This window comes from Haemaphysalis longicornis, unplaced genomic scaffold (assembly GCF_048455015.1).
Source record: "Haemaphysalis longicornis isolate Haplotype H1 unplaced genomic scaffold, Haemaphysalis longicornis Haplotype H1 scaffold_1, whole genome shotgun sequence".
Classification (NCBI taxonomy): Eukaryota; Metazoa; Arthropoda; class Arachnida; order Ixodida; family Ixodidae; genus Haemaphysalis; species Haemaphysalis longicornis.
Genome location: NW_027526203.1, coordinates 160,570,834 through 160,859,191, shown reverse-complemented (window position 1 = coordinate 160,859,191; position 288,358 = coordinate 160,570,834). Strand labels below are relative to the sequence as shown.

At 49.2% G+C, this 288,358-nt stretch overlaps 3 protein-coding genes across 5 annotated transcripts; all 3 read right to left on the bottom strand.

Moving 5' to 3' along the window:
- Positions 1 to 790: 790 nt before the first annotated feature.
- LOC144166976 (endothelin-converting enzyme 1-like) lies at positions 791 to 3,566 on the bottom strand. Its single transcript, XM_077696404.1, has 2 exons — positions 3,214 to 3,566; positions 791 to 2,345 (listed from the first exon to the last, which is right to left on the bottom strand). The coding sequence occupies exon 2, from the start codon at positions 2,298 to 2,300 to the stop codon at positions 1,263 to 1,265; it is 1,038 nt and encodes a 345-aa protein (XP_077552530.1). The 5' UTR covers positions 2,301 to 2,345; positions 3,214 to 3,566; the 3' UTR covers positions 791 to 1,262.
- A 63,565-nt stretch (positions 3,567 to 67,131) lies between these two features.
- Positions 67,132 to 189,760, bottom strand: LOC144138640 (peroxisomal ATPase PEX6-like). The gene is made up of 23 exons (XM_077671032.1): positions 188,880 to 189,760; positions 187,481 to 187,623; positions 184,039 to 184,245; positions 181,174 to 181,348; positions 171,767 to 171,903; positions 165,157 to 165,197; positions 162,379 to 162,424; positions 152,204 to 152,297; positions 144,340 to 144,491; positions 118,963 to 119,074; positions 116,426 to 116,498; positions 114,780 to 114,848; positions 108,273 to 108,427; positions 101,019 to 101,123; positions 99,472 to 99,542; positions 97,698 to 97,969; positions 94,526 to 94,610; positions 90,859 to 90,920; positions 89,371 to 89,479; positions 87,483 to 87,599; positions 81,682 to 81,759; positions 76,330 to 76,472; positions 67,132 to 68,748 (listed from the first exon to the last, which is right to left on the bottom strand). Exons 1-23 carry the CDS (start codon positions 189,423 to 189,425, stop codon positions 68,588 to 68,590), a joined length of 3,153 nt encoding a protein of 1,050 aa, XP_077527158.1. The 5' UTR covers positions 189,426 to 189,760; the 3' UTR covers positions 67,132 to 68,587.
- A 14,181-nt stretch (positions 189,761 to 203,941) lies between these two features.
- LOC144166954 (uncharacterized) lies at positions 203,942 to 262,230 on the bottom strand. Of its 3 annotated transcripts, none has more exons than XM_077696391.1 (4): positions 262,057 to 262,230; positions 250,572 to 250,647; positions 233,051 to 233,284; positions 203,942 to 204,236 (listed from the first exon to the last, which is right to left on the bottom strand). In XM_077696391.1, the coding sequence occupies exons 2-4, from the start codon at positions 250,632 to 250,634 to the stop codon at positions 204,189 to 204,191; spliced, it is 345 nt and encodes a 114-aa protein (XP_077552517.1). In that variant the 5' UTR covers positions 250,635 to 250,647; positions 262,057 to 262,230; the 3' UTR covers positions 203,942 to 204,188. The 3 variants fall into 3 exon arrangements, with proteins under 3 accessions (XP_077552517.1, XP_077552523.1, XP_077552526.1); XM_077696397.1 differs by having other exon boundaries at positions 233,051 to 233,263; XM_077696400.1 differs by having other exon boundaries at positions 233,051 to 233,245.
- Between the last annotated feature and the right edge of the window lie 26,128 nt (positions 262,231 to 288,358).

The window sequence follows — 288,358 nt, the reverse complement described above, 5'->3', positions numbered from 1 at the left end:
ATGATGGTAGAGATGATGGGAACATTCGCGCAAGGGCTAGGACGGGAGAGCTCTCTCAACTAGGACGGGAGGGAGATCTCGCAACTAGGACGGGAGAGATATCTCGCTACTAGGACGGGAGAGATCTCTCCTGTCCTAGTTTCGAAGTGGCGCTACTGTAACATGCGAATGTGTGGATACATGACCAGGCGGTGCAACACCACTGGAGAAACGTGAGCAATGGAAGACAGCTCTTGCCAGCTAAGACCTGGAGCTTCAGAGAAAAGAGTTTAACCAGGATTGGATCTTGAGAGGTGGCAAGATCCAATGGAGCCTTGAAATGAGGAACATGACAACTGCTCTTCAGTGAAAAACTTTTTTCAGTAAAGTTTTTGTTAATGATGATGATAGTGATGATGGTAGTGATGAGGGGAACATTTCCTCAAGGGTCTCTCTCCTGTCCTAGTTTCAGAGTGATGCTACTTCGGCATCAACGATCTTGGGTACCTGCCGTGGCATCGCCAGCACTCCAGAGAGCACGACGAAGGAAAAAGCAAATTTATTGAATGCAGGTAGGCCTAATACACGGGATGATCGCTTGAGAACCAAGCCACCTACGAAAGCAGATCCAGAAAAGAGCAATGTTATTGAACACACAAGTAGGCCTTTAAGGCATCAAGATCGCTTCAGAACACCGCGAACCACGGAAGCACAGAAAGAAAGATTATGAAATAGAAAACAGGATTACGGAACCAGTACAGCACTCCAGGTATAGCACCGCAGAATATTTTTCTAGGTACAGCGTAGTGTGTTCATGTTACACTTCTCCACGCTTTTCCACCCTTCTTTGAAGTTGGCTACACAGCAGCAACCACGTTCGAAGTTCACGTTCACATATGCACGTGCCCATGTACGCAGGACGTAAGCCAAAGAGGAGCTGGCGACTTCGAAGCTGTTGTGATTCCATGCGCAGCACCAGTAACTGAACAGTTTATTTTTGTGGCAGCGTGGAAAACGCTTTGAAGTCCCAAAACAAGCGCTAGTAATATACACAGGCAAGCTACGAATAAGGTGCAGTCCCATTACTTGCGAGAAGAAATTTGACCCCGCGGTTTACGGTGGCTGAACGCACGTCACATAGCGCCACACCGGCTGGTCTCGTTCATGGCCGATCCAAGGCCGCAGTTAAATGTTTGGGCGAACTCGCACATGTTCACCAGCGGCCTGTTGCAGCGTGCGCGGGGCAGGGAGTACCAAGCAGCGCTCTGGTCATCGTTGGAAAACTACTTGAAGCAGCTGCTGGCGAAGAGCTGCTCGCCAGTGGAGGTCGTCCCTTGCTGCACAGGACCGCTGTGCTGCAGTGCCACGCTCCCCCTGTACGCCCGATCAGCCTTGAGCAAGCCGCCGCTGATCGCGAGGTTCTCGCACAGCGCGTGCGCTCCGTAGCGCGCGGCCCCCGTCCACGGCGTTTCGTTGTACAGGCAGCGCAGGCAGCACACCTGGCGCGAGAACCTTTTCCTCGACGCGGGCGTCCACCAGTTGCGACGCAGCCCGTGCCGGCCAAACAGGGCCTCGTCCCGGTCAAACGCGTGCGTATTCTCGTGTCCCATGACGTGGCCCAGGCTGGCCAAGTTGTACGAGGATGGGAAGCCGGCCAGGTGGCATGGCGGGTACAGGATGGCAGCTGGAGTGACTATCACGTGGTGCATGGGAATATAGAAGTCGTTGACCACAGCGAGCAGGACGCCCACTTCCTTCGACGTCGGGCCGTGGACGCGGACGAACCCCTTGGAAACGTTCAGCTCGGTCGCGTGTAAAGCCAGCGACATGTCCAGGCACGTGTCGCTCAGCTCGGGCCCGTATGGGCAGAGCCGTCGCAGGCCCTCCTCGTTCCCGGACCCGTGGTCGAGCCAGGCCACGACGGCGCGTAGGGTGGCCAGATTCTCCGGCGCGCCGCGCCTTCTCCCGGCGTCCGCCCAGGGCAGCGACGCTATGGTTGCACTGCCCACGCTCCGGATGCTGCCCAGAAGGGCAGTTGCGTTCCGCACGGAGGTCGCAGCTAGCCAGCGACGGTTGAAGACGTGGACGAAGGCGAGAGGCAACACCACGCCCGTGTAACATCGGCCTGCCATGTAGCCCAGGGCACTTTTGTCGGCGCCCCTGCCATCCGTGAACTGCGCCCGTGGAAGGGGATACAACGTCTTGGGTGCCAGTTGGTGCACCACGTGCCAAGTGACGTAGGTGGGCAGACCCGTGGTGCCCTTGACGTTGTCGACGACGATCGCCACGAGCCATGGCAAGCGCTTGTTCAACACGAACATTTTGCCTCCTCGGCCGAACGCCACCGGCGAATGCCTGATGACGACCTGCGAAGTGGTTGCGGGTGTCCATGTTTCACTTCACTCCACAATTCAGCTGACATCTGGTGGCTACGATCTGTATCTTTTAGAAATGTGGGACAAATATTTCGGAACCGCTTATGAAGCACAAATGGCAGGATGCAAAGCTGGTTGAACGGCGAATTTCAGTGGACGTTGTAACGTTGGCCCGAGTCTGCGTCGCCTTCCGTCGGCGAGTTTTTCTTTTCTTTTTTGGAGCGTTTAGGTTAAGATAGAGGAAAAATTTTCTACGGGGCATTTAGAATTTCCCTTTTCCACCTCACAGATTTGCCACTTCCCAATCCCTTCTCGTTCTGACGACGCACACACGCCGCACACTCTTAAACTTACGAAGATTCAAACCTTAAGTGCACGGAGCTATGGATTTAAACACGCCACGCGCCACGCTTAGAAATAAGAGGAGCACACAAGGAGCGGTACGTTAACTGCTCGAGACTGCAATATGGACCAGTTTAAAGATTCTGAAATGAAGACCTGATTGGGGAATAAAGATTTATATCTAGACCTGGATTTCGATCGGTTTAAGGTTCAATGTTACCCTTCCACTTAAAGAATTCATTAGTCGTGGAGGCATAACTCTTACAATTTACACGCTACAGTTTTTTTCCAAAAATGAGGACATTCACAGAAGTGCGAATTGATGTGTTTTACGCCAGCGTAGTTTATTACGTTATAGCTAATTCATTTCAACCTCACGTCGGAGCGGACGAACAGAGTAAACTCTTATACTTATTCCATAACATTTTCGTTAACTACCGCGTTTGTGATTTACTCCGTTTCACTTCTCTGTTTCGGAATAGCGCGCACCATCAGTTCCGCTGCCGCCCATACTTACGGTCCCGTGATGTAGTCAATTTGCTTGATCAAAACGTACGCCAGCTCATTGTCAGGCCGCGGATCCATTAGCGATGGCAGGACAGCTGTTCATACGTAGTTATCCATGTTGAGGACCTGCACACGTACAGCCGCCCAGTTCCTTGATAATATCGCGGCAGCGTCGACTGGCGGTTGGGTCAGCGCCTTGTCACTGCAGAATGCGACGAAACGAGCTAGAAAAGATCCCACAGTTCACATGCACAGAACGGTCCCGCCAGTGCAACCGCCGTCTGCATGGGTGTTCCCACAAGTGCGGCCCAACCCCTTCCCACTTGTAATCAGCCGCCTATCTTCATTGCCGTTAACAAGGCGCATGATAAATCGTTTCCACCGCATGCAATGAAGATAGGTGACTGGTTACTAGCGGAAACGGGTTGTGTCGCAATTGTAGGAACAGCCTGGCAGACGACGGTTGTACTGGCAGGACCATTTTCCGCATGCGAACTGTGGGTTCTACCCTCGCTCGTTTAGTCGCTTTCTGCCGTGACAAGGCGCTGATAAAACAGCTGGTCGACACTCCCTCGAAATTAACAAAAAATTCGACGGCTGTACATATACGGTTGTGTCTCCAAAGTCTGCTCGAATCACGTGTGGACGCAAGCCGCTGTAGAAGCGATCGAAAACTTTCGACAGCCTCCACGTTACGGTTGTTGGTCAAAGCAGCCACAGTCGGTGTGAAGGACACCTTGAGTCAGTTTTACTCGTTCAGCACACTAAGAAGTTGAATTAAGAGGCTCGTTGGGTCGAGTTTCTTGCAATAAAAAACTTTCCCCCAAATGCTCCCATGTATACCGCTGCAAAGACAAACCCCAGTCCTGGTACGATGCTACCAGGCGGTTAGCTGAAATGACTATGAAATTACTAGCTCGTAACGGCAACTTAATTTAAGTATCGAATTATAACTACGTGCCTCACAACTGTGTTATTGTTTCGAAAAATCCCCAGACCGTAGCAATATTTTATCAGAAACATGTACACATGTCACTCGACATGAAGGTCTATACATTGCGATGCGAGTTGTGCTGAAGTGGTAGTACAAAAACCAGTTTCTTTGTTTCGTTGAGAAAGCCATCGAATGCATAAAATGCGGAAATAACGCGCCAGAATGGGCGAACAAGTAAGCGAGCAGAGAAGACAAGCGAAGAAGCCGACCTTTTGAAGCATGGTACGCGGAACGAATGCTTTGCCACTCCCACACGCGAACCCTGACAATGTTGTAGGCGTTACCGACAAAAAGTAACTGAATACATCACTTTCAAACAAAAGGAACGCATCTCGGCCGAATACATCCTAATAAAATTAACGAATTACCGTTACAAAAAGAAACTTCTAGTACATGTTTATTTGCCATTACTACTTTATTTTTCCCGAAGTTAACGAAACAGAGCTGCAACAATTACGGTATACTTGAATTGTAGTGTTGAGACAAGAAGAAAAGCGGACGTGCACGTGCGCACAAAATTTGAACACTAGGTTTAGTTACGAACAAAACGCAGATGCGTACATTAAGGTGCTCCATGACAGCTTCGCTTGCTCGGTCATCAATAGAAATATGCAAGGTCGCACATTCAGAGGAACATAAACAATGTTCGGTTTCATGCCTGGCGTAAGCAGCAAGCGCCATCTATATTTCAGTTTTGAAATTAAAACATCTATTTGTAAGCCCTCACTTTACAATCAAAAGTCTGCGGAGTGACGGCTACATCGCGTCACTCCGCAGTGCATAGCTACTGCACCCCAGTAGCCCCCTTGTATACAGCGGGGCGTGATATTAAGTTGCAATAATAAATTATCTTTATGACACACACAGACAGACAGACTGACAGGCCAACATTGTCACGCTCAAGTGGCCAAAGAAAGGCTATCGTCTTTAAAACCAGCTGGAAAGAGACGCTGCCGCCACTGTTCCGCATTCTGCGAGCATTGCGCAACCGTACCCCTCGCAACCACCGCCAGCCCGCAAAGTAACAGATAAACAGAAAGACGAAAACCGGCTACCGCGCGAAAAGCCAAAGAGGGAGGTCCCGCAGCGAGAAAGGGGCAGGACAGGGGCGCTACGCGTGGTTGTGTTTATTTCCGTTAACAGCACGGTCAAAACCCCCACGGGTCTGACCTTAATCACTAATTTTTATGTGCGTGTGTGTGCGGTTAACCAGAGCGCCCGACACAAATTTGCTGCACCTTGCGACGCGCCGACGGTGGGCCCGATTCGCGCATTGGTCAAACAGCCCGCGGCAGACGTGCCGCGACTTGGCGGCACACAGCGCCTCCGAGTCTACTCTCCGTTTCCCATCGAGACGGCCGCACCAAATCATGCCTGGGACGACCGGCCCGAAAAAGACATGCAGCGAGTAGACCCGGGAGACGGCGCCGCTGAGTCGCCTTCCCTTTCTTGTCGTGGCTCGGCTGACGCAATCACTTCGCTTTCAAACTGCGGCCAGTGATAGTCCTGATCAGAAAGATTCTAACTGCACGCGGCTGCGGCGGAACTCCGGGGGTATAAAACCAGCCGTGAAGCAGCGGCTGTGCGGCGGCATTTCATTGGAGGCACTGAGTTGAGAAGTGCTATCGCCTTTGTGCGAGCCATGTAACGCTCTTGCAACCTTTGTATATATTGTATATAAATGCAGCTTAAAATCACCGTTGGCTCGACAACTTCCTCGCTCTGCTCTGCGCCGCGTCGATGGCGGACTGAGCTGCAGGGCAACGTCGCAACATCTATTGTATTGTTAACCTGTGGCTTTTGTATCTATGTTGTACAACGCGCCCCTTATGTAACACCCCCCTGTGGGGTCTTTAAGGAAATAAAGTGAAGTGAATCGAACAGTGGTGACTGAGCTAGAATGGCCCAGTCCCGACAGTGTGTGTGTGTGTGTGTTCGGGGGGGGGGGGGGGGCGTGGAGAGGGTATCGCTCGCAGTCGAGGGCCGCAGGGCACCCAGCTGCGCCGGTGCTTGGTAGCCGTTACAGCAGTGTCGAACTGCGCTGCCGTGCTTTGTGTACTCGAGAACAAAGTTTGCAAGCGCGTTTTTCGCAGGCGTGATAGCTTGCACTGACGTCACTGTATTGCCGTGTTGGTGGGTTGGTTGCACAGTGGAAATTTGCATCTCTTATCTCGAGCAGTGCGTATGAAGCTGACAGCGATCGATCAAAAAGTGCGGTGGTGTCGTTATGTGCAATCCACATGTTTTACGAGACGTTCCAAGACGCGAGCTTAAGCGACAATCCCGGCGTCTGGCGTTGGCGTTCATCATTTCAAAACGATTCCTTCACGAGGCCTCCCACAGTGCGAGCTTAAACTCGGCAGTAGCTGCTAGCGAGGGGTGGTCCCCCGCCTGTAAACAGTAGTGAAGGTAGGGGAATAACAACCACCGAAATTAACCGTCATCGTCAGCGCCGTCATTACACGGTGGAATAAACGAGAAGCGGCGAACGTGATTGCCACTCGAAAGTAAAGCCATTCGAAAGCAAAACGCTCCTCCAGCGACAAGATGCCAGAGCTCTTCGACAAAATATGGGAGGCTAAACAAGGCGTCGCACGCGTTCAACTGGATATTATGATGTCCGATTCACAACTCACAAACGTGCTTAGGTGTACTCGGATATTTTATTTCCATTGATGGGCCAAATTCCACCGCCGCGCCTGTACGGTGGGGCTATATGCTCAATTGTAAATGGCACTACACGAGACCATATTACTAGCGAACCTGAGCAAAATGTTTCAAAACGGGAACCGAATAAAACCATATGGGCGCACGTACATCAGCCAAATTTTCGCTTGAATACTCACAGCGGAATGGTGCGAACAATTTCGGTGAGACAAAACGGTGAGACAAAACCGGCCGCGGCGGCCGCTTTTCTGATGGAGGCGAAAAGCAAACACGCCCGTGTGTACGAGATTTCGGCGCACGATAAAGATCCCCAGGTGGTCAAAATTAATCCGGAGCCCTCCACTACGGCGCGCCTCATCGCCTGCGTTGCGTCGGCGCGTTAAACCCACAATCAATCAATCAATCAACGTTACAAACCACGCAGTCGGTTTGACGCGGGTTACGTAAATTAACTACGACTGTTGAAATGAGCGGTTCGGCTCACGAAACGACTACACAGCGTGACATGCGTCTACGGAAACTTTTGAAGACCGAAAAAGAGGGACTTCAGTACGCCTAGTGCGTGCATTGTTAGCAGCCTCCGTTGCCTCTCCCCTAAAACAACTGAAAGGGAGCAAGCGCAATGATGCCGCCACGCGTTCACAGGCCGCGTCAACATAACTGCGGCGGTCAACAAGTGCCATAGGAGAAGAGCAACTGCGGCCGCGTTTCCCGCCGGGCCCTCAACCCCTCGTTTTTCCCTCTTCCCCGTGAGTTCTTTGCAAGCGACCGCCGAGAAACGCTTACAGCGCCCAACAGGGACCGGGAAGTGGGGGGGGGGGGGGGGGGGTGCAGTTTTCGTTGTCTAATTTTGCCATCCTTGACAGTTAAGCTGCAGAGCGGCACCGCTAAATGTTTGCGACTCGTACACGCGCGTCCAAACTCGAGCTCGTGATAAAACTAGTTTGCACTACTGTACTCACGAGTGCACATACTCAAGACTGCAAGCACTCGCAAAACCAGTATTCATGAGTATTGTACTCATGAGTACTGTGTACTCACGAGTACTGTGTACTCACGAGTACTGTGTACTCATGAGTACTCATACTCGTTAGTACTCAAACTCATGAGTACTTAGTATACTCATGAATGCTGTACTCATGAGTACTCATACTCATGAGTAGTGTACTCATGAGTACTGTACTGACGAGTAGTGGACTTACCCCTGTACTCACTCGTCATCGTACTCACTTTTTTTTATGGGTGTGTACTCACTCATCATCGTACTCACTCGTGAGTTTGAGTACACATGAGTACAAATGAGTGTACTCACGAGTGAGTACGCCGACCTATGCCCTGGCCCGCCACGGTTTTACCCATGTGGGCCGGGAACCACTTGATCACCACACCACCACTGCTGCCATTGGCTTCAGCCTTGCGCAACATGCGCGCGGCCTCACTGCACACACTGTTCTTGGCAAAGCTCCGCACCGCCGTCCTGGAGTCGCACAGCACCGTCGTGCAGCCGGGATCGGCGATGGCAAGGGCCATGGCCACCTCCTCCGCCTGGTGCGGCTTCCGGACACGAATGCTCGGCGTCGTCTTCGTGTTGCCCGTCGTTGCCTCTATCACCACGGCCGTGTAGGCTTCTTTCTGGTCTTGGTGCTTCGCCGCGTCCACGTACGTGGCACCGCTGTCGTTGGCGTGCAGGTCCACCAGGGCCTTGGCTCCAAGGAAGTTAAAAAAAATTGCAATTTTTTTAACCTCCTTGCTTGGCTCTTGCCAGTCGCCGTTCTCTGTTGTGTTCGGGGTTCATGTTCCGAGGTATCGGGAACACGGTGATCCGTCGTACCGCCCCTTCGGGTAATGGTTCCCCGCTCGTCGTCTTGCTCTCCTTGGGCACCAGGCCCAGCAGCCGTAGTATGTTTCGTCCCGTTCTGGTTCTTGATAGTCTCTCGAGCTGTGCCACTCGCTGGGCTTCTGCTATTTGGTCCTGGGTGTTGTGCACGCGCAGGGCCGCGAACTTGTCCGTACTCGTGCTCTTCAGGAGCCCGAGTGCCGTCTTGTACGCCTTGCGTATGACTGCGTCGATCTTTGCGCGTTCGCTAGGCCGCCAGTTGTGAAAGGCGGCCACGTACGCTATGTGGCTAATGACGAAGGACTGGACGAGCCTCGTGAGGTTCTCTTCCTTCATCCCTCCTTTTCTTCTATGTTTACGTGTATTTTCGTAACTTTCAGTGTTTATCCCACAATTATTACTGCTGTAAAATTAATATGCATTACATTTAAGCTCAAGCAGCTGGTCGGCAAGCTCATAAGTCCCGCCTGATTTACGTTTGCTTTTGTTACCCTCAGCCAACCGCGCAGGTGGGCATGACATCATAGGTTCTGCTGAGGGAAATGAGCTGTTTCGCATGGTCGTTGCCTGTTTTCCTAATTATATATCTTACTTGAGCACAGTGCGCGTTAGATGTGAGGTTAGTATGATTCTAACATAGCAATCTTTCGAATGAACCAAAATTGTGTTTTGTCTGCATGGCCCCTTTAAGCACGAATGTTTAGCTTAAATAGGACTTCAGAGAAATAGTTAAATGCCCTGTTCTTTGACAGGGAGCTCATAATTTTCTCGTTTCTGCTCATTCATACGTATAGTATTGCCTTTCTCGTCTATAACGCCCCACTTGATGTCTACCGCTCGTCCCGTGTAACGGTCTCTTCTTGTGTCCCCGTCTTGTCGCACCTTTTACCATGTCGAATTCTGATCGCTCATTGCGTCACACTTTCAGCCTTCACAATACCTGCCAAAAGCCTCCGGCACTGCCAACCGCAGTCGCCCGGTCGAGTTCAAGGGCACCCTGCCCGCTTTCGTGCGGGCGTGTTCCCCCTGCCGCTACGTGTCCTCGCGCCACTACACGCTGATCTACAAACTCGTCCACTGCAGCGACCACTTCACTGACATAGCCCAGACGCGCCCTCCCTCTCTGCAACGGCGGGTTGACGGCAAGAACCTCCAGCTGCGCAAGCACGCGCCCCAACGACATGCGCACTCCGAAGTTCTCAGCGGCCACCAAGGAGCGTACCAACGCCGAACCTTTTGACGCCATGCCGTGCCATTTCGGCGGTGAATGCTCCTTCTACGAGGTACTCTGCTCTCTGTGCTCCAAGTCTTTGCGTCGGAATGGCCTCGCGGCCCACGACGAAGCTTACCAGTGCACCGTAGCCAAAAATGGCCACGGATCTGCTCTTTTCGTTGCAAATGTCGAGGAGAGACGATAGTCGACTGCCGCCCCTGCCAAGTAAATGCCTCCCTTCTCTTTCCCACTTACCTCTCATGCCGTTCCTCTCCCGTCTCGTTAATCCCAAGATAACGCGCTAGAGGTTTCCTCAAGTCAATTTAAATTTACCGCGTTCCACTGCTCCAAGTCGGGTGCCTCGATGGCGGAGACGCGCGTGACTCAAGGCACCCTACTACAACGTTTATAGAGCCACGTTGCCCTTCTCCACGAGCGTTCCACACAGAACGTGAAACCTGTCTTGTGGAACCTTTCATTGCTGTTGCCGTATGATTCCTTAAATGCCACCAGGAGCGCGCTCAACAGCAGGCGACGGTTTTCTGCAGTTGATGTAGTATTTCATTTGCTATCGTAAAAACCGCAAGTATTAACGAATTTTTGAATAAAGGAACACTGAAAATATCACTTATGTATTCATTTTCTGCCTTATGTTTACGTAATGTCTTGTTCTTGTTCAACAATGCTGGCAAGTGTGAACATTGACACCAGACTTAGACGTTTAGATTTGGCTGTGAGTATAAAAACTATTAAGCAGATTTTGTGTCACTTTGGACGGGTCGCTGAATCGAATCACAGACAGACAGACAGAGCTACAGACAGACCAAAATTTCTGGGTTTAAGTATCCCAAGAAACACTATCGTCTTTAATACTTGCCGGCCGTGATCCGATAGCCGGTGATTCCATGGTGAGCGTGGCGCACGAGCCGCCGCACCTCCTCGAGTCCGACGACCGGCTACTGAGCCAAGGAGCACAGCCTCTGCGTGAGTTGTGCCAAGGAGGTCGTATAAAACCTCTGGAGATGAGGCCACCCATAGCGGGCATCGCGGGGAGGTGAAGCCGGGCGAACCGGGCGGCGGCCATATTGCCGTGGGCAGAAAAGGCGCTGAGCCGGCAGGGACACTGAAGTGCGGTTGTGTTTTTTTTTTTTTTTTTTTGGCTTTACAAGGGAGAAAACGATGGGTAAGCTGGTTTATCGATTACAATATTTGAGGGCAGCATGAATTTTAACTTACGCGGAAGGTATTGACGAAAGATATGGTTAGCAGCGAGTTCGCGTGTGTAAATCTTACGGTGGTGAACAGAGCTGTCGCCGCGGGAAAACGCGTAGCGCTTGGCTAAAGACACCACCACGCTTTTATTTCAATAAACGTTTATTCTGTATATCTAAAGCTATATTCCACCCCCCTTAACATTGAAATTACCTCATGTTGCACGCCATTGCAAGAGATGCGGTGCTCTAAGGTTACTATTGGCCGTGATTTCACGCTGAATGTGCAGGACACCCAACAGCGCGATTATTTGATGCTTGTTTCTTTTAGCGGCATTGCTGGGATTAATGAATGCTTATTGATTAATTATTAATCAATAATAACGCAGATCTCACACCCAAATAATCTCTGTAGACACAGTTTAGCAGTTCGAATGGTTTTAAGGCAGTACAGCAAGGAATCATATGCATCAGGATATTGCAATCTTTATATGTACTGCACATGCACCTTTTCTGGTTTAAACAACATGCCCAGTTTTGCCCTTGCCGAAGAAGACCAAATTAAGCACGAGCTTTTTATTGATTGATTGATTGATTGATTGATTGATTGATTGATTGATTGATTGATTGATTGATTGATTGATTTATTGATTGTGGGGTTGAACGCGCGGCGCAACGCAGGCGATGAGGCACGCCGTAGTAGAGGCCTCCGGATTAATTTTGACCACTTGGGGATCTTTTTTACACGGGCGTTTTCGCTTTTTGCCTTCATCAGAAAAGCGGCCGCTGCGGCCGGGAATCAAACTCGCGTTCTAGGGATGATCAGTAGCACAATGCCTTAGCCACTGAGCCAACGCGGCGGGTCTATTTCCAGCTTTCAATCGCATTTTGCAAAATGGATTAGGCACACACTGAAGCTCATTAAAGCAGGTTTTTTTTCGCGTGCGCTTTGCAGAAAGCATGATCATCCCGCGTACATGTCTCACTCGCATTGACTTTCTTTATTTTTCAAATCCAGAAGGTTACTTAATTGGATGCACGACTACATTAACCGCGCACATTCGCATGACAGTAGCATGGTATTGATAATAAAACTACGCGCGGGAGGGTACTCAATCCCATTCACAACCTCGTTGATCGCGCACATTCGTACGCGAGCAGCGTGCTATTGATAAGAAAATCACGCGGACGAAGAACGCGGGAGAGCATTGCGGTGCATCAAAGACTTCTACGAAACAGCGCTAACAAGAAACGTCAGAGTATTCACGTGGGGCCGGACGCAAATGAAATATATTAAACAAGAGTGCCTTGATTTTTGACGGTCACCTGTCTGAGCAAAACTCTGCATTTAAATTAGCGCGGAAAAACCATTTGCGCCCCACATATTTACAAACATGTGATTTCGCGCAGTCAAGCGAGCACAGGACCACCACAACTACGAGAGAAAACATTCACACATCTGTGTAAAAAAAGCACGTACGGTATGCTCAGTAAGCGGACGGCAGGTGCTACAGCGAATTTTCGCTTTACATCACGCACAAACGCGGGCAAGTGTGCACTTAGAACGTTATAATACTAGTAATGCCCTCGAGACCCAAAACAAACAGAGACCCTCAGTACTTACAGATGAAAGGTGATCCCCGACGTCTTCGACACGCGATTAGCGCAGCCGAACGCGACGCACGAGCAGACCATTTCTGCTTTCTACACCTTTGGAGCATCCATCCGCGAACGACGAAAGAACGAACACGAGTTCTGCTCTTTGGCAAGAGAGAACTCGGAAGAACGACACATGGGGCAGAAAAAACATGTCATTGTGTCTTCGGTTTATTTTAGTTGTTTGCGCCCAAGAGTGGAAATAATTAGCACGTGTGCGCCCACCGGCGCACGCACAAGAGACGTGCGTAGCGCTTAACTAGAAACACAAAGATAGAGCATAACCGCAACCACATGCGTCGAAATGAAATCGCTCAAGAAAAGCTCGGTGCGCTTGAAGCTAGCCGCATGAGAGAATCAACTTGCAAAACAAAACAAAAAAGAACGGAAGCAAGAATATAACGTAACCCGCCGCAAAAACAAGTACATGATGCGACGGCTGCAATGCGTCTGCTACGAACTGGGTCAACCTCAGGAAGGAACAGGAGGAGGGGATAGAAGAGACAACGACGGAGAGCAAGCCCTACGAGCACTGGGAAGAGGAGCAAATCGCCTTGGTGGAAAAACACACCGAGAGAATTGCAACCACAAACCAAACCCCACGTGTCGACGCAAAACTGGCACATCTCTGGCAAGCTCAGCGCAGTCTCACCAAACGCTGGAAGCGGCAGTGACACAATAGAAAGCTCCGCAAGAAAATCCAAGAAGTCAACAAACAGGCTGCGGAATACGCTGCGAAGCTATCCAGGGAGAGCTGGCTCAGCATGTGCGACGAACTTCCGGGAACTCTATCGGCTCGCAAGACGTGGCAGCTCCTTAGGCACCTTATTGATCCAGTGACAAGCAAGGGTGAGATAAACAGAAATATGACGAGAACGTTGAACAATTATAATGCGACGTGAAGAAGCTCTTTGGGGATCTTAGAGACAAATACCTCAAGACGGACAGGAGTGTAGAGCGGGCATGATCTTATCGGGGAGCACCCAACGAGACGCTGGACAAACCGTTCACCGGCTTTGAGCTTAAGGTGTCAATTGCCGAGAGCCGTCAGAATAGTGCCCCGGGTCCAGATACCATCACGTATAGGCTGCTTAAAAACTTGAGCGACAGAGACAGGAAGGATCTCTTGCGGCACATGAACGTGACCTAGGTGAGCGGCAACCTACCGAGGCGATGGAAGGAGGCGGAGATCAGATTCATACCGAAGCCCGGAAAGTCCCCGCACATTGACAATCTAAGGCCCATTTCCCTCACATCTTGTGTGGGTAAAGTGATGGAGCGGACGGTGCTAAATAGGCTGCAAAAGCATCTAGAAAACACCAATCAGATGCCGGATACCATGTTTGGATTCCGAAAGCGCCTCGGAACGCAGGACGTGTTGCTACAAATAAAAGAGGAGGTCATGAAGGAGGCCATGAGACCTTCGCCCAGAGCCATTTTGGCGCTTGACCTCAAGGGCGCATTTGATAACGTCTCTCGCGCCAGCGTCCTATCGAACCTCCAGGGCACCGAATGCGGAAAACGGGTATACAATTATGTACGGGACTTCTTGACTGACCTCCAGGCGAGAATCAAAGTGGGAGAAGAGGTATCCCCTCCCGTGAAACTGGGAAGCCAGGGGACCCCCCAGGGACCCGTCTTGTTACCCCTTTTGTTCAACATGGCGCTCCTGGGCCTGCCAAAGGCGCTCGGAGCGATCGAAGGCTTGGGGCATGCGCTATATGCCGACGATATCTCGCTCTGGACGACGAAAGCAGGCTCTTTAGGATCGATCCAAGACACGCTGCAGGCAGCCGCAAATGTTGTGGACAATTTCGCCAAAGGGTGTGGCCTTAGATGCTCCCCAGCTAAATCAGCACTGGTGATCATCCGGCCAAGGGCGCCTAAGAAACAAAAAGAGGAGATAAAAGTCAGCCTAGAGGGCGAAGACATCCTCCCATGCCCCAGCACAAAAATTCTCGGATTAGTCATCCTGGCCGACAACAGGGCATCTATACCCGTTGCAAAACTAAAGCGCACGTTGGAACAAATCCTTCATATGCTCCGACAGGTGGCGTCAAGAACACGAGGCCTCAAGGAGGGGGACACACTTAGGCTCGTCCAAGCCTTTGTGGTAACCAGAATAGCATATGTAGCACCTTACCTCCTCCTGAACAAAGCGGACACACAGGTGCTGGACGTCATCATCCGCAAAGCCGTCAAGCAAGCTATTGGAGTTCCTATGAGCGAGTCTACATGCAAACTCTTGGAAATGGGCTTGCATAACTCGGTCGACGAGCTCATTGAGGCCAATCTCGCCAATCAGAAACAAAGGCTGAGCCAAACAAAAGCGGGCAGACGCATCTTGCAGAAAATCGGCTGGAAGGCGACGCTATCTGGAGACAGATACCAGCTGCCAGATGAATGGCTGGAAGCCATCAAAGCCAAGCCCATCACCAAGAACATGAACCCGGCGTACCATGGCGGCAGGCGGGAGGCAAGAGCTCGTACTCTCAACAGGCTTCTGGCAAAAGAAGAAGGGGCTATCTTCAAGGACGCCTCCATGAATGACGGTACGAACCGGTCAACAGCAACGGTGACAACCACCAAAGAGCTGCTGACGTGTGCATCCGCTGTAGTTAAGAGCATTGAAGAGGCAGAGGCGATTTCTCTGGCCCTTACTCTACCGGACAAGACCAAGGTGGTCACGGATTCCCAGCAAGCCTACAGAAGCTTCCAGTGCGGCTGGGTGTCCCGGTTGGCCCTCCGAGTGCTCAAGGAGAAAAAACCTCCGAAGGAAACCGTAGAATTCGTATGGGTACCGGCCCATTCTGCGGTGGAGGGTAACGAGTTTGCCCACCAGCAGGCCCGAGCACTGACTTATCGGGCCACGTCCGCAGTAGAGGCAAAAAACCAACCATTGCTTGCCTACAGGGAAATAACCACTTATTACAGGCACGACAGGAGGACGCTACCAGCACCACACACAGCACTCACGAAGGAACAGCAAACTATATACCGGCAAATCCAGACGGAGTCCTTTCCTCACCCCCGTCTACTCAACCGCATGTTCCCAAACCAATTCGAAGAAGCTTGCCCAATCTGTAAAAAAACTAGGCACTCTCCAGCAGATGATAGGAGAGTTTAGGTTTAGCCCGAAGCAGCCGCCCCCCTTACCCGAGTCTCGTCCCACCAACCCCACTCTACCGTTTAACGAGAGATGGAGGATCTTGCTGACCACCCCCGCCCGGGAGGATCAGCTACTACTGGTCACCAGGGGCTAGGGGGCGAGAGCAGCATATGGATTCCCGTGAACAGGGAACCACCTCCGTCCAGTGTGGAGTTCGCAACGAACGACTCATAAATAAAGTTTCTTCTCTCTCTTCTCTCTGCTACGACGGAACGAGTTTTCTGCCCCCGCCAAGATGGCGGCCGTCGGCGTCAATTTTTGAGTGCCATCTCCACTCCAGAAGTTTATACAACCTCATTGAGTTGTGCAGGCTCACTTAATACTGACACCAAAATTTTATGTTCCATTTTATTGCTTTTATCCATGCTTAATGGCCTGGCCAACCCGAAACAGCACTTTAAATACTCGAGCGCGCGATAATTAAATACACTTCACAACCTGAAAATCATCCGTTTAAATTTCTCGCGGTTTCAGGCCGGATGGAGCATATGACAGAACCACGGTATGACGTCACCGATTTGTGCGGATGTCAAAACACTGCGGAGACCGATGAGGCGTTGTTTCGACTGCGTCGTCGCCTAGTCTGAACGGAGCTGCCTGAATGCGTCAGGCCTACAATTGCAGCGGAAATTCGATGACCGCTTTCAATAAAAGTCCTCATGGTGACTTCCATTGCAATTCTGGGCTATATTATTTGGCTCCTTTTCCGCGTGTGAAACTCTATTTTTGCAAGAGTGCCTTTCTGGGCAGCGGTTATGCCTGTAGCTCTGGCTTCGTGCATCAATTTTTGAACGAACGCGCCAGCACACAGACGCCGGGCCGCGCGTCTGAGGTGACGTCACGAGTTTCTGACGAGTGCTGAGGGCACATGGCCTCGTCACTTCTTTTCGCTACATCGGTGTGATGTCACTCCGATGTCCATTTGCTGGCGCCACTCCGCGTGCTAGCTATAAATGGGATCAAATTAAGGCATGTTCCACGCGTCGCCGCCGTTCATATTTCAGCCAGGTATTCTGTTGAGTAAAGGAAGCGAACTGTGTAATATTATTAACACGGAAAATTGGTTTCAGCACCCGCTTAAGGAGAAAATTCAGCCATTCCACTATGTGCCGGTGCTATACTAGCGGACCTGTATGCCTTACAGAGGACTCTGAGAGAAACTAGAAAATAAAAATACGAACAATTTAGGGTACTTAATCATATCACACAAATCGTGATAGTAACTACAATGATTTATTTATGATTGCTGTAATATTGTTGTGATGCGCATTGTCACGAAGCAGAGCAACGAAATTTTTAAGAGGAATAGTTGACAACTAGATTAAACGGTGTTTCTAAGCCTTTACGTGAAGCGAGCACAGGAAGGAGCCAGAAAAAATAAGGTTTTTCAGTTACTCGCGGCGATCAAAGGTACGATGATTCCGTGAAGGGCGCAATCCGCGTGGTTCCCGTACACCTCACAGAGAACGAGATTATCCACAACCTGGACAAGACTGAGGACGAAATATAGGCGGTACATTGCCTTAGCCTAACCAGGACCGCGATCCCGATCTTTGCAGGGCCGAAGGTCCCATACTCCGCAGGCCTCTTCGGGGCCGAATAGCCCTGCTCGTTATATAAGAAGAAAATTCCATTCTACGCCACCCGCCACAATTTAGGCCATCGGTGCACGGCCTGGCCTCAGCTGAACATTCAAGCGTAATCAATGTAGCCCCCGAGACCCGGCTCCTGGTCATCGCTGCTCCCCCACCTGCGGCGTCTGTGGTTTACCTCATCTCTCGGGCTTCCACGGGTTCACGAAACGCTATGCCGAACCCTACGTCCTCGGGCAACAGCGGTTCCGACAAGCTGACGCGGCCAGCCGGGATCAGCTCGAGAGTCAACCCCTCCACCTCGCCGGATATGGGAGCGGTTTAGCACTCCACGTTCCCGGCACCGGAACAGATTCAAAAGAATTGGAACTGGCGGCGCAACCAATGAGTCGGATGTGCTTGGGGTCGACTGAAAGCCCTTCCAGTAGCGGTTCTCAACCCCGACCCTGAGTTGCAACACGCCTAGCGGCCGTTTGAGCTCTCGAGCAATGCCGATGTTCCAGTCAGGACCCTCCTATAGGACACAGGTAAGAAGGTGAGCTCGGCACGCAAGATGTCTCCCATTGCTCTTGGTTCCGAGAATCAATTTCCCCCCGTTACATTGACGAAGGCGTACACGAATCGATTTTCGTCATGTCGTAGTATTGTGTTGGACGAGCAGCTTGTAGGGGAACTGCCTCCATTCTGAACGACGAAGGGCCAAAAGCCAAACTTGTTTAATGCATGGCGAGTACGGAACAGCAATGATAGAGGTAGCAGCACACGTGCTTACAACGTGGCAGCGCGAACGGTCAGAGAAACGTTCTCAGCAGAGCCTGGATGCGCACTACTCAGCGCTCGCGGAAGACGTCTATTTATAACCAGAATTCCCAACGGTAAACAGGTGCAGCGTGTTGCGCACGGCACCAAAAGTACAAACACACAGAACACCCTCCACAGATCCCGTGATAGAAGCCGGTGTACGCTGTGAAGGAGAGAGGGGGGAAGGAGGAATCCAACGCACGACCGCTGTTTTCAGGCTTCTCGGAACACGCCGCGCGGCTGTGCGTAACTTACCGGCGGCTCGATGGGCGCGCAGCCAGTCTCCGGCTTGTAGAGTCATGTCAAGTTGATGAGCTGGTTTCGACGCACACGCTCAACTTCCACGCAATGTACGCAACTTAGCCCGCGTATGACACCGGCACAGGGTAACGCCGAAGCACTTCGAGCTAAGTCGTAACAGCTTTTCCTTCGAGGGATGCAGAGATAGCGAAAATAAACTTCTTTATTAGCAAAAAACCTTGCGTAGTGTCCTCATTTCAGCGCAATCCCGATGAATAACGTATATCAACCGTTGTGCGGAGAGACGCTCTTGAAGAGATGAGCTCGGCAGATGCTCAACCCCAGGCCTTGGTTCATCGACGTTGCGCTGATCTCCTACGCGATTCGACTGAAAACCCCGTGCTGTAACTTTATCGGGTCGGTCACTGGACGAAGAGTCCCACTGGAACGTCTCTGGGTCGGTCAGGCAAGTGACGGTCAGAACAATCCAGAAAACACAACCGCATCGCTGGAAAGCGCGAAGAGAAATCCGCACTAAAATTTTACCAGGCGTTTAGTGGCGACGAGAATACGCGGTTAAATTACTATACTAACATTCTGGCCCAGCAGTACTTTAGCCTAGAGCACAAATTTGAACGGCTGACGGCTGACATTTTGCGTCAACGGAAGTGCCCCACCCAAAAAGAGTAAAGGGCGAAACCTGAGCCACGAAAAGCAAAGCAGTCGGGAAAGTCAGGCGCCCAAAGGACACTCGCAGAGCTGCGACTTGAGCTCTCGGCGTTGCCCTGAGCTTTCCCCCTGTGCATTAGCACCTTGTTCTCCGAAAGCGGCTGCGATCGCGTGAGAGGACAGTGGTCAAAATGCTGAAATTTCAACCGCTCGAGCAGGCATTCGTTATCGGAAGCGCTGAACATCTGCGGGCGCAACGCCAGCCTCTACCCCCTCGCAATGCCCGCACTGAAACATTCGCCACGAGTTGGCCCGAAGGTTTCTCCTCTTCCGTTATCCCTCGTCTCTTCAGCCCTCGTTAAGTAAACACTGATTTCTTTTATCGCCTGCCCGGGCTGTACTAAGCGCGTGCTGCCTGGCTGATAAGGTCGACTCTGCCACACGCGACGCCGGAAAGTCTGCGAGCTCAGCCGACTGTTGCCCGTCGTCGGGTCCCTGAGCTTTTAGGGAGGACTCAACACGCTCTGTTTCCCCGTCGGCGTTACTCTCAACTACCCCCACCCATTGTCTTGCGAATTGTAACGGGTTTCGAAGGCAGCCCTAGTATCCCGCGAAACCCAACTTTTCCGGAAACGGCCGAAACCAAGGCCGAAACGCTTTCGGGCACAGTGCACTCGCGCTGCCCTCTCACGGCAGCCTGCACAGGTGTGATGTCGTTCTCTTTTATAGCATCCTCTATTAACCACACCGGTGCGCACCGGTGTGCACCGGTGCGCCTTTTCATCTTCGATAAACCGCACCGGTGCGTACAATCTGTCCTCGATAAACTGAGGCGCACCGTCGCGGGGCAGTTTTTCGTTGCCCCCTCGCGCACCGTGAGAGTTTACGGTGCGACGGAGTGCAATCCCGAGATGCATCGCGGACGATGCCGACGAAGCGGCTTCCTCCGCCGTCTGCTGCAGCGACGGCGCATCGGTACAGCGAATTGTAGCATCGGTGCACTCGAGTATAGGCGGAACGGGCTGTACATTGTGGCTGACAAGCATGAATTTCTTGCGAATTAATCAGACAGCGATGAGACGGTCTCATCACGGGCGTTAATAAGGGCTGGAGATTGAAAATGAGGACGCGAACTTTGTGTACTGCAAAGAAGGCTGAATGCATGGCCAGCCAGTCGGAGCTTTGCATTCGTTTCGTTCGATTGAATTACACGAACAGTTACTGGAGTGCCTAGACCACGAAGACCTACATGCTTTGCTGTGGTGGAAGGGCGGAACATAACAGGCACTCGCGTTATGGCTCCAGGCGCTAGGTATCCCGCGCCACTCGTCCACCGAGAAGCTGTTAGGCATGGCCAAGCACAACACGGTGGAAGAGTTGGTAGAAGCTCATCTGTCTACCCAGAGAGTGCGGCTCAGCCAAACCTCGGCGGGCCGAATGGTACTGGCCAAGCTGGGCTGGCAAGAGGCCGACCACAAGGAAATGGGACCTTTACTCAAACTTTGGTCTCAGAAAATCGAGAGCAAACCCCTGCCCAAAAACATGACACCGGGTCACAACGACGGGCGCAGAAAGGCCAGGGTCAAGGCCCTCATCGAAACGCTGAGACAAGCGGAAGAACCAGAAGATGGAACGGGGATCACCCTCTACACGGACGCCTCTCTACCCAAGTTTTCGACACGAGCCACTATATCGGTCGCGACGAAAGACGCGCTGGTGACGTGCGCATCTGCCAAAACGGCGTTCCCGGAAGAAGCGGAAGAGGCGGCAATAGCCTTGGCGCTCACGTTGCCTAACGCGAGCAAAATTATCACGGACTCTCAAAAAGCGTATGCCAGCTATAGAAAAGGGCAGGCGTCTCTGACGGCACTCAGAATACTAGAGGGAGGAATACGCCGCATACCCGAGCAGAAAGTCGAACTTATATGGACACCGGCTCACTCAGGGCTGGAGGGCAACGAACTCGCCCACCAGCTTGCCCGAGCACTTGAACACCGGGCAGACGAGCACGAGCCGCAGGCCATAACGACTTACAAGGACATCACCAGCCACTACAGGGAAGGCAGACGGCGGTACGCTGACCCGCACAAGTCAAGTCGCTCAGCAGAGCACAGCAAACGATCTATCGCCAAATACAAGCAGGATCCTTCCCGCACCCCTATCTCCAAAGCAGAATGTACCCCGAGATATACGAGAAAGAGTTTAGATCCTGCGGGCAATTGGGCACGCTCCGGCACGTCATCGGAGAGTGCGATTTCACCGAGGCAATCCCCCCACCCCTTACCCAACCCTCCATCACCCTTCCCACACCCCTTAACGAGCGATGGGAGACCTTGCTAACCAGTCCCGCCTTAGAAGACCAGCTCGTCCTGATCTCCAGGGGCCAGGCAGCCGCGGAAGAATATGGGTCCCGTGAAGAGGGAACCACCCCATCCGGCACGTAGTCGCCGCAATTTTGTGTGGCTAAATAAAGTTGTTCTCTCTCTCTCTCTCTCAGAACGAAGATGAGAAGCAGCTTGTAGGAAGCTGTTTAGTGGAAGCGGTGAAGTGCGTTGTCGCGCATGTGTGACGGGTATTGCTTGCGTGTATATATAATCATTAGATTTCAATAAATATCACTTTGTAGTGGCGCTGTGTCATAATACGCTGCTTTTTAGCCACTTGTGAACGTTTTGATGAGTTGCTTTCACAGCCTAAGAGATGGCGCTAGGGTAGAACCGCTCAGTTTGTACTCGATCTATGCACCGTGCCGGTGCGCACCGTCGTTGGGCACCGTGCACCGCGCCGGTTTTGGGGGCAACCCCGGTGCGTGTTTATCGAGGATGCTATTAGTCACTCCCACCCCCCACCCCCCGTGCTCCAAAAAACGGCTACGCTCTCTAGAGCACTGTACGGACCTGATTTTAAAGCCCGAGCCCGGCCCGAGCCCGCTTTGTGAAGCCCGAGCCCGGCCCGGACCCGTAACACCTAGCCCGGGCCCGGCCCGAGCCCGGGCGTTCATAAGTGAGCCTGGCCCGAGCCCGTCCCGGGCCGGTCTTCTCAAGCCCAGGGCCGGCCCGGGCCCGGTCATCTATTTTTGAGCATAGCTGGGAGGGCCCGCGTGTGTGTGACCACACCCGGTATTGGTGGCTGAAGAAAATTTGTTTATTATATTTGGTTGAGTATCCTCGTAGCGGGCAATCAAACGCAGCAGCTAGTCTGTTCAAGCACGTCATGAACTGAAACGCAAAAAAATCAGGGTTTAAAAGCGCTCGTAGCTTAGCTTACACCGCCTGCAGTTCACGCCACATCGGCGTAATAGCTCGTATTCTTACACGAGACACCACCACCTTTGATGACCACACTCTTGGCAACTGAAATTTTTGCTCCGAATTTGAATCCACGAGTATGTACGTGCGTTGAAATGTTTTACCTGCAGTGGTTATTAGCGCTGGTGCTTCTCTAGCACGCGAGTTTGATTTCCGGCCACGGCAGCCGCATTTCTATTGGTGCGACAACTAAAACACACGTGTGCATAGACATAGGTGCACAGCTGCAGGTTGTCTGAATTAATTCCTTCCCCGCTAGGGCATTCCTTGTAATCGCATCTTTGGTATGTTATACTTTAAATATAAAATCTTGATGTAGTACATTAAAATGTCGTTGAATTACGGTATAGTGACTATCAAGACTATCAGAACACGTTTTGAAAACAATGCGTACAACTAACATCAAGAAGCGCGTAAGAGTAAACCCAGAATATTCATTTTAATGTTCTTTTCTACACTTCACGTCGGGACTATGAACGGCCGGGACTATGAACGCTCTCTGCGGTAGCGTCTTTCGCAACGAGCTCAGTGGCCTGTGGTCTCGGCAGCGCTGGAATAATCCGTGCTTCGAAACAAAGGCTCCTTCCGCGCAGCAGCTGATCACACCTGTTCGAAAAAAGATATGGACATTGTGGAAGACGTCGTAGTGAAATAGTCGCCTGGGTGAGCTGTTCTCCAAGCGGACCTTCGACGACAATGCTAGCATCGGAAGACGCACGCTTCTCGCATCTATATACGGCCTGTTTTACCCAAACACAGTCTCAGACGGCTAGACGTAGGAATGGTGGACCATGACGTATACCGTCGCCGCTGAATCGCGCATAACTTGGAAGTTTTCCCGTTGACTACGAGATCGCTTACGTAGGCCTCCAGAAGCTTCATGTTGTCACTCTTGTCTACCACGTGAAAAACTAGCTTGCCCTTTTTGCAAATTGCAGAAAACTGTCCCGTCTCCACGCAGTTAAAACACGCAGACTGCCGCGCTTCAAAAGATTTTTTAGGGCTCTGTGCCTTTCTATCTGCGCCTTTCTTATTTTCTCAGTCAGTTTCACTTTCCGGGATTTCGCTTCCGCTGACGTCGCCCTCTTGAAGGATGAGAAAGACAGTTCTTTTCCTGTTTGCCGCAGCGCCAAGGCGCCAGCGAGGATCAGCGGCGTGCCTGTAAAACGGGAGTTGGGCGGTTCGTAGGCTGCGGGACTTATCGAATCCCCTTCGATCATGTACCGTCCACCTGGCCGGAGCCACTTATTTCCCACCGGATTCTGCTAGAAGGAGAACAGACACCCAGACACCCTAGGTCACCGTCGCCCAAAAAGTGGCTCGGCAGATCTTGTCTTTGACAGAAAGAGTTTATATGTTTCCAGGGAAGAAAATAGGGACATAATAAAAAGTAGGGTTGTTACAACAGTCTACTTCGGTAAAACACCTCAATTACCCAAAAATTGTGGTTTTCTTAGCTATTCGAGCGACCTGTGGGAGGAAGATAAGCTTGAACAAAATTTCCAACTTTCCTTTTGCGTAGCCCAGACTTGCTGTCCCAATATAGTGAATGAGACGAGGCATATAAGGAGTCAGTCGCATGCGCCCAATCGGCTCCTCCAAAAGCACTCGTCTAGCTACCCAGAAGCGGCGGCAAAGGAGAAAAATGGCAGCATCTCCACTCCGTGGATGATGGCGAGGGTGCGGAGCACGGGAACTCGAGATGACATCCAAGTTGCGCCCGAGTGACATCCGATTTGCGCCCCGACCGTCATTCGATTTGAGCCGTGAGTTGCACCTTGATTATTCCCTAAATTAAACTGCAACTCACGGTTCAAATCGAATTTCGCTTGATTTTCGCTTGATGGTGGTGTGCGCACGGATGGACGCGGACGGACATAGGGTAGTCCTAAGCTACTCCGCACCGTTACAGGCGAGGGATTAAGCCATTTGACTCTCGGATACTAATTCATGGTCGTCGCCCAATGGGTAAGACGACTGACACTAACTCTGTCCGGTCTACCAGACACAGGCTCGAATCCTGCCGGTGCCTGTGTGATTTTTTGCGATTGTGAATGCTATGCGCGCGGACGCGGACGTACATTGTGCGGTCCTAAGGTGCTCCACATCTAAAAAATATTTTACTATTACCCATACGTGTCACCATACACAGTCCTAAATTGAGCCTCGCAATCCGGCAGTGAAGTTCAGTGGAGGTTACTTGGCATCGCCTCAAAGCCGAGAGGCGAGTTCCAATCCAACGTAACATCTCTTCCAACGTAACGTAATCCAATCCAACGTAACGTAATCTCTTTGTTAGAGAAGAGAGCATCTATCTATATGCCAAAATCTTATCTTTGAAGGTGCAATAAGATACACATTTTGGATGCCAAATTGAAAGGGTGCTCTGATAGCGAAATCAGCTAGACTAGCTGCCATCTCTTTGCCCATGCGGCCCGTAAACCCTGAAAAATATTCTACTTGCTTCGCATGTCCAGGAACGGAAAAAAAGAAGTGGGCAGTACAGTGGAGGCTCTGAAGAGCTTGGGCTGTCGGCGTCTCCTGTCGTCGCGGTAAATCAAGTACTGAAACGATGTTTAAAAAACAAGTGTATAATAAATAAAACCGGTTCGAAATAAACTGACTTAATTTAAACTAATTTTTAAATACAGGTTTAATCAATATTTAATTGTATTAATATAAGAAATCTGCATATTTCGTCTCGAAATTGGTTTCAAACGCCAGGTTTTCTCCTGTAAAGCATATTTCTTAGCATGCTGCGGCGTGTGACGCGAAAGCAACTTACAGCCGGTCTGTCTCACATTTCATTGCCTAAAATCTGGTTCAACGCAAGAGCAAGCACGTGATTGCTCTTCCAACCGGCCCTTCTTCGGCGCCCAATCAGCGCGCGCCGTGTGACAAGAGAGAGACTTAAAATCTTTGAATGCACTTTTACAGCGCATGATTCGCCCCTCTCCGGGTTTCACGTCAGCGGAAATGGCCCGGGATTTTTTTAATGCGAAAATAACCAAAATGGAATCAGACGGTGCTGTGATTCATTACATAATTTTGTACTCAACACAAAGCGACAGCAGTTGCTAAACATTATCATCAAAATGGGTGTATAGTTTAGAGTTCACAACGAAGCATTTGAGTCTAGAGATCCCGAAGAAATTCTAATTCCAGCTTTCTCAGCACCGTGATATGCATTCGTGTAAATAGCGAAAGATGTAGAATTCAAATAAGACCTGAATAAGAATTCAAAAGGCCTGATGGTAGTCGGCGGGAAGTTTCACTGCAGTATTGAAAATAAAAAATGAACTGCTTCTCTCTTCTCAACTGTAGGCACTGAAATTACGCCAAGTAAGCTAAGCAAAATATGAGCGAGGCATGCTTGCACAAACTGCACTTCGGGTGAAGCCCGCTTCGGCCGAGGAGAAGCAAAGAATAAATCGGGATCACAGAGGTATATGCTTGGCAGAGCCACGAGGTACCAGACACATGCGAAGCAAGGTCTGAGCAGTGATCAGTAGTAGAAATCTTACCCGTAGCTCTGGGATGCGTGCCTCTAAATACTAGGGTGCCTCGATGCGCGCCCAGCGGGCGCGCATCGAGGCACCTTACTAGCTACAATCCCCGAATCGAGATGGACCGAGGCAGGCGAAGGCAAAAACGAAAGATGCGTCTTTGTTTTCTTGTATATATTCTACATATATGTCCTTATTAGTCCTGTATATATGTATCCTGCCCTTCTCTCTCTCTCCTCTCTTTCCTGTCGGCCTGTGTTCCCCATTGCCCACAACCCCACACCAGCAGGTGTTCCGGTGTCCACCCTTAGGTGAAACAAACTACGCCTGCTGGTGGTCTTTACTTTCCATTTTGACACTAAATTCATTCATTAATTCTCCTTAGCCGGTGTAACGGTAATAGTCAGTAGAAAAGGCAAGTAGAGAACCAGAGGCAGCCCAGCTGCATGAACGGCCGATCGTAAGACCGGTACAACATCAAAAGAGTATCAAGCACATTGCTGCCATTCCCGACAAAGCCTCTTCATGCGACCGCATGCCCTCTCCGCTGTAGTAACTGCTGTGTAACATGCGTACTCCAGTTAAGAACAGAAGTTTATACAACACGATTGCATTCCAGGGAGTCACCTGCTGAGTGATTCCATGGTGATAAATTGAGACTGGCCCTGCAATCGTTAAGACGTGGAGGACACTGTTTAACACATTAAGCGATAGCGCTAATTGATGCATTCACAGCATTTATATAATGAATGAACGCTATCAGCTTGTCATCACCCCCTTCACGGTTTTTTTCTAATCTTCTTCTCCTCCTAGGACAAATATCAGTTTTCCTGTCAACTATCCGCCTTCTCTATGGAAACATTCCGAAATCACGCTCATTCCGAAGCCCGGGAAGCCATTCACCCTAGGAAATCTTCGTCCCATATCCTTAATATCGTGTGTAGGCAAGTTATATGAACACCTAGTTAATAATCGGCTCACAGCGTACCTCGAAGAACACAACTTACTACCTCATACTATGTTTGGCTTCCGCGCACACCTATCCTCGCAAAACGTCCTGTTACAGCTAAAAGATGAAGTCCTTACACCCCTGAGCTCACAAACCAAACGCGCTATCCTATAGCCCTGGACATTAAAGGAGCCTTCGACAATGTATCCCATCAGGCTATACTAGAAGTCTACAATTAACTAACTGCGGCACGCGTATATACAATTACGTACAAAACTTTCTTTCAGATCTCACAGCCAACCTTACCCTCGGCCCCATTCGATCCATCTCCTTTCGTGCCCGGCCTCGTGGTACGCCCCAGGGGTCAGTCATTTCCCCACTCCTCTTTAATCTTGCCATGCTACAACTTCCGCCACTTCTACAACAAATTCCACACATACAACACGCGCTTTATGCAGACGATCTCACTATTTGGACCACAGTGGGTTCGATTGGTGAACAACAAGACGCCCTCCAAGAAGCTGTTGACACCACCTACAACTATACAGTCCGTGGCCTCATTTATGCACCAGAGAAATCTGCCCTTCTTGACCTTCAAAAAACGCACGCAAAGCCGTAAAAGAAACCCCTCCCAGACCCACAATTAAGTCTACACGGCACTCCCATCCTAACCACCGCTAAAATTAGTGTTATTGGACTAACTATCCAATCAGACGGCGCAGGCATTTTTACTATTCATAACTTACAAGGCACGCTATTACAAATCCCCCATCTCATCGAAAGCATTGCTAGTCGTCGACAAAGACTGAAAGAAAATGACCTCGTGCGCCTCATTCAAGCCCTACTAATTAGCCGCATCACACACGGAGCTCCATATTTGGCTCCCAAAAATAGTGAAATCCAAAACATCGACGTAATCATCCGGCAAGCCTATAAATTAGCACTAGGGCTACTCCCGACAACTTCCACTGCCAAATTACTACACATGGGAGTTTAAACATCTGGGACGAACTTCGAGAGGCCCATCATGTCAATCAGATCGAACAGTTCAAGTTCTCACACACTGGCCGTCACCTCCTCCGTCGTCTCGGCTACCAACTTCCTGCCGCCCACCACCCCCGCCAACGCATCCCCCTGGAACTACGCAATTGCATCTCCGTCGCGCCGATACCCAAGAATGTGCACCCCGTTCATAACCAGGGTCGCCGGCAAGCGCGCATTCGAATGCTTCTCAAGCGCGCATTCGAATGCTTCTCAAGCGCGCATTCGAATGCTTCTCAACAGCCTTCGCAATTACAACAGTAGGCCAACGAGGAATTGAACTGACTTCCGCAACAGTAATTGACAACGATTCCACAACTGCATAAGAAATCGCAATAGCCCTATAGCAGCCACTACATCTCCAGACATTATCACCATAGTCACAGATTCGCAATCTGCCTGTTGCCATTACGCTGCCAGTGACATTGCTCCATTAGCCCTCCACATCCTACAGCCCATCCCGAACCCCATTACCTCTACATTCTCTGTACCCCGGCACATGGGTCTCTGGAGGGGAATGGGACGGTTCATGCTGCCGCCCGCGCGCATATCTACCGGGCATTCCCCACCAACACTCCAGCGTCGCCGTCGGAAGCGTACCATTCTCTGCCCCCAAAATACAAAGATATATCCTCGAACATTACCGCCTCGAACGCCGCATCTTACCCCTGCCCTACGACAAGTTCACTAAGGAAGACGCCACTGTCCACCGCCGCCTTCAAACGAACACATACCCTCACGGCGACCTCCTCCACGCCATCCACCCCACCTCCTACTCCGCCACCTGCAAGTACTGTCCCCAACCCTGCACACTCTACCATATGATCTGCGCGTGCTCCCACACACCATCTTTCCCCCCACCCCCTCCCCAAACCATGAACAGTGGGAAGGCATGGTAGCCGGTCAGGACCACGGCGATCAGCGTCGGCTGGTTGAAAGGGCCCGTCTGGCAGCGACCGCCCAGTGACTACTGGGCTGAGAAGACCCCCCATTGCCATGACTCCAGAACTAATATAAAAATAAAATTTATTCCTCCTCCTCCTCCTGTCGGACGACATTTCTTATTCGGAAAATATTGGAAGTACTGTTGCACACGAGAGGAGGCGGAAAAAACGCCACCAAGCCGCTACAGCCCCACTACTCTTATCGAGCTCGGCATAGTATCCAGTGTTGCAGCCTCGACGTCAGAAATGCTCTTTCCCCAAAAGCGCAGAACTGTAACATCGTATATGGTTGAATAAAAAAAAAAGCCTTAATAAAATTCTGCGTTAGTCTGCGCATTCAAACTAAGACAGCCCTAAATGTACCCAACCACCGTTATTTATGAAAAAGAAAACTTGCATAATTCATTTCGAACATTATGTATCACATAAAAAAAATCATTGTGTTTAAAAACCATCTAGAAGATCGTGGGTAGAAGCAGAAACTACGTCAGAGCTACGGGGATGCAATGAAGAATCCTTTTTAGCAGTCGTTCTGAGGAGAGGATAATCGCTAGTGTTGAAAGCGAACTCGTAGATGGGTGCTGGCAGGACGAAGCAGTTCTGTAGTGTGTTGAAAATGTAATGTACCGACATCATTTAGTGAAAACAAGTGCGAACCCTTCACAGGAACTAAGATGTGCAAAGCTCCTTCCATAGCGCTGTCTCGACGACGAAGTAACGCTTCCGCGTCGTAAGTCATTTGACCTAAACGCAGAAGCCCTCTACAACAGTTTTCTCCCGCCCTTTCATATTTCTACAACATAAGTCTAAATTCCTCTATCCCGCTCCCCTGTTTTCGTTTTTCGCAATTCGATTCATTGATGATACCAAATTCTCGTTGGAGAAGGCCTTTGAGAGGATATGTTCCTTTTTCTGCGGGAAATCATAAGCATCATCATCGCCATCATCTGGGCTTCGTGGGACGTAGTTAGGCCCGGCGCTGCTTCCAGCTGTTCTGACCGCCCATCGCGGCATCCTTTCAGCCGGCAGGTAGGACATCTGCTCGTGGTCTCCGGCACTGCCCACCGCAGTCGCCCCGGCGAGTTCCACGGCAGCCTGCGCGCTTTCGTACAGGCGTGTTCTCCGTGCCGCTGCGTGTCCTCGCACCATTACACGCTGAGCTGCGAACACGTCCACTGCAGCGCCGGCTTCGCGGACGTCGCCCAGACGCACCCTTCCTGTCCGAAGCGTCGGGTGGACGGCAAGAACCTCTGGCTGCGCGAGTACGTGCCCAAACGACACGCACGCTCCGCAGTTCTCAGCGGTCCGGTCGCCTGCTGTTGGCGCAGGGAAAAGGAGCGCTGCTACGCCGGACCTCTGGACGGCATGTCGCGCCATTTCGACGGTGAATGCGTCTTCGACGAGGTACCCTGCTCCGTGGGCTCCAAGAACATGCTTCGGTGTGACCTCGCCGCCCACGTCGCATCTTCGCACCTCCGGAGTGAAAGACCTGCCAGCCGTGATCCGCCAGCCTGTGATTCCACGGTGAGCCTGCTAGCGCGTCTCGGAGCCCCCGCACCTCACCTACGACGACCGGCGACTGAGCCGAGCAGCGCGGCTTCTGCGGTCGGCAGTGTTAGCTCACTCGACGAAAAGAATTCAGCCATTCGACTCTGCGGAGGTGGTACACCAGCGGAGCTACATGCCTTCACAAAGAATACTCTAAGAAGAACGATAAAATAAACAAAACAAATAGAAAACACGCAGTGTATTTCTTTGTTGATCACACCACTCACACCGGGAATTGTGTGCCTTGTGACACCTTGGACACTGTCCCGACGTAACTTAGTATGATCTTCGGTTGCGTGAGGTCACTTCAGCAGCGCAACATTACCTCGTGCAACACAAACACGCTTTCCGGCCGGTCCACCGATGGCGACGTTAAAGCCCCCGACAACTGCGACAGGCGCAGTATCATCCCGCGCGACGCACTCCAGGTGCGAACTGAGAAAGCACTCGATATCTTCAGGCGTGTCCCTGCTCAGATTGGCCCAGGGCGCTGGCAGCTTTTATGGAACTTCTATGGGAGTTTTGCGCTTGACTTAGCTTCACCATTGTTTCGCTCTTTTTATTTGTACTTAATGCTCGTCGTGACAGCGTACATCGAAGCCGTTTATGAACTTTGCGCTCGCGACACAGAAATAATTATCGGTACTCATTATGGGATGATACAAGGAGTTAGTGGCCTTGTCCGTGCCTTCCACTGCCCCACTCCCCTGGCGGCGTGCAACATTCTTTTTGAGGGGGAGAAGGGGCTTCGCCGCCGCTCCCTTCCCCTCGGCATTCGCAAGCGGGACGCAGCGCCATTCGTGACCATGGTCCAGTGGCCTTCGCGATTAATTGAAAAACCTTTATTTGTGGCCGCAGTGAGCGCTCGCGCGCCCCGACGGCTCCTACGTCGTCTTCGGGGCGCCCGCCGCGCTGCCTGGGTCCGGGTTAGCCGAGGTTGCCCAGCCATTTTGCTTATATTTGTACAAGTCGTTGATGCGATGCTTTCCCGCGTTGTGTGGTTGTCTTATCAATAGCAGGCTACTCGCGTGCGAACGTGCGTGGTGAGCGATGTTGTGAATGCAATTGAATAACCTCATCAAAAAGTGCAAAAGAAGGAACAGCGCGAGTGAGACACGGACATGAAATGTACAGGTCCGCGCAGAAGTAAACGGAGCACGGGAGCGGTGGCCGAACTGCATCACTGCGCCGCGTATGGGCGCCGACGGGAACCATGGAGCGCCGGTCAAAGAGTGTGTTCGCACTGCCCCCGCCGCCCTATCTGATATGTTTAATCGCCGCTGTGCTGGCGTGTCATGCTGGGCGAGACGGTCTTCAAAAGGCAGCGCTGGGCTATAGAGGGGCGCTGGGTGCATTGCCGCTCGCAGGCATCAGCGGCGACCCAATCCGCTGCTCATGAGCTGGACGAAGCTGCGCGCGCACGGAATCGTGCCTTGTTGCGCACTGTAAAGGGCGGCATAAAAATGTAGGCCGCGGCGGTTTGGCATAGCATGTCATTGCGATATAATTTATTGTAAGCCGGCAACAAAATTGCCCTGGACAATATAGAACGCACATTCACAAATATTTTCGTTGTTCGGAAAAAAAAAATCTCGCTTCCGAGATTTCTTTTTTTAATTTTGGGTTTTCCCAAGTTATTACTGCCGGTCAGTCTAGGTCTGTTCTGAAGAAAGGGAAATAAAAAATGTCCATGCGGTGGAAATTCTGTATTAGAGAACACCGTAAAGAATAGGTACAATCGTTGCCTGCTATTACAGCGGGCCTCATAGAGCGCATATTTTGTTGTCGCATAACCCTTTCGCTCCCGTTGACGATGATAGCTGCCATAAAAGCTTGTACAAAATTAACCGATGACGAGTATGGTCGTCATCGGTCATGACGACTATACACGTCATCGGCCATTTTGGTGCCCTGACGGTGCTTTTTTGCAAGACGTTGAGGTCATGCGGTGAAGCCATCTTTCAATCCAATGCGGAGAGTTCAATTAAAATCTGCAACACTTTCTTAATTAATATAAGGTGCTCGTTAAAAATAACAACGCCGGTTCTAATGCGATAACAAAATATGCGCCCTATGAGGCCCGCTATAATAGCAGGCAATAATTGTAGCTATTCTTTACGGTGTTCTCTAATACAGAATTTCCACCGCATGGACATTTTTTATTTCCCTTTCTTCAGAACAGACCTAGACTGACCGCCTGCAATAACTTGGGGCAAACCCAAAATTAAGAAAGAAATCTCGGAAGCGAGATTTTTTTTTTTTCGAACAACGAAAATGTTTGTGAATGTGCTTTCTATATTGTCCAGGGCAATTTTGTTGCCGGCTTACAATAAATCATATCGCAATGACATGCTATGCCAAACCGCCGCGGGCTACATTTTTATGCCGCCCTTTACAGTGCGCAACAAGGCACGATTCCGTGCGCGCGCAGCTTCGTCCAGCTCATGAGCAGCGGATTGGGTCGCCGCTGATGCCTGCGAGCGGCAATGCACCCAGCGCCCCTCTATAGCCCAGCGCTGCCTTTTGAAGACCGTCTCGCCCAGCATGACACGCCAGCAGAGCGGCGATTAAACATATCAGATAGGGCGGCGGGGGCAGTGCGAACACACTCTTTGACCGGCCACGGCCGTACTGGAGGAGCGGCGAACGCAAGTGCGCGCCCGCCGCTCCTCCAGCCCGGCCGTGGACCGGCGCTCCATGGTTCCCGTCGGCGCCCATACGCGGTGCAGCGATGCAGTTCAGCCACCGCTCCCGTGCTCCGTTTACTTCTGCGCGGACCTGTACACCCGCCCAATTTTTTACCAATATCACGGGAGCGTCGACCGTTCGGCCGATCAGCGCCGTGTGATGGAGTGATTGGGCAAACTCGGCGAGAGTAGCCGCATGCGCACATAGCAAAGGCCGCTGCTGCCGTCGTCTGCTAGGAGCAGACGGCCACCCCCGATTTTTGTTATTTTCGTATCACACTGCCTGCCATACTCGAATTTTTTTCTTCAAGACCAGGCACGTGGCGCCAACTGAAAACAGAGTAATCAGCGTTGCGGAACGAACCTTGCGCTGAACGAACCTTGCACTCGGCAATGCTAATTACTCTGTTTTCAATTGGCGCCACGTGCCTGGTCTTGAAGAAAAATTTCGAGCAGTATGGGGGGGGGGGGGGATCAAAAGGAATGCGAACAACGGAGTGCACAGCCTCCGACGCATACTGTGCACCGTCTGGCTGCAAAGTCAGTAAACTGCGCGCATGCGCACTCCTTCGAGAGCGTTTGAGAGTGTGGCCTACATTACTGGGAAATGCTTGATCGAGAGGCGACGCCGGTCGTTTATTTTGAGGAGGCTTTTCACGCTGCGTCGCCACTGAGCAGGGTGATCTTTGAACGGCATCGTGCTAGCTGCAACGTGGCCTCCGCGATTTGCTGCCGGCGGCTCGCCGTAGAGCCGATCGCGGAGGCCACGGCTGCAATCAGCCTGCTGCGCGCTTGGCTCCCGAATTTAGTAGATAACAGGATTCTCAGTGGCGACAGAGCATAACAAGACGCTTTAAAATAAATGACCGGCGTAACGTCTTTATCAACAATTCCCCCAACAGTAGGCCACACTCTCAAACGCTCTGATGAAACAACTACGCATGCGCGCAGTTTACTGACAGTGCAGCCAGACGGTGCGGCATGCGGCGGAGGCTGTGTGCTCCGTTGTTCGTATTTCTTTTAATCCCCCTGCCCTGTGATAAGACAATAACAAAAAAAAATCGCGCCAATCCACCCTGTGAATGTGGTTGGAAAGCAAAGCTGTAAACGGCACCCATAACGATTACTCATGCGGCGTCACTTAAAATCACTCACATCGCTCTACAAATAGTAAAACCAGAGAGAAGTGAAATGCACTTAACCACACCATTTATTACTTCAAAGAGATATTCTTGGTAAGGTTAAATCAATGCATGATGCATGAACGGTGTTTGGTTGAGTTGTATTGGTGTAGCACAAGAGTGGAAACTTTTTTTTTATAAAATCAAAGTAAGCTCCAACCCGGTGTTAGACGATCTGACTTCTCCGTCTCTGCGCCGCGGACGGAGGCGACGAGACGGAAAGGTCAGGGTAAGGTGAAGGTACGGTCTGTCTCAGAAGGCGATAATGCTGGATTATCTCCCTGGACGTGACAAGCGGGTGACTGTCCTCGTGCAGCTCCATAGCACGGGAGGTAAAAGCGCAGGCTTGTTGGGTGGGCGTATTAGTTGCCCTCCATTGAAGCGTGAGGCGGTGTCCAGATGAGCTGAATGGAACCGTTTGGGGAGTGGACTTCTTAAGCGAGCCTGAATCGTCCGCCGCCGTAGTCCGCATAGCAACAGCTGCGGGTGCGCGCGCTCCTCGTCTTCCTTAGCAACGGGGGGAGATGGGCGCGCGCTGCCTGGCCGCTGACATGGCACATACCCACGTGGGGGATTGGCCAGGAATCGGGCGTGAGAAGGGCTAATGCACCCGCTTAAAGGAGTACTGACACGAAATTTCAAAGCTGAGCGCGCGCTGCCTGGCCGCTGACATGGCACATACCCACGTGGGGGATTGGCCAGGAATCGGGCGTGAGAAGGGCTAATGCACCCGCTTAAAGGAGTACTGACACGAAATTTCAAAGCTGAGATCCGCTCTAGCAATCAAGTACAACGACAACACAAAAAGGTGTCTGTGAATAAATGCATCTTTCTTTCTTTGTAGTTGTGTGTGTGCGTGCGTGCGTGCGTGCGTGCGTGCGTGCGTGCGTGCGTGCGTGCGTGCGTGCGTGCGTGTGCGTGTGCGTGTGCGTGTGCGTGTGTGTGTGTGTGTGTGTGTGTGTGTGTGTGTGTGTGTGTGTGTGTGTGTGTGTGTGTGTGTGTGTGTGTGTGTGTGTGTGTGTGTGTGTGTGTGTGTGTGTGTGTGTGTGTGTGTGTGTGTGTGTGTGTGTGTGTGTGTGTGTGTGTGTGTGTGTGTGTGTGTGTGTGTGTGTGTGTGTGTGTGTGTGTGTGTGTGTGTGTGTGTGTGTGTGTGTGTGTGTGTGTGTGTGTGTGTGTGTGTGTGTGTGTGTGTGTGTGTGTGTGTGTGTGTGTGTGTGTGTGTGTGTGTGTGTGTGTGTGTGTGTGTGTGTGTGTGTGTGTGTGTGTGTGTGTGTGTGTGTGTGTGTGTGTGTGTGTGTGTGTGTGTGTGTGTGTGTGTGTGTGTGTGTGTGTGTGTGTGTGTGTGTGTGTGTGTGTGTGTGTGTGTGTGTGTGTGTGTGTGTGTGTGTGTGTGTGTGTGTGTGTGTGTGTGTGTGTGTGTGTGTGTGTGTGTGTGTGTGTGTGTGTGTGTGTGTGTGTGTGTGTGTGTGTGTGTGTGTGTGTGTGTGTGTGTGTGTGTGTGTGTGTGTGTGTGTGTGTGTGTGTGTGTGTGTGTGTGTGTGTGTGTGTGTGTGTGTGTGTGTGTGTGTGTGTGTGTGTGTGTGTGTGTGTGTGTGTGTGTGTGTGTGTGTGTGTGTGTGTGTGTGTGTGTGTGTGTGTGTGTGTGTGTGTGTGTGTGTGTGTGTGTGTGTGTGTGTGTGTGTGTGTGTGTGTGTGTGTGTGTGTGTGTGTGTGTGTGTGTGTGTGTGTGTGTGTGTGTGTGTGTGTGTGTGTGTGTGTGTGTGTGTGTGTGTGTGTGTGTGTGTGTGTGTGTGTGTGTGTGTGTGTGTGTGTGTGTGTGTGTGTGTGTGTGTGTGTGTGTGTGTGTGTGTGTGTGTGTGTGTGTGTGTGTGTGTGTGTGTGTGTGTGTGTGTGTGTGTGTGTGTGTGTGTGTGTGTGTGTGTGTGTGTGTGTGTGTGTGTGTGTGTGTGTGTGTGTGTGTGTGTGTGTGTGTGTGTGTGTGTGTGTGTGTGTGTGTGTGTGTGTGTGTGTGTGTGTGTGTGTGTGTGTGTGTGTGTGTGTGTGTGTGTGTGTGTGTGTGTGTGTGTGTGTGTGTGTGTGTGTGTGTGTGTGTGTGTGTGTGTGTGTGTGTGTGTGTGTGTGTGTGAGAGAGAGAGAGAGAGAGAGATCTTTCTTTCGCGAACATTACCGAACCGCGCAAATTCAACTCGTGCATTCGCACTTTCACATTCTTCCCCTCGGAGAAATGCGGGGAATTTTTTTAGCACGCACAGTGCAGGTCAGGACACCCAACCCGATTGGTAATTCCAGTAGGCTTGCTGGGAATCGGTGACTACCCTCCGAACCCCTGGTTGAGGGAGAGCCAAGGTGATGGCTGCCTCTTCTGCTGCCGTCATTTGTTGGGTCCTAAGCGAGGTACACGCAAGGAGGTTGGTTCTGGAGGTAGCCACGATGATGGCGTGTTGCTGCCCTCCATGTTTGGAGAAGTCTGTGTAGATAACTGCATGAGATCCGATGGTGGTGTTTAGCGCTTGAGCCCGTGCTTTTCGTTGACCCTCGTCATGTGAGGGGTTCATATTTCTAAGCAAAGGGAGCATCTTTAGTTTTAGTCGCCAATAGTCTGGGAGTACGTCAAGCGGAGTGACATTCTGGGCTGCCCAGCCAATCTGGTGAAGCATGCGGTTACCCACCGCAGTTCTGAGTCGGACCTTCTGGTTAGAAAGATGGCCTTCTATCAGCTCTTCCACCGTGTTGTGGAGCCCGTGCTAAGCAGCCTCAGTGTGGACGCACTCATGAGAAGACCAATGGCCTGCTCGACTGCCTTTATAATCATTATATAAAGCATCTCTATGTCTTCCTTGTCGAGAAGAAGATAGGGGTTTGTCGTAAGTAACTCTCGAGAGGACAAAAGCTTCAATTAATCGAAAGGTACCGGATTCTCTTAGGCCTGGCTTCTTGGTGGCAACTCGCCTGATCATGTCTACGATTAGATTAATGCTGTTTTTGAGGCGCTGCAAGGAGACGTCACCCTTGGTGTTGGCCTGGAAATGTAGGCCCAGGATCTTGATGCTGGGGTTTGGAGTGAAGGCCTGGCCATGAAGGAGTATTTGAATGTATTGCTTGGTTTGGCGAGAGGGCGGACGACAAGGAGCTGTGATTTTTTACGTGAATACTGGAGGCCACAGGCTTTAGCACATTGGCGTACTAAAAGTGAGATTCCATGGATTGGTGTGAGCTTCCTTTAATTTTTGTAACTCTTAGCACATGAGCAAGGTGCGCACAGGACCGCTAGACGGGCGTGAGTGGTCGTGTGACGCTTTCACGGGGCATTCAGCGTAAACCCGTAGATGTGCTTGGTCAGTACACCACCTGTCTTCCCGTGTTCGCGTGGGCTCGTAGCTAAATCGGTAAGACAACGGGCTCTCGCTTTGTTAGTCTATTAGTTCCAGGTTCGATTCCCGGCGGTGCCAGTAAATTCTTTTATTTTTTGGCTGAGTTTTCTGGTGACACCAACGGTCGCGAAAGAACCCTTGGGGGGTAGAGGTAGAAAGCTTTGCTTTAAAATCGGGGGTGGCTGTCTGCTCTTGGAACAGCCTAGCAGATGACGGAAGCTGCGGCCTTTGCTTAGTGCGCATGCGGCTACTCTCTCCCAGCTTGCCGTATCACTCCATCACGCGGCGCTGATCGACCGAAAGGTCGACGCTCCCGTGATAATGGTAAAAAATTGGGCGGGTGTACATGTCAAACACGGGAAGTATCTATCAACACGTAACATATGTACATGTGCCCTTGTCGCACGTTTCCTAAAAATGAAGTGCGTTGTTTTGCGTGGGACCGTGCTGTTAAGCGAGGTACCTGGGAGCCAACACAGTTGGCCAACTGTGTTCAATTCACTTCTGAGTTGTCTCACGCTTTCTGTGAAGTGCATCAAGGATGTTACTGTGTACCCTGAGTAAACAAACTTTTAGATGCGGAGCATCTCTTGCTCGGGGGGGTGTCACTTGTCCGTGCCCCGTCCGCAGCGCCTCTGATGATGATTGTGGCAGGATGCCCCTAGGGATTGGCAACCAAAGAATCCATTACGAGATAGCTTCGCGTTCAACCACCGTTGTCATCTTCCCGTAGGGGAACCGCTGAAGAAGAAGAAGACAAAGCTGCGAAGAGGAGGGCGTGTACGTTGCTAATCCATCACGAGATAGCTTCGCGTTCAACCACCGTCGTCATCTTCCCGTATGGGAACCGCTGAAGAAGAAGAAGGAGAAAAAGACAAAGCTGCGAAGAGGAGGGCGTGTACGTTGCTCTCAGCCGGTCCACCAACGTCAACAACCTTTACCTCACCAACGCTTAGATGCGAAGCATCTCTTGCTCGGGGGCATGTCACTTGTCCGTGCCCCATCCGCAGCGCCTCTGATGATGATTGTGGCAGGATGTCCCTAGGGATTGGCCAACCAAAGAATCCATTACGAGATAGCTTCACGTTCAACCACCGTCGTCATCTTCCTGTAGGGGAACCGCTGAAGAAGAAGAAGACAAAGCTGCGAAGAGGAGGGCGTGTACGTTGCTAATCCATCACGAGATAGCTTCGCGTTCAACCACCGTCGTCATCTTCCCGTAGGGGAACCGCTGAAGAAGAAGAAGGAGAAGAAGACAAAGCTGCGAAGAGGATGGCGTTACATTGCTCTCAGCCGGTGCACCAACGTCAACAACCTTTACCTCACCAACGCTGACGGAGACTACAGATTCTACCACAGGCGAAAAGCAAAAACGCCCGTGTGTACGAGATTTCGGGGCACGTTAAAGATCCCCAGGTGGTCAAAATTAATCCGGAGCCCCTCACTACGGCGCGCCTCATCGCCTGCGTTGCGTCGGTGCGTTAAACCCTACAACCAACCAACCGATTCTACCACAGAGACGACAACATCGACAAGAACATGATTGACGAGTTTCGGCACCTCGAGAACCACCGCCTACTCACTGTCACACAACAGTACTTGCGTGCCTTTGCCAGCGGTGTGGACCCGGACGCGGAATTCCCTCTGGCGCTACTAAACACCAGATCACTCCACATAACGGCAACACAATGGAACCACATGGAACCCCCATGATGCTTCGCATCCTCATCAGGGTTCCCCACGGGAAGTCGGTGTAATTTTTTTTGCAAGCTTGAGTGTGCGCCATATCTTTCTTGTAATAGAAGAACCTAGAAATGGCAGAGATGAACTGAAAGACGAAATTGTAAATTGTGGGCCGCATATAGTTACTCAGCATGCTACTTAATTTGGTCTAGTGCATGTGCAATCAGTGGCGATATGGTATAAACCATAAAGTCCTCTTTACCTGCAGCGCTGCCTAAAAACAAGTCGACTCGACACCGACGGGGGTGTGGGAGTTGCGTAACTAACATTAATTAATACCGGCACTGCTCCTAAAAGAAGCAAGCGTCAACTAATGACGCTGGAACAGAGCTGTCCCTCACATTGCTCGAAACTGCTTGCATTCGTAGCCGTGTTTATGCGGCATCTGTTGCCATGGCGTGCAACATGACGTAATTTTAATGCTTAAGGGGCGGCCTATAACATTAGAGACACCGAAAAAACGTTTATTGAAATGAAAGCAGCAGTGGTGCCTCTTTAGCCCAGCGCTCGGTTACTTCCCGCGCTGACGGCTCTCTTCACCACCCAAAGGGATGCAAACGCTAACTCCCTGCTCAAGTACATGTCAATAGCTTACGCGCAAGGCAAACTTAAGGCTGTCGTCGAATATCCTCATCGACAAAGCCAACTTAGCTATAGTTTTCTCCCATGTAAACCTCAAAAAACACGAAAGCACTTGAGCATCCCTGCCAGCTCAGTGTCCTTTCTGCCCACGGCAATATGGCCGCCGACGCCGGCTGCGTGTTTCCCAACGCTTCGCTACCCGGCTTCACTTCTCTGCGTTGCCGTTTATGGGAGACGACCACTCCAGAAGTTTTATGCAACGCAATTAACGTACGCGACGTGGCTTATAACGAACGAGTGGATGAGCCTGATTAGTATTTCCTCCCTTATGTCTCCTCTTCTGGACGTGACTCGTTTGAGTAGCCGCGTTGCGTTCGCTTCTTTCGCCATGAACCGGGCGGTGGTGCCGCCGTTTCTTCCATGCGTTTCGATAACCATGCCTAGTAGTCTTATCTTGCTGACCTTTGGGATTACGTTGCCTGACCTAGTCGTGATTTTTAACTCCATGCATTCTCGTGGGTTGGTCTTGGGTTTGCGTTGCCTGGCGGGAGGATATGCCAGGGGTTCCGATTTGCGATTTGCTCGGCGAGCACCTAAGTCGGGTGCCTTCCAGTTGATCCTCAACTGCGTCGACCGCCGCTTATAGTGTGGACTCGGTGTGGCCGTCGCTGCCACCTGCCTCCCACAGCGTTATGTCGTCCGCGTATGTCTGGCGTCTTCGATGCTTGTGAGCCTCTCGGCCAACCCAATCATTACCCGGTTGAAAAGCATCAGTGAGATGACCGACCCTTGTGGCGCACCGGTGCTGCCGAGCTTCTTCTTTTGCGTTTGAAGGTCGCCTGCTCGCAATTCAATGGTCTTGCCCGTGAGGAAATCTTTGATGTAATCATAGAATCTTACGCCAATGTTGAGCTTGGAGTCCTACGCCAATGTTGAGCTTGGAGTCCTGGGAGAGGATCGCCGAGTGCTTCACCTTATCAAAGGCGCTCTGCAGGTTGAGACCCAGTATCGCTTTGCCGTCGATGATTTGGTGCTTGAGTTGTTTCATCGCATCTTGCGTGCCTAGGTGCTGTCTGAAGCCGATGAATGTGGCCATGTAGAGGTCCTCTCGTTCCGGGTAGTCTTGCCACCTGTTGAGCAGGACGTGCTCCAGTACCTTGCCCACGCAAGACGTGAGTGAGATGGGCCGCAAGTTGTCCTCGGATGGCTTTCCCGGATTGGGGATCAGGATTGTTCTGGCTTTCTTCAACTTCTTCAGCAGCGTACCTGCTCTCCAGCATTTGCTGAAGTAATTCGCGAGGTTTTCGATCGACTTGTCGCCGAGGTTTTTTTCGTCGAGGTTCTTGTCGAGTCCCTTGTTCGTTACAAGGTCCGGACCGGCCGCCGACCTGCTGTTGATGTCTTGTACAGCCGTGCGCACCTCTTCCACGTCGATGTCCCGGTGGAGTCTTTCGTTGGGTAGTTCGCCGTACGGTCCCTGTTGTTCCGTGGGTGTGGTTGACAGGTATTTGTCACCGATGGGCTTGATTACATTGTCGGTTCCGTGCCTCGAGTCTTCCTGGTGGATAAACTTGGCCAGTCTGTTTCTCTGGTGTAACTTTGTCTTGGTTTCGTCGAGCAGATATTATGACCGTCGGCTACGTTGCAGATCTCGTCCCACTGCTCGTCCCACCGTGCGGCATTGTTCCTCGGTCGCGCGGTTGAGCTTCGCTACTTTCTTTCTTCGCGAAAGATAACGCGCGGTGCAGCGCATAATTTGTTGCGAGAGAGGGCTATGTGGGCCACTAGCGAAAAGAAATCGCAGGGTCGCAGAGAGAGAGAGAGAGAGAGAGAGAGAGAGAGAGAGAGAGAGAGAGAGAGAGAGAGAGCAGCTTTAATGAAAACTGAAGAGGTCAGCCCCACTAACGGCCCTTAATTGGAGCCGCAATCCTGAGTGACGACCACAATCAAAATATATTTCTTCCCCTTCAGATCGACTATTTTATCGGCAACCCTTATATTGATGTCCACACAAATGCGCTTTGTTGTCCACATATATCATCTTTAATTAGCTAAATTAGCTTCGCTGCTTTTATGTTCGCTTGTTCGGCGGCGTTCTTCCCCTCCATTCACAGCGTGGACGGCCACCTCTTGCTGCTCCGAGTTTAACCACGCGGTATACGACGTCTTGTGCTATGGAACGGAGCGTGCCTCGAAATGTTTCATAGAAGGGGGAGGAATAAACATTTTCTTCTAAATGTAGAGAGCAGATGGGCGGCCTCCTTAGTCAGGGTAGTAGCGTGCTTTCGTTGCTCGGGCGCCCGCTGGATCAGGTTTTGCTAGTCCTGCAGGTCGGAGCTGGTCAGCGCGTATTCCCACTGCTCTGAAGTAGGTGCGCGGAGTGGGGAGGGGTGGTGTAGGAAGAGGGCGATCGAAGTTCTTTCCTCTGCAGCTGGAGATAGGTGGCGGTATGTGGCTGCGGTGTAGATGGTGCTGTCCTCTAGGAAGAATATTTTTTGATAAGGTGCTTACGCGTCCCAAGCAGAATCGGCTTTCGAGGCTTCCTCCGCTACGCCACAGCATACAGGAGTGGTACAAAGGGCAGGCAGCGAGACGGGCAACCACCAATGCCGGGCAAGTATCCAGCGTCTCACCAACGGCACGGCGAGAGTCGAGTCGCGGATTTAGCCACCACCGAATCCAATGCCCCCTTGGGAGGACCACCATCAACCACGTCTAGGGTCTTACGCAAGGACCACCACGGCACGAGCGGACCTTCAAGAATGTGCAATCTTCCTGGACGCCGCCGTCTATGCGACCACCAACCGCGTTACCGTTGCGTGTGCAAATGGGCCAGGAGGGTGAGGCGGGCGGTTCAGTTCGACACCACGCCGAGCACAGTGCAATATGAGCTGGAGGTGTTACTGCTCGAAGCGAACCGCATAGAAAAGTGCTACCAGGCGGAGGAGCACTGGGGCCGAACGTTAATCATATACAGCGGCAGTAGAGGGGCGTTGGCAAGACTAGGCGGCACCCCGTCGCCGGCTCCACAAGCAACCTCATCAAGACGATTGCGAAGAGGCTTCGCTCAACGGAAAAAAATACCGTTCGGGTGGACTGGGTGCGGGGACACATGGGCGGAGTCGAAAACGAGGCCGCCCACGCGTGGGCTAGCGAAGAAGCAAGTATGAGCTCTGACCCATCGCACCCGGTTCCCCTAGCACGGCATGACCTTGACACTGCAGACGGTAGAGCCGCTGCCAAGCAAGAGCGCATGGCGAAGCTCCGTGCCGCTATACCCCATGGCCTACAGCCGCTGCCAGGAGGACTTCCCAGAAAAGCGGGGGGGGGGGGGGGGGAGGGGGGGGGGCAAGTCCTGTTACACAAAATAAGAGCCGGTTCTCACAAAGTGGCGGGCATGCGTTCCACACCACTCAAGACTCTTAAGGGAACCCCAGAAGAACCCCACGGAGACCACCATAGTGACCCACTCCTAGTGTCAAGCGCCAACGAGGCCCAAAATGCACTACATGCAGTGGGAGTGCCCGGGGCTTGCTTGCGACGGAGAGAAGAGCCCATCTTCGGCCGTACATCAAGACCTTCGAGGAGTGGACATCGCCAACCCTGGGTCAGGCGCACCAAAAAGAGACTGTCATGCCCCTGTGGACTTTCGCAAGTACCACGGGGATACACAAGAGGATGTAGGCCCTCTCACCTCCTCTACCACCTTCCCCAGCCCTGACTAGAACTTGAGTCGGTTGGTTGGTTGCCTGACCATGGCACATACCCACGCGGGGGATTGGCCAAGAAGCTTTGCACCTAATCAGAATGTGACCTAATTTATTTTAGGTCTCAAAATTTAGAAAAGGAAATACAGAACAATTTTTTTAATATGTATAATATGAAAGTAGAGTCAGGAAGAAAAATTAAAAAAATAATGTGAACGCTTAGCTGGCTAGCAGGAAAACCGGCCTGTCGCCCCAACGTCCCTGTGGCAGACTCCTAGGGCGAAAGCGCCTAGTGACAGAACCTCGGAAGTAGATAGCGAAAGGTGGAGGCGCCTAAAGGTTCACTCCAGATGCTTGCGTCACAATGGGGAAAAGCTGCGGCAATTAAACAGGAAATTATCTATATTTTCCAGTTCGTCGCAGAAAGGGCACTGCGGAGATAGAGCCAGACCAGATTTATAAAGATAAAAATTTAATAGGGGAATTTTGCACCGAAGTTTAGTGATTGCTACCTCGCATATTTTTGATTCACAAAACATCGGCTTCCATGCATGACGAAGTTGGCTATGATCCCTAGAAGAGAGAAGGGCGTCTTGCCGATAAGTCTGAAGTAGTTGTAAACGTCTAAATCTCGCCCCCATAGAAAGCTATCATTGGGACATTGCACGACCACAGAGCCAACAAGAGACATACTGGCTAATTGATCAGCTACTTCATTGTATGAGATTCCTGCATGTCCTGGAATCCACACTAGCCTAACCTCACAAAGCTAATGAGGAACAAATTACCGGAATTCGCGGATAATTGAAGAATCTTTTTCGGATGTTAATGCGGAACACACAGAGAGGGAGTCAGATAAAATAACAATGTGTGAAAATCTATGCTGAAGTTTTTGAAGAACCAAAATCAGTGCCAATAATTCCGCCTGGAAAATAGGTGTGTGATCAGGTAACCTAATTGAAAAGGACAAATCGAGGGACTGGGAGAATATCCCGACTCCAGCCTTCTCATCACTTTGAGAGGCATCGGTAGCAAATGATCCTCCAGCAATCCATTGAGGATTCGGGCCGGCAACATCTTTGCATTCGTGGGGAAGATATTATTAAAGTTTATTTCCACAGATGACACACTAATACAAGGAGGGGGTAGCCGAAAAAGGCCTGCGTGATGTGGCTGAAGCCATGACTGTACTAGATCCATCTTGGGTCTCTGGAACCGCGGCCACTGAGTGCCTTGAAAAAGATCAGGCCTCAGGCGGAAAATGAACTGTGCGTCATGCAGTGGGGAGTCAAACAATTCTATAAAGGTTAATACGGTCAATAATTGAAATATATACTTCAGTGGAGGAAATCGTGCATCAAGGTGTAAAATAGGGTTAGCAACATATTTTGGTAATCCCAAGAATAGTCTCAAAGCCATTCTCTCAACGATAAATAGCGGATGTAATTTGTACGCCGCACAACCAGAAAATAGGACGCAGCCAAACTCTAATACCGGGCCAACGTAACTCCTATATATCATTAGGCAGTTTTAGCATATCGTTACCGTGTTTGCGTTACCGTTTACCGTGTTACCGGAAGCCGCTGGCGACGGTGAAGCCTGTGCCGGTAAGTTACCGTTCGCGGTAACTCTGCACAGTCGAATCCCGCAAACACGGTAAACGGTAACGTAAACACGGTAACGATATGCTAAAACTGATACGCAACCCGAATTTGTGGTTACATAGCCTGCGGAGCACGCCTGCAGCTCTCTCCTTTAGCAGCAACATATTTAATATGAGGACGCCATGTAAGCTTGTTATCATAGATTATACCGAGATACAGTAATCCCTCGTTATAACGGACTCGCTTTACTCGAAATATCGCTTTATTCAAAATCTCTTCTGGTCCCAACTCAAACACGTGCATTTTAGGCCGCATTATTCGAAGAGCACGAAGAGCTTGACCCGCTTAGAGCGAAGTGGCGAGCGGAGGCGCCGCCGAGCGTCGGCGACTAAGCGCGAGTCAGGCTATCAACATGGCGGGTCAGCACAAGCTGCCGCGGCGATTTTCTCGAGCCGGTCATGATCGATTCGCCTCATCTGACTTTAGACAAACGGTCCAAATGCGTGGTGGGGCCATTGAATTTTGTTCCTTGACATTGGTCAATGGCGTGGACGAGATTGTGTGCGAACTCGTTCCATAGAATCAGCAGTGTCGGCAGGGCGCCAAAAAACTATTGTGTCGCAAACTTAACGGCTGCACAGCTCGGGGAACGAATGCCCAGTCATCATGAATGACCAGTAATCGTGTAAAACCGGTCGGTTTTCATGATTGCGCTGTGCGCCCACAATGAGCGGTTAGGCTCAACAGTGACAACTTCAAACTCGAGCCACTGCGTTTGCGGCGCTTTCCAGCGCGGAACTCTCATAGGGTTCCGTGACGCCCGTACGCCCCCTATAAAAGTGGCCACTGCCGCTGCCACTTTTATGTGCGGCGACCGCAGCGTCATGCAATGCTTGGCCAAATTAAAGCAGTGGTTGCTCGCCCCCAGCAACAGCCCAGCACAGCCAAAGCTCGCTGCCTTTTTTTAACCTTAATAAAGTTTTGCTTCACGGAATACATTGTGCTTTGATTCCTCACAGCTGTGTCGCAATTAAAGCTCAAATGCTTTAGCTTTTTTCGAGTTGTCGTTTATATCGAAACCCTGCTTATAACGAATTTTTTGGCCGTCCCGCTGACTTCGTTTTAACGAGGGATTATTGTATTTAATTTCTGTAACTTGAGGGATGGATTGCTGTCGGTACAATAGGCCTAATGATATGGGGATGGTAACCGGTGTGGCGTGGGAATAACTCAGACGATCCTCCGCACGCGGCTGCCGTGTGGACAGCGCCGGCGTGGGGAGGCAGGCAAGAGGCAAGGACAACGGGCGGTAATCCTCTGGGGTGGTTTAAGCGCTGGACACATGTACGACTAGTGCACGCGATTCGCATGCGACTGATAGTTACGATTGATCGTTAGGACCCGTTTTGGCTTCGATCGCTGGTCGGAGGAGGCTCACGACGTGCGACTGGCAAGCCAGATGCAGTCGTGCCATCGTTGCCATCGTCGTTGAGGCCACAGCCAATGAGAGCCCGCTGAGCCCGCAACCGGCTTGCGTTCTCTGGTCGGCTCGGGTGTTGAGAACTTTAGGCTTAGCGTCCTGGCGAATATTTGATCGCCGCTACTTGTGCAACTGCGAATGACAATCCGTAACACAACTTTGCACCACACTATCATCCCCTTTCTCGCATGCGAAACTTTATTTGAGCTACAACTGCCGTTGGAGCGATCGGTGACCGAGACATCTGCGTAGCCTGTTTCGATGCTTCCGCGCAGGTATAGCCATCTCTCGGCCGCTCGGCGCACCGCGCGCCGCGACATCCACGGCCGGTCAGCATAGGCTTGCATCGCGGCAGATATCTGATCGCCGCTTTTAAAATAAGCCCTGAGAACAATCCCTAGCGCAATTTTTCACCACACTAACACCTACTTTCTCGCATGTGGAACTTCGATTTAGCAATCCGATTGATTTGGAAGAGCAGCGAGAAGCGGTTGCTACCATGGTCTTGCTACCGAGGTCTGCGTCGGTTCGAGCCGCTGAGTGTGCCGAGCTGGCAGGCGCGGCCGGCGTGTGCGCGGACTGTTTCCGATGCAGAAAACGCTTCACGATTGCCCGCTTTATCCATTTCTTGCGTACAAACGCGCGGAATCTACAAATTCAGTTCAGCGATCGTCTTAGTTGACCATGGAGCAAAAACAGTGGGCGGGGCGGCGCCGACGACGCATCGCACACGCGCATCGGGCCATGTGTCTCAAATTCACGCGTACGACTAGTCGTGGTGACAGTCGTAACGATCAGTCGCATGCGAATCGCGTGTACCAATCGTACATGTGTCTAGTGCTTTATTCTTCAAACCACCCTCGCGCTCCCGTCTTCGGCGTCGTCGACGGGTCCCGCGTTGCTTGAGCGGCCGAGTCGGTTGACTCAGGCGCTACCGGTGACGTTGCCGGTTTCTCCCGGCTCCTGTTCCGGTGGTCGTCGCCTCCCGAATGACGTCATGTTCACCGCCCTGCCGTCCCATTGGACGGCCGGGTTTCCCCGTGACCCATGACGTGCCATGGCTGCTGAGCGAGGGGAACGGCGCCTCCTTTCCGGCGATTCGCGGGCTTTCGCCTGCTTTCGCGATGCCCCCCTCTCCACACCGGAAATAGTAAAACAGCACATTTTCCTACATTAAGCGATAAATGTAGCCTGCTAGGCCAATTATCTAGGGCGACCAGATAGCTTTGCAATCGTTGACATAAGTCATAAATATCTCTGCCCGATGAGAAAAAAGCAATATCATCGGCATAAACGTAAGTTGATATACCATCCATAATCGGAATTGATCTGAGAAGAATATTAAAAAGAACCGGAGAAAGGACTAACCCCTGGGGAGCCCCACGAAACTGCTGATATTGCGAAGATGATATGCCATCTTCCGAACAAAAGAACGTCCTTCCAGTTAAAAACGCACCAATCCAGGGCTGAATGTATAGTGGAATTTCGCTACTCTCTAGATGAGACATTAAGGTAGCATACTCTACGCTGTCATAGGCCTTTGTTATATCCAGAGCAACAAGTGCGCCTACGTGTTTTAGGCTACGGGCTAGTTTAACGCGGTTCTCAATGTCAACATGGGCCTTCCAAATAGAATTCCCGGGTCTGAAGCCAATTTGGGTGGGGCTTAACATCCTATTGCTTTCGAGAAACCGCATAAGGCGACCATGCAGTATCCTCTCGACGAGCTTTACCAAGTTGCTAGTTAAGGAAATCGGCCTGATGTTATCTGGGACTTAACCTAAACATTCGTTTTTCAGCAATGGCACTATCTTGGAGAGTGCATTCTGGAGGTATCCAGCTATTTTTCAGCAACGTGTTTAGTATGTTGAGTAAATCTTTAGGGGTTTCCTCAAATAAAAACTGTAACATTGGCACAGTAATGCCATCTGGACCCGGAGCAGCCACAGACAGCTGTAAAACAGCTTCAGCCAATTCCGACATTGTCACTGGTTGAAACCAACATTAGAAAGTTGACTGATAAAAGGAGCGGAAAAAACAGAAGAAAATCGGGATTTAAGTTCTTGTGCAATTTGTTCGAGAGCTTCAATAGACTCCTGTCTATTGACTCCTGTCAGTGTTGACTGAACCACTGAATTTTCATTGTAGTGCTCTTGTAGCACCTTTCTCGAACGAAGAAACTTATATAGCAATCTCCTATTCTTTGGCTTTGAGAGAGCGGCAAACTTCTGGGTGTTATCGACTTCTTTCACTTTAGACACTGTCCGTTTGAATATGGCGGCCGCAAACTTGTAATTGGTCCAGTTATACAGGCATTGGTTTCTAAGAACTACCTTCCAAGCCGCCTGCCTTTGATTATACGCCAGCGCGCAATCTTCATTCCACCACGGGCTATTGTCATTTTTTGGGAAGAGAGATAAAGAATTGAAAAGACTTAACAGCATCCGAAATGATGGATGTAACTTGAACTGCCCTGCGTTCCTCGTTACCGGGTGGAATAGATTGAAGTGCTACCTTTACTTTGTTTTGCATACTGTGTAAATTGGTATGCCGAATCATACGAGCACTTGGGGACCTAGAAGGGCACACTATCTCAAATATAATAGGAACGTGGTCACTTCTTGTAGCGTGATCCAAAGTAGACCACGAAGAGATATTGGTGGAGTTTGAGAAAGGCAAGTCTAAGACTGAAGTAGTATTCCAACGAAAAAAATGTTGCTGAACCAGAGTATAACGGTGCATATTGTTATCATTCATCCAACCACTTAGCCGCCTACCACAGGTATCTGTGCGGAGCCTCCAAGTTACATGGCGTGAATTCAAATCACTGCAAATAATAACGCGTTTCTGACACGATGACAAAACAGCATCGAGAGGAGAGGCGGAAATGACGCCTTCCGGATATTAGGAGTTAACCAGAGAAAATGCAAAACACCCAGGCAGGCTAAATGTGACTGCTAGAATTTCACAATCCACAGACATGAATTCAAGTGACTTATGGGCTTTATGACAAAACTGCGATGATACGAAAATTAACAATTCACCGCCTCTAGTTAGTCGATCTAGGCGGAATATCCGATAATTCTGGAAACAAAATGGCCGACGCGGAGTCAGCCAGGTTTCTTGCAGTACAATAATGTCTGGTTGTTCTTTAAAGATTATGAAGTCAAGGTCTGTGAGAGCTGACATGACAGAGCGGCAATTCCATTGTAATACCCGAAGCGAGATTATGATGGCCGCCACTGCAGCCTCCAAGATGTCGTTCGTTTTGGGAACGCCTTGACCTTTCTTTGCTTTTTGTTTTGGAGAGGATTCCAGTGAACCCGCAGTCGGAGATCCCGTTCTTTTAAACGGAACTGTTGGACAATCCATGTCCACTGGAGAGTTCACAGAACTGTCACTAGGTTTGTTAGCAGGACGAATATTGGAGGATTGAATAAAAGTGGGATGTCGAGAAACGATTTTGGAGGAAGGTGGATCACGTCCAGGGCAGAACTGAGGCGAAGGGTACACACTGGGGGGAGAGGATGGTGAGTGCTGGCTGTGCTCCGGAAGTTGAGGAGACTACAGGGCTGTAGAGATGACATGGCTGGACGATTTCGAAAGATCAGACTCACTAAAACTGTGCTGGTTCAGTGACCCTACAGCTTTAGAACTGAACCCGCCTGTTGAATCGCTTTGTACCGCTACGCCACACAATGCAGTCTGAGATACGTGGGCTGTATGAGCTGCCAAAAGTTCTGTCATGGCATGCAAATACCTGTCCATTACTTTAGCCTTGCTTTTTTCTATTGCAGAGGCAATTATTTCAGCGAGAGGCGAATCAACAAGAGTAGAGCCACGGGCAGCTGCTGAGGCATAGCCGGACGATCTTTCTCTAACCACTGTCATCGCGTTCACCGGCGTTTCTCAATCACTTCAAGGATCTTCATTTCCTGCTCGCGAACCGGACACCTTGAGTAGTCCGCCGGGTGAGAGTTACCACACGGACAGCAAGTTAATTCTTCCGTATGCATGGCGCAGGAGGGTGATCACCCCCACGCGAACAGCAGCGAGCCGAAGATTTGCATCCCCCGACACTATGGTTTAATCGCCAGCATTTCCGGCACTGTAAAGGACGCGGAGAAAGAGGCTCCACACGAAAGATAAGAGGCCACACTTTGAGCTCTGATGGGACAGACACACCGGCGAAGGTAGCAATCACTGACTGGGTGAGATAGCGGGAGTCATTCTCAATTCTGCTGCATCGGTGTACAGTTATGACACCCGCGGAAGCAAACTCTTCTAGCATATCGCTGACTGACATCTCAGTGTAAACTCCGCGAATGATTCCTTTTGCACACGCAAGGTGAGAAGTAACAAATGGGCTCACCGGGAACGCAGCAAATGACTCGCACTTAAGAAGGTCCTGCACACACTCCAGGTCAGATGATCTAATCACCACTCTAACTTTCCCGAATGGACGCACGCTAGAAATTTTGTTAAGGTGGTGGTGGTGCCAGAAGATATGGCTCATACCCACTCAGGGGGATTGGCCAGGAAAGAAGCGCTCACCGAGAGAAATTAGATAGTAATTAAAGAAACACATAAGGAATGAAATTAAAATAGGCGTTTAGGGGGAAGTATAAACAAAACAAAACTGCCCAAACACGAGACGTAGCACCAGGAAGTGTTGAAACCGAAAAAAAAAATCAGAACTTTAAAAAAAATTAAAGGAAAGAAAACATGAAAAGTATGTAAAGAAATAAAACAAGAAGGGAAGTTGGTGAAGGAGCGGCAGTGGGCGGGAAGGCAGTGATAGCAGTGATCGTACACGCTGAGATCTTTTTAAGGGAAGCCCGGCATGGCCTGGAGCTCGCACGGGAGACGGTCAGATTCTGAGATGAATAAGTGTACGGCGGAACAAAGATCTGCACGGCTAAAACCGAGCGCCTTCGCCCCGAACGATAAGATTATAGGAACAGGCAGTGGGAGGGCCCATTGGTTAAAGCTGGTTTCCAAGTATCTTTTTCGTAGGTAGGAGTACCGTCGGCAGGAGAGGAAAAAATGTTCAGCTGTCTCTAATTCGTTACAAAATGCAGTGGTGAAGGGGCCAGATTGCAGCGGTTCAAGTAATAATTTAAATTTGGGACACCACTCCGAAAGCTGGTGAGGGTAACTTCACAAGCTCTTGACTGACTAATCCGGCACTTCCATGAGTGCCGGAGGTGCTCGAGGTCAGAACTTGCGTACGCAGATTCAGCCATTCATTTTAGCAGGCCTACTCTTCGAAATCGTGCCGAGGTGACGAAATTTATGGGCGGTAGAACCTCCATCACCGGGCCATCCAATGCAATGCCCGCCAAAGTGTCTGCCGCTTCGTTGAGCCAGATGCCTGCGTGTCCAGGCACCCACACCAAACGAAGTTTTTGTAAAGACGGAGGCAGTAAATACCTAAGCGCTCGACGTAGGTGAGATGACTTTGGGCACGATAGGGTAGTGCAAACAGAAAGAGAATCTGTAAGCACAATTGCGCGTTGTGTAGCAGAATCTAGCTTTCTAAGGGCCAGAACAATCTCTAAATATTAAGCATAAAAAGATGTAGTAAAGTCAGGCAATCGGAGGGAAAAAGCCCAATCTAAACCGGGAGAAAAAATGCCCACTTCTTCCTTCTCATTCCGGACAGAGGCGTTGGTTGCAATAATTACATGGGAGGGCAAACCGGTAAGGTGATCCCGCAAAAGGCCTGATAAGAGACTCAATGGGAGTAATTTAGCATTCGTGGGAAAAATTTCATCAAAGGCTACCTCTAAAAATGATACTGAATGATTAGGAACAGGGACAGACAAACGGGCCACATGTAAGGGGTCTACAGGTTTTCCCGCTCAATTTAATCCAATCGCTATACAATTTAATCCAAGTGCCAGCCAATTTAATCCAAGTGTCAACCAATTTATTCCAGCTGTCGGAAGGTTGTTCATTTGTGCTTTGTGCGGCATTAGGCACAGCTTTGCGAGCTTTAATGCGCGTGGTGTGTTGAAAATGTGGTGTTCCTTGATGCCTTACGTGCAAAACATATTCGCGCAGCTTAATGGAGATTTACTAACATCCGCAGACCAGGAGAGCGGTCTCGTATGATCCGTTGGTGGCGTGTGCTGATCGTATGCGAGATCGTCAGAAGTATCGCTTGCTCGCGTATTGTTGCCCCTGCATATTTGCCAGCGTATTTTTACGCGAGCAGACGACACTTGTGTCGCCAGCAGGCGACATTTCTGACGATATCGCAGACGACATTATAATTCGGAAATAATGCTTAACGCTGCAGAAAAGCATTCAATTACTGAAAATCAGAATGCAAAGGGCATTTAAGGAATGTGTGTTTATCGAAGGAGCTTCTGAAGGCATTCAATTATCAGAGGATAATTCTGACGTGTGTTATCGATGGCGCTCTCGCAGACGAGCAGCTCACAGCAACGGTCTGCGCGTGTTAGCAAATGTTTATTAAGCTGTTCGCATAAGATATTTTGCACATAATGGATCAAGAAACACCACGTTTTCACCACACCACGCACAACAAAGTCCGCAATGCTGTGCCTAATTCCGCACAAAACACCCCTGAACAACCTTTCGACAGCTGGATTAGATTGGTTGGCACTAGGATTAAATTGGTTTGCGCTTAGATTAAATTCGCTGGCACCCGGATTAATTTAGATGGCACTTGGATTAAATTGTGTGGCGATTCGATTAAATTGAGCGGGAAAACCTGTAGTAAGGACTGTACAAATACACCCTGCGGGCGTTTGAACCGGGGCCATGGACTGCTGAAAAAAAAAAAAAAAAAACGAAGGCCATGTTACGAAGGCAGTTTGCGGTCTGGATATGGGTGACGCCATTACTCTTATGAATGCGTCAACAGTGAGGACATGCAGGCGGGAAACTAATGGGGTAATTCGGGCTTCCATATACAAAATCTTGATCGGTACATATCGGGGAAAGTGTTCCGTAGCGGCACGAAGTCTTCTTCTTGTTCTTCTTCTCCATTTGTAATGGCACGTACCCACTGAGGGAGATTGGCCAAGGCTTGAGGTTTGTCTAATAATTTAAAAAGTGTTCTTCAGAATTGAAATATAATGATAAAAAAAAACTACACTCCTTAGGGGCGGGGCCAGATAAATAATTGGACGTAAACTCTAGCATATGAGTTTCCGGTAGCAGTGATGAATTCGTGAAGGAGGAAGTAAATTTCTTTGCTTGCTTTGCCAAGGCAGCTAGCGCCGAATGAAAGAAGAACTGAAGTTTTTAGTTCCACTCCGACCCATACTGTCCCAACTGCCCCGCTACGTACGCAAATGTTGAGCACATCCTTTTCTCCTGCCCCGCTGCCCAGCAGTCTCCTCATTACCCTAACCCCCCTCCTCCGAACTGGCGAGTGTGGTTGGCGTCGGCGGCCCTCGTCGACCAGCGAGCCATGATTCTTCTTGCGGAAGAGTACGACGCATATGTCTTAATCTGACCAGAAATAAAGTTTTTTTTTCTCTCTCTCTCTTTTAGTTCCAAGTCTAAGGCGCTCGAATGGGAGAGTAAGGTTACGTTTTCTTTGCTGTGTGAAACGGCGGCATTCAAACAAATAATGTTCTAGGGATTCGGGTTGATTTTTCCAATACTATGCTTCTTCTTCTTCTTCTTCTTCTTATTATTATTATTATTATTATTATTATTATTATTATTGTGTGTGTGTGTGTGTGTGTGTGCGTGCGTGCGTGCGTGCGTGCGTGTGCGTGTGCGTGCGTGTGCGTGTGCGTGCGCGTGCGTGTGTGTGTGGGGGGGCGCCAGCATCAAAACCTCTCGGTTGTTCCTGGGCCCGTTAAATAAATAATTGATTAATTAATAACATAAGTCCGGCCGCAGGGTATGTCGTGCAGTTTATGTTGCACGAGTTAGTATTGCGCTGCTAAAGTGACGAAGAAAGCCACGAGCTCCTTGTATGAGTACCAATCATTATTTCTGTGCCGCAAGCTCACCGTTCATACGCGGCTTCGATGTACTTTCTTACGACGATCATTAAGTACAAAAAGAACGAAACAATGATAAAGCTATGTCAAGCGCGGAACTCCCTTAGAACTTTCATGTCCGCGCCTTAAAACTACTAGTTCCCTGGGCCAACTCTGAGGACGGCCACGTCTGAAGATATCGAGTGCTTTCTCAGTTCGCACCTGGCGTGTGCCGCGCGGGATGATACTGCGCCTGTCGCGGTTGTCGGGGGCTTCAACGTCGCCATCGGTGGACGGGCTGGAGAGCGTGTAGAGCAGTTTATGTTGCACGAGGCAGTGTTGCGCTGCTGAAGTGACCTCACACAACCAAAGACCATACGAAATTACGCCGGGACAGTGTCCAAGGTCTTACAAGGCACACAATTCCCGGTGTGAGTGGTGTGATCAACAAAGAAATACACTGCGTATTTTCTATTTGTTTTGTTTATTTTATCGTTCTTCTTAGAGTATTCTCTGTGAAGGGATGCAGCTCCGCTGGTGTACCACCTCCGCAGAGTCGAATGGCTGAATTCTTTTCGTCGAGTGAGCTAACACTGCCGACCGCAGAAGCCGCGCTGCTCGGCTCAGTCGCCGGTCTTCGTACTAGGTGAGGTGCGGGGGCTCCGAGACGCGCTAGCAGGCTCACCGTGACATCACAGGCTGGCGGATCACGGCTGGCGGGTCTTTCACTCCGGAGGTGCGAAGATGCGCCGTGGGCGGCGAGGTCTAGGTCACACCGAAGCATGTTCTTGGAGCCCACGGAGCAGGGTACCTCGTCGAAGACGCATTCACCATCGAAATGGCGCGACATGCCGTCCAGAGGTCCGGCGTAGCAGCGCTCCTTTTCCCTGCGCCAACAGCAGGCGACCGGACCGCTGAGAACTGCGGAGCGCGCGTGTCGTTTGGGCACGTACTTGCGCAGCCAGAGGTTCTTGCCGTCCACCCGACGCTTCGGACAGGAAGGGTGCGTCTGGGCGACGTCCGCGAAGCCAGCGCTGCAGTGGACGTGTTCGCAGCTCAGCGTGTAATGGTGCGAGGACACGCAGCGGCAGGGAGAACACGCCTGTACGAAAGCGCGCAGGCTGCCGTGGAACTCGCCGGGGCGACTGCGGTGGGCAGTGCCGGAGACCACGAGCAGATATCCTACCTGCCGGCTGAAAGGATGCCGCGATGGGCGGTCAGAACAGCTGGAAGCAGCACCGGGCCTAACTACGTCCCACGAAGCCCAGATGATGACGATGATGATGCTAATGATTTCCCACAGAAAAAGGAACATATCCTCTCAAAGGCCTTCGCCAACGAGAATTTGGTATCATCAATAAATCGAATTGCGAAAAACGAAAACAGGGGAGCGGGAAAGAGGAATTTAGACTTATGTTGCAGAAAAACGAAAGAGCGGGAGAAAACTGTTGCACAGGGCATCTGCGTTTAGGTGAAATGACTTACGACGCGGAAGATTTACTTCGTCGTCGAGACAGGGCTATGGAAGGAGCTTTGCACATCTTAGTTCCTGTGAAGGGTTCGCACTTATTTTCACTAAATGATGTCGGCAACATTACATTTTCAACACACTACAGAACTGCTTCTTCCTGCCAGCACCCATCTACGAGTTCGCTTTCAACACTAGCGATTATCCTCAGAACTGCTAAAAAGGACTCTTCATTCCATCTCCGTAGCTCTGAGGTACAGTCTCTGCTTGCAGTTTTGACGGACTGGGTTTCATTCAGCCCATGCTCTTCTAGATACTTTTTAAACACCTAGATGGCTTTTAAACATGGCTTTTTAAATTGCAAAATGTTCGAAAGGAATCATGCAGTTTTTTTTTGCTAAATAACGGTGGTTTGGAACGACTCGGGTTGTCTTAGGTTGAATGTGCACTTTATTGCAGTATTTAATTACTGCTTTTTTTCATTCAACCTTGCAGGAAGTTCTGGTTCTGCGCTGTTGGGGAAAAAGAATGTCGTCTGATGTCGAGGCTGCAACACTGGATACTATGCCCAGCTCGATAGAGTAGTGGGACTGTAGCTGCTTTGTGGAGTTATTTCCGCCTGCTCTCGTGCGCCGTATTCCCTTACTAAAATTTTCCCAATAATAAATGTCGTCCGACAGGAAAACAGATTTTTCTTCTTAAGAAAAGAAGAAGACTGCGAAGATGAGCGTGGAGGTGATGATGACAAGCGGATGACATTCGTTCATCAACAATTTGTGAGGTGAGGCGCTCGTTTTGACGGCGACGACGACGACGGGACGGAAACATGCCCACGAAGTGCTCGGGGCGCGAAGGCTGGTTACGGGGTTTGCCCTCAGTCTAATTTCGATAAGCAGGAATTTGTACACAATCCCAACACCCCCCCCCCCCCAAAAAAAAAAAAATATATATATTGACACCCCCCCCCCCCCAAAAAAAAAAAAATCCACAACCACGAGCACCCTGCCCCGGCATTTATACACCCCCTGGAAACTCCGATGTCCAGTCGGAAGGCCACATTTCCAGCCTCCTAGGCTGGAAATGTTGCCTCCTGGAAATCTTCTGCAGCTGGAAATGACAGTTACCAGCTGGAATGCAACATTTCCAGCTAGACTAGAAATTGTTTTAGCTGGAAACTACCATTTCCAGCTGGGATCGGGTATTCCAGCTGGATATAGCACTGGAAAGAACCGTTTCCAGCAGGAAGTAGTGTGCCCATTTTCACGTGGGGCCTCAGAGCGTCGTAGCTTCGCCCGACGATGCGATGTGAGGTGCGACGTGGCGACGATGACGGCGCTGCGCGTGCCGGGGAAGCAAAGGCTCTGCGGGGAAGTCGACGCAGAAGACGCACCGTGGTCGTCGTAGACAACGGTCTGCTTGGCACCAGCTCACGACCGGGCGCCAGGTTGTAGCAGGCAACGGGCAGGAGGCAGCCGGCAACTGCCGGTACACGACGGGAGCAGGCAGCTGGTCGACCAAGGGCGGGCACGAAAGCTGCGTGCCTCTACGAGTCAGGAGTCGTGCCTCGGCCACAGATGCCTAGGCGCCAGGTAGACCCCTCTCGAGCTCGGAACGTTGGAAACAGAGCGCCGAAACTGGACACACACACACATAAAGGTAGACAAACAACTGCGCTTCTGTTTACCATGCGCATCAACTGGCCCAACAGCACATTTGCCTGTTTTCAAGTTGCTCTAACGCAAGTAAAATCAGTCTAATAAAATCTTTTGCTGTACGTACTTTCTAACCGTGTTGGTTTTGTTGGATATAGAATAACGCTGCTAGCATGGCGGTTGTTGTGTAGAAATCCTTTGGCAGTTAATTTAGGTAAGAATGTTTGTTCTGCCAAATTTTTTAAGTGCAGAAGTACTTCGTGTTTATTATCTTCAGACGGAAGCACTTTTCCCTAGTGCAATGCTCTTTTTTTTTTCACAGAAACGCGTGAAAATAAGTTGTCAGGGGCATAACTGACGGGAGGTTTTTTTTGTAGTCCGTAGCTGTTAGCTTCCATGATTTGAAGCGCCACAAAAAACACGGACGAAGAAACAGTGTAGACGGGACAGGCGCTACCACTCGCTCACCAACTAACCCAAAAAGAAGTACTTCTCAGCTGTTAGCTTCCCCCGAGTTCAGCTGGGAATGCAACAAGATTCTAAAAATAGCAGCTGTAGTGTGCGTCCCATCTGGGTATGTAACCGGAGACCAGAAAAATACTAGAGGGAAATGCAGGTGGAAATTTGACATCTCCAGCTGGATTATATGGAACCGCAAATCTCTTCCAGCTAGGAAATATTCCAGCTGGAAAGGCGAATTTCAGCTGGAATATTTCCCAGCTGGAAGAGATTTGCGGTTTCATAAATGAAAACTTTTTTCATCCGGGGGAGACCCCCGCATCGCACTGAACAATTGGTGGGGAGTTCTCTTTGTATTTTCCTCAGAACTGGTATTTCTAAGTGTTACGTACGTTTGGCAGAACTTTAAGTTGTGGCTCCCGGGCGTAATTCAAAATACAAAAGACTACAGATTGATCATTTTGTAGTCCACGATGTGCACTATTTGTTCAAGAATATGTTTGTTTGTCCCGTTTCCAAGCGCCGTCGTCTAGTTAATGGCACTGCGGCAAGTCCCAGTCGCCACTGAATAACAAAGAACTTTGCTTTGCTTTTTCTTTACATAATTACATGAATGCTTGCAAGGCATATGACTTAGCGGTATCGCTAAATGTGTCAAACAATGTCCTCCACGTCTTAACGATTGCAGGGCCAGTCTCAATTTATAATCATGGAATCACTCTCCAGGTGACTCGCTGGAGTGCATTGGTGTTAACTTCTATTCTTAACTGGAGTACGCATATTACACAGCCAGGGCCGGCCTTACATCATTCGGCGCCCTGGGCGAACTGCTTCCAAGGCGCCCCTCCCTCCCTCCCCCCCCTCCCCCCCCCCCCCCCCGCCGTCAAACTCATTTTTACAGCGAAGCTGGCTATGGACAGAATCCAGCAGAGTCTCCAACCACATAGCGATGTAGACAAAAACTATAGTGCCTAGAATTCTAGGCACTATACAAGAATACCACGCGAGCGTGGCGCCATTTTGCGGCGCCCACTCAAATCCCTGGAATCGTAAAACTGCGCCACACCTTCCGCGTAAGGAAAAAAAATAAAAGAAATAATAAAGGCGTCCCAGGGCCTCCATATTTTGATATAACACGGCTTATATTACCTTTGAAGAGATGTCTTCTCAGCAATGAATTTGTGCTTAGAGGTGAAGACGACTTTATTTGCGTTTAATTGTAAGCTCGCTTTTCCACATTGTGTGTTGTGCAGTGAAGCACGTCCGTCTACAGAGAGATATTATAACAGAAAACGGCTATAACTCCTGTTTTATTGAAACTATCCCGAAAATCGATTATACGACAACTAGCCGCTAAGACGGCTCTACCATTACGCGAAATTTTACTTGCGTTTCAAAATTACATACTTCCCAGTGAAGTTGAATTCCCGTCCGCTGCCAGTACATAGGCTAGCTTCTACGGGAGGGAAACGGGCAGCCCATGTTTGTCCGCTGGAATAAAACTAGCTCTAGTCCTTCCAACTTTTATTCGATCAGGTAGCGCAAATGGCAAACAAACGTATTTTGTTTTGTGCCCACACCTTGGACTGCGCCCCGGTAAAAGAATATTGTTGCTCACGTTGAGACTCCTTCTTCACAGAGCGGAAGGACAATGAATTACTTTTAAAGCGAAAACTTTCTTAGCCAGACCGATGGTACTGTAAAAAAAAAAAAAAAAAAATCGGCAGTGGCTTAGCTCGGCTATGCCGGATATATATGTAGCGTTAGTCAAGGTTCAGCTGATTATTCTTAGCTTCCCTGGTTGTCTAGGATTAGCTTGATTATCATGCTTACTGCTGCTTCAATGACACACACGGTGTATACGATTATATGGCACATGTATATTTATCAAGCTGCTCCGGCGCAGCGTCACCAATCACCTCAGAGCTAAGCTGGTTCCACAGGCGCATGCCGGTGTTGCTGCGACGCACGAGCCATCGGTTCCACACCCGGCCACCCCTCGCATGACCATCAAGTGGACCGGGCCGCCACGTGCGAAACGGAGGACGGCGAAGACGCTGGGCGCGTGGGGTGTGTGAGAGACGCCGGGCAGCGAGCAACGTTCTGTGCGCCGTGTGACGTCATTGCTTCTCGTGCATGCGCATTACGGCTCTCCAGGAGCCACGCGAAACTGCTCAACCTCGGCCAGTGTAGCTCACGCTACAAAACTAATGCATTTCCCCATAGACTGGTTGGCCGACAGAAAAGCTCCCATAAGAAAATAAAAGAAAGGTCCTAGGGCCTTCTTATCTTGATAAAATACATATAAATTGCTCCTTGAGAAAGGTCTTCCTAGCAATGCATTTGCGTTTACAGGTGAAGCCCACTTTCAGTGTATCATGTAAGCGTGGTCTTTGTAAGCTGGCTTCCCCACATTGCCTGTCCTGCAGTGAAGCATGGCCATCTATACGGAGGGAGGATGATTACAGAAAATGGCATTAACTATCGATATCAAAAGTATCCCGAAACTAATTACAGGACAATTATTCACTCTACATGCGTGAAACCGGGCTCCTATTAAGTCAGAACGGTCAGTTCAAAATCGCGAAAAAAGGAACGGTTCTGGATATGACAATCATGCATCGATCATGCAGGAGTACAATAGTTTACATCTCATAAATAACGCATTGGTATACAATCAGCTCGTTCGCAGATGAGCAAAAAATCGTCGCTTTGGCGCTTCTCCCAACTTTCCTTAGGAAGGGATGGTAGATTTTTAATAATTACCTTTTTGCGATTGATTCTTTCCCTTTCGGGGATGTCTACTTGTGAAACAAAATAGTGTTTGACAGTTCATTTATGCGAGCTACGTATTTCGTTTGCTGAAGCCTGCAACGGTGACCGCGAATCAATGCGCAAGCCAGAAGTGCGGTCTGTAAATGTGTACTTGCATGACTCCTCCTAAGGTCCGATCACGTCACCGATCATACACATTTCAAGCGATAATGCTGCTTAAAATGCACAAACGAAAAGATGCTTGCCAGTAAAAAAAAGTTAGTTGTATTAAAAGTTGTTAGTTAGTTAGTTGTATATGCGCCCGTAAAATTACGGATGTCCTACAGTACTACGTACACGCGCCTCCATTTTTGTTAAGTGGCCTGCACACAGGACCAGAAAGACAAGGAAATATCGGCTAGAGCTGTGCACAGGCCAGAAATATGGGCCCGAGCCCAGCCAGGGCCCGGTGCTTATCACGCAGTAGGCCCGGGCGGCCGGAGAAAGAAGACCAACGGGCCAGCCTGGGACGGCCCGAGACCTTAGCCCTATGGCCCGCAGGCCGGCCCGGCTGCGTATTTACAACCTTAGAGGGGCACTGATACACCGCCAAGCCCATTTTGCGCTGAAACTGACATCACTGCAAGTTGTTACTTTGTAGATGTGTACTTACTTTGCTGTTTCATCCATATACATTTCCTTTCCTCGAGAGAATAGGGCTGTTGGACTCAGTCCCTCCGACTCAGTCCCTCCTTTTTGCCGGTAATGACGTGCACGCATGCACTCGTGTAGCTTTACTCGTTACCGTTTCACTACGTCCAATCCTCACTCATATCGCTTATCTATAATGCTTTAATCATATTAAGCGTTACTCTTAAGGCGGCTATTGGCACATTTAAACAACGTACACCCCTTGCCTTGTGCACTCTGCCTTTCTTCTGCCTGCCGGCCATGACGCCCGAGGGCACCAGCCAACTGCTCGCCACAACGTTTTCCCACCTGAACAAGGACCAAACTAAAGTTGAATTGTCACCTAAGTCTTTTGTTGGCTGAGGGCAGAGAATGCAAGTCTGAATAGGGCATAGAATACAGATGGAGAGGCCTCTCTATCTGTTTTCTGAAGTGCTGTCTGCAGTTCAAAGTGTTCCGCCCTGAAAAATTTTTTTGCGCTATCTTAGAGCCAGAAATTAGTCATGCTGAGTTGGCGTTCATTGCACTTCCCTAGGCACTGTGTCGCTCAGCCCCATGTATTGCTAAGTTCATCCCAAGACATCAGACCTCTCAGACTTACCGGCCTGCAATATGCTCAGACCTCTCAGACTTCTCAGACTTACCGGCCTGCAATATATGCAACTCAGGGTCTAGCAATAAGTCCTGTGGAATGTAAAGAGAACCCTGATCCATGGTTTTACCGTGTCAGCAACATGTCGGTTCTCTGCTGTCATAAAAAACCTAAGTATTGCTTCACTGTACCGGAACAACCCGGGCCATTCACTGTACCGGACCAACCCGGGCCGTCAGGATGGCCCGGGTTAACACACCACTTTTCCTCACACACATGGGCAAAAGTAGGGGCAAATGATTGCTATCAATATGAGGACAACCTCCTCAAGTAATGTTGTATGCAGTGCGAGGTTTGTCAACTATAGGATAGATCAGGTTGGTTAGTCTAATACCAAAATTAGGTTTTCTCGTACTTAAAGTCTCTTCTGCTTTTCTTTAAAACTTTCAGCACAAGCGAGTAATTTTAGCATTTCTGTCTTTGTTCTCTTTAGCAAACAGCTCTGCTTAGAAATGTGCGCAAGAAAAGACAGCCGCAGCCATGGGTTGCAGTAATAAAGCTTTTTCTTCAGTTTGCAACACGGGAGGGCGGAGATTTCAATTGAATTCAAAGAATCGCAGGGATTCCTTCCACAGGGCGAAGCCCGTAACATCGATCGTCAGCCTCTGCTCGGTAAATAAATATTTGTTCTCTTTCTCTATCGTAAAATAAAACCAACCCGGGCTTTAAAATAATGTCAGGACCCGGAAATGCCACCTCTCTTTCCGAAGTAGCCAAACCATTGCACAATTTTTTTTCCTGTTCCTCCTCCATATCCATGCACACAGTAACAATAGGAGAAAACGATCGTTCTCTACTTAAAAATAAGGTCAATTAAATTTTGTGCCTCACTTTTTTCTAGCTTAAGTATAGGTTACTTTTCAATCCGATAACTTTGCAACAAGGCACCCTTTCAACGTAAGTTTTGTTCTTGTTTCAACATTTTGATTCAGTATGCGGCAAGTGTTGGAAGGCAAAAGTAACATTTGATTTAGTTTTGTGAATACGGTCACCCGAAGCCTCCTCAGGCGGTTCCTCGGAAGACCAATTCCACCTTCGCACCCTCGTTTTGGCTGCAGGTGAAATTGTGGGTCTATGTTTCTCGGTATAGGCCTGATAATTTGGGATGCACTGCCGAAGTCTCTTCTTCTTTTGATGGACGTCCGGAAGACAGAGCCGGGTGGAGAGAACAGAGGGAGAAAGGGGGGGGGGGGGGGGCGTCCAGTGCAGGTCGGCACCCCCTTTTCGCCGGCGCCCTGGGCGATCGCCCTGGTCGCCCACCCATAAGACTGGCCCTGTACACACCAGTTACTCCGGTGGACCAGGTGTGCGGTCGCATGAAGAGGACATAGTATGTCGGAAATGGCAGCAATGTGCTTTGATTCCCTTTGGATGTTGTACCGGTCTTAACGTCTGGCCATTATTAAAGTTTGGCTGCATCTCGTTCTCAACCTGCCTTCTGCATTGACTATCGTTACACCCATTAGAGAGACACGTCTTTCGCAGCTGCCTTCGCCTGCCTAGGTTCATTTCGATTCGGGTATTGTACCTAGATGCATGCATTCCAAAGCTCTGGGCAAGATTTCTACTGCTCACTGTTCAAACCTTACTTCGCATGTATTTGGCCCCTCTGTGCTCCCGGTTTATTCTTTGCTTCACCTCAGCCGAAGCGGGTTTCACTCGAAGTGCAGTTTGTGTAAGCATGCATCGCTCATATTTTGCTTACCTTACATGACGTAATTACAGTGCCTACAATTGAGAAAAGAGAAGCAGAGTTTTTTTTTTTTTTGAAAACGTGTTTAATATTGCAGCGAAACTCCTCCCCCACCCACCTTCCGCTGTCTATACTCGGTGACAACTTAAGAACGGCACCGGAAGTTGCCGCTGTGCTTTATCACCGTAGCCGGATGTTTCTCTGCGCGGCGCAAGTAGGGCGTTACTGGGAATATTTTGAACATGGCGTGAGCCGTTCCCGTGATTTTTTGTACTTAATATGCTTATAAACGACTCCAGTGACGACAAACACACTGCGTGAGACAAGGCAGACGATATCACGCATTCATAGTACAACCCCTTTCAAAACGCGCGCGCACTGACGTCACGGGGCCGGCGCTTTGGCGGAGTGATACACTACATGAGGTGGTGCCGTTCTTGAGTTGTAACCGAGTATACTAACCGCCCTTTTAAGTACCCTACATCGCAGTCGAATGCATCGCAAAGTTTCGTTACGAACTCTAAACTACACGCCCATTTTTATGGCATAATTTTTAGCAATTGCTGTCACTTTACAGAATAACATTATACTATATTATGTAACTGAACCATTGTATCGTCTGATTCCATTTCGGTTATTTCTGCACTAAATACTTGTTCAGAACCACCACTGTACTGCCCGCATCTTTTTTTGGTTCCTGGACACGCGATAGGTTTCGGGGCTTATGGGCTTCATGGGCAACGAGATGGTGGATAGACTAGCTGATCTCGCCATCAGGGCCTACTTTCAATTCGGTATCCAAGATGCACCTCAAAACATGCGCGAAAAGAAGTTGGGAAGTTTGTGCAACCATTACTGCTTCACTGTGAGCTGCAGAGAGGCGCCCAAAGTCGTCCGGTAAAATGTAAACACAGGCACCGCGAGACGTCGTGGCAAAGCTGGGAGCTAAGAAATAGGTTCCCAAACTGCAGTGTTGAGCGCTAAATGAACGCCGACACAGCCAATATGCCCTGTGCCAACTGAACTATCCTGTGTTTGTGAGAGAAACAAAAAAAAAAAAAAAAAAAAGCTACCGTGGGAGGAAAGCGTCAGAACATGCCGGCTAGCGTGTAAGAATTTGGTTTCAGCGCATGTTATCAAAGTTCAAATCCAGACTTTATTACCTATTTTTGTTTACATAAGCAGTTTTGTTTCTGTTAGCAGGGTGCCCGCGCCAAATGTTTAGATAATGATGCCATGCATCGATGAAAGCACTGCAGTGTGTTCGCTGGCGTCGTGAAACAATGACCTTACCCGAGGCTCAATGCTGCCAAATGTGCCCCCCCCCCCCTTTTTTTTTTTTTTTCTAACTGGTGAGAGAAATGTTGCTAACAGCGGCTAGTATTTATTTGTTTTTTGACGAGTTGTTTGAACTGTATCAATCCCATGCAGTTCGCGCCCCGACCGGCACGCGATGACAGTGACAACAGCGTACGCTTCGCGTCGGCCGTACTCGCGCCACTCGCGTTCTCGAACAGTCGACCGGCCGCGATCGTGCAGTGGGCCGCTGAGCACGGCCGCCTTGTATCCATCGAGCGGCCATGGCTCAGCCATCTGCTGTACTCGTTCATGCCCCAACCGCCGTGACAACAGCAAACAGTCTCACGTCGGTCGTTCTGCGTATTGCGCACACAGTATATTGAGCTTGTCAGCCGTTCTGCGTATTGAGCTTGCAGTGCGCCGCACAGCTGCCGTAGTCGTTCACGCGCCGACGTACCGACCAGCTGCACCAACAGCGTATCGCCTCGCGTAGGCCGTTCATGCGTCTCGCGTGCTCGTCGAGTCAGCCGAGAGCCTGCTGCCGCTGTCGCGACCACGAACTCGGCCGTTGTGCAACTGCCGTACTCGCTCGCCGACGGTGTATTGCCTCGCGTAGGCCGGCCCCGGCACTCTTCGAATTTGCTGTTCATTTCTCAGCAACCCAGAGCTTCTTCAGCTTCTCGAATTACGGAAACGCGTGAAAGTAATTATTCATGCAAGAGGCAGGAATTTCACTGCCCACTCGCGTGAGGCCGCGCGTAAAAGGGCTACTGAGGAAAGGCGACGGCAGCACGGGAGTCCTTACTAGCACGTCACATCCTGAAGTTCGCCGCAGTGGCGACAAGTTGTGGCGACACTCCGCTAGGTGCTGCGCCGGCTGAAGTGGCATGTTTTTGAACGGTTTCAATAAAAAAAACTGCGCATTTATGGAGTTTAAAATTAGGTTGGCCTTCAAATTTAGGGCACATTCTCTTTATAGCAATAATAATGGTGGGATAAACAGTGGAAGTTATGAAAGTACACAAGTACCGATGTGTACTGCTGTTGGTACTGCGCGCAATATGCTTGTTTTAGCTGCACAGCACCGCGGCGCTTTGGGGTTGTCTCAGACAACACTGGCCGATTGGCGTAAGCGACGGTGTCTTATGGGACCATATTTGTCGAGCGAACGCCATGTTTCACGAAGTGATTATTTTCTACCTGAACAAAAACAAGCCAGGTACAAATACGGTCAAAAACAAATTAAAGGCAGAAAATGGTTCGCCGCAGGATGGTGGTGCCATCTAGGTTGACGAACGGTAAACGAGGCTCCGCAGCACATCAAGTTAAGCTTGAAGACCTGTTCTTATGATGTCATTGCAGATGTCATGAAAACACACGATTTGGCGGAATAATCAAAATTTTAACTGAAATTGATTATTCTCTCAGTGAATAAAGCAACGTTTGCTTCCGGAGAAGCGCTGGGGGCACTATAAATGCGAAATGCTTCGATAATACAAACTTGTATTTTGTCTGCATGGCCCCTTTCATGAGTGAACCTTCGTTCAGGTGCGATTAACACCTTAAAGGCAGAACAGAACAAGCTCAAAAACCAGAGGTGTTACTTAAAAAGGCACTTTATTGCCACAAATTTATAAACATACCATACAGTACAGTATTTGCTCGATTATGACGCACCCCCAATTGTAACGCGCAGGCAAGTTTACTAGGGCACATTCAAAAAAATATTTTGAAAAATAATTAGTATATCGGATTTAATGACTGAATCCGGTTCCAGTGTGCGCCGAAAATGCGAGCTGCTGCCGGCTCTCCGTGCCAACTGCACCTGCACAACGAGCCGTGGTGCGCCTCGCTTCCCTTCTACCCCTCAGGAAACGAGTTGACTGTGCTGCTTACAAGCAAGCTAGGGGAGGAGGAAGCGTCGATAATATATAATTGATTAGCATAGGTGCGGGCAGGAAAGCTTTAAAGCTCCTGCTGGCATTACTAGAACTGGAGCGGGGAACAATGGAAGTGTTTGCTACATCAAGCGCCTTCATAATTTCATATGTGCGGGCTGATGGTTCATTCGCTGTTAATTTATCCATTCCACCTGGGAATGTTCAAGTTCTCAAAAATGTCCATGCTCAGGGCCAGTGGCATTGTATGAAACTGTGGCTCTGGTTTGTTAACACCAACCGCGAAACCACGTCTCCGGGATGCCGTGCGTGACGTCGCTTGGTTCCCTCGCTATCGAAAGGTAACATTGCCTTGCGCTAGATGGACGCTTCATAGTGGCAGTACCTCTTTGGAGACTTAATGACTGAAGCGAAGCGCTATTGCAGAGCAACAATTGACTAAGGCATGCTCATCGAGAAATGGGTACAGTGCACCCATGGCTATGCTGTTGGCCGCTGCGATGCCACTTTCGATCTTGAGCCCTACTGTAAGGCACACCCAAATTTGAACATTACTTCGAGCGAAGAAAAGGTGCATGTTACTCTCGTGCAAATTCAGTAGTCCTGCAATGAGCTCCAGAGGATGCAGGCACTTTGAACATTGCAACCTCGCCCCCACACTCCGTTTAGCTAGTTTTGTGCATTGCCGGTGGATAAGCTGGCATGAGCCAAAAGGTAGAGAGCGTGGCCTGAAGCAACAGGGTGCCTTGTACTGTCACCCGAGTCTCCGTCGTCTACTCGTGTGGCGAACTGTGGAGTTGCCAACAACCATTTAGGTGGATGTCAAACTTTCCTTCGCAGAAACCTACTCCCCCTAAATCTGTTGAACCATGGGGAAGAATACAAAAAAACACTTTTGGAAACACAGGCCCTATAAGAGTTCCGCTCCATTCCATCGCCAAAAAAGCACTGCACAAAATCAACTAAAGGGTGTGTCTCCCTCTTCCTTTTGTGTTCGTTTTATTCAAGCTGATTCCCATCGAATATGTACCAACTAGCACAGACCAGAGCCATTCTGAACTAAAGAGAGTGCAGGCCCAACACAGGCTGCATCGCCGCAGCAGGCAGCCTGTTGATGCAAGCTGAGCCAGCCTTGCCCCCTCTGCCAGTTTATGCGGTGACAGCAGAAGTGGTGGGGGCAGACATCTTGCTGCGAATGTCCTCATAGCGACGCAACTCCGCTTCTGACACCGAGGGCACGAGGTCGCCAAGGGCCACCTGGAAGTCCTCCAGGGTCACTGGGATGTCGGGGCCGCCGGCAGGAACAAGGCCTGCACAGAGAGGGAGAGAGAGAGCATTGGTCTCTTTTACTCGCCAGTTCAGGACAGCTCTGAGCAGTTCATGGGCTGTCCAGGACGGCTCTCGCAATAGAAATCTACGGGCAAGAAAGAAGAAGAAGAAAAAAAAAATTCCGAGCTACACTGGAGCAGTTTTCGGCAGTCCAAAATGAGAAATCAAGGAGACCTAAGACGACAGGCCTGGTGAACTTCCATGTCAAGGGTGTTGTTGCTACTGGCACAGAGAAGAGGAACTTTGTTATACAGTAAAACCTCATTACAAGAGACACTGTTGCAAGAGACACTTGGTTATAAGCGACATTTGAATGAAAACGACTGGGTTGGTGTTCCTATGTTCGCTGTGTTAGCAACATCGCATGCAAGGGACCTTAGTTACAAGAGACATGTCTTTCGGGTCCCTTGAGTGTATCTTGTAATGATGAGTTTTATTGTATTATCTTGAATGGCGGCAGACCCCAACAAGCTGAAGTCCAATACTGATCGGTTTACTGATCTCTGCCCCTCAGGTGATTAAAACCTCGTTGAAACGCCAACAGCTTTCGCCTCGTTAAGATCATCGATGTTGCAGGTACTTAATGATGATAGCTATAACACCCAGCGGGTCGACTTCCACACAAGCCTTTCGCTTGTTCTCTGTGCAGTAGTGCTATATACAGCAGTATTTGCGGCACGGAAAGTATATGCAGGCACATCCCCCAATGAATACTGCACTACACTGATGTCCACTGAGCTTCCAGAAGTTGTTTCTGCGAAACCAAATGGCGGTCTCGTGGCACCATCGAAATACTTCTTGAAATTGCGCCACGTCGTGGAAAAAGGGTTTAGTGTTTAGAGGTTTAATGCAAGGGTTATGTTCTACACGTTTAATGCAGCTGTTATATGCAAATAGTGAGCGCCAATAGTGGAGGTGTTGACAGTATTGTTTGAACAAATATTACTTGCTGAGTTGGAGCCTTATCTGTTGAACTGCGATGCATTCGACAATGACATTTAAGTTTTCGAAGAAGATTGCCAACGTGTATTCAAGAATCAGGTTCAGCCCATTCCGGCCGAAATCAACCGGAAAAACTTGCACGCACAACGGTGTATGAACACAGCAGACAGTCTATTATTTCGTAAAATCTGCAAACGACAGGTAAGAACCAGAATTGAAGGAAGCTGGCTAGCTAGTATGCCTTCGTATTTTTTGCGGTTTTTAAGTGCGTGCGCTTTGTATAAGTCGCCTCATAGCCTACGTTGTGATAAATGAGGCAGTTGTTATTATTTGGTTACTCTTTTATGGTGTGTGACTTTTTTCTTTTGAAATTGTGTAAACCCTGGGGTGAATAAAATTTGTGTACCGTTTGTTGCTTCCTCCGTGTGCCTCTCTTCTGGAACGTTTCGAGCAAATATGCCTTACACCGTGAACGGATGAATGCGTATTCGCTCATATGTAATCGCGTACGGCACATATGTAATTCTGTAAACAGCTGCTTTGGGAGGCAGTAATCTGTTGTTTTAGCCACCCTTTTCTTTTTACGCAACCAAATAATTTTCGATGTGGCATTGAGTCGTCTTGAGCGTGAGCGATTTCGGCAGCTTCCCGTCGCCACAAACACATCAAAAGGTGCTGACACCGTGCATACATATGAGGAGTCCTGCAAATACAGTGTTCTTTAGGCCCTCAAACACTGGTTTTTCTTGTGCATCCTTGTGTCATATTATGTACAAGTCAGCCTTTTTTTTTTTAAAAAAAAAGTCCTCATTGAAGACTGATTCGCCTTTCGAAGAGGTGTCTTGTATGACCAGCTGAACAGATTTCTTGAGTTCAAGACATCAAAATGGCGGTCAAAGATCCTTGTGAATTCAGGCATACCATGAGCACCTTTAAATTGCGGATTCAAGCTTTAATGTGAACTCACAAAATTCGAGTGTGTTTGTCACAGATGAACTGAGCGTCAGAACTGTAAAGCGAACTTTCATCTTTGGTGATCTAATGTTCGTATGCACCATGGCGAGATGAGGTGGGACCAGCCCAGCGGATATAAAAGTTGAGCATAGGAACTCTACATCGGAAGCTGGTTAACGGGACCTTGCACCGACGAGATTAAAGAAAACTGTCCTATTGCCGCGTGGAGATAAAAGCCCTTATAAAGGCACTGTTTTCACAAACTCGTTGGGTCGTTTTTGGTCGAGGTAAGACGGCGCAGTAGTTATAAAAACTACGCTGAAAAGGGTAATTGAATTAGAAACTATCGTACATGAAGCTAAACGCAGGCCGCGGCGGCCGCTTTTCTGATGGAGGCGAAAAGCAAAAACGCCCGTGTGTACGAGATTTCGGCGCACGTTAAAGATCCCCAAGTGGTCAAAATTAATCCGGAGCCCTACACTACGGCGCGCCTCATCACCTGCGTTGCGTCGGCGCGTTAAACCCCACAATCAACAAGTTAAACGCAATGTAGACAGTTAAAATATAGGCCGGCCGTCGATTCTTAGCTAGCCAATGAGCCGCGCTTTCAAGTCAGTGCATACAGGCAACCCAACGCATTTCCACTTAAACAGTGCACAAATGTGATGCGGTAACGTTGACTAGAAGGACGAAGGCGTTTAAGTTAGTCGATTGGAAAGATGATAAATGTTTAAGTTTAGCAATAGCAGCACTAGAAAGCTGCCGCGGTACGTCTGCACTGTGGCCGCCCGCCGCCGAAGCAGACGACGCGTCGGGAGTAGCGCAAGACTTGACTGCAGCGCCGCTAGTTCTCGCGACCGCCGTTTGGCCCACCCTCCTCCGCTGGCGGGGATGCGGAGCTCCGAAACTGAGCTTATTCTAGTAACGTTGCCGCGGATTCCCCGATGCCATAGGGATACGTGGGAAAATCGAACGTCGAACTGCTTCTCGGGGAGCCCGCGGTGAGTCCAACACTGTTAATCGAAGGGCCCCATTGTCTGCATGCCGTGCGCAGCGAGAGGAGGGTGGGGGCTTCGCGGGCGCAGCGTCCGCATGGCGCGCCAGCCAGCTTCGCGCGCGTGGCGGGAGTTTTGAACTGCTAATACAGTTGCCGCGTCACGCACTGTCTCAAATCCGCGTTGCGCACTGTTGTAAAATTAGCTCAAAATTTGATTTTTCAACGAAATTTGTTCGTTATATCCCATAACGGGGAAATTTTACCTCGTTAAAACGAGGTTTTAAATACAGTGGTTTCTATGGGGACTTTCAAGGGGAATTACGATTTGCTCGTTATATCAATTATTTCGTTATAGCCCGTCTCGTTATAACGAGGTTTAACTGTATTTGCGCTTAAATATAGAGCGCATTCTTTTCAAAGCCCCAAGAATGGTGGGACAAACAGTGGAAGTTATGAAAGCGCACGTAAACATAGAAGTACCGATGCGTACTGCTGTTGGTACTGCACGCACTATGCTTGGTTTAGCTACACAGGACTGCGAGGCTTTGCGGTTGTTTCAGACGACACTGGCCGATTGACGCAAGCGATGATGTCTTACGTGACCGTATTTGTCGAGCCAATACGGTCGAGCCATGAACGTATTTGACCGTGTTTGTTCACCATTTTTCTTTTCACAATCGTTCCGGCTGCGTGAATTCAGCGTGTCAAGATGGAAAAGAAACAACGGTTTCATTACGATGCTTTGTTTAAACGCAAAGCAATCGTCTTGGCGGAAACGGAAGGAAACCGGGCAGAATCCCGTGCATTGGGCGTCCCAGAGTCGTGCGTTCACGATTGGCGAAAACAAAGGGATGACTTTCTGTGGTCAGTGGACACTGAGAAAGAGCTCTCCGACTCGGGCAACGAGTAGCGTACAATGCCGAAATCGCGTGATTGTGTTTGTGTGTGCCAATTTATGTTCAATTGAATGTTTTGCGCAATTTTGAGGCGTCTGTTCATGGCACGACTCAGTGTGCGCGGTAGAATCGGCGGCAAGTTACTTTTCTGATTTCCGGGTGTTGAATTCTACTGCGCGTTACAATCGTGCAAATACGGTAGGTAATGCTGACCAAATGCCGGCCTACTTTGATACGCCAAGCTGCACCACAGTAATGGCCAAAAAAGCGAAGGATGTCTGCCTGCTGATGACAGGACATGCACACCCACACAGTTCACTGTTATACTGTGCTGTACAATTCACGGATGGAGGCTGCCTCCGTACATCGCATTTTTCCAGATGGTCATCCCAAAGATGAAGTCTTGCCCGAAAGGGTGATAATTTGAGCCAATGAGGAAAATTGTACGAATGAGGAGATGGTGACGGAAAGACCTGAGGTTGTCCGGATGAAGCGACCAGGAGCAGACTTGGTGCTTCCCAACATGCTGGTGCTGGACTCATTCAGGGGCCACATTTGCAGGAATGAGACAACTGAATCTGATTTGGGAGCAGTTTTTGGAGCAGCGAAATCTCGATTTTGGAGCAGAAGAACCTTGATTTGGAGCAGAAAAACGACATTTATTATGTCCCCTTAGGAGCCTAAAAAAATCAAATTTTTGGCAACTCACGGACGAAAAGTGCACTTTTTAGTTGGTTTTGAATTTACATAACACTGAAACAGCCTTTCAATAAAGTTTTTTTCTACCAGAGTATCACAAGGTGCGAACTGCACTACCTTTTTACTATACTATTATATCCATTTCTTTAAATTCTTAGGCTCTATGCATAGATAGCATGGAGTTCCATTGAAAATATCGAATTGACAAACTAAACAATCGTAAGGCATTTTTATTATCATGTGAATGCCGAAATTGTTATTTTTGTAATCCCAGGCTCATCTTTATGCACAAGTGTAGAGCCACGGCAAAAGTTGCGCAAAGCGAGGTCACAGTCATTGCACCCCACCAGCCCTCCCATTTCAATCCCCAAGGTGCACGTGCACTACGATCATAATCTGAGTAAACGTTGGTATGTTTACCCACCCCCCTTTCGGCATTAAATTTCACTTCACATAGATGAACCATTATTACTAGCGTGCAATAATAGCCCGTCCCGCTATCGGGCCGCCCCTTCTGCAGCATCGATCATCCCATTCTTGTCGCTCGCAAGTTCGCTGTGAAAGGCAGAAATAACTCAGTGTTTTATAAGACCGCAATGAGTCAGAAATTTCACTTCAAGCACGCACAGCGCCTCACACTCAAGGCCGAAACACGGCGAATTCGTGGGCGCTATGTTGTTTTCGATTATCTCCCGTCTTTTGAGCCGCGCAACTTCCCGCAACAGATCAAACGACTAAATGTAAACCCAGCCGCCCCCATAACTAAAACCAAGGTAGAAATCAACGAAGAGCGCTCTGCCTGAACCACAAAGAACTGCTTCACCCAGTGGCCATGTTTTCACATCTTCACACCAAGATGGCGGCGCCCAGTAATGTCGTTCTGGAGATACAGCGCACCAAAAATTCCTGTTTTTTGTCATCAACTTGCACAAGCGGTTTGACGCCTCAGTACACAAAAGTATTTTTTCTACAGGACTTTGCAGTGGCTTTCGATGGGAAAATTTTAAAACCGCACGGAATATAACATGTGAAAAAACTATCTTGGGGACAATTTTATGCGTTTTTTTTTTTTATGGAATAATCAATCAATTAAACCTTTACAAACAGCATCACCTTGGCGGTGTTGGAAAATTATGCTGTCAGTAAGCATTTTTCCCCACTGAAACTGACGGGAGCATTAAATTCCTTGGCTCTCAGACTGTTTGGGAGCAGTTTGGCGCAATTTTTGCAATTTTCAAGCTTTTGGAGCAGCCTGGTGCAGAAAAACAAATTTATATCAAATCTGCGCAATATGCGCAGCTTCTCACCCCTGCATTTGCCCTTGGGTGAAGAAGACCATTCAAGAAGCAGGCACAGACCTAGCCATAATTCCTGGCATCGAGGTCCTCTGGGACCTCAAAGACACTGATGAAGCAGTGGACAATGATGAGCAATCATGAAGTTTGGGTGAGGAGACTGCTCGTAGCAAGGAGTAGCGACAGTACAGTGGCTAAGCAAGAGTTCGCTGAGCTTGTGGACTATAACAATGTGTTTTATTTGAAGTTTACCTCTTCTCTATACCATATTTTCGTGCATATAACCCGCCCCTGAATATAATCTGCACCCCCCCCCCTTCCAGCCTGCCGGAAAAAGAAAAAATAATCCTCGCGTATTGTCCGCACATTCGATACAAAAAAGGCTGCACCAGAGCTGCTGCTCAAGCAACACATCACATACTATGTAGACAGAAAAAGGGTATATTTAGCAAGTACAATACACTGACTGCAAGGCGAAAGTCCCTATTCACGCACTGTCACTGCTCTATCTAAAGCTATAAAAAGCTTAGTTAGTGTTACTTGTCGGCAAAAAGCGCATTGCTGTAAAGCTGCACTAAAGAAAAAACCCCGCGTATTATCCGCATCCCAACTTTGCCACTGCAGTTTTTGCATTCTTGGTGAGGTTTATATGCGCGAAAATACGGTAAATATGGGTCAACATTAGGCTTGTGCGAATAGTAACATTTTAGTTCGAAGCGAATTTGATGTGAATAGACCTTGGGGTCGAATAGTTTCGAAGTGAATTCGAATAGTTGTCAGGTGTCCGAAGAACAAAACCAAACAGCTGAAAGTTATTCTATGCAAAGTTCTATGTAAGAATGCATCCCGCACACTATGAATCTGGCGATACTTTTTTATTTGCTGTGCTTTTGACGCCATATGTTTTAGCTTCGGCTTGAAACGGTTAGTTACTGAAGGCTGTTGCACGTCAGGCTTAGCGGCAGCAGTCGACTTCACGCTTTTCTGTGCACAACGTTACTTTTCGTATGCCACGAAGACATCCAGGTGCCTCCTCAAATGCTTTGCCAGGGTCGTCGTAGTCCTCGTTGGCACCTTCAGAATAGCGTGGCATTTGGGACACTGAGCTTCCTGGTCTGGCGGGACCTTCACAATAAAGTTTCATATCGGGTTGGCACCCGTGGACGCGTTGGCCATGTCACTTGACTAACTGAAGCAACTGATGCACACTAAAGTTCAAGCGCAGAGTGCGATCAACACTTGCTCACTGCTCGTGTGCCACACGGTAACCAAACAAAATGGTTACCGTTTCTTTGTTTGAAACAATATAACAGGAGCCTTGACTACCTTGACCAACATGCGCGCGTAACGTGATAGGGCAACGCTCTGAATGTGGCTTAGTTTGTCTTGGCTGCACATTTAGTCAACATGGCGGCCTGACGTCAATGGCACTGCTGCTTGCCTAACAAAACCGAAACTCGTGATAGTACTTGAATGCAGTTTTGATATTCATTCACCCCAAATACTTCAAAATATTGGGAATTTTAAATTCGGGTTGAAGCGAATTCGAGTACTGTAATACTCGATTGAATATTCGAAGCGCTCGAATATTCGCAAAAGCCTAGTCAACGTACAACTGAATTTTTTTTCTTTTTTTCACGGGAGTTCAAGTCTTACGGTGTCAGCCTACATTCGTGCTAGACGTATTTTCAATAGGGTACTACCAATCCGGGCCAGCTTTCCTCTCCTACCACGGAGTGTCTCTTTTGACCCTATTCAATGTTCGCAATAAGAGCGCACCTCTCTCGAGCTGTTCGATGTGCCTCCTCATGGCGCGCACCACGGCGGCCGAGCAGAGGGACTGGAAGTCAGCCCCCGTCAGGTTGGGCGGGCACTCTTCCACCACCCGGCACAGCAGGTCCCGGCCCTCCGCCAGGGTGAACCTGCAAAAAAGGAGGAGGAGGGTCCCCCACGCTTGTTAGCCCCGAAGCATCCAATCCAATGCAGTCCGAAGCCCCTTCCCCAAAAAAAGATGCGACGACCTGGCCAAAGGCTGCAATGACAGCTGTGCTTGACGTGAGGACCCTGATACGAAATGGGAAAGCCGATCTTCAGCATTTATTTGCGCCCACTAGGCCTGTGCGAATATTCGGGCGCTTCGAATATTCGAACGAATATTACAGTATTCGAATTCGCTTCGACTCGAATTTAAAATTTCCGATATTTCGAAGTATTCGGGGTGAACGAATATCAAAACTTGAACGTTCAAGTTTTGGTTTTGTTAGGCAAGCCGCAGAGCCATTGACATCAGTCCATCATCTTGACTACATGTGGAGCCAAGACAAGCTAATCCACATTCAAAGTTGTAGCCTTCTTACGCGCGAGGCTCCTGTTTCATTGTTTCAAACAATAATTGTTTGAAACAAACCTATTTTTCCCATTGCAGACAAACATTGTTTGCGATGGGAAAAATTTCGGCTCTCACGAACGGGCCTGCGCAGCCCGGCGGATGATATGAACGAACCTGCGAGGCGCCCGACTGCCTAACGAGCCAGAGACATCGACGTATGGGCTCTTTCTCCACGAACGGCTGAGCTGTTGTTTTCTGCTCGCGAAAACGTGCCGCGGACTCCACAGGCGCGCTGACGCCGCCGCGAAACCACCCGCACGCTGCGTTGGCGCGGCCAGCTTCGGAAGTGGTGCGGGGAGCCCGAGCCACCGCTTCTAACCGCTACTTAAAATGCCGCTCAAACCACACACGAAGTTTCTTGTGCGGTGAGTGAGCTAATAATGTGGGCGAAAACAGTGCTATACAAAAAAATCATCCGCGTCGCTAATGAAAGCGCCCATGAAATATCTGCCGTGGTGCTAAGCCTAAACATCTCCGGTGGAGCCAGCCAGCTGTCTCGAGCACTTCGAAACTGCCGCCCTGAGGCGCACGCCTTCCCATTGGCGCAAATAGTCAGGCTCCTCCCACTGCCACGCACGTCAGTTTCTGACCGAGGCACAGGCGACCGCGGGGGCGCGCGGAACGCCGACGCGCACGAATCAAGTGCAAAAACGCTCCTGTAGTGAGCTTGGGCACTGCGAGTGAGGAGATGGAAGTCCAGAAATTACAGTTCAGCGAGATGGAGGTTAAAAAAAAAAAGCAGAAAAGCGTCACGGATTTCTCCACGCGAAAGTAAGAAAAGAAATAAACGAAAACTTTTTTCAGTGCTCAATTTCTTGGTCTGTGTTGGGTCATACGAATTTCGGATGATGCGAATATTTTTCACGGTCTCGCGAGATTCGTATCATCGAGATTTTACTGTAGAACTTTTTTACCGGAATGTCTCAGTGACAGGAAGCTCAGTGACACCTGACAGCTATTCGAATTCGCTTCGAAATTATTCGACCCCTAGGACATCAAGGCAGTACAGTACACATCAAGGCAGTACAGTACAACTTCTCTGCACCGCTTCGAACTAAAATATCACTATTCGCACAAGCCTAGCGCCCACAAAGAGCGAAGCTACGCCGTGCACGATAACGCAAGAGAGCCAACGTTTCGATCTCGAGTGTGTGCTGCCTCGATCGCCGTGAATGCGAACGTGGTCCTGCTTTGTCATCAGCACCTCTGTGATCATCATTATTGTTCATGTTGGCAGTAAATTAGAAATCTGCTGCCGACCCCACAAGCATTGGTAGTTTTTACAGACATTTGGGCCAACTAGACAAAGTCAAACTGATGGGGTGTTTCTTACTCACCAACCTCCTCCATTTCATCTGCAGTGATGCCACTCATGCTCAACAATTTGGAGCAATTTGTGGAGCACGAAAAAAGTTATTTTTGAGCAGTTTGCAGCAGCCAAAAGCCAATTTTGGAGCAAATAATATCAGTTTTCGAGGTTAGTACCGCAAAAAATGCACACCAGAACAGCTCCGCATAATAAATTCTGAGAATTGTTGCTTGGATATTATTTCGGTATTTTCATCATGTGTAATTCAGGAAAAGTGTCGCCTCCCCTCTCATTTTTATGCTCGACAATAGGTAATTGTCGCCACTGCTCCGTGCACTCGGGCACGTGAGAAGGTACATTCCAACTGTGAAATAGGAACCACAATATTAATGAATACAAAAAATAGGGCCCATAGGCCTGCCCCTCAAGAATTATGTGCACAAAGAAGTCTCGGATGCCTGAGGCTACGACATGCTGCTTCCTGTTCTGAAAAAATTGAGATCCAATTTTGTAAGCAGGGCTAATACGAGTATATTATCTCGGAAGTCACCCGGGATGCTGAATAATTTGAGAAAAGCGTCGCCTGCCCTCTCATTTTTTTGCCCGACAATAATTGTCGCCACTGCTCCGCACACTGCGGCGCGCACAATGGTATCTGCTACAGATAACTTGCGCACAGCCGGCTGATATTCCACAGTAGTCCTAAAAGGGGGTTCACACGGAGAAAATCCCTCCACTCCCTCCCCACACCACGTATCATGTGACCGCACATCCCGCCTCTGTGTGTAAACATGAGGGGGCAGCCAGCAGATTCGCAAGCGGTGCAGGTGGCAGGCCCTCGAGAGCAGTGCTGCTGGGATCAGGGGCGATCTCGGCAGGGATTTCTTCGCTGATGGCGAAATGCTTTAGGTTCATGCACAAAGCTCGCTCTTTGGGTGCATTGTTGACACATTCTATCGTTTCCCACCGCCAGCGATGCCTGGTGCAATGGCTCGGTGCTTTGGCAGCAGCCACCACATGCCAGCCAGATACTTGGGCCTGTTGGACTCGCCTCATTCGCCATCAGCAGGAACTCAGAAAAGAGCGAGGCAACAAAAGTAATGCAAGAAGAGTTGCCAGACGGATGAAAAGCATTCGGCCAACAGTGAAGGATTATCCGACGAGGCGGGGATCGTCTGTACAGCTTGGACAAACCGTCCCCAATCTCAGTGGCGCCGCTCCCAAGGACGTGCCGCATGCGCTTATGCCGTCTCTCCCTCGTTTTTATGGACGGCTGCATGACGTGCGGTCACGTGATAGGCAGCGCAGTGATGGATTTTGTCTTCCTGTGAACAAAGCGTTCCCTACCCTTCCGGCGTTGCTCAAGGGCTAGCCACCCACGCTTTTGCCGGCTATGCATGTATAGCCGGCTATGCTTGTGCCGGCTATACGCACAGAGGCGTGACATGCCGTGACATAATACGCGGCGTGGGGAGGGTGCGATGGATTTTCTCCTTCGTGTGAACTACCCTAAAGCGCGTAGCAACCTGCATGTAAGCGCTTCATCACAGTACGGAGCCGGTGAAGTGGCAAAACTAGTGTCGCTAGCTTATTTGCAAAGCTGACGGCACCCTGTCACTTGGTGATTGTGATTTCCCCGCCTGCACCACGATAAGGCATGACTACAAGGAAAGTAACGAAAGTGTGCCAAAACAAAACATTCAGTGACTTTCAATACGCAGAGCAGCTCCATATGCAAGCCTCAAAGGCAGCGGTGCGTCTGACTGAACATACCGTTTAGCCAGCGAAATCAGCGCCAGTCTGAAACTGTGCATGGGAGTACTTCACATGCACCTGGAGCACACTTCAGTAAGGACGGCAACACAAATGTTAGTGACAGTACTTAAACCATCAAGGCAGTACAGTACAACTTCTCTGCACCGTAATTATTTGTCCTTTGCATGGATAAGAACTGAGCCTGAAGGAGTCCTTGCCAGTTTCAGTGCAAAAATCAACAGTGTTTTCACTGCGCTGCGGCGTTGGCCAAACACGCACACTGAAGCGGAACTCAAGAGCAAATGGGAATGAACGAACCTTTTCTGCATTGCATCATAGTCCACTGCAGTCACCATACACACACAAAATAGTACTAGTAAAGGGTCGTCTTATGGCCGTCAGTGACGGCAGCCCAGAGAGCAGCATGCCACTAGAGCCACTAAAAATAAGCTGATCTAGTGACCCTACATGCCAGTACGCGCTATCTCTGCTATCTCTCCAGCTGACCACGGTGCCACTAGATGTGTGCGGTAGCTTCCCCCCCTTCCTCATTGCCTGCAGATCCCGTTCAATGTTGCGGCGGCGGTGTGAAATAGCACCCTGTAAAGCCACGACAGTAAATTTGGAGCACTTTGGTGCAAGTTCGTAGATTTGTATCAGAATGGTGTAGGAGTCCTCGTTTGGTGCAATTTGGTGCAGGCGTGCATTACTGCATCTGTCATCACCTGTCTATTGCATCCGTTAAATGTAAGTTTTGGCAATTATTCAACAGCTGCTATTATGTGTCATTAAGGAATGCCTTAATTGCATCCAACCTCATCCCTTCACCAATTCTCAGCTCCTATTTTCATATCTCAGTATTCTGGGGTGCTTACACGTGTTGGTTGTATCTTTTACAAATACAGCTACCACAACTGGGGAACTGAGCATGTTACTTTTTACGCAGCTGTGTGGATCATAGGACATCAATGTGTTCATTTGTTCCTGTACCACAATGACCAAGGCAGGTTACAAGTGGACATAGAGGATGTGGGGAGCAAGAGACCATACAGACAAAGGGAGGAAAAAGGATACGCCAATAAAATGGCAACGTGTTTAACAACTGAGATCATACGGGGCCGAATTCTGCAGAGCGATGGGCGTCGCTTTGAAGGGTGGGAAAGTGTAGAAAACACACAGGGAGCCCCCCCTTGTGCCAACGGATGCTCATGGTCCAAAGCGACGCTCACCCTTTCCCATCCCTCAAAGCGACGTCCCAACCCAAGAATATATGCAAAATGCATGCCACTCCCGTGTCGCTTCACCGTGACGCCTGCCGCTCTGTAGAATTCAGCCCATGGCATGCACAGATCCGCAAGCGACAAAATAATCCCGACGTACTCTCCATTTGCCCCATTATGCTGTTTACTTCACAGCATCAATACTCCCTTGCCCCCATGTTCTTGACAACTTCTAGTACACTGCCTTTGCATGTAAGCATGGGTGTTTAAGTACAGAGACAAGTTGCAAGCGAACTAGAAAGTTCGTCCCTCCCCTCGTCCCTTTTTGTGTTCATGCAGTTCTCACCCGAGGCACATTTAGGGGCTACATGTGCCCCTTAGTAAACCAGTATGGGATGCATTTGCTACAAATGAAGTGAGAGAGAGAGAGAGAGAGAGAGAAAGAGACGGCCACTCGCTTTCTGGTCAGGGCCCTGAGGATCTTCAGCTGCGAGTCCTTGTCCGAGGGAATGCCCACGTAGATGAGCTGGTCGAACCTGCACCACAATGTGCAAGAGGCATGCAAGGAAAGCAATGCTGAGCTGAAAATGGCCACCCCTGGTTAGCACTTGCCTAGCCTGCCTTGGATAGTAATGAGGAAGCAGGGCAAAGCCTGCCTCGGAACATCAGTCAAATAGCTGCTCACGATGCTGTACTAACTGCCACACCACTAACAATGTCAAGCTATGCTGTGGAATTTAGGGTACAAAAAGACACAGAAGCCACTGTTTCTAGTGCACCGAGCACACTTTGGATGCAGGCACAATAACCCCATGCATGGAGAGACTGAAGCTAGAAACCAGAGCCACTGGCCTGTCCTTCATGTGGGGTAAATGAACCTCTGCTCTAGACTTAGTAGGGTGTTTTCACAAGAGATGGAACAGGCGTGTAAAATTTTGACGAAAATTTTATATATACAGTTTACACTCGTTACAGCGGATCCGGCAACAACGGACTTCTGGTTACAACAGACCATTTCTGTTGGTTTGTTTGGTCCCCATGCATTTTAAATGGAGTCCACTCCGCTCATTACGGACCCGGCTAAAGCAGACTATCGGCTACAACAGACTAAATTTTAGGCGAAAATTATTTCGACTGAATGTTTACAAAGAACTTCTACAGGGCCGGCACCCGATATGCTTTTTCTTTGTTTAGTTTGGAAAGAAAACTGTTATGTCTGGCAACATTGTTAGCAGCCGGGTCGCTGGCACAGCCAAGTAAGTGCCAGTAGCCTTATTTTTTTTTTTGTGCAACTAGCAAGATAAGCGGCAGGGTAGCTGATTTCACTGTCGGATACTAAGCATAATTAACGCTGTCGAACGTGACGTAAAACAGGCCAACATTGCCAGAAGTATAGGCCTATCAAAGCAGACGGTCCGCTCGGCCGTCAAGAACAAGGCCACTGCCGATAAACGCGACTCCGGTGAGACTGCACAACAGCGTTATTGAATAGGCGAAGTGGTGCACCCGGAGTCGAGTCTGCCCTTGTCAGTTTTTTTATGTAACAAAGAACTCGGGTTCAGTAAATTTCGGTCTTTTTCCCGTTCCGTTCGGTGCAAAAGGTAAGAAATGCCTCAAGTAGTGGGGTTGGTTCTCATCTATTGTATGCAATCTGCCAATGGCCGTGCGCAGTCTGGTCTAACTTTCGACTTCACAGCTGCCCATCAGATGATTTCGTATCAGCTGTTTCAATGACCAGACTAAAATCCTAAAAAATGTGGAAGCTGCCTTGCGGGAACGTCAGGCAGTGATCCGATTTGCTTAACGAATGGTTTTGGGTAAACCTGCCTCATCACGAAGGGATTTAAAAAAGCCTAGCTACCGTATTTACTCGCGTAATCCTCGCACTCGCGTAATCCTCGCACCCCTAATGTGAGCCACCAAAACTTGAATTTTTTGGTTCCTCGCATAATCCTCGCACCCCCAACTTTGCAGCGGCGAAAGTTGCCTGCTCGCAAAACCCGCATGGCGCACGCGCTCTCCAACGCGCGCCCTCCCCCGCCGCCTCTCCGTTCGGCGGAGAGCGCTGTGTATCCAAGGCCATCCAGGCGCCCTAACAACCTGCATAGCTACTCCCTAACACGCTACTGGTTTCGCGTGCGCGCAACTAGACGGTGTTCGTGCCGCCCGCTGTCGTGTCGTCGTGTCGCCGTCGTGGTCCCGCCGTTGAGCGGCAGCAGTCAGTGAGTCACTCGCGTCAGTGGTGGATAGCTCGCTGCCGTTTTGAGAACTTTTTTATCGAATTGTTTTGTGCTTGGTGCCGCTTCGCCATGGGGAGGAACGCCAGCTACACTGCCGCTTTCAAATTGAAAGCGAAAGAGTACGCGATCGAAAACGGCAACCGTGCCGCAGGCAGGCACTTCGGCGTCACCGACTTCAGCGTGTGTTACTGGAGTAGGGCCGTAGGGCACGCACATACGACGACGAGATAGGGCGCGCGCCAGAAAGCAAAGGCGGCAATTTCATGATCGCTGATCGACAGGAGACTGTTTACGTTGTAAATAATAAAATAAAAAGAAATAGCTGCTGTTGGCAACACTGAGCTTACCTATACAAAAAAAACAACCGCTACATTTAGCGGGATTGGCATAAGGCAAATTGGCAACACTGTGCGCCGGATTTTTTTTTTTCCCCGCATAATTCTCGCACCCATAACTTTGCATTGACTTTTCCGAAAAAAAAGTGCGAGTATTATGCGAGTAAATACGGTAATTCTGATGGCCACAACTGATTTTTAGAGCTGCTTAATAATTGCTCCTAGGTATATTCTTGCTTTATTTTATGAGCTTATCATGCGTGTTTACACAATCGACCGCACGTGCTAGGCCTTTTCCAAGTGCCGGTCAAACTACCAACTTTTGCGCTCATATCCCCCCCCCCCCTTTCCCCCCGGTTGGATACTGCATACTTGAGCTACAGCGGACGTTGTTTTCCGGATTAAGAGGGTCCATTGTAACGGGCATAGACTGTAGCTACTTGCACACAGGGGGAAACACATCTGAAGTATTTTTGTGGAAAAAGTTTTTTCCCTTTCTAAAAAAAAAAAAAAAAAAAAAAAAAAAAAAACATCCCACAGCTGGCTTGGGCCACAGACGCGTTGGATATGTTGCACAAAATTCGAAATTTTACCGCTGTAAAGCACAAACTGTTGCAGCTATTGCCGCAGGTATTTTTTTGTGGAAGCTTTGCATACTTTCAAATGAGTTGACGTGTCTATTTTTTATTTTCAGATGAAATTTACAAACTTGACACATTTTCGAAAATTGCCAAAATGTCGGGTTCTGTTCCTGTGCATATAGACAAGCTAGGGAGCTAAATTTTTTAAGTATTTTTGCTCAGTCTTTTTCATTTTCTGTGCCAATTTTAGTTTATCTTGTGGGGACCAGTATGTCCCCATGCCTTGTTAAGGCCTAGTAGGCTGGCAACGTCGACGGGACTGCCCCCTCGAGCGGCAAAGAGCGCACCGCGTCTTGCGGGCTCTCGCACGAAACGTGATGCGCCTTCTCCTGCCGGCCGACAAGTCAGCCTGCCCTATCAGCCTGCAAGCACCCTCCTCCCTGCCGGGGAGACCATTCTCTCCTACAGAGGTGTAGAGCTGCACGCGGTGGCTTCCCTTGAGGCATTCCTCCGCACACAGTCGAACCACACAGTTGCACGAGAACATTACATTTTTCAACCACAAGTCTTGGCGTGCCACCCCTCAGGAGATGGACCAAGCCAGCGGCCCACGACGGCTTAGCGAGCTCGCGGGGATTCGTTCCCCTGCTAAGGCTAGGGACAGCTGCTCCCTTGGAAATAGTGTACATTTGACCTACTGCGGAATAAAGCGCACTCCATTAACTTTGCCTGTCTCCGAGCTCGTCATAGGCACCTTCCGGAGAGTTGAACGAACCCTTAGTGGTGCCTTCACGACACCGTGGTGGGGATTGCAACTTCGGTTGCAAGAGATGGGCCGGGCCACCGCCGAACCCATGTTGGACCTGTTACGTCGCCACTACAGATGTCTTTGTTCTTTCCCCTACACTTTGTAATGAACACATGTCAACAAAGAGACTCCATTCAAATCGTGTATTGCGGAAAGGTGAAGGCTGTTTAAAGTAACATCACAGCGGGAATGATGTCCAATCAGTCATTTATGTGCACGATGTGTTTACAGGTTGCCTACAAGCGTAGGGTCTCAGCACCCACCGTGTTGGTTAGTGCATGCTTTGATTGCATTAGTTTGTTATCTACGATGCCCGGTGAGTCTCCGGGCATACTCCATCTATTGGCGGGGTGGACCCGCGCCCGTGCTATGATGGCTTGCGCCATCTAAGGTCAGCGGACAAGCGTCATGATGCCGCCCGGTTGAGCCCTGAGGCTTGCAATGTATAGCGGCCAGCTCGAGCCCCTTTCTTTGACCTCAGCGAGCGTCACGTCGGCATACGCGGGCTGATGTTAACTGCCGCCTGATGCCGGGCTGGGCAGACGCTGACGGGAGTTTGGCCCAGTGGCTAGGTGTGTAGTGCAGTGTTGTTTTTGTATCGCGGTTGTCCACGTAATAAACCCCTGTACTATGAAAGTTATCGCTTCCCTTTGGAGTGACTGGCATACGCGTCGCGAGAGACTCCTTGCCTTACGGCTTGGCTCACTCGAACCCATTTTGAGGAGTCTCTCCAATGTTCGGTGCTGTGCAAAAGTACTGAGAATAACAAAGGTGCATTATTTTATTCCTAAGGCTGCTGCTGTCCTAAATGTAGTGTACTGTATCAGCAGTAAGGAAGGATAAGCCCACAACACTTATAGACTTATCATACTAATACAGACTAATAGATCTATCAGACCAATGCAGACTAGCAGCATATCAGACTACAGTGGAATCTCGATAATACGATTCTGGGTGATACGAATTTTGGGATGATATGAATTTCTGATAAGTCCCAGCGAAATTGCATTGTTTGCAATGGGAAAAATTTCGGCTCTTACGAACGGACCTGCGCAGCCCAGCAGACGATACGAATGAGCTGGCGAGGCGCCCGACTGCCGAGAGAGCAAGCGACGGTGACGTACGGGCTCTCTCTCCCCTCTTTGTTGCTCGTTCTACAGGAACGCCCGAAGTTTTGTTTTTGGCTCGTGAAAACGTACCGTGCACTCCACAGGTGTGCTGACGCCGCCGCGAAACCACCCGCATGCCTCGTGGGGCGCGGCCGGCCGCGGCAAAATGGTGGCGGCTTCGGTCACTAAGTGGTGCAGGGCACTCAAGCGACCGCTTCAAACTTAAAATGCCGCTCAAAGCACACATGACGTTTCTTGCGCAATAAATGAGCTAATAATGTGGGCGAAAACGGCGCTATAAAACATCATCCGAGCCGCTAGTGAAAGCACCCATGAAATATCTGCCGGGGTGCTAAGCCTAAACATCTCCAGCGGAGCCAGCCGGCTGTCTCAAGCGCTTCGAAACTGCCGCCATGAGGCGCATGCCTGCCATTGGCGCTAGAGCGCTAAATAATTTTTATTCAGTGACGCTACTTGGCGCAAGTCGTCAGGCTCCTCCCACTGCCGCACGTGTCATTTTCTGACCGAGAGACAGGCAGCTGCAGGCGCGGAATCACAGACGCGGGCATGAAAATAACGCACGTGCAGCGCCGCCGCGCATGAATCGCGTGCTAAAAAAACACGCCATGCGGTTCAGTGTGGCGTGTAGTGAGCTTGGGCACCACGAGTGAGGAGAAGAAAGTCCAGAAAGGACCGCTCGGCGACATTGAGGTTTTTAAAAAAAGCAAAAAAACGTCACAAATTTCTTCACTCGAAAGACATGAAAAGAAATAAACAAAAACTTTTTTTAGTGCTCAATTTTTTGGTCTGTGTTGGCTCATACGAATGTCGAATGATACGAATATTTTTCACGGTCCCGCGAGATTTGTATCATCGAGATTTTACTGTAATACACACTAATAGGTCTATTAGTGGCAATAAGCTTATACGGCTACCAGTTTTTGTATAAGAATTCTTGCTCGGGGAGAGAGAGAGAGGGGGGGGAGTTAATGAGAACTTATCAGTAAGAAACATTCAGCATGGTCAGTGAATGCACTCCCAAATATACATCACTTTTTTTCACTGCGTGAGCTCATATGGTATAACCCTGCGAAGAGAACCCCGTAATGGTGAACCCACAAATGGTGAGGACAGTGAAAGCATTTTCTGGTGCCATACATGGCAACACGAACATGCGAGCACAGACCTGCCAGGCCGCAAGATGGCCGGGTCAAGCAGGTCGGGTCGGTTGGTGGCCCCAATGACAAACACGTCGGCCGACTTGTTCAGGCCGTCCATTTCCGCCAACAGCTGAGACACCACCCTGTGAAAAGAGGGGAAACAAGAGGGCTGTTTCGTGCCTGATTGAAGAAGATCCCGTGGTGTCCATTCCAAACAAAAGCCACCCAAATCAGTGATCATTTTTCACGATATTGATGCCAGCAGCATTGGATCTTTTTAACAGATACAGTCGAATCCCGCTACAACAAAATAGACTAGACGTGCAAAAAATTTCGTTGAAGCGAAAATTCGTTGAGGTGAAATCTGCCCGAACACAGCACGAAAGGGCGAGAAAAATAGCCCCGGATATTTCCGCATCATTGGCAGCATAATACGATGTTTAGAAAAAGGAGTGACGTGCAGTAACGTTGTTTTTATTCAGATAACAAACATACCAATGGTTATCTGTTTTTTTACCAGCACGCAATGAGCGCGACTCAGGAGAAGGGGAGAGGTGAAGAAATGAAGAAATGCAGGCGCAAAGCGTATTGCTATACAACAAGGTGTTTCCACCGAGCTGATTACTTGCAGGTAACTGCTAGGCGGTTGGAAGCACCCTCTCGCTTGTGGCAGGAATGGCGCCGTTATCTTATCCTCTGACTAGGCACGGCAGCAACTGCCCTTGGCAGGCAAGCCGCACGCGCTTGCATTTATCGCGACCGCGTGCTCGTGACTAAGATAGGATGACACGGGTTCAAGAATAAACACAAAAACATTATTTATGCTTTTGACTTTGAAGAATTGTAGAAGGAAAACTGTAAGGACAGCTGCTCACAACAAATACATGACGGCACTGCGCCAGCAGCAAAGCACATTCGCGCAATTTCAACTGGATACGGATTGGCTATAGCTCCGGCTTGGCGAACCTGGCCTGCGCCTCGTGTAAAGACGGCCCGCCACATCGTTATCACCATAAAACAATGGCGTCCACCTACAAGTTTGTTTTTGTTTTGGGTAGCAGTGTGGGTGCACCGCGCATGTTTTTGGTGAAACTAAGCGTCCTGAATGTATAAGAAGTTCCAGATAGCTGGCGCTATGCTTATTTTATAGTAAAGTAATTGTTCAAACCCAGCCCAAATCATTGAAAATTTCGTTGAAGCGAAAGCAAGCCAGACAAATGGTTCGTTGTGCCGAGGACTTTGTTGCATTGACTTCTATGGCTAGCTGACGGGGAATCGGAAATATTTCGCTGAAGCAGAAATTTCGTTGAAGCGGACTTCGTTGTAGCGGGATTAGACTGTATGTTCATTGCAACGAGAAAATAACTTGGTTCCACACCAGCAGTCTTGTAAGGCAATAAGGGGAACTAAGGCAAGCCTTGACATCACAGACTTGCCTCGCTTTGTGTGTTCTGAACCCTCCAACATATGCCTACCAATCCCTCACCCAGACTACGTTACTAGATTACTTCACACAAAAAGCCTCGCTTTGTGTGTTCTGAACCCTCCAACATATGCCTACCAATCCCTCACCCAGACTACGTTACTAAATTACTTCACACAAAAAGCCTCGCTTTGTGTGTTCTGAACCCTCCAACATATGCCTACCAATCCCTCACCCAGACTACGTTACTAGATTACTTCACACAAAAAGCCTCGCTTTGTGTGTTCTGAACCCTCCAGCATATGCCTACCAATCCCTCACCCAGACTACGTTACTAGATTACTTCACACAAAAAGGCACGTTTTCTGGTGCAGAGTAAATGTCTGTCAATCTGTTCTGCCTAACCAAATAGCAACTACCCCCCCAGACAGATGAGTAATACGTAACCCTTGCTGTAACATGACCCGCATAAGCGAGCGATGACGCCCCACCTGTCCATGACGCCTCCCGAGTCTCCACTGCGTCCGCGGTTGGGTGCCAGGGAGTCCAGCTCATCAAAGAAGATGACGCATGGCGCTGCACTGCGAGCTCGGGCAAACACTGCACACACACACAGGAGGCAATGTACTCAGGTGTCCAATCTTTTTAAAAATGGCCCACTCAGCACAGAAGCTGGCACCAGCACCTGTAGCAGCGCAGTGCCACGTAAACTCTCGTTGCCACACAGCCCCAGAAATCAAACGCAAAAAGAAAAAGAGCACGTGGGAATTTGCGGAGCCACATGGAAAAGTGTTCTTTTTGATAACACCTCTGGTTTAAATGGGTTTGACCTCGGGACACACTGCATTAAGATTCACAATTTGGCCACTTTTGCTCTTCCCCCCCAGTGATACATCACTCACCAGCGAATCACGCACTCTTTGCAGGCATTCAGTTGGACACTCAGCAGCACTTAAGTGGGCATTACTGCTTTCCCATTCGCGGCTCATAAGAAGTGCTGAGGTGTCGTCAGAGTTTTTTTTCAAGAAGCTTGAACAACAGACGTACTAGTGAACTCTTAAACAAGAGCAATCCCTTGCGTAAGGCAAGTAAGCTAGAGAAAGGCTGTCTATTCTAGTGATCAAACAGCTACAGGCTGCAAATTAAATTAAAAATTGTCAACTTCTATCTTGCAAAGGCAGAGAGAGAGAAAACGGACAAGGCATGCACAATGAGTCTGTGGAACGGCTTCACACAATGGACGCAGCAGAAGGGGCACGAACTTGCACTGGCAAGAAAATTCATGCAAATGCTTTCCCCGTTGAAAGCAACACCCACCCAGGTTTCGGAGAAGTTCTTGATCACCCTTTTCCCGTCAAGTACAGTTTACCCCTAATAAGCTTAACTTTCTTGCTTTTTTTCATTGGTCAGTTGCTGCGTTAGAGACACTGAACTTCAATTGGCTCTAAAGGCTACATTCATAATGGGATTTAGTATCTGTTTGCAACGCTGTATTTCTTATACTTTGCAGTGCCTACCCATTCCTTAGTATTATTTTATGAGCAGCATTTATTTTTTGTTATTGTTAGCAAACAATAGAAACATATTTTTAATTATCGTGACATGTAATAGACAAACTGGAAAAGTAATGGTGTATTTGATGTGAGACCATGAAGCTGAGCAAAGATGAGAAGTTTCTGCAAATTCTATAAAAAAAAAAAAAAAAAAAAAAAAAAAGTCTTGAAGACCCACGTAAGTTTGAAGACCCATGTAACACGAGAGCGCGCTATGCCGGTATGATACGGTGCTGTTTGGACTGCTGGACACCGCCATAATCCACTGTTTCCGCACTGCCCTGAGCGAGTTGTAGCATTGGGGTTCCACTAAAAGCAAATGCCAACCTGTTCATGTTTCGCGTGTACCCCAGCCGTGAGACTTCACCTCCCCAGCACTTGCCGTCGTCGCATCTCAGAGCGGAGGAGGCCGAACATCCAACTCACCGGCTCGGACATTCTCTTCGCTCTGTCCCACGTACATGTTTATCAGCTCAGGCCCCTTGACACTGCACAATAAATTAAAAAAAAAAAAGGCAAAGGGAGAGAGAGCGGAGACACACTATTTAAAAAGTGACACGGCAAATGCACTTCGCAAGACACAGAAAATGCTGCCTCTGGCTGGTGGAGCTTCTCACAACTCAAGCTGATTAAAAGCGAGCGCAACCAAACGAATGAACTCCCCAAAATAAAATCACCTGGTTTTTACTGCCTTTCCCAGCCTTTTATGCCAACTCTACTTCTAGGGAAGGAGTGAAAGAACTAAAAAAACTTTGTTCCCAGCCATTGCATTGCCCCGACTAAAGCAATTACAGCCGAACCCCACCACAACGAACTCCACTTCAACGAAATTTTCACTTCAACGAAATATTTCCAATTCCCCATCAGTTAGCCGTAGAAGTCAATGCAACAAAGTCCTCGCCACAAAAACCATTTGTCTGGCTTGCTTTCGCTGCAACGAAATTTTCGCTCATTGGGGCTGGGTTTGAACGCTTGTTTTGCAATAAAATAAGCATAACGCCAGCTATCTGTAACTTTTTTATGCACTCAGGATGCTTAGTTTTACCAAAAACGTGCGCCGTGCACCCACACTGCCACCCAAAACAAACAAAAACTCGTACGTGGACACCATCGTTTGCTGGTGATAACGATGTGGCTGGCCATCTTTACATGAGGCGCAGGTCGATTCGCCAAGCCGGAGCTACAGCCAATCCATATCTAGTTGAAATGTTGAAATCGTGCGAATGTGCTCTGGTGCTGGCGCGGCGCCGTCATGTATGCGTTGTAAAAAAGCTGTCCTTGCAGTTTTCCTTCTACAATTCTTAGAAGTCAAAAGCAAAAATATTGTTTTCATGTTTAGTCTTGAACCCGCATCATCCCATTTTAGTCGTGAGCGCGCGATCACGTTAAATGGAAGCGCGCGCGGCTTGCCTGCCAAGGTCAGTTGCTGCCGTGCCCAGACCGAGGATAAGATAACGGCACCGCTCTTGCCACAAGCGAGAGGGGGGCCTCCGACGGCCTAGCAGCAAGTAATCAGCTCCGTGGATACGCCTTGTTGTACAGCAATACGTTTTGCGTGTGCATTTCTTCACCCTTCCCCCTCCCCCCTCAGTAATGCGCTCTGTACGTGCAGGTAAAAAACAGATAACCATTGGTATGTTTGTTATCCGAATAAACACAACTATATTGCTCGTCACTCCTTTTCCTAAACATTGTATTATGCTGCCAATGATGCGGAAATATACGGGGCTATTTCTTTTGCTTTTCCGTCGTGCATTGGGGCAGATTTCGCCTCAACGAATTTTCACTTCAACAAAATTTTTCGCACGTCCCGTCAATTTCGCTGTAGCGGGATTCGACTGTACCTTATTCAGTGATGAGCCAACTGTCACTGGACATCTCAGTGATAGCTCACTGCGTGAAATGTGAAACATGTTAAATTATTTGATTTGATTGATTGATTGTAGGGTTTAACGCGCCGACGCAACGCAGGCGATGAGGCGCGCCGTAGTGGAGGGCTCCGGATTAATTTTGACCACCTGGGGATCTTTATCGTGCGCCGAAATCTCGTACACACGGGCGTTTTTGCTTTTCGCCTCCATCAGAAAAGCGGCCGCCGCGGCCGGGAATCGAACCCGCGACCTCGTGCTCAGCAGCGCAACGCCTTAGCCACTGAGCCACCGAAACATGTTAAATTACATTCCTGAGTAGTAGCTTCAGTAGTGGTAGGCGCGCATTTGGGAGACAAAAATACACTGTGCTACTTCGGCAATTCTTCCAAGACCAACGGCAAAACAATTTTGCGACAAATTCTCAATGAAACTGCCCATGCAGTCCTGTGCGATACTAATTGAAGCCACTTGGTAAGCAACGAAGCCACTTGGTAAGCAAACAACTCCCTCTGGAGATTTCAGGTTAATTTTCACTAGCACACTCCTCTGCAATACTTTTCTTACAGTGGCACGACAAATTACACAGCCAATGAGCAACTCTTTTCAGAACTTCAGCACCTAGCCAACTATCTCATTTTTATTTATCCTTTCTTCCCAATACAACCCCCGTTTGGAGCCACACAAACTGCCAGCAGAATGCTTTTCTCTCTCCCACTTTTTTTTTTTTTTTTTTTGCCCAGCTGCGCAACAGGCCCACATTGAGCTTCTAGCCCTTGGAGTAAACCTGCAAATCTGCATCAACTGCTCGAACAAGACTCAACATGTGGTATTAAAAGGGCCATGCAGACAAAACACAAGTTTGGTTCATTTGGAAGATTGCCTCGTTAGAATCATACTGATGCCATTTTTAATGCACACTTCGCTCAAATAAGCTATAGAATTAGGAAAAGAAAGGAATGGCCATGCACCCCACTAGCTCATTTCCCGTAACAGAACCCATGATGCCACATGCCCAGCTGTGCAATTGGCTGAGTCCGGCAAAAGCAAACGCAAATTAGGCAGGGCTTATAAGCTTGCAGAACAAGCTATTTGCGCTACGTTTAGGGTCCATTCTTTTTATAGCAATAAGAATCGTGGGGTAAACAGTGGAAGTTACGAAAACACATGTAAACACAGAAGTGCCGATGTGCACTGCTGTTGGTACTGGGCACACTATGCTCGTTTTAGCTGCACAGCAGTCCGCTGCTCTGGAGTTGTCTTACACGACACTGGCCGATTGGTGTAAGCGACGTTGTCTCGCATGATCCTGTCTGTCAAGCATACTTCATGTTTCACGAAACAATTACTGCCTACTGTAACAAAAACAAGTCAGGTGCAAATATGGTCAAAAACAAAGCAACGGCGGACAACGGTCCGCGGCTCCGTATGGTAGCGCCATCTGGGAAGACTGATGGAAAGCAAGGCTGCAGAGCCATGGCCAGGTTAGAGCGGCGGCGCAAAGCCTAATGACGCGCTGGAAGTGATTTCAATACCCGCCCTTGTGACTCCAGGGCAGACGTCACGAAAAAACATGATTTGGCGGGAGAATCAAAATTTTAACCTAAACTGGTTAATTTTTCAGTGAATAAAGCATCGTTTGCTTTCCGAAAGTACTGGGGGCACTATAAAACATGAAATATTTCGACTGAAACAAACTTGTACTTTGTCTGCATGGCCTCTTTAAGTAGTATTCTTCTTGTACAAGTGCATGTTTATGACACGACTACCTAGGCATTAAAAAGTTAAGTAATGCCCTACAAAACTTCCAGAACTTCCATCCCTTGAACACGCACAATTAACTACTGCACACAAGTTTTCAGTGTATGCAAGTCTTCGGTCAGAAGTGCACTCTTACACGATCAAAAAAGAAAAGCCTACAGTTCCTGTGCCCTGGGTGATAATGCAATGCTTACCACAACCATCGAAACATGTTTTCAATAAGAAAGGTAAGATGATCCCTCACTAACCCTCACAATGATGAGAAGATCTTGGTCCTCCTCATGCAATGCAGAAATCTCAAAAAGGGGCGGCGACCTTTCAAACCAGCCTCCTCAACTGAAACCCCGTTGACTGGACTGAGCGAGCCCTGTCCTCATACAGAGTGGATATACAGATGACAGCCCACTGACGCTGCCCGCAATGGAAAAAAGGAAGGGGGGGGGGGCACCACCACCACCACCTACCTGAGGAAGCTGAGGGCGCACTCGGTGGCAACTGCCTTGGCAAGCAGTGTCTTCCCAGTTCCAGGGGGACCGTAGAGCAGCACGCCTGCAGCGTAATTCCGGGTTAGCGCACACACCGTGTTGGTCCCCAATTTCACGTGCGTTGCACATTTGTGCCACGCACTGCGTACACCCCCGTCTTGCATACGCAGACCTCTCCCACCGTGTAGCACACAACTCAAATAATGGCACTGCGAGAAAAAGACTGCTGCCCAGTGTTCAAGTTTCTTTCGCTGATCATCACCCCCGATCAGATGACGAGCTGCAGTTGGCCAGCGAAAAATTGTGCAGAGAATGATAGTGCTTGGCGCAATCATCGTGCAGTACAGTTTTTTAAAAAATTAACGTGCTTCCCATGAAACAGAGACGAAAATAAGCCGTGAAAAAGAAATACGAGTTGTTTTGGTGTGTTACAAACACAGCAGCGCTGTTCAGCTCCAATCACTCCAAGCGCGAAGCAGGTGCTTAGTACAAGTTACGACCGCTGATGTGACCAGTGGTGTCCGGTAACAAGCATTACTCGCAGGCGGCTGGCCGCTCAACCACGGCCACCAGTGAAAGGGGGCCTCCGTTCCATTGAGTAGATGCCCAATGCAAACTGCTTTCCAATACAGCTACAAAATGAAAAAAAAAAAAAAAAAAAAAAAAAAAAAAAAAAAAAAAAACCACACACTCAATACAACTGATGAATAATGAGGCTGTTACGTTTCGCACAACATTTACTGGAGGGAACCCTGGGCTGTCAAGGTGACCTCTGAACTGCTTTGTTTTCCCCATTTTCTGTCTGCTTTAAGGTACAAGGCTAGAAGACAAAGTAGTTAAGCCCTTGCTCAATGTTAAACCTATCCGTGGGTTTATATCGATCTGGCATTGTGTGGTGATGCTGTGGCGTGGTGAGCCGGAGAATGGAGCCATGGTTATGAAGAAAGTGGCACGACACACAAAATGCCTGTGCTGCAGCACAGTTGCCTGCGAACACCGATATTGACACAGGCGCGCCCACACCTTGCCCGCATCGTTCAGTATGCTTCCGAAGAAATTGTGATTGTTCACGCACGTGTCGATTGAGATACAACAGTAGTGCAGCAGTGACTGCATTGTTAGCTGGGAGACGAGCGGCATTAACCAGCCATGGTAGCTCAGTGGCTACGGCGTGCTTCTGAGCCCAAGGATGCGGGTTCGATTCCCGGCCGTGGCGGCTGCTTTTCTGATGGAGGTGAAAAGCGAAAACGCCTGTGTGTCGAGATTTTGGCACACGTTATAGATCACCAGGTGGTGAAAATTAATCCACAGTCCTCCACTACAGTGTGCCTCTTGGCCCAGGTGTAGCGTCGGCGCGTTAACACCCCAATCAACCAATCAATCACTCAGACTAGCGGCATCTATCGGCAAGTGGATGAGCATACGACGTCACCATAGCAACGGGAATGCGCAGACATGTGCATGTGCGTCACACCAGTGAATACAACCTATAAATACGCAGGGAGAAAGTGCTGACTCAGAGCATGCTGGGTTGTTACGCTGTCAGAGTGAGTGTTCACGTCAGAACCTTTTTTCCAAACCTGTTAACTGTGGCCTCGTATGGCTCTTTATCTTGTCATTTATCAAACGGGGGAACTCTTGGACGCCGCATGCGCACCACTCAGGCTACCTCGACATGAGCCATCAACAGAGGGCCCAGTTGCACCAGTGGGATTCCCCGCCTTCTACTTAGCAGTTTCTGCAAGTGTAAAAGCCCCATTGTGTTTACAGGGACGAAGGCAGGCCACAAATCCTTCATAAGCAGTCACCCAGTAACGCTTCGAGCATTAACAGAAAATGCGCAGATTGAAACTGAGAGCACGGAGTGGAATTGTGTATTTCGGCTGTGTGCTCTGCTTTCTGTATTTACCGTATAATGCAGAATATAGGTCGAGATTTTTTACAGAAAAATTTGCCGAAAACTCACCCCTCGACCTATATTGCAGTCACTGGCAGTTGTCATCTGGCGACCAGGCAGCCCATCGAGCCCATCCAAACCCCAAAGGCACCATCACCACCACCATCAATCAGACGCGACGCCATCTTTGTTTTGTTGCTTCTCTCACTGTCGGCGAATGTGTGCGTGCAATTTTCTTCTTGCTCAAAATGAGTTTAGGCACTTGGTGCCAGTTTACAGCAGCATTTAAAAGAAAAGTTGGGGGTTTTCCAAGGCCAATGACGTGTCCGCCTTGCGCCAGTTCGGTATCACCAAAAGAAGTGTTGCTAGCGGCGTTAGCTGAAGGGGCAGCTCTCAGTATGCAACGCTCGGAAGACCTTGTTTCATGGCCGCTGCTCTGTGCACCTGTGCTGCTGTACAAAGGGGCAAATTTTGAACGCTAGCGCCGTGCGATGTCTCTACGAATGGATACCCCAAGATGTTTGCTGACCGCCTGCACAGACTGGCTGTCACTCCGGTCTGCACACGATTGTCCCATGCTTTGCGCTCGCTTCACGATGACATCGTCTTGCGAGTGTTTAAGAAGTGCTGCATAAGCAATTCTCTGGACTGCACCGAGGATGACCTGCTGTGTGGGCGACAGCGAGCCAGAAACAGTCGTCCGACGATACTTCAGACAGTTTTAAATGAGTAATCTGAGACGAAACAGGTTATAGTCTCAATAAAACAATGGTTGGTACCTAATTATTTTTTTTTTTTGCATTTTTCGGCTACAAGGTAAGGGGGTCGACCTATATTCCGCATTATATGGTACTCTTAGTGCTGACAGTACTACAAAGCGAAACAAATGAAAAGGAGAGATAACAGGAGAGAGAAATTGGTATATATATTGTAGTGACCGGTGCACCCAGGTCAACTGCACTGAAAATAACCACGATATATATACTGTCATGGTGTATATATAAATATACATATTGTAATGAAGATTATAGAGGACACTCGAGGAATTTGAACGGGCGCTCAGTACAGTGCAAACCCCTGCTCGTGGTTATTCGGCATGTGTCGAGGCCAAAGGCGGCGACAAGAAAGGAGCAACATTGGGAACGAGTCGATCGAGCACAGAGTCGGACAAAGCTCACTTGGCCCTCGCAATCCTGGCTACACTGGCCTCATAAACCTCCCTCCAATATATAGAAGGGGTGAGAGACAGCATACCAGAGCGCCTGAGCCCCGCCTGGAGGAGCTGCGGGTGCCTGAGGGGCAGCTGTAGAGTGTCCGTGAGGGCCCGCTTCACCTCCGTGAGACCCCCGACGTCGTCCCAGTGCACGGCCGGGATGCGGGGTGCCCCCACTGCCTGCGCCTGGCTGCCCTGGAGCCACTCCAGGGCCGCCAGCAGGTCCCCCTGCACCAGCAGCGAGCCCCCAGCCAGGTGCAGGCCCGCCTCCACCGCTGCACCCGCTTCTGCCGTTGGCTGGGCATGGACAATGCTGCGCACGTTGCGACGCATGGGGGCACTCATCCTTCACCTGACGTGCTCGTGCACCCCTGCTTCACATATCAAACGGCAATGACATCGACATACAAAAAGAATTCCTCAAGGCACTTAAGCCTGTCTCCGCGCTTTGAAGGCGAAATCCTGGCAATATGGCAACACTTACCAAAGACGTCTTAACTCCTCCCTATCGTTTCTCTGTCTTTTGGCGCAAGTTACTTCGGCGGGCTCCTTTACTGCTACATCGAGTCGGCGTTTCCTTCTTTGCTTTCATTTCTTCTTTTCGTGCAATCCAACTCAACAAGCAGACTGGTAACGTATGCCCTGGCTTTCCCAGGATCAGAGTTCTGTGCGACTCAGGAGCCCCTGTTCTACTTCCATGCCATCACATTCATATGTCACATGGCACGCACTGTTCTAACTTTTATTCCCCCACTGCCAACGTATGAAGATAGCACAGCCTCTGCCCAGCTCTAGTCGGGGCAGGTCTTGTCGAGCGGGGGCGTCCCACAAGCGATTGATGCACCCGCGCCGAACCGGTTTTCCCACGACCCACTCGCACCATCCAGCCCAGCTGCCTACTGAACCCATCTGCCCATGCTGCCCACCGGCAAGCTCAGTGAGAACGTGTTGTTCCTGTATGGAGACCCCTTAGGCGGCCTTACAAAGCCGACGACTTTGCTTCGGCCCTTGAGAAGATCACGGAATTGAGGGAAATCGGTTGTTCAGCCCCTTCTACACCTAGTTAAAACTCAAATATAACAAAGTCATTAAAATCGGCACTTTGCCTCGTTATACCATGAAATTTTGGGGTGTTCTTGGGGTTCGACAATAGCCCGTGGGATAAAGGTGCCTCCCAGTAACCACCTGCTGCCCCTATCCTGCACCAGGTTGCCTCATCCTATCTCTCCATGTAGTATTGCTTCCTCATTGCCCAGCGCTGCTCTGTGGTGTGCCACTCTACCAAGAGAATGGTCCCCCCCGCTTCACTAATCTCTAGGTGCCCTCCATGTGTTATCTGTCCTTAACCTCCTACCTGGCACCCGCACTGTGTAAAATGCATTCCACGACAGCATGTTCTCAAACACATCATGCTTCTTTCCATGCTTCTTTCTCCCTGAAAACCATCACCTCTTACTCCATGGCTCTTTTTTTACAGCACAAAGACGTCTATAGTGTTGAGGTTCCTTGTACGTCTCAATGTTTGTCTCCCATAAACAAGTAGAAATTCAGCGCATGCTTTTTACTGCACTTCTAAGCAATGTGTTCAGGACATCCGTCCTACGTGCCTCTGGCTTGCACTTTTCTTTTTACACAATCTGAACACCACCTAGCTTTTGATCACAAATACTACAATGGACATGCCGTGCTTTAAGACATGCCAAATATACGCGGGGTTTCCTCGCAGCATGCATGCTGACCATGTCAGCACAGTTTTTTTAGCGGACAGACAAGCGTGCAGCCAGGGGTGGGAAGATAAGTGCGAGAGAGACTGACCGCGTGAACCGGTCGTATGCTCCCATGGTGGCCTTATCCACCAGTGCGCACAGGTCACCCAGGGAGGAACCCTGCATTGGGGGAAAATGTTCACACAAACCGGAGGTTAGAGGAAAACTGGCCATTCCAGCACACATGCCCCAACTCAAAGTTGACTCCAAATGTTCTTCTGTACGTGGCAGATGTCTGGCCTATGCTGAAGTGCCTTTGCTCTACGTGGCCACAGGGAACAGGCACACAGGTCTGCAGGCACTTGTGGAACGCTCGTTCAAGCTGCCCTGTGGCGTGCGCCGAGGAGCCTGAATGTGGACCCACTGGAGACGCATTAAAAGCTAAACGTAGCTGAGAAACGAGTGAATCACTCCTCCAACTGACAAACAAGGTGGGGACACTGCCTGAAGACGTCCTCAACGATTACTGGGGCCAGAGTTCCTCTACACAGCTCCCGTCCGGGACTAGAGTTGTGCGACCTTTTTCAATGCGCTGCTCTGATGACAGCACATGGGGGATCCAATGCCAAACAGAAAATCCCCCTCTACTGCTGCACCATTGCCGTCGACCCTGTGTCCAGCATGGGCACAGCTACCCACCAGGTGGAGTGCCACCAACTGCGCGGCGGCGCGCTCCTGCCCGCCCGACAGGATGCTTTCTCACATCACTTTGGATTCCAAGATGACGGACGGTTGCACAACTCTAGCTCCCTACAGGAGCTATACGGAAGAACTCTACTGTGGCCACTGAGGCTACCATCTCGGTGTCCTGAACCAGTTGCACCCATTAATGGCACATTTGCTCGAGAACGCCACACTGAGTTCACAAGTGCCTTTTTAGGATTCCCTTCATCGCCCCGTGCCTTTCCCACATTACCTCTAACGGGGCCCCTCCTTCAGCATGGGTCCCAATAAGTCCTACTCTGTTTACTGGGAATAAGTTGACTAACAGCCCTGTCACATGGCAAATCTAATGACCTTTTTAGAAAATGACATTTAGCTGTTAACGTCATTAGTTTAGCACAATATGGCAGTACCAAATAAACTTCAACTTGAACAGCATTCTGTGACGAAGTGGGTTAAGGGAACACATCTGCATCAGCTTCTGAACCAAATGAGTCTTCGCAGCAGTAGCCCGTTACAAAAAAAGAAGTATAGTAATTATAAACCGAAAAGCACCGTGCCTAAAAGCTATCAGTAAATAAATAGTTCTCCCTGGGAGAGTTTTTTACATAGAAAGGGCAACCGAGGTAAAACAACACTTTTGCAAAGCTCTGTCATGTCCACTGCTACCCAGATACGGATGTGTTGGTTCCTTGTCTTGGCTTGTGACTTTATTATGTCACCTAGAACAGTTGTGCACTTTCTTTTCATTTAAAAATGCTGACTTGTTTTGTTTGCTTTGCTTTGCTGTTACAAAAAAAAAAAAAACTTTTGTTGTAAATAAGAAAGATTGTCAACACCAAATTGGTTGATGCGGCTCGCAAAGCAAGTTTGCTAACGCCTAGAAGAAGAAGAAGAAAAACAAAGGACGGGGAGGGAGGCTGGAGCTCTCACGGCCGTCCTCTGTGCCAGGTAGGAGATGTCGACCGAGTTGCTCTTGGGCCCGGCACTGCACAGCAGAGCGTCCAGCAGTTGGGCGCGGGCCTCCTCCTCTGGGAACTGCACGAGAAGGGTAACGGAGAGGGTCACTATCACGCTGTCTCCCTGCGGCAACAGAGGCACTACTCGCAGGCACAACACTGGCCCACATGCATCGTCCCTGGAGGAGACCTGTACACCTATCGCACAACTTGGCTGAACACGCTTTCCCCAAAGGGGTCAGCAGGATAGAGCGAAAGGGTGTTTCGAAGGTCCTCAGGAGCTCTATGGATGTCCTCATGCCAGCATGTTGGTTTCGGTAACCTGTGTTCAAGGTTCTAGCACCTGGGATCCGCAGAGCGACATTCTAGTGTACTCATTAAAAACAGACAGAAAGTGGTGGGGAGTCCTCTGTGATTGTAAAACGCATCAGTTCACAATGTTCAATAAGGTGCTCGAACTGCCTTCTCCGCAGTGACTGGAGGCCATCCCTGGGCGGCAAATGAGCAGTAGGCGCGAGAACACGCGAGTTTTTTTTGACAACCTGCACCTGTGTGTTGTGACAAACAGTGTGACAAGACAGTTTCCAAACAGAAAAGCAAAAGAAGATCGATGCACACAAACATGACAGTAAGTGAGCATGCAATGCCAATTAAACTACATGCGCTGGCATGAATGATGCCCGCCAATGGTGAGCAGACAGCGTAAGGGCAGTGCTGTTTCCTCTCACCGAAAGTGCACAAGAAAAGCTGTCCAATAGCAGAGATCTCTGAGGTGCGACATGTGAATGTGGCGTAATGACAGTGGTGATCCAAAATAAGCATGGGAAAGGGGATACTAATCCCGCAGGCAAACCGTGAGTTATCCACTGTATGTACAAAAGTCATGCTTAGCCTAAATGTCTCTTACTATAAAGCCTGTTCTTTTGTTACATTCAAATCCTGTTGGAGACACATTTAAACGAAAAGACATTTAGCTGAAGCTGCCTGACAAGTGGATTAAAAAGATGCTGCCCTCACTCAACACAAGCTTTGTCAAATAGCCTTCACTGTTAAAGGGACACTAAAGGCTGAATAACTTTTTTTCTAAACTGAAACATCATGCGTTTTGTTTTTCTCCCAACTTTTGCTCAAGGGCCAACGACACCTTGTGCACCGAGAAATAAATTTAGCTCGTGTTTCTCTCCACTGTTCATTTCTCATTTTTCCATTACATGACAGAGAACAGCACAAAGCGTTCAGACAGAGTCGAGCCTGACTTTACTTAACCCTTTGAGGGTTTTTGCCGTACGTGTACTGCGGCGGTTTTCCGTCCCGCAAGGTCTTTGTCGTACGGGTACGATTTCGAGCATCCGTTTGAAATTTCGCGCCATATTAACGATGCATGCTCCCTGGGAGGTGCTGCCATTTCCTGGGACTTACAAGAAGTGTTTGAAATTTGATTGTGCTACCTTCTTGCGGTGAAAAACAGAACTCTCTGGCTTCGGCGCATTACAGCGTCTGTACGTGTCAACGCGTTTCGTGGTTTCAGTTTCGTCACGTGATCGCATCGGAGGCGCGCGAAACTTGATCGGCGCTCGCTATCAGGGGCGGCGGAAGTTGATTTCGATCTATATTGGCGCTGCTCTTATCTTGTTTATTACCTACGCTCACTAGGTATTCTTGCCCTCTTTGCTTGGAACTGAAGTAACCTAATCGGAGACTCCGTTGCGGGGGCGGCGGAAGTTGATTTCTATCTATATTGGCGCTGCTATTAGCTTGTTTATCACCGGCACGCATGAGTTATTCTCGCTCTCCTCGTTTACTGGGTTGCCTTCGAGTTCTTCAGATGCACGGCAAAGCGGCGATATGGCCCAATGAACTGCCCGCTCTGATGACACCGACCGCGATGACTCTTCTGACTCTGAGTTTGCTCCTTTCACCGAGTCTGAATTGGAAGACAGTCTTTCTTCGGAAGAAGACAGCTCATTTTCGGACATGCGCTTTATGCGTGCAGACTGCGATAAGGCACTGTGCGTAGACCCGTGTTTCAAGGAATACCACACTCTGAAATACTATTGAACATTTTTCAGTTCTAAGTGATGCTTACCCCCAAATACTGTTCCTGATAATGTTTTACCATTTAATCCTGACTTAAGACATTTTGTGCATTCCAAATCCGCAATAAACTAATTTGACCACCCGGGAAAGTTTTTTTCAAAAAAATTCGACCCTCAAAGGGTTAATCATCTCCATCTTCATGAATGCTTGTTCTCATTGCCTTTCAATTATATCAAACCCAATCACAAAACATCTTTTTAACACCATCTTGGTGCGGTGGTGTACAGCAAGTCAGCCACCAAGCCAGCCGCCGCCAACCCAGGGGCGGTGGTCTCGTGAACGGCAACTGGGCAGCTTCAATGGCCGCGCTTTGCAGTCTCCCACAAAGTTCCTGGAAGTATCCCATCTGCCGCTCCTACCATCGTTCCAGAGGCACAGTCCCTCACGATCCCCGCCCGTCACGCTCACGACAATAAGCAGTTGCCTGTGACCATGTGACCAGCTACCAGCCATGGTACCCCGCGCATGCTACACGCATGCCTGCCAGGGGCACCCGACTCGGCTCGTCCATCGGAGACTGTGGCCACAGCAGGGTGAATTGCCCTGTGATCCTGGCAGCTAAGGCAGACCAGGAGACAACCAGGACAGTGATCGAGGCACTGGACATCACCCTCACGCTGACTACGGCCAGGTGCTGCTCGAAAAACAGACGCAGTGCACTACACTGCACAAGGCATCCAGATTCGCGCTCGCTGAGCTATGCTTTAGTCAGTGTACCCGCCGTGTTGCTGGCCAACAAGCCCTCCTTCATGCCTAGTGCACTGCTAATAGACCAGTACAACGGCGCCATCCACCAGGCCAAGAGGTGTGGTGAGGGCGGCACAGAGGAGTCTGCAGCCATCAAGAAAGTTTGTTGCAGCAGCCTCAAGCAAGCAAGAGTGTTGGGACTTCCTTTTCATGACATGTAGCAGAGGATGCTGATCACCATCATTGTCACTGTGCTCCTCACGAACTGTCGCATGCTCTCGTGGCTGGGCCGGCTCACGCCCACTTTCTAGCACATTCCACTAAAGCCTCATCCGAGCAGACGTATCGCTCCGCTCTCTGAGCCACAGCTGGAGGACCCAGAGGTCCAACAGAGAGAAATGACTCTGAATGACATGGCGGTGACTGGCCTGTTCCAGCTATACCCAGTGCGCTGGATGATTACGCAGCAGTACATCACCCATGGCAGTCTGAAACTGATGAGCAAGTCCACATTGGGCTACTTTGCGGTGATTCTGACGTTCCTGCTGCCCTTGAACTTCCACAGCTTCCAGGTCAAGAACGGCATCTTCCGGCCGAACTAAGTCTGCCACAAGATGCCCTGGGTAGTGACCTTCATGCCATGGAACATCACCATCTTGTGTGCACTCTGGAACTGCGGCGTGTTCAAGGCCTGATGAACTGGTCCAAGTAACTGTCCGCTGTCCCAGTCTCAGCGGAACCTTTTCATGAATTTGAGTGCTTCTGAGATGACCCCGGTGAAAGAGCAACCACCGGAGCTTTAGTACATGGCCTGAAACGTGGACCAGCAGACAGATGTACACCCTATGAGAGTGCTACTGCTGGGGTTCACAGCTTCCGAATTAAACTATGTCATGCCATAGTCAGGCGTGTGAAACCCCGTCATCTCAGAGGTCTAATATGTGTCATCACTCGAGATAATACTATCTGACATTCTGATGAAGACTGTCCTGCTTTCGACACCCTGTGGGCAGACTTGGGGTGCGAGATTAGATGTCTCGCTGGCGCCAGCTCCACAATCCTTTCTCTTGATTGTGGCTGCTGCCCTTCGCTGTGCTCCACTTAACTTCTTAGTAGCAACTTTGCCTCAGACCACCTGTTTTGTCTATCCTACGTGGATGTATTAAGGGGAGACGCGGGTCTTGGAATCCCGAAATTTGGCCAAAAAATCGATTTTTAGAAATCGCCATTTTCGGAAAGTAGAGCTATTTTTCTACCGGTTAGCAAAATATCCAGACCCAGGAGTACGTATTTGAGCCATAATATCAATTTATAGCACCGACGCCCGCTAAAATCGGCCAAGATTCGACGCGAAAATAGCATTTTTTCGACGACTCGCCCCTCGGGTTCTACATGCCCCACGGCGTCCATCTTGGTCTCATTCGAAAGCGCGTCTTTTCGTTTTCAATTCCCCGCCAGAACCACTCCGTTTCGTCCATTGGTTGCGAGTAAAACCGGGGTAGAAAAGAGACGGAACGCGCCGCCCAATTGGTTACTGACTGCACGTGACCGCAGGGCGCAACCTCATTGGCTGGGCGCCGTGGGTCGTCTGCTCGGCACTCTCATCACAGTGCAACGGCTCATGTATTCATCTATGCGAGGACCGGCAAAAGCCCCGCATGGCGTAAAAATAAAGTAAATATGTCTATCGATAACTGAAAGGAAGAACTACCAGTATTAAAAGCGCCTGGAGTACGATTTTCTGCGTGTCTGACGACGACTTTTCGCGAGAACGGCGCCGAGACGGAGGTAGGCTTAGCGCCCCCGCGGGCTGCCGAGACGATAGCGTAGCGATATGATTACGCCTGCGGGGGCACTAAGTTGCGTCTATATTTCGATCAGCAGCAAATAGAAAGAAAAGAAATGATAAAGTGGAGGATGCCGCACGCCGACGTCGCAAGGGAAGTGTGTTCATTCTGTTATCAACGATGCCGCGGCGGGTCGGCCCGCACTCCGGCGCGCGCTTCCTTGTCGGCAGGTTACCATATAGATGAGCGATTTGGGAATTATAAATGCTCGCACTGAGCACAATGTGCGTTAGTGACGTGATATACGAGTAGATTAGACCGAAAACGTGGTTATCCCACCTAGCCAAGCACATGCACGTTACAGAACAGTGGCGGGCATTCCGTTACCAGCCCCTTCGCTGCAACTCATTTCACGCGATGCAAATCCGATTTGATTGCTACAAATGAAGCAGTAACATAACAAAATAAACGTTTACAACTGTGGTGCACGATCGGCACCTCAGCCCTAGTCGCCAAAGAGTGACGGCGCGCTGCCAACAGCATAAAAATTGAAGCAACGTTCTGGCTTTGCTTTTGTTCAGTTTTTCTGCCAGGTGCCATCTGTAGACAGAGGATTTCATAATTTTCCCACCAACGGATTTCAGCAAACTTGGTATGCTCTTGTTGAGCGAAAAGCGAGCTACATTCTAGAACCTTTCTTTTTTTCATATGCTCAATAGATAAAACTGTCACTTGTAGTAAAACTTCAACTGCGATTTTCTCAGCTTCCCTTTTTTTGCATATGTGCCTAGCCTTACAGGGGTTTTGAGGTAGTTTTTTTCAAAGGATTTCTACAAGTGTTATACCGTTGAATTCGGGATAAAATGAACTGCATGCTGAAGCTATTTTAATTGGCTCATTTTGCCTCAAATAAATGTTATGAGTTATAATTAGAGGTCATTAAGTTTTCAGAAAACTGTACTTGGCATAATTTTATTAATTCTATCCAATCAACTATCTTTACAGGAATATAAATAGCTTCAGCATGCATGGCAGGTCTTAAGCTACACATCCATACCATTTATTTTAAGAAAAATTTAATAAAAAGTTCCTTAAAGGCCCGTAAGAAATTACTTAATTAGGCTCTAGTGTATTCTTTATAACTCAAAAAATAATTATACCACTTGAAAACTAATTACATATTTGAAATGAGGAAGACAAAACACATATGCACAGTGATTTTCATTATCACAGACCAATTAATAAAAAAGTTCATTTCAAGACCCACGTCTCCCCTTAAGTGATCTTCATTTAGTGATCTTCACAGCATACCAACTGTTTCCTCGCGCTGGACCTGCACACTATGGTGGGGGGGGGGAGTGTGCCAAGGATGATAATGACAATACTAAAGAGGCGGCTAGCATGGGCAAGGGAGTACGGACCTAGCTCGCTTCTCATGCTCCAAGCAGTTGGGCCCTGATCATTGCAGCGAATGGGCTCGCTGGCTCCCTTTCTACGTTGCTTCCATGACAGCTGTCCTTTGTCAGCCTTGACTTCCCTGCAGTTTGTCTACACACAGGGCTTATCGAGCATGCATTGATCTGTTGTAACTGCACAGACCACACACACATAACAGAAGTCCCACTGCACCTTCAGGGTGCAGGTTGCATGCAGCGGTAGATTACATGCGCATAAATAACTGCAGCATGTATTCACAACTATGTACTCATGAGTGATTACGTGCTGTGAGCGGTAATTATGGGCCATTGCGTGCCCACTAGTGATCCTTAACTCATTAGCCTGACTCACCAGACTCGCATTCTTACTCCAGGACAGCACTTACCCAGCGCCGCATGTGGGCTTGAGTATGAGCTCGTACGAATGAATGTGGACGTATGTGAACCCATATTTTGAAGGACGATGGCCTTTCCTTGGCTATGTACAAGTGAAAATTTTGGCTGCATCTCTTTCTGAATGTCACTCGTTTAAACCACCTGGCCAAAAAACACTGAAAGCATGTTTGAGCACAAAGTATATCGTATGCCATTCCAAGCAACAAAAACTGCTGCCATGGCTCATGTCCACATAACTGATTGCAAAGGAAACCCCAGGCATATGTGAGGCAAATTATAAGTACATAATTAAGAATACCAGTGTCCTTTTATTTAGAAATACAAGTTGGATCGGTTTTTAGAATAGCAAATGAAAAAAAAAAGGAAAGCATTAGAAATGGTGTCGAAGAGGGGCGATATAAGACCAGCACTAAAACAAAAGATGTCGGCTCTAGCTGCCTCGCTACAACAGAAACAACAGGTCCCAACAGATGGCGTGTGAACAAAGCAACCGTGGGGAAAATTCAAACAGACTTGAGCAAACCTCTATTGCATTCATCATGAGAGAAGCGAGAGGAGGAGGGAAGGGCGTGATGGACGGAAGCGGGAGAGAGGAGTGCTACATGGCAGGGGCATCAGGAGGCTATTGTCTGTTGACAACATTTGCAACGAAGCAAGCAGATTCGTGGCCAATTTTTGAGACAGGTAAAGAAGAGAGGGTGTTACGTGGCAGGAGAGGCAGAAGACTGTTGTCTTTCGACAACATTTGCAGCGAAGCAATCAGCTATGCAGCAAATTTTCGCCAGTCGTTTCAGCCAGCGCGGAGGGCAAACTTGGCCCGCTCACCGGGATGGTCAAGGAGTGGAGGAAAAGGTGGGCCACGTCCGGGTGGAGGGTGTCCGGCTCGGCTGAGGTGGTGGCCACCACCACTGCGGGTGGCTCCTGGGGATCCTCGTTGAGCGAGTGCACCGTGTCACCCAGGCATCGCACCGCCCGGGCGTCTGCATGCACCCCACACCAGGCATCACCATTGTGTGGTTGAGGGAGCATTTTTTTGCCTCGACAAAAGACGAGATTGAGAACAAGCGAAAGAATCCCCCCTTTCCTCCCTGGATTTCACAGAATAGCAACAGAAAAGAAGTCTTCACTCGCTACCTAGTGAAAATAAATGTTCGAGTTGTGTTGGTGGTGCAACTGTGCGATTTTGTTGAGGGTGCTTTGCCCTGCTTATTCCGACGCATTCTGCGAGTGTGACCTGCCGCCAGCAATAAAGCCGCAATAGAAATGGAGAACTCTTCCTTGGGGCACTTTATCATTCTAAACTTCACTACGAGGACAGAAAAAAATGCACCAACGATTACAATACTTTCCAATGCGAAATTTGAGGCCAACCTTTTTAGGATTTGTAATTTTGCGATACATCCAGGCCGAGAATTTCATTTGAGAGGGACATGCATGTACTCTGGCACCACCTCTTAGCCACTGCTGCCTGTGTAGCACTGTGTTTCGAATTAATTAATTAATTGATTAATGAATTGGATAAGTGCCTACAAAAAGCATGATGCCTTCAGTGTGGGGCACAGAAGAAACTAAGGAAAGGAGGGGAAAGGAAGATGTGTATAATAGAGGAAAAAGAGCATAAGAAATTAAAATAACCTCAATAAAACAAACATGGCTGACTCACACGTGACTCTACAACACAAAAGAACACACTCAGGCTTTAGATGCTTTTTAACATCTCGGACAAAAGTGCTCTAACAGTCAAAAATACTCATATCATGCACTTCAATTGAGTTGTAAAGAAGTTTCTCTGGATATGACTTTTATGATTGACGGCAGGATAAAGTAGTGGCAAGTAACGGCTTCGTGTGGGGACACGAAAATTACCGTATAAACTGGTATGTAGGTAGAGTTTTTTTCTTTAAAAAAATCCGCACAAAAGTCACCCCTCGTCTTATATAGCGGTCATTGGAAGAACGTAAATTGTTGTCTTGCAACAATGCGCAAGCGTAGTCCACCGCCAGCGCCCTTTGTTGGACTGCTCTCTCTCACTATCAAGCCTTTATTTGCTTTGCTCTTTTCTCTAGTTTTTCGTCTTTTACTCGTCTTGCGTGTGTGCGTGCGTGCATTTCTGTACGTGTCTGCTCCGAGATGAGCGGCGGAAGTCGACGCCAGTTCACCGCTGCGCTTAAGCTGAAGGCGATTGAGCCATCGAGCAGAATGGGAATATGGCGGTGCAACGCCAGTTTGGCGTTTCGGAGAAAAGTGCGGTACTGGCGGAGCCAGAAAGCTAAGCTGTGCGCGTGCAACCCCCGGAACAGATCGTTCCGTAGATGTCAAGCGATGCACCCCGTGTTGGAGAACAAAGTGGCGGACTTCATTCGGGGACTTCGCTCACGATCGCTGCCGGTTACAGCGGAGGCCATCCGCGGACCAGCTCCGCGAACTGTACAATGAGTGGATAGCCGGCGACAAATGAAAATACATCTACGGGCGGGCTGCGAAGACCATCCCTCGCGACCGTGTCAAGCTGGGTGTCCTTCTCTTGGCAGTCGCTGCCTGACGACATGGATGCACGAGCGTTTAGTAAGTGCTCTATCAGCAACGCGCTCGACGGCACTGAAGATGCCAGTGAGAAGCAGTCATCCTCGGACGACTCTGACGGCTCGGACGAGTGACTTCGGCAGGCATAGTGAGTGGCACTGGCGGACGGGCATCGAAAATAAATATAGACATTGTGTGAATTATTTTTTTGTCAACTTTTCCCACCTCAAGGTAGGGGGTCAACCTATATACCGGGTCGACCTATATTCCGGTTTATACGGTAGTATCAGTGGAGGTTTCTCCACCACATATGTCACCGATGAAGTCACTGCTGCTCAATTACCTGAACGAGCATTTAAGAGCTGCGCTAAACTCTTGCTGCCCTCTCCAAATTCACTTTCCTCCTGACTCTCTTCACTATCATCGTCACTCATTTTCCACTGCACTCGGTGCTCCTCGATCATTTGGGTGCTGCCAACACTACTCTGCACGCCAATGGGCGCTCGAGAGCTGTGCTCTATTAGAAGAAATGATTGTTTCACCTCATTTCATAGAGAGCTAGCGCACCCAGCTTCTGCCACAGTCAATCTATGCTGTGACAGCTCCTGAGTCTAGTCTCCAACTCAGGCAGATGCATCCTATGTTCTAAATAAAACTGGCCACTTTAAGCTCCACCAGATAAGCAGCAAAAATGTACGCGCCCGCCCAGCCCTCCGCAAGCCGCAATAACACTAACTTTCGATGGGTGATGGAAAGGTCTTCAGGGTTCGTACGGGCTTCAAAAGCAAAAACTCCAGGGTTTTCAAGGACTTTCAAGGACCAGAAAACACATTTTCAAGGTCCCCATCTTATGTTTTATCTGGGATTATTTATAACTTTTTCAACACAATGCAAAATTTTGTTATTGCCCAATATCTAAGAACATTAATGCACATTTAGATAGGCGCTATGGATTCATGAATGCTCCCCCAGCTTTATTTTTTTTTCATCGTTTATATTAGAGGTTTTTCTTTTTTCTTTGTGTTTTGCTGAGGCTGTTTGATTTCAAAACTTAGTTAATGTTGCCTGCATCTCCTGCTTTGTCAGCAAGAGTATCAGCTAAAATTAACTCAGCAAGTGTTGCTGCAAGGCAGGATAAGCTATGTACACGTCCACCATTTGCACGTAAAAGCGAACGCAGATGGAGCGTATGAGGCACAGCAAACATGCAATGATGGGCCGTCCAAAACTAGATGGAACATGCAAGATAGAGAAGAGAAGCCGGCTTTCACGGGATTATATCGTGACATGAATACTATTGAAGAGTGCTGCTCCCAATGTTGCCTTGCAATAATGAGAATCCACAACTCGTAATTTCACGCAATACACTGAAACTTGATTGTTAGAATGTTTCTTCACATTTGTTAACACCTAAAATCCATGACAAACACTTTAAATTCTTGTGAAAAGACAGGGCCATTGATTCTCTCAGGAAAAATCAAGGGTTTTCAAGGACCCTTTAAAAATTCCAGGACTTTCCAGGCCTTGAAATTTACTCTTCTAAATTCAAGGGTTTTCAAGGTTTTCAAGGACCTGTGCGGACCCTGGGTCTTGCACTAGCACGACCAAGCTGTTCTTTTTTGCATAATTACCAAACAGGAAACGCTCCTTGTATAAGTGGTCCCCATACAGAAAACACGATGAGGGCATTTAGGTGCATGCTTTCACATCTCCTCTACACCACCCGAATATCAAACGCAGCACGCCACGAAAACGCATCCAGAAGGCAAGTAACAATTTTGCACCAAGTGGTCAGTGAATAAACAGATGTGCTGCCCAATTGCTAAAAGCCATTGCACACATGTTCAGTGCTCCTACGACATCTTTGGCATTCAATGATGTTAATTTTGGAAAAAATCACCGTTAAAACTCCATACCCCAGAAGTGTAACAGACATGGCCAGAAGAATCATTTAGAGAAGAATATATATTCTTTGAGCTAAATGCAAATTTCTCAATGTTCAGGTGAGAAAAAAAGCTAATGGATTATTAAAAGGGGAAGAAAGAGAAAAAAAGAACAATAAGAATAGCCATAAGGAAGACTCTGGTGGGAAATTGCTAACCGTTCTGGTATGACAAAAAGCCAAAGCTCCTGTGTGTTCGAGATTTCAGCGCACGTTAAAGATCCCCAGGTACCTAGTCAAAATTAATCCAGAGCCCTCCACTATGGCGTGCCTCATTGCCTGCGTAGCGTCAAATTCAAATTCAAATTCAAATTTATTTTTCTCTCAACATAATACAATGTCGATGGTCTCCCTGGCAAGAAAGCTGTTGCTACAGCTTGACGGGGCCAGGGAGCCAAATTGGCAGCTCAATGACGACTGTGGAAAGTACAATGTGATTATAACGAGGGATACAGCATGACAGTACCTTTGAGAAGGCCGATAAACATCACAAAACAAGTAACAAATAAAAAATAAAAACAACAAAATACTTGTATAACGAGCTTCAACGCATTGGTTCGGCGTCACATAATCATGTACAGGCAAAAGAACAGATCAGACAATTCACGCATATTTACAAAACAATATCACAAATAGAATTCAAAAACAATCACTTCCAAAAAACGCATCACATAAGGAAGCACGTGTTAGTGTTCCATAGTTGCCGCTAATTCTCTGTAATTTATTTAATATGCTTGGAATGTTGTATGCCAATGACTGCCAAAGATAATTGGTTCGTGGGTGTGGAACGAGCCATTGTCCTGGGCCACGAGTTATACACACGGTTTCGCCAGCATTCGCCGTTCTCTGGCAACGTTGTGCGTTCACCGGAAACGTGCCCTAGAAAGCTTCCTGTTTACAATGTTTTACCGTGGTTTCAGCCTGTGTTGGTGGCGGCAGCTGCTTGTGTTTCGATGTTTTCGGCAGATAAAATTATTCCGATGAAGCGCTCGCGACTCGGACACTGCTGTGTTGTGCCGGGATGCAGTCTGCGTTCTGGAACAAATTTGCTATTGGAAGTCAGAACGTTCTGTCTGCTTCCCGAGAGATGAAGGCAGAAGGAGCGCCTGGCTTGCAGCGATCAAGCGGGAAAACTGGACTCCCACAAATAGCGCGCAGATTTGTTCTGCCCACTTTATCAAAGGCAAGTAAAGCCCAACGTGTGCTTCAATTGCACAGAGGCGATGCTCAGACGTTAGTCTAAGGTCCCCAATTACAAGGAACACGTCGGACGCCGTCGTGTTCCACCCATAACAGTAACCGCGGTGACGCTTTAGTTGGATAGCAAAGCTGGCTAACGCCGAAAATACATTGTAAAGGTGTTTCTTGTAGTTAGAGGCTTAATGATCAGTAATGTGTACTGTTCGAAGCAACACTCGAGACACCACAGTAGCCGTGCTCCGCATGAATCGCCGCACAGCGTACGTCGCGTTGCCCACGCTTTGTTGCTAATTACAGTAGCACCGTTACATTTGCTTTTTGTGAGAGCGACGCCTGCGAGTGGGTTTTCATCGATGCGAGCAACTGACTCGTAGTTTGTCCTGTTGCCGCCAATGGAAATCGTCGCACTCCAGCTAATTTACCTTTCGGTGTGAGCGTGGACTACATGTAGGCGGGTTAACTTGAAAGTTAGATTCATGAATAGTGCACTCGTCAGTAAACCATAGTTGTCCTCGTAACTCAGCCACACCTGACGTCATCACATAATGAGTACGTTTGGTTATCTCAGTCACACTGAACACCTTAGATTGCGACCGATTCCGATCGGCGCCGATCTCTACCAAAACTGCCCATTGTGACACAGTCACAGTAAAAAGCGATTTATCATGATGTTGTGTGCCAAACGTTTGAGTGTGTCAACTAGCCCGTTTTAGGCAGCTTGAAATACATGTGTAAAGAGTAGGTTCCGTTTATGTGAAATGGCGTACCGTACACACCCCTTCTTATGTGAAAAAGTGGTGTTCATTATTACGACTTTGTTAATAGTGTTGTCACAGTAGTAGTCATGTAGTCACTAGACATCGCTCTAAACACATCTTAAGGAATGCGCCAGAAATAATGCAGCAACAAACTCAAACACACCAGGCAAACACCGCCGCGATGGCCGCGACCATTAGAAACCATTACCGGAAGTGCCGCACCGGAAGTCTTCTGTGGCGAACCGTTTGGTGCATTAGTGTTTGTTTACAAACAGCGAAGGTGTGTATAAGTGCTCATTCGCAGGTCTAGACCAAATAATTGTGTTAAGAATTGCTTAAATTTATCATTTGAAAAGTGTAACTGATATAGCAGACGGTAGGAATAAAGCTGCCTAATATTGATTATTCTATGCTGCTCAAACAATTAGTCGGATGAAGATACCTCTGTTGAGTCTTTGATGAATACTTGTGATGTTTTTATGCTGTGCACCGTTCTGTAACACTTTTTGACATAACTGACATAAGAAGGTGCAGTATTTCAACGTAAACAAGCTCTAGGCTAGATAAAAAAAAAAAGTAAAGGCCAACTCTACATTGCACTTTACTCCATGATCAGAATACCGCGGCCCTTGCTGTCCTCACAGCTTGCAAATGAACTGCCTTCCTTCTAACAGCACCAAGTGGATCTAAACAGCCCCCAAGCTTGATAACAAACGGATAATGCAGACTTTATGCCTGCATAAGGAGCACAGGGCTCTGCGAGCATACCTGCAGCAGGGGCACGGCACATTGAAGCAAACAGGCTCAGTGGAGGGGACAACTCCTGGCGGTCTTCCAACGAACGACCACAAGGGCCACACTCCCTCCTGAAACTGTGACGGCCACACGAGATTCCCCCTTTGTTCTCACCTCCGCTGGAGTCTGGGCTCAAGACCTCCACGTTGGACAGGTGGACCAGGCAGGGCGTGTACTTCTGCGCTGCAATCCAGACGGCAGTGTCACCAATCAAAGCACCCCTTGGAAAACGTGCCACAAAACCAATTCCTCCACCGAAAAAAGTAGCCACATTTAAATTCTGCTATATCTCTTTATTAGCTACAAGCTATGTATGGCCAAGGCTGCTGCGAGTGGGTAAAATCTCCCAGCTTTCTATGTGAAGCATTTCATAAAAGGCCTAGCAGCATCAGTGGCCCACTTATGCCCACTCATCATATCTGCTTACTTTGACCCCCTTCCTTCTCTCTTGAAGACTGGGGTACTGGCTGGGAGCCTAGCCATGTCGACGTTAATCAAATGCTTTATCAATCCACCCACTGCTATTATTCTTCCATCCGTGTCTACTAGTAGCAGCATTTATCCCCAACCCTGATTCGTTCACAATCCCAAATTTCCAAAAACTGCAAACATGTGGCCAAACGCAAAGCAGAAAACAAAGTTTGTGAAAGCTACCTGGGGATCCACACACATACACACTTTGAAATGCTACAGACTGTGCACTATTTCCCCAATTTTCCCCTGCTATTCTATGGTTGAATACGTTGCAGTGAATACGTCGGAGCAGGCCACCAGTCATTGGAGCCATATGTTTGAGCATGTAAGTAAATCTGGCCCTATTCGACATTTGATTCAATATTTAGGTTTTTTTTCTAGACTCGATTCGGCATTCAATTCGAGAGCTATTACGTATTCAGCATTTGCCTACCCATACTTTTGAATGCATCTTCCTCGTTACAAAAAGCGCGCAAATTGACTAAAAACAAGAAAAACAGGAATTCTAGCCTGGTAAAGTAATGAGAAGATTCCTACAATTGACTTTGAACATCTCGTCCGCTGTTCAGTTCGCTGTTTCTCTCCTCCCAAAAACCACATGGCCCTTGCTGCTGCCTGCGCGTCTACATGCCAGGCCTTCTACGACTGGCAGCCTCCTCACCAAGACACCCCACACACCCCTCTACTCACCACTGCCGTCCCAGCCACCGCAAATATCCTCCCCTCACCTTCGCCTCCCTCGGCACAAAGCCACTACTCTCCGAAGGCTGCAAACAAACTCATACCTCTCCCCCCCATCCTCCTCAACAAAATCTACCCTTCCCAATTCTACATGACCTGAACCCACTGCCCACGCCCTCGCACCCTATACCACCTGGTATGGGAGCGCCAGCAAACCCCCGTCTTTAATCCCTCATCCACAATCCTGCTCACAAGAAGCGGGTGATCAAAAGTTGGGCGAGTTGGTGATATATCTTTGAAAAAAGTGTGGAAAAGACAATGATGCAGAATAATAACACAGGGAGCACGCCGTCCTGTGTGCTCGTATTCTGTTTCGTCGTCTTTTTCACACTTTTTTCTAAGAGAAGTGGGTGGACCAGCTGACTAGCTCAGACCTTGTGGCACAAGAAAAAATCATTGCTAGAGCCTCGGTGGCCAGCCAGAGCCAGGTCATCCCGGACTAAGGACGGGCCCTCCAGGGCTGGGGCCCCTGCCATTTTGCACCAAACGCTCATTTTGACAAATGTTTACCCCTCGACCTACCCCCTGGAGGAAGGGGTGCCCACCTTTGAGCACGGAGTTCTTGATGCGCGTCTCCGTAGCGGCCACCGTGTCCCCGGCCAGGTCCTGGCAGTCCACCTGCAGGCATCCAGGGCAAAGTCTTGAGTGGCTTCAGTCTGTCTCCTACACGTCGCATAACTGCTCGTTTCCGCTGCCACGTGATGGGATAGTTGACAGTGATGGTGAGTTTTGCTGACTGCCTGTTTGCTCACTTAGCTCTGTTCTTCCACTCCCTCACTTCATCTGTGGTGCACTGGCATGCACGACCACATCTTGCTACTTCAGGTTCAAAGTGTGTGCTATGGAATGTTTCGTACTGGGTAACGCTTCCTAAGGAGTTGTTGCATGGCTTTTTCTCTCAATGGGACACCTAATGCTTTCGGTTAAAAAAAAAATAATAATAAAAGAAAACAAGGGGGGTTAATGCTTCGTCCAAAAGAGATGACAACACCATACAATGTGCCCATCAGCCACAGATGGGTTTATAAACATGCAAACACAAACACCCTCATCCTCGACCCGTTGTGGGATTGAAGTGACTGACAACTGACGTGCCACGACCTTTCTTCTACTCTGCCGTTTCGTCAGCTATTTATGAAGATCAAAATTACGATCCCGCTTACCACTTCTCCGAACCAAGCACGTGTCATGTTTCACCGTCAAATGTGTCGTCCAAACCACTCTTTCGTTGGCAGGACAAGTCCACTGGTCATGAACCCATGTATGCAGCCAGTGGTGCCAAGACTGCCATAACCAAGGCCCTCACTATCCGTGTAGCTTATGATAATCGCTAACAAGGGGGTCGTTGAATGAACATGACTAAGGAAAGCCAACGGTCAAGAATGCCAATGAGGGGGCAACGGGAGAAGGAGTTTGTTTCTTTTTTTGTGTGAAAACAGGAATTTCAGTTCAAGCACCCAAAGAGCAACCACTGTTAAAAGGAGTGCTCAGAGGAATTTCTCTGAGCCAAAAGTGGTACTGAGGCAGCAGTGAGGCACCAATCAATTCTAATCACATTCTGGCAGCGAAGTGAATCGAGCTCTGCAAATGTGTTTTTCTGAAAACTGAACAAACCTACAGCAACTATAAATTTGGAGAAGAAGTTCTCACCCACAAATTATGACTCTCTGCCGTCAAGTCCAGACATATAGGGCCTCGAATTATAAACAATTCCTTTTGCTACTTCTGGGGTGTTTCCCATTGCAGGCAAACATACTTATAACAATGCTGAAAAGCCAAAAAAATGTCACTGTTATACCTGGTCATCGTTACAACCTGGTGGTATGCAGCAAAAGACCGTAACAATAAAAATTGGTACATCCACTCATGTGCCAGTCTTTCTTTGTACGTTAACTTTCATAAGTCATAAACAATTACAAATGCACAGGTACAATTCAAGCCGTGACGACATTCACAAGCTGCCAAGCCGTGGGGCAGGGGGTGGTTGCGATGGTTATTGCAGGTTTGACATAGTCACATGCCCGTTACCTCCAACTGTACGTATACCAAGGCTGCGCAACATAATCCCATCTGTCGAGCTGTAAATTTGAATGTCGTTTTCGAGTTTTCAGATGAAAGTGCACATGCATGCCTGCACAGTGCACGCACGCTAGATGCGTGCAGGCGTGCACGCTTGCCTGCACGCAAACACAATGTGAGTACTTAGGCTCCAATTTCACACTAGGCATTGGGCGCGGTTACAAGTGGAACTAACACATGGCACCACGTATCAAGCCCAGTGCATCGAAGCGACTAAAACCAGAATACCCATAATGAGGCTGCAAAGCATAAGAGTGCCCTTGACATCACTCTCGCTGCGGTTGCGCTGTCCGCTAGACATTTCGTAGGTAAAGTAAAACACCACGTGGCACGTTCACACTATTTAATCACCATCGCACGCCCCGTGTGGCACCAAGGTTGCCACACACAGAGCGCCGGCCTGCAGACGTGTACAGCGGGCAAGTTGTTTTATTGTATGCGCTAAGAGCGCGACTAGTGGCTCCTGCGGCCGCGATGATTCGCTTGGTAGGTTTCAGTTTTCCTGCTAGACTACACCGCTGTCTCATTTGCTTCCGGACTCCATTTACGTGATGTGAAACCTCATGAAATGGCCCAAAGATGAAATGCGCATCTCAATTAGCAATTTCTCGGCAATTAAAGCATATTTCGCAGCCGAATAAACGTTGAGAGGGCTACGGGGTAGTTGAACTTTCATCTGAGCCCAACTTGCTAGTTGGCTTCAGTGTCCCTTTAAATGCACTTCATGTGCTTTGGTGTGTTAATGTACAGATATAATTACTTCCCAGATTTTGCAGTATTGAGACGGCAGTAGATTAAACTCCAAATTTCGGGGAATTGGGAATGTTGAGAAATGAACTCCACTAGACACTAAGTTTTCCCCAAATAATAAACTCCGAAAACCGCACTCTGGATTTGCCCCCAAAAAATCAACTGCGTAAACCAGCAGCCCTAGTGATATGTGGGTTTGAATGTACACTTTGCCAAGCAGGCTGTGGTAGTATTGCACATGTACCATCCCTACCCTGTATTGGTGCAGGCCCAGGCTTCGAGCCAGGGCGGCCAGGGTGGTGCTCTTGCCAGAGCCGTGAGGTCCAGTCAGAAGCACGCAGGGTGCCGACCGCTTCCGCAGGGGCCTGCATCCAAGAAGAGAAAAAAAAAAGCTGCAACCACAACAGCTACTGGGCAGCAAACGGCGTGGCAAGGTTCAACTACAAATTAGAGACAAGAATTTCGGAGGATGGTTAGACCTAGTTGGACCTTCCACTGATCTGCTGTCAAACTTTCTGGGCTGCACCTGTCACCACTTGACCAGCCCCCTGGTCCTGGTCCAGCCCTGGTGAACTCCACTCGGTCGCCATCACCAGGAGCCTCCTGTTTGCACCCGTCGAAGACTCCACCTCTCAAGGTGGCGCGTATCGCACGTGAGGGGCACTGCTGTTGCCCTTTCCCAGTGCACAATACCCAGCTCACGCTCACCCCGACCACAACTTCAACTTTCTTTATGCCCCCGATTTTCTGTACCCAACAACGCGCGTGCTTGAAACACAGAGATCTAAGGCTTTCACCTTAAGTAAAGGGGTCATGCAGACAAAACACAATTTGTTTTATTCGAAAGATTTAGTGTTTTATAGTGCCTTCAGTGCTTGTACGGCAGCAGACGTTTCATTCACTGAGAAATAAAATAATTTGAGTCAAAATTTTGATCCTCGGGCCAAATGTTGAGTTTCGTGATGTCACCGATGACGCATTCAAAGCAGGTGTTCAAGCGAACGTTGTTAATTCTGCAGTGGTCTCCGCAACGGCTTGGTTACTGCAAGTCCCATGGCTCTGCACCCAACAGGCGTGGAGAAAACTTACCAGAACGTTCTCCCACACGTTGCTTGGTGTATTTCCAAACCCTTCCACCGTCATTTCTCCGAACACACTGAAGTGCACCAGCTGACAGCAGTCTCATGCCAGATGTGCCCAACATCAAGATGGCAACAGCACATCACCAATTGTCTTTTACAGTACAAGCATATTCGCGGTGCTATTCTATTTTGTCTCTTCATTTGTGCTTCATGCAAGACAAAATTTGAAGTGCAAGTCAATGCCATACCAGCCACCGACATCTGCTCCTTAACTCTTTCGTTACCACGCCTATTCAAATCAATCCCCGGTGATCGATGATTTATATTGCCTATTTCGACATGCTGTAGTCGTTTCTTGTACAACTAATGCGGCCAGTGGTTAGTCTAGGCACTGCACTTTCAGAATCAGTTTAAATTTTCCCGCTCTACCGACATTGAGATTTTTGACGGCATTTTTTGCGAGCTGAGGTGCTGTGTTTTTGAGGAAGGGGGCGTGGCTGCTGCACTTGACAAAAAAGGATGCAGATCGTGGTTAGGCTGCATTACCATAATTATGTTTTTGTCAAAAGGCTCCTGGCTAGTCAAGTACCAAATAATGTTGTCTGTAATCCGACAGCATTGAGAGGTGATAATTACTTGAAAATGACACCAGCTATTCACTAGTGATCTTTGGTTCGGTCATAGCCTCCTGTATAACGCCTTGTGCCTGCTCAGTGCCAGAAATTCCGCCGTTCTCTATGGTGGCGCCCTAATCCCAGGTTCTCCTGTGTTGGCGAGGGCACGGTCAACATTTGTCTTCACACCTGGCAACAATGGGTGGTTTAAAAAAAAGTTGTCAAGGCGTTTTGCATACAAAAATACTCTGGCTCTAGCACTGACGGGCAGCTCCTTATTGAACAAAAATGGTATAAAAATTCAAGAGCCCTTTAACGAAGCAGACAAATAAAACTTGACTGCGGTAATTACAAAACAGACGGTCTTTCTTGGGCTACCTTCGTTCGTTTGTAAATTATTTAACACAAAAGTTTATTTGGTTCAGCCAGAAATGATATGAGTGAGTTTGCTAGTGGGTTAGTGACCCACTGGGAATTGATTGCCTATTCGGTATCTGATCAGTTAGGGAAGAGTGAGTGTAGCAGGGAGAAGTATAGAGAGAAACTGAATGCTTATCCTAAGTATATACAGGGGCCCTCAAACACTGAGTATCGCCTTGAGCTAAATCTTGAAGTCGTCATTCTTTGCGGAGCAGCCCGGCATTGCCGATTACCGCATCGTCAATATATCTACTACATGTGCGATGGCACCATTTCGTGGAGCAGCGGTGGCGGAGAAATAAAGGGAGGTGAAGAGTGGGCGCGTACCCTTTCGTGGACCGTTATTAGATTTTAGTGGCACAACGAGACGGAATGGACTCGTCAGTAAAAAGGGGGAGCTCAACGGTTTGGACTTCTTTATTAAACAAAATTTAATTCGTATGACACAATTACCACTAAACACCGAATCCAGCTTAATTATTTTTCACTTATCAACTCCTATAGAGTGGCAGAAATGTTAACTGCCTCTTATCGCAATGACAACCATAAGGTCATGTGTACGTTTTGTTGGGAAACTGCCGCGGCGAACCTGAAAGGGCGAGCTTACAGGCGGAAACAGTACACTGAACGCATTTTAGCAGTTCTTCGACGCCACGCATAAAGCTTCGGTCTTTAATACTGGCTCATGAAGTTCAAGCTCGCCGTTTTGCGGACTTTTGTAGCTGGAAGACGCCTTCGCGTAGCAGACGACGCCGAGGTGCGTTTCAGTTCACCTCCGCCTGAAACAGCAGTTCGCATCGGCAGGGCCATCGAAAAACCTGGGAACTTGGCGCCCCCAAAGTGAACGGGCTGCTCCAGTGGGTTTCGGGGCGATAGAGCAGGCACAGTAGGTTATATAGGAGGCTATGGTTCGGTGAAAGGGCAGCTTTATTCTGCCAAAGCTTATTTCTGATAGTTCCCCGCATGTCTAGCAAGTGTGCCTGGCATTTTCACCCAGTTTCCAGCTGTTTCGGTTTCGTTTTTGCTTGCAAAATTTATATTTGGCACTACTACGCAGTTAGTATGTTACCCAACTACAAGCTCATTTGCCATGACGCCTCCGTTGCCCGCTACTGTTCCTCGAAACAAGCATGCCGCTCGTGCTTCCACTTTATCTACGCCTTACTTCTGCGATAAAAGCGCCTGCTGAAAGTCAAAAGATAACACCAAGTTGTGGGGTATCAGTTCAGATGAGGAGAATGCTTCCAATTGGCCTTGGACAGCGCCAGCTGCTCACCGGCCACTTTCGATTTCATACAAGGGTTTTTCCGGAAGTCTAGTGTCACTGCTTAGTAGAACTGTCTATTCTGACAGTTCCAACAGCCTTCTATTTGTTTCTTTTCGAAATTGTTAGGTGGCGCTGCAATGTAGTAGGCTCGTAGTGCTGAACTCGCTTCATAGCACGACGGCGGCTTGGTGAAAGCTTGCCGGGCACGATTATAGCGAATCGTACCTTATTCCTGCAAGCAGGGCTACCATAGCGAGTCAGAACATGATAATAAACCGCAAATGAAAGTTCTGACTGATAAGCGATCATCATAACGTCAACAAGCATCCACCAAAGAGTTTCGTTTTCAACTCCAAGAGGATTTTTTTGCATCGCTTGCTTGCCTTAAATATTTTGCTGGTCATAATCATTGACAAGGTGTTTTTAGATCACGTGGAGACTAATTGGGGCCTTTAATAATGTCAAACCACCAGAGTTCTTCTAGAGAACCATCCAAAATAGCAAAATTTGAAGTAGTAGTTCACCACAAGGCACGGGCACCACACGCGCTAACATTTTCTTTTAATCTGACAAATTGTACCGCGCAACTCAATTTTTTTTTCTTGGACGGGTTTTTGAAATGTTTACCTACAAAATGTATATTCTAAATTTTTTCTATTACTCGTGGTTTATTATACACCACTTACTTTTTTTATTTTCTTCTCTGCCTGGACAAAAATTTTGAATGCGTTTTTTTTTTGCCCTCATTATTTATGAAAACATTATTAAAACTGGTGTTCTTGGAAAGCGCGTGGAACCATCTCAGGGTTCGTATGGGCTTCAAAAGCAAAAATTCAAGGGTTTTCAAGGACTTTCAAGGACCAGAAAACACATTTTCAAGGTCCCCATCTTTTGTTTTATCTGGGATTATTTATAATTTTTCAACAAAATGCAAAATTTTGATATTGCTTATAACCAAGAACATTAATGCACATTTAGATAGGCGCTATGGGTTCATGAATGCTCCCCCAGCTTTATTTTTTATTTCATAGTTTATATTTAGAGGTTTTTCTTTTTTCTTGGTGTTTTGCTGAGGCTGTTGGCTTTCAACTTCGGAAAAATGACCAAAACATCGTTTTTTTGAAACCCACATATTCGGCTTCTATGTTTCCTATTCTGTGCGTCTGCAAAGTTCTTACGCTGAAAAGCGTCGCAAAGTGGCATAAAAAAATACTTTTGTCAGGCGCGGTGACAAACTATCAGCGCAAAAGGGCGAAAAAACGGCAATTTTCGGAGCGCTCTATCTCCGCAACGGTGCCACCGGGCGCGGCCATTTTGATATGGTTAGATCGGCCGAGCGATCGTCTTTCCGGTTCCGCTCGCCTCTTTTATCTTCGTTCATTCACAAACGCACAAACGGCAGAAAAGAAACGACGCACAAACGAAGCTAGAAATAGATGCTGAAGCGCTATTGGTCCTCCGGTCGGGGCGCAGAACGACGACCCTCCTGATTGGATGTCGCGGGCGCAACGCAAGATGGCGGCCGCCTGAGCTGCGTAGCGAGCAGATTGAGTTCATTTTCGCCGCTTCGCTCGGCCGAGTTTCTGTTCAATCTGTGGTATTCAACACGGACGTTATCGCGATGGGAATGCCAGAGATAACGAGCCAGATTACGGGAAGTTGTGTGGCTCGAAAGGCGGAGGTCATCGAACGCTTCGTGGTGCGCGTGACTCTACCGTCGCCAGACCCCGGAGGCATAGAGTTTCATACTAATGAAACTAGAGGGGACACTGGCGCTGCAATCGTTCAACCCCCATGGAGCTGATTGTGTGACGTAGACTCGTGATTTTCGAACTTGGCTTAACTTGAGGCTTGACGATTGTTATATGTACTAGGCTTCGTACTTTTCCGCTCCGTCAGTTTCGGTTTCGGCGTCGAAAGCGTCGGTGGGTCATTCCGGGGCAGAATTGCTGTTGGCGTTCGATTCCAGCGGCTGCAGTGCGCAAATACTGTACGGCTGGAATGAATGGATACGGGAAGCACTCCGCGCCGGGTAGTGCGTTCCATCCTAGCCACGTTCATGACTACGCTTGCGATTATAACACGAGCACGGTAGCGCCGAAGACAAATAAAAATCTTTTATCAGCAGTAAGTATGTGTGCACAGCCGGTGATTTTTTTTTTTAATGTTGCGGGTGGGTCGGCACCTTATCGTGGGAGAAAGCGGCGAAACAAGTGAGGGTAGGCCGCTTGCATAGGACGATTCCGCCAGTGCAACCGTCGTCTGCTAGGCTGTTCCCGCAAGCACAACACAGCCGACACAGTCCCTTTCCGTTGCTAATCAGCTGCGTGTATTCACCGGTTTAACCAAGGCTCACGCGCAATCGCTGTGACCGCCCGCAACCATGGACGCATATGGGGTGTTTAAAGCTGAAGGTAAAAACAATGTAATGAAATGAATACTCTGTATATGCAGTGCAGTATCAGACAGGGGAAGAAAATGTACCTCTGCAACGGTAGAATGGCTTTACCTATTGCAAGAGAACGTGGCCAAATGATTGCCTGGGGCCTACAGTACTTTTGGGCCATGGCTTACATAGCTACTGGTGAAGCCATATGAGGCGATCACCGGCATGCATGCTTGCTATTCAATGAAGTCGCTGTGAGTCTACATTGGTAATAGTGTTCCCCATCCAGTGGCAGGTGTTGCTGTAGCAACTGTTTGCGTTAGTGGAACCCTGGCTCAGCGCCTGGAGACAGGCATATTGAGCACAGAGAAAAAGTTGGCGACTGCACTAGGCGAGTACTGTGTGAATTTATTGTGCCAACAGCAAAGTGCAGAATTCCATTTCACTCATTTATAAAAAAGCCCTCACCACAGTCATACTCTGTAACACTAATAAAAAAAGCACAGCATTGCTTAATACATCAAAAGCAAGAGTGCAAGCTTACCTTGAGGAAGTTGTTTTGAACTTTTGAAGGCTGGTAAACAGCAAACATGCAAACTATGCAGTGAAAATGAGTGAAGGCATAAGCATGTCGCATCAATGTATTTATTGTCCCATCCAAGAGCCAGCATTGCTTAATACAACAAAATCAAGAGTGCAAGCTTACCTTGAGGAAGTTGTTTTAAAATTTTGAAGGCTGGTAAACAGCAAACATGCAAACTATGCAGTGAAAATGAGTGAAGGCATAAGCATGTCGCATCAATGTATTTACTGTCCCATCCAAGAGCCACTGTGAACATATTGGTACCAGGATTTAGTTTGTAGCTACCTACCAGCATTGCCATTTTCGCAACCAGCATACTGATGTACGCAGGCTGCTTTATGCAGGAATCAACAAAATGGTTACTGTAAGTGGCGAACAAATGCGACGTTAGGTTACGGTAAAAAGATTGCATGAAAGGAACCCTAGAAAAGCTTATAGCTGTAGAGCAGAAGTGTTTCGATCAGCATCTGCCAGCACAGTAGAAGCAGGGCAACAATATCTGATCAACGAACAAACAAAGGTCTTAAAACAGCGTACACTCGGCATGAGAATATACAGCCACAGTGAACAGCCGTGGGTGGATACAATCTGCAACTTGATAACAGCCAGAAGTAGGTGAGGCAGCCTTCTACCCCACTGATCAGAACCTTTTGAGCCTTACTGACAGTGCAAGATGGGAAAGGGCAGCTTAACATTTTTCAATCCATTGTTTGGGCAGACATCAATGGTGCATAAACAAAACACTGCAGCCACAACGTATAATGTAAGTTTTAACTGACATTCACGTGGTGAAAGCTGATCCCCTACGTCACACCTTCATGAATATGTTGCTGGAGGAGGTGGCGGCGTCACAAAAAAGTTTGTGAAAGGTGCACAATAGAACCTGGCTTCAATAGAGGTTTACATGGGCAGTGAGGACGTGCCAGCTCTCTCACAGTCATTGGCACCACACACAGTCCTCCTCAGCACGGTCCCTCAAGTGAATACCACTTTGGAACACAGTGGGCTAAAATACCACGCAGAATACTTCCACTTCATTCTTTCAGTTCAATAAGCACGTACACAAGTCTTTAAACGGCTGCTCATAGTAGTTAAATGAAGTTGGTTTCATGCTGTGCCAAGGCTATCGCAAATGAAGCCACTGCTATAAGTCACATTTATGCATACAATGGATGGTTTCGAATAACTAATTTTCTTGCACCCGAGAAAAATAGTTTGAATCTTGAGTGCCTAACAAGCAAGATTCAAAGAACATCTTCCATGCACTACAAGGCACTTTCCTCACCACTTGTTTTTCTCTTTATTGTGCAGCTGAATGTACAGGATTGTTTTTACTATTTACATATCGTAGGCTGCAATCAACCTCTCCCCAAGCCCTTTTGCTTTTTCAACGGTGGCCCTTGCTAGAATTTTTGTGTTTTTGGCAGCTTGGCGGCATGCCTGCCTTGTCTTGCGCTGCTGATGATCCATCCAATGATCCTGACTTGGAAACTGGTTGCATGCCTGGTGCAGCTTCTTGTGTTGCCTGCTGGTCTGCTCCTTGCACTGCTGACACAGCTGGGACCTGTATCGAAATGAATGGCATCATTGAAGGTTTTGCAAGGCTTTTTTACAGATATTTAGAGCACAAGTATGTACTCTTAAAATCCAGCACACTAGCATGCTTATTTACAAAAATGGTTCCAGCAACATATAAAAACACACAGTTACGATCAGCTGCGCGCTGCCGTGTTGACACTGAAGTCATTACTTAAACCAAAGAGAAGGCACATACAATGAACTCACAAGACGCCAACAATGTTTTCAGAGGTCGTGCTTTAACAAGACATGACTTTAGCAGTTGGATTATTCAAGACTGAACAACCACACAAAATGAGTAAATGTTTTGAACTTATTGTGGAACAGCTACGGAACAACGAATTCATGAAGGCAGCTTGTGTATTATGGAAATGGCACCCCAGAGGCACTATTTAGTTGCTATTTAGGCAAGCACCGTCTGATCAGCAACATTTACGCTGTTTGACACCTTCGCACGTAATTTCCAACTGTTCCTGCGCTTCGGCACGCTTGTATAGAGGCACTGGAAAAAATACAGAGCCTTCAATTTAACACGCGTACCTGGTTATATCTGGGCGTGAGACCTCGGTTAGACAGGTGATGATTGGTACTTGTGGGCGTGTAATGTACACACACGGTGCATAGATATATCAGTGCGCGTTATTGGTCATCTAATAGAAACATTCTACACGGGAATTTTCACAAAATTAGGAACTCCCGTAAAATGCAGCCCACTGCTCCAGAACGCCCTGCATGCCTGCCGCTCTTAGCAAGACGAGGCCGTCTTCTGGAAAGTTAACACGAATGAAGTACGAGAATTTTTTCCCTGTGTGGCCTGATAAGATACCCTGTTTCCTACGCTTGTCGCTCTCAACATATAAAATTAACATTTGCTCACAGAAACAGCTCTACGGTGCGTCAAGACATCAAGAATACACGAATAGTGCAACAAAGAAAGAACCCGATTAACCATCCGGTCAATAAAACATCGGGCAATGGTCTAATTAGTGTCGCATGATGGCCGCCATGGGAGCAGTCATAGTTGATTTTACCCAAACGGACCAATCGTTTCCGCTCACTGAGTACCCAGAGTCACTGTTAATTATTTATAGTGACGCTGGCTAGTTAGTGAGCGGAAGCGGTTTGGCCGGTTGCGTCGAATCAAGACATACTGCTCTAATCAATGCAGACTGATCACTTGTAGTTGCGAAACTACACCTGCGAGGATTGCTGCACTGGATTGGAGCAGTATGTCTTGATTCGACGCAACCGGCCAAACCGCTTCCGCTCAATAACTAGCCAGCGTCACTATAAATAATTAACAGTGACTCTGGGTACTCAGTGAGCGGAAACGGTTGGTCCGTTTGGGTAAAATCAACTATGACTGCTCCCATGGCGGCCATCATGCGACACTAATTAGACCGTTGCCAAACATCGTCTGCGTGTTAGCGACGAACAAAGGTGATATGGTCGAGTTCCGTGGTCGAGTTGGCCGTTATGGCTTGTTTAAGGCACCAAAGCAAACGATCAGCTAATCAGCGTCCTTTCACGATTTTGTCAGCATGCCGACCGCACGTCGGGTAAGGCGACAACAGTTACACTTATGAGTGGAAATGAACAACAACCGTGTATACTTACTTGGGGTTATATGACGCGTCGCTCCGCTACTCGTAGTCTTCCAGAACGAAATTTAAAACGCTGTACAGCGGCCCTTCGGCAGATACATGCCACCGCCGACTCGCAAGCAAAAAAAAAAAAAAAACGAAAAAAAAATGGTTAAGTCTCCTGCCACGCGCGTGGCACGAGCTGCGCCCCCCTGGCAACAGCTGCTGCCACGCAGAAGTGACGTCAAGTTAAAATACTCACGTGACTTCCTGTGACGTCACAAAACAAACGTCATATTTACGTCATTTGATCATGCCACTTTTTTGTGTTGACGACGGCAGCCGGGTGTTCGCGTCTTGTGTCCCGATGTTCTCCGCCCGTGGTTCGAATGGCAGGCCTGACGCATCGTTACGTCCTTATCTCCCTGTACAGCGGCTGCCTCGCGGCGCTTTTTTCTTGTTGGGAGGTGTGCTTGTAATTATTTAGATTGGGTATTTTTTGTGAACTTGCTGTTGCACGTCTTGGTAAGCCTAACGCATTGTTTTCTGCACGCTGCTTCGCCCCGCTTTTTACATGCTCCTAGAACTGTACTGTTGTCGTTTAATATTTTGTAAGCTTCACGTTGTTTTGCAGTTCGCGTGCTATTTGCTTTACGCGCCTGCATTTGTTGTCTACTTGTGCTTCGCTTCTTCCATGCCAAGCCTTGTGTTCTGATTCTGGAGTGCTGGCTCAATTATAAAACGTAGGGATCAGTATTTTCCATCGCGTCGCGCCGTAGCGAGCGACGTAGTGTCAGCGTGTGCACGAATCGAGTGTCGTCAGGTAGCGCACGGCATCATCGAACGCAATCCGATCTCGCATGTAGCTTCTGCAATTTTTCCCCCGGGGCAGTAGTACTGTCGCCGAGAAATGTATCCTGACTATTCCACAGAAACGATCTGTGCACGTAGCGCTGCAGAATCCGTGCAGGGAGCGCAGTTGCACTTCCGTGGGTGGAGCCCAACTGCCCGTCCAAAGATATATCTATTCAAGATACCACTGAAACCATTCGCTGACTGGCTGGCTTCTTGTGCAAGGAGGCTCAAGCTCCAACTGTGCAAGCATGGGAGAAGTGCAGCCGATAAGATCGCCGTGTGAGCCAAGTTTGGAACTTCTGCTAATAGTCCTTTAAAAGTCTGGTGTGCATAAGGTTAACAAGTGACAATTCAGTTCTATGCTCAGATTTGTTGCTTAGTACCATTGTGGTTTCAACTTAGGAAGTCTTAATGAAATGATAGGCAAGGCTTAAAATTACTGCTTGGCTCTTATTTCCCTTTCCTTCGCTCCAGTACCTTTCGCCTCCTCTAACCTGGTTAGGCAACAGAACTTCCTCCTGCATCTGCTTTGAGTATGTATTTTGATAGGCTCGTTCCTTCTTTACTCTTGTGTTTGGCTTGGTTGGAATTGAACATAACCAGGCACAATACTTTTTCACTCTCAGCAGGATGGGCTAATGATGATGAGAGCTTATCTCGGAGGCTTGCAGTCTTTGCACAAATTCCAAGTGGCTGTGACATCTATATGCCCATCCCAAGCACTCTGCGGAGTTCAACTTGACACTAATGCTTGTATTCGCAACTGGTGAAGCGTGCTTAAGCGTCTACTGTCAAAGCCTTTGGGGTAGTGAACAGGAAGAGTTTCCAATTGTGAGGGGACGTTTCACATTCTATTGCTTTTTAACTCCGCACTGTGTAAACTGTTTTGGAAAATTGCTCAAGTGAATTTACTTAGTGGTAAGGGGCTTTATAAAATGTCCCAACAATGATGCAAGTCTCGTCAGAAGCCAGCTGCTAGAAAACACATTCACGGGTTGTGTGTTGTGTGCCCATTAGCTGTTTCTTTTTCTTCCACAAAACGGGCACTTAAACAATCCTTTAAGCCAACAGGCGTAAAAAATAGTTCAAGTACAACTTCGGGGTAATGGTTGGTGTCGAGCGTGACATTGCCCACTCCCAAGAGTACTTCTTAATTCCTTGTGCAAGAACTGGAGCCAAGGCCACGTGCGTAGATGTGAATGTCTGTCGGTGTTTGTGAAAGTTGCAGTACAGCTGGAAGGTGTATGGATCATGGGTGGCTTTAACAATAAAATGACTGCTGAACGTACTTTTGCTCTGGTATCAATGAGCAGCATGTGAGCATTGATAAGTGCTTCACTGTTGACATTTTTGTTACACAAAAGCAGGCCATGTTAAGGCCCCCTGGCAAATATTCATGAAAAACACTGGACCAAAAAGCTGCCAACACATGGAAACCATGTTGATCACGGCACCTTTCCTAGTACTTCAGTACCGTTTATCAGTGCTGTGTTTTTCCCCCCAGCTAGTAAACTATCCCAGCGTTGCACCTTAAGCCAGAAATCAAACACTTGCTTGTCAATGACAAGTGATCTGCCAAACTTCCGTGTCTATGCAAAAAGTGAGTAGCTCTACTATCTCTGCACTGTTTGTGCTGTGAAGTTCCGTTTCTAAACAAAATGCCAGGGTTCTTCTGGAAGATGCACAGCATTAAAACTTCAACAAAAAAGGAATAAGCACGCGATACTTTCTTGCACTACACTAGAGCCCTGCGGGAAAGCCAAACCAGCAAGTGATCTTTTTCTACAAAGCGCTGCAGAGGAGCCAAGAAAAAGATTCCTTTTTGCGGGCACCAAAGCTACGCTGGAAAGCCAAAATGTGTGGTGTCTGTTAATGCAGATTAGCTGCAAGACGGGCATGTTCACGCAAAGATTTATGAACCAGGCTGGCGGGGTAACAAAATCATTGAATGAGGTTACAACAAAATGTGTTATGAAAAATGATATAATACTGTTTGCTATAAATAGCAATTAAAGGTATAAAATGGTTCTGACACCAATTAAATGGCCTGTTGGAAATCATTGGCAAAACCTAAAGAGCAACATTTCATACAGCTGCAATTGAGAAATAGTAAAGCGTGGTTGGGGCCTGAATTCAGCAGGCATGCTCCAGCTGAGAATGTATAATTGCAGAGCAAAACAATTATAAAGGCCTAGGGAAAAGGTGAGCTTAGTTGAGTTTACCACCAAGGTATTTGGTAGAGAGAATAGTTACAAAAATAAAGAAGCAACATGGGAAGCTTTATTTTCCCTGATTTAAGTTTATCAGCACTGAGCTTCATGTTCTGCATGTCCCATTGAAGAATGTTACACCTGCATGCACTCGGCACATCACATTTTACGGTATAACACAGTTTACTTCGAACATAGGTAAATAAGAGAATATTGCATAAGCAGTTCATTTATACGTGAAATAGAAACAGCAGGGTTTTTAAAACGAAGCCCGTAAGTGTGCTGAATGAAAGGGACCAATGATGAGTTTATGTTGTCACTAATAACAAATTTCAACGACCTTGTCAGAAACAAACCCCTTCCATGGAGGGAGTGTGTGTAATCAAGATTTTTTTGATAAAAGGTTGTAAATGCCCTGTAAATGTATGTCAAAAGGTATTTTAACGCCCTAGTCGTGGCCTGTGAGTCATCGGCGCTTTTTTCTGGTGTTTAGATGATCAAGGGCTGTTGTACGGGATCCACCTTCTCTTCTCACTTTGGTCACCATCTTTCTTAGTCACTGCATTCATGTGCTTGGTCAGGGATCTAGCAAGCGAGGACGACAGTCGGCACCAACTATCAGCTGAGTTCCTTCAGGCTGGGACAATTGCTGGAGAGGCTAAACAATGTTTTTAAAATCCCTGAGAGCTTTCACTTTTTGTTTTGTTAAAGAACATTTAGGCAACCCTTCAACTGTCCGAAATAACAAAAATGACTATTGTGCCCGTTAAATAGTTAATCTACGCACAGTGAACGATGGCACAAAATCTATCAATGCGAACCTACCCTTTGAACCTGCTTAATATTTAGCAGAGACTCACTCCATTCATTAGCTGTTTTATGGCACTGTGGTTGGGCTACTGGTTTCCACCTATGGAGCCTGTGGGCCGCACTAGTTTCCAGTCGTCCTGGCAAATGTTTTTGGAGACTAGCACTACCCTGCAGTGTACGAGCCATGGATTCCTTGGGTTGGCCATGTGAAATTCTAGTGAATCGTTACAAGCCACCAAAGAAAGTGAGCATTTGTTTATCGACCACTGTTTTGTGGCCATGAAAAGTTTCGTTCATTAATTAAAAAGACTAACAAATGAGATCAATTTTATTGCAAAACTTCAAACAAATAACTGGTATTACAGAAAATGTGTAAAGCAGCTGGAGCTCCATAGCCACTTTCCAGCTATTTCTCCATGCCATCAGAGAATCTTGTTTGTGCGACTAACAGATACCGACCTATTCCACTGCAAAGAAACATAACTGGGCGATTGCAGTGGGGCCTCTAGTTCCGTTTGATCATATCACTTGAGTGTTTACGTACAGTTAACATACTGATGACTGTGTTTATAGTGCATGCACATATAACATCAATGTAGTTTGAAATTGGGATCTTTTGCACCATTTCTTTTTGTTAAATTCGCCCCATGATAGCCTTGACGTTTGCCTATCAATTACATTTGCAGCATGCTCGCTGCTTATACCTGTTTACACAAACAATCCGTAGATGCTTTCACGTTCCAGGCACATCTTAAGATTCTCTTTGACGTTGCTTATTGAGCCTGTGCAGAACCCATAGGTTTTCATATGCTGGAGTGCATGTAGGTGTATTAGACATGATGGCCGGCCAAGCATATACCCTTCCTATTGCCGTCTCTACAGCCTCTTCTCTGACCCTATCGTTTGGGTGTGTGTCCTGAATTAACTTCCTTTGCATGAGGGACTCAGTCAAGTCTGGCCAACATAGCGTACACCACGGTACAGTGAGATGTGAAAGTTATACCAGTGCAGTGGCTATGAGATGAAGCGTCTAGCTAGTCTACCTTTTGAAGGTCGCAGGTCCTAAACTGTTGTAGAATCATGTACCCTACTACGAAATATTTGGTTTCTACTAGGAAATCTTTTTAAGCGCTGAATATCACGCAATTATGATCCTTGTGGCGCATGCTCACAAGACTTTTCTGCTCATAAAACGTATCGTGGGTGTAAAACAAATTTTAAGCTACAATTTCGCTCACTAGAAAATAAGAACTTCCCGATTTTCGAGTTTTCCTTGCTAATATTTCAGAAGAGGAGATCTACTGTAGTGGTACGTACGTGGTACATGTGTGGGGACACCAAAGATTACCTTTCCTATTCTCGGCGCAATTGTCTGTAATTGTAATGCGCACATGTGCCTAGTAAAAAACGGTTGCCGCCACTACCCTTCGTCCTCGGCACTGTACATTCTGATTATCTTTTGGCGCTGCTAAGTTGTCTTCATTTCGAGAACACACACCGCGATTTCAGGTCGCCCATTTAAGCATTCTGGACTTGCCGTGGTGCAAACTGTTGATAGTAGATGCCGCCGCGCCGACATGCGTCGGAAGGTTCACAGAATTACGCTCGGACGGTGTCTTTTCTTGTGTGGAACGTAGCTTGTTCGAACGAGGCCAGTCGGCTGTGCGATGTCGTCTCACGTACGCTGAAACTGTACGCAGGTACCATCGGCGTACACCAAGCATAACCAAGCGGTCACAGGTCAACATTACTCGAGAGCGGCTATTTTGCTGCGGTTTGGAAAGGCTGGCTGGGTCCCCACGCAATACATAATCACAAGCAACTTTCTCACGTTTTCAGATAGTGCTTCTAACAATATGAACTCCGGTTTATCTACGTTGTCGGCCCGAGAAAATCGGAGCTTCGTCACGCTTTCGGATACGCGACTCCATGTGCGCGATACGGCAGCTGGCAGCAGCAGCAGCATCGCCGGCTGCTCCCGCAAGAACAAAAATTGTTTGTTTAGAAAAGTTTTAGCAGTTCAATGGTGCGTTATTTTGTACTGCAAATAAAAAAAAATGTGTATTTCGGACTACACTACACAAAATAATGACAATTATTAATGTTATGACGTCATTATGACGTCACGCGTGGCAGCAGCCGTTGCCAGGGGGGCGTGGCTGCTGCCACGCGCGTGGCAGGAGACGCTGCCAAAAAAAATACGCTTCGCCGCCGAACCACCGGCCCCGCTAAACTCAGCCGCGTATGCCGTTCACAAATCACTTCCCCTCTTATAAATCAGTACTTCTAAACCTTAATTAAAACTTAACGTATCGTACAAGTTCTTTATGCGACTAATAATTTATACTGTAATAAACATTACTTGTAGCTTTTTAATTTAAAAAAAGATATTTCGAGTCAAGTCAAGATGTTGGCATAGTTAAGCCAAGTTCGAAAATCACACGTCTATCTGGCATGGCCGCCCTCATGGGGGTTGAAGCAGACGATCAACGGCTCGCATAGACACTAGCGCCAGTGTCCCCTCTAGTGTATATTAGTATGAAACTCTATGCCCGGAGGGTGACGCGGTGTGCGCGCTTGCGATAGCGGTTCGTGAAGTGAACTTTTAGTCGGATTTGCGATGTGTACACGCTTAGTTATTGCTGTGTTTTGACTGTGGGCTCGCTAGCCTTGAGAAAGAAACGGTCGACGCGTCAAATGCTGCGGCGCGCACGGCATAGCCGACGCGCATTGGCGCATCACATGACTGGGCAACCGGTTACGATTGAACGCCAGTAGTTGTAATTAATGCCTGCGACGTTAGTTTTAATCTTAAAAGCGACCTGACCAGCCATATCAGGTATAATCAAAGCTCGATATGTCGCGGTAAGCGTGCGCTGCGATGCGCGCGAGCCATATCGCCTTTCTTGCGCAACGTTTCCCGTGCACTTGTAATTATCATGCAAACAGGTTTGAGTTAGTAATATAGGAATAAAAATATGCTCTCTGCATTAAAAATGTACGTTACTGTGGCAGCATTTAACAGTGATTTTTTTAGGGAAATTATTGATACCATTGCTCAGGGCATACTGGCTGTGCTGCGAGAAATATTGGACGCCTTGAATGTCAAAAGTAGTAAAAAAAATATGCTCTTGCATTGAAGTTGGGAGTTATGCAGAATACTCTACCAAGCTTCAAAGTAGCTCATTTTCAACCTTGTGGTATGCAAACTTTTGGCAATGAACACCTGCACTATGAGTACTAAGTTGCTGTGCCAGGCAAGATAAAACATGAAAAAAAAGCCAAAAATGTTCAAATTTAAGTTAAAAAAATGCTTAACTTGTTGCCATGGTGACAACACTGCAAAAGGAGGTTGTCCAGTGCGATACAGCCAACCAACTAACCTACTTTGCATTGAAAGCCCATTGAAACCCATCTCCCCTCCGTTTGGTTTGCAAAGGGGGGTATGTACTCTTCACGGAGGAGCTGAAAATGATGTTTTCTGGGAAGAGAAAGGCTGAAAAGGCACTCCAATTTCAAGGCAAGGCCTTCCAGAAGCCCCATGTTCAAAAGGACATGAAAGGCTACAACCGTGACTACTTTTGATATGTGAAACCTATGTTGCAACTTCGGAAGCCGTTTTCTCAAAACAGTTTTTTTTGCCACCTGTGTCGCTTGTCCCAGGGATTTCTTCGTGACCGCTGGGTCTATTTTGATTCCGTTTCGTGCATTACATTCCTTGATGAACTGTTCAGGTCGTGACACTTTTGGTTTTCCAGATTTGTTTTTTGTGATTTTTTTATTCAAATAATCGTTCACAGTTGACATGCCTGTTGCACATTAACCTCTAAAAAAATGAAAACTAAAAAACATTGTGTTGTAAAAAAAAAATTCTAAAACTGTCACGACCTCGTCCATTCATTTGGGAATGCAAAGCACTTCGAACAAGTTTTCTATCGTGTTTTATAAGCCGCTCAAGCTCGGTACAAGCTGAACAGAAAGAAAATTTCATACATAAAAAAGTTATCAAAATATTAACTTCAAATTTTTATGGTGTTATCACAGAAGCATTTCCAGTTGCTGTGCCAATTTTCATCAAAATCCACAAAGAAATAAAAAAGTTGATTTTGAAAGCCACGTCCCCCCTTAAAACTTAGTTAATGTTGCCTGCATCTCTTGCTTTGTCAGCAAGAGTATCAGCTGAAATTAACTCAGCAAGTGTTGCTGCAAGGCAGGATATGTACACGTCCACCATTTGCACGTAAAAGCAAATGCAGATGGAGCGTATGAGGCACAGCTAACATGCAATGAAAGGCCGTCCACAGACTAGATGGAACATGCAAGATAGAGAACAGAAGCCGGCTTTCACGGACTTGTAACATGACATGAATTCTATTGAGGAGTGCTGCTCCAAATGTTGCCTCGTAATTTCACGCAATACACTGAAACTTGATTGTTACAATGTTTCTTTACATTTGTAACACATAAAATTCACAACGAACACTTTAAATTCTTGTGAAAAGATAGGGCCATTGGTTATCTCCAGAAAAATCAAGGGTTTTCAAGGACCCTTTAAAAATTCCAGGACTTTCCAGGCCTTGAAATTTACACTTCTAAATTCAAGGGTTTTCAAAGTTTTCAAGGACCTGTGCGAACCTTGCCATCTGCATTTTCTGTCACTGCAATGTGTGCTTAACCAAAAGTATAGCACAGAAAAAATGTTTTGTTGGACCCCTCAAAATTGGACAATTTTCCGCGGTAACGAAAGAAGCACGTTCAGTTTTAGTTTGTGCACATTGCTTACACAAACTTCGACCTCACATTCCTTATTGATGCCAATAATTGGTATGCTCATACCTTAGTGTCTAACATGCGAATGAACACGAAGGCAGCTCCCCTTGCTTTATCCCTGTCTCCCACGCAGGACAGCATTTGACCCACCCTATTCCTTACTTTTTCGGCGAACCTACCAGGGGCTCATCAATACAGCCTCGCAAAGCGACAAGCTGGAAGGTCTCGAGGCACTTCTGGTCGGCCAGTAGCTGTCATGAATTGAGAAGGATACCCCAGCCGCAGCACTGTCAGCACATACTTACTACAAAACAAAATGAGGAGGCTGACCTCAGCCTCTATTTTTCTCTAACCAAACCTCGCCTCACAAATGACGTGGCTCTAACAAGCCTGCACCAGCTGAACACTTATTTTGTACACACACACATGCTATACTCGGTGACAACTTAAGAACGGCACCGGAAGTTGCCGCTGTGCCTTATCACTGTAGCCGGATGTTTCTCCGCGCGGCGCAAGTAGGGCGTTACTGGGAATATTTGGAACATGGCGTGAGCCCTTCCCGTGATTTTTTGGACTTAATGTGCTTATAAACGACTCCAGTGACGACAAACAAACTGCGTGAGACAAGGCAGACGATATCACGCATTCATAGCAAACCCCTTTCAAAACGCGCGCGCACTGACGTCACGGGTCTGGCGCTTTGGCGGAGTGATACACTACATGAGGTGGTGCCGTCCTTGAGTTGTAACCAAGTATAGTCTGAAGTAAGCTTTTTACAGCGAAGCTGTTAGCCTCTTGTTTGGAGGAAAATTTCGTGTCGTAAACAAAAAGCACAGACAGGACCCTGCAGTTCCTGCCCAAGACACTGAGCGCATGCGTCACGCTAGGCAGGACCCAGCATTTGCCGCCAGAGAAACTCAGCGCGATCTTTCTTTGCAATCAGGCATACAGCATACAGTTCAGTATTTATTTAAAAAAAACACAAAACAAGCATCGAAACTGCACAAAGGATGACAGGGTGCCTGTGAATAATGGGACCCCCCCCCCATGTGTTCCCTGTAAAGAATAGGTTTGCACCTGCTTGCCAAAAGGAGAGTTGACATTATTCGAGGGCAAGCGCGTGCGTCAGGCTCTGCCGCCAGAAAAGCCGAGCGCAAGCGCCAAGCCCGCCGAGACGATGAGAAACATTTCATCCCCTCCCACATCAGAATGTGCAGTTGTTCACAACAGCTTTGCTGGACATCCCCTTTCACAGGGCCGGATGGCGGCCATTTTAACACAAGTGTTTTATGCCAGGGTCCACTAAGATCTCCCTGACGTCATATTCGTCACGGAAATGACGTAGCCAGAAAAACTTTGATTCACGCGGCTGCACCGGGATTCGAGCCACGAGCTCTTTCGCCGCAACGGGAGGTACACAACACGCTCCCAATAGCGCTATGAACAGACGCATAAACAAGACGACGAACGCACCTTATATCCTTTCCTTCAGATGGTGCTGCCGTCTAGGAGACGCGAAGCGAAGTACAGTCTAATCCCGCTACAACGAAGTCCGCTTCAACGAAATTTCCGCTTCAACGAAATATTTCCAATTCCCCATCAGCTAGCCATAGAAGTCAATGCAACAAAGTCCTCGCCACAACGAACCATTTGTCTGGCTTGCTTTCGCTTCAACGAAATTTTCGATGAATTGAGCTGGGTTTGAACAATTATTTTACAATAAAATAAGCATAGCGCCAGCTATCTGTAACTTTTTAAACATTCAGGACACTTAGTTTCACCGAAAACATGCGCGGTGCGTCCGCACCGCCACCCAAAACAAAACAACAAAAAAAAACTCATAGGCGGACGCCATTGTTTGATGGTGATAACGATGTGGCTGGCCGTCTTTACATGAGGCACAGGCCCGCTTCGCCAAGCCGGAGCTACAGTGGCTACAGCCAATCTGTATCCAATTGAAATCGCACGAATGTGCTCCGCTGCTGGCGCGGCGCCGTCATGTATTCGTTGTGACTCGTGAGCAGCTGTCCTTGCCGTTTTCCTTCTACCATTCTTCATAGCCAAGAGCAAAAATAATGTTTTCGTGTTTGGTCTTGAAGCCAAGTCATCCTATCTTAGTCGCGAGCGCGCGGTCATGTTAAATGCAAGCGCGCGCGTCTTGCCTGCCAAGGTCAGTAGCTGCCGTGCCCCGTCAGAGGATAAGATAACGGCACTGCTCTTGCCACAAGCGAGAGGGGGGCTTCCGACGCCTAGCAGCTATCTGCAAGTAATCAGCTCGGTGGGCATGCCTTGTTGTACAGCAATACGTTTTGCGCCTGCATTTCTTCACCCCCCTCCGTAACGCGTTCTTTGCGTGCAGTGAACACAGATAACCATTGGTATGTTTGTTATCCGAATAAACATGACGTTATTGCGCGTCACTCCTTTTTCTAAACATTGTTTTTTTGCTGCCAATGGTGCGGAAACATACGGGGCTATTTTTCGGACCTTTCCGTAATGTGTTGGGGCGGATTTCGCCTCAACGAATTTTCGCTTCAGCGAAATTTTTCACGCGTCCCGTCAATTTCGTTGTAGCGGGATTCGACTGTAGTGCATCATGACGCTACTGAGCGCCGAAAGTTGGCACCTTGATGCCAACGACTACGCGTACGGGAGACACGAAGCGTAAGCTGCGGCAGAGCCTGTAAGGCAACAACGCCGGCTTGCGAATGTCGCGCTCGTGACACGGTCCGCTGCTCCTTTCGCTGCAGCAGACCGTGTGTTCTCCAAACGATTCGCTGACAACCCGCTCGGCTTCGTTTGCACAGATGGTTTGCGGGCGCCTGTGGTTTCAGTCGGATTTACGCAATGCTCCAGCGCGTGCAATCCACTGTCTAACGTTGATGTACATAACAGTGCCATGCCGACAAAATATAAATAGCGATGTGCAGTTCATATCGATGCACAATAAACATTCAACTGCTCTTGTGAAGGCCCATTTCACTTCCATGTTTTACCGGTTCCAACTCTTTCGTTACCACGCCTATTCAAATCAATCACCAGTGATTGATGCTTTATATTGCTAATTTCAAGATGTTGCAGCCGTTTCTCGTACCCCTAATGTACCCAAGTGTTTAGTGCAGGCACTGCACTTTTAGAATCTACTTAAATTTTCCCACTCCGGCGACATTGAGATTTTTTATGGCATTTTTTGCGAGCTGAGGCGCGAGTTTTTGTGAAAGGGGACACGGCTGCTGCACTTCCCAAAAAGGCAGGTCGCTCGTGGTTATGCTGCATTACCATCAATTTCTTTTTATGGAAAGCCTCCTAGCAAGTGAAATACCAAATTGTGTTGTCAGCTTTGTAATCTGATAGCGTTGAGAGGTGATAATTACCTGAAAATGACACTAGGGGTTCACTAGTGACCTTTGGTTCGGAGAAAGGGTAGCTTTATTCTGCGAAAGCTTATTTCTGAAGGTCCCGCGCATGTCTAACAACTGGACATTGCTTTTCCAGCCAGTTTCCAGAAGTTTCGGTTTAATTTTTGCATTGCAAAATTCATATTTGGCGCTACTATGGAGTTATGCAACTGCAAGCTGATTTGCCAATGCGCCAACGTCGCCCGCTACTGTTTCTCAAAAAAGAAAAAAAAAAAAAGCACGCCGCTCATGATTCCACTTCACCCACTCCTTACTTGTGCGATAACAGCTTCAGCTGAAAGTCGAAAGATAACACCAAGTTGTTGGATACTAGCTCAGCAAAGGAGAGTGCTTCCAATCTGCCTTGAACACCACCAGCTGTTCACCGGCCAGTTTAGTTTAAGTACGAGGGCATTTCCGGAGGTCCAGTGTCGCTTCTAGTAGAACTGTCTATTCTGACATAGTCTCCAACAGTCTTGATATCGTTTCTTTTCAAAAATGTTAGGTGGCACTGTGATGTAGGAGGCTTGTAGTGCTGAACTCTCTTCATAGCACGACAGCTGCCTAGCCAAAGCTTGCTGGGCAGGATCCTAGCGCATCGCACCATTTTCCTGCAAGCAGGGCTACCATAGCAAGTCAGAAAATGATAATAAACTGCAAATGACAGTTCTCACAAATTAGTGATGATCAGAACTTCAACAAGCATCCACCACCGCATCTGGTTTTCAACTCCAAACGGATTTCTTTGCATCGCTTGCTTGTCCCGAATTTCGTGCAGGCCGTAATCACTGACAAGGTGTTTTTACATCATGTGGGGACTAATTGGTGCCTCTAATAATGTCAAATCACCAGATTTCTTCCACAAAACCATCCCAATTCCGCATTTTGAAATTGAGGTTGGGCTTCACCACAAGGCACAAACCACGCATGCTAACATTTTCTTTTATATCTAACAAATTGTTCCGTGCAACTCAATTTTCTTCTAGAACAGGTTCTTGAAATGTTTACCTGCAAAATGTATATTTTATATTTTTTCTACTACTGGTGGTTTGTTATATACAAGTTCCTTTTTTTTTATCTTCTTCGATGCCTGAACAAAAATTTTGAACTTGATAATTTTTTCGCAATCATTACCGTAAAAACCCGCGTATAGCCCGGGGTTTATTTCTAAATTTTAGGATGCGAAATTTCGGCCCCGTACTATATGCGGATCCCAAAAATTTTCGGCCCGAATTCACAGTTTTGGTTTCGGTTTCGGCATTAGGCGGTGCTGTCATCATCATCAGGTGTTTGCGCGCTTCTGCGTTAGGTAGCGTTGGTGGCGTTAGTCCTAGAGACCTACAGCTACAGGCGTGCAACAGTGGCCATTGCAATCACTTGGCGCACATCACGACGGCCACGATTTTACTTCTGTGATTTTACGCCATGTCAGGACCGCGCAGGCAGTACTCGGCTGCCTTTAAAAGAAAAGTTATTTCTGCTGCCGAAACTATCGGTAACTGCTGCAGAGTGGTAGTTCGGTGTGATCGAGCGGAGCATTCGCGGTTGGAGGAAGCAGAAAGAAGCCCTTTTTGCATGCAGCGGCCAGAGAAAAAGTTTCCAGGGACCAAAAAATGGAGCGTTTCCTGACGTGGAACGAGAACTGACGGACTTTGTTCGGGAGCAACGAGTGGCACATCTCGCTGTGAACATCGAGGTGCTGCAAGCAAAGGCAAGGGAGATCGCTCGAGACGAAGGCATTCAGCGGGCGGACTTCAAGGCAAGCAAGCATTGGGTGTCTCGCTTCATGCGCCGGGCTGGGTTCTCCCTACGTCGATCTCGCAGAAACTGCCAGAAAGCTACGAAGAGCTGCTTGTGGCCTTTCAGAAGCACGAGATTTCATTGCGAAAGGCGGTCCCCTTTCAGTTGGGCCAGATCAGCAACGCTGACCACACGCCGGTGTACCTCGATATGCCCTCGGCTCTGACGGTGCATCATCAAAAAGGCTCCAGGCAAGTTACCGTGTGATCAACGGGGGACGAAAAATGCGGGTAACTGTAATGTTGTCCTGCACGGCAGATGGTCGCAAGCTGCCACCCTACGTGGTGTTTAAACGAAAGACGCTGCCGAAGGGGGAGACGTTCCCAAAAAATGTTGTCGTCCGCTGCCAGGACTATGGGGTGGATGGACGAATCGCCAGTGCTGGACTGGATCAAGTCCGTGTGGTGTCGACGGCCCGGAGCACTGCTGGGGCTCCCATCGATGCTTGTGCTCGACGCGTTTCGGTGTCATCTGGCGCACTCCGTGAAGCAACTGCTGTGCGACTCCCGCACCGAGCTCATTGCCATCCCGGGAGGGATGACATCCCAGCTGCAGCAGCCGCTTGATGTGTGTCTTAATAAGCCGTTTAAGGACCATATCAGGCGCCTGTATATGGAGTGGATGAGGTCTGGAGAGCCAGAAGTGACCCCTGCCGGACGGCTGAAACGGGCCTCGCCAGCTCTGCTCTGCTCAGAGATCGCCGAGGCATGGGCCTGCATTCCCGAGGCGCTCGTTTGTCGTGCCTTCAAAAAGTGCTCCATCTTAAACTCCCTTGATGGCACGGAGGATGAGGTGCTGTGGGAGGACATTTCCGACAAGGGAGCTTCGAAAGAGAGTGCGTCACACGAGTACGACGAATAATCAAGTGTGTAAATAACTGCATTTTTCTGTTTTCCTTGAACTATATTCGCGTGAAAACATTTTTTCTCGCGTTTGCTATCCCCGAATTACACCTCGGACTATACGCGGGTCCGAGCTATATGCGGGTTTTTACGGTATTCACGAAAACGTTATTAACACTGGTGTTGGTGGAAAGGGCGTTCGATCATCTGCATATTATGTCACTGCAATATGTGCCTAACCAATTAGTTAAGCACAAAAATATGTTTTCTTAGACCCCTAAAAACCGGTCAATTTGCCATGGTAACGAAAGAGTTAACGTCCTTAGCAAGTCGCCCCAAGCCATCACCTGGTGTGTGCACTGGTTGTATACTTTTCTTTTTAGTGACAGAGGTAGCCAACTGCTCGTTACTCCAGAGTGTTTGTCAAATGCAGAGATGTCACTCATGCTCAACAATTTTGAGCAATTTTCGGAGCATGAAAAATGTTATTTTTCATGCTCCGAAACTAATGGTAAAGTGTTTGGAGCAACTATAATATCAATTTTCGAGGTTGCTTAAATGCCACAAAAAAACTCACACTAAAACAGCTCCCCCATAATGAATTGTGAGAAATGTTGTCTGGCTATTATTTTATTATTAATTCCTGACAATCATTGTCGCCACTACTCCACGCACAGCAGTGGGCATGAAGGCATCTGCTATAAATAACTTAATATCCACAGTACGCCTGAAGAGGTGAGTGATCTACATAAAAAAGCCTTTTCACAGCACAAAGCTGGTGAAGCGCTAAAATCTGAGATAGCTAGCTGCCTTCTGCGCGCAAAGCTGATGGCATCGCATCACTTGGTTCGCACGACTTCCGTGCCTGCGCTGCGAAAAGGCACGACTATAAGGGCAGTCTCAAAGGTTCCTTAAAACATAGCATTCAGTGACTTTCAATTCGCAGAACAGCTGTGTAAGGCAAGCCTCAAGGGCAGGGGCGTGAGTGATTGAGCATACTGTATTGCCTCTCGGCATATCTGTATAAAATTCGAAAGTGGCAGCATCATTCCGACGGAAGCACATTTTTTGCACACTTTTCTAACCCCCTTCAGTACGTATGAGCTGCTCAATGCATGTATGCTTGCAGTACACTGAAGCGTACCCAACTCTGCAGTCCATCCGTGATACTCGGCGAAATTTCCCACATGACAAGCGCAGCAAATCCCAGCACCGACAAGTTACGTCGCAAAAACAGTCCCCGTCAGCGCTTCACCCCATCCTTTGTTTCCCTCGCCTATCCCCCTCGCTCTGTCCATTTCCACAGAGCAGAGCTTCCTCCCAGCCCAGAGACCATCACCGTGGCCGTCACATGTTTGCACTCCCAAGAGAGATAGGGTTCAGCGCAGTGCCAGGCCTGGTGACCCGGTTAAGCCCAGCCCCGCTCGCTCACCCCGACCGCAGGAAGGGCAGCAGCAGGGACTGCAGGCGCTCCACGGTGGGGGCCAGGTGTGGGGGCTGGGGGCTGTCCCACACGGGGTGCGGGGGACCCTCCAGGTGGTAGGCCGCCATGGCCGCCGGGACGTAGCACCCCTTGGTGCCTGCCTGCACGTGCAACGCCCCCAATCAAGCTGAGCAGCCAAGCGCCACCTCGTTTCTGCGATCTCCTTTCTGCTCTTGGTGCGGACCATTTTATAATGTAACAACAGGTGCACGATTAATGGTCAGTGCACAAAGACGAGACACAAAAGGCAGTAACCGACAGTTCGGTTTTTGTGCGCTCATCATTAATGATGACTATTCACCAACTCGCCGAGCTCACAGCCCTTTTTAAGTGGTTACAGTGCGGGACTGGATATAACGCATTTTGTGATCACTGGTTTGCCTCCCATAGAACCCAATGAGGAAGCACACTGTTTTTTTATAAAACGCGGGCGCCTGAAGTATAATACCATTTGAAGCATGGGTTTTTGACCTCAGCAGCTGGCATGCCACATCAAGGTAGGGGTACATGAATAGTGATTTTTGTTTTTGAAGTGAATACGAAGCAAATAATAATTTTGTTCGAATAGGTTGTACTCACTGGTGTGGCACGCCTGCGGCCAACCCTGCGTGTGCACTGCCGTGTATGTACCGCAGCGTCTGGTGTTACATCGGGCTCCACGAGATGGCGGTATTTGGCCGCACTGGCACCCAATGAAGCACTATACATGACAACTGCAAGACCTGTTTGATGCTCCAAACTGTGCCCAACCAAACGCACAGTAATGCCTCGATGCCAAATACTGTTTCATGCAGCACCACACGATCTACCTATTGCCAGACACGGTTGACATTGTCGCACAACTAGGTAGAGCGGTAAAAAGCTTCGGAGCCTTCCAACTGCATCGTGATGGACCAAGTCACGTGCTTATGCTATTGAACGCCCATCTCACTCCCTTCGTTTCTGTCACCTGTACAAGGACACCCATGTGTTTGAGATTTCGGCGCACAATAAAGATCCCCAGGTGGTCAAAATTAATCCGGAGCCCTCCATTTTGGTGCACCTCATCACATGTGTAGCGTCGGCGCGTTAAACCACACAATCAAAATCAAATCCCCTGTTCAAGGACAAAACCAGAAATATCGTTGCCGACAATTTCACCATGCCAAAGCCAAACTCAAGTGATTTGTTCGAAGGGCGCTTGTGATTCATCAGCGCTTGTGCAGAATAGGGAGTGTGAGTGCTGCGAGCCCGGCACGGCTCAGGAGAAGGCCTCACACGAACTAGCTGCTACGCTATTATCATATCTGAATCGGCGCATGTGTGAAGCATTTCTTCAAAAGCATTATTTGATTTTAAATGCAGAGCATTTCTTTAACTCACGATGTCACCCGTTCTAGGCGTCCGTAGTAGTCCGCATCGCTCGCAGGTGTGCCCTCTCCCCCGCTCCCCCTCGCCTACTCTCCGCTCGCATCACGCGCTCTCTCTGCGGTCGGTTCGCGCCCAACAGGTGGGGGCACGCGTCGCGGGATCAACAACATCTGTGGCGTGATCGTGACGTCAGCATCACGCGCGCGTGGCCAGTGATTTCCCTACACCCCCCCTAGGGGGTGTGTAGACCCCCCCTAGTTTTTCTGGACACCCCCCCTTGAATCCCCAAATTTCACTCTTGTCAGTCCTTGTATGGACCTTTTTCAGTATCAATCTGCGCATGCGCGGGCTGCCCGTGTGCTTTTCTTGGCAGTAGCCTCGGGCAAAATAAACAAAAGTGCGCCCCCCGAGCTTGCTGTTAGCGTTGCACGTATTTATTTCCTTTTTTTCGACAGCTCGTGGCAAGTTCGTATGTTCAGGGGTGAGACAGCCCAAACAGATTTGGGAGCAGTTTTCGGAGCAGCAAAATTTCGATTTTGGAGCAGAAGAATCTTGATTTGGAGCAGTTAGGGACATTTAATACACCGTCGTGTGAGCTTAAAAAATCATTATTTCAGAAATTTGCAGGGTCAAGTGGACATTTAAATCAGTTTTGAATACACAGAACACTGAAACAGCCGTACCTGAAAGAGTTTTTAAGAGTATCACAAAGTACTAACTGCACTACCTTTTTCCTAACTGGTGATATTGTGTTGCGGCTGCATGCAACACTGACAACAAAACTGCCATTAACATTAGAGAATTTTAGCAGTCCGTCTGTTCTGTTGGTTATTTTGTTACCGGGTTGACCGGGACCGGTCAGCGCCTGCGCGCGCAGAAGGGCGAGGAGGCGCGGACAGGGCGAAGGCAGGCCCGCGGAACTAATCCCCCTACTGCTACGAATGCCCAACCTAACCTAACCTACCCAGACGAGTCCCGGTCAGCACGGTAACTACGTACACGACGGAACAGACGGACTGCTAAAACTCTTACCAAATTTAAGGGCTCCGCAATTGTGGCATTTTTTTGCCGTTTTAATGCTAAAATTATTATTTTTGTAATCCCAGGCTGCATTGTACGAACGACTGTAGTCACGGCTACAGTTGAGCAACTTCGAGCTAACGGTCGCATGGCCCAATTAACCAGCATAACCCGTTTCAGCCCCCGGGGCGCAGGTTCACCCTATGGTCATTTGACTAGCGTTACTGTCTATAGCCACCTAGATTCTGGCATTCAATTTCACTTTGCATACATCAAGTGTTATAGTCGCGTTCTATGGCAACCGTGTAGTCGCGGCGTGAACAGGTCGCGGCGCCGCAGCACAGCCCGCAACTTTCGTGTCGACCGTTCCATCCCCGAGGCTCGCGATAGCGCTTCGAAGCACAGCAACACCTCAGCATTTTATAACACCACAACGAGCCAAAAAATTCACTTCACGAACCCGATTATAGACGCGCGCACCGCGTTTCGCACTCAAGAACAAACCACGCCGAAGTCCTAGGCCCGGGCCCACATTTCAATGAACTTTTTTTTCGCGCCGCGCAACTTCCCGTAATCTGGCACCAATCTAAAACCATATCCCCGCGTTAACGTCACTGTTCAGAGCCACAACAGATAGAATGAAAAGACTGGAACCCAGCTGATAGCGCAAAATAAACCAGGGAAAATATCGGCGATGCGCACTGAGCGCGTTGGTAGCAGCCAGATCAGGCGGCGGCCATGTTTGTTGCCACAGCGACGCCTAATCCAGAAGGCCGTTTCAGCGAACCCGGTCGGAAAGCGAATCGAGTTTTAGAAGCTATCGCTTGCTTCGTTTCAGTCTTTCTATTTGTGCCATTTCTGTGTTTGCGATTGACCGCCGATAAAAGCGGTGACCGGGATGCGGGAGGCTTTCGTCCCCGCCGAAACTGACATGAGCATCAAAATCCGAGCCATTGAGGCTCTTCTGGAGCAGTTTGGCGCAATTTTCGCCGTTTTCGTGCTTTTGGAGCAGCTTGGCGCAGGCAAATGGAATCGTATCAAAAAGGCGCAATATGCGCAGCTGTCTCACCCCTGTATGTTTCACGCTTTCGATATTCGAAGATTTTTTCAGCGTCTTTATTTGGCCTAGTACCATGTGCCCGGTCTTCAATTGCTTTTGTTTTTATGGACCCTGGATAATTAGCGCTGCTTTCACGCTGCGTCAAGTAAGACGTGTGCAAGTTTAATTATAAGAACTGCAAATAAATAACATATCGATTCGTCACGGGGATGAGCGTTTGGTTAACAGACGTCTATTATTTAACTAGTGGGATAAAAAAACAGCTTTTCTAGTTTATGAACCCCCCCCCCTTCCCCCCCCCCGAGCCATTGAGGCACCCCCCCTTGATTCGGTGCCTGGGGAAACCCCTGCGCGTGGCGCGATCGTGGCGTGATAAAGCCGGGTGTCGGCGAGGCTGGAACGCACTCATCGCCGCGCTCTCTCGTCAGCAGTTGCCACAAGTGCAACAACATTAACGTAACGCAAACTACTTAACGTCGTGCGCCCCCAGAAATGCTCTGCATTCGATCGTGCCCCTCGCGAGGGGGATGTTCTTTCTTGTGCAGTTGAATACAATTTCGTGGCAGGCAGCAGCTTCGAATCGCCTCCCTCCCTCTCCCCCTCTCATTACTTCCCTCTCTCTCTCGCCCATGTTTGCCGGGGTAAAGTGGGAGATGCGCTGGACCGCGGGAGCACGGCCGCTTCATGAAAACCTCCTTTCCATCGAGCGGCCCTAGCCGGAGTGACTGCGTGGCGCCTACAGTGAACTAGAATACTTGAGCAGTGGAAAAAGCGCTGGCTGCTCCCCATGGCGCCCTTGGAGCCGGCATTGTTAACCGCCGGACATGGCGCTGGTGTGACTTGCTCGAGGAGATCCCGAAGCGGTGTGTGTTGAGTGAGGTGTCGCTATGCTGCTGTTCCAGTCTTTTTTGTACTGAACCACGCATTAGAGAGCACTTGTGCCGACATCCATGGTCGCAGGTGTCTGCAGCGTCGGCCTCTTGTGCGCTGCATCGCTTTTGTTCACAGCCGGGGTTTCATTCTCCAGTGATGCAAAGTTCTCGAGGGCAAGGTGAGTGCCCCCACATAGTGTGAGTGCGATTATTTATAGATCTGTTAACACCCCGACCGAGAATCGGGTTGAAACGGGGCAGATGACACACACCGGTGTTTTTTTTTTTTTGTTTTTCTGCGAGGCATGGGCACAATGCTCATGTGCAGGCACAGCAGCACAGACACGGCAGTTTCCAGTGTTGCCAAGCGAACAAATCGCCCGCTAAACTTTTCAATGAATACCGTCTATAGTCACGAATCAAAGCAAATATGTATTTAGCAATTTCCAGTGAGAAACCTCGCATTTACATTTTATGAAGCCTGCTTCAATAGCTAGCCAGCAGAAAAATGGAACGTTCATGTAAAAGCATTCTCGAAAATTTCCTGTGCTAAGCAACAAATATAGAGAAGCTATCCTGCCACTTTTAGAGTCATGAATGGGATATTTTTTCTACGAGGCAAACTTTAATTTATGAGGTGACCTCAATCACAAGTGCTTCAGTGTAGTAGTGTAGTTCAGTAGTAATGTACTGTAGTGTGAGAAGGCAAGTCCGTGCTCTGCTATCTGCAAGATTTGCGCCTCCACGCTCAAGACGCCATGAAGCACGACAAGCCCACTCATGAATCACGTGAAGAGCAAGCACCGTGCTCACTAACTGAAGTTTAAAGAATCAGGCAAGGCAAACCAGAGGCCTAAAGGTCCAAGCCAACAAACCTTGCTAGGTATGACTAAGGGAAAAGCCCTCTTGTTGTACAGTGCTAAAAAACAGACAACCATGTTCACCGCCCATATGATCGCGAGGGATATTCAGCCGTACGAGTTCGTCGCGAACAAAGGATTCCAAGACTTGATGAGTCACCTGCAGCCCAAGTACAAGATCCCGCATAGGATTACATTTTCAAGAACCGTAGCTGTACCGAAGCACAACTGCCTCACTCAGGGATGAAATCGCTTCAGATATGGCAAACTCAGTGGAGTCGATCACATTCACCACTGACATGTGGACCTCCAGGACCAGTCAAAGTTACATTGCTCTGACATGCCACTACATGACGCAGCCATTCACGATCAAGGCATTCGCTCACCTGCCAGGAAGCCACACTGCAGACAACATCAAGACCTGCTTGACCCAAATCATCGAGGACTGGTCCCTCAACCTCAGCAATGTGCCCGTGTACGTGGTCACAGACAATGGCCACAATATCCGCGCAGCCGTGAGCCAAATGGAATGGACCCCTCTGCAGTGCTTGGCAAATACTCTTCAGCTGGCAGCCAAGGACTCCAAAGAAGAGACCCCTGCTGTGTCTGTACTGTGCAAGAAGGTCCAAGCCATAGTGGGACACTACAAGCATAGTGCTCAGGCAACTCGAAGACTCGAAGACGGCCAGACGCACATGGACCTACCAAATGCAAGTCTCATTCAAGATGTAGACACACACTGGAACAGTGAACATGCCATGCTGAGCCGTTTGGTAGAGCTGAAACATGCTGTGTCCCTCGAAATGGCAACATCAGAACTAGTGCGAGCTGCCTTTCACCAAGCGAGTGGACTGTTGCAGCAAGCATGGTGCAGGCCCTGCTGCCCATTGTAGATGCGACTGCAGATTTGACTGGCCAGAAGTATATTATTTCGTTGGTTGTTCCTTTTCTCTATGGAACAGAGCAAAATATAAAGGGACACTGTGACACGTGACATAGAAAATGAAGCAGGTCCATTTTGCAAAAACTTTACTGAGAGCTTGAAGTCCAGGTTCCCTGTCTTTATGATGCTCGCAACGCTGTGTGACCAAAGGTTTAAGCCCACTTTCTGAATCAATTCTTTAGACCAGACACAGGTTGTTGAGCTGCATGCAGCAGAGTCCGATTGCATGGACTCTCCTTCAGAGCAGTCTCAAAGGCAGCAACTATATTCTCCAAACCACCAAGCAGTCATGACTGCACTAAGGAAAACCTGCAAACAGTCTGGGAAACTGTAGAATTGCTAGAGTCACAGAAAAGCCAGTGCAATAACCCGAGACCCTAAGTCAGGCGGTACAGGAGTACTTTAATGAGCCCCTGATAACCAGGAAGAATGACATACTAGAAAGGGCATGAAGCTACACTCGACCCTGGTATTGCGAAAATTGCCTTGCAGTACCTTCCTGTCCCCGCTACTGAGGTGCCTAGCGAACGCATGTTCTCCACTTCAGGAAACACTGCGACCTCACAGCAAGAGAGCCTGAAGACAAGTCATGTGGAGCAGCTTGTGTTTCTTCATGATAATTTGCAATTCTTTTAACACCTTGTGTATTTAGAGCTCAAGGAGATGTGCAGGTGCTTTTTAGTGTCCAATGTAGTTGCTCTTTCAGATAAAAGCTTTGATATTTGATATTTGATTCAATATTTGATGTTTTTGGCCACTATACAACACTACCTGATTCGAATTCAATTCATTTTCCCACCCCAAAACACTTTTCAAATACTTGAGGTGCACGAACGTGAAAGCCTTGAATACTCAACATTTGCTCTTTGATTCGATTTGCAGTGGAACCTCACAACTCGAAGCATTCGATATTTTGGGGGGGAGGGTGGGAGGAGGTGATAAAATTACCAAATGGTAAGGCAATAGAGGTTGCCTCTGCTGCAAGAGATACAAATTTTTCGAACTTCACCCCCACAGCCCCCATTGTTTGGTGGAAGGAGGGAGGCTTTACCGCACAACGCCGCAGCTGCGCAAAAATACCTCACACGGCTAGGCCCTGCACAAGAACAAGCATGCATTAACTGTGGTATACATTAGATGAAGTTGAATGCTGTTTGCGCAAAAACTTTTCAACCACATAACGTCTCTTGGAAATAGTGGCCTGGAAGAGTGACCAAGAGTTGCTAACTCTTAACTACCCTTGCAACCATACACCTGGTCCTATGCCGGCCACTAGTATGCCTTACAAGCACTCTTGGAAAACACACATTGATCTTAAGAATGCTAATACAGTAAAACCTCATTACAAGAGACACTCAAGGGACCCAAGGAACGTGTCTCTTGTAACCAAGGTCTCTTGTATGCAATGTTGCTAACATGGCAAACATACGAAAACGAACCAAACCGCTTTCATTCGAATGTCTCTTATAACCAAGTGTCTCTTGTAACAGTGTCTCTTGTAATGAGGTTTTACTGTAGCATTCTATTAGCCTCCTTGATATCTTTATCCATTTTCTACCTCCATCAGTTTTTTCTGTTCACATCTTTTGTATCCTGTAAAACGGTTCTCCTGAGATAGGGTGTTCAGACTGTCTGATCCCCCTAGAGGTACGCACCAGAGCAGCCAGGCGACAGGGGCAAAGAAGACAGGGCAGCAAGCGCCCCTCACCTGGTACAGCCTGGTGTGCCTGGAATCGCAGAGGTACCCCGCAGCGTCTCCAGGTCCCTGCAGCTGCGTCACCTTGAAGAACACCACGTGGTGCCTGGTGGAGGACGGAGAGAGGGCAGGGAACGCACTTGCACTGCCACGCACAGAAGACGCACACGGTGTTTGCTCCTCTTCTTCCCGGCCTTACTAAGCACGAACTAAGGCTCCGAAGTTCCACAAAGTAGTGAAGGCCAACAATACGGTGCAGCCACAAACAAGGCATTGGGAAAATTCCCTTGCTTGCCAATAAGCGGTGCCTTCCAAAAAGGGGAAGCAGGAGCGAGCACACACACACGAACCGAACAGGGGCGGTATTCTCGTGTTTGTCCGTTTTGAAAGCATCCGTTTTGCCCCCATTTTATTCTGACGTACTTCCAGTTGTAGGTGGGCTTTGGGTTGACTTTTGCGCAACTGCTCTTGTAAACACATTTTAAATGACTAAACCTATTTTAAACTATCTTCTATGTGTTTATTGTTCTGCTAGCGAACCAACAACAAAGCGACAACCAATCGCCTGCTCCCAATTGTCTGCTCCAAGAAGCCGCGGCTCATAGCTCCGCCAAGCTTGCATGGCGTCACAGATGGGTGTTTGCTTTTAGCCACTCAGGGCTTGCTCAAAATGGACACTTTTGAAACGGACACAAAATGGACAAAACACGAGAATACTGCCCCTGGAGAGAGAGCGGAAAAAAAACAAGGGAAAACATTTTTGGCTGGGCATTCCATTATCTAACTCTTTCGCGACTGCGCTTATTCAAAGTCGTTCAATTTGAACGATACTTTTGGAACGCATTTTCATAGTGTTCCAGGCGTTGCTCAAACAAGTAAAGCTGTTTGGAGTTAGATCAGAAAATGGCCTTTCAAAATCAGTTTTGTTTTCATTTTTGCAACAAAAACGTGATTTTTGACACGCATTTGAATCACCTGGGTGTGGAAAGGAGGCGTGGTCACCGCACATCGCTGCTACCAGCGAAGAATGCGTGCCACTCATAACCCATGCATATGCATATCAGGGTATGCATATGCATGGTGAACCAGTAAACGATTTTCAATCGTCAGGTTCGCACTCTGACAGTAATAAGCCCAGAAATCGGCTGAAAATGTCAAGCAGTGCCTGTTTGCAAAGATAATTTATGATTTTAGGCAGTTTTATTGCCTTTGCGCACATAGTTCTAAGTTGTGTGGTAGTTCTACTTACCCCAGGACCATTCACGAACAGTTTACAACAGTTCCGGTTTCGCTTCTGCATCGCGAAATTCATATTTAGTGCTACTACGCAGTTACCCAACTTCAAGGCTACCTGCCATGGCGCCTTGAGAATCCGCGACTGATCTCAAACAAAGCACGCCGCCCCTGATTCCCCCCCCAACCCGATTTCTGTGATAAGAACTTCAGGTGCAAGTCAAAGGATCACACCCAGTCACCAGATATCTGTTCCAACGAAGACAGCGCTTCAAACCGGCCTTACACACTGCCAGCTGTTCGCCTTCCAGTTTCGTTTCCATACAAGGGTATCTCCGGGGGTCTAGTGTTGCTGCTTAGTTGTACTGTCTATTCGGACGGAGTCTGCGATAAGTTTTTGTACTGTTTCATTTAAAAAAATGTTAGGTAGCGCTGCAATGGAGGAGGCTTGTTGTGCTGATCTTTTTTATCGCGCAACAGCTACTCGGCCAAAGTTTGCAGCGCACGATTCTAGCGCATCGCACCTCATTCCTGCAAGCAAGGCTACAATTGCGAGTCAGAAGATGATAACAAAGCTCAACTTTGTGTTTTGAGAGATAACTGACCGTGAATGTCAACAAGCACCAACCACGGAGTTTCGTTTTCAACTTCATGCATGTTTTTCCGCATTGCGTGCTTGTCCCAAATATTGTGCTCACTGTAAATGCAAAGTCAGTCATTGACAAGATGTCTGTACATTATGTGGGGGCAAATTGGTGCCTCTGATTACCGTATTTATTCGAAAATAGGTCGAGCACGAATATAGGTCGACCCCCTAAAAATTGAAGTCGCCGAAAAAAAAAATAATATATTCGATTATAGGTCGACCCATACTTTTAAGAAAAAACTTGAGGAAACTTTTTAAAACTCCCATTTATTTACAATGCGGTCACCTCACTGGTCGGAGCCACACACTGCGTCGTCGTCGGAACTTCCGCCGCATGCGCCGCAGTTCATTACCCACCCCCGCCCCCGACTGGCTTTGAAGGCTGAACGGCCAATCCTGCCTCGCAGCGCTAACTGTTGAGCTTTGGTCTGAATATCGCACGCTCCTCTTCCACGTGCAGCCGGAGTTTTTTCTCGAGAGCATCGTGCCTCCCAATTGTAGGGCCACGAAATGCACGACGCAGTCCCCTACAAGCAAAAAGTTCGTCCCGCTGTTTCCGCCATCCCCTGATCAGCTTTTCATTAACATCTAACTCTCACTGAGCGGCGCAGTTGTTCAAGTTCTCAGCAAACAGGATCACCCACCGCTTAAAGTCCGACGTGACATCGCGAAATGCGCACGAGAAAAACGTTATCTGCGGAAATCACAACGAAGCAAACACAAAGAAAGCGCATGAAACGGAGAACGGGAGATAGTAGAGACAGCGAGCGAAGCAGGCAACGCCGTTCCGTTCACGAGGTGGCTACGCTAGGTGGCGAAAGTCACCTTTACCCCCACCTCGCGCTAGCCGCTACCGCGGCTCCGAAGACACCAAGCCAAGCCAATCTGGCTCTCTAGCCAGTACGTCAGCTCGCTCGTGTCCAGTTCGGCCGCAGGTAATGCGCGATAGCCGGCAGTGACTGTGGGTGGTTTTCTTACGCTGATTGTTTTGTTATTTTTTCCTTTATTTTCTTGCCTGTCTTTGTTCTAGACGCTCCGCGCTGCCGCCTCAAATTGAGGAGCGCCGGGCGCGACGGAGAAACGGATCGCTCGGTGCGCTCGCCATTTTTGATCACGACTATAGGTCGAGGTTCTTCGGTCACGATTATAGGTCGACCCTCAATTTTTAAGCACATTTTCGGAAAAAAAAGGTCGACCTATATTCGAATAAATACGGTATGTCAAACCACCAGATTTTTTCCAGGGAACCACCCGAAATTGCCCATTTTGAATTGGAGGTTGGGCTTCACTGCATGACACGAGCACCGTGCGTTAGAGATGCGTCGCTCAGGAGTGATCCGGTTCTTTTGAGCCGCTCTTTTTGAAGAACGAGTGAGCCGTGGCTCAGTAAAAGTGAGCGGCGGTTCTTTTGGAGAGAGGGAGACCCTTCTCGCCCCCTCAGTGATCAGTGTCGAACGGGGCGAGCCACAGCACTGCAAACCATGGAGAAAGAGCCAACGGAGCCTAAAAGCCGGGTCAACGCTCTCTCGCGCCAGCTATTGCCGGCGCGAGAAAGCAACTCCACTGCCGGGCCAGCTGGGGCTAATTTTCCAAATTTCTCCAGCGCCCCCTGTCGTGGGAGCAGACAATTCGAGCCAGGAGAACCGGATGCAGTTTTGACCCGTTCATCGGCTCTTCCGGTGAGCGGAATCCACTCAGTCACTGAGCGAAAGAACCGAAGACCCGGGTCAAATGAGCCGTCTCTCTGCGCCATCTATTATCGGCGCGGGAAAGCAACTGTACTGCCAGGCCAGCTGGGGATAATTTTTCAAATTCCTCCAGCGCGCCCCCTGTCGTGGGAGCAGACAATTCGAGCCAGGAGAACCGGATGCAGTTTTGACCCGTTCATCGGCTCTTCCGGTGAGCGGATCCGCTCAGTTACTGAGCGAAAGAACCGAAGACCCGGGTCAAATGAGCCGTCGCTCTGCGCCATCTGTTATCGGCGCGGGAAAGCAACTGTACTGCCGGGCCGGCTGGGGCTAATTTTTCAAACTCCTCTAGCGCGCCTCCTGTCGTGGGAGCAGACAATTCGAGCCAGGAGAACCGGATGCAGTTTTGACCCGTTCATCGGCTCTTCCGGCTCTTTCCGCTCAGTTACTGAACCGAAGAACGGCTCCCGCTCTTTTCGAGAGCCGCTCTTCGCGAAGCGGATCTTCTGAGGCGCCATTTGGGAACCGCGATGGCGGCGGCGGTGAATGACAGATCGGGAGGCCGCAATGGCAGCAGTGAACGAACTGCGTCTGTATTTTCAAAGTAATAGGAAAATAAACTCCTGTGACCATATAATTCACTAGAATCACTACAGTTACATTTGTGCGTGTAGCTGTTGTCCAAGCACGACCAACTATACTTCGGACCTGCCCAGCAAGCGCAGCCCCAGCACCGCCGTCGCAGGGAAAAATTTTGTCGCTGCAAGTGGTGTGGCGCTACTTACGCACTGTCGTTCGTCACCGCCCGTGTTCCTCGGCCGCGGCCGCCACACGCGCGGGCGCAGCCATGCAGAACGCAATATTGCAGACGCGGCGTGGAACGTAAGTTGCGTCTGCTGTATGTAAAGCACGAAGTTTCAGGCATAAAAAATACAGCTTATTCAATCCTCTGAACCGAGTATTTCTTTTGAAGGAGCACGATGGTATACAGTTTCGTACCTTATTGTAGATCTGAAGAAGGTAAGGTGACAAATGTTTCCTTTCACGCGTTCCCCGACACTGAAGTTCGATACAAATGGATAAAGACAATCTCAAGGAAAGCTGAGAAAACTCTTGCTTTTATTTTAATTTTTTTTCCTTCACAATCGTGTTTGATTTATGTAATTATGCGCTTTAATCGCTCGAGCGATCGTGACAGATTGAAGCTAGCATGCTTCGCTGCGCAGTTATCGCATTTTAATATGGTCGATTGGTGTGAAATAGAAACGAGCAGCGGTGCGCTGTCTTTACATCTGAGCCTACCTGTCATGTTTACACAAAATTTATTGGTGCTTTTTTAGGCTATCCAGTTCCAGTTATCAAGGCCAGCACACTGGGCCTCATTGCAGGCTTCCTTGTGAGAACCGTTGGGGAACACATTAAGTGCTCACTTGGCGTGGAGCGGCTTAAGGCGCCTTGCTCGACCCGCCGCGGTGGCTCAGTAGCTAAGGCGTTGCGCTGCTGAGCACGAGGTCGCGGGTTCGATTCCCGGCCGCGGCGGCCGCTTTTCTGATGGAGGCGAAAAGCAAAAACGCCCGTGTGTACGAGATTTCGGCGCACGATAAAGATCCCCAGGTGGTCAAAATTAATCCGGAGCCCTCCACTACGGCGCGCCTCATCGCCTGCGTTGCTTCGGCGCGTTAAACCCCACAATCAATCAAAGGCGCCTTGCTCATCTGGACCTGCCGCTGCGGTGATCTTCAATTTCGACCGGGGTGGGCTATCTTATCCCAGATTTGAGTTCCTGGAATTCGTCTGTGCTCTGGATAGAGTGGCCCAAGCATTCGCAGAACTTGCGATATCCTACAAAAAACCGATGGCGCTGTTCGTTAAAATGATGCTACAAGCTGAACTGGAAAACAAGCTTTTCAGCCACGACGGCTCATCGGATAGTCATACGAGGGCAGTGGTCGAGATCATGCTGGAGAAGTTTAGCCGACCTTTTTTCACAAATTTTGCTGCGGAGAAAACGGCCAAGAGTGCAAAGGAAAAAGGATTGCGAAAAAACCAGACTTCAGAAAAGAGCTGAAAGAGTGACTACTTGTGCTTCACTGTTCAAGTGAAGTGTAGGATTATGAACGAAAATTAACTCTTGAAAAGAATGTCAAAGTGAAAAAGATTGTGCAATACCAGCGTCCAATATTGTTCTGAAAACCTGACTACAGTGTAGCATTGTGTGCCTAAACCGTGGCATTGTGAATGTAAAAAATCAGCCTGTAAATAGGCTATTGATTTAGTAGTGTAGCAGGTCATTGTAGCACTTCACATGCACTCCCAATAAAAATTTTCAATTTATTCGTAAAGAAGGGGCCAAACCATCGTCGCTTATTAGTGCGTGAAAGACCGCAACTGGCATCGTCGGAGCTTGTATATGGATCTTGTTTTCTGAGCATATGAAATTCCTCCGCAACCTTATAGTAAGAAAGAACTGCTACTGCAACACTTCATGAGGAATATTAACAGAAAGCTTCAATTTTGTTGTATTTACTATGACGAAAAAAGTTCCTGGGAAGCTTTTATGACCTAAGTTTGGTTTATGCTATGAACTTCCCAATGTACATCATACTCGGGAATAACCTCCCCCTGCGATTATGAACCTGTACACTTTGGTTGGCTAGCCAGTTCCGTTGTCAGTACGTGAGATGATGTTAATTCTTATCGTCATCACTTCATATAAGACCACGAAACTAACAGCGCCGCGTGCACCGCAACGCATCTCAAAACGGGTAAGCCAATCAGGAGGCCCCGCCCCGCTTTAACACGCTTAATCAGAAAAAAAAAACATTCATTCAGAGTTGGTCCCCGAAAAACTGCTACTTTTTCATTCGGATTTACCGAAATCAATTAACTATACAGTCTACGCTCGTTACAGCGGATCCGGCAACAACAGACTTTCGGTTACAACAGACCATTTCTGTTGGTTTGTCTGGTACCCATGCATTTTAAATGGAGTCCACTCCGCTCACAACGGACCCGGCTAGAGCAGACTATCGGCTACAACAGACTAAATTTTAGGCAAAAATTGTTTCGACTGAACGTTTATAGCGGACTTCCGCGGGGCCGGCGCCCGGTGTGCTTTTTCGTTTATTTTGGCAAGAAAAATATTATGTCTGGCAACATTGCTGGCAGCCGGGTCGTTGGCGCAGCCAAGCCAAACCAGTGGCTTTTTTTTTTGTGCGACCAGCGCCATGAGCGGCAGGGTAGCTGATTTCACTGTCGGATAAATTAGGCGTAATTAACGCTGTTGAACACGAGGAAAAACAAGCTGACATCGCCAGAAGTACAGGCCTGTCTAAGCACAGTGTCCGCTGTACCGTCAAGAACAAGGCCGCTGCCGATAAACGCGACTCAGGGGCGGTATTCTCGTAACTGTCCCTTTTGAAAACGTCCCTTTTGCGTCCCTTTCATCGTGACGTACTTCCGGTTAAGCAGTGGACGTGGGCAGCATGAAGAAAAGTTGGCAGTAGGTTTGCCGCGCTCGGGTTACGTCACTTCCGGTTGTTTGCTTTTAGCCAGTCAGGACTCGCCAAAAGGGACACTTTTGAAAGGGACGCAAAAGGGACAAAACTCGGGAATACCGCCCCTGGTGAGATTGAAAACAGGGCAATCGAATACTCGAAGTGGTGCACTCGGAGGCGAGTCTGCCCTCGTCAGTTTTTTTTATGTAATAAAAAACTCGGGTTCAGTGAAGTTCGGCTTTTATTATTCCCACGCATGCATCGTTCCCGTTCTGTTCGGCGAAAAAGGTAAGAAATGCCTCAAGTAGGGGTTGTTCCCCATCCATTGTGTGCAATCTGCCGGTAACCGTGCGCAGTCCAACTGGTCTAACTTTCGATTTTACAGCTGACCGTCATCAGATTATTTCATTACATCTGTTTCAATGACCAGAATAAAATCGCTAAAAATGTGGAATCTGCCTTGAGGGTACGTCTGGCAGCGATCCGATTTGTTTGACGAACGGTTTCAGGAAAACCTGCCTCGTCGTGAAGGGATTTAAAAGAGCCTAGCTAATGCTGATGGGCACGACTGATGTTTTATAGCTGGTTTATAATTGCGCCTAGTTATATTCTTGCGTTATTTGCTCAGCTCATCTTGCGTATTTACACGCTTGACCACATGCGCTAGGCCTTTTCGAAGTGCCGGTGCTAAGTTTTGGAAACGGTGTTTACGCGATTCTTTGCCCTCGCGCGAACACTGTGCAGAGGTGCTGCAGGCGTGTAGAAAGAACAAAGTGTATGTACTATGCATGCAATATCGGTCAAAGTACCCACTGTAGGGCTCATAGCCCCCCCCCCCCCCCCCCCCCCCCCCCCGTCGGATACTGCATACTTCGGCTACAGCGGATGTTTTTTTCCGGATTCAGAGGGTCCGTTGTAACGGGCGTAGACTGTAGTTTGATTAAAAACGAATTCCGGCGCCAGACGGCTCCTACTAGCGCTCGAGCATGCCCGCCCCAGCGTAGCCGCCGCTCGCCGCAACAGTGCGTAAAAGCGCCCCTAGCGGCCGGGCGCGAAACGAGACTCGGCGCAAGCGCTCCCATAGAGCGCCGCTGGCTGGTCAGGTCCGATGTAAAGTTGGTCATGTGTCCAAGTCAGGAACGAGCCGCATCTTCTTAACCGCTCAGTTCCGCGGCGATTATCGGCTCCTGGCGGTTCTTTGGCAGAGCGGCTCTCCTAAGAACCGACGTTCAGCGGCTGCTCGCTCGATTAGAGAATCGTGCTGAGCATGGCTCTGAAGGAGTCGTGTCGGCACGTTCCGGAAGAGTTATTAGAGGCGTATCGGCCGACCCAGCTGGGTCTTGTGTGCAACTTTCGCGTTATCTATTATCGCTGCCAGAAAGCGGACCCGTCGACCTCGCTTCGAATAAACTGAACAAAGTGTTGTTCACCACCACAATATTAAAATTAGTTTCTTGTATTATGTCCAGAATCATTTTTTCTGGCGTCACAGCTCACTAGTAGAGATCATATTTGTGAGGTTATAAAGTTGACAAAAAGTTGCATTTTCTTCTATATATATCGACCGAGAGTGATTCTGAAATACCACTGACACATAAAAACCTTTGTAATGATGGTGAGGCCAATTCTTTTCAGCACAAATACAGCGGATGTTGTTACAAAATAAATGACTAAATAACAATTGAGTAATAATTTAGATTATGGACGCTTAACACAGGTTACAAACCTAAATGAACCGCTGAACCGTTCAAATGAACCGGTTCACTTCAGTGAACTGAGCCGTTCTGAGCCGCTCACTGAAGTGAGCCGTTTTGCCCATCTCTTCCGTGCGTGCTAATATTTTTTGATATCTGACAAACTGTTCCGCGCAATTTGAAATTTCTTCTAGGGCATGTTTTTTAAATGTTTCCCTACAAAATGTATATCCTAATTTTTTTATACTACCGGTGGTTTGATAACACAAGTCCTTTTTTATCATTTTTTTCGACAACTTGACAAAAATTTTGATTTTGATATTTTTTTTCTCGACTATGATATATAAAAACATTTAACCCTTTGTGCAGTACGGGTGGTATTCGCGGCGCCTTTTCGTGAGCAGAAAACGCTCCATGTGGTTCACACTTCAACATAATCGACGCGCAAGTGGCGCAGGCAACACGGCAAGGCGACAACAGGGTAACTAGAGCACGGAGCATAGACCTCACAAGCGAGGAATGCGGAGAAGGCAAAATGGCGAAGGTATTCACCTTCAGAAATGAGGGAACGCTTGATTGCCGTGGTTTATTGAAAAAGTGTAATACAAAAAAGGAAGCTGGAGGCACCCGAGCTGCAGACAGCGGAAACGAAAGGTACACAGAGAAGAGATTGTAGCGGGAGATAAAAGAAGGGGGGGGAGAAAGAACGGGCGTCGAGAGGGCGAAACGTACTGTTCGTTCGGAACAGCACCTCTCCTGCCGCTATTGTAAACACCCCACGAGGAGGATTACCGTCAGCGGGGGAGGACTAATGCTTTTGTGCCCGCACGCAACCAAGGCCGCATGGCCGCACCAACACTCCTGCCTCCCGTCCATGCCGCAGTTGTCTGCTCGCAGCTCGCGTGTTCGTATCACCCGCACCAGAGTGATAAATGCGTACGGATCATCCAAATTTTTTTACATTGCATACAATGCATTTTCGCCGGGGAATTTTGAAAATTCGCATCACAACGAAATTCGTATCAACCGAATTCGTATCACCGAGATTCCACTGTAATTTGATAAGTAAGTGCCCAAAAATAGCATGATGCCTTTGGCGAGGGGCATGAAAGAAACAACGCAAAGAGAGATGTAGAATAGAAAAAAAAAGAGAAAGAAAATATTAATAGCAACAGACCGAACACCTCACAACCGATTAACCCATGATGCTGCAACACACAGGAGTACATTCAGGCTTTGGACACATTTTTCACAGCTCAGACAAAAGTGCTGCAATGCTCAAAGATAGGTACTCAGATCAGGTGCCTCAACTGAGTTGTAGAGAAGTTGCGCTATTTCTCAATTATGCCCAGGGAAGGCTTCAAGTCAACCTGAGTTGTTTGCCCCAAAGTTGACATTTCAGACGGAGACAAAAAAAATTCACCCATACCTTTGAGAGCTGCCGTCGGGGCGGTACTTCTCAGGGCAGCTGGCACCTGCACAAGACGGAACAAGGGTCAAGCACGTCACCATAACGGCCACACAAACATGTATTGCGGTGCCACTGTGTTATTGATGACAGTAATGACGAGATACTGAATCTATGCATACCTGCTAAGGCTTAACCTTCATCTTAAAGGAGCACTGACACAATTTTCGGCGTTAATATTATTGCACAGTTTACTTCCTTCACTCAACAGAATACCCTGGCTGAAATATGAGCGGCCTGCGACGCGAAGAACATAGTTTAATTGGATCTGATTTATCGCGTCGACGGAGCAGCGCGTGGAGCAGCACTCAGCAAATGGACATCAGCGTGACATCACCCCGTGAAGCCAAAAGAAGTGACGCGACAGCGCTCGCCAAAAACCCGTGACGTCACTTCATGCGCGCTGCCCCACGAGCGGCAAGCGGGCGCAGCACCCTCTCAAGCGGGCGCCGGTGACGTCCGCACAAAGCGGTGAGGTCAGGCCGGGATTCTGTCATATGCGCCGTTCGGGATGAAAGCGCAATATTTGAAACAAACGATTTTCAGGCCGTTCAATGTAATTAACTATCGCGCGCTGAAGTATTTGAAGTGCTGTTTCAGGTTCGCCAGACAATTAAGCATCGATAAAAGCAATAAAAGTGTAACAAAATTTTCGTGTCAGTGCTCCTATAAACGCACAACAATACACTGACAAAGAAGACAATTACAAGCGCTTTGTCCTTGTATTCTTTGTCCGTGCTATTTATGTGCACTTAAGACAAGGACAATCACTCGTCTTTGTCTTTTTTGTATTATTTTTGTGTGCTCAAGATGAATGTTATGGAATACCAACTAGCCCAAACACAAGCCCTGCTAAGGCTGCCCAGCTGAATGCGGAGGGCTGTCATGACAACGTGTAATGGGGCAGTCTATCACTTTCAGTGTGAACAATGTACACATAACATTAGCTGTGTCATGTACAGACAGGAGCATCCAAAGTGTACCATTACAGAGGACTACAACTGCACCACTCCCGCCCACACCAACCCCAGGGACTCCACACTGACGAAGTCGCCGAATGGGGAAGCGAAGCTTCAATGGGACACTGCAGTGAACCTGCCAAAGTGTTATATGTTACTGCATCATGAAACTTAAATAGCTCACTCATTTATCTCACCGTTCTTGCAAAAGTCAACAGTGTCGGCTGATCCGTAAACCTCAGAAGAAGGGACAACACTTCTTTGCAGACACCTTAAACGTTACTACTATACCACCACACCTCATTTGCAACGTGGCTTGGCAGTAGCTCAGTCCTCAACATTTTAATTCTCACCTACTGGCTGCTGACACTCACGTCTAATTTGTTAACGTAGACTTTACCCACGTTAAACCTGCTTGCAATTCATTCGATTTCCCCAAGCAGAGCAATGAATATGTCGTTCACAGCCAACGGCATTAAATCGGGACAAAAGGATGGTGCAAAAGGAATCCGAATGCAACTTTCCTGGGGAAAAAAAAACAAAAACAAATAACGCCTGTAAATACATAGTTTGCACGCTGTAGCCTTTCATCTGGTCCGACAATCTGACAACGTTTGGAACTCTCTCTCGCGTTGCTCTGACACTCCAGGCTAGAGGTGCGCCTCAGGGGCCAAGTGCTAAAGCAGAAAACATCTGGCACAACCAGTGGGGGTCTCACAGCACCAAGTTCCAAACCCCGTTTCTCTCAGATATCAGGCAGGCAGTTACTTGGGTCACAGCTACTGTATTCAGGTATTACGTTAGACCAAAATGGGCACAGGTGGGTCCCAGTCAGCTGCTTTGCCACGTAAGTGTTGCGGGAACCACTGAGTTACACCATGCTCCCTATTCTTTACAGTGCACTGCGGAGTTGAGTGGGGAAGGTCCCTCTCTCCCGTACAGTGGCTGCACACTTCGCCGCGGGGCAAGTGCGTCACAGCGCTCCCTCCCATGTAACTGGTCTAACTGGAATTCCAACAGCCTGGTCTGGCTGTGCAGGCCTAGGGAAGGCTTCTTTGGATACGAGCCGGCGACCACAGCAGGCGTAAGTACGTTCGTTGCCTTCCTTTGTCTGCTCCTTACTATTTCTACCAACCTTGCCAGTTGGTTTTGTCAGTGACTGAGCGATGCATTCAGCGTGCATCATTGGAGCACCAATAAACATTGGTGTTGGCCATTCCCGAGTCGTGTGCATTCCTGGCTGTTCTCTACCACTACACCAATTAGCAATCCGGGGTGCAGTTCAGCGGAGCCAGCATTGCGGCCTAGTCTCGAGAGTCAGCTACGTCGCTATAAAATCCCCGATCCTGACAGAGCTATAAAACGCCTCAACGAGTTAATACCCTCTTTTCAGAGAAACAGCCTGCCTAGAAAGAGGAGGCCAACCCTTTTAGGGCATAGGTTGGCTGCATGAAACATTACACTAAAAGCAAACTCCATCTCACATGTCCTGTGCCCCCCCACTCCCCCCTTGTATGCCTAACCAAATACTGTCCGTTGTACCCTCAAGAAGTGTTGTGGAAGCTGATGCAATGGTAAAAAAGAAAAGAACCCTGCCCAGCTGGTGATGGAGGGGCAATCATCAAGCAGAACCAGAAAACACAGGCCCAAGAGCAACATCAAAGCTGCTGCACATCGAGGACAGCCAGCACATAACCACATTCGGTTGCAGCCACATTTCTCCTCCACTTGGATCCCCACAAAATGCTTCACAGGTAAGGGCAAGGGCCAGAGCACTCACTGAGGATGCTGACGGTGACAATGTCTCCCTTGCAGATGTACCTGCCGGCACGAGGGAACAGAGAAGACTATGAGGACCATAGGTCAGCAAAACAGAAAGGACGCACTCACACTCATTTCCAATTTTTTTCCTCCACGCTTTGCTCACACAAACTCAGACTCAAAAAGGTAATCTGTGCTCAAAATCCCTCGAACTCAATAATCGCAAACTCATTTTGTAATTGTACTCATCTGTACTCAAACTCATTAGTCCTCACGATTACTCGCACTCAATCGGTACTCATTTGTACTCAAATCATCTGTACTCACCTGTACTCTCACTCAGTCTGTACTCAAACTCATTAGTCCTCAATTACTCGTACTCAATTTGTATACTCTATTATACTAAATCTGTACTCACATTTACTTGTATTAAAAAGTGTTTCTAGGAATCTGTTACCCCAATCAACCACTTGCATTCACGCGCTCAACCAGGTCTACTGACCTATATTTTAATTGAGCAAGTCTAGTGAAGCCACCATGCCTGCCCTTGCTTTCCCTAGAGTCCTTCAATGCTTTTGAAGGGCTCTGCTTTCACTATGGCAACCCCGTGGCAAGCGAGCCCAGAGTGCAGCAACACTGTGAGAGAGGGAATGGCAATAACGGCAGTTTTTTTTTACCCGCCGTGGTGGCTCAGTGGCTATGGCGTCGTACTGCTGAGCCCAGAAATGTGGGCCGTGGCCACTTTTCTGATGGAGGCGTAAAAGCAAAAACGCCCGTGTGTTTGAGATTTCAGCACATGTTAAAGATCCCCAGGTGGTCAAAATTAATCCAGAGACCTCCACTACAACGCGCCTTATCGCCTGTGTAGCATTGGCACGTTAAACCTCATAATCAATAACGGCAGTTTTGTGCAGTACTCACGAGTACAGTACTCTGAATACTACTTGCAAGAACATGTACTCACGTCTATACTCACTCGTCATCACACTCACATTTTTCGTCTGGGCCTGTACTCACTCATCATCATACTAGGTAATTTTTTTTGCCTGGGTCTGTACTCACTCATCATTGTGCTTACTCGTGAGTCTGAGAACAAACGAGTACTAACCCTTTGAGGGTCGAATTTTTTTGAAAAAAACTTTCCCTGGTGGTCAAATTAGTTTATTGCGGATTTGGAATGTACAAAATATCTAAAGTCTAGATTAAATAGTAAAAAATTATCAGGAACAGTATTTTGGGGTCAGCATCACTTAGAACTGAAAAATGTTCAATAGTATTTCAGAGTGTGGTATTCCTTGAAACACGGGTCTACGCACAGTGCCTTATCACAGTCTGCACGCATAAAGTGCGTGTCCGAAAATGAGCTGTCTTCTTCCGAAGAAAGACTGTCTTCCGATTCAGACTCGGTGAAAGGAGCAAACTCAGAGTCAGAAAAGTCATCACGGTCGGTGGGTCGGTGTCATCAGAACGGGAAGTTCGTTGGGCCATATCGCCGCTTTGCCATGCATCTGAAGAACTCGAAGGCAACTCGGAGAGTGAGAATAACTCGTGCGCGCCGGTGATAAACAAGCTAACAGAAGCGCCAGTATAGATAGAAATCAACTTTCGCCGCCCCCGCAACGGAGTCTCCGAGTAGGCTACTTCAGTTCCAAGCAAGGAGGGCAAGAATACCTAGCGGGCGTGGGTAATACCGTATTTACTCGCGTAATCCTCGCACTCGCGTAATCCTCGCACCCCTAATGTAAGCCACCAAAACTTGGATTTTTTGGTTCCTCGCATAATCCTCGCACCCCCAACTTTGCAGCGGCGAAAGTTGCCTGCTCGCGAAACCCGCATGGTGCACGCGCTCTCCAACGCGCGCCCTCCCCCGCCGCCTGTCCGTTCGGCGAAGAGCGCTGTGTATCCAAGGCCATCCAGGCGCCCTAATAACCTGCATGGCTACTCCCTAACAGGTGCCCTAACACGCTACTCACACTGTCCTTGAGCCGGTTTTGCGCATGTTTCGCGTGCGCGCAACTAGACGGTGTTCGCGCAGCCCGCCGTCTTGTAGTGTCGCCGTCGTGGTCCCGTCGTTGAGCGGCAGCAGTCAGTGAGTCACTCACGTCAGTGGTGGATAGCTCGCTGCCATTTTGAGAACTTTTTGATCTCTTTGTTTTGTGCTTGGTGCCGCTTCGCCATGGGGAAGAACGCCAGCTACACTGCCGCTTTCAAATTGAAAGCGAAAGAGTACGCGATCGAACACGGCAACCGTGCCGCAGGCAGGCACTTCGGCGTCACCGACTTCAACGTGCGTTACTGGAGTAGGGCACGCACATACGACGACGAGATAGGGCGTGCGCCAGAAAGCAAAGGCGGCAATTTCATGATCGCTGATCGACGGGAGACTGTTTACGTTGTAAATAATAAAATAAAAAGAAATAGCTGCTGTTGGCAACACTGAGCTTACATATACAAAAAACGACCGCTACATTTAGCGGGATTGGCATAAGGCAAATTGGTGCACCGGATTTTTTTTTTCCGCATAATTCTCGCACCTTTAACTTTGCATTGACTTTTCCGAAAAAAAAGTGCGAGGATTATGCGAGTAAATACGGTAAACAAGATAAGAGCAGCGCCAATATAGATCGAAATCAACTTCCGCCGCCCCTGATAGCGAGCACCGATCAAGTTTCGCGCGCCTCCGATGCAATCACGTGGCGAAACTGAAACCTCGAAATGCGTTGACACGTACAGACGCCGTAACGCGCCGAAGCCAGAGAGTTCTGTTTTTCACCGCAAGAAGGTAGCACAATCAAATTTCAAACACTTCTTGTAAGTCCCAGGAGGTGGCAGCACCTCCCAGGGAGCATGCATCGTTAATATGGCGCGAAATTTCAAACGGATGCTCGAAGTCGTACCCGTACGGCAAAGACCTTGCGGGACGGAAAACCGCCGCCGTAACGGCAAGAACCCTCAAAGGGCTAATGAGTGTATTCACGAATGAGTGCGCCTACCTATGGTGAGGATAGTGCACCCAAAGACGGGCCCCACTCACACAAGGCCAGACAGCGTGCTTGTCAAGAGGCACATCAGCGAGTGCACCACTCGAGAAGCACCCGTCGAGTAGACCCACACCAGCTGCACAATGCTGAACATAAGCACCGAAAATGCCCATCACCCGTTCCTGCCAAACACGGGCATTCAGAACTGAACAGCAACAGGAAGGCAGTGCCAGAGTAGGCCCAACGACTCCGATGTAAAATTTTCAGCAGAATTCAGTTCCAAAAGAAAAGAAAGGGAAATAAAAATGTGGACAGCCAGAAAAAAACAGTGCCGCTGCTACTTCTGCTGAAAAACTGCCCAAAAGAATGATTTGATTGTAGGTTTTAACGCGCCGACGCAACGCAGGGGATGAGGCGTGCCGTAGTGGAGGGCTGCACATTAATTTTGACCACCTAGGGATCTTTAACGTGCACCGAAATCTCGTACACACGGACGTTTTTGCTTTTCGCCTCCATCAGAAAAGTGGGCGCCGCGGCCGGGAATAGAACCCGCGTCCTCGTGCTGCCCAAAAGAAGAGCAACACATTAGAAGAGAACAGATCACTCAAAGTGGGAACCAAACATAGGCAGTTTGTACAGCAGGCAGGTGAACTAGCAACTGACAGAGCCACACGCGCTGGTCGTGGCAGACAAATTTAGGATGAGAACATGGTCGGAGGTGGGGGCAGACTGTTGGTGTGACGCTGTAACCAAGGAAGCAAGTTGAAGCCATGCATCAACGTTGTACCAGGCAGTCTGTGGTAGGGGTGCACCAACATCTAGTGAAATATAGCAGGCAGGTGAAGCCATGAACAGTTACAGCTCCAAGTAGCTGTTTCACCATAACATAAATAACAAATAATTTTTCTCTAATTTTGACATAACTTCCACACGACAAGGCCTGCAGCACTGAAACAAAAAAAAGCTTGCCCAGAAGGATAATTTCCTGTTCATAATACAGTGTTTGAGGCAATGGCATTGCTTGCACGAATGATTTGGGCATCTGAATACAGTGCTGCCAGACTTGCAGGAAGCATGCAGGCATTTCTTTGTATTTTTTTTAACGTAACAGCTGATTACAGAATGTTCCTTTTACCCCCCCGTCTCTTCTGTTTCAAAAGTCGGCCACCATGATTTCAGTAATGTATAATAGTGTGTTCTACGCCGTCTACTGTAGTATGAAATGGTTCTCTAGCCTTGGTCAAGCTTCTTCCCCAGCTTGTAGCCAGGGAACCCTTTCGAATCCATTTCTGGAAAATAAAGAGTTGATTTGATTTCACTGGTAGTACTGTAATGTACCGAATGTACTGATCTGATTGCCTGGGTGTGCAGCTTACTCTATATATTGTTTTCACCTTTTTTTTTCCACCTGTGTAGTGGATGCGCACTTCAAGGTGCACTTCCAAGGCAGAGGTGCCTTTTCCACACTGTGCTCGGCTGGTTCGAGTTACCTGAGCCACCGGATGTATGACGAGTGACTTATCGTGTTCCACGCCTGGGCCACCGTGCCATCGGGGACCGGGGGGGTTTTGCCATTTCTCTTCGCTGAATAAAGGCAGTCGAGTTCCAGCAACCGATCGGTGTGTACACTTGTATTGTCGCTCGTCAACCGACCGGGGAGGTTTTGCCATTTCTCTTTGCTGAATAAAGGCAGTGGAGTTCCAGCAACCGATCGGTGTGTACACTTGTATCGTCGCTCGTCAACCGACCGGGGGGGGGGAGGGGGGGGTTTTGCCATTTCTCTTTGCTGAATAAAGGCAGTCGAGTTCCAGCAACTGATCGGTGTGTACACTTGTATTGTCGCTCGTCAACCGACCGGGGAGGTTTTGCCATTTCTCTTCGCTAAATAAAGGCAGTGGAGTTCCAGCAACCGATCGGTGTGTACACTTGTATCGTCGCTCGTCAACCGACCGGGGGGGGTTTTGCCATTTCTCTTTGCTGAATAAAGGCAGTCGAGTTCCAGCAACCGATCGGTGTGTACACTTGTATCGTCGCTCGTCAACCGACCGGGGGGGGGGGCGTTTTGCCATTTCTCTTGCTGAATAAAGGCAGTCGAGTTCCAGCAACCGATCGGTGTGTACACTTGTATCGTCGCTCGTCAACCGACCGGAGGGGGTTTTGCCATTTCTCTTTGCTGAATAAAGGCAGTCGAGTTCCAGCAACCGATCGGTGTGTACACTTGTATCGTCGCTCGTCAACCGACCGGGGGGGGGGGCGTTTTGCCATTTCTCTTTGCTGAATAAAGGCAGTCGAGTTCCAGCAACCGATCGGTGTGTACACTTGTATCGTCGCTCGTCAACCGACCGGGGGGGGTTTTGCCATTTCTCTTCGCTGAATAAAGGCAGTGGAGTTCCAGCAACCGATCGGTGTGTACACTTGTATCGTCGCTCGTCAACCGACCGGGGGGGGGGCGTTTTGCCATTTCTCTTTGCTGAATAAAGGCAGTCGAGTTCCAGCAACCGATCGGTGTGTACACTTGTATCGTCGCTCGTCAACCGACCGGGGGGGGTTTTGCCATTTCTCTTTGCTGAATAAAGGCAGTCGAGTTCCAGCAACCGATCGGTGTGTACACTTGTATCGTCGCTCGTCAACCGACCGGGGGGGGGGCGTTTTGCCATTTCTCTTTGCTGAATAAAGGCAGTCGAGTTCCAGCAACCGATCGGTGTGTACACTTGTATCGTCGCTCGTCAACCGACCGGGGGGGGTTTTGCCATTTCTCTTCGCTGAATAAAGGCAGTGGAGTTCCAGCAACCGATCGGTGTGTACACTTGTATCGTTGCTCGTCAACCGACAAGACAACATACCCGCTGAATATTTGATGCTCACTATTATCTTGTGTGTTACTTTATCGCATCGTCGTCATGTATCCGGGATTTGTGGTTTGCTATCAACTTTCTATCTCACACTCATTAGAAGGCCTCCCCTCCAGAACAATTTTTAAGAGAGAGAAAGAGAGATAGGGAGATAGAGAGAGAGGGAGAGATGGGGGGGGGGGGGGGTAGAGCGGCATGTACAGCCACTCAGTCCAGCCACAGAACAGAGATTTTCCTATGCTGAGAGCAGCAGAACAGGCATTGCCTGTTATCTGCCAGAGTTTCAGTACCTCTCCGATTCGTAAAAGATTACCCACACATGTGACCAGACAGGCCTGGGATTTCTACACGTATCAACTCTTGCTGACAGCCATTAGAAAACGAGTGAATCATGGATTGGCTAAGTCTGCATTGTGCAAGTTACTACTGTGCAAAAGATGATTGCCCTTTTACTCATTTTGCTTCACTGTTTTTAGCTAGGTGTTTAAAAGCAATCTTTCAAAGGTGTGCGTGAGAGCAATTCAAGAAGAAGGGTGTTCACCTACCTGTAGCTGGTGCATTGTACAAATAAATGGTTCGCATGGGAGTATGCAAGTTGAATGAACCTTCAATGCAACGAAGCAAAGCACCGATTCCAACAACTCTGTAACATCGAGGTTTAATTAACTGTGCCCATTACTCAAGTGACAAGGCCACCATGAACTCTTTCTCAAATCCCTTTTGCTTTGGCGCCGAACGATGTGGGTCGGAGACACGAACGAACCGAGGGCGGCTGGTATACCCCCCTCCCCCTCACCGGGGCCTCCGGAAGTGTGCTTCCAGCAGGGGCTGGCACTCGATGCTCGCACTGTACGTGGGACTCCGCACCAGGGCCAAGCTGAACTCGCCGGCAGTGTCGGGGGGAGCTGGGGGCTGCCGGCCACCCGGGGCCACCTGTGTGCAGTAGAGGGCGACAGCACACGTCATTAGGTGGGAGAAGAGCAAGGGGAAGTGGGGGGGAGAGACTAAAGACAGCTGTCTGTCCTGAGGCAGCCACCTCGGCCAATCATCCGACGCATGGACAAATATTCATGCCTTTTAGTCATGATGAACTGTTGTTCATCATGATGACCTTGAAGTGTAGTGATGTCATAGTACAAGCTTCTTCTCACTCTGCTGACATATCTCCATCCCCGAGTAGGAGAGGCATGACGATTCTGCTAAAAAAAAAAGCAATAACAGCCTATCGTACTACTCCGCGGTCGATTAATTTGACACTCACAAAAACAGGGTCCCTCTCGCCTGTGAGGAACGGCTTGCGACGCCAATGCATCGTGACGCATTTATGCACGGACAAATTTCCGCATGCAGCCAGGTGTTGTGGGAGCCTTTTAGGGCCCCACATGTCGGGGCCTGAGGGAATGCATGCTGTGTTCGCACATGTGATTGGGCCATCTTGGCCACCGGCGAGGTCATGTACATGCAAGCTCCCAGGCTGGCCGTGCTTAAGCAGTACCCGCGATGCCACGCGACTTGTGAATGAGGACACCGGAGGACGGACTCTCATTGATCACCAGGTCAGCCCCCTCTGTCACAGAAAAACCCCTTTTCCCACGGGGGTAACGAGGCGGCCCATGACGCGGCTCGAGGATTCACAATCCGAGCGGGAGCCAGCCGAGTTCCTTACCATGGGGCCCGATCCGCCAGAGACCGCCTAATTAGGTATCATGACATACTCCCACATTACCGCCTCGCCCGCCGAAAATACCCCCCGGCGCATCCCCAGCTCAGCAATGAGCAAGCGCGCACCTCAATAAAAGTTTTTCTCTCTCTCCAGTAAGGCGAGTTCAGACTCACATGGTGCATACACAGGGACCCTTCTTGGAGATTTCGTTGGGCTTGGTTTGTCGGGGTACGTTTTCCCAGCAGTCAAGGTGACGGATACCCGAGTCTCCGTCATAACAGCATAGCGAGCAAGCAGGGCGTCTGACTCCGCTGTGAGCAACGGTGGCATCTTTGGTACATTGCCTGCACTTACCTGGCAATAAAGCCACAACTTCCTTGCTGAAGGGTGGAGTCTCAAACCAGTGCACGAATCTTCTGGTTTTTCAGCGTGGCTAGTACAGCTTACTACTAGTTCTTACTCTAGTGTAGCCAGTCGGGGTGCCCTGTCATCCCATACACTAGCCCACAGCGTATGTTCTACAGTAAAACATTACCACAAACCTCCGACAGTCTCTTGAGAGAACCTGCGTCACTACTTGAGCGGGCATTCAAGGATGCAGGAGAAGGAGAGAGGGCGGAGTAGATCGAAACTACACCTGACCTTTGAGTGCACACTGCTGTACGTGGCCTAGGATTGATTGGAGCTGCCCAGCAACTTCCATTAATATCCACATGCAAAAACGGCTCTTCTGGGAAGAACGACTCTTTGCAGGGAAGAAAGCGCTACCCCCAAGAAACGAACCCCCCTGATACTGTGTTTGACGACGATAAACACTTTAGTTGGTAGAGTGACACATACAAGTCGAGAGATGACTTTGTCACGATTACAAAAAAAAAAAAAAAAGGTAGAAGGCGGCAAAAAGTGCACTAGAGAATCTGCATTTTTGTTTGCAGCAAGGCTTTGGATGGTAGAGCAATGGGCAGCTAAACCACGTAGCTGTGCACTCAACATGAGGAGCTTAGCTGCCTAAACGATCATCATCATCAACACTCCCTTTGTGTACACTCCAGGAGGAAGGCCTCTCCCAAAAATTTCTACCTCTTTCTTCTTTTAACACCGAAAAAACCCTCTCTCCAGAGTTCCCTGTCCTTTTTGGCCCCCTACATCATGGGTTGTTTCCCTTTCAGAACACATACTGGACAACATAGATGCAGAGTTCGTACTGGATTCGGAGGTGAGAATACAAGGGTTCTCAAGAGCTTTCAAGGTCCAAATCGGAGCATTTTCAAGGGTACAGGTGCAGCACATGTGCCAGACTTTTAGTAATGTTCTGCTCACAATAGTTTATGCTAAAAAAAAAAAAAAAAGACCTCACCCCCAAATCACTTTGATAGGACTTTACCGCAACCACAATAATACTGTGGGAGCACTACACACGACGTGATGTTTTGAACGTTTTTGAGTGCTGCAAATGCTGCTGCTAATGCAGTTTCGAGAAACTTCGATTAACAACAGCCTCACCACCAACCCTCTATATTTAGAGGCTAGTGGGGGGTGGAGTTCACTGACTAACCGTCCTCACACCCTTCAAAATGACATCCTCCACTAAAACTGTGTAGCAGCTAAATTTGCTGTGTTCTCACATTTCTAGCCTTGCATATCTGTGCTCGTTTTTATTTCATCCTGGAGTTTCAGCACAGTTCATCTTTGAGACATGGGGAACACAGCTGTGGTGGAGCATGGCTATGGAAGGAAAAGAAGAATGAACGTAGGACAAGGCAGTGAAGAAAGCAGTGTCAGGGCCCAACCACATGCAGCGTACTTTCTACGTTTTCCCGCATCAGCGCGTGCCACCAAAAATGCAAAGCGACGCGAGCTGACGCGCGAGCAGTGCCAGTGTCTATGCTCGCCAAATATCGGCGTCGACGCAGCGCGAGAAAGTATCGGCAGCTGCCGCCTGGCCACTGTTAAAGCGGGCAGCAGCAACCGGGTTTCCTGTCCTTCTCATGATTTGGGGTCATTCCTTTCAGCAGAAAACAATCAGTTTCTTTTTAACTCACGGTAATCGGTTGCCTTGATACAAATTACAAGCTATTTCACTATTTCTGTTCTAAAGCGCTGATTCATTTGTGGCTTGTTTGGCTTTCATCAGGGAGATCGGGGATTTGCGACAGATTTTTGTGAGTTAAATAACGGAGCTCTGGATACATCGCTTGTAGTATTAGCATGATGGGGCTTGTGCGCAAGATCGGTGAGTCACGAGCAAGCGTTATCAATGTCAGAATGCTAGCAGCGCATTCCATTTCATTTGTGGCTACCGTGGCTTGCGTAGGGGAGACCGGGGATGTGCGATAGCTTTTTTTGACTCAAATAAGGGAGCTGTGGTTACATTGCTTGTAGGACTAGGATAACTGTCCTCAGCTCCAAGATCAGTGCTTAAGAAACAAGTGTCACCACTGCTCAAATATTTCAAATGCGACCAAAACAAAACACACCGGACAACATTCACTGGCAGCCTCAATTAGTATTCCGAATTTTTTGCCCCTCGCCCCGTCTCCTGGCATGGTCAAGCGGTTGGGTCCTTGGGTTTTGTTTTGAAAGTCCATGGTTCGAATCTCGGCAAAACCTCGCCTTTTTTTTTGGTGCGCTTCTGATCAGCTTTTTTTCTTTTCACAGGGTAAACAAAGGGTGCCAGAGTACCTTGCCTTTTTACCTACAAATGACGTTCGACCGTAACCTTAGTATCAAGGCAGCGCTGAAATTTGTTTTGCTTACACTTTGAATTCATGAAGCTGCGGTCAGTACATAACATGAAGGTTAAAGGGAAGCTGAAGCGCTTTCCAAAAAAAATTGAGTTAGAGGCACGTTTATATAGTTTCTTGTGCGCTGACTCCGAATATCACATTGAATTTTATCGTAAATGAGTCCAACTGGCATTTATCTTGCAAAATGCGCAGTCCTGTTTGAAAGACGCGTGCTCTTCGTCTTTGACGCCTCTGATTGGTTGCGCCCGTCATGACGTCAAAGGAGGACACCCTTCGGCCGCGCGGGTTGTCGGAAGCATTGGAAACGATTGCATGGCAGCGGCGCTTGCCTTTTCGGCAATTTAGCTTGCAGTTTAATGTTCGCACACGACTGCAGGCTTATTTTACAACTTCCCGTGCTGTTGGCTCAAGTATCTTAGAGCATGAATTTGCTTTACACGACTGAGAACCACAAAGCAGTGACTGTGGCGACAGCTGGAGGGTTCCGTCAGAATATTTCTGAACTGGGCAACCAGCATAGGGGGTTTCTATTCCTTATGCTAATATTAGGTACTGCCTGAACTGTTTGTTACTATATACGAAACCATTTATGCCCAAGATTAAGCGGGGTTTTATAAACAATGTACCAGCAAAAAGCACGTACGTGCACTGCGCGAAAATATAACGTTCATGCGCTGTAAACGTATATGCGAGACATGTTACCGTTACACGCATAAACCAACAAGTGGACTCTGCTTCCGAATTTCCTTTGTTCGTTGTCGCCCACCCCACCCCCCTTACTCATCCCCATACACACACACCCACACACGCGCGCGCGTTTGGGCAGCGGCGCTAAGGCGCCTCCGTGATCGTTGGCTGCACTTCGACGAGTGGCGTCTTACTGCTTGAATTGCATTTATTCTGAAAACATTGTAGCATACTGGTGCCTCTGCAGCATTATCAGCTCTAGCAGGGCTTGATTTTCGCGCGTGCGTTGCGCGTTCTGCTACAATATTACGGCCACTTCGTTATAATTAACCGACCAGTCGGACAAGGTTGTAGTTATGTTGTAGTTACGTTACTTTAAGTAACAATCACCAAACGTTTGTGATAATATATCGTTGGCCTGTTTCAGCATTTCTAGATTTAAGCATTTACCGCACTAGTCGGATAAAGGCTGTATATTTACTCTTTGCTCCTACTTTTTTTAGTCTCATCATTATATATATCAACGACTATCGCTGGAGCACACATGAGGTTCAGCGGCGACAAGTGCTTGCCAGGTTATAATATGCAGGCACACGAAATCTTGGGCGAAGAATTAGGCCCCCCCCCCCTTGGTCACTCCCAAATTATGGTACGGTGGTGGTTAGGAGCGGTGTTTTTTCATTCCAGACAAATATTACCTTCTCGTGGCATGTATACTTGCAAAATAAGTAATCTGGTGGTCTTGGTGCTTTCACTTTGTAGGAATACTGTTTACCTATTCCAGGAGAGAACTTCCGTGAGGATTGATAACGATGATGGTTGGATGTTAATGGCACAAGGCCAACTGAGGGCAAAGAGCGCCGAAACAATGGTTATATATGAGAGCTGAAACCGTAAACACTGAGATAGGTCAGCAAAAACAAAAGTAAAGCCAGAAAACGACAATGAGCATGGCTGGTGTATAGGGCCAGGGAGTGATCATGCGTGGTACGAGATTAGGTCTAAAAATTCAACTTCTTCTAAATATTTAAAAACGCACTTGATAGAAAACATGGGATCGTGAGACAGGAAAAGAGCTGGGTGTAACGGGATGTGTAGTCTGTACAGTTGTGGGGAGTGTTTGCGTCGTGTTGTGTGAAGTGCTTTGCATTGAATGAGTATGTGAACTACGGACAGGGCCTCTCCACACCTGCCACACAGAGGTCTTGAAGACCCCGTGAGGAGATACGAGTGTGTGACATGTGTGTGCCCTATCCGTAACCTAGCAAGGGCAACTTCTGTGTATCTGTTGCGTGTGTCAGTGGTGTATGGTCCCAAGCGTGGTTTTATAACGTGTAACTTGTTATCTGTTTGTTCACTCCAGTATGTTTGCCATCTGTTGCGAAGTTGGTGTCTGATGTGTGGCTTCATGTCTGCGTATGGCACTGTTGCTATGTCCATTGTATTCAAGAGTGTAGCAGCAGTGGCCATTCGATCTGCGGTTTCGTTCCCGGCAATTCCAGAGTGGCCTGGAACCCAACAGAAAGTTATTTGAAGGTTTGATGCATATGCAGACATGATAGCCTTATTATTGATGACAAAGTTTTTAGAACGCTTTATGGATGCAAGTGCACGTACAACGTTAAGAGAGTCTGTGTACACGATGGATTTTAAGATTTGATGTTGGACTATGTGATTTCATACCATTAAAATACCGTATGCTTCCACTGTGAATATACTGCTACAAAAGGTCATTGTTTTACTGGCACGAAAGTTTGGCCCATGCTCAGCACAAGCCACAGAAGTTGTAGTCTTGGACACGTCACTGTAAAACTCTGCACAACGGTACTTATCCGGCACAAACTATCAGGATTGGCACCTTGTTTTAGTTTCGCCAAAAATTGGGTTTGTGAACACTGTTCTAAGCCCATCAGGGAAAGAAAAGCGATGCGTTTAACGAAACAGGTATTTCCTGAACAAATGTGACTTTGTTTCTGGAACTGAACGAAACATCCCGGGCCAAAGTATAGCAGTATTCACCATCCTTCCTAAATCTAGCATCTCATGTGAACATTCGGGTCCGTCGCATCAAAAAAAAAAAAAAAAAAAAGAGGAAAAATGCATTGGAGCGTTTTTACAAAGTATCTAACGTAGTGTAGTATATTCTCTGTCATCAAGCACAGCCACCTCGGCTGTCGCTTCCGTATGTTTTAAAACATCCCGGCGTGGTATTATCCTGCTTAGGAATACGGCATGGTAACGCATGCCTCGTACGGCATTCGTGCATACTTTTTGAACACGAAAATTGTACAAATGAGTGCTATCAACAACAACAACAAGTATCATTCTTCCTGTGGCGAGCATCTACACGAAACACGGCGAAAAGAGCATGGCAGAGACGGCCGATCCGGCTGGAAGTCCAGGTATGATGTTTTCCGGCCGGTTTTCGCCTCCGCTCTTCAGTCTTCCGGCATCGCACGCCAAGATGGGGGCGGGGCATCGGGCCACTTTTGTTTGCAAATTGTGCTGCTTCTGTTGCATGTATTGAGAAAATATTTCGTACCTGGGAACTATTCAATGCGTACTTGCTGCTAGTCAACTTGTCTATTAATTCTAAAACCGCTTCACCTTCCCTTTAAATCAAGTAGCAAGTAAAGAAGTTGTACGAAGTGCGTCTTCGTTTATTGTCCTATCTTGTTCAGATTTGAGGGTGATGACTTCAGTGATGACTTCAAATACATTTCGCAGCATTTCAATATTTGCCCGCAAATATGCTTAGCAATGAATAAAGACTGCCAAGTGATTTGTTTGTTCTTTTTCACGGCGGCCGCTTTTCTGATGGAGGCGAAAAGCAAAACCGCCCGTGTGTACGAGATTTCGGTGCACGTTAAAGATTCCCAGGTGGTCAAAATTAATCCAGAGCCCTCCACTACGGCGCGCCTCATCGCCTGCGTTGCGCCGGCGCATTAAACCCTACAATCAATCAATCAATCAATCAATCAATCAATCAATCAAATAAATCAATCAATCAAATGTTTGTTCTTTTTTTGTGTGTGAAGCTAAGGTCCTGATAACTGCAGTTCAACAATCGACAATAACTACTCATACATAACTTCAACAGGATGGCATGGTGTTAATACAAACGTGTCCAGCAATGCACGCCACCGCAGTGGCTGGAGCGTGACTTCGCCGGTCTCATGTGGTTACTCGCCTTCTCCTGCGTGCCCGTGCATTGTCGCCAAACGCCGCCGACGTTCGCGCGACGCGTGATTTCGCATCTATGTGGTTAGGGCTTCAAACGAGAGAAGGTGCTAGCTTCTCTCTCGTATGATGCGAGGACATTCAGTTCTGCCCAAGCCGTCGTATAATGCAACCCGCATGCAATCCTGAGCTAACGTTAAATTGTAAAAGCATTCTCTTGACGGGGAGTGTGCAGAACCAAGCTGACCAGCCATGAAAGGAAGGTCGTACAACCAGGCCTCCTCTTTACCGCCCAAAGAATTCGAGGGTTTACATGCAGAAGACAAAATTTCAGAACACTGAAGGCCCTTCAATATTGAATTTTCAAAAATCAAGGACTGACATGCACCTCGCATGTTATATATCGGCACCCCTTGGGAATATGCACAACGTACCTTACTTGCCCAATTCTAACACAGACTTTTTTCCAAAAAATAGGCCGAAAAATCGCATGCACGTTAGAATCGGATAGGAAACCGAAACTGCCGAAACAGCTGAAATTTCATCCCACCCATTGCCATCGCCATCTCAAGATGGCGCCAAAGCTTTTAGCAACGATTTTTCGGACGCAGGAAGCCTAGACGCCTAGGCTTTTCTATCGGCGTTCACACAAATCGTCAACTTGTTCCACTTGCGTAACAGCAATGGCAGCAGCGGCAACGAAGGTGCGCCGCTTCCACGGCTTACGAGCGGCACCCATGCGTTCACAACGAGCAGTTGGCTGAAGCATGCGCCTCTGGAGAAGCTCACGGGATGGGTGTGTGAGGCGTGGGCCACGATCCCATCGACCATGGTTGAACGTTCGTTTAGAAGTGTGGCGTCGTGAACGCGCTTGACGGCACCGAGGAAGAAATGTTGTAATCAGCGGAAAGCAACAAGGAACTCTGAAAGAGCGACAAGGAGTGAGATGAGTGAGATTACTTCGGGAAATAAATCGCCTGTTTCTGTCACATTCGTTTTTCTTGCTCACAAAGTTCCGTGCATGTTACAATTGGAGGTGCAAGTTTTTTCGGCTTTTTGCCTGGAAAATCAGGTTCGCGTTAGAATCGGGTAAGTACGGTACACTGCAGAAAGAAAGATTTTACAAAAGGTGTGCCTATATATAACCAAACCGGATGCAAGTTGCATTATCACAGTTCTTGCTGGAACCCTCAACGACTGGGCAGCTTTCGAAGCTGTCATCTTTTCCTCGGAATATCACTACTACTACTTGTGTAGACCACGAAAAACAAAGAGCGAAAGCAGTTCCCTGTGAACCTCTGCTCAGGAGAGATCAGTAGGGAGAACACGGATATGATGACGGGCAACGGCTGGACGCACCCACTGATCCCCATTCCACTTGTCGCGAGAAGTGGAACGATCCAGCATTGTCTTCTACAAGGAGCGAAATCGTGGTCCCATTCATACCTCATGGGTCGTGATAGGGATGACAATTACAATCAGAGTGCTGTGGCAATGAGTAAAGTACAAAGGGATGGACATTTGCCCGGCACACGCGAGATCGCCGCACAAAAGAGAAAGCTGATTGATTGATTGTGGGGTTTAACACACCGAAGCTGCACATGGGCTACGAGGCACACCGTAGTGGAGGGCTCCGGATTAATTTTGACCACCTGAAGGGGATCTTTAACGTGGATCAAAATCTCAACCCACACGCGTTTTCATTTTTTGCCTTCATCAGAAAAGCAGCCACCGTGCAAAAAAAGATAACGAGGGAGGGAGTGAGTGATTGAGTGAGTGAGTGATTGAGTGAGTGAGTGAGTGAGTGAGAGAGTGAGTGACACGAATAAAGTACAAAGGGAAGAATGTTTGCTCGGCGCACACAAGGTTGCTGCCCAAAAGAGAGAGCCAGTCATGCAGGCAGGGAGTGTGAGAGAGATTGCTCACCAGGCGAAGGCGAGCCGTGGGTCGCACGAGCAGCGTGGGGCCGTCCTGCTTGTGCAGGTGGAACCACAGGTGGGGACTCATGTACGCCACGCCTTCCTCCCCACCACTACGGCCAGCCGCCAAGTCGAGAGAGTCCATATGCAGCCACTCCAGGCCACACACCAACACCTGCCGCCTGCAAGGGGAATCACCAGGGGTCCTGATTAGGGTCCACAGAAGAAGCTCCTCCACAGGGCACCATGACTACAGTCAAACCGGTAGCTTCATGGCTACCCATACGCAGGCATGGAAGTGACCACACATGCGGCAAACTCCACGCACGTCATACGAGCTGGTGCTGACTGTAAAGCTGCCGCACGTGCAACAAACTCACATGCCATGACAGCATAATGCTGTAATTGGAATTTGTCACTTAGGGCCCATATGCTGGCTATCTAAGCTGCCATGCGTTCTGATTGATGACTTCTGGTATGGGCTTTCAGTTTGCCACTAGGGCCGTGCACTTGTAAGATCAGACCTCATCCTAATGATTTGTTGAGGAACATAAATTGTAACAAAAGCTCAGCTAGCTTCACTTTTTTGATGAGAGCTCGTATGCATCGGGGACAAGGCGGCAGGGTGAAAAACCCAATGTTCACTTCTCATGCGGGGTGCTCTCCATTGGCTTAATGCGATACCAGACTGTTTTATCTTTGTGCCAACAGAGAGAGGCATCCGTCCACGAAGCCAAGGAAGCTGGTGTTGTGGAAGCTTGATGACTTTTGATCAGATAGCAAAATAACTGTGGAAGTGCTGCTGTACTCCACTTTCCTCCTCGCACTCCTTCGCAATCCCCATAATCCATTCTTCACTGCGCTCCTCATTCGCGCTCTTCCACCTTCTTCGCTGCATCCCGTTTAGTCAGTTATGATCCTGTTCAACAACAAAAACAGGTGCTATACAGGACCCCCGCTCATCTCTGCATTTCAGTGCATGCAAATGCATGGTACTGCGATGGGAAGAAGTAAAGGATGAGGGATGTGGAGCCTCTGACTCTACAAGAAAAGACACCTCCATACACATCCTCATGTAGATGCCACGGAGGGCTTTTGTCAACAGATGCAGACTGCCTGACAAGGTATGAACACCCACTATGTGAGAGAGAGTGGATATGCCAGAATTGGAGACCAAAGTACCATATTTGTTCAAAAGAATAGGGGTGGTGTGGAGCTTGTGGGAGTCAGTGACGGTTCCGGGCGTGACATACACCTAAGCAGCCCTCTGCCCCCCTGTCGTGCACGAGAATATCTAGACCGTTGACAACAGGAGGCAGCTGGGTAGACTCTGCAGTCACACCATACTACACGTAACGTAGGAATGTGCTAATATTCGAAACTTTCAAATATCGAAGCAAATAATGCAAAATTCGATTCAGCTTCGGATTGAGTAGCACTATTAGAAAATTTCGAATAAATTTTCAAAGTATCTCAAAGTTGGAAAACAAACATTGGGTGATCCCCGCTCGCAGCGGTGGGCTTTCCCACACTGCTTTGGTGACATGTGGCCAAACGGCAAGCGGAAGGCACTTTTGGGGGGCCCCACTTATGTCCTTGGCATTGAGCCAACTCTGCCCTGTGTCTTCTGTCATCGAGGAAAAAAAATGTCTCATATCCCATAACAAAACAGGAACCTAAAAGGTTTAAGAAGAAGATCAACTTCCCCAAACGGAGGCTTGCTGGCGCAGCTGGGCTTCCTTACCTCGAGAGTGTTAACTAGGGCAGCTTGAGTGCGACCACGTCATCAGGATGTGAAAAGAAGTCTTTCTTTCTCCACGTTCCTTTTTCGCATAAAAAGCCCTGTCCACACTGATTCTGTAATAATGCTGTTGTCACTGGCACTCCTCAAGGGCCAGTGACGACAGGGTTGTTACTGAAACATGCTTGATCAAGTGCAAATTTCAGGTTTCTTAATGAGAGTCGCTAAATACTCACTTCAGTTCACAATATTCCAAAAACAAAATCATTATTCGCTTTGTATTCACTTTGGAATCAAAAATCACTACTCGCACCCCCCCCCCCCCAATGAGGTGCTGCAGGGTGATACGGAGGGGGGTGTTGTGTTTCACCACCCAGGAAGCGCCAGCAAAGCTTGCATTTGAGATGAAAGTGCACTGGTGCCTCCTGCTCACGGACCGACACGCTGGGCAAAGCAGGTGCGGGCGTTGGCAGAAAAGTACCCAGTGCCCCTGTCGACCCTGCGTAACACAAAGGACACACGACGACAACACGGGCCAAGCTGCGCGATAGTGTAACAGAAGTGGAAATGCGGCAGTGGGCAAGTAGGGCCACAGTTATGTCAGTGCTGTGGTAAAGGCGCCATGAAGACAAAATACAACTTGGTTTAATTCGAAAGAACTGGCCTTCAGTCCATCACTTAGCTCCGGCCACAAAAGATGTTTTTTTAACGCAAAAAACACAACAACTGCTCTAAAATTTCCTCTACGCGACATCGACATGATATGGGCAGGAGTGATTTGCTATCAGCCAGCACTAAAAACGCAATTATCAGTGTTAACTGCACGTTAGCTGTCAAGTGATACAATCAAACGAATCAGGAGCCCCCCCCTAACTGCCCAATGATGTTTCTTGGCGATGGCTTAGGTCGGTGGCCGCTAATCAAACAAACAAGTTTTTGTGACGTGATAGAGGAGCTGCCGGAAAGTGGCTGGGGAGCCGCCACTGCTTCGCATGTTCCCTTTTAATATTAATATCTCCATTACCTGTTCTAAGTTTGCGATAAAATCTTTTTAGCGAACCCAACTTGTACTTTGTCTTCATGGCCCCCTTAAACCAGCCCTTCAGCTAACGCAAATGCGCCTCCTCTCACGTGAGCTGTCTCTCGGAGGAGGATTCGTCGAGACACGCTTGGGCCCAGGAATGGGGGGTGATTTTGAGCGCCTCCATCGTCCTGGAGTGGAGGAACACGCAGTTGAGGGGGTCCACATCTGCCGGAAACAGCCGCTCAGGCAACTGGGGCAGCACGTGCACTCGCAGGGAGCCCCTGCAGGACACCGCCACTCTCGAACGCCCCGCTCTGCAGAGGGTAGAGCAGACCCAAAGGTTACATCGTGCCGAAATGCTTGTTAAACGAAATTTGAAAATTCAGGCCTCAATATCTGGTGCTGTCTTGAATGAGAAAAATCAGGAGGGGGGAGATTGGTGTTTTAATAACGTTCAAGAAACTCTTCGTCAGCCCATCGTCAATTTACACATTAAAATTTAAAACCCTCAACAGTGGCGGTGTACATGAAACAACTGGTAACAGCAGAAAACTGAGGCAAGTTGAATTTGCAAAATCTTTGAAGGTGTTCCGGAAAAATAATCAACGTCATGCTACGACTAAGGCCGGTTTCAACTTGTAACTATAAATACTGTCATCGAAACACTGGCTCGGGGTGGTGTGAGGGCATCTAGCAATTCGACTGATGTCCCTATAGTTACATTTCGGCAATCCTCTCCAAGCACTTCCTTGCAAAGATGTCCCTATAGTTACATTTCGGCAATCCTCTCCAAGCACTTCCTTGCAAAGAAGTTTTCCTCAGAACAGAAAGAACTGAAGTAATCATGTGATACAAAACAGTGAGATATAGGTAGTCAGCAGAGTTTCACTTCAGGCTTCAGCTGACTTCGGCCAACATAAACATACTGGCTAAAGCAAGATTTTGAGGGCAAAGGAGGTTTAACCCGACTTTGATGAACATCACTTGGTTACGTTGCGCAATACCTGGTTTCACCTGAAAGTCAAGGGCCTTACATCATCTTTAGAATATGACCCTTCTCAGACATACCTATTTTCAGCATATGACACTGTTTAAAACTCGGGACAAAACATTATGGCTACTTTTAGGCTCCCACTGCCTTTATCACATGCTGTAATGGTTGGCCTCATACACACCGTCACGATCACTGAGGAGCAACGGTATGTCCTAGCAACCTACGCCCACTTGTGTCAGCTGTGTTCAATCCTGGATTTTCTCATTTCGACTTCAAGTGGCCAACTTCTTTCTGCCCTTCACCACCCTTGTGTTCTGTCACTTGTGTGGCCTAACAGCAATCCACCCGGTCCACCTGTGATCGGTCATCCCGAGTAAGGCCCAAAAGCACCCAGGCAAAAACACTGCCATCAGTTTCCCACTTGTGCCACCACAGCACAACCATCGCCCCCATGGAAGTAACCGCAACACTGCTGCGACATGCCACCAGCATTCAGCATCATCTTAGTATTAGGTGGAAACAAACGAACCTTTCATATGCCTTACTGTACAAGCCTTTGTGGCTTGTAGTTTTTGGGTCAGCATGTGGATTGCTTGCAATTAATTTCTTTTGGTATTGTTGTTTAAGGCTTCTGGGCTTAGTTCACATATTTTGTGGGAAGTAGTCTTTTTTTTCCCTTTCTTATTGTTTTTATATTACACCTGCCATAGCAAATTCTTACGTTCCAAAACACCAACAGCCACACAATTCCCAAAAAATGACAACACCTTAGCACTTCTTATCCTGCAGTGAATGCAGAAGCGCTAGTGTGTGATCGAGTGCTCCTGTGCTTTCGGCGCAGATTTGGCCGCAGTACCAGCCAGGAGTGTAGCAGCGTGCCATGCACACTGCCCTGGTTCGCTGCCGACTGCTGTGCTACTGAACAAGGCAGTGCCCAGAGTACATGTGTTTCAGCTCTGAGGCACACGCCATGCAGCCACAAAACGTCGGCTCCTATTCACTTTTGTGTGTTATTTTTGATGCACAAATTTTGCTTTGTGTTTTATTTCTGGGAATACGCCCATGAAAATGCAAGTCTGATGTTTCGGAAACGCTACCCTTTTTTTCCTCAATGAGCCATTTAATGCCGTCTTAACATTTCTGTGACTCCAAGCTTTTATCCTCTCCCCAGTCAGGTACACGACAGCGACGTGCGGGCAAAATATTTTTTCACTGTAGCTAGCCTACACAGAAGTCTGACACTGGGCTAGTTGGCTATGCATCTTACTTTGCTGAATAGCACAGAAAACAGGAACTACGAGGAGCAGACAGACTCCACATTGCCTACTGGGATACGCGACAGTGGCACGCGAACAATTTTTTTTTATCACCGTAGCCAGGCATATACAATCTCGCGCGATAGAAAACAAGGAAAATCATGGCTGGTTACCTTTCAGATGTGGGACATCTTTCCGAATGCTACAATGATGCAAAAAAGCTCTCTGCCCTCATTTCCTCCACAGGATCAGTGTTTTATGACAGTACACGGAATGTATATAATGCTGTATACAGCCCTTGCCACCTTTCCAATAAATGAGTCGTGAGTTTCTAACCCAGGCCATTGTCAAGCTCACTCTTATGTGGACACACCCCTGCGGCACAACACACTGCAGCCACAGCGGGGAATTTGAGCATCACCTTCAAAGGCTTAGAGCACGACTCCACATTTCCCAGCCATTTACTGCACATTAACTACAGGCCCCGTACAACCCTGTAATTCTAGTGACGACTTCCAGCTTGCAACTGCTATGCTGGGTCACGCCCAATGGTTCTGAATAGACTGAATTAGACTTGTCACCTGTCTCCTGTAACGGCCAACTGCACCGAAATTTCACATTGGGCAGATTTATAGTGAATGTGCAGTAGGTACCCCCAAATCAACTGGGACATGAGTGGCAGCCCCATTAAATGCCTCTTTATCAGTTAAAAGCATTCAAAATAGCTCTGTAGCAGACAACACTGCACTTTCCAGCGAATCATGCAAACAGCCACGAAGCAGAAGCGACATTTTTGGTGGCACAGTGCTTGGTCCGCCGGCGGCCATCTAGGCAGCTGGAGAACTGGTTGAGCTGTGCTGGGTGCCCTTTTCACGGTGCTGCCACATGCGAAAAAATGCTGCGTGCATGATTTCGCCCAAGCGGATGGCTGGCCACCCGCTCGCAAACAGGATCAAGCACGGGGCCTGTCGCAGAAAGTTAAAGTGGTACTCTAGTGCTTGCGGCTTTCTAACCTAAAAAGCAAGCTTTACTTTATTAAGTTTTACTATGACGTAAATGTTAAGTAAAGTCCAGGTTTTGTTTCCTAGGTGCCGGCACACTTGCCCCTCAGCTTTAATGAAGTAGGGAGGCCCGCACTGCCCAAATTCTGATGCGGAGTTTAGCAACTGGTGTATATTGAAGAACACTGACTGTAATCGACCTGCAACTCTTGAGCACTCATTTCCACTCATTTCACCAATTGCCGACGTAGGACAGCCATCCAAGCCGATCCAAGCCAACACCAGCCAAACTGCACACCTCTGGTCCTGGCTGTGCCGTTGCTTCGACTGGATGAGCAAGCTCGTGTACCAGATGGTGCCTGCCCACTTGGACAGATCCCCAGGTGACATGGTTGGCTCGGCAGACGGCAAGCTCTCCTGTGACGACCGGATCACCACAACCTGCGCGGGACAGAACCAGTGTAGTGCCCCGGTGGTCCCACACATCGCCTCCTGTATTTTTACAATGCCAAACGCATCAGCCCGTACCGGCCAACCAAGCCCTCTCCTTCTACTCCGGCCACTCTCCCCCAATCACTAGCCTTCCCAGCGCTTTAGTCATGTGACCTGTTCATCTTGGGCAACGCATGGTGGAAAGCGGCAACATTGGGAAAATGTGCTCTGCGTCGTTACTCCGATAACCTCAAATATCGGTTGCCTTGGCAACCAGGCACAAGCCGCTCTCGAATTTAGTTACAGTCGGGTGATGCCGGTTCAGCTCGCGGCCCCACCTTGCGACACATGGACACCGCAGGCGTACCATTCACTCCCATTGGGAAGCGGGCGATGCGTTTGGCATTGTAAAATACAGGGGGCGATGCCCCAGAGCACTGGACCCAGAAAGGGTGCACTGACTAGTTTGGACCACAGTATTCACAAACTCAAAAGTATGAAGTACGTCACTGTCCGTGTTCTTTGGTTAACTTGAATTTGGTTGCTCACGGCACAATTGTCTACCCGTGTGGCACATTCAATTGCTCCCTCCACATTGACAAGTGGGATACGCCAACGGCACTTCCATAGCACTTCCAAGGGCAGCGAGCCTATTCAATTTCCGAAGTGACAGTTAGGAGGTGGCAGAGCTGAACTAAACGTGGCGGCAAGGTCCTCGTAGGCGTTGCCAAATCACCCCCCTACCTGGCGACCCATGTCCGACGCTGGCTAGTCAGTGAGCGGTAGCGGCTTGTCCGGTTAGGTAAAATCAAGACAGACTGATCAGTGGCAGTTGCAAAACGACACCAGCGAGTATTGCTGTCACAGTTAATTATTGATAGTGACTCTGGCTAGTCAGTGAGCGGAAGCGGTTTGGCCGGTTGGGTAAAAGTCAAGACAGACTGATCCCATCCAGTACAGCAATCCTCGCTGGTGTCGTTTCGCCACTGCAACTGATCAGTCTGTCTTGATTTTACCCAGCCGGGTAGGGGGGTGATTTGGCAACGCCTCCGAGGACCTTGCCAACGTGGCTATTAGGCGGACAAAGGAGCCGTTTCTGTCCCCTTCTTAGCGTGGTCGCAGTTTGATCACTCGGTCTATCGCGGGAAACACATGCTGCAAAGAGCACCAAGAAAACACTGGGAGCACCACAACCACCAGCGCTTTTCGCTCCGTCTTTGAGAGACGCAAGGCGCGGTCAAAAGAGGGCGAAAAAAGCGACCCACCTGCGTCTCCGGGACTATCAGCCCTTGCCGAGTGGGTTCACAGTCTAGCACGAGCACCGAGTGTCCGTCGAATCCGGCCAGGCTGTCGTTCATGCGGCATAGGACGCCACGCTGCGCCAAGCCTCCGCTCAGCGCCTCCCAGAGCTGGGGCCCGTTGAGCTGCGCGTACACCTCGGCACTCCTGGCCAGGAGAGACACCTTCGAGAGACGCGGGCAGCGCACGCCCCGCACGACGACCATCGCCTGCCCGTCCCTGAGCGCGCACCGTTTAAGCAACTCTCGCGTCACCAGAACCTCCACCGAGTCCGATGGTGCGGACGAACTGGTGGTAGCTTCGCCGTTGTCGACGATTAGGTAGTTGACGAAAAGACCCGGAGATGTGAGCTGGACGTTTCCGGGCGCGGCAAGGGCCAGTGTGTCGTCATCTGACGGGCCTCCGAGAAGCAGCTTGTCAGCATCGCGTCGGGAGATCCGAACGTGCAGGGGTTGGGTGCGGTCCGCCTCAGACTCCGAAAGGAGACGCAGCACGGCCCGAATGCGCTTCATCGTCGACTGGTTGAGTGAATGATGCGTTTAAACTCGGCTGAGTGGAAATGCACGCGGATGGGTTGTTGCGGTGTTGATAAAAGTGATAAAAGCACCGACTACCTTACGCCAAGCAGTAGACTGGAGAAACAACGGGCGCCTCATTACTGTCGCATTGTCATGCTTCATTGATAGAGTAGCGTCAGTTCCGTTGCTTTGATCTGTTGTGTCCGACTTGAAAAACGGCTGTTTTCTCAGCACAAATCAGAGTTTGAACAACTTTGCTTGTAACCAACTGTTGAACGTGAGGAGCACACCGCGAGACAATAACAATAGCAAACGACTGAGATGATGATGACTTTGTTCAACCTTTTTTGGCAGTACCAGTACACTACCTCTGTAATGACAATTTAAATAATAAACACAAATAAGAATTTTATTGTCTGAGTGAATAAAGCAAACACTTTGTCAAATTAGAATATTCACAGACAGGCAAACAAAAAGTTTGTGTTCAGCCAGCCATAGCCAACGTTAATAATTGGTTGGTCGTAGCCATGCAGTAGCCATGTCGTAGCCGCTGTCGGCGCTAGTGCAAGGTTCCGGCGCCATGCGCCGCCACCCAAAGAATGTGGCGGGTCAGTCAAACGCGCTTGTCCCAGCGACCATACAGTCCCATAACAACATATTAGTGTGAAACTCTATGCCAGCGACCGCGTGTCTCGAAATTTGTTAGGGCGAAATCAAAGTATAGATCACTCCAAAGCCGTGCACGGGGAGTTTATCTGTTGATAATAGAAAATCAAACACGCACATGGTTTGAGATAAAAAAAAGAAAAACATTTTCCGTTTCTCTTTAGCAAACTGACTTCGACGTTCAATGAACTTGATTCGTTGCAATGTACGCGCGGACTGTCTGAGTGATTCTTCACAGTTGGAGGTACTTTCTTGAGAGCGGTTAATTACTTTCTTGAGGGCGGTGGTTTATTGGAATTGTGCCTGTCTGTTATACCAAGCCCGTAGTTCGCGAGGCCTGGCCTCAGAAAATGCACTGCGATCAGCTGCATTTCATGCTGATCGTGCACTTGAGTAGCAAAGAATGGGAACTACCTAGTCCCCCAGCGTGCTAAGGGGCAATTGAGGTGTTGGGTTCTCCTTGAGTGAGGCCTACTCAGCCAAAATTCGCAAAGATTCGAGCGCTAAAGGATTCCACCCGGTCCTGTAGGGTTGCCACCTGCCGGCTTTTGACCGGCCCGCCCGGTTTTTTTATAGCATCCTCGATTAACCGCACCGGTGCACACCGGGGCACACCGGTGCGCCTTTTCATCCTCGATAAACCGCACCGGTGTGCACCGTCCGTCCTCGATAAACCGGGGTGCACCATCGCGGGGCAATTTTTGGTTGCACCGCCGCGCACCGAGAGAGTCGACGGTGCGCCGGCGTGCAGTCCCGAGATGCATCGCGGACGATGCCGGCGAAGGAGCTTCCTCCGCCGTCTGCTGCAGCGACGGCGCCATCGCCGCACTCGTGTCAAGGCGGACGGAGCTGTGTATTGTTGCTGACAAGGATGGCGTGCTTGTGAATTCATCGGGCAACGATGCGACAGTCTCCTAACGGGTGGTAACAACGGCCAGTGATTGTAAATGAGGACGCGAACTTTGTGTACTTCAAAGGCGGCTGCATGCATTGCCAGAAAGTTGGGGATTGACATTCGTTTCGTTCGATCGAATTATCATGAACTGTTACCGGAGTGCCTAGACGATGAAGACCTACTTGTTTTGCTGTAACGGAAGGGCGGAACAAAACAGGCACTCGCATTATGGCTCAAACGAAGATTAGAAGCAGCTTGTATGTAGCTGTTTAGTGGAAGCGGTGGCGGTACGTTGTTCCGCATGTGTAACGGATTTAAGTTGTGCGTACATATAATCATTGGCCTTCAATAAATACCACTTTCAAATATAGCTGTGTCTCATTACAGTGTTGTATTGTTACTTGTGAATGTTTTTATGAGTTGATTTCTTAGATTAAGAGATGGCGCCTGGGTAGAACCGCCCCGTTTGTCCTCGATCAACGCTCCGTGCCGGTACGCACCGTCGTGGGGCACTGTGCACCGCGCCGGTTTTGGGGGCAACACCGGTGTTAGACAGCTAGCCGGTTGCCGGTCCGTACTTAACCGCGGCCTTCATTGGCCGGTTTTCTGGCTATCGTGCCGTGATTATTTTTTTTTTGCGCTTTATATATATAAGCGTCAATTCAGTAAATACGACGATAAATATGTTTCAACACCCGCCGCGGTGGCTCAGTGGCTAAGGCGTTGCGCTGCTGAGCACGAGGTCGCGGGTTCGATTCCCGGCCGCGGCGGCCGCTTTTCTGATGGAGGCGAAAAGCAAAAACGCCCGTGTGTGCGAGATTTCGGCGCACGTTCAAGATCCCCAGGTGGTCAAAATTAATCCGGAGCCCTCCACTACGGCGCGCCTCATCGCCTGCGTTGCGTCGGCGCGTTAAACCCTACAATCAACCAATCAAATATGTTTCAACAAGCTGCGGAAAGACAAACCAGCAGACAAAATACGCGGGAAATCGGGTAGGGTTACCGAGGGGAGGAACAAGGGAGAACAGAGCTTTTAATGGACAAAGTATGACCGGTTACCGGTGACCACGTTCGGAGCAATAACGAAAACCTCAAGCCACACGTTGTGTTGATTTCTCTGTAGGAAAACCCTACAGTAATTATAATTTAATGTGGAGAAAAACATGGCGTCTCTTTGTTAGCAAAAATTCGACCTTGTATATACCCCGCCCCCTGAGGAGGTACCTTATGCAGGAAATACAGACACTTAAAAGTGTGTTGCCGCGCCGCTCACTGCCATGGTTCCCAGCATTCGTTTTGGCAGAATACATATGGCTGGTATATCTAGAAATTTCGGTTTCAAGTGTTCTAGGGCCCTATCGCGGAAAACCGGTTCGGTTCGAGGCGTTTGAAGTGATGCCCTTTCATGTGGGATAAAGAGCAGATACTCTAAAAAAAATCTGTTGTCTGTCCCGTTAAGGCGTTAGGGGTAATCGATGCGATGAACGTCCGGGAGAGAGGAGAAGTATGTTGCATTGTGAAGGGAAATTATAATATAGTTAGTGTAAAATACAGAGTCGAAACACTTTGCGGCGAATTCAAAAGTCCGACACGGCTGAAGGTCAATTCATTGGTACTTCTTAACGTATTAAATTTTGAGCCGGTATTGTAACGTGAACAAACAAACCTAGCAGCGCGAATCTGATCTGCTTCAAGGGAGGTATATAATTGGGTATAGTTTTCATGAGGGTTCCGGCTATCACATGCATATCAAGTTTAATGCCGGTGAAAGTTTCGTAAAATAGTTTCGGGGTTTGTGGTGAACAGAGGGTTAGAGATCTTTTGACGTAACCAAATGATTTTTCCCGGGAGGTGGTCAGTTGTGTGTGCTCAGAACATGTTATTTTGTTCGACGTGGTTAGAACTACACGGAATGAACATGGTTTGGAACCTGGAGTTCACCGAGTACTGGAAGGAAATGTTCCTGCACTTGCGCGAAACTTGCATCGACCTGTGGTCTCGAATAGTTTCCCACAGCCACTCGAAGGGGGCACTCGAAGCAGCTACGTTTACTCCATCCACGGGCAGGGTAGTCCTTGCTGCGATCGCGAATGCCAGAAGGCGGTCCTTCGTTACCTTGATTCCACTAGGTTCTCAAGGAACAGCTTTTCGTTGTTCCCCTTTACGTCCTCGGTGGGCTCAGGAGCGACATCTTCAAGACGTCTTCAAGGTGCGTCTCTTGTCTTTTTCCCGGGTGCCTGCTAGCTGCACCTTCAGAAAAAAGCTTTCTTTTACAGCGGACCTGTATTTGCCTCCCTACCATTATTATTCACGTTTCTGAATCAAAATTGTTTTCTGATGGAGGCGAAAAGCGTTTTCAAAACTCCCGTGTGTTCGAGATTTCGGGGCACGTTAAATATCCCCAGGTGGTTAAAATTAATCCGGAGTACTCCACTAGTACGGCGCGCATCACCACCAGTGTATCGTCGGTGCATTAAACCTCACAATCAATCAATCAATCAATCAATCAATCAATCAATCAATCAAAGAGATAGCCACCGCCCTGTATAAAGAGGCAAAGCAAACGATAATGCATTCATGAGCTGCCGTGGCCGTACTGAGGGCGCCCATGTATCGGTTAGCGCAGAGGCCCTGGGTTAGCGTAAGGCCTTAAGTTGGCGCTGCACGCCCACAGTGGCCCGTCTACGCAGGTTTAAACCTTCTTGGACCCGTCACTTCGACGGTGTTGGGTGTACGCGCCCGTACTGATTTTGAGAAAAGGTCGGAATAGTGTCCTCGGTGCCAATAATGTGTACTACGTCAATTATAAGGCAATCGAGTAACTGTCACGAAGTGCGCGGTGTGATTAAGCGCCGAAATGCATAAATATTCCGCGCGTTTTGTATTTGTATTGTTTATTATTCTATTTCATCCCGCACCCTTCTCGGTGTAGCAACTGTTGGGACTAGGCCCTTTCACCGCAGCCACCACTGTTGCGACTGGCCATCCGGGCGCAGTTCCCGGTGTAGCGACGTTCCCTTGCTCCGTCCGCTATCGACGCCGCGCAGACCAGAGCGATGAAGTTCTCGAGCCGAAGAAGAGTTGAAGAAACATTTATATACATCTATGTACAAGGGTAACAAAAGCGTTTCATGGCACGCACAAAGGCGACAGCACGTCTCAACTCGGTGCCTCCGAAAAGTGCCGCGCTCGCTGTGCTTCCGGGCTGGTTTTATACCCCCGGGGGTCCATTGCAGCCGCGAGCGGTTTGAATCACTCCAATCAGGACTCTCGCTGGCCCAAGTTTGAATCCGACGAATGGAGGCGAAGCGGTTGCGTCACCCGAGCCACCACGACGGGGAAAGGGAAGGCGACACAGCGGCATCTCCAGGCATGTCGCTGCGCGTCTGCCGCGGGCCGTTCGTACGTGGTATGAATCGGATCAGCCGTTGAGAAGGGAAAAGGAGAGGCGACTCTGCGGCGCATACAAGTTCGGTCACGCCTTCCGCGGAAGGTTTGGCCGAGGCGCAATTCGGCCAGTGTTGCCAACTGTAGGGTTTTCGCCCTACATGTAGGGTTTTGGGAAATTTTTTCTTGTCGTAGGGCCGTAGGGCCGTTCTGCCATTTTTCCGCCGAGCGTAGGGCGATTTTAAACTTTTCTGTTGAACTTTCCTTTTTGCGCCACATGAAGCCGCGAAAATATGAAATTATGTCCTCAACTAACTGGTTGTAATGCAAATTTTTACCGCTAGGTTACGCTTCCGCAACCCGATCTTTCGGTAGAGAGGGAGTGGAGGGAGCAAATGAAGAGCCATGGAGGAAAGAAAAGCTTGCGAAGAGCAGACGCAGCGGAAAGGCACAAAAGATCAAACTCTGGTGTTCCCCTGTGGATGCCATGTGGCAAGAACAGGCTGCTGCGTCGCAAAGTTGGTGTCCACCGCTGGTAGGGGGTGTAGCTATAAGGAAGAGCGTGAGGGCATGTTCGGGCTGGCGCGGGAGGCGCGCGCGCGCGATTTGAATTGCTACCAGCGCAGTGGTACAACGGTTGCTATGGGGGCTAGCATGTAGGGTGCCTCCATAGTGCTACCCCCCCGGTGGAGCGCGTGTTTTCGAGCCAGTGCCGCGGCAAAACATGTCGAAACCATTTCGGAACTTGTGTTCCCGTGATAAGGCGCCGATTGGAGATCTCGCAGATCGCGGGGCGCCTGCTCCATAATTTTCGACTTTCCATTTTTACAGCCGTCAATTGTTGAAAACTGCCTCTCAAAAAAAAAAGTTACCTTTGAAAAACATCCTGGGCCTGGCATGTGACAACGCCAGCGTTATGGTTGGCGAGCATATTTCCCTGGCCCAAGAATTTCAGCATAAGGCAGACAGGAGTTTCGTGCTCATTCGCTGCATATGCCCCACATTGTTGCCAGCAAAGCTGCAATGAAGCGTCCCAGATACTTGGAAGATCTTCTGCGAAACATCAAAACAGCAAGAGACAAGCACAAGTACCTGCACTACAGGAGTTCCTCCAGACTGAAAAAAGGAAGATTCTGAGGCCATGCGAGACCCGATGGCTCGTGCTTTATGCGTGCGTTGAGCACGTACTAAAAGAATGGGAAACCCCGGGACTCCTTCTTTTGCAAGCCTCCGTGGAAGACCGAATAGTGGCCGCCGAATTCATTCTAAACCACATGACTACATTGTCACAGAGGCTTATTTCAGGTTTATGAAATTCGTGCTCAAATTTTTTCACAGGCTACGGAAACGGAAGGCAACGGAAACCTCATCGGAGAACTCCAGGCAGAGAGAGTCAACGCCTCATCCGATGTCTGCTGCAAAATTTTGTCCAGCCATCTGCTCTGGAGATGGATGACATAAGTACCATGGACCCAAGAGTTCTGCTGCCCCTTAAAGAGGTATACCTAGGCGAAGGGTGCAATTCTGTGCTGAAGAAGTGTGCCGGTTTGCGACCTTCGTATTCGCTGTCTGTCTTTTTATCAGACAGCCGCCGTTGAGGTCAAAAAGAGGCTTCCAGTTTCCGGGCTCTTTTTTATGACCCCGGTTGCCATGACACTTTGTCAGTTCGTGATCCCGAAGACAGCCCTCAGCACAGAAGATGGAGGGAAGCTACCTGCCTTGCCGACGCTACAGAACCGCTACGCACACAGTCGAGGAAGAATGGAGAATGCTGCCTTCCTACTTCAGCAAAGATGAGAAGTTGTCATTGGAAGTCAAACCACCTGCTTTGTTTTGGGCCGATCTCCACCAAATGAGAACGTTCGGAGACAAGCAGTAGTTTCTCAACATCGTAACCTTGGGTCAGTTGACACTATCTTTGCCCCACTCCAATGCCGCTACTGAGAGGATTTTCGCACATGGCCGACGTGAAAACAAAAAAAGTGCCTCAACTCCGTGCTGGTCATCAAGTCGGCATTCGCAGCTAGTGGACGCACTTGCGCTAACATGACCATGGAACACGGGGACCCGAAGCTCCACAGCAAGCAGATGTATTGATTCTGTAGCCGAAGCTAAATAACTAAAATTAGTACAAACAAAAATTTTAATATTAAGAAACAAAACAAAACCGTTTCAAATACAAAAATTGCAATTTTTTTGGCGTAGGGCGGGGCGTAGGGCTATTCCCAATATTGTGTAGGGCGATGTAGGGCATTTTGAGGTGCGGTGTGGGGCGTTCGGGTCGAAATTGGTTGGCAACACTGAATTCGGCTCCCGCTGTTGGCGCGTCGCCCGGTGCAGCGAATTTGGGCTCGGCGGCGTCGGCGCTCTGGCACAACATTACACAGCTCCGCAGGTGTCCCGCCTTGGAAGAGTACAATGGCTTTCCTCGAGTGAGGCGGCAGATCCGACCGCATAAGCCGCATTGCTCGTCTCGGTCGTGGGGCGCGATGAGGCAATACCCGGCTGCTGAATCACGGCCTGCAGGTGTTTCACTTCGGAGGTGGGAAGATTCGACGTGGGCGGCGAGGTCACACCGAAGGGCGGTCTTGGAAGCTCATGGAGCAGAGGACCTCGTAGAAGGCGCACTCACCGCCTAAATGGCGCGACGTGCCGTGCAGAGGTCCGGTGTCGGTGAGCTCGTTCTCCCTGCTCCAACAGCATGCAGGCGCCGAGACCGCTGAGAACTGCGGAGCGCACGTGTCGTTGGGGCGCGTACTTGCGCAGCCGGAGGTTCTTGCCGTCCACCCGACTCTTCGAACAGGAAGGGTGCGTACGTCCGCGAAGCCGGCGCTGCATGGACGTGTTCGCAGCTCAGCGCGTAATGGTGCGAGGACACGCAGCACCCGAGCGAACACGCCGGCACGAATGCGGGCAGGCTGCAGTGGACTCGCCGGGGAGACTGCGGTGGGCAGTGCCGGAGCCCACGAGCAGATATCCTACCTGCCGGCTGAGAAAATGCCGCGTTGGGCGGTCAGAATATACCTGGAAGCAGCGCCGGGCCTAACTGCGTTCCACGAAGCTCAAATTACGCCGACGATGATGATATTGATAGCCCATAGAAAAAAAGCGCATACCCTTTCGGGGGAGGCAACACGAATTTGGTATCGTCAGTGGATCGAATTACGAAAGAAGGAAACGGGGAAGTTGGAAAAATGACAGATTGATATGTCATAAGAAAGGTAAAAAACAAGCGGAAGAAAAAAGGGGAAAAAATCGTGCACCCCTTTCTGGCGACGACGATGGCTAAACTCGAAGCTTTCTCGTAAGGGATTCCTTGGTTGTCGTCTGAGTTCGGACGGTTCGGACTTTGGCTCGTTGAGCTTTGACTTTTAGTCGCCGGCAGTTTGGGCTTCTGATCCCAGCGCTTTCACTTCGACCTTTCGCCATTTCATTTCACACGAAGAAAGCTTCGCGTTCAACCACCCTCATCGTTAGACGTAGGGGCGCGTGATTTTTCTGCCTAATATTGCACGTCCATGCACCCCTCTCCAAATCCAAAGTGCTTCGACCGTGTCGGAATGGCGCGATCGGATAGGCGTCGACTTCATAACGCAAGGAACCCCGTTTCGATTTTGACCACTGGAAGCGTTTTTTTTTTCTTCCTTCAATTCACCAACGATCATCACGATCGTCACAAAAAGTTGGCGTTCCTGCCGAGCGTTATCGACGCGACAAACGCCATTAGCGCGACACATCAAAAGTTTCGCTTTAAAAAGTGTCAACCTGATCATAATAGCGCTATCTCGGGCCACGAGCAATCTCTGAAATGAACGAGTGGACGGCGCGAGAAATGTTCAAGATCGCTTGTTACGAGCGCACCCGCCTTTTTCTTCGTAGTATAGTAGCGTACTTCAAAGTAGACGAAGAAGCACTCGAGTAAATGAAAAAGAAAGAAGTCGCGGCCGCTTTATTTAATGTGTGCATACTTGCATTTAAATGTGTGTTTAGACTCCGGTTTGTTTCCATATTTTAAAGCTACAGCGCCATGTTTTATACAAGCTTTTATTTCATCATTATTATCATCATCAGCATTATTTATTGCGCCCTTAAAACCCCTGACGGGGTGCTACCTAAATGGATGGGCAAGCAAAGAATTCAACGACAGGTGATGGTCAATGGTTCAAGCATAAACGTGACTCCCTATCATGATAAAAGTACCGCTGAAAAAAATAGGTACACATGAAAGCAAGAACAACAGTTATAGAACTTAGAACGAATGAAATGAGCTGTCACTTTGGATGTTAAGGGCTTGTGTACTTTGATTATGAGTTCGTGCGCGTTATGTATATCTTCAAAGGATTTGTTGAAAATCTGTCACCCAAGCGCTCTAAACTTGACAAGTCAAGGAGGCTGTATAGTATACGGAGAACTGTATTCCATTGTGAAGAGAAATAAAAACATTGTGTAAAAGGCAGAGTTCGAGACACTTTGCGGCGAATTTGAAAGGCCGAGAAGATTGAGGGTTAGTTTAGTGGTGCGAATGAATGAATGAAACTTTATTAACGATACGGGGGGCTTGGTAGCCTAGTTGGGGAAGAGGGGAGAAGGGAAAGGGAGTGGGGCGGCCGTCAGAGTCGTCCGGTCAGGTCTGCCGCTCGCACGAATTCCCACAAAGAAAGGATCGTGCTCGCGGCGTCCAAGTGAGGGGGCGGGGTTGTCCATTCTTCCAATGATGTAACGCCGGCGCCCTTGTGCCTGTTCCTCAGCGGCGAAAGGCCGGGGCAGTCCCACAGTAGGTGCCTTAACGTTGGAGAGGCACCGGTACTGCACGTGCAGCACGTCGCAGTGGCTGCCTGGTCGCCCTCCTCGTTCTGATCGGTGATGTCCACTTGTGGGTCACCGCCACGAGCTCTTTTGGATGCAGTGTGTGCTCGCCACTTGACCAGAACATCTTCCGTAAGGGCAGCACCTGTCCTAGCCTTGTGTATTAGCACTTCCGCACCGCGCGGAAGCCCTTTGGGAAGTGGGTGGGGATTGTGCGGCACCTTCGCCCTCAGTTCTCGTTTGGCTTGCATCTTCATCCGCTCGCGTTCCTCGTCCGGGTCAAAGAGCAGCGAAGCCTGAGGGACTGTGTCAAGGGGGGACGAGCGGAAACGTAACAGCTCGCTCGCCGCGTCATGGGCGGCGCCGTTTCCGATGCCGCCCGCATGCCCCGGGACCCAGTCCACCCGCACCATCACGCCGTAGAGCTCGTGAAGGGTTGCGCAAGCGACTTTCACGTTGTGCGCCAAAGTGCCGGCTCTAGGTGTCTTCGTCAGATTTTTGAGGGCGTCCAAAGAGTCGGTAAAAATTGTGAAGGTTTGTCCTCGCACAGAAAGTGGGCTGGTCCTTGCACATTCACTCAACTTCTCTAGTGCATAAAGGATGGCCTGCAGTTCAAGTGACCTCACAGGTTGCTCTTGGCAGTATTGAAACGCCTGCGCATCCCGCTGCTGTCCTCGGACGGCAGCGACCGCTCCCCGGAAGGTGTCTGGGTCCCAGGCGGCGTCCGTGAAGATGGCGTTGTCCTGGAAGTCAGCCCTCTCAGCAAGGGCGGTTCGTTGGGCCGTGTGATCCCCTTTCGTGCGTCGGCGCGTGACTGGCTTCGTGACACGAACCTGGACGTCGTCCCAGGGAGCGATCGCGCGGAGCACTTCTATCTCTTCACCCAGCTGTTCCCCGTCCAGCTCTAGGAGCGACTGGCCCGCTGGCGTGTAGAGACGGCGGCGATCGTGTCCTGCCTTGCGTTCTGCGATGATGTCTCTGAGCGGCGGGATGCGAGAGTAGCGGTGCAGCTCCTCGACCCGGGCATGGCGGGGCAGGCCCGTTATCACCCGAAGACACTCCCGGTGTAGTATTTCCAGCTTGTCGTATTGCGATTTTGTCAGGTCAAAACACACAGCTCCGTAGCAAGCTTTGGACGTTAGTATTGCCATTGTGAGGGTACGAGCTGTGCGTGTGCTGGCTCCTCCGGATTTGTGGGCTATGCGTCTTACAAGATGCAGAAGCTGTTTCCACTTAGGCTCTAGCTGCCGTAGCCACGTTGCCGCACCTCCGCTTTCATGTATCGGGATGCCAAGAATCTTGATGTGCCGGTCTGGAGCTCTCTCGAGTGTCTGGCCGGCGAGGCAGAGCTTGACCTTTTCGTTTTCAACCGTGGAGCCGCCCAGGAGAATGTATTTTGTTTTTTCCGGAGACACTTCCATTCCCGTAGTCTTCAAGTAGTCGGCTAAAGTATTGAGGGCGTCTTGTATAGCGTTGGCTGCGTCTTCTGTTGTTCTGAGAGGGTCACCAGGCTCCGTCCACAGCGTCACATCGTCGGCGTACATGGTGAGGCGCACACCATGAATTCGCCGCAGGCGTGTAGCTAGCCCTCGCATCACCAGGTTAAATAGCGTGGGCGACAGTATGGCCCCCTGGGGAACGCCAATGCTGCTGCTGTAAATCCTAGGGTTCCTAATGTCACTCCGAATCTCAAAGGTGCGTCCCTCCAGGAATGACCTGACGATGTTGAGGATGCGGGCTCCTGGCTTCGTGTCTTCGAGTGCGGAGATTACTGCCTCGTGTGCTACGGTATCGAACGCCTTCCGCAGGTCGACGGCTACCAGTATGCCAGGAACCCTTTTTCTTCCTCTCCGCTTTTGAAGACAACGGCGGAGCAAGAAAATGCTGTCTTGTGTGCAGAGGCCTGGACGGAATCCTGTCTGGCCCGGGTCGAAGTAGGGTTCTTTCTGTGCCTCTTCAAGGTGGTAGTTAAGCCGGGTGAGAACCATCCGCTCCAAGAGCTTGCTGAGTGTTGAGGTAAGCGAAATGGGCCTCAAGTTACTGATGCTGACGGCTGGCTTCCCTGGTTTGGGAATGGGGCTCACCACGGAGTGCTTCCATTCAGCGGGAATTTCGCCTGACAACCAAACCTTGTTAATAATGTTGCGAAAGGTGTAATGTGAACAAAGAAATCTACCAGCCGGGCCTGAGTTAGCTCAGCGAATTAATTGGGTAATTTTGATGAAGGGTTAAAATACAATGCAATATAAAATGCGACTTAAGAGTACCCATTATCTGCGATAAACCGGGTGGTAGATACAATTTCGTCTTTAATATCACTAATATAGATGAGAAATAAAAGGGGCCGGAGTCTTGCGGAATATCTAAAAATAAATCGACGTGGCCGACAATTTAGAGAAATTTTAATAGCTTGAACGGATCAATGCTGAGAGTAAGATTGAGTTATTTGAAGCTGATAAGGGACACGCGGCTGCAAGCTTTCGAAAAGTCAGGGTACATTACATCCGTTTGCAAGTAAGAGCTAGCCTCGGTTAAAATGATGACCGGAAGTGAATCCGCGCAGTTGGGTCTCGACCGAGACTCTTGACCGGAACGCGTGGTGGTGGTGGTATAGGGGTGGTGGTGTCGAATAATGTATTACACGAGGCCCACAATGCACTACATGCTGTGGAAGTGCTCGGGGTTCGCGGCGGGGAGGGTAGTTCATCTTCCGCCGAACATCAAGACCCTTCAGGAGTGTGCGTCGCTTCGTTTAGGCTGGGCGCTTCCAAAAGAGACTGTCATGTCTCTGTGGACTTTCGCAAGTACCACGGGGATACACAGGAGAATGTAGAGGCCCTCGTCCGCTCTACCGCCTACCCAAGCCCTGACTAGACCTTGAGTCACCCATTTTAAGAAAACAATAATAATGATAATAATAATAATTGGAGCAAACGGGGGAATGGGAAGGGGTGGGAAGCGTCCTGAGTCCAAAAACCCTCGTGACTACGCTGAAACCAGGGCCCGGGAGGCCAGGGCCTGCTGGCGGACTGGCTCCGGTTTCATGAGCTCTCTCCCGCTGCTGCAGGGAGGAGGAGGGGGCTTGGTGAGTACGGGCAGGAGAATATTGATGGTAAGTGGTGAAAGGGGTGTCGCAGTGCTTGCAGTGGGAAGGGTAGACGGCGGGGCTCGGTGATGTAAGATAGCGTGATTGAAGAATGTGCTATTGTGGTCGGCGGTGGCGAAGCTGTCATGAAGGAGAGGGTACGTGCTACGTGTGTGGGTATAGTGAGGTAGAAGAAGAAGAAACTGATTTTCAGCAATAGTCCGGATCTGGCAGGCGGCGACGAGCTCTAGCTGCTGGGGTGTGTGCCTATTTATGCTCGGTCTAAGTCTAACATGAAGGCAGATGGTTTCCGCGGTCGCGTGCGTAGCGCTCCCGCCAGTAGAAGGCGTTCTATGTTTGTCAGCAGTATACGCATCTTGTAAACGACGCGCTATATAAGCTAAATCAGCTTAGCTCGTGTGACGGATGGCGACGATCGACATTCGTCCCCACAAAGTTACGCCGTGCCGGAGTGTCCGCCGAAACTAGTACACTCTACCGAAACCACCTGCGGCGTCCCCCAGGGCCGGAAACGCTGATTGGCTGCAGCATTTGATGAACCTGCCCATAGCGGCGCCGTAGTCATCAGCGCCAGCTTTGTCATAGGGGCTACGTCACAGGCAAAAAATCGACGTCAGAGCTCCGTTGAATGGTGACAAGACTTCACATTTAAACAAGGGAAGAAAAGAATGCTTATCTAGCGATAGCGCGCTTGAAATCGAGACCTATTTAGGGCCCCTTTAAAAGAGTAGTGAAACTAAATTTCAAAGCTGACATAACCATGTAAAATGTTTCGTTCTAATCAGGAGATATCTACCAGCAAGTTTCCACAGTAATCGCTAAGCATAACAATTTCAAAGCTGAGATAACCATGTAAAATGCTTCCTTTTAATCAGGAGATATCTCCCAGCAAGTTTCCACAGTACTAGTTAAGTACAACATATTTTAAATCCATTTCAATCTTTGCCCGCACGGCAAAGGCCAGAGCGGGCCAGCATGACATCATCTGCTCCTTGCCCCAAACTACCGACGTCGGAGCTTCCGTGACGTAGCCGATGCGCTGACGGCGGTTGGCGGGTGCTGCTACGCCGTGAACACGTCATGGTTTTGGGACTGACGTCATGCTGCCCGAGCGCGTGGGGATGGTGAAGACGTACCTCAGCCGGTCTAGAACGGGCCACCATAGTCTGGGCGCGCGCGTGCGCTCGCTCGCGCGTTCAGAACAGCAGCGGTGCGACAAGAATGGTGACGTCACGGGCGCCCTTCTGTCATGGTGGCTGCTCGGCGTTCGTTCCGTCGAAACCGAAACTGACACGAATAAACAACACCGTAAATGATTATTTCCGCTGCGATCGACTGTCTAATGTGACATTCTGTAATTAGTGGGTTGGTTGACGTACCTATAGCAGCGAAAAAAAAACGTAACACGAAAATTTCGTGTCAGTACTCCTTTAAACATAGTGCCAGTATCCGTGTTTCAATGTTAACTGGACATGACCGTGCTTCATGGTGCATACGTTTGGAAACCAAAGTGGGCTGGGTGGTTCTGAATCGCTCTCAAACTATCTTGGAATGTCATGAATAATTTAAGAGGAGTAAATACAGTAAGGGTGAAAACAAGACATCGTTCGTTGACAACTCCCCGAAATGTAAAGAACACTGTAATTGGTCATTTCAATCACGTTTATTTCTGTACATTAGAAACAGAGTAAGGAAATAAAAGTAATCAAATTCATTAGCCTGCAGTAAAAGTGCGTAAGCAGGATGGTGGTTCGGCCTACGGGGAACGCGGCCTCCAATAGGGATCAACGACTGTCGCATGCTTTAGCTCCCTTTTTTCTTGCCACGCAGTTGGCGTCTGTCAGGCTGCCCCTGTAGTCTAGAACCATGACAGCGCCCAGGACGGCCACCACGGCGACTAGACGGAGGATGGCCTCTGGGGTAGTCCGTCGTTGCATGTTTGTGACTGCAGGAGAAATGAAGCATCCATCAGTATCGCGCTAGAATTCCCGGTTGGAGAGAGCAGTAGAGGAAGAAATTATGAGTATTGGCTCCATAAAATTCAACTCAACCTGAAATCAATCCTCAAACTCACGACATGGCGTAAGGTTGCGTCGCGTTGAGTGAATGACGTCGAAGGTAATTCGGGGTCATTAGATTGACCTTTAGGACAATTACGGACCATCAGATTGTCTGAGGCTGAGCTTGCACCTGAGGCGAAAATGGAATCCTAGACCTGCCCACTCATTTCTCGCACGCGTACACTTTTTGCTGTTCTTGATTTTTCTTGTGCATCACAAAATGAGGAGCATAAATTTCAAACAACTGACCTTTACATCCAGGTCAAAACGTTTGCAACATTAGCCAGCCAATGTTTAAACTAACCAAACACATATTCATCCGCCAAACAGTCCTGAAGTTCGACTTCGCCTTAATGCACACCACTGACGAATCCGTGCAGACGACAGGGACATTTCGGCGAATGACGATGCCGAGATTAAGGAATCACTCAAAAGTTTGGTCTGCACCCCGGCATGCTACAATGAAAGCTTGATGTTTTGTAATGCTCGGTGCGCCTCAGCGCAGGCCGCATTTTTTGAGTCACATTGTCGCGCACGGTCGTGTCTTTCCACGAATCTGCTTGGTTCGTGGCACGTATAGGCCACATAAAGGCATTGTGGTGAAGCTGAACTAAGGAATTGCTTTACAGTACACTGACCTATGTTCCTTGATCTAAACGCTCCTTCCAAGAAAGGAAAACATTGAGGAAAAGTATGCTCGTGGCAATACTTTGCAAAGTCGAAATATTTCCCACGCATGTGAGAGTTGAGCAGCGTTTCATGGATGACACGACACTAAACAACTCAGGGAGAAGAACGAAAATATTGTCCCAGATTTATTTTAATTGAGAGCGTTATGAAACTGTCACGGAAAATGTTAGGACCTGTTGCCAAATTGCACAATGACGGTTTCACGCGCATGAAGCACGTTACCGGGACTAGTCTTCATCCTTGAAGCTGAGTAAAAGGTGAGGTCAAAGCTAAATCAGTTCCTCTGGCCGCCCTCTTGATGAGGCCCAGCCACGCGGCTTCCCCTCCCGGTCCGACCTCCTCCACGAACAACGGCCCCGAACTACCCTTTGAGAGACGCTAATTACGCACCTAAAGTTCGCTGCTAAACTCATCGCAATTCTACACCCCTCGTTTCTTCTCTGTGCTGCTGCATTATGGTGGGTGATAATTACTCCTTCCTCGAAACTAATTTCGTAACATTCGGCACACACCTGCCCCCGCGTTCGAGCTATTGAGGAGTTCTGTGCTGTAGAGAAGAGTTTGATGTTGGGCCTGTTGGTATTGGCCGCGAGGCCCACCACTGGAGAGGCCGGCGCTGCGATCGTTTTGACGTCACTTGTAGGATCACCGTTCCTATCTTGCTGCGTAGTTGGCTTGCAGCGCGTGACACTTCGCCACTTCGCTTAGGAAGCGCGTTCTAAAAGTATTTTCGTGTTAATTTCCTTCGTTTGAAGTTAATTCTCAGTGCGTCAAGCGCAGTTCGACCTCATGGGGACTTTATAACCGTATCAACTGTGGTAGATTATCCGCAACCACCATGAGCGCGGTGGTGTACTACGTATATATGCGACCGAAGCGTAAGCAGCGGCTTGTTTCCCCGATCAACAATGTGGACTACGGCGATCGCCGAGTGAAGTTTCTAGATTTCTCTTGTTTGCAAGAAATGTATAAGGCAGGAAATCGTGAAGCGTTAACTGCTCCCAGAAGCACACGCTCCCGCCGTGCCTGCCCGCACGACCGACGGTGCGGCTCGAACCGACGCAGCTCGCGGCAGCAACAGCAACAAAGAAGTTACAGATTGGTGAAAGTGCATGTTAGTGTGATGAAAAATTCTGATAGGTAGTGTCATCAGCTGTGGTTTTCAAAGCGATGCTCAAATATCTGCCGCGATTTACGCCGACCGGCCGCGGAGGTCGGTCCCGGCAGCGCCGGCCCGTTCACGCCGGTGAGGTGAGCGGCCAAAGGATGGCTATGCTTGCGCGCAAGAATCGGCCAAGGCCGTGCAGGTATCTTGATCGTCGATCGCTTCAACGGAAATCACCGCGCTTACAGAGTTTCCAGCGCGGTGAAACGTTTTGTTAGGGGCTGTCACTCGCAACTCTAACGGCGATGAAATATATTCTGCGACGCCAAGCCTAAAGTTCTCAACATCCGATTACGTGCATCCGAAGCCGGCTGCGAGCTGTTGGAGAAGGCCCTCCCTTCGCGCACACGCGTGTTGCGTTTGGGTTCCTCTAACTTCTTGGGGGCCCCCAACGCTCGGTTCTCCATTCTAAATCTCCCCAATTACCCGAAATCATTAACGACGTGTTTCGCCTCGTACGCAGGCTCGCCTTCTGTGAGCAGTCGTGAGTTTCGAAATTTATGCTTGAGAAAGGCCGGCTCACTTTAAACATACAAAACACGCTGCAATTATAAATTACCACGCCGAACACCTAACGAAAACTAAATATAGCCTTGTTCAGACCCGCGCGAAGGCGTTAAAAACTCGAGTTCATACCGTTCATACATTGCGGACAAGTCGCGAAAGTAAACATCAGCCGTGCAGAGTACACGCTACGGCAGTAATCGTTAATCAAATCCGGGCATGACTATAAAAACATCGTAGGGGAAATAGGCACTGATTAGGCCAAACTACAGACCATAACAATACTTTTAAGCATGTGCGGCGAAGCAATCCGATCACCGTTCTCGCGTAGTCATTCATTTACCAGGCAATACGAGAAGTTCGCGTGGCGAGATCATAATTGAGCGACGCGTTTCCGTCACTGTTACAAGGTGTTTCCTTGCACACACATGTACCTACACAAGTATTTCATAATGAATTTACAGCGTACTTTTCTCGGCATCAGTTGCATCGTCCTTGGCGTTAGCTGGCTGCCTAGCTGTGGGTCGCGATGGTACCTAAACGCGGCGGTGTCGCCGGGAACAAGCGAGTTGCTGATTGCTTGCTCGAATTATTTGGTTTACAGACAACTTTTTTGGTAATTTGCATCAAATCCACAAGGAGGGGGTGAGACGGTGGCCACAACAAAAAAACACGCTTCCGCATACGCACGGGAAATGTGTTGTAGCAGACGACAACACGATTCGGCGTCCTACAAGTGACGTCACTCATAGGTGGCGCCACGGTATGTCCTCGAGGCCAATACGTACTTTGAAGAACGGTGTAGCCCAGCCTTGAAGACGCGTACAGGAGGAGAGAGTATAGGGCGGCACACAAGCTAAGACTAGCAACATTTTAATTAATAAAATTTCGAAGGGAAAACAAGGTAAGGGCATGCGCCGTAAAAACTAAAGTAAAAAGACCAGCTGATGGCGCAATTCAATATCGGCTCTTTTTCAGATATTCAGCTTCTTTGCCGAACGATTCTAGTTTCCTGGTTTCCTGGTTAGTTTGCTGGTTAGCTGAGTGGATATAGCAACTTCAGCAGACACCCGTTGCTTGCACGTTCAAATTCCGGCCGGGACTCCTGCGCCTTCGACCGCCAAGCTTCGGAGGAAGCTGTGTATCTTTCCTACCCGGTGAAATGATTATAGCCCCGGATACATGGACTCGACGAAAAAAGGTCGAGTCGACTGGCGGGTTCAGCTACCTCGACCTCTTCCGCGTTTATATGAACCCCGTCCAAAGAATCGAAGTGAGGGGAGCGGCGGGGTTCCCGGAAAAGGAGCTACCGTATTTTCACGATTCTAACGCGCACCTTCTTTTGCTAAAAGGTAGCCTTAATATTTGCGTGCGTGTTACAATCGGGCTCAAAACCGAAATAGGCTTTAAAGCGGCCAGCAGCATTGCCGTGCGGAACGGACACGGTCCCCCCAAAATCCAACTCAATCCAATAAAAGCAATCCGTCAACACCACGTGAGTGAACTTCGGCGCACTAATTTCTCAATGGCATGCCGCATACTTTGGTAAGCTGTTGCGCATTTTTTTTGGTGCTGCTGCAATTAGCCCGTAACGCCTACAATTATGAAGATCAAGGCACTTGAGATCGCAAACAGCTTCAGTGTTTCCCGCTATAGCTTTATTTCCAGCAGGTGCCGGATAAGCAATATTATGAAGCAGAATCATTTTCGGCTTCCACAGCTGCACATGCCAAATAATATCTCCATCTTCCAGGTACGTGGTGTCATGTCTTTTCCATCTGCGGAGTACCGTGAGTGTCAATTTTTTTTTCGAATTTTCCTGCGCGAACTTACCCGCGCGTTACGATTGGGGGCGCGTTAGAACCGCGCAAATACGGTATTCTGCTCCCCGCGGCCCGCCGACTCAGCCCGACGAGCGAGCTAACCCACCCCCTGCCTCCGAGTTGACTGGACTCGCCGCGACGGCTCTCTGACCCACCCCGTCCGCTTATACATGGTGGTGTCGAGTCCAAAAAATTTGTTTATTTCGACTCAACGCGCCCTCGTCGGGTCAATGTAAACGGGGCTAATGTAAACGGGGCCTATGCGGCCCTTGATTGCGTCCTGCAGTTACTGCCCTTTGTTTCGCGAAGCTCCGCTCTTTGAAAAACGATTTTAGTTTCCTGGTTTCCTGGTTAGTTTCCTGGTTAGTTGAGTGGATATAGCAACTTCAGCAGGCACCCGTTGCTTGAGCGTTCAAATCCCGGCCGGGACTCCTGCGCCTTCGACCGCCAAGCTTCGGAGTAGGCTGTGTATCTTTGATACCTGGTGACATGACTATGCATCGCTTGATTGCGTCCTGCAGTATACTGCCTTTTGTTGCGCGAAGCTCCGCTCTTTGAAAAACTGTATGGAAATGACATCGAAATCGCGCTACAGTATACACCATACTCCCCTTCTTCACGACTCCCGCCCCCTGCAACCGGGCTGTGGGACGTTTCTGGGGCGGGGGAATTGTCGGTAATCCCCCGGAAAGTCTCATTACTCTTCGCCAGGATGACAGTGTGATACGCTCGCTACGGAAACCACGGGCATGCATTGCAGGGGCGATGGGGAACTGAGTTTTCGGTGCATGTGGTGTTTTTATGAGTGGGGCAATCTATCTGCCAAGAAAGGGAAATGCACGCCAACGAAACAGCATCACGCGCTCACCCTTGTCATTGTGCTCTGATAAATCAGCACCAACGGAACAAACTCGCACAACTTCGCATTCACCCGGGGCTTTCTTTCATGTTGCGTTGTAATCCATTTTGCGATCAAGTGAAGTATCAAGTTGCCTAAACTTAAAACACTCCGTGCAAGCTGAGGGAAACCGAGGCAACCCCTATAGCTTCCCGATTAGCCGATGGCACTGGTTAACCTACGCGAATCTTCCTTGCCCAAGAAGTAGATCGCAAGTTGGCCGACTTCGTGCACTGTCCCTGGATGGCAAAGCACACGCGCAAAATTACAGCAGCAGCCTAATTACGGCATTTTCTTTGCTCTCAGATTCAGTGGCTAAGGTGTGTGATGTACTTGGTACCAGGTCACACGGTCGATTTTCGGCCGCGTTCGGGATGCTTTCGGTGAGTGAGAAAAACGAGAACTCGAACTCCCTTCCCTGCAAAGTTTGGCTGATCTTAAACACCCTCACGTGGTCTAAACTTCCCAGAAGAACTTCAGTACGGCGAGCCTCACCGCGCCCAGCCGTAGTTCCAAGTTTCAACAGCCTAAAACCAGGATTCAATTTAAGAGAAATTTAGAAATGCCGCCACTTTAAAGGGCAGGTCACCGGTACGCATGCCGCGTTGGCTATACTTGCAATGCAGCAATAAGGAAGTATCAAGCTTCTCTGTATGCTGGCAAACTACTCATTACGGTGATCACTCCGCTGTTATCGTCGGGTGATTGGGCAAGCCCGCTATGGCGTTAATATTCTAGTGACCAGGCGCAGAAGTAGGTGAATATAGTTAGTTAAGCCCAACGACGAGGCAGGCTGTGCTTTGTACATTTTGTATAAGGCCAAAACGATGGAAAAAACCGGTAGAAGCAGCAGACGCTGACACGACCTTCCAACTCTTCTAATTACATTTTTATTATAGGCTATATCATTCATTAAATTACTCGCCAGCAGAAAACAGACGCTCAATCTTCTTGAAAAATATAAAAAATTAAAAACTGAAAATTAACGGGGCAAAAACAGAGTAAATTTTCTTCTACTGTAAAAGAAAAAATGTAATTATTGGTAAATATAAATGCTGAGTATCACGAAATTACAGAAAACATGGGATTACAGAAAACATGGGTTGGGCGCTATAGCGCATTAATTAAGTTGTTACTGAATGGGCAAGCATGGTTGGATCAAGCATTGTTGGATATTATTTCAAATTTCTATGGTTTGACGCTCCTAAGGCACACATAACGCGCGCCATAGTAAAATGTCTCCGGGTTAGTTTTGATTACGTGGGGGTGTTTACGTGTGCCGAAATTTCGTCACACCGGTGCTTTCGGTTTTCACATTTATCAGAAAAATGGCAGCCGGAGCGTTGATCGAAAGCGCGTCCTTGTGCTCAGCAGCAACCTCATCATTTTTCCTTTATTATTTTCCTTCCCTCAGTCACTATTAATCAGTGACCCTCGCCAATCCCATAGACCCTTCCCAACATGGCCCTATCGCTAGCGGAGGAGCCGTCAGTGACTCCGGCAACACTGTGCACCGCCATCATGAAGGAAACGAGAAGGCAGCAAGCGCAGAGCAGCTGCCGTCCGCTGTGGCGTAATAATGGAACGCTCTTCTCTTAAAGGGACACTGAAGTGATATGTAAACATTGCGGGATTACTTGCGCAAATTGTAGTCCGGAGTCCCCAGGCCATATTACGACCACTCTGGGCGCGTTTACGCGATTTTATTTAGTAGAAAAATTAATTCGAAAATGCTGTCCTCCTCTCTTTACGCTCGCCCATTTTCTGCGGCGTTTTCGTGTGACGTCGCGAGGAGCCGAGCTCGCAATTGGCTGCGCAACTGCACGGCTCCCCGGCCTTCAGACAGAGTCTGTCGGCCCAGCGTTTCGTCCGCCGGCCGCCGACGGGTCGTCGCAATTCGTTCGCTCAGTTGAAACGAAGCCAGGACACGTTTGTGAATGGAAGAATGGGCCTTTCTTTACTTGGTTAGTTTGTACACTGTATCTAGTTCCAAGTCAAGGTCGCTTCACACAAGCGCACATGCGACGCTTCGCTGACTGGTACGCCAGTAGGAAAATATAAGGCCTCTTGAAGGCGGGAGAAGAGTCAGCGAAGTCAATATAGGTATCAACTGAACAATATCAACTGATATTTTTACCGTACAGCGTAAAAATAGGGTGCGGGAAGCACTTTTTTGCGCTGGGCGAACAAGCACAGCGGTCAGCAGCACGACTACGCATCTGCGAACGCTTTTACGTCTACGAAATGCAATTGCTAGACGTGAGCTACTGTGGAAACTCGGGCGACGCTTACTGCACGAGCGTAGTACAACAAATAGTCACCTAAGCTGCTCTAAATGCCAAAACTAAATAAAAGTGTAAACCGGTTGTACAATATATACCCTATATTAGCAAGACCTCCCCGTCCCGCTCCGTGGCCGCATGCTCTGAGGCGCTAGGTGTGTTGCCGCAAGTGTTTTGCAAGTCACGAGTTCGAGTCCCCGCGGGTGCGTGCTTTTTTTTTTGTAAGTTAACTTTTTCGTTTTCTGCCGATGTTTTCTACATTGAGTTCAGCTTTTTTTGGGCCGCAACGTTCATGGCTCCACGAACTAGTTCACAGAACGCGCGCAGGCTGGCACTGGCGTGCTAGCGAGTTCTCGTTGGCGTGCTGTTGCCATAAGCACCGACTGCTTGCAGGCAGTGGGCACAGGCCAGAATGAACAGACCCTTGGCCTGGTGCGAACACGCTTTTTACGATACAGGCATGAGGGAGGCAAGCTCCAAATATGGGTGAAAAGCGCATGACATTTGGTGAAAAGCGCATGACTTGTTTGAAAAGCAGCATATTCTGGACTTTTATTCGCAGAGGTCGTCTACTGACAGATCCTACGAGATCCAACAATTTCAGCGTGGAATACAGCCGTCTGTGATAACGACCACCGGCAAACAAATTCAGGATTCGTTACTAACAACGAATAGCCTTACCGCTGCCTACTTGTTTAGTCGTCGAGTTCTTATTGCGTTTATTCCATGCGCCCTCGCTTGTCCCGCTGTAGTGGCGGCTGGCCGCTATGAACGGACTATGAGATGCCAGTTCTGTGCTGAGCGCTCACTTTGCGACGTTTCAAACTTTCTCAACCATTCACGGAAAGGACCAAAGCATACATAAAGACGTTGCCTTGCAGACAGTAAAATATTGTTTCTCACCTCTCTTGATTGCTGCGATCCACCTATCTTAATCTATGTCAGCTGACATCTCATGATAGGACACATGCGAATAAGTTATGCAAGTTATACACATTTGATGTACCTTGCACCTCTATCAGATAAGGAAACTGCAAACTAGTACCTAAGTTGTCATGCCTATTCAACGTTTCTTTCCCCTTTATTCCATGAGCATTCGTTCATTGCGCAACGAGTGTTACGTCAGGAGCTCATACATACAATAGATTTACAGAAAAGCAGGGTTCCGATTCACTTGGAGTACGGCTGGGTAGCTGCACGGCAGACGCCGTTAACGCCGCGAAAGAACGGAAAATAAAGTACTAGTTCGCGTTCCCAATCTACTGCCGTCGAAATGTCTAAACAAGCGAAGCGAAACACGCCTGAAAGCTCGAATTTTTGGCTCTCAAGATAATGTACAAAAAATGGGCCATTGCTCTGAGCATCAAACCGGGAGACGCTAAAGACGCGCATTGTACCAACCTTTTGCCTGGCATCACTCACGTATCAGTACCGCTTGCGAAGAGGTACGCAGCAATGCGTGGTTATCGCGCTTTATAATGCTACAAGAGCCTTAGCAGCGTATACAGAAAAAAACACAAGGGTACGCGCAGGCGCAACAAAAGCGCAACATCAAACCACCACGCCGGAACGCACGCCGATCAACGAACGCCCGCGCAGCTCCCCTGCCGTGGTTTGAACCGTGGCGACACCGACCGGAGCGGGCGGAAACTATAATGGCAAACTGTTCGCGTGGCGACGCAGCGAAACATCCCCCTCGCGAGGGGCACGATCAAATGCCGAGCATTTCCGGGGGCGCTCGACGTTAAGTAGTTTGCCTTACGTTAATGTTGTTGCACTTGTGGCAACTGCTGACGAGAGAGCGCTCGTCAGCAGTAATTTGAATGAGTCAAGGATATAAGGCGCGTTCGTAGCCTCCCATTCTGTGTCGGCTTTGTGGCGCAGTGGGTAGAGCATGCCATGTACATTGCGTTCCGCCCGCAGGGTCGAGGGATCGAAACCAGGCGCCGGATAGTATTTTTTGTATATAGTGTAGGGGGAGGGGTGCGGACTACGGCTACGGACGCCTACGGACGTCAACGCGGGTGACATCGTGAGTTACGGAAATGCTCTGCATTTAAAACCAATCAACTTTTGTTATGTAGCTGCAGACTGGTTAAGCGAAGGGCCGAAGCGTGCCGCCGCTACGGCGTTCATGCGCGCCGCTTCATTCATCATACATGGCGTCGTGGCGTTAACCACCAGTGTTGCCCCGCTGAGTGTCAATGTAGCCCGCCTTTTTGCAAAGGGTATATCTCAGGCATAGGCTTAAGCTTAACGTTTGTTAATCCTAACTTCAAGGTTAAGGATGTGCCGAGCAACGGCCAACCTCTTGTGCTTTAATCAGCTGAGGCAGCCGGTTGTTGGCGTACGATGTGAAACCGATATATAGCTTTGATCGGTTTGAGATCGTACGTCGTTACCCAGCCCCCTCAGCTTACTAGGTTAGGCCTCACCTTCAACGCAGGCCCTACCGTTGCTGTTGTTGCAGTTTGCACTTCCGGTGTAACGTTATGCTTAGCGACTTGCCAAGCAACGTCAAGCCCATCGACGTCAAGCTGCGGATAGCGGCTGACGACGCAAGACCTGGAAGCGTAAAGTTGTATCAACCTATTGCCCATATTCGACAGTTCCTGCCGTTGTGGTTTCTTCCTTGGTGTAATCCCACCAGTTCCGTGCACCATTCGCAGTCCCGGTTCCCGCTCAGAGCTGACATGCATCGCAAAATTCCCGAATGCTGGTCTAGTAGCTCTTTGGGGTTAATAATCGCAAGGAGCGCTTTGGGGAATTTTTCGATCGTGAGTTGCATTCTGACTGCAACCGTGAGTTTACAATGTATCCCCTGGCATTCTCACGTGGTGCATTTACCGTCGATAGACTATGCGCGATATTTTCTTTACACTTCATTCTCATTATGCTTTTGCGACGCCTTCTTCTTCCGGCATTTTAAGAAAGCGTTAAGGCCCCCATTCAGGGAAACACCGTCGTCGTCGTCCGGACAAGAAACCGGCCGCCGTTGTAAAGAGTAAATAAAGAAAAAACCCTGTGATCCGATGGGGTTTGAATCCGGGCCTGTACGGTAGCAGCCAAGTGCTCTACCAGCTACGCTGTCTGCGCAAGTTACCAGCGTAGCACAAAAGATGTTCGTTTGTTCGTGGCACATACAAACTTGGGGGATTGGCCAGAAATCGCGAGATTTCAGGGGCTACTGTGCCCGCTTCGCAAAATTCCCTAAACTATGAACTGAAAACGCAATGCCACTGATGGATATGATAACTGTGATTACTCTACTACTTTCAGTGATTGAGCAACCCCTTCACTGCAAGTGGCGCGATACCTAAACGTACGGATGCTCTAGCGGCATGCTTGTAGTCGGCCGGCACCACCATCACACCGCCCGGACCCTGCATGCGGTGTGACCACGGTCCCACACTGGCCGCCTTGAACTAATGCTGTACCCGCGGCCGCTTTACTGGGGTCACAAAACTGCTCCGTAACTCAATGGGAGAGCTTCATATGCTGCGTTTGGCCGCCGCGAAGCTCGAACGACGGAGACGCGGCGAGAGTGTGTGTGTGCGCGGGCGTGTGTGCGTGTGTGTGTGTGGGTGTGTGTGCGTGTGTGTGCGTGCGTGAGTGTGTGTGTGTGTGCGTGTGTGTGTGTGCACGCGCGTGTGTGTGTGCGCGTGTGCGCGTGTGTGTGTGCGCGCGCGGGAAAGAAATGTAACGTGCATCTCGCGCTATTGTGAGGCGACTCAAGCAGTGGAACGACGATGCCGAACACTAGTTGTGTCCCGGGGTGTCATTCCGGAGACAAGGCCACAACAGATAAAGAAATGAGGCTGAACCCCCTTTCATAGCAATCGGTAAAACACGAAAGTTAAAGGTGCCTTCACAGGATCAGATGAATCTTAATTGTGCATCGATATGAACTTGCACTTCGCTATTTTATATTTCGTCGGTATGGCACCGTTAAACGCATCAACATTACACACTGGATTACACGCGCCGGAGCATTGCGTAAATCCCATTGAAACCCCAGGCGCTCGCAAACCGTGCGAACGAAACCGAACGGGTTGTCAGCGAATAGTTTGGAGAAGTCACAGTACGCTACAGCAAAAGGGGCATGGCCTGCGGGTCGGCAGCGGTCTGGTGGTTGTGCTTGGCGAGCGACGTCCTGCTGGCGGGTCGCTTAGACAAACGTGCGACCACAGAGAAATAACATTTATTGAAAGAGCTCCCCCTTATGCCTTTCCTGCCCAACAAAAAGATTTTAGAAAAAAAAAGGCCACAAGTAAATAAATTTTGTGTATTTACCCCTTCATAATCATGCTTCGACAAGTGAAAAAAGAAAGCGCAGAGTATTTAACACAGAAAACAAACCCACACATATGTGTGGGCTGGGCTTCTATTCGTATGATCTGCGGGCAGTAAGAATACCTTAAAAATGGCACCAGGCGCAGAAAACCTGCATTTTTACGTTTTATTTGCGAGTTTTACATTGTTTTCAGGAGTACTGATATTATAAACGGAATTTTTGGAAAATTAATAATAGTGAATTTTAATTAATATAATTAATAATTATAATTAATATTTTTTCACAAGTAATTACAGAACTAGTTTCAGGTTAAGGCGCGAGAAAACATTACCAACGAGCCAACAGAAAACCGCGAATAAATGAGACACGAAGAAAGGAAGAAAAAATTTTTATCGCTAGCGCTGCAGTGCACGAGCCCGCCACCCTGTAGTGCCCAGCAAAATTTTCGTGACGACAAAAGCCCAGCCCACACATATGTGTGGGTGCATTTTTCAAGCGTGATGACGGAACGAAGACGAAGGGAACGGGTGTATTTTTTAGCCAATCGCGTTTTTTCCATGTCCTGCAAGTCGTGTCTTACACTTGTTATTCAGAAAACACGAGAATAGCAAGAGGAAATATCAGTTTTCATCTTGACGGCGGCTAGCGTGATCGCGCTGGCTTGAGCGCCGTTTTTAATGTGCGATTTCTCGCCCCCTGGTGGCGAAATGAGTGAACTAACGAAACCAATAAAGTCTCAGAAGCGTTCGCAGCGACTACCAAGGGCTGTGAAACTGAAACCGAAACAGGTGCCACTTAGTAAACGATTTGTTGACCCACACGTATGTGTGGGCTGGGCCGTAAAGGGTTATGGGGCGGTGGCGGCTGCCCACAGGGCCGCAGCGACCTGGAGGCCTCGGGAGGTGACTAGCACCTGGTCCGAAATCTCGGAGCTCCGCATGACGCTTGCGTTGCGACGAGGTCAGGTTCCACAAGCTGAGCGGCGTTCCACATAGGCGGCGGACGGATAAACACAGCAGCGTCGGCTGCTACACGATGATGATGATGATGATTAGTGGCTTTCCCTTTGAATAGGGGCGTCGGTTGTCAGCAACCGACTTGCCAGTTTTATTACGCCTACTCGCCCTACTCCCAGTTAACCTAATAGATTTGCATCCTACCTCCCATCTCCCTCTCTTCCTTGTTTAAAAACTCATCACCCCCACCCCCGTTTTTTTCCTCCCCTCGCTGTTCTAAATTCTCATCCGTATGATTACTCCGCCTGCGTACTCATCCCTTCCCTACTTTTCCTCCACCACCACTCCAGTCGCCTCTTCGTCACCTTTATGGCCTTGAAGTTGAGGTTCACCCTCGCCCCAAATCCCAAAGCCTCCACCAGCGTCGTTTCCCCCTCACCCCGCGGTGGTCGTATCTCTGTGCAGTTCCTGACAATATGGTCTATAGTTTCCCGATCACTGCCGCAGCACGCACATGTTTCATCCTGCTGCCTGTAGCTACCCGTGTATGCCCGGGTTCTCAGGCACCCTGCCCGTGCCTCGAAGAGCAAAGTACTGCCTCTCGTCATAGAGTCCCTCCTTCTTAATTTCCCGTTTCTCTGCCCTATAAGTCGCTTCCATGCTCTGTGCCCACTTCGTCGTCTCTGCTGCCTTTACCTGCTTTTTAACTGTTGTGTAAACATCACTTTCCCCTACCGAATTTCCGTACCGCTTGGTCAGCTGTCTGGTCCTCCGTCTCCACCGCGTGTCCACGCTCCTCATATACAGGTACTTAAACACCCTCGCGGCCCATTTTTCGTCCTCCATGTCACGAAGTCGCTCCTCAAACTTTATCTTGCTCTGCGCCTCCCTCGCCTCGAAAGACGACCAGCCCATATCCCCTTGTACCGCTTCATTTGTAGTTTTGCCGTGGGCCCCTAGGGCCAATCTGCCTACCGCCCTCTGATTTACCTCCAGGCCGGCTTGGGTCTCTGGCTTCATGCACAGAACCGAATTTGCGAAAGTTAATCCTGGTACCATGACCCCTTTCCAGACTCCCCTTACCACCTCGTATGCCACCTTACCACCTCGCTGCCCTATCGAGGCGCCAACTATCGGCGCTCTTTAGCGTCACTATGCACTATTTCGCTTCACCTCTCCGAGACGGCAGCACCATCTTAATGGATGAGTTAGAGGGAAGGACATAAGGCGCGTTCGTACAGCAGCCGCGGCATGACTTCATGGCTCGGGATTCTGCTTCCGGCTGCGCTTGCGTGCGGGCGCAGAATGTCGAGCTCCGTCCAAGGAGCGGCTTTGGCGAGCCTTTCGGCCCGCGGTAGGAGGGATTCTTCTCAGGATAGAGATGATTATCAAGTTGTGTTGCCCCAGTTGCCTTCAGGTCAGTCGGTGTTGAACACGGCTTTTTACAGCAAAGCTGTCTATGGCTAGGATCCAGCAGATCGTCTCCGGAAACAGAGTGATGTAGACAAGAATCGCTAGCGAGCGTAGCGCCACGTTGCGGAGCCCACTGAAATTCACACCCCCGGCGCATGGAAAAAATAATACAAAATTAAAAAGGTCCTAGGGCCTTCATATTTTAATACAAGACGGCTTATATTTCCTTTAAAAAATTGGCTGGCGATTACGATACTCCCTATGTGATATTTGAGCGCAGCTGTTCGGGTAGCTCGTTTAGCAGCAGCGGCACACGACGCAGCTCCATCAGTTGCGTCGCTCATTGCTCAGTAAGAACGGGCTCAGAGCGCATGTGCGCGTTCCACAACAGCCGCTGCAGATGCGCACGACCGGTTGCGTCACTCGCAGTTCAGCACTCACTCCTAATGGCTGCAGTGCGCTGGGGCAGCACTCACTCGTGGGTTCTCTCGACGGTGAGCCTCTGCGGCGGCGGCGCGAAGTGCGTCTCAGGAAGGGACCGCGAACTGCCGCACATCATTGTCACGCGAGCGCCCCCATCACGTTTTCGCCAAGCATCGAGCGCCTCGTGCGGGCACAGCATACTGCCCCTTCCCTTCCCCCACCGCACACTTTCGGAGAGCGCTTGCTCGCGCTGCCACGGCGAACCACCCTACTCTCCCAATTTCGTGAGATTCTCCTCCTTTGCTTTCTTTCATTCGTCGGTCTTCCCATCGTTTGCTCGGTCACGACGACGCCGACGCGGCTGAGCCCAGAGACGGGGGCCAAAGGGCTGCGCCCTAAAATGTCTTCCCAGCAATTTATTTGTTCTAGGAGGTGAAGCAGACTTTAAGGGGATCGTTCTAAGCTTGATCTTTGTAAGATGGCTTTCCCACATCGAGTGTTGCACAGTGAATCACGTCAATCTTCGGAGGTAACACCATTACAGAAAGTGGCTCTTACGCTTGTTTTATTGAAACTATACCGAAACAAATTATATGACAATTCGCCGCTAAGACGACTCTAACACAACGACGGGTTCTATATAGTTTCAAGAATTACATGGTTCACAGGAAGTTGCATATATTGTGGAATTCTCGGGCACTATCAATACATATGGGATTCTACGGGATGGAAACGAACAGCCCCATGTTTGTCCATCGGAACAGAACTCTAGTTCGTCAAAAGTTCATTCGGTTAATTAACCAGGAACTATGCTCAACCGCAAATTACAAACAAACGTGCACCCCTTGTACTACGACACAGTCAAAGCTCACGTTGAGGCTCGGCACCGCAGCTTTGCTGGTCATCCTTCTTCACAGGGTGGAAGGGCACTAAATTTTTTTTCATGCGGACATGCGCGGTCGCCCTTACCGCGTCGAAGGTTTTCGAGACACTTTGTCTCATCTGGCACTGCTCCCCGATGTTTTGGCATCGGCGGCGTATTAGATGAGCCACGTCTGGGCCACGACTTTCAAGTCGGTGGACGGCGTTTAGAAGATGCTGGCTATCGGCGACGTGAAAGTGAAAGACCGTCGTTGCGTCGTTATCGATGCCGTTCGCTCTGCGCTGGCACCCTACGGGCGTGTCGGCGAAGTGCGTGAGGAGAGGTGGCGCGTCGACGGCACTCAGCACAAGAATTCGACGATGCGGTCGGTGACCATCAAGCTGAAGGCGGGTGTGACCATCGAAGACCTGCCGCACGAACTTCGTGTGGCGGGCGACAAGGCCCTCGTCCTCGTCGCCGGAAGGGCTCCGCAGTGTTTACGCTGCAACACCAAGGGGCACGTCAGGCGCGAGTGTAAGGTGCCGCGGTGTTCTTCATGTCGTCGTTTCGGCCACGAGTCCTACGCCAGCGTCAAGTCCTACGCGGTCAAGTCCTACGCCAGCGTCACCGGGCCTTCGAAGGAGGATGACCTCCACGAACACCTCATGGACGAGGCGGACGCAGAGGAGACCGCAGCAGGAGCAACCGGTGAAGAGGCGAAGGAGAGGACGCCAGTGGGACGGGTTGAGGTCGAGGCTGGCCAGCGCGTTCCTGAAAAGCTGCAGCCTGTCCAGCCGAAGACGCTTCCCCCCCACGCCTCGTCAAACGAGGCCAGCGTCGCCGGAACGGCAAGCCAGGGTCCAACGTCTCAAGCTCCAGCAGCGGGCGTCGCGGACATGGAGTTGGATGGTGGCGGTGCCAGTGGTGCGGTGGCACAGCGGCCGCGTGAGAGCAGCGTCAACGGGGAAGGCGCCGGAGGAACCGGCAACGACGAGCCGCTTGCGAAGGCGATAATGCATGGGGCGACGTCTAGGCTTCAAACCGAAGCCCAGTGGCCCACCAGGCCGCATGAAGTCCCCGGACACGCCCATTTTGTCTAGACGCTTTGCTTCGAAAGGTAGTCGACATCTCTGCGAACTGGGTTTGATGTTGCACTGCTTTTTTCGAAGACCCGCCGCGGTGGCTCAGTGGCTAAGGCGTTGCGCTGCTGAGCACGAGGTCGCGGGTTCGATTCCCGGCCGCGGCGGCCGCTTTTCTGATGGAGGCGAAAAGCAAAAACGCCCGTGTGTACGAGATTTCGGCGCACGTTAAAGATCCCCAGGTGGTCAAAATTAATCCGGAGTCCTCCACTACGGCGCGCCTCATCGCCTGCGTTGCGTCGGCGCGTTAAACCCCACAATCCATCCATGCTTTTTTCGAAGCACCAGCGGACTGAGCGCAACTACGCAGTTAACAGCCTATGGGTTTTTTTAGGGTTGTGGCGTCTTCAGAGTCAATGCAGTGTGTGTTGTTTTGGGGGAGACGTATTTTGGCGCGTCTGAGTTGGCGTCAGAGTTCATGAAGCGTCTCGGTGTGTTTGTTGAGAGTGTCTTCGAGTAGTGGAAGCCAATGAGGTGTATTTTCAGCGAGAGAAAGAACATGACTGTTGCGCGCCAGGTCTGGTCCATCTCTTAACATGGTTTGTATAAGCAAGGCTATTCGCATCGCCACTCGGAATGTAAGGGGGCTAGCTGACAGACGACGGCAGAATCAGTTGTACCGTCTATAGTGACCGATGAGGATTTGGATAATGTGGCATTGCAAGAAACCAAAGTTGAGAGAGAGGGCCACACCGTCCGTATGGCCCTCCGCGTCGCGCTACGACGTGTGTGTCTCTCACGCTGTGGGGTTGTCCGCAGGCTGCACGCTTTTAATACGACGAAGTCTAGGGGTAACGCTGCACACCGTTATCGCGTCGGAAACGGGGCGGTTTGTTGTGTGTGATTTCGAGTTGTGTGCAAATGAATGGCGCGTACCTGTGTGTACGCGCAAAACAAGGCCACCGGAAGGAAATACTTTTTTGAAGATTTAAGGACATGGTGTTGCACAGAGCGTCTATTAATTTTACTGGACGATTACAATTGTGTATGCTCTGCGCGAGATAAAAGTAGCCCGACAAATTTCAGAGACGCGAGCACGGCGGTACTGAACGAGATAGTCGCCGACTTCGCCTTAGCAGATTTAGGTGATAGCATAAGCAGTGCAGTCAGCGCCCGCTACACACATTTTCAGGGTAACAGCCATGCACGTCTCGACCGAGTGTATGCCTCGTTAGATCTTGTTCCCGATTGCGACGTCTATCAAGTAACGCCTGTTTCTTTCAGCGATCACTGCCTAGTGTTCGTAACTCTTGGAAGGGGTCGAAACGACAAAATGCCTTTTGTTGAGGGCTTTGGAAGATGAATAACAAACTTCTCCAAGATGAGGCATTCGTCGAGGTTGTTGACGCAAGCGCACAGGGGTATTTTTGTACTGAATATGAGAGGAGTTATACGACTAAATGGGAGCTCTTTAAACAGGAGATTAAAATGAAAGCCCTCGAATGACCAAGCGCCATGAAAAACGAGGAGAGGCGAAAGGAAGCCGTGCTACGAGGCAGCCTTGACGTTTTTCTACAGGAAGAGTGTGAGTCGCCTGGTACGTTCAAAGAAGATATTAGAACTTTAAAAGCGCAACTCGAGGTCATCGACAAGGAACGGTACCACGAAGCGCTTGTACGGGCGAGAGCTGAAAGTTTTTGGCTTGTCGAAGCGCCGACTAAGAGAGCGCTAAGTTCAGAAAAAAGGTACGCCCGCACAAACGCGATAAGCAAAATAGAACTTGATGGCATAGTGTATAATGACCAGACTAATATTGCACGCGGTTTCTATGAGCATTACAAGCAACTATTTGCGCGTCACCCTGTTGATGCGGTTAAGTTCAAGGAGGAGTTTATGTGTTTGTTTCCAAGCTTGGGCAAATAATCTTCAGAGTATCTCCAAGGGATATTACTGTAGACGAGGTGAGGAGAGCTATCGACGAGTTGAGCCCCGGAAAGACACCGAGCCCCGATGGTTTATCCGCAGCCTTCTACAAGAAGTTCAAAAACGACTTAAGAGCTGTCTTAGAGTCTTACTTAGAGTCTTACAAGAACGGTGTTCTTTTGCCTTCATTTCTAGAGTCACACCATTTTCATTCCAAAATCAGAGGATGAAGCCAAACTGAGAGTTATATCTAGGTACCGTCCAATCAGTCTGACGAATGTCGACTACAAGGTTTTAATGAAAGTGTTGGCTTCCCGCTTGCAGTCTGTTATCAAAGACATTGTCGGACCACACCAAACATGTGGAATAAAGGGTAGGTCCATAGTCACCAATGTTCACACCACCCGAAGCGTTTTAGAGTGCTGCGATAACTTGAAAGGTGCTCTGGCCATGTTTCAGATAGACCTGGCCAGGTAGCGCACGAACTTCTGTTAAACATGTTAGAGCACGTTAGTGTAGAGTCAGTTATTCTCGAAGGCGTACTCATGGCGTACACTGGTTGTTCAACCAGCCTCGTTGTCAATAAACCAATCGCAAAATCCATCCAGGTTCAGAGGTCTGTGCGTCAGGGTTGACCGCTGTCCCCTCTGCTTTTTTGTGTGTATATCGAAGCCTTTTGTTTCAGTATCATTCGGAGTAAAAGTATCAATGGCTTTCGATTAGAGTCGTGTGAGGTGCGCGTTTTAGCGTACGCAGATGACATCGCCCTTTTTTTCCGTTGATAGGAACAGCATAAGCGTTGCCGTGAATACTTTAAAAGTGTTTTGTAAGTACAGTGGCAGTGGAGTGAACTGGCAAAAATGTGTATGTTTTTGGCACGACCCCTCGTACTGTGCGCCGAGTGTGTTTGAGTGCATCAACTGGCAGACCACGCCGGCAAAATACTTGGGAGTGCCTTTGGAAAATTATGTCGACAGTGATCCGTACTGGCGCAGGCAGGCTGTCGAATTGCGCGAAAAAGCTGAAAAACGGAAAGGGAGCGGGCTGTCAATGTTTGCGAGGGCATCTGTGTGTAACTTGTTTTTTATCAGCAAATTATGGTATGTTCTCCAACTACTGCACTGTTCACGAACGAATGTACAGACTTTGCACCGCGCTTTTTCAGTGTTGATCTGGGAGTCAGCATGGGAGCGAACGAGCCGCACGAACCTGTATCGGCGCGTGCGTGGGGACTTTTCTTATCACATGTTTTTGAGAAAAGTTGCTAATCGTTTTTTGTTCCTTCGAGATGTGAGGGGTCCTTTTCTGCGCACTGTATGTCAATTGAAGCTGTCTAGGGCGCTACCCTACTTCGTTGTCACGTCTCTGTATTTTTCTGTTGGCGGAACCAGAGGTTATTTCAGTAAAGTGGTACAGACCACTAAGTTTCTATGTGCCCGCTTCAGTCTCGAGTATCTATCTAGTGTGGCCCGTAAAAGAATGATCTGGTTGATACAGTACTACCTATTCCAGTGTATAGAGTAATGTATAGAAGAGGGCCAGGACAGGATGCCCTAAAGCGTGTGAAATGAATGGAGGTGCCACCATGGGTGAAGACCTTTTTCAAACTTCACGCTGGAGTCTTGCCGGTAAAAAAAGTGGCAAAAAGAGAAAGGTTTGTACGTTTCATGGGAGGTCGACTGATACTTGTTTAAAAAGCCCGAGACGGTCGAACATGCGTTTTTAGAGTGTTGGGACGGCGTCTTTTTTTGGGACGTGCTTCAGCGAATCCTAAAAAAGGGTTTCCCACTGGACGCTCACAGAATCAGGTTTTTACCAATCGATAGCGACAATGGTGTACCTTCCGCCCTCGTAATGGTTCTGGCTCTGCACGGAATATGGAAATCACGTATGGCCACACGCCATCGTGACGTTGAAGCGAAGTGTGCTAAAGAATACTTCGCCCAGTCTATGAGGATGATAATTGAATTTTGGAGAGCTCAGCCCGATCCACCTGACTGGCTGCCCGTGATGGAGACGCTCACAAACCTGAAGCAATTTTAACCGTCTTTCTCCTAGCAAGATGTCGGCTAGCAGTTTTATCATTGTAGCGTTTGTTTTTGGTTTTGTTTATTGGTGCATGTTTTTGTCAAACCAAGGCAATAACAAAATTAAAGCTCCCACCTCCCCTCGCGGGAACCCCTGTGTAGATGCGACGCATAGGGGGTTCACGTTCCAGCGTTGGACAGCGGAGGAACGGCGCTGGAACGATGGAGCGGAGCGGCGCAGGCACCGCGTTTTATAGCGCGCATAACGGTGAGGGGACGCGCCGGCGCCAGTCCGTCTGCCGCGGCTATGACGCAACACAAACCAACACAATGCACTTTAATCCAATCCTATCCAATCCAAATCCAAGCCAATCCAATCGAATCCAATACAATGCACCTCGCGAGAGAGTGTTCGCTATCGGAGAGGAGAGGGGGTGAGCGGCGGAGAGCGCAGCTGGCGCGGCGAGGAGTATGGCTCAGCATTCCACTTCCGGTCACCGAGGCGAACGGTCGTGAAATCATGAGCTCGTTTCGAGCGGCAACAGCGGTCGACGCCGACCGCGGAAACAAGACCGAAGGAAAAGAAACCCAGGATTTTCAGATTATCTTGCCGACGCTGCCTACCGGACGCATTGTGCTCAACACCGTGTTTCTTCACGCCGATGTAAAGGGACGACCGTACCGAGTCGAAGACTTCAGGGACGCTCTGGCCAAACTTGGTGCACTGCCCGAGGTAATTTCCTTGGGTGCCTATCAAATCAATCATGTTTGGGCTGTAACTTTTAGGACTGCAGAAGCGACAAAGAAAATGCTGACCACGACGGAGCTGCAGGTGAAGGGGCGTCGCTGCCTCGTCATCGACGCACAGAATCAGGAGGTGAAGCTGAAGCTTCACTGGCTTTTGCACGGGGTGGCAGACGAGGACATCCGTTCAGCGTTCGTGCCCTACGGCAGAGTCAGCGAGGTTACGAGGGAACGCTGGCGGGTCGCCGGCGTGAACGAAAAGACTTCTACTACGAGGACTGTGCTTCTCAAGCTCAAGTCAGGAGTCAAGATCGGTGACCTACCTCACCAAATTCGTGTTGCCGGAGAACTGGCTCTCGTCGTGGTGTCCGGCCGGCCCATGCTGTGCCTTCGCTGCAACGGCGAAGGGCACGTGAGACGGGAGTGCAAGGTGCCTCGGTGTTCCCTGTGTCGACGCTTTGGCCATGCTGAGGCCCAGTGCACGAGGTCGTACGCGAGCGCGGTTGGGCCACCGGGTCACGACGATGAGTCCGAACACCTCATGGATGCCGAGGAGGCCGAAGAAGCAGCCAAGGGCACGGGGGATCAGGAAAAGACGGAGGAAGAGGCCACCACGTCAACGAACGCTTGCGAGGTCATAGCGGCAGCAGGCGGAGGAGACAACGACGTGCCGGAGCAAGTTTCGGCTCCTACGGATGACCTGTCGAAAGACGATGGCACCCGAACGAACGCCCAGGCAACGGTCAACTACGCCCCCGATGCCGTGGACGTGCTCGGGAACCCGGTCACCAAACGGTGCCACATCGACGTTGCCGAGGGTGGCGTCAGCGACCCTGCACTTCAGGCCGACGAGCCGCCGATGAAGACGACGCCGGGACGCCGCTCGACGACGCGGCTTAAGCCAAGCGTCGCGGTGGAACGCAGGAGTATAGAGGCGTCGGGAGCGTCTCAAAAACAGCTCGACGACCCGGGGCCCAAACGCGTCGCTTAGCGACGCACTGGATGTGAGCGGTGAATATTATGCCCCCGGTTTCCATTTCTTCACGGGGAAATGTCTTCTCTGAACCTAGCTACCCTAAACGTCCGCGGTCTTTCGAGTAAAAGACGGCAGAGTCAGGTGCACCGCCTGCTAACAGATCTAGACGTAGACGTCTTAGCGGTTCAGGAGACAAAGGTAGAGGGGGAGGAGGAGACCGGGGACATGGTGCAACGTTTCACGTCGCGGTATTATGTGTGCGTCAGCCATGCAGTTGGCTTTTCTGCTGGCTGCATGTTATTGGTGAAAAAGTTGCCGGGGCTTGGAGTGCGAGAGGTATGATCTGGCTTGTCAGGGCGACTCGTTGTATGCGATGTAGTATTGAGTGGTGAAGAGTGGCGAATAGTGTGCTTGTACGCGCCGAATGAAGTTAGAGAAAGGGCTGAATTTTATAACATTAGGCCGCATCTGTTGACAGACAAGCGTCTTGTCGTACTAGGGGATTTTAATTGCGTCTTATCCACGCGAGATAAGATTAGTAATCGGCCATTTCGTAACGAGAGCACGGCTGTGCTGCAGGAAATAATAAATACTTGTGGCTTAGTGGATGTGGGTGAATGTCTAGAGGGAGGACGGGAGGTGCAATTTACACATTTTCAAGGAGTCAGTCACGCTAGACTGGATAGAGTGTATGTATCGTGTGATCTAATTGAAAAATGTGAAGGCTACGAAGTAAAGCCTGTATCATTTTCAGATCACTGCCTGGTGGTGTGTAATCTAGGATACAAGAAACGGACCAATCCTTTCACGTGGGAGCTATGAAAATTAAATGATAAGTTACTAAAGGATGAAATCTTTTTTGAAAAAGCCAGTGGTTTGATTCGGAAAATAGAAGGGGATAAAATCGGTGAACAGTGGGAATGGTGTAAACAGGAGGTAAAAATAAGGGCCATTGAGAGGTCCACTATCGTACGATACGAACAGAAAATTATAGAAAAGACACTAAGGTGAAACCTAGAAAAACTTATCCGTGAAGAGTGCAATGCTCCTGGGGTGTTTAGTGAGGATATCAGAAAAATGAAACAGAAACTTGAGGCGCTTGACGATGAACGCTACCGGGGAGCCCTCGTGAGAGCGAGAGTGGACCGATTAGCCGGTGAAGAGGCCCCTACCAAGCGTGCGCTGGGTATAGAACGGGCGAACGCTCGACGTAATCATATAAGGGAGATAGAGTGGGAAGGACGGGTGACGGGTGATCAGCAAGAGATTGAACGGGCTTTTCATCACTACTACAAAGATTTGTTTGCCTACCGCAGGGCTGAGGTAGAGGCCTTAAAAACTGAGTTTATCAGTGCTTTTCCAAGGATTGATGAAGACTACAAAGAAAGTTTAAGCCAGCCTATTGCAGTTGCTGAAGTTGAATGTGCAATCGATAGTTTGAACAACGGAAAGTCACCGGGTCCAGACGGATTAACTGCAGCCTTTTACAAGGCCTTCAAAAACGATTTATCGCCACTTTTGGCAGCACTATTTAACGAGGCCTTCGAACTAAAGGCATTGCCACCCTCTTACGGAGAAGCGCACACGATACTCATACCTAAAACAGAGGACACGGACAAACTTAAACAGCAACAAGGTCGAGAACTGGGCCAGTTGGTATACATTCATTCTGAGGGAGCAGCGCAAACTGACAGGACAAAGGGAGGACACAACACGAGCGCTTAAGAGGGAGGACACAACAAGCGCGAGGGAGGACACAACAAGCGCTCGTGTTGTGTCCTCCCTTTGTCCTGTCAGTTTGCGCTGCTCCCTCAGAATGAAACTTAAACAGGTTGCAGCATATCGCCCTATATCCTTGACAAATGTCGATTACAAAATTTTTATGAAGGTGATTGCACAAAGAATTCAAACAGTCATAAAGCAGATTGTAGGGCCACACCAGACGTGTGGCATAAAAGGACGCACTATTTTTTCAAACACACACAAGGCGAGATGTGTGCTGGAATGCTGCGACGCTGCCCGAGCTCGCGTGGCTGTTCTCCAGCTTGATTTGGAGAAGGCGTTTGACTGTGTGTCCCATGAATTATTGTTGCTGATTTTAGATCATGTGAACGTTGGAACAGTCATCAAGGAGGGGGTGGCTCTGGCGTACCGGAAGTGCACCACGAGATTAATTGTAAACAAGACGCTGGGGGCCCCCATTAGCGTGGAACGGTCGGTGCGCCAGGGCTGCCCTCTGAGCCCACTTCTTTTCTGCCTGTATATCGAAACGCTCTGCTTAAATATAATTGAAAGTGAACACATTCGCGGGTTTAAGCTATGCGAGGCAGAGGTAAAACTTCTGGCCTACGCAGACGACATTGCTCTTTTCTGTACGACCAAGGATAGTGTTACAAAAGCGGTGGACATTGTTAAACGTTTTGGGTTAACCGTAGGTAGTGGGGTAAACTGGGGGAAATGTTTGGGATTCTGGCATGGGGACTGGTCTTTGACACCGCAATTTTTTGCCAACGTGAGCTGGGAAACCAGTCCCGTTAAGTATCTAGGGACGCCACTGGAGTGCTACCAGGACAGCGAACCGTATTGGCGTGCCCGAACGCAGGACATACGCGACAGGGCAGAAAAGTGGAAAGGGGTTTTTCTTTCAATGTTTGCTAAAGCGACTGTTTGTAATTTATTTTTTATTGCCAAAGTTTGGTACGTTATGCAAGTGTTGCACTGCTCGCGTTTGAATGTACAGAAAATGCATCGTGCATTTGCTGTGTTTATTTGGTCATCTACATGGGAAAAGTGCAGTAGAGATAACCTTTTTCGACGCCTCAAGGAGGGCGGTCTTGGGTTGTCGCACCTGTTTGTCCGCCAGTTGGTGAATAGGTTCCTTTTTCTTCGCGATACAAGCGATCCTTTTTTGCGAACAGTTTGCCAGGTGCGGCTGTCTCAAGCACTGCCGGAATTTGTCGTATCCAGTTTGCACATACAGGGAAGGATTTCAGGATATTTTAAAGAAGTTGTCATGTCACTCAGGTTTCTGTCAACTCGTTTTTCGATGGAATATTTGAGTACAGTGTCACGTAGAAAATTATATAAAGATGTTTGCGACAGTCTGTTCCCGATACCGCGATATAGAGAACTGTACAAAGAAGGCCCAGAGCAGGATGTACTGAAAAGAGTTAAGCGTATGGCTGTAAAACCGGGAGTGAAGTCCTTTTTTTTTTTTCAAACTTCATTCGGAGACACTTACTGTGCAAACATGGTTAAAAGAAAAGGGGTTAGATAAACCGTGGGGTACTGACTGACCAATTTGTAAACAACCGGATAACATAGACCACGTTTTTATACACTGCTGGATGGCGGTTCACTTTTGGGATGTTATGCAGCGAACTTTACACAAAGACTTTCCACTTACCCCGCATGGTATACGGTATTTACCTACAGAGAATAACGAAGGAGTCCCCTACGATTTAATAATGCTCCTGGGCCTTCACAGCATATGGAGGGCGCGCATGGCGTGGCTCCATGGCGACGTGGATGCCCGACCGGCCGGGCAGTTTCTGCGGGAGAGTGTCACGCAGTTCGTTGAGGGGCTGAGAGTCCAGCAGCCAGTACCAGATTGGTTGGATTTTCTAGAGCCGTTAATTTCGCTGACGTGATGATTAAATGGCAAAGCCTAGCCGGAGACACGGCTGGTATGTTAATGTCGGTGTGTGTTGTACCAAATGCAGTGTGGTTATTTTTGTGTTGTAAGTGTGTATTGAAGACTGGTAATAAAGAAAAAAAAAAGAGGAGTATGGCTCAGTCGGTACAGCGTTTCTCACCTTCCGTTACGGCCAGAGTGATCGTGGGCTCGAAACCTAGCGCCGCCGCGCCAATGGAACTTTTTCTGGTGATGTCATTTCCGTGACGGATATGACGTCGGTGAGGTTTGTGAACCCAGGCATAAAATACTTTCGTGTTAAAAATATTTTTTTTTCTCACCCACTCACTCACACTCACGCCCACCAGTCGCCCTCACCCCTCGCACTCCCTGGCGGTCACGCTCCCCACTCCCCATCAACAGTCGCACTCTCACGCTCACCATTCGCCGTCACCGCTCGCACTCACTCGCGCTCGCGCTCACCACGTGTCGTCTCCCCTCGCACGCAAATGTGTGCAGCAGACCCTCCACGAGTCATGAAACCGCGCAGTATTAGTGCGTTACGGCGTCACAAGGCCATCCAAATCCTATTCCTAAATCAACACGCCACCAGAGAGCTAATTCTAGGGTTCCCCATAGCAGGAGCTCAGTGACGACATATATCCGAAGCTAAAAGAAATCCCGCCATTAACAGCCATCACAGCGAGCGGCTCCTGCGACACGAATAGCCAACAGCGAGTACAAGCAAAAAAGAGGGGGTTGGTACAAGCGCAATGGTGGCGCTCACCGCGGTAAGCCCCGCAAATTACGCGAGTAGCGCGAGTGCACTCGCGAGTGGTGAGCGTGACTCACCGCGCGTGGGGCTCGCACTCATTCGCACTCCCACTCGCCAGTTCTAAACGATCACGAGGCTCACTCACCACCCACTCATGAGTAGTGAGTGCACTCGGGAGTGAGCCTGCCGACCTACGATCGGCATATTCGCCATCGCTCATTGGAGCGCCGATGTCGTGATAGCAACGAGGCACCGACGTGCTATGTAGAGCGCGTGGCCCCATTGCGCGTCCAATGCTTTCAGTGCACGTGTTGGGCATTGTAGAAGAGGAAGACGCAGCTCCGGGCACATAGCGCACCACAATCATCACGACTGTACGTTTGTTCTCAGCCATCGCCGTTAAAGGGGTTCGATCGAGGGTCTCACAGCGTCATTCTCTGGCGCCGCGATAGCACGAGCCGCCGACGTCAGGCGGGCGGCACATTCGTATACGCCAAGGAAAGGTTTAACACACAGTATACGGTACGGGTAAATATAGGTGCGAAAATACGCCACAGTTCGACCATTTGCGGCACTAAGCCGGCTCAGATGGGGCTTGCCTGTTTCTTTTTTGTGCATGTGCATCATATTGTTGTCTTTCTGTGGCTATAGCACTTTCCCTCATATCGGCGGAGCGCTTCTTCCTTCTTTCGGCCCGCCACTCTTCGAAAAAAGACGCCGTTGCGTCCTCATTGTTAGCCGCTGTACCATAGTAAGTTCACCGCGTTCGACCACTCTTGTGGTGGCTTCAGGGCTTCAGTTTCGTGTGGACGAATCTCCCATTGCTTGCGCCCTTTAAGATCACACCTCCTCATGTTTTCGCCTTATAGATGTAACAACGAAAGTCTATTCAGCTACCTTTCAGGAAAAACCGCTCTGCAATATTTTTATTCCAGTAATACAGAAATATAAACGAATAAGCAAGGAGTTAACTCGTAAATTCCATGAATATTGTTTTAGAGAAACCAAGGCGATCGAGCAACGCAAACGGCGACTGCAGTTAAACGCCCCACCATGCGCACACGCGAGAGTGGCGACAGCCTGGGGCTCCTTTTTGCTGCGCTGTTTCTGCCAAGCACCACTATATACGCGAACACTTTCACAGCGAGCGGTGCATTAAGCGTGCGTTCTGACAGCACAACACATCAGCTTCAGTTGTGGCGGGCGACGCAGTTATACGCAGTCGGTCCGCCGGTGTCGCCGCAGCCATTAGCGTACTCCTCGCAAGGAGCGGCGCATTGAACGATTGTACTGTACAACCCCGTTGATACGCCCTCGGTTCGTACGATTCGTGAACACAAGAAATTCCCCGTAGTACGTTTCTTACCGGATAGTACGTTTTCCTGGATAGTACGTTTTCCTGGATAGTACGTTTCTCCCTCGTGTTTTCTTTTAGGAACGTATCAACGAGGTTCGACTGTACATTGTCATCCCGATCACGTCGAGGCGGTTCAAAGCCGACCGGGCCCCCGCACACAGCCGCGCGACTTTTCTCCGCATCGGCGCTACAGTCCGGCGCTCAGCGTGGCCAGTGGCGTCTGGTTCCCTTTAAAGGAACCATGAAGAGAAACTACAAGTTGAGTTTATTAAAAAGACGGCTTAGTCCCGATAACAATGATACCAATATCATTGCAATATTCGAACAAATAACGGAGATATTAAAGAAAACGTGTGAAGCAGTCGCGACCCCCTAGCCTATTTCCCGCAACTTTTCTATGACGTCACGGAACCTTGTTAGTGCGATTGGCGGCCGCCTAACTGACCTGTCACGACGACACATGACTCAACGTCTATAATGGGGCCTCTAGTTCCATTTGACCGCATCATTTGAATGCTAACGTGCAGTTAACGCACTGAAAATTATGTTTTATTGTTGGCCCGTATGACGTCCTTCTTGCTCATAGCACGTCACTGAGGCGCAAATTTTTAAAGTTTTTAAATATTTCTTGCTTTTTTTGTTAAAAAAACATCTTTTGTGGCTGTAATGGAGCTGAGTGAGATTCTGTATCCTAGTCCTTTCAAATTAAACGAAGTTGTATTTTCTCTTCATGGCTCCTTTAACGACCACGTGGCCTCCTCCTCTAGAGGAACGCATGCAGGTATATAGCGACCTCCAGAACCGGGCTTGCGGTCCATAGCGTTCCCCATTGAATAGCGCGCCTCCACGTGACGCGGGCGCCCGCTGCACTCACCGTTGCATCCACGCCATGCGGGTGCTCTTGCTGGCTCATCGCAACTGGCGAAGGGTTGGCCACGCTGTAGGGATGGTCCCTGCTCGCGGCGTCCATCTTGGCCACTGCCTCTGCCGCCATGGCAAGCACTAGCAACGGGTTGAGCGGTCGGGCGAATGGGCTCTCCCCGACTTTCAGGGCCAGTTCCTCCTCCGCCTGCACTGAAGAGGTGGCCTGCGATGGCCGCGACCAATCCTGCACATAGCCATGCTTCCGGCCAACCGAAAACGCTCTTTGTCCGCACAACGGGGGCCTCATAAGCCAGAAAGGTAGCCACGAGGCTGCTCTTAACATGCTGTAGAGACCTAGTAAGCGGATGTGTTGCTGGGACATAAGACCTCCCATGTCAACACTGCCAGCACAAGATACAAAATTAAAAAATGCAAGGAAGCTCACACTAACGCGTAAGACTTGAAGGTAACGAAGCTGTACGCAACCTTCAAGACCATCACGACGGTTTAAGTCCACGATTGCAGCCTGCTTGCTGTTTCTTCGCTGCCGCAACGACCTTTAATTCTTATTTGTTGCTATAGGGAAGCTCGCACCCGCCGCGGTGGCTCAGTGGCTAAGGCGTCGCGCTGCTGAGCACGAGGTCACGGGTTCGATTCCCGGCCGCGGCGGCCGTTTTTCCGATGGAGGCGGAAAGCAAAAACGCCCGTGTGTACGAGATTTCGGAGCACGTTAAAAGATCCCCAGGTGGTCAAAATTAATCCGGAGCCCTCCACTACGGCGCGCCTCATCGCCTGCGTTGCGTCGGCGCGTTAATCGCTAAACTCAATCAATTACGGATGCTCACAGCAACGAGTAAGTTTTAATCATTGGACATTACACGTTATGTATTCATTAGCACTTTTTCCCCCACTGACACTGTTGAACAAGCCTCGAGGCGAGCGGCCTTCTCATCGGGCGTGCGGACGACCCGTGGCCGACCCATCCCTGCGACTGAACCTTCACGCCTCTAAGACGGGCTATTATACTAACCCCTAGCGCATTCGAATAACGAATGCACATACCTATATCGTGGACGGAGCCATAACTAGAGAGAGACGCGAGCAGCGTGACTGCGATAGCGAAAATGTTGCCACGATTGCGCCCAACGGTGTTCTTTTTTTTGCCAATATTCCTCAATCTCCCTAAGTGGGTGTGCTTGGCTTGGCAAACGTGTACCGGGGACGCTGGGCGGATGCCGCGTGGCACGCACACACAATCGAGCGCTCGGAATTTTCTTTGTCTTTTTAAAGCCCGGGCGGTCACCGCGAGCCACGCGCTCACGTGCACTCGGCATTTTCTTGGTATTTTTAACAGGGTACAGTTAGTTAGTTGAAGCTTTTATTTCAAAAGAAGGCCATAGCCAATGAGGGGGTGGTTGGGGTTGGGATGGGAAGGGGGGTATATAGAATATGATCTTAGTTCGCACTTCGCACTTCACAGTTCACACTTAGTTCACACTCAGCTCACATTTCACACTTAATTCACATTTCAAACTTATTCACACTTCACAGTTTTTGAGTCAGTGTGACGGGTTAGGCGTCGCCCTGCTAGACGACTCGCGCCAGACCACTCTTAATTGCGAAGCTAGCAAGCTCCGAAAGAAGCTCACCGCGGTCTATGTTGTCTGATATATCAGGGAAGGTAAACGGAGTGTGACGGGATAGAAGCTGAGTTCGATGCTTTTGGAAGTATACGCATGACCAAATAAGATGGTGTAAATCAGATTTGACGCCAATATTGCAATAAGGGCAATGTTCCCGTTCTTCAGGTCTGCGGGTCCATTTCTGAATTATATGTGGAGTATACGCAGCGTCAGCACAAAACTTATTTATGAACACTTCAGCCGCTCTTGGTTGCGTGCCGGCATTGAACAAGTAACCTGTGGGGGAGGCCATCCGTTGTTCCTGTTGTCGTGCCTTCTTAAGTCGGAGCAGGAGAAGAGCCGGGGGCGTGGAAGAGGACAACGAGGAGTTCGGTGGAGAGGAACGAGCGATGCTCTCCTGCGCTGCCTCGTGGGCAGCCCGATTTCCTGTGTTCGTGTCCTCATGGCCCGGCGTCCAGTCAATTCGGCCTTGTACACCCTGTCCTCTGAGGAGTTCCATTATCTGTTCTTATCAGCTTAACAGGGTACAGGACAAATGATTTGTTAAAGAGCTTCGCCGTTAAAAAGTAGGAGCTACTGCACTCGGTCAAGGTGGAAGACCAGTGAACCTTTTTAGCTCACTCCATAGAAGTGACATACAATCTAGGCCAGAGGTATGAGCAAATTTTATCTCTCTCGAACGTTGAGGGCCGTCATCCATAAGAAAACTATTTCCGACTCGGACACCATATATGCATGAAGCCGTAGCCATAATTTTTGCCGTGGTTTAACGCGGCTAAACCCAGTTTGTCGAGCGAGAGCTCGGTTATGAGCGAAGCGGCTGCCATACAGCCGATTTCCCACCCACCACGGTGAATCAGTGGCGAAGGCGTAGTGCTACTGAGCCCAAGGTCACGGTCTCGGTCATGGCTACGGTGGCTGCTTTTATGATAAAGGCGAAAAGTGAAAACGCCGCTGTTTCGATATTTCGGAGCATTTTAAAGACTCCCAGGGGGTCGAAATTAATCCGAAGCCCTCCACTACAGCGGGCCTCATAGACAAGGTGTGGCTTCGGCGCTGTAAACCCCACAATCCATCTATCAGACAGCCGATCTTGTAACAGCAACCAGCGCACCTACCCTTACACCGCAGGAGCACACCGCTCGGCGCCGCTCGCGCGAACGCCCAGGGAACATGCAGAGTGCCAAGGTTGTCGAGCGTTATGGGAACGTATGCAGAGCGCGCACATTTTGTGATGGTACGCAAAGTCGTCGCTCCATAATACCCCTCCCTCGATGCCCAAGGAACAAAAAAAGCCGCAGTACTAAAAGCCGCAGTAAAAGCCCCACCTCGCAAAAAGCGACTAACCAGAACGATATTGCGGAGATCCTAAAATTTATTTGCGCTGACACCTGCAGCAAGGACGGTGCGCTCGGATGGCTGACACGGACAAGCTGCGTACCTTCACAGAACAATATGCCGAACAAACTACTGCCATGATCAAATACCTCCAAACCCTCCCAGGTCTGCCAAATGAAGGCGATCAACCACCTATAAAAGTTACCCACCGCCTACCCTTTGATAATGAAGCGGTCCTTTTGCGTTTTACAGAGGAACAGCCGTTTAAATCAGTCAGCTCCTATTCTTTTTAGTAGCGCATCGCAAATTTTGCCTGTTCTTATTCTCTTTCAATAGACCCGATCCAAGCCCAAAATTAACTTCTACAACTTCCACTGCCAAATTAATACAGATGAGAATTCATAACACCTGGTAGAAACTTCCAGAGGCGCATCATGTCCACCAGATCGAACGGCTCAAGCTCTCACACACTGGGTGCCCTCTCCTCCATCGCCTCGCCTACCAACTTCCTGCCGCCCCCTCCCGCCCTCCCTCCCCCCCGCCAACACATTACACTGGAACTGCACAATTGCATCTCTGTCGCCCCAATACCCAAGAATATGCACCCCGTTCATACCAGGGTCGCCGATAAGCACGCATTCGAATGCTTCTCAACATGCTGCAAGTCAAGTCACAAGACATCCGCTCCGTTGACGCCGCCAAATATGCCGCTAAAACAGCCTTCGCAATTACCACAGTACATAACTGAGGAATTCAACTGACTTCCGAAACAGTAATTGACATCCACTCCACAACTGCAGAAGAAATCGCAAGAGCCGTCGCAGTCACTACATTTCAAGACATTACCGCCATAGTCACAGATTCGCAAGCTGCCTGTCGCCATTACGCTGCGAGTGACATTGCTCCCTCAGCCCTCCGCATCAAATACACTCCAAGCCTAGCCCCACTTACCTCGCCATTCTCTGGACCCCGGGACATGAGTCTCTGAAGGGGAATGAGGCGGCTCATGCTGCCGCCCGCGTGCCAGGCATTCCCCACAAACACTACAGCGTCACCGTTGGAAGCGTATGCCTCAAAAATACAAAGATATCCTCGGACACTACCCACGACAACTTGACTAAGGAAGAAGCCACCACCTACCGCCTCCTACCAGCGCATACCCGCATGGCACCCTCCTCGACGCCATCCACCCCACCTCCTACTTCCCCACCTACAAGTACTGTCCTCAACCCTGCACACTCTACCATATCATCTGGGCGTGCTCCCACACACCATCCCTCCCACCCATCCCCTCCCCCAATCCCGAGCAGTCGGAGGGCAGCTAGGTAGCCCGGACTCCCGCGATCAGTTTCGGCTGGTTGAAAGGGCCCGCCTGGCAGCGACCGCCCAGGGAGTTCTGGACTGAGAAGACCCCCCAGTGCCACTACTCCTGAACTAATATAGAAATAAAGTTTATAACTCCCAGAAACATCAATAACTCACCGGGGCAAGACCACACCCCTCGCCAAGACTCTAGTAGTTGAACAAGCAGCTGTTCTGGTACGATCGGACCTAAATTGCTGCAGCTGACCGTTCAGGCCACGTTCTAAAGATCACGAGGTAGCTTTCGTACAGGTTTGCCTTCCTGACGGGAAGCCATTAATTGCAGCATCCGAGTATTACCGTCCAGTCACCGGTTCTTAGAAATCTATGAACTATAACTGGCTGCAGGCCCTCATTTCGCAGCACCTGCGCACTCCCGTTATCATCGGCGGGGACTTTAATGCGAAAAGTACCTCACAGGGATATGCCTCTACATATGGCCGAGGCTCCTGCCTTGAGGCGGCCATTGACGATTGTGGTATCTCCCTTCTTAGTGACTCTACGTTTCCCACCAGGGTGAGTTTTCATCCTAAACAGAACAGTTCGCCCTGCCACTACTGTGGCGATTAGCGCGTGGAACACCTATACCACCACTTGGGGAAGCGATGATTACCCAATCCTCCTCAATGTCATAGAAAAGCGCCTTCGCGCTCGCCAAGGCCTTTCGCACATCAGCTGGACAGCCTTTTAAACCACCACTCATATCCCTGAAGATACTATCCTCTGTTGCAATCACTGCTGCTATAGACAGTGAGAAATCCAATGCTACAGAGAAAATCAGATGGGATTCTTCAACACGTACCCTGGACGCACATCTCACTAACCTCTGGAAGCGCGTGCCATATCTAATCACAAGTTACCTCACCAACGGGAAACGTCAGCAAGACCTGATTATGAGGTTTAACGCGCCGACGCACCACAGGCGAGGAGGCGCACCGTAGTGGAGGGCTCTTTATTAATTTCGACCACCTGGGGATCTTTAACATGCGCCGAAATCTCGAACACACGGGCGTTTTCGCTTTTCTCCTCCATCAGAAAAGCAGCCGCCGCGGTAGGGAATCGAAGCCGCGACTGCATCAGCAAGACCTGATCCGGATTCGTTGCCAACACCATATCCAGGATTACCGACGATCTCATTCCAAAGATTATTGACATAGTCTTTGTGAGAAGCTTGGTAAAGAACAAAGGCTTTCCAAACTGTGGAGCCCATTTCGAAGCTTCTCGGGAAAGTGCACGCATAACCCACGTTGTTCGCTTCCCCCACTATCCGAGACACACCACAGCAAGTTGAACATCGCCTTATTACGACGTTTTCCGCTCACGCCTCTCTTAGTCCCCACCCTGCGCTGCCGACCATTATGGTTTTGGACGTGGATACGCATCTCGATGCCCCGTTCACCATGGGGAAGTTTCAGGCGGTTCTTCACCAGGGCGAACCTCATTCTGCCCCTGGTCATGGTCGTGTGACATGGCAGCACCTGCGTAACTTGGATGACTCTGCACACTCAATATTACATGATTAATACTTACTGCATCTCGGGAGATGTTCCCGATGACCTCAGACTGACGCTAGTTCAAGTAATACACAAGCCAAACAAGTACCCCTCCATGCTGACTAACCTTCGGCCAATTTTATTTACGCCCACCACCTGCAGACTTATTGAGCGCCTAATCAACAACGACCTTCATTATTACACGGAATATGTGCGTCCGCGGTTTCACCCGTCCCGAACCGGATTCCGTCCTCACCGAGGTACTCATTACCCTTTTGACTGCTCCTACGTGTTCATCGCTCATCACGGACTGGCAATCCAGGTCACGTGCTCACTTTCGACTTGCGAAAAGCGTTCGGCAACGTTTGTCAATCGCCGATGCCCGAGGAGCTCGCTGTGGCCTTTCCCAGTCAGAGGGTCCAACGCTGGATTCGCAATTTTCTTGTAAATCGACCGATTCGGCTCAACAGCACGGATCCTTATCTGGACATGGGTGTTTTCCCGAGGGTTCTGTACTTGGACCCATTATAATTAATTGGCCATTGCACGCGTAGCCTGAAATATGGAATGGGACACTACGGCTCGTTTTGCTATCTACGCTGACGACCTCACAGTGTCGGTTGAAGCCGTCGACTACAAACGCAGTGAAGAAATGGCTACAGAATTACAGGCGGCGACAAACAGCCTCTAGAGAGAGAGAGAGAGAGAGAGAGAGAGAGAGAGAGAGAGAGAGAGAGAGAGAGAGAGAGAGAGAGAGAGAGAGAGAGAGAGAGAGAGAGAGAGAGAGAGAGAGAGAGGGAGAGATGAAACTTTATTCTGCAGCTCAAGTCCGAGCCGCGGAGTTATGAGTCCTCGTAGGAAGGGGGTGTCCCATGGTCCTCCGACGATAACGGGCTTGGCGGAGGTGCACAGAGTTTCAATGTGGGCAGCCAAGAGGGACCACAGGGCTGCCCGTAGGTTTTCAAGGGGGAGCGGCCCAGCTAGACCACAAGTAGGGAATATCACGGGGGAAGGGGTTGGTCGAAAGAAATGTGGAAGACGAGGTCGCCCGTACACAGCGCCAATATGTATGTTCATTGTCCTGATAGCCACCGCAGAGAGAGAGAGAGAGAGAGTGCGGACGGCCTGGTGACTTCTGTATGTAGTGGAGGAACAGATCACAGGGGAGGGACAATGTCTGCGCCTGTCTAATATATGTAGCGTGTCTCCGTGACATGAATTTAGATTGGGAGGGAAGTACCATTGTTGCTTTGCGGAGGTTGCCGAGATGTTCGCGGCGCCTTTTATAATGCATTGCTCTATCCTCTTTTGGATTGTATTCCTGAGGTCACGGCTGAGGGCTGCCCGGGAAATGAGCGTCGCGGGCCAGAGCGTGAGCTTGTTCATTACCCTCTATGCCTTCGTGGCCAGGGATCAATTCGAGGAAAACGTGTAGGTGGGGATGAGCGTGCATGTATGTTGTCAGGCTAATGTGGACAGGGGATGGAATGTCATTCGAGGCGAAGCTTCGTAGTGCTCCCTGACTGTCCGTGCGGACTGTAATGTGGGCGGTCCGATGCTGGTGAAATGTAATGGCTTCTTCAATGGCTTGAGTCTCTGCAGCTGTGGGCGAGGGGACGTTGACGTGATGCCGTCCATGAGCTGTGCAGGGGCCAACCGATGCCGTAGTCGTTGTATGGTCCACAAAACGGGCGTCCGTGTAGTAGGTGTCATGGATTGGTTCGGGCAGATGTTGAGCGCGAGATGCTCTACGTTCCTGATCTGTGGCTCGACTCATGTGTTTTGGTATGGGTAGCACAGTGATTCTTGGTATGCTTTCCCAGGGTGGCGGCGAGGGAGCGATGGGTGGGAGGTGGTCGGTGGGATACCCGAGGGCGCGAAGAATTTCCCGCCCTTGCATTGAAGTTGTTAGTCGAGCTGAAGCTGAAGATGAACTTCATGATAAACTGAAAGCTGAGCTTCATGAAGCCGAGCTTCATGATAAACTGAGGCTTTTTCTTCAAGAGTGTTGTGGAGGGCAGCGTCATTAATTAATGCCGTGGGAGAGTAGAGAGGTACTCCCATTTCTATGCGGATGCATTTTCTGATGGCGGTTTCGATTTTGTTGGCTTGTGTCTTGGTAAGGCGCTGAAAAGGGTATGCATACATTACGCGAGAGAACACGAGGGCTTCCACTACTTTGCGTAATTCGTGTTCTTGGAGGCCTTGATGGTGTTGCGTCACGCGGAGGAGCATTTGGTGAATTTGGTTAATTTGAGCAATGATGGATTTGCCCCATTCTGTACTTTTAGCGTCTTGTTGGAGGATGAAGCCCAGGACCTTGATGTGGCTACGGCGAGGGATGGGCAAGTTGTTTACTGTCAGAGTAATTAGGTTGCGATATTGGTTGTTTTTCTTGGTTCTGTTGTCCAATACAACTACATATTCTTATTTCTCGTTTGAGCAGGTGAGTCCTACGTCGTGGGCGTGCCCGCTGATGATATCGAGACCCTGTTGTAATGTGTTCTCCTGCTCGCCGGGGCTACCCTTTGTACACCAGAGTATGACGTCATCAGCGTATATGGCGTGTTGAAGATTTTGGATAGCGTTCAGTTTGGCGGGGAGATTTTTCATCACTAGACTGAAGAGCGTTGGTGATAATATGGACCCTTGTGGTGTGCCACTGTGAAGTGGGTAAGGCCGAGATGGTTTCCCATCGGGTCCCAAGATGCAGATGGTTCGGTCTGTTAGAAAATTTTTAACGTAATTGAAAATACGGATACCCGGTCTAGTTTCCTTGAGGCTGAGAAGTATCGCGTCATGCAGCACATTGTCAAATGATTTTTTTATATCTACTCCTACGATGGTGCGTAATTGGGCTGCACTGGGCTGTGCGTATACGTCCTCATGGATGCGCTCGGCAATGTCCTGTTTGCTCACATGCTTTCGAAATCCTACCATTGTGGCTGGCAGGTGGCCGTTGTTTTTGAGGTGCCATTCCAGTCTAGCGAGCATCATCTTCTCCATTAGTTTTCCAACACACAATGTCATGGAAATAGGGCGGAAGTTGGCGGGTGTGTTGGGTGGTTTTCCTGATTTTGGAATGAGGGTAACATGAGCTTCTTTCCATTCGGGGCGTAGGTTTCCTGATCTCCAAGCCCGATTGATATGGTCAAGAAGTTCTGCAAGTTTCTCGTCAGGCAGGTTGCGGATCATTCCGTATGTAATTTTATCGGGTCCCGGGGCCGTGTTGCGAGTGAGTTGATGCAGTGCCATGTTTAGTTCTCTGGAAGAAATACACGACTCTCCCAACTCTCGGCCCTGAGCTGGCACACGAGAAGACAGAATTTCTACTGGTCCACAGTCAGCACCAACCACCCGCCAACATGCATCATACTATCTACATCGGCAACACACCCTCTGCCTCACACTGTGGCTATATTAGTCTACTAGGCGCTCCCCTCGCTAGCCACAACATCACTAAGCAATGGATAACGCAGCTCCGCAAAAATTGGAAACCGATGCTGCGCCTAATCTCTCGCCTTTCCAACAAATTTGGCGGCGCTAACCAATTGGCGTGTCTCACGCTCTCAAGGGTCGTAGCCCTCGTTCGTCTCACTTATGGCGCAGCGGCTTATGGCATACCTCTCTTCGACTCACAAGAAGCACTTAGCGAACCTATAACGGGTCATACTTCCCACGATCACTGGACCTCCAAGGCATACTAGCATTGATGCTTTTGAACGGGTTGCCCCGGTCCCTCCGATGGAAGAGCTCCTCGCGAAAGCCCTACAACATGCGCTTCGGCGGACATTAACTCCACAGGGGATACGTGCCTGGGACAAGCGTACACTTCCAGAACTTCATTCGGCCTCACCACCCCCTCCCCCCTTGGTTAAGCACGTCTGTTACAGTTACCGACCAACGAACCGGAATTCCCCGCTTCCGTCCTACTGCTCGTGAAAAGGCACTCTAGCGCGTGCTTGCAGCGAAACTGCCGGGTGAACTAGCTGGATGCCAGTCTCTCCCCTTCGTATATGGGCTTGGCCTGGCACTGTCCAGCTCGACCGGACTTGGACGGATCGCTCACACGTCACGCTTTTAACTCGTCCCCCCTGAAAGCGGAACTCCAGAGCATCTTTACAGCACTGGGTCATTGGGCCGTCACTATTGCAAACCTGCCCCCCCCCACGCATTCGCATTCTCAGACTCTCACCATGCAAGCCCTTCAAGAGCTGCGCAAGCCCTTCACCGATCATCAAACTGTGCACCGAATCCAACATATAATCCCCATACTGTCCCGTAATGGGACTGCCACCCGTATGGCATGGTTGCCGGGTCCCACGGACCCGGATGGGGGCACCAGGCTGCGCATGATGCAGCACGGGAGCGCCATGCTAGCACCCCTTCCCTGGACGACCACGCGTCGCGCCCCTCCTAATGCCCTCGCCTTCAGTCTGACAATATATGCACGCCAGGCACAGAAGTGCTGTCTTTCTTCCGTTACCTCCATGTCTACATGGCTCTGGCTTTTTTGATGTCTGGCTCTACAGAAATATTCGTCAACAAAGCCACTGACAACGAAGCCGTCACACCCCAAATCACTAGATCATCATCATCCTCATCACCAACCTGTCTACGCCCACTGCATGCAGGGCAAAGACCTCTGCCATAGATCTCCAATTATACCGGTCCTGGGTTAACTGCGACCAATTTATCCCCGCAAACTTCTTGGTCTTATCTGCCCAACTAACTTTCTTCCGCCCCCTGCCACGCTTACCTTCTCTAGGGATCCACTCTGTTACCCTTAATGACCACATGTTACCTTGCCTTCGCATTACATTACACTCGATTATGGATTCACCGAAAGGGGTCTCCACCCCCTCAGGACCCTCATTTTCTCACAGCCCTTGGGCTGTTCGGAGTAGAGAGTGGTCTCTCAAGATTACTTTGGACTAGGTCTACCACGGTCGTGAACATTCTCTTATGGGACATGATGTGCCCGTCTGAAGGGAACACCTGTGTGGTCTTCACGAACACATTCTCTCATGGGACATGATGTGCCCGTCTGAAGGGAACACCTGTGTGGTCTTCACAGACGCAACATTTCTGCAACTGGGCTACTCCTCCCCTCCCTTCCTTCCCCAACCGCTATTTTGGCGGCATGGCCTTCCCTTGCTTAATAAAGAACTACAACTGATGGCACGCGCCCTTACTCATTCCCCATATCACACTCTCCGCACCCTCTGGCCGTCCGCCTTGGAACGAACAAGTGATTAGCCGCCCCCACTTTTTCTTTGTCGAAGTGAAGGTGCGAGCGCATAAAATTTACCGTGGTAGCTATACACACCTTTGCTGTAAAAGCCTCATGAGACACATGCCCGCGCCCAAGCTGCTCCTGCTACTTACCGCAGACGCGAACGTACTACAGCCACTAAATTTATTCTGACAGTAGTAGTGTATTAACTAGCATTACCCGAAACTTTATAACCATCCCCTATATGATGAATAGGAAAGTGCAGCGGAAGAACTACTCGGAGAAGACTTGGGCCATGGTTGCCCTGGGGATGATCACTTTAATCCCACGGCGAGTTCGTTCGCGATAATAGTAATGCAGAGCGGGAGATTTAACATGCTCCCCCGCCCGCCACGATCGGGTTTGCCCCTACTAGGTGCAAGCCCTTCCCTGCATGCCGAACTTGCTGGCTGTTCAATAGCTTCCCCAGCTGACACTGCGTCTCGAACACGTTGCGGCGATGCAGGGAGTTGCGGTGGTCAAGTACGTTCGCCTCGGGACGATACTCGCCCGCAATCCATACGAAAGCAGCAGGGGCAGATTGACTTCCCGTAGCAGTACCCGGATGTACTACTTTGACACGTCTGGGACACCTCTGAGCTGCGGCACAGCTTGAACGTGCGGATCTGGACACGTCATCTTCAAGTACATAGAGTTTTTCTTCTTTGGCGCCCCAAGACGCTGCAAGTTTTAAACTGCGCCACAACAACTCTGCTGCCTCGTATTGCGACCGGAGCCAGAGGGTGGAAAAGTAGGCGAAAGGCTGCCCGACCACCGGCGTATTTCGCAGCTGGTCCTGATCCTCGCTGTATATGACGACGCTTTCTTCTGTGGTGACTCAGCAGCTGGGGATAACGAATGCCTCTCGCGTCGGTGCACACGAACGCGTGGCTGCGACTATGCTGTTCCACTGGTCGCTGAAATTCCTCAGGTCGAACTGGCTCGCCCTATTCCCTCCTCCCGCCCGCGAGAAAATCTTTGTAGAGTTGAACAATTAGCCCGCAACCATAGTATAGGGTTTTTCTGTTCACAAGGTCATTCGTTGGAAAGCTTTCGTCCAATTCGTCTCCTCTTCCGTTTCCATCAGTGCATGCGCCATCGTGCAGCTTTCAGCACTGCCTGGCGTCGCCAAGGGGAAGACGAAGAGAACGAAGCCCTGCGACGAGTACCTTGAAGGGTTTCGCTTCATTCACTAATCCAGCCATTGCCCGAATGTCGGGCAACTGTCTGTCTCGGTAGTACGGTAGCTCTCGTGAAGAAAGTCGAACCGCGTTCTTAGAACAGTCTTGCGCCTGCGTCAGATTGGCTTTCCGTAACTTCTGCTCCTGAAAAGTTCATTTTCGTGATGGCGGTCAGTACACAGTATGATTCTGCTGGTTCTAGACCAGGCCTCGCTGTCTCCCCCCAATGCCCATAAGTGGTCAGCAAGGGTGGTTCAGACTTTCTAGCTTCCGGAACCCCGCGGACTAGTTCTACGATCGGTGCTAGCCGGGTTTCAGGAATATCCGGTAGCGGTTCACCCTTCATAAAGTCGGGAAGGAAGATGTAGTCGAACCCATACGGTGGAGACTCTTCGTTTTCTTTCACATCTTTGACTTCGCGTTTTCCGACTTCTTGTATTGCGGCCGCTGAATCGCCCTTGTCGGAGGCAGGCATATCCTCGCGTTCGTCACGCTTGTCTTTCGGTGGGGCCCTCAACGCTACCTGGGTGCTGGCTCTGATCTGCAAGTGCTTGCGTTCAGCCCAATCTTTGGCATTCTGGTACGAAGCGTGGGCTCTAACGACGGCTTGTTTCTTAGTGAAGGCTTGAGAGACGTTACCGGACGAATTGGTTTCCACCGTCGTCTCTTCTGTTTGGGGTAAGAAGCGTTTCACCGCATGGCACGTCATGTTTGGATGAACCGGTTCTTGCTCAGCCGTCCTGGAGAGCTCCTGACCTCACGCCAGCCTGAGTCGAGCTTACAGACGCCGTGGTGTGCGCAAAGCAGTAGAATTTGTCTTTGACTAGTTCGCCCCCGGCAGGGGCGTGAACATCGAGGCACCTATCTGCTGCGCCCTCAAGGAGGGCTCCAAACGGTTCAGAGTACTCACGTTTACGAAATCGGGAAAGTTCGGGTGACTGTCGGCCGTCGTCTGCACGCTGTCCCAAAACCCCTTGCACCCCCGTGGCTCACCGTCCAAAGTGGAAACCTGTAGGCTTGGCAAGGCAACTGCCGAGGTCGATGTGCGTGCGCTGCGGTGAGAAGGGTCGCCTGAATGGACTTAAGTGCCTGTGGTGTTAGGTCTCATGCCGGGCGCCCTCAGAGACTTCAAGGCAGCCGGTTGAAGGCACGGCATATATTTTCTCAGTGCGCCAAGGCGTCGAAGTCATCACGTTCAAGTTCCTCACGGTTAAGAATTCTTTGTTTTTCTAGCCTACCTAATGAGTGACGGTGAGGCAGCTTCGAGAAGGTCCGCGGCAGCCTTGAGCAATCTCTAACTTCGCCGCGAAGGAAACGTTGCTATCGGCGTAGTCTATACATAGTACAATTACGGTCGATCGTCGGTAGTCGGTGAGGTCCAGTTATGGCGACTTTCGGATGAGGGAAAGCCTGATCAGACAAAATAACGGGTAAAATAACGGACTTCTTCGCACCTCAAGTTGGAGGGGACGATGGAGGTCTCCTTTGTAGCAAGCGGTCATTTCCCCGGGTCTCAGGACACCAGAATATAGAGGGAGAACGACGGAAGCGATACCGGGGCCATGGATGCCCGAAACGGGGATAATAATTTCAATGACAGAGCGAATATGTTCGCGATGATGGGAATGATCGGTGCATACCCAGCGGGAGGTTTAACAAGAGCGCCACATTCAGACGCCCGTGGATGCATTTTTAGAGAACGAAAGACCCTTTTTTGTCATTGTTCCCCCAGGCTGGCGTAGATGCCGGGCACCGATCGTGCATTAGTCGTTTAATGATTCGTTCCCGGCAGTTGAAGTCTTGTACTCACTGTAATCGGTGACCTTCCATAGTTCTCGCTCCTTCCAACCCAAAAGCACGTCGGAAAACGCACACTTATAACAATGCGCAAGGATACCAGGATATATATGAAGACAGTGGCCTTGTGACTTGAGCGGTAACCCCAATGCCATAGGAGCCTCGCACCTAGTATGGGACATCAGCGTGAATTGACTCGAATAATCTACGCTGTAACCTTTCTTATGCCAGAAGACAGCGTATGGCTCAATCCAAGCAAATAAGTGTCTGTACGTATACGCCTCGATCATGATCATAATGCATGGCCTGCTCCCCGCTAACTGGAAGATCTTCTCTAATAGATAGGATGACCCGCGGCTTAGTGAAGTTAGGAGCGCAAGTACAAGTGGTGACTCTTCACCTTCACGGCTCGTCATCTCGCTGTTCCCGTTACTGACCATCGGAAAGGAGATTGAGGGGTAATCTTGCTACCGGCATCAGTGGCAGATATATCAGGGAGTAGACGGAATCGAAGACACTGTTGCAGCAGCACTTTGGCGGAACCTAGTGCGACTGGTTTTGTCCTGCCCGCTATACCGTAGCATGTTGGTTCCCGCGATGAAGTACGCGAGAGATCTCAAAATTCTGATGTTAACTTGCTTAATTTACTGGAGATGACATTTGACTACATTTCAATGCTTATGATTCAAAAGATTGTACATTTAAGCAGAAAAATACTCAAAAACACTTAGCGGAACATCTATGACTGGCAAGGGTCTCCCGGCGTCTGCACACGCTCGCTCTCGTTCGGTTGAACCCCAAACCACAAAACTGTTTTACTACGAAGAGTCCGCCTCCCAACGCGACGTCCCAACATAAAGTTAGGAGGGCCTACCAATTAACGCACTTAGGCCGCTTATTGGCCACAACAACCAATCGTATGTTTAAGTACAAAAGTCATGTGACATATAAGGCAGAAAGTTGGGCTAGTTGGTTATCTGACTGCAATTTACTAGCGAAAAAGAGACGCAAACGAAGAAGTACACAGGACACTCGCTAGCGAGTGTCCTGTGTACTTCTTCATCCGCGTCTCTTTTTCGCTCGTAAAATGCAGTCATGTGACAGAACTCTCCTCTCTCAGGCGGGTACTCAAAGACGTTTTGCTTAAAACCGACACAAGTTCATCAAAACACATCAACGAAGAGGAGAGAATGAAACTTTATTTAGATCCCAACTGTAATTCCTAGGCGTCGGCCAGAAGTTCCTGGGCTCTGGCAGCGTTTCCGGGAAGTTGGACAGCCCAGAGTTGATCCTCCGGGTTGGCGTAACAACAAGCACCAAAACATAACTCAACGGTAACTCGCAACGCTCAACAATCAAAGCTCGGGCGGCACGCACCGTCCGTAAGAGGAACGCGGGATAATCACCTTTGTTAACGCATTTCCGTATTCCAAGAAACGCGCGGAAACAAGAAAAATGTGAGGCCGTCTTCTCATTAGAGAGGTTTAGCTTACCGTATGTACCATGTGTTCAGTGTGTACCGGGACCCGACTGCGCATGCGCGCGCTGGGCTACCCCCGAGTGGAACGAATGCGCGGGCATGGCAAGGGCCGGCCGCCCTAAAGCGGAACTAAGGTACCCTACCAGAACGAATGCGCACATGCCCAGGCGGGTCCCGATACATACGGAACCTACGGAACACACGGTAAGCTAAAGCGCTCTACTAGAGAGTTTTAACAAAGCGTGTGGTCTGTACGTTCCGTATGTACCGGGATTGGACTGCGCACGTGCGCAGTCGTTCCGGTAGGGTGGCTTAGTTCCGCTGACGGGCCGCCCCCGCCTCGCCTAGCGCGCGCATTCGTTCCGGTGGGGTGCGGCCCTCCTCCCCGTGCCCGCGCGCGCAGGCGCAGTCGGGTCCCGGTACGCACGGTACATACAGAACGTACGGAACACACACTATGCTAAAACTCTCCATTATCCCCGTATGCATGAACTCGACGAGAAAGAGTTCAGTCGAGAAAAACAGGTTTTATTCGGCTCGGCCCATCCAATGTATAAGTGGACGGGGTGAGTTAAAAAGCCGTGGGGCGAGTCGTTTTGATCCCTAGGCAGGGGGTTTTTCTGACTCGATCATCGGGCCGTGAGGAGCTCAATAGGGCCCCTTGTGCGAACCCCTTCGTTCCGCGCCTGCCCTCCCCTTACATATATTCTTTGAATGCTCGACGAATCCCACCCGCACTCCGTACATATGAGCACTAGATTTGCATACACACTGGCGCGTCCCCATACTGCCCATACTTTGTGACCCCTCCCAGCTGACATAATGGACCGCCCAGAACGTACCCGCTCCTGTCACGCTCTACAGGGGTGTAATTATCCCTGTCAACTAGGTAAGAGGCATTCCGGTGGTTTCGCAACAGAAACCTTCATCTAAAAAGAGGCAGTCTCCCTTGACAATTATTGTGGCGACCGGCACGTCTCCTCGGGCCCCTGCAAAGAAAACGCTGGGAAAACACAAAGACTAGTGAAAAATGCTCCCACGGCTGCCCCTCGCGCCTCGTGTACGTATACGCTGCATCAGCCCAATCGGCATGAAAGCAAATAAACACAAAGAAGCTACACAAAAAGATAGCTGAGCTGTAGGCAGTCCTCATTAAATAATTTACGTACTCGGAACTTTACAACCTGTCTCCCGTCCAAGCCGTTTTCAAACGAACACAATACGCCTTCCTCGCAAACTGGGGAAATACTAAACTGAAAGAGGCCTTAGCGACACTAGTTTGTTCGCACGGACATTCACCAACTTCCCCGAAAACGATACCACCGGAAAAGGTGAAACGGACACACTAGTGTCATAGATGAGATAGAGTACCGTCACTGAGGCACGCAGGTGTGCATCGACGGCCATTTTGTTGTTTACCAGTGTTGCCAGATTGCCGCTTCTGCGGCCTCACCGCTAACTTTGACGAGGTCATTTGTAAACAACACTTCCGAAGACGCAGCAACACGGCATCTTCGGGCACACTACCGCCGCTGAAATTCTGCGAAGCGCCTGATCTTTGATTCGAGTTCGGAACGACGCCAGTCGCGCGCAGCCGCACAGCAGGGAGGACAAGCTGAGACTACCGCAGTTGACCGACAGAAAATGCATAAACAACCAAATGGCGGTGCCCATGAACCGTCACAGTGTAAACAAGTGTCACGTGATGTGAACTGACCAATGATCAAGGCGGCGGCACGGATCGATAGGAGAAGAGAGTGCCGATACTCTGTAACCTTATCTAGTGACACTAGGGCACACAAGGTCTGTCAGTGTTCTTGCCTTCCATTAGTCGCTCGCGCTGCAGTTGTATATGTCAAGGGAGTCTCTGATGAGTCGTCGAGCGGACGAGGAGTTTAATTAATCGACATATCTCTGCGGAGAAAAAACAGCATTTCACACACCCGTGGCGTTTAGGCTTACCTTTACGCTCCCGTTCGGTGTCGGGTTCCCTCTTTGCCAAGCGAGGTGCAGCTTCTCTTCCATTTTTGACCCTGACCTACCCCCGAGAAAAGGAAACATGTGAGAAAAGGAAACACATCTCGGAGTCCATCAGCCTGTACTGTGCTTTAACAGCTTGTTTCTCCCTCAACAGTGAAGTAGGTCGGAGAATACGTTGGTGAGAACACAAACATGATGAAAATATACCTTGTGGAGTCGGCGAGAAATGGCTCCTCAAGCATGCTGTTTCCCTTTCTAGATATTTGACAGTTGTAACACCTGGCGGCGTTATGCTATAGTTATCCAAATTATCCAACGCGTAACGAATGTGGACATTACTGACACCAAAATGGTTTAAACGTCGACAACAGCATCCTGTATTACGCCCGCTGAAAAGGTGCCTCGGTAAAAATAAATTAGTGCCCCAACACCTAAATACCTGTGTAGATTTCTATGCGACGCCAAGCCATTTAGTTTCAGAGCCATTACTAAAATCTACATAGAGCACTTCCTGTAACTGACTTGAATAAGTATATCACGAGAAGAAGCAAGATAAAGAAGCAGTCACTGTTTCGCGGATTGAAACAATTCAAAAGGAGACATCCCCGTCCGGCAAAAAGTACCAACATAAAGAATAGCTGCTGCAACTAAATTTCTACCCACCAGCTAAATATCTAAAATACATTTTCGCCAGCGTTGTTCCCCCTTTGTTATAAAGCAGTACGCCAAGGCTCGCGGTAATCGTTTTCCTGTACTGACCAGCTGTCCTATGCAAGAATATTGGAGGAGCCACTAGCATATCTGCGCTTGCCATGGCCGGCGCCGGGTAACCTAAGACGTATGATTCACCCTTGTGAAGTAAAGGTAACTGCAAGAAGTCGACACCGACGCATACACCGTGTGTCGGCCAAGCAATTACACCGACACGAGAAAAGGAACAGACAAAAATGAGGAGCGACCAAGAACGAGCAAGAAGCTCATCGCAGAACAAAATCTTTACTTTAAAAATGTCGAAAACGTTAAAAATAGGAGATAAAACTATTAACCTAACCTAACAAGCTAAAAAGAAAAAAAAAAGGAACAGTCCTCGCTGCGAACGCGATACGTGATTAAAACTCCAAGAGAACAGCAGCACGACGGCGCGCCAAAACAAACAAAAAAAAAAAGCCTGAATTGAAGCGTCAAATCGGCTTCACCAAATAATTTAGTAATGTATCGTGCACGTTGCGAACGCGAGCAAACGCGCAATGCCCGAACTGCGGGTATTCGCCCCCAGCGCGAACACAGTCGGCCCCTGGCGGCGGCGGGACGAACCGCTCCTAGTGTGGATGGCGCTCTCGGGTCGTCTGCTTGTTCACGTTGCGCGCGGCGCAAGACGCGTGCTGCATACGCCAAAACAACCAATATGTGTACTCGTTTGACAATAAACAATGACATAGTTACCTCTGCTTGCGCGTTTCCTCTAGAAACGCAATAATCAGCGGCTGTTGCGGGTTATTGCGCTGGTTTAATTCCACGAAACATCTTCGCCGTGGTCACTGCTTGAGTGTGAAATGTGTTATAAACATTGCTTCCACACATTGAACTTCTGGTATTGTTGAGTGCAGCCGTCTGCGCTTCGGGAACGTCGAAGGGTGCTTTTTGAAGGTGGCGTGCTGATTATTTAAAGCATGAAAGTTTAGTACGCGAAACGGGTAAGAAGCGACAAGACCTGTGCATGCCCGTGCATTTGCCACACCCTTCTAAAATTATGCTGTTTCATTGTAGAAAGATGAAACAAACAAAAACAATTACATTGCCCACGACCCGTGCGCTATCGCCCATACATTAGCGGGGACGTATTTTACACCCGCAAGCGCCTGAGTGGTCGTGTTTTTCCCGTACCTTTTCTAAAATAAATACCATTTTTGGACAGTCGTTGTTTATACTGAGTTGCTAATTGTACGTATTATTTAAAATACGTTTCTATGGATGCGCGAGAGTATTTAGGGGGGGGATTTCGCGGTAAAATTAAGCAGTTGTGAGTTTGCGTCTGTCATGTGGCATTTCGGTGCCATTTTCATATATAACATTTTCAAATCCCGACATGAATCACCTTGTCCAGAAATGTGTCTCACTCAGCATAACCAAATGTCTAATATGGTCACGTCTTAACCTCTTAAGGTGGACCTAAGTTTGAAGAAAGAGAAAAAATCGCGTAATTTAATGCACGTTGTTGCCCACATGTGTGAGGGGTGTGTGCCATGACTCGCTGTTTTTTTTTTTTTCCCACAATGCTTGCTTTCAATACAATTTTGAAAAAGGCGAGCCACAATTCCTGGACAATCTCGTACCAATGGGCGGCTAATCAGTTTTGAAAATACGTGTTGAAGTACTGCTTTTTCACCGCTACGGAACACGACGCCTAGCGTACTTTTGATTGTAAGTAATACTGATAACCAACGTTTGGCTTTTCGCGTTACATGCGTTCTCTTCTCGCTGCTTTTGCAACGTTGGCAGACCACCCCCCCTCCCGAAAAAATAGAAACGAAATGCACAGAAAACTTTTATCCTTGCATTTTTTTAACCAATCCTCAAGGATTAAATGCCAAGACAAAGGCGATGTTCAGTTTACAAAAAAAAGTAGTTACCGGGAACCCGTTGCGCTGATTCGCAACGAGAAATAAAAAGGAAACGTTTTACTACATCTGCAACAGCGCAACTTTATTTGCCATGTTTAGGGTTCGTAAGCGACCTTATAGCAAGAATGCAAACACATCTCGCTGTTGCAGGCACCTGTTAGATTTTAAAAGGAACGCAAATGGTCAACAGAGCAGCCGTAACAGAAAATTTGTGCTCACTGTGAGGTCCCAGAAGCTTGGTTTGCACACTGCAAACCTGCTTGTCACTTTGCGAAAACCTAGCTAAACATGAGATGTTGCTTGTACTGCGTGCGTTGACAATTCAATTCGCAAGTTCACTTGCGACGAAAGCCGTAAATAAGTGATCCGAAACCGTTATTCATCAAACCTTCCTTCAGAGTCATTAAAATTTCATTTAAAAGACCCGTTAGAGCGGTTATATTTATATCTCTGCGCTGATCAAAATTCAGTAATTTTATGTTGCCTTTCGAACACACAAAAATATCGTAAGCTCTTAGAAGGAATGTCGGGGCAGGTAGGTGGTGTTACCATTTCAGGGCATCCCACAAATGCAAGAATGCGTCATGCTAACAGTGAAAGCGATTGAGATTGCCGTTGTAAACTGAATTTCAGAGATCGAGGCTTCATGATTTGTTTCTGCTTATGCTTTTATTGAAGGCTCAAAGCCATTGTCTGGAAAGATCGAGCTTGCTACGAGCCACGGCGTACAAGTTCATTGTCCCTATTACGGCCATTCTGCGATTCCCGATGGGTCGTCGCTTTTTTGGCATAGTAATGAAAACTTACTCCCGCTTCCATGCTATACATTGAACGTTGAGGAACCGAACTACAGCATACCACTCTTGTTTGCGCCTTTCGTGCGCACATACGGCGGGAAAAAGGCACGAAGCGCGCCCACAGTGTGCATTCTTACGGGCCGCTCAGCGGAGCATCCACACTAGCAGCGCGACGCTGTCGCCACCTACATGTCGATCTCGCGGCGAATAGCGGTTTAACAGCGGGGCTGGTAGCCCCAATTGTTGACCGGGATTTTTCATGCTGTCTGGGCGCGGAAAGACTTGGAAGCAAAGAGAATTAACGCCACATTCTGTCCCACCTGCCCCCCGAAGAGCAAGAAACTAAAGCGAAATAAAAATCTGTTTCGCGACACGGCCGCTCACACGCCCTTCGAGAGCGAGAAAAAAAATATTCCTCGGGGCGCAACAACAACTGCTCACATGCTTTGAAGGCGAACGCCTGGCGACACTTTTAAGAACTTCTTATGCGTGTGTGCGAAGCAATGTGCGTGTGCACGAAGCGTGTATGCTGCGCAAAGTATGCCCTAATGGCTGTACCTTTGTGATGCGTGTGTGTGTGTGCTTTCCGCTCTTTTGACATTGCGCTTGTCCCGTGTCAGTCCCTTCTTCTGTCCCCGTCTAGTGCGCTTTTTACCATGTCGAAGTCGCACTTTTAGTTCGAACTTTTGAGTTGTTCCACTTCTCAAACTGCGAATGTTCTTAGACTGCTTACAGTCTGCTTGCGGTTAGCGCATAAAAGTCGTATGATTTTCATGTAATAGCACGCGTATGGCGTTGGGCTGCTACTATAAAGGTGGGGATTGAAATCCCACTAAGTCGCGCAGGTGTTTTTTAGCGCGGTAGCATTATTAGGCTCATTTCTCGATTTTTCCGTGCTCGCTAGCCGTCCGCTATCAGCCGTGCTCATCAGGTGTCCACGGAAATACGTCACCACTGCCAACTGCAAAATACGACTGAGGCAGCCAGATATGCAAAGGTTAAATGGAGAGTGGGAAGGAGGGCAGTGATGCTACGCGTCGGATGCTGACAGAAATGGCGCGGGTTTCATGAAGCGTCACGTCTGCGCAGTGAGTTCGATCTCCCACCGTTGGTGCACGCGCCGATGAGCCACTTTTGACGTGACACCATTCGTAAAGGCTATCTGCCTGCTATCAGCCGTGCTCATGAAGCGACGTGCACGGAAGACAACGTCCTCGTCAACCGGGAAGACCGAAAGGATACGTGGTTTCGTCAATCGCCACTTCTGCGCAGTGAAGCTCCTGTTCCTAGTTTCGTTGGGCTAAACTTCAGCGCTCGGAGAGCATGAATGGCGAATGCCGTAGCTCCATTCGAAGCTCGCCCTTGACGACGAGGTAACGCTATCGCGTCTTGACCAAAACGTAGATGTCCCCTGCAACTTCTTTTTTATTTACTCTCTACAGCCGCGGCCATCTCCCTTACCGGACAAAAACAGCAGCTCGTTTTCACATAATGGTGCCCATAGGCCTATCGCCTTAAAAGATTCAGGCGGCCACAAAATAAAACGGACCAAGCGAGCTCGCGGTACGCGAAAACTATGTCATCGCGACACCTTCAGCCCCACAGGCTGCTGTCGAGGCAGCTGATTGCGCAAGCGCGCCTTTTATTAGTACATGCATATCAGTTTTCCCGGCTTCTGCCGCAGCTCTTCGTTTCTCTCGAAATTGGCAGCCGGTGGCGCTTTGCGCAACACGACGAGAGAGCGGCACAACTCACGGCAACGGCCGGCAGCCAACGGCAGGCGCCGAGTACGTGCAACGATTCACGTCCAGCTTCGAGATATTTGCGGCAGGAGTTCGTTTATGGTCATTTAGGTGGTTGTAAAGCAGACTGGAGTTGCAACAAGCGGGCGATAAAGCTTCATGCAAGTCTTAACCGTTGCATGTCCTTACATCAGCTGTCTGTTCGTCACGTAAAGAGCAGCAAGGCTTCAATCATGCGTGAATTTTTATCGTTGACTTGCTAAGACGACGACACGAGCACTGGCGAACGTGTTACCCCGAAGCTGAACGGGACAGTTAATAATAATCTTTATTTTCTTGAGAACGGCAGGACCCAGACCCTTCGGACGACAGAGCCGCTGCTAAGCAAGCGAGCAGGGCGAAGCTCCGTGCCGCTACACCCCATGACCCACGACCACTGCCAGGAGGACTTCCCAGTGGGGCCCAAGTCCTGGTACGCAAAATAAGAGCAGGGGATGCTCTTACAGAGGACGTGCTCGCAAAGTGGCGGGCATACGTTCCCCGACGCTCAAGACCCCTGAGAGAACCCCCCAAGGACTCCAGGGAGACTACCATCGTGACCTGCTCCTCGTGTCACGCGCCAACAAGGCCCACAATGCAGCACATGCTGTGAGAGTGCTCGGGGCTCGTGGCGGAGAGAAGAGCGCATCTTCCGCCGTACATCAAGACCCTCCAGGAGTGGGCATCGCCTCCTCTGGGCCGGGCTCACCCAAAAGATAGTTATGTCCCGGTGGACTTTCGCTTGTACCACGGGGATACATAAGAGAATGTAGACGCTCTCACCTCCTTTACCACCCTCCCCGTCCCTGACTAGACCTTGAGTACCCCCTCCCGAATAAAGAATTAGAATAATAATAAGTAATTTTCTCAAGGCAGTGGATACGTGTGCGCTAGATACAAGGCACTGGATACATTAAAATAGCTTCGGGGCATTTCGGCCGCTGTCGAGAATCCCGCTGCTCGCTCGGCACGCAGTGCAAAGCGCCGCAGGTGCTATGTTTGAGAGAAACAAGGTGCGGCGGCCGCAATCGACAAAATTGGCTCCAATCCACGCTGTGAAAGTGGCTGGAAAGCAAAGCTCTTAACGACACCCACAGCAATTGCCTATGCGATGTCACCTGAATTCACAAACGTGGTTCTACAAAAAGTGAAACCAGAGATTCTTCCAGCCGTTACCTGGAATTCGCGGGGGCGGCTTACCGAACGCAGCAGCAGCGTCAGCCACGGCCGGGCTAGAGCGTCGGACGCCGCCGCTCTAGCCCGTCCGTGCGTCGGCAGAAAGAAAACGGAGAGGAGCTTCTTTCGAAGGGTGAAGCGAAACCTAGCCATTGTTGCGACCGAGTGGGGGCACCCGATTCGAGCTCCGTGGCCTCCGACATACGAGTGGTAGCGTGTATGATGCGAGCGGCCAGCCGCTGTTGCAGCCGTGAAGAAGTCCAGAAGCCCTAGGCTAACGTAACTGTTTACTTCATAGCGAGAGGTGAGCCGAAGCCAAAGAAAAATGCCCCGACGGGCGAGGTTACAATACAGGACTCGAGCAGAGCGACAGCATCGATTCGCTGCTCAAACAGGAATGGTTTACAACGCTTGCGGGGGTCTATTTATACCCAAAAGCGGTAACGGTCAAAACGCAACAAGCGGCAACACGCCACGGACGTAACAGACACACACAACGCTTTTGCGAGAGTTCGTAAGCCGTTCATAGCCTCGGCGCACGTTGAGTCCGGAAGAGGGGAGAGAGGAGGACTCCGCTGAGTTCGCGGGGCATCTGTGTCCTTGAAGAGCGTGGAGACGAGCCTCGCCGCCAGCCGCCGAAGTTTTGAAATGCGCCGAGAGCGAAGCGTCTGACGCGGCTTGTCGCAACTTGTCACCGACATGGTGGCGCCTGACGGCAGAAAGGCGCACGAGGTGGCTTCGCCGCACAGCCGTGGAGTGCTGCGGGAAAGTACGGCGGCGCTGGCCGATTCGTAACACCATCCTGCTGTACTAGCTCGAGGCTAAACCACCGCGCGACACAAGCGCAGGCACCGAAACCATTCGGCATGTGAGCTTAGAGATTCCCATTTATACCAGTTTAAACTGGTTAGTTTATTAAGTTTGAAAATTGCGAGAAAGCTGGGGGAACTTTTATAACCGCTATTTACCAGAACCGGTTGCTCCTTTCGCCATTTCTAATACCTGTTAAAACACAACCGAATCGGTATTCACCAATTTAAAAATGCCCATTCGTGGTAAGCAGTGGGCAAAAGGTAGCGTTTCTCGAGCGGCCAGATGTCTGTATGTAGTCTCTACATTTTGTTTTCCCGCCCTGAAAACCAATCATTAAGGCATCTTTGCCGTACGACCACTTGATTTCGTCGGGTCCGGGTTGCCCAGGAGGTGCTGTCGAACAAGTTAAGCCATGCGAAGGAACCGCGCAATGGACGCGAAGCTGCGCACCAAAACAGGCCCAGAACAACCACCGCTAAAACAGACGACAAAGCCGTCCCGCCAACGCGCCCGAAGGTATAAGCAGGCACCTGCTCGCGAAAAACGCTGGGTAATAGCGCCCTATCGCCACGCCATCTGCACTGTGCTCCATGAGTGAAAGCCGCCATCCTCCTCCTAAACCGCGCTGGGAGTTTCTTGTCGCGCACGCCATGAAGAAACCATTGGCTGGTAGAGGTAGAAAGCTTTGCTTTTAAAAAAATAAGTCAATTGACTGCCTCGGGATACGCATGGGCGTGCACGCGCACACAGCTATTTTGACCGCAGACGCAGGGCTAGATGGTGTCGCGCCGATAGTTTTCGCGCACCGCTCGCGTGGTCCGTTTTATTTTGTGGCCGCCTGTACTACTCAAGAAGATGGCGACCGCAGATAGCGACCCACGTGCTTATGCTCTCTAGGGGAGCAGTGGAGCAAACAGACAAACGATCGAATGAACCAGTCAAGAAAAAATTGGCAGCGTATCTGCTCTTTTCGTTGCAAATGCCGTCAAAAGACGAGTCTTTATCGGCTTTTGCGAAGTAAATGCCTCACTTCGCTTTACCGCTTACCTCTCATGTTGTTCCTCTTGCGTAGCGCTCCTCCCAAGGTAAAGATGCCAAATGTTTGCTTAAATCATTCTAAATTTCCCGCGTTCCACTGTTCCAAACCGGGCGTCTCGATGCGAACGCTGCCGTACGGCGAAGACGCGCGTTAATCGATGCGCCCTACTTCAACGTTTATAGAACCGCGTTTCCCTACTCCACGTGCGTTGCAAGCAGAACGTGGAACCTATATAGTGGAACCTATATAGTGGAACCTATATAGCGGCCGCGGCGGCCGCTTTTCTGATGGAGGTGAAAAGCAAAAACGCCCGTGTGTACGAGATTTCGGTGCACGTTAAAGATCCCCAGGTGGTCAAAATTAATCCGGAGCCCTCCACTACGGCGCGCCTCATCGCCTGCGTTGCGTCGGCGCGTTAAACCCTACAATGAATCAAATCAAGAAACCTTGCGTACCTGTTGCCGGTTGCTTTCTTAAAATGGCGCCAGAAGCTATAGTGGCGCGGGTGACAGCAGGCGACGGCGGAGTGAATTCTTTTTCTGCAATTGATGAAGTATTTAATTTCGCAAAAGTCAAGCATGTTTGAATTTTTATAAAGGAACGCTGCAAATATCACTTCTGCATTGATTTGTTGTCTCATATTTGCGTAATGTCTTGTTCTTCTTTAAAAATGTTGAGAAGTATGAACATTACACCGGACATAGACGGGTAGATTTAGCTGTGACTATATAAGACTATTACGCAGGCATTGTTTTGCTTTGGCCGGGTGGCTGAATCGAGTCACAGAGAGACAGACGGACAGACAGACAAAGGTAAAGGGCTATAGAATAAAATAAAAGCCCAGACAGACAGACAGACATACAGACATACAGACAGACCAAAATTTCTGTGTTTAAGGAGCCCAAGAAAGACTATCGTCTTTAAAAATGAGGGCGATGCAGCCGCTGACGTTCAGCTGAAGGTCAAAAAGGACGTCTTCCCACTGGCCTTAAATAGGCCATGCAGACAAAATACAAGTTTGTTTCATTCTTAAGATTTTGTGTTTTATAGCGCCCCCAGCGCTTATCCGGCAGCAAACGATGCCGCATTCACTGAAAAATTTATCAATTTAGGTGAAAATTTTGATTATCCCGCCAAACCGTGTCTTTTCATTACGTCTGCCTTGAAGCCATAAGGGCGGGTATTTAAACGAACTTCCAGTGCGTCATTAGGCTCCGCAGCTTTGCTTAACGTCAGTCCTCCCAGACGGCGCTACCATACAGAGCCGCGAACCTTTGCCCGCCGCTGATTTGTTTTTGAGCGTATTTGCACCTGGCTTGTGTCTATTACGGTAGAAAGTAATCGTTTCGTGAAACATGGGGTATCCTGGGCAAACAGGGTCCCGTAAGACAACTTCGCTTACGCCAATCGGCCAGTGTCGTGTAAGCCCTCATTCACACAGCCGTCACCTCCGCCACGGCATCATGGCACCGTCACGCCAAGAAACCGCGACGGAGACGTAAACGGAGTAGCGTTCGTACTGGAGCTCTCCGTCACAGTACAGGGTCGTCTGGCTAGTGATCAGTTTAGCCTAGAATTGAGAGTGCTTAATCTGAAAAGTAAAGAAAATGGCTTAGATTTTTACGTGCGCTCAGTTCTCGCTAAATTTAGCCGTAAAAAATTGTTTTCTGATTGGCTGGTTTACCATGGGCCGTGGTCCCGTCGTGTTGACGGAACGGAAACGTAGAGCTCGGGCTCCCGTCACCGTCGCACCGTTTCCGGCAAGAAATCGCCCGAGAAAGCGTTGCCCATGACGGAAGACGCTGACGTGACAGTGACATGACGGGGTGAAAAACGGCTGTGTGAATGAGGGCTAAGACAACTCCAAAGCGGCGGACTGCTGTGAAGGTATAAACAAGCATAGTGCGCCCAGTACTAACAGCAGTGCGCATAGGTACTTCTAGGCTTACGTGTATTTTAGTAACTTTCATTGTATATTGTATTGTATTGTATTGCATTGTAATAACTTTCATTGTATATTCATTTTACAGCAGTAATGCTGTAAAATGAATATTACATTCAAGCGCAAATAGCTCGTTCTGCAAGCTAATAAGCCATGAATAATTTGCGCTTGCTTTTGCCAGCCTTGGGTAATCGCACAGCTGGGCGCATACGACATCATAGTTTCTGTTGCGGGAAATGAGCTAGCGGGCCCTAATTATATAGTTTATTTGGGCGAAGTGTGCGTTAAAAGTGGTATCACTATGATTCTAATGAGGCAATCTTTCGAATGAACCAAATGTGTTTTGTCTGCATGGCCCCTTTAAGGGAGAGGTTTACGGGAACAATGGTAAGCATCTGAAACACGAAAGGTTCCCGTCGACGCCACGAACACACGCACAGCCTTACGCCGATCAGGCAGAAACCACCGGCCGGCAAGACGAGCAGGTTTAGCATGAAGTAGGGACGGCGGAGCAGCTCGGCACTTCAGAGCACCTCGAGTCATCCACTTCTATTGGAAAGAATGGCTCCTGATTTATTTTTTTTTATTTGAGTGATCCACAAAGAGAAGAAAAAAAAAAAGCCTTCGGAAGCGTCCGTACACTCATCGCCGAAAAAAAAAAACCCTCGCTTACTTCTGCCGCCATGCTGCACAGATAAAGAGTGGTGGAGAAAAACATACGCATCGTCTCGAAACGTTGGTAACGCCATACAGCGCCAGTTAGATCCAGAAGCCGCGACAACAGAAAGCGCCGATAGTTGGAAGCCCGCTAGAAATAAAATGATCGGGCGCAAGCGCTCCCGAGACCGTTGGGTGAGCGAAACGAAGAAGCGAGGGGGGGATGGGTCAGTCCATAGGTGCACACACACACACACACAAAAAAAAAAAACAGTAAGAACGCAGACGCGAAGGGGCTAATACAATACCATTTTGCCATCACGAGAAACCGCGGGTCCGACTGCACAGCTCGCAGAGGAGCTTTTCAAAAAATTCCGGAGTGGACCTTAATACCACGACGCTGGACAATGCACGCGGAAAAACAAGGGATAATGCAGAAGAAAACGGTAACAACGGCGTGCGAACGACTAGGCCTCATTCAATTATGAAACGCTCAAGCGACGCTGACTGCGTCGGCTGCGTTCAAAACGGGGTCCGGTGAGCCACTGTCGCACAGATTTGTCTCGCGGTTGGGAAGCGGGCAGACAAAATTTGACTCGAGCCGTCACGCGTACAGGAAAGCCAAAATATTGAAGTCTTACCTGAACAGGCTGTTGAGCTAGACAGACAGTTCTCCGTTTGTCCGCAAAGCTGAAGCGTTCGCAGCAATCCGAAGTCCGACCAGTCCGACCCGTGATTGAACTGCCGCCGCCGTAGCGCCGTAGTTGCAAGTTGCAATGGTTGCAACGTGCTCGAGGAGAGCGCAAGTTCTCGCGGCTGACGCTTGGCGCCCTCGGTGATTCCTGTGGCACGCCGTGTTTTGGTTCCTGTTTTAAAAGTTTTTCATTAATGCCAAATATTGTCAAGTATATTATTATTTTGCTTTTTGCAATTATTCATGAACAATTAATTGTAGTAATTACTCTTTTCTGACATTTTATTATCGCTCCAGTGACGTCAATAATGGTGATGAATATTGAGAATGGCCGCATTTTGTTATTTCCCCTTTACGTCCCAACGCTGACGTTAATGGGCTTGAATTTCAGGCGGCGATGAAGAAACGCATGCCGTATTGCTCTGACGACGTACAAATGCGTGAAAAGGACGGAGAAGTCCAATCAATTTTAATGCGAAATTATCAAACGCCGATGGCTAGTGTGTAAGTTGTGGAAAGGCGTAAAGAGCGTTTGGTTCCGGCCGTCGTTGGGTGCGGACGACGTGTTTTGCGTTCGCTCCTGCACGGCCGGGGCGGTTCGCGATCTTCGCCGGCCATAAGTCGTTGGCCATGAGTGTGTGTTTCGGGCGGCGGGCGCTCTGCTGCGTCAGGCCGTCGAGCGCAGGCTCTGAGGCGCAGCATCATTTCCAGTTATTGTGCAGCTGCGTTATCCATTGCCTAGTGATGTTGTGGCTAGCGAGGGGAACGCCTACTAGACTAATATGACCACAGTGTGGGAAAGAAGCTGTGTCGCCGACGTAGATAGTATTATGCATGTTGGCTGGTGGTTGGTGCTGACCGTGGACCCGTAGAAATCCGGTCTTCTGGGGTGCCAGGCACTGCCAGCTCAAGGCCGAGAGTTGGGAGGGTGGGGTCGAGGCTATTTGTCTTCAGTGCTTTTGTAGTCAACGGCTTCAACCCACACTGTGAAGTCGTCAGCCTAGATAGCAAAACGAGCTGCAGTGTCCCATTCCAGGTTCGAGGCTACGCGTGCCATGATCAGTTAATTAGAATGTTCGAAGTACAGACCCCTCGGGAAAACACCCATATCCAGATAAAAGGTTCTTCTGCTAGGTCCGGGATACGTTCTCTTGAGCCGAATCGGTCGATTTGCAAGAAAATTGCGAATCCAGCGTTGGACTCTTTGGCTGGGAAAGGCCACAGCGAGCTCCTCGGGCTTCGGCGATTGACAAACGTTGCCGAACGCTTTTCGCAAGTCGAAAGTGACCACGTGACCCGGATTGCCAGTCCGTGATGAGCGATGAACACGTAGGAGCAGCCAAAAGGGTAATGAGTACCTCGGTGAGGACGGAATCCGGTTCGGGACGGGTGAAACCGCGGACGCACATATTCCGTATAATAATGAAGGTCGTTGTTGATTAGGCGCTCAATACGTCTGCAGGTGGTGGGCGTAAATAAAATTGGCCGAAGGTTAGTCAGCACGGAGGGGTACTTGTTTGGCTTGTGTATTAGTTGAACTAGCGTCAGTCTGAGGTCATCGGGAACATCTCCCGAGGTCCAGTAAGCATTAATAATGTCAAGCAATATTGAGTGTGCAGAGTCATCCAAGTTACGCAGGTGCTGCCATGTCACACGACCATGACCAGGGGCAGAATGAGGTTCGCCCTGGTGAAGAACCGCCTGAAACTTCCCCATGGGGAACGGGGCATCGAGATGCGTATCCACGTCCAAAACCATAATGGTCGGCAGCGCAGGGTGGGGACTAAGAGAGGCGTGAGCGGAAAACGTCGTAATAAGGCGATGTTCAACTTGCTGTGGTGTGTCTCGGATAGTGGGGGAAGCGAACAACGTGGGTTATGCGTGCACTTTCCCGAGAAGCTTCGAAATGGGCTCCACAGTTTGGAAAGCCCTCGTTCTTTACCAAGCTTCTCAAAAAGACTATGTCAATGCTCTTTGGAATGAGATCGTTGGTAATGGCCCCGAATGATTTGGTATTGACAACGAAGCCGGATCAGGTCTTGCTGATGCAGTCGCGGCTTCAAATCCGGCCGCGGCGGCCGCTTTTCTGATGGAGGCGAAAAGCGAAAACGCCCGTGCGCTCGAGATTTTGGCGCACGTTAAATATCTCCAGGTGGTCAAAATTAATAAGGAGCCCTCCACTACGGTGCGCCTCATCGCCTGTGTAGCGTCGGTGCGTTAAACCTCATAATCAATCAGATCAGGTCTTGCTGACGTTTGCCGTTGGTGAGGTAACTTGTGATGAGATATGGCACGCGCTTCCAGAGGTGTGCGTCCAGGGCATGTGTTGAAGAATCCCATCTGATTTTCTCTGTAGCCTGTGATTTCTCACTGTCTATAGCAGCAGTGAATTGCAACAGAGTATAGTATCTTCAGGGATATCAGTGGTGGTTTAAAGGCTGTGCAGTTGATGTGCGAAAGGCATTGGCGAGCGCGAAGGGGCTTTCCTAGAACAGTGAGAAGGATTGGGTAATCATCGCTTACATACGCGCGAATCACCACAGTAGTGGCAATGGTAATGTAGGGCGAACTGCTATTCTGTTTAGGACGAAAACCCACCCTGCTGGGTAATGTAGAGTCACTGAGAAGGGAGATACCACAATCCTCAATTGCCGCCTCAGGGCAGGAGCCTAGGCCATATGTAGAGCCATATCCCCATGTGATACTTTTCGCATTAAAGTCCCCGCCGATGATAATTGGAGTGCGCAGGTATACTGCCAAATGAGGGCGTGCAGCCAGTTATAGTTCATTGATTTCTAAGAACCGGTGACTGGACGGTAATACACGCATGCTGCAATTAGTAGCTTCCCGTCAGGCAGGCGAACCAGTACGAAATCCACCTCGTGACCTTTAGAACATGGCCTGGATGGTCAGCTTGCAGCAACCTATGCATGGCTTGCACCGACGTCACTTCCGCAAAGGCTGGCTCGTTTTCAGACATGTTGGAGCACCGCCGAGCACCACCACGCTAGCCACGCCGCTGGTGTCTGCGAAGGGCACTGCTTTGTAATGGCAATTTGCGCAGTTGTTGGGTGCTGTAATCGCAGCAAAAGCAGCTCGAGGAAGGAGTCGGCATACACAAATCTTTTTCGCCTTCCGAAGGTTGTGGAGCGGCAAGGCAAACGCACGAAAGCGCTTAGCTCGAAGCGGCGCAGCCTGTGGCTTGCGCGTATCAAACGTGCCGATCTCAAGGCCGATTTCCCAAACATCCGAGTGTGCGGCGCCCACTTCGTTACAGGTAAGCGTGCGCTATTATTACATAAGGCGCTATTAATGCGCTAGAATCACATTTGCGTGAGTTTGTAGGGAGACCGGCCAAACTTTGGGAAGAAGCGAACCCGGACTGGGCGCCAACGCTCTTGCTAGGCTACGACGCGAAGCATGAAGGCACTGCGCGCTACGAGCGTGCTGCAAGGCGACGGTTTCAACGTACAACACTACAGGTGGACGTAGAGACCGCAGCACCGGCAGGAGCTGCTGGAGTTGCTGCAACGCCACCTGAAAACCACTGTGACGGCGGTGATGACGACGGCACGTTCGCAGAACACAGCCCGTCACTGCCGCGAGCCGACTGTGAAGTCCAGGCTGCTGCCGAAAACGAGTCAGGTCAGTAGCTCCATTGTTTTGTTAAGGCTGAAAGGTAGATGTTTCCAGCTCTGGATCTTTGTTTAGTTTGGTTACCTCGGTGTTATGAAATGGCTGCATGCTGGCGAAAATTTTGCTTTGATCTCTAAGTATGCATGGTTAATTTCAGGAGTTGCTGTACAGGCAGAGATGACCATGGCAGACATTGCAGCATTGGAGCAACAGTGCACTGCACTAAGTAACGACGCGTATGCCCTACGCGTTCAGATTGACCAGCTGGAGTGGACTGGAATAGCGTTCAGAAATAGTCAAGCCAAGGTCGTCTACTACACAGGGATGGCCAACTTTGATGTTCTGTATGGAATATTTAAGGTTGTGGAGTGCTATGTCCCACACGGTGTAAACAACAAGCTATCAAAGTTTCAAGAGTTTATACTTTTTCTCATGAAGCTCAAACTGAATTCACATAACACCGACCTTGCCTTCAGATTTGGAGTTTCCGAGGCAACAGTGTCACGCATTTTTGACAAGTGGCTGTATGTTGCAGACTGTTGACTGAAGCCGTTCATTTCGTGGCCAGACGGAATCTCACTGCAGCAGACAATGCCACAAGCTTTCTTTGATTCATTTGGCGCGAATGTGGATACAGTCATGGACTGTTTTGAAATAAAAATAGAGCGGCCATCATCGTACGAGGCCAGAAGTGAAACATGGTCGCAATACAAGCAGAGTAACACTGGCAAGTTTCTTATTGGCATTGCTCCTCAAGGTGTCGTCACCTTCATCTCAGAGGGATGGGGAGGGCGCTGCAGTGATAAGCATATCACAGAACATTGCGGCATTCTCGACAACTTGCGTCCTGGTGACGTTGTGCTCGCTGACCGAGGCTTCGATATCTCTGAGAGTGTTGGCTTCTATTGTGCGCGGTTGCATGTTCCAGCATTTACCAAAGGCAAAAAACAACTGTCGGCAGAAGACGTCCTGAGTACCAGAAAGCTGGCCAACGTGCGTATTCATGTGGAGCGAGTAATTGGGCTGATAAGGAATAAATTTACAATACTAAAAGGCACTCTCCCCATTGAGTATGTCGCCCGTCGGGAAGGTGATGATGCACCGCCACTGGACAAAATTTTCACCGTATGCTGTTCTCTCTCTAACCTGTGCCCTTCAATTGTAGCCGAGCTAAGGGAAGAGAACGGACCAGTGGCTTCGTCTACCTCAGAGCTGCATTAGTGTGTAGTGCTTTCGCACACTTTTCGTGCCATACCATTCTGCAGTATTTTTTTTTCAGTTCAACACTGCTGTGGCTTCTATCAACAGGTAGAACATTTGTGATGAAATCTAGCTGCATTTGTATGTAGTGCTACAATCTTACGAGTGCCTTGCTATTTGTCGACCAGGCAGGAGAATGTCTCATTAAATAAAATACGCTTGTTTTGTAGCATGCACGTTTGTTTATTTACATTCAGTTCATTACTGTTCATTCAAAACACTACTTTAACAGAAAAAGGCAGGAATGCCACGAAAACTAGTTCTCTTTATCTTGTTTGCACTGTGGACAATGCCACTTCTTTGCCTTTGGTGCCCGTGTGATTCCCACACATGAGAAGTCAAACCACTTGAATGTGCATGATGGGTTGTCGCACGCAATCATCTTCCCCGTCTCTGGTCCTTGACAAAAGCAGTAAACGTCTGCCGCCGGCAATACCTTTTCTGCAGCTCTCTGCTGCCGTGTGAAAAACTTGCTGAAGAGCTCGGGAAGGATTGCCTTGACGAAAAATGCCCGTGCAGTTGCGAACATCTGATCGCAAAAATGGCTGTCTCTCTTAATTCTTTGCACGTGGAACAGGTTTGGAGCCCAGACAATGAAGTCGCAATATTCAACCCTGCATATCGTCATCTGAGGCTGACTTGGTAATAATACTCATGTTGCTTAGGAAGCTGCAGCGTTCCATTAATGTCCGTCAAACAAGACCTAGCCTCAGTAAATGAGGTGGCATCGCGCAGCAAATATGGGCATTTCACTTCAGCTACGCCTTTGCCACAGCAGGAGCATGAAATCATGGCATCCGGTGTTGCTCCAGCGAATGGATACGAGGCACTGAGGTGAAGACCAGATCTGGAACACTTGAAATCGTCGTGCTTCTGCTTGTATTGGTCTTCATAGGTCTTCAGTGCGTCCCGTTCATGTTCCAAACCCCACGCAATGGCAGGAGTTTTTAACGACTTTTCTGGGTAGCATACAGACTTTAGTAGAGACAAGCTAGGGTCACCTGGGGCTGTCCGACAGACACTTTTCATTACAGATGCTGTTACTCTCCCAGCTCGGTACAGGTACCAGTCCGGTGAATTGTTTTGGTTTTTTTGTTTTCGATTCAACCAACTTCACCGTTTCGTCACTGACACAGAGTGTGCTCAAGTACTTACTGGCCTTGTCAACAAAAGTGTCAAGTCCATCCGCCAAAGCATCATCCGAGTACAAATTTCGGAGGTGTGCTTGCTGTTTCGGCACTGGTTCTTTGAAGGCATCAGAATGGCCAGGCAAAACAGAAAAAATTGCAGGAACAACACCACTTCTCTCGAACACACTGCACAGGTGCTCCATCTCTGCGGGTGAGGCTGGTGGCACGTCAAATCTTTTCTTTGTCGCTTTCTTTGTGGGGGCGCCGTCAATCATGTCCTCAAGCTGCCGTTTCTTCCATTTGGCAGATGCAAAGTTGATCTCTTTGAGCCTTTTGAATTGAACCTTTTCCACATAGGTGGGCAGCCAAGTGTTGTTTTTTTCGGTGCAGCTAGTTGCATTCTTCAACCTCACGCCTGTGTCGGCAGCAAACGAACAGGCACCGACATGTGAGCATGCTTCTCCCACACCCGCCATGCAAGTACAGTGCGCAGTCACCCCGGCACCACTCTCTTGACAAAGAATCCAGACTTTCAGTGGACGTTCGCCCAGCCGTTGTGAATGGTTCACCTGCAAAGCCAATCAAGAAAAAATAAAACTTGAAATCAAACATACATACACAATGCAGAGAAGTAAAAAAAGCATGGCAAGCACAAACACTGCATGCTCCCTGCAAAGCCAATCAAAGATAAATTAACTATTAAGATCGAAACATACAAAAATGTACACAATGCAGAGATATAAAAAAGATATGACAAGCGCCCACTGCAATCTTCCAGCCATAAAATGTTCGCGCAAACTGCTATCTTGTTCGAAGATTTTCCGACCTCGGAAGTGAACGCTGCTTTTGAGCGATTGTCAAATGGGCAGTGGCAGTTTGCTTCCTGTCTGGGCGGCAGGAAGTCCCTGGGCGGCCCGCTGCCAGGCGGGCCCTTTTAACCAGCCGGAGCTGATCGCCGGGGTCCAGGCTGGCGAACATGCCCTTCCACTGCTCATGGTTGGCGGAGGAATTGGGTGGTAGGGGTGGTGTGTGGGAGCACGCCCAGATTATATGGTAGAGTGTACAGGGTTGGGGACAGTACTTGCAGGTGGTGGAGTAGGAGGTGGGGTGGATGGCATCGAGGAGGGTGCCGTGCGGGTATGCGCTGGTTTGAAGGCGGAGGTAGGTGGTGGCTTCTTCCTTAGTCAGCTTGTCGAGGGGCGGGGGTAAGATGCGGTGTTCGAGGCGGTAGTGTTCGAGGATACCTTTGTACTTTTGAGGCATACACTTCCGATGGTGACGCTTGAGTGTCGGTGGGGAACGTCCGGTACATATGCGCGCGGGCGGCAGCATCAGCCGTCTCATTCCCCTACAGAGACTCATGTCCCGGGATCCAGAGAATGGCGAGGTAAGGGGGGCTAGGCATGGAGTGTATAGGATGAGGAGGGCTTAGGGAGCAATGTCACTGGCAGCGTAATGGCAACAGGCAGATTGCGAATCTGTGACTATGGTGGTAATGCCTTGAGATGTAGTGGCTGCGAGGGCAATTGCGATTTTATATGCAGTTGTGGAGTCGGTGCTAATTACTGTTGCGGAAGTCAGTTTCCTCAGTGATGAACTGTGGTAATTGCGAAGGCTGTTTTAGCGGCATATTTGGCGGCGTCAACGTAGCGCATGTCTCGTGACTTGACCTGAAGCATGTTGAGAAGCATTCGAATGCGTGCTTATCGGCGACCCTGGTATGAATGGGGTGCATATTCCTGGGTATTGGGGAGACAGAGATGCAATTGTGCAGTTCCAGTGGGATGCGTTGACGGGGGGGGGGGGGGGTGGCAGGAAGTTGGTAGCCGAGGCGACGGAGGAGAGGGCAGCCAGTGTGTGAGACCTTGAGCCGGTCCATCTGGTTGACATGATGCGCCTCTCGAAGTTTCTACCAAGTGTTATGAATTCTCATCTGTATTAATTTGGCAGTGGAAGTTGTAGAAGTTAATTTTGGGCTTGGATCGGGTGTCTAGAAAGAGAATAAAAATTGCGATGCTCGAATAAAAAGAATAGGAGCTGATAGATTGAATCTACGGCAGTTCCACTGTAAAACGCCAAGGGACCGCTTCATTATCCAAGAGTAGCCGGAGGGTAATTTTTATAGGTGGTTGATCACCTTCATTTGACAGACCTGGCAGGGTTTGGAGGTGACTCATCATGGCAGTAGTTTGTTAGGCATATTGTTCTGTGAAGGTATGGAGCTTGTCCGTGTCAGCCATCCGGGCGCACCGTCCTGGCTGAATGTCAGCCCAAATAAATTTTAGGATCTGCGCAATATCGTTCGTGTTTGTCGCTTTTTGCGAGGTGGGGCTGCGCTTGATGCTAGTACTGCGTCTTTTTCGTTGCTTGGGTATCAAGGGAGGGGGATTATGGAGGGACGACTTTGCGTGCCATCAGAAAAACTCCCACCTCCCCTCGCGGGAACCCCTGTGTAGATGCGACGCATAGGCGCAGCGGCGAAGGGACCGCGTTTTATAGCGCGCATAACGTTGAGGGGACTGCGTAAGCCGGTCCCAGTCGATGACGACGTTGGCGTACTTGTAAAGCGGCGTGGACTCTAGGTGTTTGAGCCAAGCGTGGATGTTGCTTCGCCGGAGAACGGCACACCGGTTATATGCCAGGCACGCCCGAAGAAGAGGAAACCGCGGAAGAGAGAATACTGCACATGCACCGACCCCAGCGCGTCTGCCGCGGCTATGACGCAACGTGCCGCGGCTATGACGCAACACAATCCAACACAATCCACTTTAATCCAATCCAATCCAAATCCAATCCAATCCAATCCAAGCCAAGCCAAGCCAAGTCAATCCAATCGAATCCAATCCAATGCCCCTCGCGAGAGAGTGTTCGCTATCGGAGAGGAGAGGGGGTGAGCGGCGGAGAGCGCAGCTGGCGCGGCGAGGAGAATGGGGGAGGGGCGGACAACGCCGACGACGACGCCGGAGGGACAAGGCGAGTGAATGAGATGCTCTGCATCTAAAATGTGCACGCTCTGCATGCGTTCCCATAACGCTCGACAACCTTGGCACTCTGTATGTTCCCTGGGCGTTCGCGCGAGCGGCGCTGAGCGGTGTGCTCCTGCGGTGTAAGGGTAGGTGCGCTAGTTGCTGTTACAAGATCGGCTGTCTGATAGATGGATTGTGGGGTTTACAGCGCCGAAGCCACACCTTGTCTATGAGGCCCGCTGTAGTGGAGGGCTTCGGATTAATTTCGACCCCCTGGGAGTCTTTAAAATGCTCCGAAATATCGAAACAGCGGCGTTTTCACTTTTCGCCTTTATCATAAAGCAGCCACCGTAGCCATGACCGAGACCGTGACCTTGGGCTCAGTAGCACTACGCCTTCGCCACTGATTCACCGTGGTGGGTGGGAAATCGGCTGTATGGCAGCCGCTTCGCTCATAACCGAGCTCTCGCTCGACAAACTGGGTTTAGCCGCGTTAAACCACGGCAAAAATTATGGCTACGGCTTCATGCATATATGGTGTCCGAGTCGGAAATAGTTTTCTTATGGATGACGGCCCTCAACGTTCGAGAGAGATAAAATTTGCTCATGCCTCTGGCCTAGATTGTATGTCACTTCTATGGAGTGAGCTAAAAAGGTTCACTGGTCTTCCATCTTGACCGAGTGCAGTAGCTCCTACTTTTTAACAGCGAATCTCTTTAACAAATCATTATTTGTCCTGTTCGCTCTTAAAAATACCAAGAACATGCCGAATGCACGTGAGCGCGTGCCTCGCGGCGACCGCCCGGGGCACGCGCTCACGCCTAACATACCCACTTAGGGATACTGGCAGATATTGACAAAAAAAAAAAAAAAAACTCCAGCGTTCGCCGCAATCGCGGCAACACTTTCGTTATTGCAATCACACTGCTTGCGTCTCTCGCTAGTTATGGCTCCGTCCACGATATAGGTATGTGCGTTCGTTATTCGAATGCGCTAGGGGTTAGTATAATAGCCCGTCTTAGGGGCGTGAAGGTTCAGTCGCAGGGATGGGTCGGCCACGGGTCGTCCGCACGCCCGATGAGAAGGCCGCTCGCCTCGAGGCTTGTTCAACAGTGTCAGTGGGGGAAAAAGTGCTAATGAATACATAACGTGTAATGTCCAATGATTAAAACTTACTCGTTGCTGTGAGCATCCGTAATTGATTGAGTTTAGCGATTAACGCGCCGACGCAACGCAGGCGATGAGGCGCGCCGTAGTGGAGGGCTCCGGATTAATTTTGACCACCTGGGGATCTTTTAACGTGCTCCGAAATCTCGTATACACGGGCGTTTTTGCTTTCCGCCTCCATCGGAAAAACGGCCGCCGCGGCCGGGAATCGAACCCGGGACCTTGTGCTCAGCAGCGCGACGCCTTAGCCACTGAGCCACCGCGGCGGGTGCCAGCTTCCCTATAGCAACAAATAAGAATTAAAGGTCGTTGCGGCAGCGAAGAAAAAGCAAGCAGGCTGCAATCGTGGACTTAAACCGTCGTGATGGTCTTGAAAGTTGCGTACAGCTTCGTTACCTTCAAATCTTACGCGTTAGTGTGAGCTTCCTTGCATTTTTTAATTTTGTATCTTGTGCTGGCAGTGTTGACATGGGAGGTCTTATGTCCCAGCAACACATCCGCTTACTAGGTCTCTACAGCATGTTGTTAAGAGCAGCCTCGTGGCTACCTTTCTGGCTTATGAGGTCCCCGTTGTGCGGACAAAGAGCGTTTTCGGTTGGCCGGAAGCATGGCTATGTGCAGGATTGGTCGCGGCCATCGCAGGCCACCTCTTCAGTGCAGGCGGAGGAGGAACTGGCCCTGAAAGTCGGGGAGAGCCCATTCGCCCGACCGCTCAACCCGTTGCTAGTGCTTGCCATGGCGGCAGAGGCAGTGGCCAAGATGGACGCCGCGAGCAGGGACCATCCCTACAGCGTGGCCAACCCTTCGCCAGTTGCGATGAGCCAGCAAGAGCACCCGCATGGCGTGGATGCAACGGTGAGTGCAGCGGGCGCCCGCGTCACGTGGAGGCGCGCTATTCAATGGGGAACGCTATGGACCGCAAGCCCGGTTCTGGAGGTCGCTATATACCTGCATGCGTTCCTCTAGAGGAGGAGGCCACGTGGTCGTTAAAGGGAACCAGACGCCACTGGCCACGCTGAGCGCCGGACTGTAGCGCCGATGCGGAGAAAAGTCGCGCGGCTGTGTGCGGGTGCCCGGTCGGCTTTGAACCGCCTCGACGTGGTCGGGATGACAATGTACAGTCGAACCTCGTTGATTCGTTCCTAAAAGAAAACACGAGGGAGAAACGTACTATCCAGGAAAACGTACCATCCGGTAAGAAACGTACTACGGGGAATTTCTTGTGTTCACGAATCGTACGAACCGAGGGCGTATCAACGGGGTTGTACAGTACAATCGTTCAATGCGCCGCTCCTTGGGAGGAGTACGCTAATGGCTGCGGCGACACCGGCGGACCGACTGCGTATAACTGCGTCGCCCGCCACAACTGAATCTGATGTGCTGTGCTGTCAGAACGCACGCTTAACGCACCGCTCGCTGTGAAAGTGTTCGCGTATATAGTGGTGCTTGGCAGAAACAGCGCAGCAAAAAGGAGCCCCAGGCTGTCGCCACTCTCGCTTGTGCGCATGGTGGGGCGTTTAACTGCATGCAGTCGCCGTTTGCGTTGCTCGATCGCCTTGGTTTCTCTAAAACAATATTAATGGAATTTACGAGTTAACTCCTTCCTTATTCGTTTATATTTCTGTATTACTGGAATAAAAATATTGCAGAGCGGTTTTTCCTGATAGGTAGCTGAATAGACTTTCGTTGTTACATCTATAAGGCGAAAACATGAGGAGGTGTGATCTTAAAGGGCGCAAGCAATGGGAGATTCGTCCACACGAAACTGAAGCCCTGAAGCCACCACAAGAGTGGTCGAACGCGGTGAACTTACTATGGTACAGCGGCTAACAATGACGACACAACGGCGTCTTTTTTCCAAGAGTGGCGGGCCGAAAGAAGGAAGAAGCGCCCCGCCGATATGAGGGAAAGTGCTATAGCCACAGAAAGACAACAATATGATGCACATGCACAAAAAAGAAACAGGCAAGCCCCATCTGAGCCGGCTTAGTGCCGCAAATGGTCGAACTGGGGCGTATTTCCGCACCTATATTGACCCGTACCGTATACTGTGTGTTAAACCTTTCCTTGGCGTATACGAATGTGCCGCCCGCCTGACCTCGGCGGCTCGTGCTATCGCGGCGCCAGAGAATGGCGCTGTGAGACCCTCGATCGAACCCCTTTAACGGCGATGGCTGAGGACAAACGTACAGTCGTGATGATTGTGGTGCGCTATGTGCCCGGAGCTGCGTCTTCCTCTTCTACAATGCCCAACACGTGCACTGAAAGCATTGGACGCGCAATGGGGCCACGCGCTCTACATAGCACGTCGGTGCCTCGTTGCTATCACGACATCGGCGCTCCAATGAGCGATGGCGAACATGCCGACCGTAGGTCGGCAGGCTCACTCCCGAGTGCACCCACGCACTCACTACTCATGAGTGGGTGGTGAGTGAGCCTCGTGATCGTTTAGAACTGGCGAGTGGGAGTGCGAATGAGTGCGAGCCCCACGCGCAGTGAGTCACGCTCACCACTCGCGAGTGCACTCGCGCTACTCGCGTAATTTGCGGGGCTTACCGCGGTGAGCGCCACCATTGCGCTTGTACCAACCCCCTCTTTTTTGCTTGTACTCGCTGTTGGCTATTCGTGTCGCAGGAGCCGCTCGCTGTGATGGCTGTTAATGGCGGGATTTCTTTTAGCTTCGGATATATGTCGTCACTGAGCTCCTGCTATGGGGAACCCTAGAATTAGCTCTCTGGTGGCGTGTTGATTTAGGAATAGGATTTGGATGGCCTTGTGACGCCGTAACGCACTAATACTGCGCGGTTTCATGACTCGTGGAGGGTCTGCTGCACACATTTGCGTGCGAGGGGAGACGACACGTGGTGAGCGCGAGCGCGAGTGAGGGCGAGCGCTGACGGCGAATGGTGAGCGTGAGAGTGCGACTGTTGATGGGGAGTGGGGAGCAGTGTTGCGGTGTTACCACTCCGGAATTGGAATGAATCCGGATTCATTCCACCTTTTAGAGATGGCGGAGTGGAATGGGAATGGAATGAGGACAACGATTGGGGGAGTGGAATGGAAATGGAATTAAGCACCTTTTTGCCTGGAATGGAATGGCAATGGAATGGAATTTTTAGACGACGGCGTCACCATTGCTGGCGCCTTCCGGCTACTTAAAATTAGCCTGTAGCGACGACTGCGTCAGTATATCTCAAAGGGAGCACCTGTGACGAAAACTAGAACTTATACCCTTCATCTAGAGTAACTGGATCTGCGCAGCCTGCCGCAGCGCCTGTGACAGTGAACTGCAAGTGGTGCAACAGCGTCTGGCCGGTGGCGCCGTTAGTTCGGCTCTTCGTGCTTATGCAGAATTTTTGAGACGTAGCTTTCCCTGTGGCGCCGATGGCAGAGCGGCGTCTCTCTCAGTGGCAGGCGCTGTGTGGCCTGGCCAGCAGGCGGGGAATAGCATAGATAAGCAGGGGGTATACGAACCGCGCGCATCCGAAGCGGTAGTGTTTATTACCGCAAGCTATTGCAGCGAAATCTTGGAGCTAACAATATAAAGTGGTCGCGCATAAAACATGTATCAACAAATCTGCTTGGCGTTCTCCTCCCACCCTCTGTGCACGACACGCAAAAGATAGCCTTGATCCTTGTAAGCCGACCTGGTAGGCATCTCGCGGGAATATGGCGCCAACCTGTCGACCGTCAGTCCGTGGGTTGCAGCAGGGCCCTGGGGGTCCAGCAAATCAAACCAAGGCAGCAAAAATAAAATTGTGGGTGAGGGAGTTGCGTGTCCGGCACCCGCCATAAGGGTAAAAAGCGAGCTTCGGATATGTTACTGAGGTACCTCCTCCACGCTCTGTTACGGCGGCCACGGTAGTGGGCAGCGGGGATATACGATTACACTAGATATTATATTAGACAATGCAGAACACACAGCTGGCGAAAGGCATTTCTTTCCAACAGTTCTGGCTCCAGCAGCGCCCTTGCTTGCGAGTGCTTTGACAGCTCTCAGCAGTGCGAGACCGTGCGTTGCTTCGATTCAAAGTGCAGCGCTTTCCTCCAATTGTGCCAAACTGGTTCGTAGTTTGGTTGCTGTGTTTCTGTGCACGTGGCCTTTGCTCCTGGGCAGAAACTGCCTGATTACTGAAGACTTAGTCACCGGCTTGAAAGTTGGGCATCGCCGCTATTCATGTAGGAAGGTTTCATTTCAAAATTTTGATCAGGTCCTGGTGCATATTGGTTGCGCGTTCATGCAAACAAACTGCCTGACCATACTCCTTTGTTTTGACAGGGCTCCCGTCACGATATGGTTCTGTCACTTTAAATGAGGGGGTCATTAATAATGTCTTCTATTGAACGGATTTGGCTGAGGTAGTGCCAGGGCAATAAACAAGGGCAATGGAGGTCAATGTGGAAACGGTGGCAACTTTCCTACGGTGAATGCAAAAACTTGACAGTGTTCCGTGCCGCTGCCCTCCCGTCTCGCGTTGGTACCGTAGCATTAGTGCTTAACGCTATTATATAGTTCACCTGAAATTGTTCAAATAAGCATTTTGAATGTGTGTACATGTGAGAAAACTCCGCGCGACATGCCTGTAAGTTATCCACAGTATACTAATTCAGCTGGTATGACGGTACGCAAAGCAGATAGCAAGTTAGCATGCCACAGACTGCTGTGCAGCAAAGCGGGAAAAGCAGACACCAACGTAATAGCTGCTTCATCTTGCTTCGCGCAGAAGAAACCGTTAAAACATGCTAACATGCAAATACTATAATAAGTAGTGGGATCCCGCTACTTACTATTCAAATGGTCTCTCTCTCTCTCTCTCTCTCTCTCTCTCTCTCTCTCTCTCTCTCTCTCTCTCTCTCTCTCTCTCTCTCCCCCCTGAAACTGGGCTATCATTGTGTCAAACGCTTAATTGAAAATCGCAAAAAACCAATGGTTCTAAATAAGACAACACACGCGTCTATCATGAAGAAGGAGTACATTAATACACCTTTATCTCGTAAACCACGTAAAGCTGTACATTTAGATTGTTCTTACTTACATTTATTTAGTGCGCCCAATAATGCGTCCAACTTTCAACGAAAGTTGGGTACATTTTTAGCTTTCGCGCTTCTCTCTACTTTCGTTAGGAAGGGATCGTAATTTTTGGCACGGGGTAGTTGTTCTGCACGAGATGTGTAACCAACCTGCTACCACCTCCCAACTTCGGTGACAAGTGACACATTTTGCATACTTTTGCAGTATTCAACCCGTATGATAACGCCAGATTCATGTTGCGTTCCTCAATAACTCGAAGAGCACTGAGGTAGTTTTTACGTTGAGGAATTAAAGGAATGGAATTGAACTTCCCGTCCATTCCAGGAATGGGAATGGGCCAACTTCTGTCATTCCGAGGAATTGAAAGGAATGAAATCACGACAAATTGTAATTCCTCGGAATGGAATTGGAATGGAATGGAGATGCCCATTCCGCAACACTGGTGGGGAGCGTGAGATAGCGTAGATGGTAGGGCACTTGGCTGCTACCGTACAGGCCCCGGTTCAAACCCAATCGGATCACAGGCTTTTTTTCTTGATTTACTCTTTACAACGGCGGCCGGTTTCTTGTCCGTACGACGACGACGGTGTTTCCCAGAATCGGGGCATTAACGCTTTCTTAAAATGGCGTAAGAAAAAGGCGTCATAAAAGAATAACGAGAGTGAAGTGTAAAGAAAATATCGCGCAAAGTCTATCGACGGTAAATGCGCCACGTGAGAATTCCAGGAAACACATTGTAAACTCACGGTTGCAGTCAGAATGCGACTCACGATCAAAAAATTCCCCACAGCGCTCCTTGCGGTTATTAACCCCAAAGAGCTACTAGACCAGCATTCGGGAATTTTTCGATGCATGTCAGCTGTGAGCGGGAACCGGGACTACGAATGGTGCACGGAACTGCTGGCATTACACTAAGGAAGAAACCACAACCCCAAGAACTGTCGAATATGGGCTCTTGAAGAGGTTGATCAAACTTTACGCTTCCAGGTCTTACGTCATCAGCCGCTACAGCAGCTTGACGTCGATGGGCTTGACGTTGCTTGGCAAGTCGCTAAGCATAACGTTACACCGGTAGTGCAAACTGCAACAGCAGCAACGGTAGGGCGTGCGTTGAAGGTGAGGCCTAACCTAGTAAGCTGAGGGGGCTGGGTAACGAAGTACGATCTCAAACCGATAGGTTTGATCAAACCGATCGAAGCTATATATCGGTTTCACATCGTACGTCAACAACCGGCGGCCTCAGATGATTAAAGCACAAGAGGTTGGCCGTTGCTCGGCACATCCTTAACCTTGAAGTTTGGATTAACAAACGTTAAGCTCAAGCTTATGCCTGAGAATAGACCCTTTGCAAAAAGGCGGGCAACATTGACACTCAGCGGAGCAACACTGGTGGTTAAGGCGGCACGTTTGGCCCACTGATCTCCACCAGAGTTGCTGGATGGCGCTTCGAGCTCCCCGGCGCACGGCCGCCGGAAGTTCGAGCGCTCGTCCCGGAAGTCGGGCCGTTCCATCATCGCGCATGCTACGCATGGGCTGGTTTCGCACGCATTCCGCCAAAAATGCCTGCTTGTTGCGCCGTAAACTGCACAAGCAGACCAGAGAAGTCGTCTGGGAAGACGTTCTACTTGGAAGTATTACAATATTCTGAACGACGTGCGTGATACGCAGCGAAACGCAAATGTCATATCAGTGTCGTTTTTAAGTTGGGGCTATTGTTACGCAGATTGCCTCGCTCTAAGCCGGATTTATACCTGCGTTGGGTGGCAAACTTATACCCTAGTTACATGGCGAAAGTAACCGCAGTTAAGTTTAACCGTGGTTACTAAACTTTAACCGCGGTTATAGCCAACTGCGGTTTTGGATGTTGCACGCGAAATTGCAAGTTTGGTAACCGCAGTCACTTGATTATGAGCGCAACAAAAATAAATTACCACACTTTTAACTTCACGATAAAAAAAAGAGAAGCAGTGTAGACAAAAAGAAATATCGTTAAAGCATTCGCTTCTGAAACAAACGCAACGCATTCGTGCGTGGCGAGAAGAGGGGCTTCCCCAACAGCTCGCAACCGGCTTGGTTTGCTTAGGTCTGTTCGGTGTTGGGAACTTTCATCTTAGCATCGCGGTAGATATTTGACCACCGCTATCTCTACAACTGCGAATTACAATCCATAGCACAATTTTTCACCGCACTAACATCCATTTTCTCGAATGCGGAAGTTCTTTTCCGCGATCAGATTGATTTCGAAGAGCGGCGATGCGATAAGCTGTTGCTGCCGTGGTCTGGGACGGTTCGGGCCGCAAGCAGTGCCGTGCGGGCAGGCGCGCCGGCGTGTTTACAGGCACGGCCGACGCGCGCGCCGATCGTTTCCGTGTGCTGAAAACGCTTCAAGATTGCCTGCTATATCCATTTCTGGCGGACGACGCGCGGAATTTACAAATTTAGCACGGCGTTTGTTGTAGTTGATCGGGCGGATCGGGAAACGAGCCGCTGCTGACGGGCAGTCGCGCTGATTGCGAGAGCGATGCAAAGAACGTAAGCGCGTCTTGGGGACAGCTTTTGGGCGCCCGCTATTTGAGAACCTTTGTCTCTTCCGAACGCCAGGTGATTTTTTTTTTTCGCCTCCGCTGATGCACCGCCACTTGCGTCCGAACTGAATTGTGCGATTTTGAGCACTGCGGCTGCAGAAAGTGCGGTTAGCGTGACCGAACTGAGGTGCCACGCTCAGTTTGCGCTAACCATGGTTAGCGACGTAACGGCAGATTCGCCTGTCGTGTCACGCAGCAAACTGCGGTTTTGTCTAACCGCGGTTTGCTTAACCGTGGTTAACTGTGCCCGTGTAACTAGCTCTCCATCCCCAGGCAGCAGGCTCTGCAGTGACCACTTTACTGACAACTGTTTTGACAGAACGGGCGCACGAACTCGGCTACAGCCTGTCGCCGTGCCCACGTTGTTTTCTTTCTAGCATAAATACCTAGCATAAATTTCTAGCATAAATCCCGTTAGAGCTGCGTCGTCTCTCAAACCAAGACCCAAGTGAGATTTTCGTTCTCCTTTGCAATTAAATTCTGCTTCATATTAACGTCGCATATTTCGGTATAGCATATGTTGCGATCTCAACGCAATGTGTATAGCCAAAATGCAATAAAGTGAGAACAAAATGCCAAAATCCGCCAATCGGGACGCTTTTCAGCGGTTGAAAAGCATAGCAGACGCCCGACTTCCGGGACGAGCCGTTGAACTTCCGGTGGCCGTGCGCGCGCCCGGCCGCGACAGCGGCGAAGCGCCATCCAGCAACTAAGTGGAGATCAGTGGTTTGGCCCTTCGTTTAACCAGTCTGCAGCTACATAACGAAATTTGATTTGTTTTTCTGTATACGCTGCTAAGGCTCTTGTAGCATTATAAAGCGCGATAACCACGCATTGCTGCGTACCTCTTCGCAAGCGGTACTGATACGTCAGTGATGCCAGGCAAAAGGTTGGTACAATACGCGTCTTTAGCGTCTCCCGGTTTGATGCTCAGAGCAATGGCCCATTTTTTGTACATTATCTTGAGAGCCGAAAATTCGAGCTTTCAGGCGTGTTTCGCTTCGCTTGTTTTGACATTTCGACGGCAGTGGACTGGGAACGCGAACTAGTACTTTATTTTCCGTTCTCTCGCGGCGTTAACGGCGTCCGCCGTGCAACTACCCAGCCGTATACTCCAAGTGAATCGGAACCCTGCTTTGCTATAAATCTATATACTCCTGACGCAACGCTCGTTGCGCAATGCACGAATGCTCATGGAACAAAGGGGAAGGAAACGTTGAATAGGCATGACAACTTAGGTGATCGTTTGCAGTTTCCTTATCTGATAGAGGTGCAAGGTACATAAAATGTCTATAACTTGCATAACTTATTCGCACGTGTCCTATCATGAGATATCAGCTGACATAGATATTAAAGATAGGTGGATTGCAGCAATCAAGAGAGATGAGGGACAATATTTTACGGTCTGCAAGGCAACGTCTTTATGTATGATTTGGTCCTTTCCGTGAATGGTTGAAAAAGTTTGAAACGTCGCAAAGTGAGCGCTCAGCAAAGAACTGGCCTCTCATAGCGGCCAGCAGCCACTTCAGCGGGACAAGGGAGCATCGAATAAACACAATTAAAACTCGACGACTCAACAAGTAGGCAGCGGTAAGGCTGTTCGTTGTTAGCAACGAATCCTGAATTCGTTTGCTGCTGTTCGTCATCACAGACTGTGGTATTCCACGCTGAAATTGTTGGATCTCGTAGGATCTGTCAGTAGACGACCTCGTGGAATAAAAGTCCAGAATATGCTGCTTTTCAAACAAGGAGAGTAGCAGCTATGGGAAAAACAACTTCAAGACAAGAGCGTTCCATTATTACGCCACAGCGGACGGCAGCTGCTCTGCGCTTGCTGCCTTCTCGTTTCCTTCATGATGGCGGTGCACAGTGTTGCCGGAGTCACTGACGGCTCCTCCGCTAGCGATAGGGCCATGTTGGGAAGGGTCTATGGGATTGGCGAGGGTCACTGATTAATAGTGACTGAGGGAAGGAAAATAATAAAGGAAAAATGATGAGGTTGCTGCTGAGCACAAGGACGCGCTTTCGATCAACGCTGCGGCTGCCATTTTTCTGATAAATGTGAAAACCGAAAGCACCGGTGTGACGAAATTTCGGCACACGTAAACACCCCCAGGTAATCAAAACTAACCCGGAGACATTTTACTATGGCGCGCGTTATGTGTACCTTAGGAGCGTCAAACCACAGAAATTTGAAATATCCAACAATGCTTTATCCAACCATGCTTGCCCTTTCAGTAACAACTAAATAATGCGCTACACCCAACCCATGTTTTCTGTAAAAAAAAAGTACCGACTTTTGAAGGCACCAACTCTTTCTAATGTCGTGATACTCAGCATTTATATTTACCAATAATTAATTTTTTTGTTTTACAGTGGAAGAAAATTTACTCCGTTTTTGCCACGTTATTTTCATTTTTTAATTTTTTAGATTTTTCAAAAAGATTGAGCGTCCGTTTTCTGCTGACGAGTAATTTAATAAATGATATAGCCTATAATAAAAATGTAATTATAAGAGTTGGAAGGTCACGTCAGCGTCTGCTGCTTCTACCCGTTTTCTCCATCGTTTTGGCCTTATACAAAATGTACAAAGCAAAGCCTGCCTCGTCGTTGGTCTTAACTAACTATATTCACCTACTTCTGCGCCTGGTCACTAGAATATTAACGCCATAGCGGGCTTGCCCAATCACCCGACGATAACAGCACAGCGATCACACTAATGAGTAGTTTGCCAGCATACAGAGAAGCTCGATACGTCCTTATTGCTGTATTGCAAGTATAGCCATCACGCCATGCGTACCGGTGACCTGCCCTTTAGAGTGGCGGCATTTCTAAATTTCTCTTAAATTGAATCCTGGCTTTAGGCTGTTGAAACTTGGAACTACGGCTGGGCACGGTGAGGCTCGCCGTACTGAAGTGTTTCTTGGAAGTTTAGAGCGCGTGAGGATGTTTAACATCAGCCAAACTTTGCAGGCAAGGGAGTTAGAGTTCTCGTTTTTCTCCCTCACCGAAAGCACCCCGAGCGCGGCCGAAAATCGACCGTGTGACCTGGTACCAAGTACACCACACACCTTAGCCACTGAATCTGAGAGCAAAGAAAATGCCGTAAATAGGCTGCTGCTGTAATTTTGTGCTTTTGCTTTGTCATCCAGGGGCAGTGCACGAAGTCGGCCAACTTGCGATACTTCTTGGGCAAGGAAGGTTCGCGTAGGTTAACCAGTGCCATCGGCTGATCGGGTAGCTATAGGGGTTTCCTCGATTTCCCTCAGCTTGCACGGAGTGTTTTAAGTTTAGGCAACTTGATACTTCACTTGATCGCAAAATGGATTACAACGCAACATGAAAGAAAGCCCCGGGGAAATGCGGAGTTGTGCGAGTTTGTTCCGTTGGTGCTGATTTATCAGAACACAATGACAAGGGTGAGCGCGTGATGCTGTTTCGCTGGCGTGCATTTCCGTTTCTTGGCAGATAGATTGCCCCACTCATAAAAACACCACATGCACCGACAACTCAGTTCCTCATCGCCCCTGCAATGTATGCCCGTGGTTTCCGTAGCGAGCGTATCACACTGTCATCCTGGCGAAGAGTAATGAGACTTTCCGGGGGATCACCGACGATTACCCCGCCCCAGAAACGTCCCACAGCCCGGTTGCAGGGGGCGGGAGTCGTGGAGAAGGGGAGTATGGTTATACTGTAGCGCGATTTCGATGTCATTTCCATATAGTTTTTCTTTCAAAGAGCGGAGCTTCGCGCAACAAAGGGCAGTATACTGCAGGACGCAATCAAGCGATGCATAGTCATGTCACCAGGTATCAAAGATACACAGCCTACTCCGAAGCTTAGCGGTCGAAGGCGCAGGAGTCCCGGCCGGGATTTGAACGCGCAAGCAACGGGTGCCTGCTGAAGTTGCTATATCCACTCAACTAACCAGGAAACTAACCAGGAAACCAGGGAACTAAAATCCTTCGGCAATGAAGCTGAATATTTGAAAAAGAGCCCATATTGAATTGCGCCATCAGTTGGTCTTTTTACTTTAGTTTTTACGGCGCATGCCCTCACCTTGTTTTCCCTTCGAAATTTCATTCATTAAAATGTTGCTAGTCTTAGCTTGTGTGATGCCCTACTCTCTCCTCGTGTACGCGTCTTCAAGGCTGGGCTACACCGTTCTTCAAAGTACGTACCAACAGGCCCAACATCAAACTCTTCTCTACAGCACAGAACTCCTCACTAGCTCGGACGCTGGGGTGGTGTGTGTCGAATGTTACGAAATTAGTTTCGAGGAAGGAGTGATTATCACCCACCATAATGCAGCAGCACAGAGACGAAACGAGGGGTGTAGAATTGCGATGAGTTTAGCAGCGAACTTTAGGTGCGTAATTAGCGTCTCTCAAAGGGTAGTTCGGGGCCGCTTGTTCGTGGAGGAGGTCGGACCGGGAGGGGAAGCCGCGTGGCTGGGCCTCATCAAGAGGGCGGCCAGAGGAACTGATTTAGCTTTGACCTCACCTTTTACTCAGCTTCAAGGATGAAGACTAGTCCCGGTAACGTGCTTCATGCGCGTGAAACCGTCATTGTGCAATTTGGCAACAGGTCGTAACATTTTCCGTGACAGTTCCATAACGCTCTCAACTTAAAATAAATCTGGGACAATATATTCGTTCTTCTCCCTGAGTTGTTTAGTGTCATCCATGAAACGCTGCTCAACTCTCACATGCGTGGGAAATATTTCGACTTTGCCAAGTACTGCCACGAGCATACTTTTCCTCAATGTTTTCCTTTCTTGGAAGGAGCGTTTACATCAAGGAGCATAGGTCAGTGTACTGTAAGGCAATTCCTTTGTTCAGCTTCACCACAATGCCCTTATGTGGCCTATACGTGCCCCCAACCAAGCAACTTCGTGGAAAGACACGACCGTGCCCAACAATGTGACTCAAAAAATGCGGTCTGCGCTGAGGCGCACCGAGCATTACAAAACATCAAGCTTTCATTGTAGCATGCCGGGGTGCAGACCAAACTTTTGAGTCATTCCTTAATCTCGGCATCGTCATTCGCCGAAATGTCCCTGTCGTCTGCACGGATTCGTCAGTGGTGTGCATTAAGGCGCAGTTGAACCTCAGGACTGTCTCGGCGGATGGGGATGTACTTGGTTAGTTTAAACATTGGCTGGCTAATGTTGCAAACGTTTTGACCAGGATGTAAAGGTCTGTTGTTTTAAATTTGTGCTCCTCATTTTGTGATGCACAACAAAAATCAAGGACAGCATAAAGTGTGCGCGTGCGAGAAATGAGTGGGCAGGTCTCGGATTCCATTTTCGCCTGAGATACAAGCTCAGCCTCATACAATCTAATGGTCCGTAGTTGAAGTCACAACCTTCGACGTCATTCACTAAACGCGACGCAACCTTACGCCATGTCGTGAGTTTGAGGATTGATTTCAGATTTAGTTCAGTTTTATGGCGCCAATACTCATAATTTCTCCCTCTACTGCACTCTCCAACCGGGAAATCTGGCGCGATACTGATGGACGCTTTATTTCTCCTGCAGTCACAAACATGCAACGACGGACTTCCCCAGAGACCATCCTCCGTCTAGTCGCCGTGGTGGCCGCCATGGGCACTGTCATGGTTGTAGACTACAGGGGTAGCTTGGCAGACGCCAACTGCGTGGACAAGAAAAAAGGGACCAGAAGCGTGCGACAATCGTTGATCCTTACTTGGAGGCCGCGTTCCCCGGAGGCCGAACCACCATCCTGCCGTACGCACTTTTACTGCAGGCTAATGATTTTCATGACTTCTATTTCCTTAATCTGTTTCATAATTTACAGAAATAAACGTGATTAAAATGACCAATTGGAATGTTTTTACATTTCGTGCAAGTTGTCAACGAACGATATCTTTTTTCCCTCTAATGTATTTACTCCTCTTAAATTATTCATGATATTCCAAGATAGTAGTTTGGAAGCGATGCAGAACCACCCAGCCCACTTTGCTTTCCACATGTATGCACCACAAAGCACGGCCACGACCAGTTACATGGAGAGGATGAGGAGCAGGAAAACGTTTATCGATATCAAATAAGGGCGCTGTGAGTGGAGTCCTTAGTCCAGGACCTAAGTAGAGCTTGCTGCCGCCTTCGCCCTCTCGACGAGCTGAAGCTGACGATCAGGATCTGTGCTGGCCAGCTCTCGCTCCCACTGCTCTAAAGTTGGATTTCGTATTTTGTATATATTCTTATCATGTTGGCAAGCCCACAGCATGTGATATAAGGTTGAGAGCTCTCCACAGTGAGGGAAAGTGGATGTATACATTGTAGGGAATATAGCGTGAAACCTGGTAGGGGGCGGAAAAGTATTGGTCTGTAGCTGCCTAAGTGATGTTCCTTGCTCTTTTGTGAGGGATTTATGGCCTGGCGGAAATATCTGTCGGGAAAGCCTTTAATGTCGAGTGATATCTCTGTACGTGACTAACGGCTGGCTAACCCTCCGCTGATCTTCTTGCGGAGCCCGGGCGGCTAATTCTCGGGTACTCGTGTGGGCGACGAGGTTTCCACGAACACTGGAGGGAGCAGGTGTCCAGAGGATAGTCACATTTCTCCTAGGAGGGTTTTGCTGGAGGATATGAAGGGCGGTTTGGGAAATTCGTCCATTGATATGATTCCTACATGCTCCCTGCGAGTCTAAGATGACAGTCATGGCTTCAGTTTGAGTGATGGCAAGCGCAATGGCTGTTTATTCCGCTTGCAGTGTAAAGGTGCGTCTATGTGTCCGACTCGTGAGTGTTCGCGCCATGTCGGTGACCACTGCCGTCATAGCATGCTCTCGGGCGTAGTCTGCCGCGTCTGTATACACCACCCTGCTTTTTAAAGACGATAGTCTTTCTTGGGCTACTTAAACCCAGAAATTTTGGTCTGTCTGTCTGTCTGTCCGACTGTCTGTCTGTAACTTGATTCAGCCACCCGGCCAAAGTAAAAATTCATATTGCGCAATAGTCTTATATACTCACAGCCAAATGTAAACGTCTAAGCCCGGTTTAATATTTCATACTTGTCAACTTTGTTGAACAAGAACAAGAGATTACGCAAATATAACACAGGAAATTAGTACACAAGGGATATTTACAGTGTTCTTTTATTTAAAAAATTATGGATGCTTGGTTTTTCGATAACAAATGATATTCTACATCTGCTGCAGAAAACCGCCGCCTCCTGGCGGCATGTGAAAAATCACGAGGCAACAGCAACGAACGGTTCCACTAGCTAGCTTCCAAGTTCTGCTTGGAACGCACGTGGAGCACGGCCACGCGGTTCTATAAACCTTTTAGTTGGCCGCCTCCATTCACGCGCGTCTCCGCCGTACTGCAGCGCTGGCATCGAGGAACCCGGCCTGTAGCAGTAAAACGCGGTAACTTCAAATCGCCTTGCGCAAACCTTTAGTGTGTTTACCTTGGGATGAGCGCGACGGTACAGGAACAGCATGAGAGGTGAGCGGGAAAGCAAAGGGGGCATTTCCTTGGCAAATGTCTACAACGACTATCGTCTTTTGACGACATTTGCAACGAAAGGTGCAGATACGCGGCCAATTTTTTTTGCCCATATTTCCTAAGTTTTCGGCTCTGGCCATTCTTCGGCCCTCATGATGCTCAGGGGGCATATTTTGAGGTAGGGGGGCAACTCTGATGTTTTCTCTGATTTCTTCCGGAATATCTTCCATGGAAGGCCCCGAATTCACTACCGAATATCCGAGACGGCGGAAAAGGTGACGGTCAGTTGGAGTGGTGGCGAGTCGTTGCTGCTGAGCGGTCAGGTGGGCTTCGATGAGCTCGTCTATGGTGTTGTGGAGTCCAAGCACAAGTAATTTCTCAGTCGATGTGCTTATCGGTAGTCCGAGGGCTTGTTTGTAGCATAGGTCGGCAAAACAGAAAGAACTCACTCAAACTCAATCACAATTTTTTTCATTCACGCTGTACTCAATCAAACTCAGACTCAAAAAGCTCGTCTGTTCTCAAAATCACTCATACTCACTCATCACATACTCATTTGTAATTGTACTCACTTGTACTCAAACTCATTTGTCCTCTGTACTCATGAGTACTCAATAAGTACTCGTAAGTACTCAATCTGTACTCATGAGTACTCAATCTTCTGTGCTCATGAGTACTCAATCTATACTCATGAGTACTCAATCTGTACTCATGAGTACTCAATTTCTACTCATGAGTACTCATGAGTACTCAATTTGCATTACTCACGAATACTCAACTCAATACTCAATACCCCCAGGCACAATTAGGTGTCCGCATAGATGTTCGTCCGCGCGTATCCAGATCGCTGTCCTCTTATTCGCAGTTGCTCGACGCTGGCGCTTGTTTTTTGTTGTCCCGGATACTAGAAACTTCGTTACAGGGTTTTTGTCTCGATGAGGTTAGGTGAATATCAAATCGGCTTGTTTCTTTATGGGTGTGCCATGGTATTCACTTCGT

Excerpts from the sequence above, each read along its gene's own strand:
- LOC144166976 (XM_077696404.1), bottom strand. The coding sequence starts at position 2,300 with ATGTTCGTGTTGAACAAGCGCTTGCCATGGCTCGTGGCGATCGTCGTC.
- LOC144138640 (XM_077671032.1), bottom strand. The coding sequence starts at position 189,425 with ATGAAGCGCATTCGGGCCGTGCTGCGTCTCCTTTCGGAGTCTGAGGCG. Across the intron at positions 184,246-187,480 it reads CGGCACAGCCAGGACCAGAG|AGCGGGGCGTTCGAGAGTGG; the intron begins GTGTGCAGTTTG and ends TACCCTCTGCAG. Across the intron at positions 162,425-165,156 it reads TGTCACCGTCAGCATCCTCA|GTGCCAGCTGCCCTGAGAAG; the intron begins GTGAGTGCTCTG and ends CGTCTTGTGCAG.
- LOC144166954 (XM_077696391.1), bottom strand. The coding sequence starts at position 250,634 with ATGGAAGAGAAGCTGCACCTCGCTTGGCAAAGAGGGAACCCGACACCG. Across the intron at positions 233,285-250,571 it reads CACCGAACGGGAGCGTAAAG|GATTGGTCGCGGCCATCGCA; the intron begins GTAAGCCTAAAC and ends GGCTATGTGCAG. Across the intron at positions 204,237-233,050 it reads CGCATGGCGTGGATGCAACG|TCACAAACATGCAACGACGG; the intron begins GTGAGTGCAGCG and ends TTTCTCCTGCAG.